At 41.6% G+C, this 288,358-nt stretch overlaps 6 protein-coding genes across 11 annotated transcripts; 4 read left to right on the forward strand and 2 right to left on the reverse strand.

The window, feature by feature from the left end:
• The first annotated feature begins 18,431 nt into the window (after positions 1-18,431).
• On the forward strand, positions 18,432-145,950 carry LOC106569075 (tenascin-R). Of its 3 annotated transcripts, none has more exons than XM_045694089.2 (24): positions 18,432-18,958; positions 59,606-59,703; positions 77,990-78,030; positions 86,068-86,675; positions 92,006-92,482; positions 100,135-100,398; positions 101,609-101,724; positions 103,855-104,005; positions 107,280-107,549; positions 107,989-108,192; positions 110,856-110,945; positions 111,196-111,459; positions 113,291-113,557; positions 118,535-118,654; positions 119,298-119,441; positions 124,487-124,606; positions 125,341-125,484; positions 128,282-128,412; positions 132,173-132,305; positions 132,689-132,840; positions 136,022-136,118; positions 139,547-139,708; positions 140,491-140,654; positions 141,315-145,950. In XM_045694089.2, exons 4-24 carry the CDS (start codon positions 86,126-86,128, stop codon positions 141,435-141,437), a joined length of 4,143 nt encoding a protein of 1,380 aa, XP_045550045.2. In that variant the 5' UTR covers positions 18,432-18,958; positions 59,606-59,703; positions 77,990-78,030; positions 86,068-86,125; the 3' UTR covers positions 141,438-145,950. The 3 variants fall into 3 exon arrangements, with proteins under 3 accessions (XP_045550045.2, XP_045550047.2, XP_045550046.2); XM_045694091.2 differs by having other exon boundaries at positions 108,007-108,192; XM_045694090.2 differs by lacking the exon at positions 59,606-59,703.
• An 8,853-nt stretch (positions 145,951-154,803) lies between these two features.
• Positions 154,804-160,485, forward strand: LOC106569076 (uncharacterized). 2 transcript variants are annotated; one of them, XM_014140049.3, is made up of 3 exons: positions 154,804-155,151; positions 155,566-155,647; positions 157,725-160,485. In XM_014140049.3, the coding sequence occupies exon 3, from the start codon at positions 158,280-158,282 to the stop codon at positions 158,598-158,600; it is 321 nt and encodes a 106-aa protein (XP_013995524.2). In that variant the 5' UTR covers positions 154,804-155,151; positions 155,566-155,647; positions 157,725-158,279; the 3' UTR covers positions 158,601-160,485. The 2 variants fall into 2 exon arrangements, with proteins under 2 accessions (XP_013995524.2, XP_013995523.2); XM_014140048.3 differs by lacking the exon at positions 155,566-155,647 and having other exon boundaries at positions 154,808-155,151.
• A 5,631-nt stretch (positions 160,486-166,116) lies between these two features.
• On the reverse strand, positions 166,117-197,585 carry LOC106569077 (tenascin-N). 3 transcript variants are annotated; one of them, XM_014140050.3, is made up of 16 exons: positions 197,432-197,585; positions 191,598-192,023; positions 190,210-190,581; positions 182,453-182,716; positions 181,489-181,671; positions 180,791-180,880; positions 175,990-176,253; positions 174,122-174,385; positions 173,143-173,406; positions 169,587-169,717; positions 168,997-169,135; positions 168,519-168,670; positions 168,266-168,362; positions 167,955-168,119; positions 167,610-167,773; positions 166,117-167,062 (listed from the first exon to the last, which is right to left on the reverse strand). In XM_014140050.3, exons 2-16 carry the CDS (start codon positions 192,019-192,021, stop codon positions 166,937-166,939), a joined length of 3,099 nt encoding a protein of 1,032 aa, XP_013995525.1. In that variant the 5' UTR covers positions 192,022-192,023; positions 197,432-197,585; the 3' UTR covers positions 166,117-166,936. The 3 variants fall into 3 exon arrangements, with proteins under 3 accessions (XP_013995525.1, XP_013995527.1, XP_013995529.1); XM_014140052.3 differs by lacking the exon at positions 174,122-174,385; XM_014140054.3 differs by lacking the exons at positions 173,143-173,406; positions 174,122-174,385.
• A 28,568-nt stretch (positions 197,586-226,153) lies between these two features.
• Positions 226,154-233,268, forward strand: LOC106569078 (uncharacterized). Its single transcript, XM_082960855.1, has 6 exons — positions 226,154-228,097; positions 228,311-228,399; positions 228,574-228,744; positions 228,883-228,972; positions 229,733-229,857; positions 230,426-233,268. The coding sequence occupies exons 3-6, from the start codon at positions 228,678-228,680 to the stop codon at positions 230,960-230,962; spliced, it is 819 nt and encodes a 272-aa protein (XP_082816981.1). The 5' UTR covers positions 226,154-228,097; positions 228,311-228,399; positions 228,574-228,677; the 3' UTR covers positions 230,963-233,268.
• Positions 233,269-249,311: 16,043 nt separating this feature from the next.
• LOC106569079 (serine/threonine-protein kinase PLK3) lies at positions 249,312-255,183 on the forward strand. The gene is made up of 15 exons (XM_014140065.3): positions 249,312-249,607; positions 250,507-250,614; positions 250,717-250,833; positions 250,932-251,061; positions 251,260-251,347; positions 251,447-251,542; positions 251,835-252,033; positions 252,380-252,506; positions 252,611-252,720; positions 253,218-253,341; positions 253,637-253,720; positions 253,843-254,005; positions 254,153-254,282; positions 254,489-254,599; positions 254,701-255,183. The coding sequence occupies exons 1-15, from the start codon at positions 249,449-249,451 to the stop codon at positions 254,893-254,895; spliced, it is 1,941 nt and encodes a 646-aa protein (XP_013995540.1). The 5' UTR covers positions 249,312-249,448; the 3' UTR covers positions 254,896-255,183.
• A 4,722-nt stretch (positions 255,184-259,905) lies between these two features.
• On the reverse strand, positions 259,906-261,685 carry dynlt4 (dynein light chain Tctex-type 4). The gene is made up of 2 exons (XM_014140066.3): positions 261,555-261,685; positions 259,906-260,794 (listed from the first exon to the last, which is right to left on the reverse strand). The coding sequence occupies exon 2, from the start codon at positions 260,780-260,782 to the stop codon at positions 260,069-260,071; it is 714 nt and encodes a 237-aa protein (XP_013995541.1). The 5' UTR covers positions 260,783-260,794; positions 261,555-261,685; the 3' UTR covers positions 259,906-260,068.
• Between the last annotated feature and the right edge of the window lie 26,673 nt (positions 261,686-288,358).

Consider the following 288,358-nt stretch of genomic DNA (forward strand, 5'->3'; position numbering starts at 1 on the left):
TGTCTAGGAACAACAACGGCGAAGGAATAGGCCACACCAGCTCACAGAACGGGACTGCCGAATGCTGAAGCGCATAGCGTGTAAAAATTGTCTGTCCTCGGTTGTAACACTCACTACCGAGTTCCAAACTGCCTCTGGAAGCAACGTCAGAACAAGAACTGTTCATTGGGAGCTTCATGGAGCTTCACGAGCAGCCACACACAAGCCTAAGATCACAATGTGGAATGCCAAGCATCGGCTGTAGTGGTGTAAAGCTTGGCACCATTGGACTCTGGAGCAGTGGAAACGCGTTCTCTGGAGTGACGAATCATGCTTCACCATCTGGCAGTTCGACGTACGAATCTTGGAAATCTTAATGCTACAACATACAATGACATTCTAGACAATTCTGTGCTTCCAACTTTGTGACAACAGTTTGGGGAAGGCCCTTTTCTGTTTCAGCATGACAATGCCCCCTTGCACAAAGTGACGTCTATACAGAAATGGTTTGTCGAGATCCGTGTGGAAAAACTTGACTGGCCTGCACAGAGCCCTGACCTCAACCCCATCGAACACCTTTGGGATCAATTGGAATGCTGATTGCACGACAGGTCTAATCGCCCAACATCAGTGCCGACCTCGCTCATGCTCTTGCGGCTAAATGGAAGCAAGTCCCCTCAGCAATGTTCCAACATCTAGTGGAAAGCCTTCCCAAAAGAGTGGAAGCTGTTATAGCAGCAAATGAGGAACCAACTCCATATTAATTCCCATGATTTTGGAATGAGATGTTCGACGAGCAGGTGTCCAGATACTTTTGGCAATGTAGTGTAATATGGGTATCCGGTGGCAAGACAAGGTATCCAACATGGAGATACTGCAGAAAGCTAACAGCACCAGCATTGAGGCTAAGATCATTAAGGCACAGCTCCAATGAACCGGCCACACCATCTGGATGCCCAACAACCATCTCCCAAGAAGGATCTTCTTTGGTGAGGCTGCAGCAGGGGCACTGGAAGACCAACCTAAAAAGCGCTTCAAATACAACCTTAAACAACTTCAAGTTCTGTAATATCCAGACCCAGCCAACTCACAGACATCACCTCTACCCGATCCACCTGGCACTCAAAAACCCTCACAGCAGTAGACAGTAGACAGCAGTAGACAAGCAGGACAGAAACAATCCTCGTACTGCAGCCAAAACAAAGTGTCATTCCCACATAACCGGACCCACAACCCCAGCGGAAGCATATGTCTGTCCCTCATGCCTCAGAGTCTGTGCTTCAAAACTCATACTCCTGAGCCACTCAAGAACTCACAATAAACCGAAGTGACACGCACAAGTTATCATAGTTGAAACCAATGGATTACCAGAGAGAGAAAGGTAGTAGATGCCAAGCACACCGGTTTGACTGTGTCAAGAACTGCAACACTGCTGGGTTTTTCACGCTCAACAGTTTCCCGTGTGTATCAAGAAAGGTCCAACACCCAAAGGAAATCCAGCCAACTTGACACAACTGTGGGAAGCATTGGAGTCAACATGGGCCAACATCCCTGTAGAATGCTTTTGTTACCTTGTAGAGTCCCCCCAACAAATCGAGGCTGTTCTGAGGGCAAAAGGGTGTGCAACTCAATATTAGGAAGCTGTTCCTAATGTTTTGTACTCTCAGTGTATGTGTCACGTGTGCCTATGGTTCTATTTAATCCTTTTCCCTCGTGTCCTTTATTTTTTTTCTTAATTGACTTAACTGCTTTAATATTTATTTATTCCTAGCGTGTACAGCTCTGGATTACTTCATATTTACTTATTTGAATGAATCGCTTTTGAGTGCTCGTCTCATGTTGTCGGAATGAGTGTTAATTAGGGACCTGAGTCACGCCCCCCACACCTGAGGAGTATTGGGGTTACGATCTGCCCGTGCACATGTTCAGGAGAGCTTTAAGCCAGCAACGGAAGAGGACAGCTGTCACAGGCTGTGCTGAGCCACGCCACCACCACCACTACTGCCGCAACGTCTTGGGAGAGGGGACCGGATGAGTGTGACACTGCTCGGGACGATCTGAACAGAACGACCCTGCTCTGGATGAACCCTGCTATGTTCTGTTCTGTGTTTCTTTTATCCTGTAAACCCATTTTAATACTAAGAAAATGAAGATATGAAAGAACCGTATACACTGACTGTCTGCCTCCTGCTTGTGTTAGTGGTATAGGGATTGAAAGAACTTTGGTTTTGACATGTTTGTGTGAGTAGAGACGTCATGTTGTCAGCTGTATAGTATGTGTTACAGTAGGCTACACAGGGTTTTTGAATCACTTTTTAAAAAATCATTCCCATATGGATGTTCAATAATATACAAGTGCTATATGAATCCTATATCTTAATAAAAACATAAATGAGCTCATACAGGCGTAATGCAGGTCAGAGAAAAAGAGTCAAAGATTTAAGCAGCAGCGCTACATTTGCAGTCCCCTGCTGTCCTGCTAAGAGCCCCATTCTGAGTCCTGACCTTCAAGGATTGAGAAGTCTATTTGCTGTCATGATTTAATTGAAAGCGCCTGTACCGCACGGTGATTTGCATTACAATCGCCTTTTTTTAATTGCCCAAGAAGCCTATGCATGTTTTATGAAGAGTACAGTGTCAAAGGCAACATTTTAGTGACTGTCAGGGCAGATTCAGTGTGGGACTGGGACATACAGGCTAATCCGTGTTGAGAGAGTGTCATTCTACAGTATGAGAGTATGGAATTCACGATTATTTGCTAATGGTTAGTACTGCTGGTTATTATATCACAGGTGAGTAGTAGGACTAGTTGTCCACAAACATTGTTTGATGTATTCTGCATTAGGCAATCCATTACAATCCTGTGCCATTACCTTTTTGACCTTTATGAGAACAATAGCATTATCAGATCTCCAATCAGATCTAAAGATTTTCTTGTCTTTTGGGTAACACTTTACTTGACACCCAGCGGCATAATATGTTATGACACGGTTATAACCATGTCATAATATGTCTCAACAGCTGACATAACTTGTCTTGACCTGTCATATGGTAGAAGCCCTGTAATGACACATATATTTCGACCTGTTGTGACATATTGCGTTATTTTATGGCTAGTTATGACACCTACATAAGAGCGTCAAAACCCACAAAACCTGCCACACAATACAAAACATTACATTACACCAAAGCATACTTGTCAACAGTATGTTTATGTTTTATAACATTTACTGAAGTTCTTCATTGTAATTTTGCACACATTGATGTCAGACATGCACCTACCACAATGCTCTGTTTCTGATGACTGGGGTGAATGCAGGAGCAGATATCAGGAGCAGGACAAGACACTCTCTTTTAAACTGTTGGCTGACATAAGGGCTCGTACGTGGGGCTTATATGATTATGATGGTCATAATACTTCTTGACAGTGTCATAAAGTGTCTTTTCTTAGTTTAAGTAAAGTTACATTATGCGTAAAGTCTATTTTCTTCAAGTTATTTAAAATATGATGAAAAACATGAATTCATTACAACAACAACAAAGGACTTTCGAAAAAAAACGTTCAAATGAAAGGGACATTTTTTGACAGTTATGTACAGTAGGTGTCATAACCAGCCATGAAATAACACAATATATATATCACAACAGGCGTAAATATATGGGTCATGAAAGTGTTATGACCATATTATGACAGGTTTTGAAATGTTATGTCAGCTGTTATGACATATTATGACATGGTTATGACCGTGTCATAATATGTTATGACGCTGGGTGTCAAGTAAAGTGTTACCGTCTTTTGTAATAGCGTGTTTGGGTATACTTCAATTATTTTATAATAGACATTGGATTTTTAATTTAGGATGCAATAATGTTTTTGCACTTGTAATTCCAGTAACATGAATAACAGAGCCTATTGGCATTATATCCTTCTATAGAGCGATTGTGTGCCAATGACTAGTCTAAGTCTATGACCTTATCACTACTCACTTTCCTGCCTAATTTCTCTCGGAAATGCAAACGGTTTCCTCTGGCCACAATGTATTTGTGGCAGCTCAGCATACAGTAACTGGATTATTGGCATTCTCAAATCTGAACGTGAAACATTGGGTAAACCCTATTGATTAGCGGTAAGTGTCTTTATTTCCATACAGTCAACACGACACAAGCTAATTTTAAACTTCCCCTCACTGAAAGTAAGCTTTAATAATGTGTGCTGCTGGAGATTTTATCTTGCTCCATTACTCTGCTGATACCCTTGTACCCTTGTACCCATTAGGAGATTAGGTGAGCTGTTCATGTTCGGCAGTGATATGCATCCAAGTTCTCTGTGGATCTAGGTTGTGTTGTGGTTTCACCTAGAATAGGAATGTTTGAAACGTCTATTACTCGGTTGGAAAGGAATTAAGTTTCAAATACAATAGGCTTTTCATTATTTGCTGTATTCTATGGTGTGAACTGGTATAATCATGATGCCAGGTGTAGTGGGGGGTTAGTCTCGCTATACTGCATGTAAACTAGTTTTGATACAATAATGCTAGTCTATTTTAACTGAACTAGTAGGGTTTTGCCATCACTTATACTGTATGTCATCACTTATACAGTATGTCATCACTTATACAGTATCACCTATATAGTATTCCTAACCCTGAATCTCCACACATCTCTGGGGTTGATTTTTAACAGCATTTTATGTCAGTGCTTGTCCCTAAAATGCTGATAGTTCAACTTTATCAGTCAATAAATACAGGTCTAAAATCTCAGGGAGAGTCTATGACGAGCTTATCCTTGACCTGTCAGACAGAGTCTCTTCCTCTAACTCAGAACCTCAGGCACAGACGAGATGCTAGACCTGAGTGAACCGCCAAAGCCAGTTAATCTGTTGCTTCATACGCCCAGTCTTAGGCTCTGAGCAGTGCTGGAAATCTTCACTTCTATGAATTGCCATTGATAATGCCCCTCCAAGATGAGAGCATATGCTGGGGATGAGGTGCTACTGTTATATTATACAGAATATTTTGGATTTTTGTGTGTGTTATATTAGACAATATCCCAAGTACAAGTTCTGTCTGAAAGCCTTTGATCTCCTTATATTGATACGTTTTCTGATGAAATTGTTTCTTTGTTAGGTTTATGTATATCAAGGTGTGGATGAAACAGAATAAATATTAATGTGAAAAATGCATATTCATTAGAATGAAAACAATGATTTCACTACTCTATGCATATATTGAGGTGTAATTTATTTTCTTAATTCATATGCATTCTTAATTAATCTGACAATGTGAACTGAGAGTGAAATGTGCTGCAATAATACAGTAATAATAACCCAAGGCCTTCTCATTACTTCAAACATCACTATAATGTTCTCTTTATATCTCAAGGACTATTGCTAGTACAGCACTGATACCTTATGCATTTATTTATCTGCATTTCTATCAGCTGTTTAGTTTCTGCAGAAATATCATGCTGCTTATGAATAAAATGTTCCTCTCTGTAGGAAACACTGTAGTGAATATCTGTTCACAAAATGTTCAGATCTCAGTGATTTGTGTTGCTTTTTTGCAGTGATGTAAAGTATTTAAGTAAACATTTTGGGGGTATCTGTACTTTACTTATGTTTTTTACTTTTATTTATGTTTTTGACAACTTTTACTTCACTACATTCCTAAAGAAAATAATGTACTTTTTACTCCATAAATTTTCCCTGACACCCAAAAGTACTAGTCACATTTTGAATGCTTAGCAGTACAGGAAGATGGTGCAATTTACGCACTTACAGTATCAAGATAACATCCCTAGCATCTTATTGCTCTGATCTGACAGACTCACTAAACACAAATGCTTCGTTTTGTAAATGATGTCTGAGTGTAGGAGTGTGCCCCTGGCTATCCGTAAATAGAAGAAAAAAAACAAGAAAATGGTGCTGCCTGGTTTGCTTAATATAAGGAATTTTTTATTATTTATACTTTTACCTTTGATACATTATTATATTTTAGGAATTGCATTTACTTTTGATACTTAAATATATTTAAACCAAATACTTTTAGACTTTTACTCAAGTAGTGTTTTACTGGATTACTTTTACTTGAGTGCATTAAGGTATCTTTACTTTTACTCAAGTATGACCCTCGGGTACTTTTTCCACCACTGCTTTTGAGCAAGGGTAGCAGTCACTTACTCTGTTTTGAAACACATTTGAAACACATTTAATTCACTGCTGTTAAAATGTTCTTCATGTTGAAAGCAAGAAACAGCACTGTGGTTGCTCAGTTGTCACAACATCAGCATCAGATACTTGAAAAGAAGATGAGGATATAGCAGCAGTCCTCCAGTCCTGTAGATTTGCTGACCAGCTAGGTCTAGGCTTGTGTTGTGATTAGAGGACTCCATGGGAAAGCAAACAAGAGGTGTTGGTTGGCCAAAATAAGAAACTCCTCCCCAGTCATGCGTACAGATAGGATTCTAGGGGTGGGATCTAATCCCTGGGGTACATTCAGTTCGTTTCAACGTTTGCTACGTTGTATGACGGTTTGTACTGAAGGACATGTTTTCCCAAAACGGTGTGCACCGTTCTTCAACAGTTGTTTGATGGGTGTGGCCTGATCAATATAGATGTGACCATTTGAAATCGCAAAACTCACATGCAGCACATCTCCCTCTCTGGGACACCACAATCACACCGTTCTTCAACTGGTCGTTCAGCACAGTATCGTTTTCATATAATCAAATGTTGACTTTGCAGTCTGAATGGAGGATGTTTTATGTACTAACTAGTCGCTGGGGAACACGAGTGTGTTCCCCAGTGGCAAATGCCAATGGCAAATGACAAAAGACGTATGGAATAATAATGCCGCCCTGCGGCAGGAAGGCTACCCACGGGAGCTCACAGACCACACCTGTCCTACAAGTGTCGTCTCTCACGGCCAGGGACAGGGTTCAATTAGACTGTTTGTTAGTAGGTCAAGATGCAGATGTCGGCAGCAGAACAAACTTAAATCACAGTTAAAGACTAGTTAGATTGTTACCACAGCATAACTTGCCTGCTAGCTGAAATGATCAGCTGATAGCCCCCCCCCCCCCACTCTTTTTCCTCTCTGAGTAGTAGGTTAGCTAGCTTGCTTACAGTGGGATATGTGTGTTTTTGCAAATATGTGTATGTGGGATTGATTTTTAGAAATTTGGCTTAATTAATTTGGTATTTCAATTCAGAGAAAAACGAAAAATGAAACCCTAAGGGTTTCCGTTAGGATGGAATGGAAAATATGGCACTGTACAACGTGATTGTCAGGAGTAGGCTACAGGATTGGAGGATTCTAAATTGTTTTCCTTCATTAGACAACTTTGTTCCAATATGTCACGTTCTGACCAGTAAAGGGGTTATTTGTTATTGTAGTTTGGTCAGGACGTGGCAGGGGGGTGTTTGTTTTATGTGGTTAGGGGTTTGTTGTTATGTGTTTATGTAGAGGGGTGTTTGTTTAGAGTATTCCGGGGTTTTGGTCGATGTTCTATGTTAGTGTATTTCTATGTTCAGTCTAGTCTATTTATTTCTTTGTTTAGTTTATTGATTTGGCCTTCAATTGGAGGCAGCTGTTCCTCGTTGCCTCTGATTGATGGTTCTATATAGAGGGGTGGTTTTTGTATGGGTTTTGTGGGAAGTTGTGGTTGCATAGCTGTGTTTAGCCTGTAATCCTGTTCGTTCGATCGTTTTCTTGTTTTGGTTGTTACATGTTCAATAAAGTTAAGATGAGCTCTCAACCCGCTGCATTTTGGTCCACTACATACGACGACCGTTACAGAACTTCCCACCACCAACGGATCAAGCAGCGGGGAAAGGAGCAACAGAGGAATTATGTGGACTATTCGGAAACTTGGACATGGGAGGAGATTCTGGACGGGGCTGGACCATGGCACCAGGCTGGGGAATATCGTCGCCCACCGGAGGAGATAGAGGCAGCCAAGGCGGAGCGACGCCGGTATGAGGCTCTATACACACGGTTGGCATTTAAGCCTGAGAGGCAACCCCAATCATTTTTTTGGGGGGGGGCACACGGGTAGTTTGGCTGGGCCAGTGTTAAGCCCCAAGCCAACTTCCCGTGCTTACCGGAGGCAGCATGTTACTGGTCAGGCCTCGTGCTATGGGGTGAGGCGCACGGCGTCGAGGCCGAGCATTCACAGGCCAGTGTGCGCGGTGCCAGCGCCCCGCATTTGCCAGGGGGAAGCGGGCATCCAGCCAGTAAGGGTCGTGCCAGTACTGCGCTCGAGACCGCCAGTGCGCCTTCACGGCCCAGTGTATCCTGTTCCCGCTCCTTGCACTAGCCCTGAGGTGCATGTTTCCAGTCTGGCACATCAAAAGCCAGCACCACGCACCAGGCTTCCAATGCGTCAGCCCAGTCCAACTCGTCCTGTTCCTGCTCCTCACACTAGCCCTGAGGTGCGTGTATCCAGTCTGGCATATCCAAAGCCAGTCCCACGCACCAGGCTTCCAGTGCGTCAGCCCAGTCCAACTCGTCCTGTTCCTGCTCCTCGCACTAGCCCTGAGGTGCGTTTCTCCAGTCTGGTACCTCCACTACCAGCCCCACGCATCAGGCTTCCAGTGCGTCAGCCCAGTCCAGAGCTTCCGACGACAGTAACCCGTCCAGAGCTTCCGGCAATAGTGCCTCGTCCAGAGCTTCCGGCAATAGTACCTCGTCCAGAACTTCTGGCAACAGTGCCCCGTCCAGAGTGTCCAGCAACAGTGCCCCGTCCAGAGTGTCTGGCGACAATGCCCTGTCTAGAGACGGCCCACAGTCCAGAACCGAGTGAGACGGCCTACAATCCGGAACCGAGTGAGACGGCCTACAGTCCGGAACCGAGTGAGACGGCCTACAGTCCGGAACCGAGTGAGACGGCCTACAGTCCGGAACCGAGTGAGACGGCCTACAGTCAGAAACCGAGAGAGACGGCCCACAGTTCAGAGCCGAGAGAGTCGCCCGACAGTCCGGAATCGACGCAGCGAGAGTCGCCCGACAGTCCGGAATCGACGCAGCGAGAGTCGCCCGACAGTCCGGAATCGATGCAGCGAGAGTCGCTCTACAGTCCGGAATCGACGCAGCAAGAGTCGCCCGACAGTCCGGAATCGGCGCAGCCAGAGTCGCCCTTCAGCCCGAGGTCTCCAGCAATGCACATCAGCCTGAGGTCTCCAGCAACGCACATCAGCCCGAGGTCTTCAGCGATGCGCCATAGCACAGAGACTTCGGGAGGGGTAACATTAAATATGTATTCAGCGGGGGTGGACAGGTTAGGTGGGGGACTAAGGCCAGAGCCTGAGCCACATCCACAGTAGGAGGATTGGGGAGGGGGGGTGTAGCACGGGAACCGTCGGTGACGGCAGCCACCCTCCCTTCCCTCCCTTTAGTTTGGGGGGTTTATTTTTGTGTTTATTTTTTATTTTTTATTTTTGTGAGGTGCATCCGTGGTCTGCACCTTTGGGGGGGTACTGTCACGTTCTGACCAGTAAAGGGGTTATTTGTTATTGTAGTTTGGTCAGGACGTGGCAGGGGGTGTTTGTTTTATGTGGTTCGGGGTTTGTTGTTATGTGTTTATGTAGAGGGGTGTTTGTTTAGAGTATTCCGGGGTTTTGGTCTATGTTAGTGTATTTCTATGTTCAGTCTAGTCTATTTATTTCTATGTTTAGTTTATTGATTTTGCCTTCAATTGGAAGCAGCTGTTCTTCATTGCCTCTGATTGAAGGTCCTATATAGAGGGGTGGTTTTTGTATGGGTTTTGTGGGAAGTTGTGGTTGCATAGCTGTGTTTAGCATGTAATCCTGTTCGTTTGATCGTTTTCTTGTTTTGTTTGTTACGTGTTCAATAAAGTTAAGATGAGCACTCAACCCGCTGCATTTTGGTCCACTACCTACGACGACCGTTACACAATATTTCTGTAAATCAGTGATATTTATTCCCATAGTAATTCGCTATGGATCTATAACTAAATCAACATCTGAATTTTGAAAGAGTATTTTTTTAATGGAATTCTAAGCATCACTCCAGTCAAAACAGGCTCTGTGAACGTTTGATTCCATTAATTTGCTATGGGCTCGCGCTAGTGTTCTAGTTTAGCCAACGTTCTTTAAGCCGTTTTTCAGCCTTGGGTGAATTTTGACTCGTTCTATTGTCCAGCCTATAGATAGCCAGAGCGAATTTACAAAAGCACCCGAATTTAGAAAGCACAAAGACTATACCATTTAGCTCAGAATGACGAGAATAATCAAGTCAATAAACGTTGGGAAGTTAGATAGCCTATAGTTAATATACTGGCAAGTTTGATGTATAACTACTAACGTTAGGTAGCTAGCTAACATACCGGTACATACATACTGCTGTAATGATATGCTATATGGTTCGTAAGGACAATTGTCAGTCAACATAACGTGTAAGGTAACTTATTTGAAAAGTCATTACTTTATTACATTGAGTAGCAAGCTACCCCTTGTTCGTTAGGGCAAAACTGGTTTGTGATAGGAGGGGGGAGGGGTTCACACTATTCTTTAGTAAAGGTTGAATAGTCTATTGTTCAGCTATTAGCCCCCCTCCCCAATTTGCAACAAATTGTTGTTCCCATCTCATTCCTTTCCTTCTTCCACATGTCATCATTCTGCACCTGAGTAGCTTTTTGTCAAGAGCAAAACCTTTTTTATTTTCAATCAAAAATAATAGTCTGAAAGCAACTTTTTTCCGACACAAAGGAAGTCAAAGCGGACACCTACGAAGATGGCATCTCAGGTAAGCAGCACTGGGCTGTATTGAAGTATCCTAAAAATGACATCCGCTGCTTTAGATTGAACGGTCATATCTCAGTTGTTGTTTTCATGTCTATAAAAAATAAGATGTTGATCTAGCCCTCTATATTTAAATGTTTCAGGTACACTCCGATAGGTGTCTGCATCACATACAGTATCTTCTATTGACATTATCTTCTATTGTTTGTCCTCATGTCTGTTTTTCAGCGTAAAGTACTCTGTAGCCACTTAGTGTGGACTCCAGGTGAGACCACACACACACAATATCAGTCTCTCTTCTTCACTTCATCCCAAGGCTGGTTAGGAGACACCGCAATTGTGATGAACTGAGAGAATATTAGGGTAGCACTGTAATTAATGAATCATATGCTGTCTGCCGCTGTTCTTACCTCTTTCCCTTTCTGTCTTCTACACCTCTCTCCCCACCTCATCTTTCTTCTGCGTTTTATAATGCTGGAACCACACCTATGTGCATTGAAGTACAGATTGAACTTGTATTTATAATATTACAATTATCATAATTATAATGCATTTATTATGTATTTATAACACCTGGATAATGAACTTCTTTCAATTAAGTGTTTCACATTCTCCACTGGTTGAAATTAAGTATTTTATTGAAATATTATCCTGTGCCCTCAGATTAATGCAGATGAAGGGAGTTCGATATGCATAGTTTTTTTTCTGTATATATGAATTACAATTCAATCATGTTTCTAGTCTATTGCATAGTTACAATGTGTAATCATTGATGTCCCAGGAGCCGGAGTGGTAAACACTGTTGAAGTGTATAATTGTAATACATACATGCAGACACAGCATCATTCAAATAATGGACGTTGATATGACTGAAAAAGAATGTCTCAGAGATTCATACCTGAACCACACCTTTACTTGCCAAGGAAGAGTACATGATCAGTGAACATATTCAATGTACAGGCTACAATGTGGGAATCTCATGCGTGGTAATATCTACAGTACATGTATATAGGACTTGCATCCTTAGCACAATAAAGTTATTATATTCTACTCTATCCATATGTAACAGTATAGCTTCCGTCCCTCTCCTCGTCCCTACCTTGGTTCGAACCAGGGACACTCTGCACACATCGACAACAGCCACCCTCGAAGCATTGTTACCCATTGCTCCAAAAAAGCCGCGGCCCTTGCAGAGCAAAAGGAACAACTACTTCAAGATCTCAGAGCGAGTGACGTCATCGATTGAAATGCTATTAGTGCGTACCCCACTAACTAGCTAGCCAGCTAGCTAGCCATTTTTTACCGGTTACACCTGACTTGAAAAAAAACTAAATATACACAGTGAGATATTTGGCGAAATAGAACAGCATGCCTCTCCATAGGAAAACAATGGGGGGAGCTCAGCGTTTTCACACCGGTTACACATAGGCTTCATTAAGGGATCCCTTAACGCTCGAATCCTGTCAGCGGGATAGATTTGACAACATCCGGTGAAATTGCAGAGCACCAAATTCAAACCACAGAAATATAAATATTTAACATTCATATAAATACAAGTGTAATACATCAAAATAAAGATTAACTTCTTGTTAGTCCAGCCGCTGTGTCAGATTTCAAAAAGGCTTTACGGCGAAAGCACACCGTGTGATTATATGAGCACAAAAACATGAAATAGCGATATAATAAATGCCTTACCTTTGAAGATCTTCATCTTTTTGCAATCCCAAAATGTCTCAGTGACACAATGAATGGTCGTTTTGTTCGATAAATTCCTTCTTTATATCCCCAAAATGTCAATTTATTTGGCGCGTTGGATTCAGAAATACACCGGTTTCAACTCGCCCAACATGACTACAAAGTATCTAATAAGTCCCCTGTAAACTTGGTCCAAACATTTCAAACAACGTTTCTAATCCAACCTTAGGTACCCTAAAATGTAAATAATCGATAAAATTTAAGACGGAATAAACAGTTTCCAATACCGAAGAAAAACAACGAGGAGTGCGCTCCTGTTCACGCGCACCAAAAGACTTGAGTCCATCTGAGTGACACATGGAAAGAATAGGACTACTTATACTCACAGACATTATTTGAACATTTTTAGAAACTTTAGCGTGTTTTCTATCCAATACTTCCATGCATATGCATATCCTAGCTTTTGGGCCTGAGTAACAGGCAGTTTACTTTGGGCAGGCTTTTCATCTGGTCATGAAAATACTGCCCCCTATCCCAAAGAAGTTTTAATGCCATTCAGACTTGAAGTTGATACAACAACTATGATAGCTGAGGTTCATAGATTTGTATGAATATTAGTTCAGAACCGAACGTTTTAGGGTCCATACACTGATCGGCTACATACTGTAGCTAGCTACATATCCATAGGCATACAGTTAATATTATCCTCCATTACATAATATGCAAGTGAATAGTTAGCTATGTTACTTCAGCTGCATTTTAAGGCAAGCTGACCCAATTGTACATTCAATTTGCAGTAAATGCTTTAGCTAGCTAGATTCTTTACATCCACTGTTTCACAAGACGGCAGCCTGGTTTGCTGGTTTTCACAGGAGTCCCTAAACCATGAAACAACATGAATTACAAATTAATTCTCCCAACACTAGCTAGCTGGCTAATGTTAGCTAGTCAGATAACTTGCTAAATAGCAATTTTCATAAATTAACTTTATGACAACAAAATATGCACAAACGTTTGTCTCTACATTACCTAACATATTCCTCTCAATTGTACATTTTGTCAGCCATCTTCACCCAGGGACGGGTGGATCGCGTCAAAATTCGTCATTGGAACCACTCGATATGATTGGTCATATTAAAACCTTGGGACCCAAATGCATAATGAGTGCTCTAACTCCCCCTTGTGGTGGTCTGGAGCTGTGATGCTGGGTATCTTTAAGTCCCGCGGTGCAAGCTCACAACTTTTAAAGGAGGAACCACTGTATATGCTGCATTCATGGGAAACTCGGAAAACACTATTTGTAATGTGGGAGCAACAAGTTTTGTGTATTCAAGTTCTTTGAAGTCTGTGAGAAACACTGATTGGCTAATAGTAAACAAGCTGTGTCAACCATAAACTAAAAGTACAGCTATCATACTCACAAACAAATTATAGTTTTCAAAACCAACGTAGTTTCAGAACATTTACTATTATTATGTACGTAAATCTGAGACACTCCATTTAGTATGATATGTTACAGTATGTATGGCATGTATTAATTTTCGGATGTCCATGTTACAAATTACAATTCGTATTATCTATTACGAATTAGAAAAATATAAAATATGTTATGAATTTGTAAAACGTACAATATTTAACGAATTTGCAAAAGGTATGAAAAATAATTATGGTTAGGGTTAGAGGAAGCTAACATGCTAAGTAGTTGCAAAGTAGATAAAAAGTTATAAGTAGGTGAAAAGTTGCTAATTAGCTAAAATGCTAAAGTTCGCCGTGCTAATATTCAAATCTGGCAAACTTTGGGTTATACGTTATACGCCCACCCAACCATCCTGACCAACTACCCACCCGACTTTCGTTTTTTAAGTAACCATCTGTCTTATGTATCATACCAAATGTAACATATCATAATAATTTGAATGGCGGATTTACATTTAATATGTTACGTCTAGTCTATGAGACCAAGCTGTCAAATCAAATCAAGTCAAAGTTTATTTGTCACGTGCGCCGAATTCAACAGGTGTAGACCTTACAGTGAAATGCTTACTTACAGGCTCTAACCAATGATGCGAAAAAAAGGTTTGTGTGTGTGTGTGTGTGTGTGTGTGTGTGTGTGTGTGTGTGTGTGTGTGTGTGTGTGTGTGTGTGTGTGTGTGTGTGTGTGTGTGTGTGTGTGTGTGTGTGTGTGTGTGTGTGTGTGTGTGTGTGTGTGTGTGTGTAGGTAAGTAAAGAAATAAAACAACAGATAGATAGTTTTTTATAAATAATGTTTTGTTGCATTTAACTGCCAAAAATGCTGTTATCGAGGTAATTTCTTTAGTATGTAATGTCAGAGTTCAGCATCTGGGAGTAATCAGAGCTCAAAGATGATAGACACGTTTCCCACTAGTAATTACCAGTGGTATTTGTATTTATTATGGATCCTCATTAGCTATTTTTACCAGTTTTTTAAATCTAATTTTATTGTTTGCATGAGTTACTTGACGTGGAATAGAGTTTTGTGTAGTCATGGCTCTATCTAGTAGTGTGCGCCTCCAATAGTCTGTTCTGGACTTGGGGACTGTGAAGAGACCTCTGGGGGCATGTCTCGTTATTATGGACAGACCTCTCCCCATCTTAGCTACTGTTTCATCAGTGTGCTCTGACCTTGACAGTTTTCAATCCGGGTTTACTCCAAGCAGTATAGTCTCCTCAACTTGCTCAATTTCCACATTATTCATTATAAGATTTAGTTCAGGTTTAGGGGTTTTCTGAATGATTGGTCCCAAATACAATGCTTTTAGTTTTTGAAATACTTAGGACAAACTTATTTCTTGCCTCCCATTCTGAAACTGACTGCAGCTCTTTGTTAAGTGTTGCAGTGATTCCACTTGCTGTGGTAGTTGACGTGTATAGTGTTGAGTCATCAGCATATATAGACACACAGGCTTTACTCAGAGCCTGTGGCAGGTCATTAGTAAATATTTTAAAAAGTAAGGGGCCTCGACAGCTGCCCTAGGGAATGCCTGACTATCTGGATTATGTTGGAGAGGCTTCCATTATTAAAAAACACCCTCTTTGTTCTGTTAGACAGGTAACTCTCAATCCCCAATATAGCAAGGGATGTAAAGCTATAACTCAAATGTTTTTACAGCAGCAGATTATGATTGATAATGTCAAAAGCTGCGCTAAAGTCTAACAAATAGCTCCCACAATCTTTTTACTATCAATTTCTCTCAGCCAATTGACATATATGTTGAATTTTTTTATTTTATTTTTATCCGTTATTTTACCAGGTAAGTTGACTGAGAACACGTTCTCATTTACAGCAACAACCTGGGGAATAGTTACAGGGGAGAGGAGGGGGATGAATGAGCCAATTGTAAACTGGGGTTTGATAGGTGACTGTGATGGTTTGAGGGCCAGATTGGGAATTTAGCCAGGACACCGGGGTTAAAACCCGTACGCTTACAATAAGTGCCATGGGATCTTTAATGATCTCAGAGAGTCAGGACACCTGTTTAACGTCCCATCCGAAAGACAGCACCCTACACAGGGTGCCCTGGGGCATTGGGATATTTTTTTAGACCAGAGGAAAGAGTGCCTCCTGCTGGCCCTCCAACACCACTTCCAGCAGCATCTGGTCTCCCATCCAGGGACTGACCAAGACCAACCCTGCTTTGCTTCAGAAGCAAGCCAGCAGTGGTATGCAGGGTGGTATGCTGCTAAATGCCCTTCCCCTAAGCGTGCTGAAAATCTGTTGTTAATTTGTTTACCATGAACGAGCACTGTATCTGGTGAAACACGATTTTTTTCCAAAAGTTTACTAAGGGTTGGTTACAGGCTTATTGGTCGGCTGTTTGTGCCAGTAAAGGGTGCTTTGCTATATTTGGGTAGAGGAATGACTTTTGCTTCCCTCCAGGCCTGAGGGCACACACTTTCCTGTAGGCTTAGATTGAAGAAATGGCAAATAAGAGTGTCAATATCGTCTGCTATCATCCTCAGTAATTTTCCATCCAAGTTGCCAGACCCAGGTGGCTTGTCATTGTTGCTAGACAACAATAATTTTTTCACCTCTTCCACACTCAGTTCACGGAATTTAAAATGACATCGCTTGTCTTTCATAATTTGGTTAGTTGTGCATGGATGTGTAGGTTCTGAATTAGTTGTTGGCATGTCCTGCCTAAGTTTGCTAACCTTGCCAATGAGGGCCATCTGATTCAATGATTGACTGAGCCGCGTTTGCCTTTTTGCCCAATCATTTCATGTAAGGTGTTCCAAAGCTTTTTACTATAATTTTTTTATGTAATTTATCTTTTTTTCATATTACAGTTTCTTCTTCTTTTTCTTCAGTTTAGTCACATGATTTCTTAATGTACAGTATGTTTTCCAATCGGCTGTGCAGCCATACTTATTTGCCATTAATTTTGCCTCATCCCTCTCAACCGTAAAATAGTTAAATTCCTCATAAATCCACACTGATTTAACAGTTTTTACAATCATTTTCTTAATGGGCGTATGCTTATTAGTAACTGGAATGAGCAATTTCATAAATGTTTAAAATGGAGCGTCTGGTTGCTCATCATTACACACCACAGACCAGCAACTATTCATTACATCTTCAACATAGGAATCACAAAACTTTTTGTATCACCTCTTATACACTATATTAGGTCCAGCCTTTGAAACTTTGGTTTTCCTAGACATGGCTACTATATTATGATCACTACATCCGATGGATCTGGATACTGCATTAAAGCAGATTTCTGCAGCATTGGTAAAGATGTGATAAATACATGTGAATGATTTCATTCCTGACTGATAACCTGAACCAAGTTGCGGTCACTGGTTACAGTTTTAAGCTTTTTCTTTGGTGGGCAGCTTGATGAATGCCAGCCAATATTTAGGTCACCCAGAAAATATACATTGCTGTTGATATCACATACCTTATCAAGCATTTCACACGTTATCCATACACTGACTGTTAGCACTTGGTGGTCTATAGCAGCTTCCCACAAGATTGGGCTTTAGGTGAGGCAGGTGAACCTGTAGCCATATTACTTCAACAGCATTTGACAGGAGATTCTCTCTAAGCTTCACAGGAATAGGACTCTGAACATACACGGCACCACCTCCACCATTGGCATTCCTGTCTCTTCTGAAGATGTTGAAACCATGTATTGCTACCACTGTATCATCAAAGGTATTACCTAAGTGAGTTTCAGAGATAGTCAGTATATGAATGGTATCTGTTACTAGCAAGTTATCAATTTCATGAACCTTGTTTCTTAGGCTACATATGTAAATGTGGCTATTTTCTGGGATTATTGATTGTTTTTATTGCTTTACTGGGAGGCTTATCAGAGGTAGACATGACAGTGATATTTATGTTTGAGGCATCACTACAGACCCTGGTTCAATTACAGGCTGTATCACAACCGGCTGTGCTTGGAAGTACCATAGGGCGGTGCACAATTGGGCCAGCGTTGTCTGGCTTAGGGTTTGGCTGGGGTAGGCAATCATTGTAAACAAGAATTTGTTCTTAACAGACTTGCCTAATTAAATAAAGGTTAAATAAAAAAATGCTGTTTTACGAGATGTTACGAATGCAGCATTAGACCAAGGCTCTACTGTGAGATGAATCCAAACCTCTTCAAGAAAGTGTGGCTATGTCTGATGCCACCAACTGGATTATGGATTATTGTAGATGGTAAATAGAATTTTCCTGTTAGACCTTGTTATGATATTCAGAAAGTATCAGAATCGTCCAACTAAGTGGTAAGACCTTAGTGGTGAAAGGGTAAGCTTCAACTTCACGACACTTCAACCACAACCTTTAAAAAGTTCGCAACCATCATCATTCCACTGATATATCCCTCATGGGGTTTTAATCAATTTTCTTGTCAGTCGGGTAGAAGTATCAATGAGTGTTTGTTCACCTCTGTGTATAGTTATTTGGTTATGATTGCCTGCTGAAACATGAATTCACATTTCTGTTACAGAATATTTTCTTGGAGGCAGGGGTCCTGCTGCCTGCTGACAGCCCTGGTTGCACTTAGTTCTTCAGATGTATCATGCGTTTGCCCAGGCACCCTCCTGCCTCCCCTCCCCTTGTCAACGTGTGCTGAGCTGGGAGAATCATGGTGAGACGGCTACAAGCAGTGTCTGGAACGCCCACTAGGGGCTGCACTAGTAGAGGAACAGCACAGAGAGATCAATACAGCACAATGAGAGAAAGCAAGGCGAGAGAGAGACAGAGGCAGAGAAAGAGAGCAAGAGCGAGAAGTATACATTGCTCAGCTTCCCCACTGCAGCCGTGAGAGGCAGAGAGAAAGGAGAGCTCACAACTGAGCAGCCGTAGTAACAACGGGGCTGACAGGTCGATACTTGGCTGAGAGATCGATATAGTCGCCAAAAGACGCTGGGAGAGTGAGAGAAAAACCTCTTGGAGATCAGTGTAGAGTGAGGGAAAGGGACCGGCACCAGAGGGAAGATAGAGATAAACCGAGGCAAATTTAAATTGTTCATCTGGCTGATTTCTCCAACTGGGTAAGTTACACTGCATGTTTAAATTATGGCAAAATGTATGGCAGGTGTAGCTCCTTTCCTGGCGGGGGTTTGGTTGAGGGGGGCAAGGTAACAAAATAATAGGGGGGCTTTATATCAATCAAAACATAACGATGAGAGCAGATGGGCCACAACAATATAAGGCTAATGACCCCCAAGCAGGGACTAAACAGTAGACAATATCAGGAAACTAAAACCCTCTAATGTTTTTAGACTTTGATCAAGCACTAGAGCAATTTCACATCTTAAATTCAATGATACTGATTCAATTTAACAATGAAACATTTGTTTTTCTGAAATTCAAAAGAACCTGCATATCACCAAAAAAATCTGTATTGTTCATTAAACCTTTTTTTACACCTAGTATGCTGCTCTGTACCTAGTTAACCTATATCATATTATATGGAAAAAATGTTATAAAAACAATACATCTATTCTCTATTATTACAAAACCTTATCAATGTTCAATTGATCACTTATGTGTAACATGTATTGAATACTGTAGATGTATAGCTTTTATCTGTGTGCCGTGGATACAATATGAGACATACTCATAACTAAGTTAATGTCAACCAAAGTTGTATGTCTCATTTGTGTTTCTAACCTGTTTTGGGGGAACACCATGAGCATAATATCACTATGTGTCTCTAATTATTACAAGTATTTCCTTTTTAGTATTCCCTTTATTAAAGTGTCACACATTTCACACTTATTCCAAATTACGCTGGATTCTGAGGCTTCTGAATGGATCACTTTGCAAGAAAAGCAGGGATTGTCATTTACAGATGTAGGATCTTAATTTGATCCGCCTGTTGCAGAAAAACGTGTAGTGTATTTGAGGTTTAAAAAGGCTTCTCAAGTTTGTAATTTCCACTTTTCGTTTCAGACTTGATTTTCCCTTACAAAAAATGTATCAACCCCTACAAAAAAATATCCATTCATTTATAATCCACATAATAATTCACATATCCTGTTGCTGCAGGATTATTTTCCTGCTCTAGCAAACTGGCTCAAAATAAGATGCTATATGTCAAATATTTACATAATTGTTCTTCAGAAAATATCAAAGGAACTCAATGTTTCATCTGCTGTTTACATGTGTGAAAAATATTAGTGCCTCATGTCAAAAACTCCTGTCTTTTAAGTTCTGCTTAACAGCAGATCTGTTAACCACCTAGTCACTGAGTCTGGATCACATTGTTGTCTGAACCTAAATCACTGCTATCGTTGTATTTTTGTTTATTTCTCCCATTCAAATCTTAGACAAGTATTATTGCTGTTTAATAAAAATAAAAAACTGTGTATACATCCAATTATTTTGTAATGCTGTGATAATCAGATAAGGATGTCATGGTGTGGTGTATCTCGATCTCCAGAAATAATATGTTTATCTCATGCTGTTCTTTTTTAAAATATACATGGCTATATATCTGCTGTTCCACTCGACAGCATCACCCAGCGAACGTTATTGTCATAGATTTCAGGTGTCTAATTTGTCGAAGTCAGCTGAGCATATTCTCCAAGGGGCAGAGAGTTGGGGGTTTGATGTTAGATATTGTACTGATATTATAATCTGGTGAGGGGGTGTCGTAGGACCTACCCTATCAGATGATTTACAGTGTACAGAAATCTCACACCAATGCAAAATACCTCTGTTGGTGCTTTCACTGTTGTGACTGTGAGATATAATTTGGTAAATTGTGGTGCCGAGAAAGTCTGGAGGTATAGAGTAATCTTTCTCTGTTGAGAGATATAATTTGGTTATTTTAGGCACTACCTTCGTGCTGTGTGCGAATTGGATATAGACTGGCTGTTAGTCTGGAGGTAGAAAGTAATCAGTCTTAGGATTCATCATACCTTACAGCCTCTCAATTCCCTTCTCCCCTGTGGCCCTGCGTCATTTGCCTGAGCCATGCTTTCAAAGGTTTTCCAAAGTCTCAAAATGTACATACCATTCTCTCTATTTCACCCACGGTTACATCTAACTTGCTAACCATACAGTGTTCAATGAATGTGAATATGTGTAAAATGGCTGGAAAATCACAAGGCATAATATGTCTGTGCCATATGTTAAGAGAATTGATAGAAAAACATAGTAACCAATTCCTTATGGAGTTGTTTTTCATGAATCATACTTAGAAATAGACTCATTCATTAGATTAGGTAACAAATATTCACATCATGCTCTTTCCCTTTTTCCCTTCAGTTTATTATACTACTCTAGAGCTCAGGAACGTTTTTTTTTTGCACTCTATGTGAATAATTAATATTTACCGTAGTGCCAATGGGTAGCCAAACAACACGATTATGTTAGTCTATGTGGTAATTAAAAATGTACATAATATTTCAATCCTGGGGATTTAGTTCCCTGTTGCGCCCAGCAGTGATTGTGTTAGGGAACTTTCCCCCATTACTCCTCATTATTCAGCATTCAAATGGAGATATTTCAATAATTTGCATCATCAATCAGATAATATATTCAAACAAACAGAGCTGCCAAAACATACCAATAGCCAGATCCACCAACATCTGTATCATTGTGTTTGTATTAGGCTCCTGTAATAAATATACTGACGTTGTGATTAACAGCTTTTTGAACAACAGAGCAACTGAGGACTGATAGTCTCTGGTTCCATCTATCATGAAATCCCATATTAATAAGACTTAAAAATATATATATATATATATATTCTAAAACTTAAAATCAAAGGTCATTAGCTAATGACAGTGGATGCATGCAATGCACAATGATGATACAGCATAGAGACGCTATGTGGATGCCCTGGGATATTCTACATCTTCCACACACAGTCTTGGTCATTCCTTTGTGGTCATCATGGTCCATTCTGTCATATTCTCAATCTGTTTGATAAATGTTCTATTGACCCTGCACTGATTTGTCTCCACCCCTCGCTGAGAAAGCCACACAAGCATTTCCATTTCACAATATCCGAGTATAGAAAACAGAAAACACAGAAACAGAAACACACAGACTCAGGCTGATGCAAATCTTCCTACCTACACAACCCTCTGTTTCCGTGGTGAGAGATAGAGTTAGAGCCCTTTTGAAATGTACAACGTCACTTATTATCATGCAGCTGTGGTAGCGTGGCTTTCTCTCCTCGCCAGTGGGGGGAGTTAAAGTGCATTGGCTTGTAGTGGTAGCCAGGCTTCTGGCATGTGGAGAAAAGCTCTGGAGACTGTCCTCCGGCGCAACAACGCACTAGTGTTGAATTTAGACCATGACCGTCTTCATTAATGCGTTTATGATGAATATATGAATTATGCAGATCTTATCAACGCTGTTTCTGTTTGGCTGGCTGCATACAGTAGGAACGTTCTGGGTGTGTGTGTGTGTGTGTCATCTATTCGAAAAGTCTGCATGCTTATTGAGCACAGAAACAATACCAGACTCAGATAAATGTTAAGTGACAGTGGGCGAGCAACAAGTCAGCAGTTTGGTGGTCGGAAGTCTGATCCGGCAAGATAGATTCTGACTGCCCACAGTTTGCTTTGAATAGCAGTGCTGAGCAGAGAAAATCTGCAATCGATGGAGGGCTAAGAAAGTCCACTTATATACTACTCACTGACAAAGAACATTTGTCTTATCAGCTCTGTTTGATCATGCCTGAGCTAACCGGGCAATTGATTATGCCATAAACCCAGAGGAAATGGGGAGAAAAAAACATCATAAATCAAATATGATTTACAGTAGCTGGACAGGAGCTTTTGATTAGCTTTAATGCTCCTCAGATTCACAGTGTATTACTGCTTGTGTAGATAGAAAGCCCAGAGAACACTAGAACGAAACAGCAATCAAAAGTTAGGAGGGATGATGATGATGATGATGAAGACCATCCATTTTCAGCTAAAAACTATTTGAAAGATAGGCCCACATTCGTTTTTCTTCTTTTTGCAATTTTTTTTAGGAAACTTCTAAGATCAGACGATAGAAAGTATAGTATGTAGACCTATACTCTTTATATTTGTTGAAGTATTTTTTTATTTTGATCTTCACACCATTCATGGGTTTAGGTCATCAGCCCAAGTTTGGCATCATTTCTGTGTAGCCTACAATAGGATGCTTCAAATAAATCATTTTGTGGAGAAGATACAGTATCTCTTTTACAAGCATTTGTCTAAGCAATTTAATTTTCATCCACCTTTCCTCCTCCAAACGTAAGGGAACGAGGAGGGCCATGCTAATGACTTCTCATTAGTGGGAGGGGAGATTGAAACTGAAACTGGATTTCTTCCATTTTCCACTGCGTCCATTATGCTGGTGTTATACTTTCTTCCTTCTCGATCCCTGGTCTGTTCTGGGAGATCACCTGCAAAGGTTTCCAACTCTTAGCTATACTTCTTCTCTGAATCAAACCTGTTTTTAAATACCAAGTGTGAAGAGCAACAGAGCAACAGAAACAGGATGTTTGCTGTAGACCTCTGGTCCATGCAGCCTCTCCAAGGAGGAGGCAAGCTTAAAGTTCAGTCTCGGCACTCCCCAGCATGCAATGCATGATGTTCTTAGATGTAAAGATATCTACCCAAGAGATACTGTAGCTGAAGGGTAAATATGTTTGGGGTGTTTAGATTCTCTTTCTCTTCTTATCTGTATTGCAGTATCAGATGCTACTTCCTAATAGCGTGTAGACAAATACCCAGCATGGAAGCACAGCTGTATCACTTCATTGCTTATCTAAATCTATATGTGCTTTAGGCCTATATAATGTGCAAACCAATCAGGATTGCACTGCCACTGACCCTCCCAAGTTAATTGATATGTGATTAAGGACTAAAGTAACTATTTGTTCCAGCAATTAGAGAGAAGGGTATCATTAACCTAATATGTTCTTATAGGTCACACATTTCCCATTCTAAGCACATGCACGCACAAAGTCACGCATGCACGCATGTACGCACGCACACACAAACAAACAGCAATTGTTCCATTTATCACACTAGCCATGGTACAAAAGTATGCAGGGCATTTCATTTGCTAGCATAATTTGAGTTGTTTCTATTTTTAGCCCCAAAAAGCTAAAATAGACGTATCCTAATGAATCAGATGTAGAGGAATAAGCAATTAGCAGAATACACCAGGGTACACTGTCTTTGTTGTCTGCAGTATTTTGTTACATACTTATTTTGGAAATGTGTTTTATTTCAGCTAGTGGCTGCCATTTACCCTTTGAAACCGCCTCTGTGTGCTATATGCTTAGTTTGCTTACACTAGTGAATCCTGTCAGGGGGCTTTCATTGTCGATGTCAAATCCTTATTGCCAAAGGACACTGTGTACAACAAATGTCCGTGTGGTTTACTGTGCCTGCATCAGAATGGACAATGACAAGCCAATGTGGAATAGAGTTATCACTGTCCCCTGTCCAGTGTTCATGTTTCTACTGTCTACAGTGTTGTTTCTTCTGTGTCTACACTGTTGTTTCTACTGTGTCTACACTGTTGTTTCTACTGTGTCTACAGTGTTGTTTCTACTGTGTCTACACTGTTGTTTCTACTGTGTCTACACTGTTGTTTCTACTGTGTCTACACTGTTGTTTCTACTGTGTCTACAGTGTTGTTTCTACTGTGTCTACAGTGTTGTTTATTGTGTCTACAGTGTTGTTTCTACAGTTTCTACTGTGTCTACAGTGTTGTTTCTACGGTTTCTACTGTGTCTACAGTGTTGTTTCTACTGTGTCTACAGTGTTGTTTCTACTGTGTCTACAGTGTTGTTTCTACTGTGTCTACAGTGTTGTTTCTACTGTGTCTACAGTGTTGTTTCTTCTGTGTCTACAGTGTTGTTTCTACGGTTTCTACTGTGTCTACAGTGTTGTTTCTACTGTGTCTACAGTGTTGTTTCTTCTGTGTCTACAGTGTTGTTTCTACGGTTTCTACTGTGTCTACAGTGTTGTTTCTACTGTGTCTACAGTGTTGTTTCTACTGTGTCTACACTGTTGTTTCTACTGTGTCTACAGTGTTGTTTGTACTGTGTCTACAGTGTTGTTTCTACTGTGTCTACAGTGTTGTTTCTACTGTGTCTACACTGTTGTTTCTACTGTGTCTACAGTGTTGTTTCTACTGTGTCTACACTGTTGTTTCTTCTGTGTCTACAGTGTTGTTTCTACTGTGTCTACACTGTTGTTTCTTCTGTGTCTACAGTGTTGTTTCTTTTGTGTCTACAGTGTTGTTTCTACTGTGTCTACAGTGTTGTTTCTACGGTTTCTACTGTGTCTACAGTGTTGTTTCTTGTGTCTACAGTGTTGTTTCTACAGTTTCTACTGTGTCTACAGTGTTGTTTCTACGGTTTCTACTGTGTCTACAGTAGACTATTGGAACAATTAAAAGCTGCTGTATTAATAATTTTGGGCTTCAGCAGCATCAGAATGGCTTGATACAAAGGACTTCCTGATGGCTCTTGGGCAGTGGTAATAATTACAGTTGTGGCGCTGATTAAATTCAACCAATAATTAAACAAACATCATTGAGAGCCCAACAATTACACTTTTCTCTGGGCTGCCTCACTCCCATCATCCTGCCTTTATGCCTGCCTGACTTTCTGGCTTTCCATCCCCCTGTAGCTGTTGGCAAGTTAGATAATTTTAATTCCAGTTAGACAGTGGTCGGACACATTGATATTCCGTGCTTTGTTGACAACCTTTACCTTCCTCTTGCTAGTTGAGACACGGATCAAAAAAGCAAACCTCATCTAAGAGGATAAATGAGGTTTGCTTGTGTTGGTGTTCTTTCAGTCGCTAGTTCTCCCCATCTGTGCGGGCAGATGGAGGACAGCTCTCACATAGCTATGTCTGCTGCCAACTCCTCTCCATCCTGCTCTATAGTTAAAAGGAAAGGAAGACTACTTCTCAGCATCACAGCTTCACCAGTATCTGTGTTTTGAGAGCCTGGTCATTATCTATCAACCCTGCTTGTTTCACTTGCTCGGTCAGTGGTGTGGTGATTATTCTGCTGAGGATGGTGAAAATTGATGTGCACTCATTGCAAAAGAGAGCTTCTGAGGCTGAAGCTTTAACATTGAGATACAAACAAATGTTGGTTGGCATAATATTTGAATAGATGGTAGTTGTGGAGGGATGACAATGCTTGCTTAAAAACTTGAAAAGTGTTACCGTGGGTATTCAGAGCTGGATAGAGAAAATCCATATTTTTGTTCTCTTGGTGACCACAGGTGAAAATATAGTTGGCTTTATTGTCTGAAAACACATTCTGTGTTGCATGATATTCAATACTTCTTGCTGAAAGCAGCAGGTTTTTGTAGAAAACCTGCAGCAGTAATCACTGAGGCATTGTAGATAACTGACCTTTGACTAGTTTGTCTAGAACAACTAGTTTGTCTACTGAACAACATCCATGTCTTGTGTATTCTGTTGCTTCCCCAACTTTCAAACTGGCTAAATGAATTTAAAAAGCATATCATACTAAAGTGGTTCTTATGATCTATGAAATCTAACAAATAAACCTCACAGTAGTTTGTTACTGTGAATGTGAGCAAGGACACCCTCTCCTACTCCATAACAGAGAACATGCTGTTGTACTTCTCTATAAAGCAGATTCAAAGGCTGGATGTGGTTTAATAAGTCACACCTCCCACTTCCAGTCTGATCATCAGCATTTAAAACCAGTCACACCTCCTCTAGTCAGTCTGCATTCATATTTATCATTACATGAGCCAGTTCACCCAGAGAGATCACACAATGAGCTATTCTTCGCCTCAGCCCAGCATTCAGTCAGTGGTGCACTGCAAAGGGTTTTCATAGAGCAGAGGAGGACATTGGGACTGGCATGGAGCTTTGTTCCAATCAAGCTATTTGGACAAATGTCAGACCAGCCTCAGAGAAAGAGAACATCTTTCACAGATCTAGTAAGACCAGCTTCAGTGAATAGAAGATATAGCAGTCCACTGGTAAAATACTTAGACATAGATGTTGAATATATGGATTAAGTTAAGAATTTATTTTGTGAAGTCCTTGGGAGCTAGTGAAATAAAATAGCATTTCCACTGATTTCACTCAATATCCATTTGACCTCAATGTGTATTGACTTTGTAGACTGAAGTGAGACAGTTAGGGCCCAGAAAAAAATACTACGACCTTTACAATATTTCCTTAGACATCATGACACACACCAGGCATTTAAACGCCACAACTTCTCAAATTCCTCCCCACGGAAAGCACTGGGTTGTTCTCAATTAGTGTCTCTTCATGCGTTGAGGTAGCACAGGTCAAAGAACATGATACAGGCCTGATGAAGTAGTTCTGTTGTTGAATAATTGACCAAGCAGTTCCCTCAAATTTAGACATATTAATCAATGAGGTACAAATTATAATGTTTTAACTTATGGGTGATTGTTCATATGATGTGTAGGCATACTTATTATTTGTGGAATAGGCTTATGGAATTATTGAAAGTGTTGGTAACCAGACATTGAAACCAGACATTGAAATCAGAGAGAAGTCTGTCTATGACGATAAGACCGCAACCATTTCAGAGTAGGCTGCAATTCTCTTCTCACTAGCTTGGGATGTCTTAAAATGAGGATCCCTTTGAAGTGTGATAATTCTAATTGGAATTGGCATAGCAAATGAAAAATAAAGGCATGCTAAGACATCTAAAACAAAACTGTTGTATGGGGAGAAAATGATATATTTGACAATAAGACAAGAAAGGTTAATTGGCTATTTTCTTTTCCAATTATCAGCATGAGTAATGTAAAAAATACATCAAAACAATAGCTGGTCTATACTATTTGTTTAACATTGCATATTGCATGGTGCTGAATTGTTTACTCCCTATGTTTACCTACCATAGTCACTCTAGCCAGCAATACTAACCATGTCCAACTGCTTGTCCATTAATCGGTGAATGTTCCAGAGAGGATGTGGAAGCAAGGAGCCATGAAACGAATTAGATAAATGTTTTCTGCGAATATTTAAAAAGGAATGCATGAACCTTATTGAGGCATTCATGCTTGAAATTGGGTAAAATCACATATTGGGAGGTACATGTAAGATCCCATTCGCTCCTATTGTTAACGCTGGAACATTTACCTTTGTCCTCTCTTGTAAGACATGTATGAGGAAGAGTCTGGGTCTGCATCCCAAATGCCACCACATTCCCAACAGTATGTAATGCACTACTGTTGACCAGGGCCCATGGAGCTCTGGACAAAGTAGTGCACTATATAGGGAATAGGATGCCCTTTGGAACATAACCTGGGATGACAACCCCCCCCTCCTCCCAACCCCCACCCCTGCTGCATTCTAAAGCTCTTCAAAGGTCAGTGATTTTCCCATCCTGTCTAGAATTTTCAATATACCTGTATGTCAGAGCAATAATATAATATAGAATCCTATTGGAGTGAGGAGACAATAGTATAAGAATATAATGGGATGGGAGGAAAATAGCTTTAGTGTTTCTATCTACTCCCTCCCCTCACAGCAGGATGGCTATGTGGTGTAGAAGAGCTTTAGAGGGAGTGTACGTCTCATGTACCTGTTTGTTGGGTTTCTCTTGTAAATATGTCATAAAGATATATATCAATATTTTATCTTCATCCATTTTGTTAATTTAGAATTGTCTACAGGCCATAAAACTCCCTTTATTGTTCTGTCCTCACGAGATTGCCTTTTTAATCTGGATGGTGACATGTAGTGTCAACTTCCGCGCTTTGAAATCATTCAATGTGACAATTTAACAGTGTCAACTCAAATGATAGTAGCGCAGCATACCCATGGCACAATTAAGCCAGAGGAATTGTAACAATCGATGACTTAACCTGGAGTTTGCCAGAAATTCCCGGGTTAGCTCTTTTTAAAGCTGGAGTAAGAGATGTAAGAGACTTAACCCAGCACGTTAATGAAATGTTGTTACTACATTGTTATTACACAGGTAACTAAGCAACTTCATGTAAAATATTATAAACACAATACCTGCATGAAAACAGGTGTAATATTAATCAATAATATTGATGAGTTATTGTGTTCCAGATAACACTATTGTCTCAGACAGTGATCAAGTAAAAGCTCAGAACGCACAACAACGAAGTGAAGCAGCACTCTTCACAGTACCATAATTAACATTTTTACAGACGCTCTTATCCAGAGCCAGTGCCTTGCTCAAGGGCACATCAACAGATTTTCACCTGGTCAGCTCGGGATCCAAACCAGCGACCATTCAAGTTACTGGCCCAACCTCTTAATCACTAGGCTACCTGCTGCCCTAATAACACATCATTCCTACACTTCATCACAACCATGACTTAATGCAATTTCTATTTGCATTTTTCAACTCTTGATAGCCGTAGATAAACGTCTATCTTCAAATCACTGCGTTTGTCGCAGCTCTCACGCATCCAAAATGTTTAACATCACAAGTTTAACAGAAATCCGTGTCCACGTTTGAATACTAATTCCCTTGTTCTTTTGTGTGAGGCTGCTGTTAGTCACAGCCTGTTTGACGCCACCGCTCCTCTCGTTGACCGGCTGGACCTACAAGTGCCAAGAGTCAGTCGCTCTCCCAGACTGAGGCGTGCCTTAACATCCCGGGGCCCTGGGCTGACAACACAGCCGCTCAAAAGCCAATCCATGTTTTTGTCCACCTTGGCCGAGACTAGGTGCTCCCATTTATCCCTTTGTGTTGTTAATACTCTACCAACTAAGCAGGATGTTTTTTGAACACTTACACTGCTCTAGTTTCTAGTTACTTAATTAATTTTGGGGCCACTGACTGCTCCAGCACAAAGTTGGCCCATGCCAGGCATATTGTAAAAACAACAAAAATAAGTCCTTGTTCACTGTGCCATATCTGTCAAGTACTGTATGTATGTGCCAGTATGGTGGATGGGGGTGTTAGTATCCCCATGCTAATACCAGTGTTCTACTTCTCCTCTAGCTCAGAGGTGTTTCCAGCTGGGATAAAAGACAACACCAGTGTGCAACACAGAATGTGACTGTTTAGCCTATGATAAACCAGGTCTAAATATTAGGCATATAAAGAGATAGGATCTGTATATTCCCATAGTGGTCAGTCAATTCCCCAGAGGCTAATTAAGACTGGAAAATATGTCTATGTTTTAGGTCACTGCGATGGAACACAGACAGTAGACTGTTGATGGGCCAATAGGTAGTGGTGTTACTTGCAGCCGCTGTGAGGGGTCTCTACCATAAAAGCTTCCCTGTTTCATTCAGCATTTTCCGTGCCGCATTCACAATAGTAAAATGCATTGTCATGTTCGAGCACTTGACAAGTGCCATTAACAGTTCAAATTCAACCGTATTGCGAGAAAGGTTAATGCATATGGTATACATTGCATCCCTATGGTTATAAAACCTTCAGTGCATCTGTCACTGGAAGGGGAGAGAGGTATGATTAAGTACTAAAACAACCTGAGTGTCTTGACCACTCAGCCCCTCCCCTGGCAGAAAGCAGGTGGCGGAGTGGATTAGTATTCAGTGCAACACAACATGCTCTGCCTTTTGGGAATAGAAATGTGCTCCTGTACTCCCGTGGAGTACGTTATAAGGCTCGTCAGCATGTAGCCTGTAGCTTGCCTCCCCCGTTTGGGGAAAAGGATGACTTATCAATTTTCGATTGTTTTTATTAAGGGCTACATAAACAGCACTCTGAGGCCAAGACATTTATGGTAATGAGGTGAATTTTACATAAAAGGTTTAAAAACTTTGCAGTTACAAGCACACAGAAAGTGACCGACCAATGGAGAAAAGCCCTCATAAAATGTTTTTGGGGTGTGATTATGAATGGCAACTATATTCACTAGGTTTTGCATAAAAATGAAGAATTGAGAAAACCACAAATAATGATATGATAAATTAGAATGGAACATGAATGAATTGAAAAAATATGCATTGTTTCTTTAAAATCCATTAAACCATTGTATTAATTTATTAATGACGTCCATCTCATTTAATCCACCATGTCATTTAAATAAAGTCCAATTCCACATCCTAAATCCCTACAATGCCTCTAAGTGCATTTCTTACGCTGTAGCTAGTTGGCATTTAAACATTTCTGGCATGAATTAATACCATAATGACATTTGTACAGAATTGCAAGATTATGAATGTGTTGAATAATACAATTTTAGACCCTGTGCATTTCGTAAAGCATAGCCTACATTTGTATGGGATTTCATTGGTAGTTGCTGTCACTAGGTAATCAAAACAGAACAAAAATATCAAACTCTTTTTTTTTCATTGGCTGGGACATCAGGAGATTATTGGGGCTGAAAAGCGACAGTCAGAAACAAAGCTATAGATATTGAGACTTGTTTAAGTAGTTGCCATTTCTGCCTCGGATGTTTTGACTTTGTGACTCCCCCCACCCCCACCCCATGTCAATGTGGTTGCCATGGGAACCGGTCAGGCCGAGATGAAGGGCACATGGGGTGGAGAGGGCCTCTCGAGGCTGCTGGACTCACCGGCTGTGACTCCAGCTCTGTAAATTAAATGTGGTCAACATTGTTCACACTGGTGTGTGGTGGACACACAACACACTCGGGTAATTGCCACACAGCCATGGCTGTGAATTCGAATGTGGGGGACGGCCAGGACTCCTGCTGTTGTACCCTTGAGCAAGGCAATGAACCTATGAACCTGTGGTGGTCCCTCAGAAAAAATACTTCATCCAGTAATATAACCTCAACCTGCATTTGAATGAGTCTGCGGTATGGTGCAGCCAATCATGTAGCAAATCATACACTGCCAAGTGATCTGTCCAATTGGCTGGTTCGTAGGGCCTGGGGCAGCTGCACTAATTGAGTGGCGAGCCTTTTGCTGGCTATGGAACAGTACAGTGGCCTTATGGAGCCCTGGGCCCAGATCATATCACCTGCTCTAGTACCAGGTCTGCGGTCAGTGGAGTGTTGACTGGGAATTATATAGACTGGGCTCAGACCATGTAACCTGCTCTAGCACCAGGTCTGGGGTCAGTGGAGTGTTACTTGGCCATTATGTAGGCTGGGCCCAGACCTTTAGAAGAGGGCTAACACACACACACAACCCTGCTTATCCTGTTTGTGCTGTTGGGAGTTACAGCCCCAAAATCAATAGACATTACCATCTGCTCTGGTACCAGGTCTGGGGTCAATGGAGCTTTACCTGGGCTGGCTGCAAGAGTAGCGCTAGAGCCAGAGAGCACAGGGCTTTTTAGCCTCTGTTAGGGCCAACCACCATAATTCAGTATGGGTAAAAAGCACCAAGTTATCATGTTGTATAGATAAATCTTACCTTGTGGTTCAGCTGTTTCCTTGGTCAGCCTCTGAGAAATTGTGACCACCCACGTACATGTGTGAAGTGGTGGGCTGGCTACATCGCCACTTTGCAGCAGCGCCCTGCCATAACGGAGGTTGACGCCAATAGAAATAATGAATGTCCTCCATTTGGATGCCGCTGTGTCGGTTTATGACTTTTCGGTAGATGGTGTCAGGGCTCTTAAAGATAAATGGTGGCACTCAAAGTATATTTCTGCTCAACAGGTAAATCATTCCACCTGAGTTATTCTATTTTCTGGGCTGCCTGGGGATTCAATCTGGTGGTGTGGTGCTGTGATTTGACAGGCTAAGGATTGATCTGATTTTAGGAAATGGCTATTGTTTAGCCAACATTAAAATGAAGCATCTTTTAAAGGCTTTAACTCTACCATACTGAATTCTCTTTACTTCTGGATGTCCATGTTGCTGTGTGGGTCTCTCACTATTACTGTTTTATGAGGTATGTCTTTTTAAAATGAGATTACCAACATAAGTTTGAGACTTACGGAAGCCCTGAAGCCTAAAACAAAAAAATAAAAGTACCCTTGGAACTATCTCGTTCAAATTATTAATAAAGATGAACTAGTCAGTGGCCACACACCCGTGAGCCCAGGCATCACATTAGGCATCATAGAACCGCCCCTTCTTTGACAGAGAATAAAACCCACTCCTGAAGAAATCCACACCAGACTAGAAAACATGCAGCTGACGCTTCATGTGAAATGGTTTAATTCTTATGGCTTGAATCCCGTTAGCGGGATCGATATGACAGCCAGTGAAAGTGCAGGGCGCCAAATTCAAAACAACAAAAATCTCATAATTAAAATTCCTCAAACATACAAGTATTATACACCATTTTAAAGCTTTACTTCTTGTTAATCCAGCCACAGTGTCCGATTTCAAAAAGGCTTTACGGCGAAAGCAAACCATATGATTATGTTAGGTCAGCGCCTACACACAAAACAACACAGCCATTTTCCAGCCAAAGAGAGGAGTCACAAAAAGCAGAAATAGAGATAAAATAAATCACTAACCTTTGATGATCTTCATCAGATGACACTCATATGACTTCATGTTACACAATACATGTATGTTTTGTTCGATAAAGTCCATATTTATATCCAAAAATCTCAGTTTACATTGACACGTTATGTTCAGTAATATTTTGCCTCCAAAACATCCAGTGATTTTGCAGAGAGCCACATCAATTTACAGAAATACTCATCATAAATGTTGATGAAAATACAGTTGTTATACATGGACCTTTAGATAAATGTCTCCTTAATGCAACCGCTGTGTCAGATTTCAAAAAAGCTTTACCGAAAAAGCAATAATCTGAGTACGGCGCTCAGACACAAAAACATGCCATACAATATATCCGCCATGTTGGAGTCAAAAATAGTCAGAAATAGCATTATAAATATTCACTTACCTTTGATGATCTTCATAAGAATGCACTCCCAGGAATCCCAGTTCAACAATAAATGTTTGTTTTGTTCGATAAAGTCCATCCTTTATGTCCAAATACCTCCTTTTTGTTCGTGCCTTCAGTTCACAAATCCAAATACACGACGCGTAGGTCAGACGAAAACTCAAAAAATCCCATTACAGTTCGTAGAAACATGTCAAACGATGTATAGAATCAATCTTTAGGATGTTTTTATCGTAAATCTGCAATAAAGTTTCAACAGGAGAAATCCTTTGTCTTCAGAAATGCAATGGAACTGAGCTACCTCTCACGTGAGCTCGCATGGCTGAGCCTCATGCCCTGCTGGCAGTGTTCTGACTCCAGGAGCTCTTATTCATCCCCACTTTACAGTAGAAGCCTCAAACAAGGTTCTAAAGACTGTTGACATCTAGTGGAAGCCTTAGGAAGTGTGACCCCACAGACACTGTAGTTTGGATAGGCAATCGATTGAAAAACTACAAACCACTTCCTGTTTGGGTTTTTCTCAGGTTTTTGCCTGCCATATGAGTTCTGTTATACTCACAGACGTCATTCAAACAGTTTTAGAAACTTCCGAGTGTTTTCTATCCAAATCTATTAATAATATGCATATCTTAGTTTCTGGGAGTGAGTAGCAGGCAGTTTACTCTGGACACGTCAGTCATCCAAGCTACTCAATACTGCCACCATCCATAAGAAGTTAAACTACAACTATGCCAAAGAGATCCACGGTAAGCCCGGACGTCTCTAATGGTTTAGAAGTCAGAGAACGCCAGGACAGAGTCCCCACGTTGGAATGGCTACAATTCTATAGACCATTAGACTATACAGCGTAGTTTTGGCTACACAGCTGGAAATGGTTAAACTCTGAGACTATCGATCACTGCAGAATAAGAGCAAATTCTAGACTACACAAATTACTAGTCTGCTGCTAGAAATTACGTAAGTCTAGAACGAGAATACCAACAACCGCTGAAGCAGCTATTCTATGAGAATATTTCCGAATGGTGCTCTGAAGTATCTATTCTAACCACCTACAACCACGAAAGACATTGTGACTTCTGGGAAAGTTAACCAGAGACTCTGATAAACTCTACAGGACGATTGAGGGTTTTCAACGGAGAGACAACAATGAGATCCAGGCGTAAATATGTACATTGCAATTTCTTTCAGAATGAGCGGCCGTTCATGCATTTCAACTAATATAATTATAGACTGTGTGTAGTGAATCCATTTTGTCTCTCCCACTCTTTCTCAGTCCCCACCCTTTTCCTTTGCCTACCAAGCCGTCATATCGGCTTAGCCCACTAGGGACTTTTCTATCATTGTCAGTAACCAATATCTACTGTTCGAAAATCCACACTCTCATTTAGAAGGTTATTATCACATTAAATCTTTTCACAAATAGTTTAATGTTTAATCACATACATTTTCCAATATTGACAGCTGTGAAATGTACACTTTAAGAGATACTGTTATGTGTGTTTCCTGTCCTTCATGAGAACACCAAAAGAAACACACTCGTCATAACTGTTCCTTAAGTGTCCACGGACCATTCCCTCATTCTCAAAAGTGGAAATATTGTTTATTTCTCCCATTTTGGAGATTTAGGTGTTTGGCCAATTATCTCTGTTTTGGTAGACTCTCTCAATACTGCATGGCCGTTTCTACCAGGTATTTATGACCTGTCGTGAAGTCATAAAACTGGGGAGAGAGAGAGAGAGAGAGAGCACGAGAGAGAGAGAGAGAGAGAGAGAGAGAGAGAGAGAGAGAGAGGCACTATAATCCATCCCCCAGGGCACGTCATGTCAAAGTGTTAAACAAATCAACATATGTTTTAGATTTTAGATTCTTCAAATTAGCCACCATTTGCCTTGATGACAGCTTTGCACACTCTTGGCATTCTCTCAACCAGCTTGACCTGGAATTATTTTCCAACAGTTTTGAAGGAGTTCCCACATAGGCTGAGCACTTGTGGGATGCTTTTCCTTCACTCTGCGGTCCAACTCATCCCAAACCATCTCAATTGGTGTCAGTATGTAGTTCAAGGAAGCAGGAGAGGTAGAGTCAAGCGCAGAAGACAGTAAATTCTTGAACACACTTTTAATCCATATGCACAAAACAAGGAAAGTCCCAACACGGCAGGGCAGGACGCCAAACAGATACCAAGCTCCAAACCCTTATTAGACGTCCAAAAATAGGGACGCAGCCCATAAATACCTCTGCAATGATAAAACCCAAACAATCACAGGCAGAGGAAAAAAAAACACACTTTTCCTCAAGTTTCCCCAAACCTGACAAGGAACAATCACGCACAAACACAGACATACCTCGCTAGACTAAATAACCCCCCCTACTAATAACTAAACCAAAACAGGTGCGTGCCTACCTAGACCTAACCAACAGAAAGTGAAACAGAGGATCGATGGCAGCTAGTAGGCCGGCGACGATGACCGCCGAGCGCCGCCCGGTCGAGGAGGGGCGCCACCATCCGTCGATGTCGTGACAATTGGGTTGAGGTCGGGTGATGGTGGAGGCCAGGGGCCTCATTTATAAAACTCTGAGGAGGATTCACGTTTAAAGGTGGCGTACGGACAAAACACAGAAAGTGTTTATGCACAAAAATATTGTGATTTATAACACAGTGTGCACGCACGTCCCATGCCGGTTTCCCTTTATAAATCACAATCATCTCAAAATGTGGTGCATGTGAGCGAGCGTCTTGTCCCACCCTATTAACGCCCATAGTTGCCTACATATAGTCAGTGAAACGCCCCTAATAAATATTCATCCATACTGACTGCATGACGACAATGATGGCAAATACCGACAGAAAGGATAAAAAAAAGAAATTTCACCCAGTGTGAAATGAAAGTTCTTGTAGGGGAGGTTGAAGCAAGAAAAAATATATTGTTTGGTGGACACAGTGTGGGCATTACAAATGCCAAAAAGGCGTTGGAGTGGCAGCATGTGGCAGACGCTGTGAATGCTGCTGGTTCAGAAGGTCGGACCCTCTCAGAAAGGGGACACCGGAGCTCAACCCCCAAGATGAGCGACTTGCCGGTATTATAGGGGAATCCCTCCTGAGTGGAGTAGTGACGGAGGTGGAGGGGGACACATACATGCAAGACACACTGGATGATCCAGGTATGTAATTAGTATTCCCTCGTTTGAAAAGAGTAAACCAAATGCATTCAAGTTGTGTTTAAACATTTATTTACACAAACAATTGTGACATGTTCTATTGTTTTTAGTCGCTGCGTGTTCCTGCGGGGTCGGTGGTTCTGCAGCTGAGCGGGAGCTGACTGCGCCCAGCCCCAGTGTCTCCACTGCACCTTGTGCGTCACAACCCTCCAGCGGCCTTGGCCTCACAGATGCAGTCCTGAAAATGCAAAGAGACACCATCGACACTATTTTACTAGGTTGCCAAGGAGTTGAAGTGGGACAGGCACGGCTTGGTTTCTGCGGGTGCTTCTCTGTAAAGCTGGGCCCACTACATCACAGAGATCTAAGAGAACAGCTCTTGGTAATCGGAACCGGCTCATAAGCAACTCATCATTATTGCCAGTAAATCTGGCTGAAAATTAGCTTTCTCCGAATTCTTCCATTAGCCAAATCTTCCAACAGTGCCAAAGCAGCCATTGTGCGTCATTACGCATTGTAATTGCATGCCTTTTTATACCCACCCATTTGATTGTCAAACCCACCCAATTGCGTAACACCTTCAGGTGTGGTAATTACCCTGATTGTAACTGACAATGACAGTGCCGTTATCACATTGACAGTTCTGCGCACCGAACATGTGATAACAATATATGAAACTGTACACTCGTATCTGCCCGACTGAGGCATGGAAAACGACATCAGTTTAAACGTAATTTTTCCTACTGTTGACCTTATTATTTATGAGAATACATGTCATAACATGCAGGTATTGTTTAATAATTACAGATCCAATTAAATATGAATCCCAATTAAACTGTACAACATATTTGAGGGGTTCTTTTGCAAAAATAGATATCTCCATTTGTATTTATTATCCTATATCGTGTTTTTTGTGTGTGTTTTTTTGTGTTCACTCCAGGGAACTTTTCATATATAATACGTGAGAGGTAATATTTGGATTTATTTTACACAATGGTATCAATTTCATAGCGTTTCTCGAGTTCCATCCTTCTGCCATCTGAGTCACAGCTTCTCATTTCTCGAGTTTATGTGCGCATGAACAGTATGAGTCAATGTGTCCGTGGAGGACCGCACATTCTCCCATCAAGTTTGTTTTATAAATCCCAAAGTTTGCTTAGAATGTGGCGTACGCCTTCTTTTGTGCCTACGCAACGTTTATAAATGAGGACCAAAGTCATCTGATGCAGCACTCCATCACTCTCCTTCTTGGCAAATAGCCCTTACACAGCCTGGAGGTGTGTTGGGTCATTGTCCTGTTGAAAAACAAATGATAGTCCCACTAAGCGCAAACCAGATGGGATGGCGTATCAGTGCAGAATGCTGTGGTTGCCATGCTGGTTAAGTGTGCCTTGAATTCAAAATAAATCACTGACAGTGTCACCAGCAAAGCACCCCCACACTATCACACCACCTCCTCCATGCTTCACGGAGGGAACCACACATGTGGAGATCATCTGTTCACCTACTCTGCATCTCACAAAGACACGACGGTTGGAACAAAAAAATTCTGATTTGGACTCATCAGACCAAAGGACAGATTTTCACCGGTCTAATGTCCATTGCTCGTGTTTCTTGGCAAAGGAAGTGTCTTCTTCTTATTGGTGTCGTTTAGTAGTGGTTTCTTTGTAGCAATTCGACCATAAAGGCCTGATTCACACAGTCTCCTCTGAACAGTTGATTTTGAGATGTGTCTGTTACTTGAACTCTGTGAAGCATTTATTTGGGCTGCAATCGGAGGTGCAGTTAACTCTAATGAACTTATCCTCTGCAGCAGAGGTAACCCTGGGTCCTCTTGAGAGCCAGTTTCATCATAGCGCTTGATGGTCTTTGCGACTGCAATTGAAGAAACGTAAAAAATTCTTGAAATGTTCCTGATTGACTGACGTTCATATCTTAAAGTCATGATGGCCTGCCTTTTCGCTTTGCTTATTTGAGCTGTTCTTGCCATAATATGGACTTGGTCTTTTACCAAATAGTGCTGTCTTCTGTATACCACATCCCGTGTGGCTCAGTTGGTAGAGAGAGCATGGTGCTTGCACTGCCAGGGTTGTGGGTTCGATTCTCACGGGGGACCAGTACAGAGAAAGAAATGTGTGAAATGTATGCATTCACTACTGTAAGTCGCTCTGGATAAGAGCATCTGCCAAATGACTAAAATGTACCTTGTCACAACACAACTCATTGGTGCAAATGCATTAAGAAGGAAAGCAATTCCCCAAATTAACTTTTAACAAGGCACTCCTGTTAATAGGTGACTACCTCATGAAGCTGGTTGAGAGAATGCCAAGAGTGTATAAAGCTATCATCAAGGCTAAGGGTGGCTACTTTGATAAATCTCAAAAATAAAATATATGTTGATATGTTTAACACTTGTTTGGTTACTACATGATTCCATATGTGTTATTTAATAGTATTGTTGTCTTCACTATTACTCTACAATGTAAAACAGTGAAAATGAAGAAAAACCCTTGAATAAGTAGTTGTGTTTAAACTTTTGACTGGTACTGTATATACAGTGGGGTCCAAAATTATTTACACCCTTGATAACGATGAGCAATAATAAAATAAATAGTTCAAATTCTGTATGCTCCTAAAAATTGGGAAATTATATGATTTTATTTTAATACAATTGCTCAGCAAAAGAGATTTCATTTAACAAATAAAAATAGTTTTTTCTCAAAAAGGTAGGGATCAACATTATTGACACCCCTTAAGATATTCCCATATTCCTAGCACGCAATGACTACATCAAGCTTGTGACTCTACAAACCTGTTGGATTTGCATTTGCAGTTCGTTTTGGTTGTGTTTAAGACTATTTTGTTCCCAATAGAAATTAATGGTAAATAATATATTGTGTGCTTTTGGAGTCACTTATATTGTAAATAAGAATAGAATATGTTTCTAGACACTTCTACATTAATGTGGATGCCAAAAAAAGGACATTTGTATTTTCACATACACCGGATAGGTGCAGTAAAATGTGTTGTTTTACAAGGTCAGCCATAGTCGTACAGCACCCCTGGAGCAAACTATGGTTAAGTGTCTTGCTCAAGGGCACATCAGCAGACTTTCCACCTTGTTGGCTCGGGCATTCAAACTAGCAACCCTTTGTTTACCCATCCAACGCTCTAACCGTTAAGCTACCTACCACACGTTACTGCTGCCAGAGTGAGAATGTTACAGAGGGTCAAATATTATACCCCCAAGACATCCTAACCTCCCCTGCTATTGGTAATAGTGAATCGTTCAACTCCAACACCATCATTACGAAGTCGTTGGACTCGAACACCATCATTAAGTTTGTCAATGGCATGACGGTGGTAGGCCTGATTACCGACGACGAGACAACCTATAAGGAGGAGGTCAGAGACCTGGCAGTGTGGTGCCAGGACAACAACCTCTCGCTCACCTCCCGGGTGGCGCAGTGGTTTAAGGCACTGCATCGCAGTGCTAGCTGTGCCACCAGAGATTCTGGGTTTGAGTCCAGGCTCTGTTGCAGCCGGCTGTGACCGGGAGGCCCATGGGGTGGTGCACAATTGGCCCAGCGTCGTCCGGGTTAGGGAGGGTTTGGCCGGCAGGGATATCCTTGTCTCATCGCGCACTAGCGACTCTTGTGGCGGGCCGGGTGCAGTGTACGCTGACCAGGTCGCCAGGTGTACGGTGTTTCCTCTGACACATTGGTGCGGCTGGCTTCCGGGTTGGATGGCCATTGTGTCAAGAAGCAGTGCGGCTTGGTTGGGTTGTAAATTAGTAAATTAGTAAAACCAAAAGCTTACCTTGACTTAGCAGAGTTCCAGTCTTGTGTTGGAAAGTCATAGCCAGCTAGCTAACATAGCATCCCTTTGTTTGTGCAGGGGATTTCAGTTGGCTAAACTAGCTAGCTGCATTTGCTAGCGAGGTAAGTGAAACTGAAAGTGAAAAAAATTACAATCTCTCTCTCTATTTCTCTCTTGCTTCTCCTTCATTTTGGAAGAAACAAATTTGTTCAAAACAGTTCAACTACTGTATTTCTCTCTCTTTGAGTCAACTACTCACCACATTTTATGCACTGCAGTGCTAGCTATCTGTAGCTTATGCTTTCAGTACTATATGTATTCTCTGATCCTTTGATTGGGTGGACAACATGTCAGTTCATGCTGCAAGAGCTCTGATAGGTTGGAGGACGTCCTCTGGAAGTTGTTTGTGTAAGTCCATGGAAGGGGGTGAGAACCATGAGCCTCCTAGGTTTTGTATTGAAGTCAATGTACCCAGAGGAGGACGGAAGCTAGCTGTCCTCCGGCTACACCATGGTGCTACCCTACAGAGTGCTGTTTGTGTCTACTGTAGACCTTCTTTGCAAAAGTGTGTGTTTTAATCAATTATTTGGCGACGTGATTATATTTGGTAATGTTTTATCTTAAAAGGATATCTTTTAAAATGTTTTTCAATTCGAATTTTTATGAAATTCACTGAGGAGCCTCTACTGGTCCACATCTCTAAGGATCTATCATGATCCAAACACACCAACACAGTTGTGAAGGGGGCACGACAATGCCTCTTCCCTCTCAGGAGGCTGAAAAGATCTGACATGGGCCCTTAGATCTTCAAAAGGTTTTACAGCTGCACAATAGGTGTGGCAACTGCTTGGCATCCGACCGCAAAGCTCTAGAGAGGGTAGTGCGGACGGCCCAGTACCCATTTTTTTTGCATAGAATATAGCTCAGTATTAGAATTATTTATTCTATACAGTCATTATTGCTCATCTTTATCAAGCGTGTCAATAATTTCGGACCAAACTGTATGTACATTTTTTACTAAGTGGTTCAAACGAGATACTAGGTCATAGCTTAATTCGGCTGGAGCTGCCGGATGTAAATAGAAACGTATTTTGACTTGTTGAAACAAAGTTTAGGGGTAGATTTTCACATTCCTATCTTTGCATGTTAAACGAGTGGATTACTCAAATTGATGATACCAACTTAACAGACTTTTTGGGATATAAAGAAGGATTTTATCTACCAAAACGACACTACATATTATAACTGGGACCCTTTGGATGACAAATCAGAGGAATATTTTCAAAAAGTAAGTGATTATTTAATCGCTATTTGTGAATTTATGAAACCTCTGCCGGGGTAAAAATATTTTGATGTGTGGCGTCGTCCTCAAACAATCACATGGCATGCTTTCTCTGTAAATATTACTGTAAATCGGACAGTGCAGTTAGATTAACAAGAATGTAAGCTTTCAACCAATATAAGACACTTGTATGTACCTAAATGTTTAATATCCATAATTGTTATGATTATTTATTTGAATTGCGCGCCCCCTAGTTTCACCAAAAGTTGTCCCGCTAGCGGGACTCCAAGCCTTAAGAAGATTTATTAAAAGCATTGTTTGTGGGTGTCCCTAGCATTTCCAAAAAACAAGGAGCTGTGACTGGATCAGTGGTTCACCAATCTGGACCTTGATGGGCCTGGCAACAGTAACAAGGGGTGATGTGTAATGAAACAAGGGTGCCTGTACCCTGGGTAAAAAATATTATCGGGGAGAACATTTCTTTGCAACCATCAGATGACGTCCCTGGGTCAAACAGGGAACTAGACGAAGACATCCAGGGGACCATGACAAAATGTCCCAAGAAAGTCCCAAGAAAGTCGTTACCTTTCTTGCCTGTGTAGATAGGCCTAGTCTTTGCCATTGCATTTAGGCTACTTCCACCCAATTCTTAATTCACAATTGGAAGATTATAGCATTTTATAATAATAATAATATACAATTATATTATAATAATAATATACAATTATATTAGACCGCACAGCGGTCTAAGGCACAGCGTCATCCGGGTTAGGGGAGGGTTTGGCCGGGGGGGGGGGGGGGCTTCACTTGGCTCATTGTGCTCTAGTGACTCACATGATTGTGGCAGGCTGACTTCGGTTGTCAGTTGAACATTGTTTCCTCTGACACATTGGTACAGCTGGCTTCCAGGTTAAGCAGGTGGGTGTTAAGAAGCGTGGTTTGGCGGGTCAGGTTTCGGGAGACCCATGACTTGACATTCGCCTCTCCCAAACCTGTTGGGGAGTTGCAGCGATGAGACAAGATTGTAATTGGATATCATGAAATTGGGGAGAAAAAAAGGGGCAAAATACAAAAAAAATGTGTGATCCACACATGGTGGTGTCTTCATCTCAATGTATTTTCTTTTGGGGGGGGGGGGGCTTTTGAAATATATTCCATTCTCCTTTCTCTCATGGCTATATTCCCACTTTATGTAATTAAGCTTTCACATGTGTGATTTTCCATGTTTATGAAGCTTGTTGGTGTTTGCTTCTGTGTGCAAATAATTTGACGGCTGCAGTTTGAGATTATTTATTACCTTTATCTTCTCTGGCTGCTCCCAACGAATTACTCTCCACTCCTCGCTCCACACACTCATGGAGTCATATGAAAATGTCAGCAGTCAGATGTCAATAGCGCGCTGAACGTTGAATGATGGGTAGACAAACAGGAGATCCACATTTGATGCGATGTATGCAACCCTTTACATGCTCTGGCATTCAATAGCAGCCCTGATTTAGGCTATCAAAGAACTGTCAATTAATAATCATATCAATTGATGGAATCAGTGAATGAATCGCTGCAGCAGAGGTCTGACAAGCACAACAGGCGCTGCATTGCAAATGAGGCCTAATTAGACAAAATAACAATTAAGTTGTTAGAACAATATAATAAATCTTGATCAACCGACTTAGTATCAAATTTGAACTACTCAGTAATTATTTTTTACTAAGTAATTCAAACGAGATACTAAGAATATATATATATATTTTATGAAGTTGTTTGGATGAGATCATTTCAAGAGTTTACGTTTTTTTGGGGGGGGGGGCTTGGGCTTCAGGGCTTCCGTAGGAGACTTCCTTGCAGGTAAAGTACACTTCATGCAATACAGTGTCACTTAAGAGAAGTCCAAACAAACAAAAATACAGCCTATTCATTGCTATAAACGCTCAGTTTGAATTATGTATGGCTACAACAGCAATCCTTTCTTTTTGGCTCCAGCCAGCCCTCTTTGCCAAGCAGCTGAATCTTTTGCACAGTCATGGAAGTGTTGCAGAAGCAGAAGCCAACATTAGAAGCCTCTTTCAATTGTGTCCAAAGCCATCTACCTTCCTGAATACAGAAGTTAGCTGTTTCTAGCCTCTCTCTCCCCCTTGCCATGGACTGTGGAGTCTGTGGAGAGAGAGTGAGGGAGAGAGAGAGAGAAAGAACCTTGGAGAGAGAGAGAGAGGGTCTTGGCTGCAGGACAGGTGCTGGTTTTCATCTCTTTTGGCTGGACGAACACTCAGGAGTATGTGTTAGGTGCAGTTGGGTCCGCTCTATTACTCTGCCTGCACCTCCTGGCAGACAGAGATGTAAGAGGCTCCCAGGAGAGAGAGTCCAGCCCCAGTCTGACTACAGTCATCTCCTCAGCTTTCTGGATCTGTGGCTGTTCCCCAAATAGCACCCTGTTCCCTGTATAGTGCACTATTTTTGACCAGGGCCCATCAGTCTGTGGTCAAAAGTAGTGAACTATGTAGGAAATAGGTTGCCGTTTGGGATGCAGACTGGCTCTGGCTCTGGGTCTGTCCCTGGCAGTTGCTGGTTGCTGGTCACAGCTTTGATTCTCTCCCACAGCTCCCATATTCCTTTTAGTATCCCATAACAGTGTCATCGTGTCTCTCTCTCTCTCCCAAGATACAGTACGTCAATGCTCTGACAAAAAGGTAATTCACTTTGCGCTGTGGGAGGGTTTTATGGTGTTCTATTCTTCATATTATTAGGGGAGCCAATTAACTTGAATAAAGACAATGTGTTTTTACACTGGCAGGTGTTAAAGAGTCAGAAAGAATTGCAGCATTTCAATACATAAGCCTACCACTATGGGAGTAGAGATGTTGATGTGGTTGGTGAGAGGCTGTATGTGCTGAATGACACATTACACACAGGGCTGTGGAATCTGCTCTGTCAGTTGTGAGGGAGGGAATAACAGCTAGAGGAGGACAGGGTCATTTTGGTTGTAAGCCATGAATGAAAGCTTGTCTCAGCAAGGGAGCTTTACTGCCCTGGGTTATAACTGAACTGAATACTGTTTACAATGCACTTATTAAATCAATTAGGGATAGCTATTAATACCCCTAACTGGCACTGAAATTAATCAAACCCCTCAGGTTTAGGAATATCATGGAACTCATTTATCAAGCCTGTACGTGTGTGTGTTGTGTGTCTGTGTGTGTCCACACAAAGTACACTATTTATCAATAGCCATGTTGCAGCCCAATGATCATACAATTCTGCATCAGTGCTTGAATACATTTTCCCATAGTGGAATTATGGCAGATGGGCGCTATAATTATGCTTCTCCTTCAATTGTTTTAATGGCATAGTAATAAATTGTTACTGTTTTGTTGCCATAAACTTGGTTACATGGGGCAGCAGCGTAGCCTAGTGGTCAGAGCGTTGGACTAGTAACCGCAAAGGTTGCAAGATCGAATCTCTGAGCTGACAAGGTACAAATCTGTCGTTCTGCCCCTGAACAAGGCAGTTAACCTACTGTTCTTAGACCATCATTGAAAATAAGAATTTGTTCTTAACTGACTTGCCTAGTTAAATAAATAAATATCCTAAAACATTATTTTGCCGTGATTCATTTAATCCAAAATGGCGGACTTGAACAAAAGCTTAAAACTATTCCTCTGCAGATAAGTCAGAATTACTTTAACAATGTTTAGCATTTCTTATTGGATCTGTAAATAGAGAGGCAATATAATGAGAGTTGAGAGGGTGAAATTAAGCAAAACAACATCAGGCTCTCTGTTTGCTAGAGTTATATTTTACATTTTTGAGAAAAATGTTAACTTTTCATATGCATCCCACTGGTATACAGCGTCTGCTTATTGTTGATGTAATACAAATGAATTAGAGAAGTAAGAAACCACTTTACCAACCCCCTCCACATTCCCCACTACAACAAAACACTGCAATATTTCATATATTTGTATCAACATAATTTTGAAGGCTCAGGTTGCTGCTGGCAAGGTTCATATTTATTCAGTAAGATTTCCCTTGTTAGATTTTAGGAGAGTTCAATCTCTTTCCTCCCTCTCCTGCATGTTACAGTGACATTTCCCCTCCCCTCTGAACCATTGTGATTAATTACAAGGTCACCATAAACAAAAAGGAACAGTTGTTCTAATGCTCGTTATATTATTGGCCAGCTTTATTCCTACAGTAGCCCTTCATTCATCACCGGCCCGGTGCCTGCCGCATACGTAAGCCTCTGTAATTAATATAATGGACTCTGGTTTTAATGCTGGAGAAAATATGCAGTCATTTATATGCTGATTTGCCATTTCTCAGCCTTTGCCGGAAGCAACCACGAAATCTGAGGGTCAATTCACCAAGCATATCTCATCAGGACAAGTTTCACACTGAGTCAAACAATGCTGAGCTATTGACATAGGGCTTCCGAGTGGCGTAGCGTTCTACGGCACTGCATCTCAGTGCTAGATGTGTTACTACAGACCCTGTATCACAAATGGCTGTGATCGGGAGTACCATAGGCCAGCGCACAATTGGCCCAGTGTCGTCCAGGTTAGGGAAGGTTTTGGCGGGGGTAGGCCATCATTGTAAAATAAGAATTTGTTCTTAACTGACTTGACTAGTAAAAAAAAACATTGAAGGTTGTGTATAGCTTAAAGAATACTAGTCAATTGCCTCGGCTCAAATTACTACCTCCCCCTGTATTATTAGGCCAAACCTGTAATCATATCAGGAACAGGCAGGGAGAAATAAACATCACCAGACAGTAGTGTAGATGCGAGTTTATGCATACGTAGGGAATGAGAATAATCTAAATTATATTTGTGCGCTTATGAATGACATTATCCAACCTCTGAAGTTATAAGGAGATACATATTAATTTTGTGTTCTATCTTCTGGTTCATGGTTTTCCCTACAGTGCAGTCCATTTGGACTCAGACTCCTTACTTAGAGGATTATGAAGGAGACACTACACATGTTCGTTTGAACCAAAGAGTGCAGCCTGTCTCTCTAGAATGGAAATTAAGTGCACACTCATTACTATACCCAAGGTCAACCCTATACAACTATGACAAAGACCAAGGGTCCCTAATAAGGAGCTCTAACAAACTCTGCGTTCTGTTTCAACAAGATGGACCATTTATCTGCTTGTATGGATTAGATGTCCATTACCACATCTGTCCTTTATTACAGGGAGTCCCAGACTAATGTTTTGATGTCCTTAATTTGTAGATTTGTTTCAATACAGTCTGGCTTAAGGTAACTAACAGGAGCGAATACAGAATACAGAGTTTGAAGCTCAGCGTGATACTAAAGAACTAATTACCTTGTATTAAACATCTGACTGTTAACAGCATGGTTGTGTTTGTAATTCGTTGTATAGTGGTTAATTTCTGTATTATCAAATGAGGAGAGACAAACTTATCACACAAGTCAGAGTTACACTTAAACTAAATCTTTATTCATTTATTAATAAGGGAGCAGGTCAATACAACACACACATACAAAGTGAATCGATTGCGTGCTCTGTGATAACGATGGCTGCTCGACGACCCACCCGTAGGTGATTCGTTGAGGCCCCCAACATAAAGAATACAACACCTTTTTATAGCAAAGATACACCCTCCTGAATGTTCAGGACAAACAACAGATGTATGGAATGGGTCACAAAGTTAGGATTCGTATGAAAGATACTAATAATTCACAGCAGACAATATCTGCTGTAAAGACTGTTCTCATTGTGTAGAAATCAGGGTCTTGCCCCCAAAACAAAGTTCCTCTCATAATTATCCATACTGGAGCCATCTTCACCCTGGTACCGCAGCAATCTCCCTCACATGAATGGAATGTGACTTGTTAGGTTTATCACCTAAGGCATTGTAAATCTACTGTCAGCATTAAGCTCCCAGAGGCCCACTCTCAGTTCACACAGACACAATAGTGCTCTAAGAACCCCCTATTCTGTTGCATAAAACAACCATTTGATGCAATTACAGTATTATAACAATCTTGCAATTTTCCTCTCACAGTTGTAACGGTTTACATTGCTTGCTTTCCTGTGGTGTAGTATTGTAGAGGGTGAACCCCCCCCACAGTGTTATTTCAGCTAAGTCTTGTCAAATAACTGTCTGGCAAAACACTGGAACCTTCTCATATTCTTTAAACCTCTCAAGACATGAGCTGTATGGAGAGTTGTCAAGAAGTTACATAGATTTTCCAAAAAGTGTCAATGCATGCTATACCTATGATGGAGTACCATTGGGATTACATCAACAAAAAGTACATTTAACTTCATCCAGGGGCTGAGCCTTTGTAATAACACCCTGTTGTTGGTGTCATTGGGATATGGAGGCCATTCATTTATCATAGCCTTTCCACTCCACCCTACCGCCACTTCTAATATGCAAGCAGTATATCACTCTGCTTCAATAGAGACAGGACTCTGGGTGACTGTACATGTGAATGGTTTGATAAAATCCACTTTATAGCAACACAGTAAATCACCAAGCCTATCTCCCTGGCAACAACACAATATGGTGTATGCTGAGGTTTGTGAACTTTGCATTTTATTCTCGAAGACTGGCTGAGAACAAATCTCACAAAGCATGTCAAATAGTACATTTTTGGTAAAACAACAAACACGACAGGAGCTGGCTGTTAATGGCTAAAGCAAAAACTGATCTGCTACCAGGCCAGTAGGAAGTTTTATAGGCTGTGATTAATGAATGATATATCTCATCGTTCATTTTTTTGTGGAAGACTGGTTTTAATCAGATTTTCCTAAATATCAAATTAAACATTGATTATGGAGTCTCGTATCTATAAGCAACTGAAACTACTTTTCCTTTTTTTGAGAAGCTGTAGCAACAACGAGCATTCCAAGGATCTTGAGACCAGAAAATATTATTTAATATTGTGCATGGTGTTACAGAAAATCTCTTGTCTACGGTGCTATCACAACTCGACATTAATAAGGACGACATTCATAACTCACGCTCTAAACCTCCCATCCCATAAAGAATTTCCACAAGACCTTTTACATAACCTTGACATTTTATGATCTTTCCGTAGAGATATTCAGTGACACCCTCTGACGCCACTAAAGCATGGGTGACATGCAAATGAAGGAAAAGCTTAGAACATGATAAGACAAAGCCGTACCTTGCAACCTTCAAATACCACCTTAGGACAAGTTTTCTATTTTCATTATCATAACACTTGAACAGCTCATAAGCCATTCCCCTGGTGGGTATAGGGGGGAGTATTGACCTGTTAAGAATATGGGTACATTCCAAATTACACCCAATTCCTAACATAGTGCACTACTTTTGACCAGGGCCCATAGGGAATAGAGTGACATTTGGGACACTTCCCTGTTAAAGTATGGCCCCTCCCACAGTGAGGAAGTTGGATCAATGAGCAGAGAGCTCCTGGGGCCCTCCCATCAAGTTGGCAGCAGGACAGCAGGAGTGAGATGAATGGGACACAAGCTCCCGATCAATAATTATCTGAACAACCGAACGAAGAGAGAAAGTTAGAAGGTAAACGGGGGTAAGGCAAATGCATACATCTGTGTTTGTTGGAAGAAATTAATCCAAAGGCTTGTTGTAATGGCTGACACTGTGTAATGGCGGACATTAAGCATCTCGCCACCTCCTCCCCCTTTCCTCAATCATTCCATCCTAGATAATGTTGAATTAATGTGTTAAATGTCCAAACCATTGTCCATGCTCATGGTACTCTTATGGCTCTCTAATGGGACTGAAAACTTCTTTGTCATTAAAATCCCATCATTCAAGATGACATTGTCTAAAGATGTTGTAAATGTCACTTTATGTATTTCAAAAATTCAAGGACTAAATTACCATTCACCCAAGCGGCATGAACCAGTGTGATTCTAGCGCTTTCTGAATTTGCCTGGGAAGCGGAATTGCACCAGAGCCACTATTCACCAATGAGGAATTAGCAACTTATAATGAGACATATTTAGCACCTAAATTAGTAAGAATATAAAATTATAATTTGGCAGTTAAAGAATATGTAAAACCTTGCTATAGCCTATGTTGTTACAGATGGATTCTGATATGGACAGGCAGCTACAGTACCTGTCTTTGCAATAGTTTTACATGTTTTTCTGAGAAATGGTGACAGCAGATGGGAATGTCAAACAGGATCATTTCAGAAACAAAGATGTTCGTCCATTTGCTTCCAAATAGAGCAGCAAAGGTCATGTCAATAACTCTCAGCTTGCACTCCAAATGGCACCCTATTCCCTATATAGTGCACTACTTTTGAACATTCCTATGGGCCCTGGTCAGAAGTAGTGCACTATAAAGGGAATAGGGTACGATTTGGGAGACAATTTCACTTTCTACCTCTGGCCATTAATCACTGCGTCATACGTCTGTCATCATGGGGGGCTAATGAGATATACATAGATCATGTCATCCTTACGCTGCAGGGCACTCCTGCTCTTTAAAAACACTCCATTGATTTCAGTGGTTCATGTAGGTCCCGTATTTCGTCCAGATCATAGACCGTGTTTTTGTTTTCATTTTCTCTATGTAAGTGTACGTAATAGATTTGAACATGCCACAATAGGAATTTTGCCCATAATTCATCAAATGTTCATGTAATATCATCATGCGAAATAACGTATAGTGGAGTATGTTTATCATTAAGTGTACAGTATAAGTATATCACCCAAACTGCACTTCAAGTTTTAGCAGAAATCTTGGTCCACATCTGTTCCTCAGTTGAGATATAGCTATATCTACTTCTGCTATTGTCGCTGGGAGATATTTACTACTCTGTGAAACGTTGCTGCTAATTTCTCCCAAACCTTCAATCAGGAGGGTAGGTTACACCAAAATAAACAACCACATTAATCAATCATCCTGTCAGTCAATCTGTAGATCAATAAAACTCTCATCAAACATTGCCAGCAGAGCAATTCATCAAGACCTCAGACTGATTTCTCTTGGAAATAGACTTGGGGCTATACAAAATTATGTATAAATAGCAGGTAGATGCTTCCTGATCGCTTCTCTCAGCTGACCACTGGATGTGGTTAGATGTTTGTTGGTCAGAGGGCCTATTTACTCTTTGGGAATATGCTTAGTAAACCTTAAAACTTTATTGTAGTTTACCTTCACGTGATTTAGTGTAGTAGTCCCTGTTTATGGGTTTAGACGTGTTTACCTTTGATCTTTTACAGTAGTTGTATATCCCAATACTGTAACCTACAAACAAAGTGAACAAAAAGTAATCCATTATCAAACATATTGCAATCAGTTTTTTTGTGTAGTAAAGTTGATGTGCCAAACTATCCTCGCCTGTGAAGAAAACTTATGTTAGACGCATCTATTATGCATGATGAACATGAATGATACTCAAGAGACAACTTGAATATTTTGGCAAGATGACGCGCTCGTCATGCTAAAATGAATATGGTAACAGCCTGTCAAAAATAAATATAATTTGTACCTTAGGAGTCGGTGATGTGTAGAAAATCTCTAATTTATATCCGGCATCCATCTGGATATACACTGTTTTTGAAAATATATTGTATCTGTCTCCATCACAGCTAACGCTACTGTATACTCAAATGATTGAATAGCAGTCATCCTGGATATCTCAATAGGCTTTGAGATGTTTTTATTAATGGCAGTCCATTTGTGTTGGATGCTGAAATATAGCATTACAGAAGTAAGGCTAATATGTGTACCACAGACAGCGGAGTTCTTTATCCTCTCATGAAAGGACCTGATATGGAGCAGTGCATTATCTCCCATCCTTTTGTTGACTCCTGAGAGTGTTCTTAATATCTTGTTTTAGAATACAAAAAATACCAACTAAAAGCAAAGTAACACAGTGAAGGTAATTGTACTATTACAGGACATAAAGGTCTGTGTTGATACATTGACTATCCTGTTCTAAAAGTGGGTTTATTGGATTTATTTGGTCCAGAGGCTTTAGACAACATTTTCCAGATGTACTATGGTCAACTTTAAAGCCAAATAATATTTGATAGTTTAAATAGGTTCACTGTTCACTCTGTTTGATTTCTATAGATGAAGATCTCTTTTAGTCCTCATTCAGACGTATCTTCCAATAGTCCTGTTGTTTTGTGGAATATAATATTTATTTCCTTTCTTTTGATTTATTTAAGAAATATCTTCTAAGAAATCACAGATTGTATTATTCATATATCTTATGTGATTTGGACATCAATACGGAGGCTAAGTGAAGGCCTGTTAGTCTGTTTAACACAGGGCTTGCCTGGCCACAGCTCAGTAATCACTAATTAAATTGCACTAGGACTAAAGGGCAGTTCCAAAGGCAGCAAACATAATCAAAGTTACACCAGCTTAAATATAGCCTTTTCTAGCATGTCATTGAATAGAACGTAATGGTATTACTATGCCTTTCACTAACCAAAGCTGTATTTCGTTCACCTCCCAGTATGTGTCCTCTGTAGAACAATAATACGTGGGGGTAGCTATCCAGGGTGCGGAAGCAGTATGCTGCACAGATGCTTTGAATGTGATGTGTGCTCTTTGCCACCTCTACCACACTAGCTGTAAGGACATTTAGCCTATAACACAGAGTAGCTGAAGTGCGGTGTCAACAAGAGAAAGATCAGGGTATAAAGAAACACTGATATGAAATGTATTCTGCTGCTGGCCTATAGCCCTGTAGCCACTCCCTACTATACGGTATGTCAGTCACGCCTAATGGAACGTGTCTTAAAGAATAAGTGTCATAAGCGGGCTGTGCATGGCAAAACAATAGTACCCTGTCTGGGATGCAATAGATGGTGGAAGTGTAAATACTGTGAACTATCCATGAAATCAATGGGCCACTGGCGGCTCTGTCTGTTCTGCCTGCTGTGGCTCTACAAAGTAGACTTGGCCACATAAAGGATGTTTATTAGTCTGACCATGCTACACTGGGGCCCTCTGTCATCTTCTGATAATAGGTCTGGTGCCACCAATGGACGTTATATCTCAGCTGGTTAAGACACACTCAGTAAGAGGAGAGAGGAGGTAGTTAGTGCCTGTCTCGGGGGGGCTTCCGTTCTTTTCGACAACATGCCCAGTGTTCTCAATTGGGGGTTCGCTTGTTTTTCACAAATCATTTCAAAGGACACACATCTCCCAGGGTAATTATTTTTCCAAACACAAGTCTAGCTGGCTGACAAGTATGTTGTTGTATGACATGAATACCACATTGTGAAGTTTATAGTTTGGGTTTAGAACCACAACGTTAGAGATAGTAAGAGATGAAACAATTGTATGATGTTATCTTCTTAAGACGTACCTTATATTTTATCATGCAATGTGACTCTAAACTCACAATACCATGCAGATGTATGATATAAATTGGTTACTCAATATAGGTCAATGTGAGCCTTCAGACAAATTGCAAAGAAAAATGATATGAATAGTGCTGCTTTTAGCTATATAATGGACAAGAGACTTTGGCCTGCAGACAAGACTCTGGATGTCTGTTTCTTTTTTGTTTTCATTTTCATTCATTTTGCAAGAAAACGCCTAGAGATTTTATAGTGTGTGCAGATGCATTTTGTGTAAAACAAAGTTATTCAAGTTATTTTAGTTTCTACGCACAAAAAAATACATATAGTCAGTATTGGTATAATTGAATCCAAAAGTACAATAAAATTAGTTTAAACCTCTTTTCCTAGTTCCTCGTTCCTCGCTCCTTTACAAACCAGGTCAAGGAAAGGAACATTTTGCAAACTCGTCATAAAACCTGCCTCCATATCTCTAAGGGTCAGCCCTTTGAGTGAGCTCACTGGAAGTTTTGGGACCGTCATGTCATGGAGGACAAAAAGAGAAAGAAGCTATTTTAATTAAAGCTGGCAGATTTACTTGTCGAGGTGGGTTTAAAACATCACCCGTCCGGGCTGATCGAGGCCAGAGTGCCGGCCATAAAAAGGACTTATGCCAGCTACTCCAGTAAAGGATCCCCCTGAGGGATTGGTGGTAAAATTAGTGGAGGCATTTGGAGGCTGTTCTGTAATGAGGAAAAATAGCACTCAGTTCATCTCCTGACAAATAGCAGAGTTGCCAGGCAAGCAGACGCCGGGTTCTTTTTTTCACTTAACTTCACCCAACTTCACCCAGTGAGCTGGGTATAGGATTGTGGGTGGCACATCGAAATAGAGCAGAGGACAACATGAGTGTTCCGCTTAGCAGGCTTTGTCACCGCAAGGCCTTCAGCTTTCATTATCTGTGATGTGGGGCCCACTTGCACTGCTATCGCGACTGTGTTTTTGTTATAGCGATCCATTGTTCGAACATGTTTAAGAAGTGAATAATGGTCCCACCCATAGTTGTAGGAACATTGACACCCAGGGCAATCTTAGGGCTGAATTAAATTAGCCTTCCCTGTAGCTCAGTTGGTAGAGCATGGTGTTTCCAACGCCAGGGTTGTGGGTTTGATTCCCACAGGGGGCCAGCACAAAAAAAAAAAAAAAAATGTATGAAATGAAATGTATGCATTCACTACTGTAAGTCGCTCTGGATAAGAGCGTCTGCTAAATGACTAAAATTAAAACAAAACTTTCACTGCAATGTGGATTTCCCTTATTGCATGTCCGATTGAATTCCAGCCCTAGACTCATACAATAACACCCTTTGCTGTCATGGCTTTTCACATGTGATTTTACTTTTAGATAAAATAGTGCAATAATGTTATTGATTCTTTCTCTTATTATTCTGAAAGTCAATACCCTCTTGGATATCAAATCGATATCAAACATATTAATCTTATATTTGAGGAAGTATTATTACCTAGTGTTATCATTTCAGACATCTGTTCCAATAAATGAAGGCGCAACAGGAGGGTATATTACTAAGTTTACCAGTAAACGGCCAGAATTTTGGTAACTTTAAAGGAATATATGGAATTTTATCAGGTGACATCTAGTGGCCTTTTTGGGTAGGTGTCTGTAATTATCTCTGGCCCTGTGAGGTCCTATCACATGTAAAATAATATATATATTAAATCTAATAAGACGATTTGAAATAAAAAACAGGATGACAAAGCTGGAAAACATTATCCTAAATATAAACATCAAAATAATGAATATCATTGATGTTTAATGTGAGGGTTTCAGTAAGAAAAACACTTCATAAATATATATACTGCTCAAATAAATAAAGGGAACACTTAAACAACACATCCTAGATCTGAATGAAAGAAATAATCTTATTAAATACTTTTTTCTTTACATACTTGAATGTGCTGACAACAAAATCACACAAAAATAATCAATGGAAATCCAATTTATCAACCCATGGAGGTCTGGATTTGGAGTCACACTCAAAATTAAAGTGGAAAACCACACTAAAGGCTGATCCAACTTTGATGTAATGTCCTTAAAACAAGTCAAAATGAGGCTCAGTAGTGTGTGTGGCCTCCACGAGCCTGTATGACCTCCCTACAACGCCTGGGCATGCTCCTGATGAGGTGGCGGATGGTCTCCTGAGGGATCTCCTCCCAGACCTGGACTAAAGCATCCGCCAACTCCTGGACAGTCTGTGGTGCAACTTGGCGTTGGTGGATGGAGCGGGACATGATGTCCCAGATGTGCTCAATTGGATTCAGGTCTGGGGAACGGGCGGGCCAGTCCATAGCATCAATGCCTTCCTCTTGCAGGAACTGTTGACACACTCCAGCCACATGAGGTCTAGCATTGTCTTGCATTAGGAGGAACCCAGGGCCAACCGCACCAGCATATGGTCTCACAAGGGGTCTGAGTATCTCATCTCGGTACCTAATGGCAGTCAGGCTACCTCTGGCGAGCACATGGAGGGCTGTGCGGCCCCCCAAAGAAATGCCACCCCACACCATGACTGACCCACCGCCAAACCAGTCATGCTGGAGGATGTTGCAGGCAGCAGAACGTTCTCCACGGCGTCTCCAGACTCTGTCACGTCTGTCACGTGCTCAGTGTGAACCTGCTTTCATCTGTGAAGAGCACAGGGCGCCAGTGGCGAATTTGCCAATCTTGGTGTTCTCTGGCAAATGCCAAACGTCCTGCACGGTGTTGGGCTGTAAGCACAACCCCCACCTGTGGACGTCGGGCCCTCATACCACCCTCATGGAGTCTGTTTCTGACCGTTTGAGCAGACACATGCACATTTGTAGCCTGCTGGAGGTCATTTTGCAGGGCTCTGGCAGTGCTTCTCCTGCTCCTCCTTGCACAAAGGCGGAGGTAGCGGTCCTGCTGCTGGGTTGTTGCCCTCCTACGGCCTCCTCCACGTCTCCTGATGTACTGGCCTGTCTCCTGGTAGCGCCTCCATGCTCTGGACACTACACTGACAGACACAGCAAACCTTCTTGCCACAACTCGCATTGATGTGCCATCCTGGATGAGCTGCACTACCTGAGCCACTTGTGTGGGTTGTAGACTCCGTCTCATGCTACCACTAGAGTGAAAGCACCGCCAGCGTTCAAAAGTGACCAAAAGATCAGCCAGGAAGCATAGGAACTGAGAAGTGGTCTGTGGTCCCCACCTGCAGAACCACTCCTTTATTGGGGGTGTCTTGCTAATTGCCTATAATTTCCACCTGTTGTCTATTCCATTTGCACAACAGCATGTGAAATGTATTGTCAATCAGTGTTGCTTCCTAAGTGGACAGTTTGATTTCACAGAAGTGTGATTGACTTGGAGTTACATTGTGTTGTTTAAGTGTTCCCTTTATTTTTTTGAGCAGTGTATATATTTATATATATATTTTATATTTATATATTTTACTTTTTTTTACTATGCCAATATGTATTTGTTGTCATACTGTTTGCCGTTGTAAACACAGTCAATAGTTGGAAGAGTTGCAGAGTTGATTGAAAATAATGCATTTTTTAATTAGTAGTGTTTTTCATTAAGTAGTCTATTTTCTCTTCAACCATATGGTCTATCTACTAGAAACTCATGGACAATATGGACACAGATATAAGAAATGAATACTATATGAATAAATGTTCTAAAATTAATTCAAGCATATATTACCAAAGTTACAATAGATTGCCATAGAGTACCTGTTAATTACCAAAATTACTAAAGATTCCAGTAACTGTGCCCTAGATTTCTTAAATACATTTGGGTGGTTTCTCAGAGGCCCTGTCTGTTGCTGTTCTCTGCCTTTCCCTGGTACTCAGCAGCAGCATGGCTTCTTCAAATGCAAGCTTCACGATTAACGTCATGTCTCCTTCAGCCCACCCACTCCAATAAACTGGGCTTCATTAATATGCTGTTCTTCGCAAGCGTGGAGCAAACGCCATGTGATACTGAGAGAGGCACGTGGCATGCCGACAAACAGGCAGGGGGTTTGGAGAAGCACAGGTTTAATGTGCCATTGGCAGTCCTCAAACACACAAGTGTACTCGTGTGAAGTGCAACCCATGCAGCCGCTGTTGATTGCCTCGCTGCCAGATTCCATGAAAATAATCTGACAAGGACCCTCAAAAACGGGCCTGTTCTTTGCTTCATTATTGTCAAGCTTTGAGGTGAACTCAAGGCAATGCTTTTATATTGGTCTCCCTATGAAAGACTGATACATTTATTCCTGGATGAAAAAAAAAGTATAATCAATCGTATTATCTTTTCTCCAGCTGAGAGACAAGCTGCTGTGAGGTGTGATCATTTACCACCTGTATAAAGGTTCTGCTTTTAAAAGGTTTTGTTTTTGTGTGAGAAGACATGCTTCTTTTGGGAATAAACAAAGTACAGGAACTAGAAGCAAACTGACTTCCTAAGCACCATGTCATCCAGAGTGCTTCAAACAATGACGGCACTGAAAGATGGTAGAGTACTTTTTCATTCTGAGTAGCTAGCGCTACCTATGAAAACCAAGAACCACCACTCAAATTTGACGGGAAGCCCAAGAAAATGCCTGCGGTAGAATGACGATTTTTCTTAATCTGTGTTTTGAACCATCACTTCAGCTGTTGTGTGCTCTATTGCTCTCTCATTTGAGCTCTGTTCTTTATTTTTGTAGTTGTGCCTTTGAACTCCAGAAAAGCAGTCGGAGTGGATTGAAATGGGGTTTATTGATTTAAACATCTATTTGTTCCCAGGTTAGGATAACCATTTATAGTATTGCTGTGGGGGAATTTGCTGATATTTATGCATGCTTTGACATCCTGTTCACCTCATCTGTCTTCACTCTAAAAGTGCTTGTTTGAATGTGTTGCTGTGTATTGTGCAATCTGTTTTCGTGGTGAATAAATATTTACTTCAAGCTGAGAACTGACCTTGTAAAAGAGCAGGGAGGGAAATATATCATCACACTTAGGCTGCGTCCTAATTGGCACCCTATTCCCTATATAGTGCACTACTTTTGACCAGAACCCTATGTGGCCTTTGCTGCTGAATATGACCAGAGTGAATGTAATGAATTCTGTCATGTGCTTTGTGCATGAGAGCACTGTGTTTAAAGGGAAGAAAATATGATCACAGAGCTTTATGACCTCAAGAGCAGGTTAAAAGACTCAGGAGGATTGGCAGCACAGAGACGGCTCAGTGCAGACTGAGGCAAGGCCGCCTCTCTATATGCTGCAAAACCCTTGTGTTTGGGTTGTTTCCATTTCTTTCTAAGGCTTCCCTGTCTTTCATGTTGTCACTAAGAGCTGATCATTTCTATTTTGCGTTTTAGTTTGCTCTAAGTAGCTGTATCAAACTGAGCCCATGCTTCAAGGATATGTGATGGTATCAGGTTAATTTCAGGTGGCGATAGTGTCATTTACCATGATGAATGACATCACCAAGTCAACTTGCTTGAAACTGGCATTATGGGATTATTGGCTCTGTTGTCTTCGGCTACATTTGAGAGGAGGTAAATATGATTAACTGTCAGTGAATGCATGGATTCACTTCTGACTACATGACTTATGGCCCATAACGAGATATTTTGTCTCAGTTGTGGCTGGCCAACCATTTTGTATTATTAGCATACGAGATGTTTAACTCTCACTATCGTGGATACCTCACTCTCAGCAGTGGCACATTTGGTGGTATTAACTTTGAAAGGATATTGGTCCTCTTGTAACACATATTTATGGTTCAGTGACTCCGAGAATGATTGGTTTGTTCTTTTATCCAATCTGTGCACAGAATGTTGAGCAATTCAATGTAATACCCTATGACTATGGCACACAGAACTCATTTCAAAGGAGTTAGTGTAGTAGTACATTATCATAGAATTAGGAATTCTACTTTAAATACTAATTTAATAGGATCTCTATTTATATTCTGTTCTCCATTGTGACATTATTTTAAACCCTCTCCTAATAAAAGCGTTCGTTCGAGGCAGACAATGTTTCTGACAGAATCATACAATGGAAAGTCCAACACAGACATCACACAGGGCACAGTGCCCACATAGGTTTGACCTGCCAGCAATTCCTGCTATTGCTATTACCAATGGTACGTTTGATACTGTTATCAGTAGGTTAACACTTGAATCAAAAACTTTGAGAAAGCATGCAGATTACATACAGTTAATCTTTCAGAATTACAAGACGGAAAACTAGAGGATCAAACCATTTACGGTACAGCATAAACACCATTCAATATTGACATTTCTCTACACCTTTGTTTTTATCAACAATGTTTACATCCACAGACAGACCTTCAGACAGACAGACAGACAGGCCATTCACCATTGAACACAGAAGCTTCTGTTGGAGCCGAGACACAGCACAGAAAATGGAGGGAGAACAGGTATGCGTCTCAAATGGCACTCTATTCCCTATATAGTGCACTACTTTTGACCAGGGGTGTTAGTGGAGAGTAGTGGCTAGCCAGCTAAGCTAACCATCACCAGCCCGAAGCAAGGGGGACGTGATGGGACAGCAAGGTGCGCTGCTGAGGCAATGGACCTGACTGTCTCTCTACTCTGACCGGCTCTCTCCTCTGCTCATCTGATAATCAGACCATCAATGCTTCTTCCGATCGCACTGCCATCAGATATGCTTCCCCGATCATCCATCATACCTTCCAGTTCCATTACTCTCACCATTTATTGTTGATTGTAGATGTTTTTGGACTTGTATATGCAATTCAGCTGCCATGTATGCAAAATAAAAATGTTTAAAATAATTTGGGAAGCATCCCTGGTCTTCCTCCATCCATGTTTGCCTTTCTAATTACTTCAGATAGGAACCGGACAGTGATTGTTGCAAATGTGCATTGATTTGGGGGGATTCTAAAGGCGTATTGTATGTCGTGAATGCCACAGAGCCTGCTGCGATAGGAAGGAACCCTGTGCTTTCTACCTGGGCCCTGTCTGCAGCCAGACTGCGAGAGTACATCCTAAATGGTACAATATTATTTATATAGTACACTACGTTTGACCAGGTCAAAAGTAGTGCACTATGTAGGGAATAGGGTACCATTTGGGACACACTTGAGGCATTGATTTGCCATGCAACAATGTACAGTATGTGCGTACCTTGCACATCCAGATGGCTCAGGCCAACTAAGTGTTTGTTATCATCACTCAACATCACTAGTCCAAACAAATCAGTAGGAAAGGTTAGGGAGGTGATTTCAGTGCATCTGGTCAATTACCAATGACCAATGAGACACTTTAGTATCAAACATGCAAAGTGATTGCAGCAATGCATCATACATACTTGAGTTATGACTAGTTTGATTGATAATATTAAATTTGTATCTTGTGCTAACAGGGCTTGAATAAGTTGAGTGCCACTCTGGCTATGTGTGAAAGGGATAGATCAGATCTGCTGTGTGTGAGAGGGATAGATTAGATGTGTTGTGTGTGTGAGAGGGATAGATCAGACGTGTTGTGTGTGAGAGGGATAGATCAAATGTGCTGTGTGTGAGAGGGATAGATCAGATGTGCTGTGTATGAGAGGGATAGATCAGATGTGGTGTGTGTGAGAAGGATAGATCAGATGTGCTGTGTGTGAGAGGGATAGATCAGATGTGATGTGCTGTGTGTGAGAAGGATAGATCAGATGTGATGTGCTGTGTGTGAGAGGGATAGTTCAGATGTGCTGTGTGTGAGAGGGATAGATCAGATGTGCTGTGTGTGAGAGGGATAGATCAGATGTGCTGTGTGTGAGAGGGATAGATCAGATGTGATGTGTGTGAGAGGGATAGATCAGATGTGCTGTGTGTGAGAGGGATAGTTCAGATGTGCTGTGTGTGAGAGGGATAGATCAGATGTGCTGTGTGTGAGAGGGATAGTTCAGATGTGCTGTGTGTGAGAGGGATAGATCAGATGTGCTGTGTGTGAGAGGGATAGATCAGATGTGATGTGTGTGAGAGGGATAGATCAGATGTGCTGTGTGTGAGAGGGATAGATCAGATGTGCTGTGTGTGAGAGGGATAGATCAGATGTGCTGTGTGTGAGAGGGATAGATCAGATGTGATGTGTGTGAGAGGGATAGATCAGATGTGATGTGTGTGAGAGGGATAGATCAGATGTGCTGTGTGTGAGAGGGATAGATCAGATGTGCTGTGTGTGAGAGGGATAGATCAGATGTGCTGTGTGTGAGAAGGATAGATCAGAGGTGCTGTGTGTGAGAGGGATAGATCAGATGTGATGTGCTGTGTGTGAGAGGGATACTTCAGATGTGCTGTGTGTGAGAGGGATAGATCAGATGTGCTGTGTGTGAGAGGGATAGATCAGATGTGATGTGCTGTATGTGAGAGGGATACTTCAGATGTGCTGTGTGTGAGAGGGATAGATCAGATGTGCTGTGTGTGAGAAGGATAGATCAGAGGTGCTGTGTGTGAGAGGGATAGATCAGATGTGATGTGCTGTGTGTGAGAGGGATACTTCAGATGTGCTATGTGTGAGAGGGATAGATCAGATGTGCTGTGTGTGAGAAGGATAGATCAGATGTGCTGTGTGTGAGAGGGATAGATCAGATGTGCTGTGTGTGAGAGGGATAGATCAGATGTGCTGTGTGTGAGAAGGATAGATCAGATGTGCTGTGTGTGAGAGGGATAGATCAGATGTGATGTGTGTGAGAGGGATAGATCAGATGTGCTGTGTGTGAGAAGGATAGATCAGATGGGCTGTGTGTGAGAGGGATAGATCAGATGTGATGTGTGTGAGAGGGATAGATCAGATGTGCTGTGTGTGAGAAGGATAGATCAGATGTGCTGTGTGTGAGAGGGATAGATCAGATGTGCTGTGTGTGAGAGGGATAGATCAGATGTGATGTGTGTGAGAGGGATAGATCAGATGTGCTGTGTGTGAGAAGGATAGATCAGATGTGCTGTGTGTGAGAGGGATAGATCAGATGTGATGTGCTGTGTGTGAGAGGGATACTTCAGATGTGCTGTGTGTGAGAAGGATAGATCAGAGGTGCTGTGTGTGAGAGGGATAGATCAGATGTGATGTGCTGTGTGTGAGAGGGATACTTCAGATGTGCTGTATGTGAGAGGGATAGATCAGATGTGCTGTGTGAGAAGGATAGATCAGATGTGCTGTGTGTGAGAGGGATAGATCAGATGTGCTGTGTGTGAGAGGTATAGATCAGATGTTAAAGGTGCAGAGGTTGCAAGTGTTCTCGGATCAATCCAAGCATGGTCAGCAACAGGAAGGTTAGTCATTGGACAAAAAAGGAATTGGCTCCCTGCAATCATTGATATACGATTGTGAATCAAGTCTGAGACCTGCAATTGTTATTTTAAAAGAGGATTTATTATTGAATGAATGCATTATGTTGGAATGTGTTGTTTTTCCTTTTGTAAGATTGTTCAATGCTGGTAGAGAAGTGATCTAAATTAGATTTATTTTAAGTTGTTCTACACGTCTTTCTTTTGGTCGTGGATCCTGTGTAGTGTCTATCTTGATGACTTGTCTTTTTCTTCATGTATTGTTATATTTCAGGACCTAGGATCTTAATTTGAGGCAGTTTGCTACAACAGGAAATAATCCTGCATCAACAGGAAACATTCATTATTATTTGGATTATAATTAATGGACATTTTTTGTACGGATTGTTTGATTTTCAAATCAAGTCTGAAATTTGAAAGTGGAAATGATAAACTTCAGAAACCTCAAAAACGTTATTCCGCAACAAGGTGATCAAATTAAGATCCTATATTTGTATGGGCTCCTGAGTGGCACAGCGGTCTAAGGCACTGCATCTCAGTGCTAGAGGTGTCACTACAGACCCTGGTTCGATCCTGGTCTGTTTCACAACAAGCCGTGATCAGGAGTCACATAGGGTGGTGTGCAATTAGGGGAGGGTTTGGCTGGGGTAGGCCATCATTGTAAATAAGAATTTGTTCTCAACTGACATTGAAGGTTGTGTATAGCTTAAAGAACACTAGTCAATTGCCTCAGCTGAAATTATAACCTTTCCCTGTACTATGTACCTACAGTAGGCAGACACTGCATACATACAGATGTGTAGACATGAATAATGCTGTGGTATTCTTTGTTCCCACCCCTCTCTCTCTCTGGGTAGCTTTGAATAATGGAACACCTTCAATGGCTGAGAATCTGTCAGCTCCACAGAAACTTGGAAAAGGACTGTACACCTTCTGAATATGGTTTTAGATGAGATTTAATGTAATTTACCTGCCTAATGAGACACAGAGGCATTTGTAATTTCAACTGGAGCTCGCTGCTCGTCATGGTTTGCTGCATTGTGTACCTACATCTCCTGCTTGATTGGTGGTTTATTTTTAGTTGTCTGGGAAAGTCGGGGCGGCCTTTAATGAATGAGACCTTTTTCCAACTGTAACGTAGGAGAAACCCACAGTTGCCAAGATGGCAATGTTCAATGGTAGGACCCAGCCAAAGAGGGATAGACCTTTGTGTTAGATTCAGTAACTACCCTACATACAGGACAGACATTAGACATACTGTATCTTTCCTTACAAGTATTGTACCTTACAGAGGCCTCCACAAAGAATCCAGGTTCAGCCAGGATACATCAGATAACCACCCTACATACTTTACAGCACAGACATAGTCTATCGTAATAGACAATATTAAAGAGGCATCCATCTAGAGTGTCAATGACCATGTAGGTGCCCACTGAACTTGAAAAGTGATCATAAATATTCCCTGTGAAAATACTCAGAGTGGACACATTGAGTACCTGTTATTTCCTTGTAGGATCCCCATTGATGCAGTCCATGGCCCTGATGAGAGGTACTTCATCAGCTCCAAATTCACAGGAACTGTCACAGTCTTCAATTCTCCATCTCCATTTCAAAGCAGTGACCAAGGGGCCTCTGCTCCAAATGACCCCAACTACTTTTGACCAGAGCCCTATGGACCCCCTTATGGACCCCCTTATAGACCCCCCTGTAGACCCCCTATGGGCCCCCCTATAGACTCCCTATGGGCCCCCCTATAAACCCCCTATGGCCCCCCCTATGCCCCCCTATAGACCCCCCTATCACCCCCCTATAGACTCCACCCTCCTATAGACCCCCTTATAGACCCCCTGTAGACCCCCTATGGGCCCCCCTATGGACCCCCTATGTGCCCCCCTATGAACCCCCTATGCCCCCCCATAGACACCCCTATCAACCCCCCTATAGACCCCCCCCTCCTATGGACCCCCCTATAGACACCCCAATAGACACCCCTATAGACACCCTCTACAGACCCCCCTATAGACCCCCCTATAGACACCCCTATAGACCCCCCTATATACCCCCCTATATACCCCCCTATTGACCCCCCTATAGACCCCCATAGACACCCCTATAGACCCCCCTATAGACCCCCCTATAGACACCCCTATAGACCCCCCTATGGACTCCCCTATAGACCCCCCTATAGACACCCCTATAGACCACCTCAAAAGTATTGCACTAAATAAGGTGCCATTTGAGACTGAAGCAAAGTAGAAAATCAAATCAAATGTTGCACAGTTTAGCAGTTGTTATGGCGGGTGCAGCGAAATATTTATGTTCCCTAGTTCCTATCAATCAATGCAGTAAAACAACAAAACACAGCACACTACAGTATATATGTATATATGCTATCCATTTTTATTTTTAATCCCTGGCCCCCGTTCCCGCAAGAGGCCTTTTGCCTTTTGGTAGGCCGTCATTGTAAATAAGAATTTGTTCTTAACTGACTTGCCTAGTTATATAAAGGTTAAATAAAATAAAATAAATATATTTTTGTTATCAAAAAAAGTGTAGAGCCAATAGCAATTGGCCAATAGCATTTAATTGCCTGGCTTTATGTGGGCTGCTGAGGAGTAATAGCCACTCAGCACTTCTGTCTACATGATAGATGCTGTTAATGGATGTCTGGGTTGGTGGTGTTTTCGAGGGTGTATAGCCAGTAGCACTGGGTTGAGGAAGTCCATGTAGTGGAGTAATAAGAAACTATGGTTCACACAAACCCAAAGGAGTCCCAATTGGAAAGCACTCATGCTTGGTTCAAAGTACAGAACTTGTTAGCCCTTTCTGTGATCAGTCTCACAATTCAGTCCTATCAATGCAATGGCTTGTCACAACGTGCATGCCGTACCATTAGGGGAAAGATGTCTACACAATATGTGCTGTCCATTTTAGTTGAATTAAAGAAGTCTACACAGTATATGCTGTCCATTTTAGTTGAATTAAAGCACATTTTCTTATTTTCCTTTCATTTTATTTGAGTGAATATGACATTTCCCAAACCATTTAGTACAACGCACAACCCAGTACAGACCATATTTGCACTTCAATTCAGCTGTTGTTGTTTTCTTCCATAGTTATTAAATGGCTTGCAGAGGTCAATAGCCTGAATAATGTCCTCTGCCATTGAATAGACAGCAAACACGAACAGTTACCATGGAATGTCTATTGTTGCCAGCAAAAATGTGAACTTGTGAAAGAGAACTGGGGAAACTGCTGAGCGTTCTCAATTCAAATGGAATCTTAATATCTGCAGATAGAGGAATACTGTAGACTAGACTACCCCCACTGTAGAATTATAGAAATATTTGTGTTTTCCGCATTTCTGGTTACTGAAAATATATTTAATTTCTCATTGTGATGACACCATAGATTATTAAAGGATGTTGTGAATGTGTGATAGTATCAAATAGGATTTATGTGAAACAAAGTTCCTATCATAGAAAAGGTAAATATCTAATTATAATGTATATGCCTAACTGAAATGCATAGTCATGATATTTGTTGTGGAAAGCAGACCTGGGTTCAAACATATGTTTTTGAGTATCTGGTATTAAAAATACTTTTCTGTGTATTTGAGTATTTTGAAATACACAACCCAAAACAAATACTTTTATTTGAGTATTTGAGTTGTTATTTGTAACAAAAATCTATAACTTTTTCAAATTCATTTTCAAATACCTGGGTTAAATGCATGGGAGTGTATTTGCGTCAGTGTATTTTACATTTTAAAATGTATTAAAAAGTGAGACATCTAAGTGTACAAACCATTAGGAACACCTTCTCTTTCCATGACATAGACTGAAAAGGTGAATCCAGGTGAAAGCTACAGTGTCTTGCGAAAGTATTCACCTCCTTGGCATTTTTCCTATTTTGTTGCCTTACAACCTGGATTTTTGGGGGGTTTGTATCATTTGATTTACACAACATGCCTATCACTTAGAAGACGCAAAATATTTTTTATTGTGATGCAAACAAGAAATAAGACAAAAAAACGGAAAACTTGAGCGTGCATAACTATTGTATTCACCCCCCCCCCCCCCAAGTCAATTCTTTGTAGAGCCACTTTTGCAGCAATTACAGCTGCAAGTCTCTTGGGGAATGTCTCTATAAGCTTGGCACATCTACCACTGGGATTTTTGCCCATTCTTCAAGGCAAAACTGCTCCAGCTCCTTCATGTTGGATGGGTTCCACTGGTGTACAGAAATCTTTAAGTCATACCACAGATTCTCAATTGGATTGAGGTCTGGGCTTGACTAGCCCATTCCAAGACATTTAAATGTTTCCCCTTAAACCACTCGAGTGTTGCTTTAGCAGTATGCTTAGGGTCATTGTCCTGCTGGAAGGTGAACCTCCGTCCCAGTCTCAAATCTCTGAAAGACAGAAACAGGTTTCCCTCAAGAATTTCCCTGTATTTAGCACCATCCATCATTCCTTCAATTCTGAGCAGTTTCCCAATCCCTGTCGATGAAAAACATCCCCACATCATGATGCTGCCACCACCATGCTTCACTTTGGGGATGGTGTTCTCGGGGTGATGGGAGGTGTTGGGTTTGTGCCAGACATAGCGTTTTCCTTGATGGCCAAAAACCTACATTTTAGTCCCACCTGACCAGAGTAGCTTCTATCTTTTATGTCTTTTGGCGAACACCAAACGTGTTTGCTTGTTTTTGTCTTTAAGCAATGGCTTTTTCTGGCCACTCTTCCGTAAAGCCCAGCTCTGTGGTGTGTACAGCTTAAAGTGGTCCTACGGACAGATACTCCAATCTCCGCTGTGGAGCTTTGCAGCTCCTTCAGGGTTAGCTTTGGTCTCTTTGTTGCCTCTCTGATTAATGCCCTCCTTGCCTGGTCCATGAGTTTTGGTGGGCGGCCCTCTCTTGGCAGGTTTGTTGTGGTGCCATATTCTTTAAATGTTTTAATAATGGATTTAATGGTGCTCCATGGGATGTTCAAAGTTTCTGATATTTTTTTATGAACCAACCCTGATCTGTACTTCTCCACAACTTTGTCCCTGACCTGTTCTTCATGGTGCCGCTTGCTTGGTGGTGCCCCTTGCTTAGTGTTGCAGACTCTGGGACTTTCAGAACAGGTGTATATATACTGAAATCATGTGACAGATCATGTGACACTTAGATTACACACAGGTGGACTTTATTTCACTAATTATGTGACTTCTGAAGGTAATTGGTTGCTTACAGATCGTATTTAGGTGCTTCATAGGAAAGGGGGTGAATACATATGCACACACCACTTTTCCATTTTCTTGTTTTTTGAATTTTTTGAATTTTTTTCATTTCGCTTTGCCAATTTGGACTATTTTGTGTATGTCCATTATATGAAATCCAAATAAAAATCTATTTAAATTACAGGTTGTAATGCAACAAAATAGGAAAAACGCCAAGGGGGTGAATACTTTTGCAAGGCAGTGTATGATCCCTTATTGATGTCACTTGTTAAATCTACTTCAATCAGTCTAGATAAAGGGAAGGAGACAGGTTAAAGAAGGATTTGTAAGTGTTGAGACAATTGAGACATGGATTGTGTATGTGTGCCATTCAGAGGGTGAATGGGCAAGGCAAAATATTTAAGTACCTTTGAACTGGGTATGGTAGTATGTGCCAGGTGCACCAGTTTAAGTGTGTCAAGAATTGCAACGATGCAAGGTTTTTCACGCTCAACAGATTTCCGTGTGTATCAAGAATGATCCACCACCCAAAGGACATCCAGCCAACTTGACACACCTGTGGGAAGATTTGGAGTCAGCATGGGCCATTATCCCTGTGGAACACTTTTGTCACCTTGTAGAGTCCATGCCCGACAAATTGAGGCTATCTGAGGGCAAAAGGGGTGCAACTCAATATGAGGAAGACGTTCCTAATGTTTTGTACACTGAGTGTATGTGACTGAAATATTTGAAATAGTATTTGAACGCAGGTCTGATGGAAAGTAACATTTTTATACATATTTAATAATCCGTAGAAGTTCAATTCTGAATAGATCACATTGACTTAAGTGATTGGATTTCAACCATGTCAAAATTCAGCCGTGAGACTAATAATTCTCCACGTCATTGCATTTTGTTGGTCTCCTCCTCGTGATAAAGTAAATTCAAAGTCTCAGTCCATGAAATCAAATTACCTGCCTTGTTGCATGACAACGAGGAAGCTATCATTATCTAGTTAAGAACATTAATTAACGTTTTTCACACGATGGACCACTTTCATTGACTTATTTATTGTCACACTGGGCAGAGCATTTATCAGAATTTGTTTACTTCTCTTGGTTAAGTTTCACATTAAACCAATGTGTTTCTGTTCAGTCCATCAGCTGCTGCCATATCCTCAATGCATGCATACATTATCCAGGGAATTATCTGAAATACTTTTCCTGTTAGTGTTATACAAGTCGGTTAAACCAGTTAGTTCATCTGTCATATTATATTCTTTCTTTTTCCCTCTATGCTCTCAGTATAGTTTAGATTGACACTGTAGGTGATAAAGACTAATCTAAAACACTTATTTATAAACTTTCATATAGGTATATTGACTTTCAATTACGATTGTGATGGCAGGTATGCATATGGACATATGAGCATTGGAGCATAGCTGACTGAGAGTACATAGTTGCTTAGAGACAAAACACTATTTATATGCAAACTGAAGACACAAACTGAAGAGGTTTTAACCAACATAGTGTATATTATGTTAATTTATATGAATATCAAAAACCTTTCACATTCTTTGCAAGGTCTCCTGCCAATTGACTTGACTTGCTGGGTATGATGGTATGGTTTAGGTCTTGCCAGTTTTTGTATGCCTTCGTTGTAACGTGCCATTATGATGATCCCCATGTCATTTAAAATTAATGCAATCCAACAAAACAGGAAACAAAAAAACAAATGAAATTGTTATCAGTGGTTTTGACTTCAGGCGAAGTGACAATGCGTTAAACACTAGTAGTATCAGATAGGCCACAGTTGTATGTATCTAATGATAGTCCAAAAAAGCTTGTTTTCTCAGGTGAACTTATGTCCAGACTTCAACATGTTAAAAAGTGTAATTGGGGTTGATGGTGAGGGATTTTTACCCTTTAGTTGCCATTTCCCTGTCTGTATCCCAAATAGTACCCTATTCCTTATCTACTGTAATACTTAGGGAAGTAGTGCAGTTGATTGGGATTGATTGGGATGTAACCTCTGGCCTTGTGAATTGTTTCATGGTTGTAGGCTACTCCCTCTGCTGGTGACACTATATAGTTGCCCTGAGTTCCTGTGAGTTCATAGTTTCTAGCCCAGGAGATATAAAAAATAACTGCATGACGCAATATGGAAAGTTGCAATTAAAGTAACGATTTACAATACAGCATGTTCGAGTAGCTATTGAGTAAGTAGATATTTGTTAAACAATTGATGACCATTTCTAAGTATTGCTATGATAATCATTTTAAACTACTTTCTAAACGTTCAGCCAAAGTTTAGGGTTCAGCAGAGAGTTTCCGTGGTGATTCGAGTGAGTGGCCACCATGCACCATAGTTGAGTAGACAGTATTTCACACTGTATGGAAAACAGCCTCCAGTAAAAATGACTTTCGATTACTTTTGACCTTAGCAGTAAATGACTCCCAGATGGAGTAATCCATTGCCTTTAAAAATCAACTCTGCCAACAAATTTGGTTGGGCGATAACAAAGTAGTATCCTCCCCATGTAAAATCCTAAAAATAGAATAATGAATTCCTCATTTTCACTCTCAACGTTGCAGATGATGGATGCTCTCATCTCCAGCAGAGCCATATGCTCACAGGGTCCATCTGTGGGACCTTTTACATACAGTACAAAGGTAGCTTCTTATTCTTATGTTTGTGTTCTCTGCTATCTTATTTGAGCACTCATTGTATGCAGCCAGTGCAGGAAGGTGAAACATATATTAAAATGCAAATAATTTCTCCTAGTTGTCTTGAATTAGAGGCTTAATGAATACTGATTTAAAAAGAGGACTTCATTATTGTGACCTTGCCATCAGTATTGAGGACAGCATCCTCCCATTACAGTATATGAATGCTGTTGGGTCTCACTATGTAGTTGCCGTTCCTCAAATTTGTAAAAAGGAAAATGTCCAAAGAGGTGCAGGTGTCCGTAATTTCTTTAGTTTGAAGCCAACAAATATCATTTAACAATGGTGAAAAAAGACAATTTAAGATTCCAGATAAAAAGACTTCTCGGTTCATGTACTGTAGCAATTTCAGCTATATCAGTTGATGCTTTCTGAGTTGCACATTGATGATCCATGAAGCGGAACTCTCATCTGATAACAAAGCAAAAAAGAATCAATAAAGAATAGACAGTATAGGTCATGAGGGTTTTTCTGTGAAATACGGATCTTTGAAGTAGTACATTCATTGACAGAGAATGTGTTATGGTAGAATGCCAGAGTACATCAAGTAAAATCCCTGGTGTTCAAGTGTTCCCCTCTGAGGAGAGAAAGAACATGAGGCTGATTTTAGGACTGATTCACCAACAGTTCCCCTGATACACATCCGTTCTGTGCACTACTTCCACAGACAAAACTGGGCCAATTGATCTCTGTTTAGAGACAGCATGTGTTCAAGGGCAGGCAGAACCCTCAATGCGCCCCATGCTCCCCCTCCACACAGCCCCAACAGCCCAACGGCCCAATGCATCCCAATGCATTGATCAGATCCTGGCCTCTTCTACAGGCCAGTCCAATATGCCAATCCACATCTGACAGCCAGGCCAGCACAGTCCACTTTTAGTCTAGACACCACCAGAGGGTTGGTTGGCTTCACAGCCAATAACCTTGTCCCGGACGATGATGAAGTGGAATACTGCCTGTGGTGTGGCATCTACACGTCTATATAACCATCTATTGCTGCCTCATCCAAGCAGAGAAATCAACCTCCATGAGCTGCCTTGGTTTATAAACCGTAATCGAAAGGTCAGATATTTGCCGGCTAACACATTGTCAGTCAGAACTCTATGCGCATACAAAAATACTTTTGGTTGTGTCCCGTCCTCCGTCCAGAGAGGCAATGTCGTCTCTGAAGTGATAGGAGTGTCTCAGATGTTTTGTGACAGTTGTGACAGAAGCCTTCAGAAGTCTGCCTGTGCCGTTGTCAAGACACTATCAAGCTGACTGGCAGAACAAAGGCCTGATGTAGGTCTCCGTGAGAACTGTGGTGCACAGCAGAACTCATTGTGAGATATTGTCTCAGCTAATCAGCTAATTAGAAAATGTGTTTATTTATGTGTGCAAACTTTTCAACACACTTTAAGAGTCTGTCAAATAAATAACCAATACTTCCTACTATAGCTTCATCACGGAAATTGTCGGTCTTAGTTGCATTTCCATCCCAGATGCATACGTTATATATAGAATGCAGAGAGCTTGTAATGCCAGAGTTAATTTGCCAAATTCATTGAGTGAGTCATGCAGTAAATATTCTGAGGCACAGGAGGGAATAACTTTCAACATATTGCTTGTGGACCTTGAACACTCCCCATTAATCCACCTTGTTTCCCCTAAATGATCTCCCCGAATGTGGGTCCTCCATACTTAGGTCAGTTGTTACTGTAAGTGATCTCTGTGACTCACTAATCTAAAAATGAGTTTGGTAAGGAACGTAATGTATGCCTCTGTTTGGTCATTTGAGCCTTAACTATATGAACAAGGCAGAATTCAGTAGAACTGGGAACCAAATCCATGAAGATTGTATGACGGCATCCGATCTGAAATCAACTGACAAATATCTAAGGAAGCCTTTAGGTTCCTTTGTAGGTTAAGAAAGCTGGGCAAATAGATGGCTACATTGATTGTGTTATAGTTTCCAATGATCTCACCTAAGCACTCATTCCTAAGGCTACTCAAGTAATGAACCTTCCAATTGCCGACCCAAACATTTTTCACAATGTTAATTGACACGACATCTTACTTGTTACTGAGGGCAGCATATTGTACTGTATAACAGGCAGGGGTACCAAACAAGCAAAAAACTAATATTTGTTTTTATCTCAGAGGTAGGCACATTCCTAAGCCCATCCCTACTGTAATACGGGTCAATAACAATTGATTGAGGAGGGCACTTTCCCTCTCTCACGCTCTCTGCCTCTGTGTTTCAACCTGTAGGAAATCCATGACTGGCCTCCTGTCCTTACCTCCCACCACAAACACACTCTGCTCCCCACAACTCTCTGCTCCCCACTCCTCTCTGCTCCCCACACCTCTCTGCTTATGAGTGGGCTGCAGTCCAAGGAGAGAGTGGGGGTACTGTAGGTAGTCACAAGATGTAATAGATGCTATCTTTATTGAAATGCCTCACTATACTGATACAGATAGATTGGTAATACTTTCTATTAAGGTACCCTTTATACGCTTTATAAACCCTATATAAAGGCCCTAGGTGTATAAAGGCCCTGTGTATAAAGTGTTAGCCAACCGATCTAAAATCATGTCTATTGTTTCTCACATCTAATGTGGCGGTTTGCTGCAAGGTTCTGTACTGTAATGCTCAAAAAAGGTTTGTAAAATGAATTAATTTAACTGTCTCTTGCTTTTTATCCAACAATACTATAAAGTGTTTTCTCAAGTATTGTAGATTGATTTGGTCTTGAGAATCTGTACCTCCTTGCAACAATCTCTGATAGGCAGGGATACATATCTAAGGTGCTTATGATGTGTATAGCATGAGGAATGTTTCCATTGAGGGAATGGGTCTTGTAGCAAATCAGCGGCGGCTTGTATGCCTCTTTACCTTCGCTGCTATGAGAAGTGGAAGTGCAGTAGCAGGTTATGAGTGTCTCCAGAAGGCTGTTGTTGTGTTTGCCACGAGCCATAAAGCCATTAAAAACCTCTTAATAAGACATGGCCTGCCTACAGCACATTACTTGAACTGTCAGTTCTTTTATGCTGCCTTTGATGGATACATTTACTCTTTGAAAGCATGGGAAAAACACAACACTGCTCTCAGCTCCCAGCCAGGAGTGCATGATGGGCTTATTTTAAGGCGTTGCTAATGTTGTACATTTTTTGAAAATAAATAACTGACTGAATGGACTGTGCAGATCAAACTTTTTTGGATGCGTTTTAGGGTAAAAGCCATTTGATTTTAAATGTTGCCCATCGCTAGTTCACTACCTGCTGCTTTCTGACTAATCTATAGAACTGTTCTTCATTGAACCCTGCCTCTCAATGAAATGCAAGAGATAAAAGCAGTTAAAGATCCTTGAGTCTGGCAGGCAGGCAGAAAGAAAAGTCTCCTTTCAAGCTTAAACATGTCTGCTTAATGTCCACCTCTATAGAAAGAGCAAGTGGCATGTCATTGTGCAGATACATTTGAATTAGGTAATTTTTTTGGTCCCCATCACTCCACTAGAGAGACTGTCTCATGTTATTGCCTCTAAATCCAGGGCTCTAATTTATAGCGGCCAGTGCTAAGAGACGGATTTATAGATTTTAATCAACTGTCTTATTTGGCATGCAGAAATGTCAGATAGTCATAGATATTCACTGCCAATTTTTTCAAACCCTTGCCCTGCTGGGAACTGGCAAACCCAGATTAATAACTGTGGAAAGGGCCTGTAGTCCGCTGGGTTCAGGTTAATCCTACCTGAGACTGCTGAGTGAGAGTTGGCATCCTGATTAACTGAGGATTCACTTAACGGCTAGCTTAGCTCTGTAAACACCCTTCAGCAACTACTGTGTTTCCTTCCAAAATCCTGTTTCATCTCTCGTGGAATAGACTTCAAAAGTTTGGGATCATTTAGAAATGTCCTTGTTTTTGAAAGAAAAGCAAATTTTTTGTCCATTAATATACTATCAAATTGATCAGAAATACAGTGTAGACATTGTTAATGTTGTAAATGACTATTGTAGCTGGAAATGGCAGATGTTTTATGGAATATCTACATAGGTGTACAGAGGCCCGTTGTGTTAGCTAATCCAAGTTTATCATTTTAAAAGGCTAATTGATCAAACCCTTTTGCAATTATGTTAGCACAGCTAAAAACTGTCGTTCTTATTAAAGAATCAATAAAACTGTCATTCTTTAGAATAGTTGAGTATCTGGAGCATCAGCATTTGTGGGTTCAATTACAGGCTCAGAATGGCCAGAAACAAATAACTTTTTTCTGAAACTCATTTCTATTCTTGTTCTGAGAAATGAAGGCTATTCCATGCAAGAAATTGCCAAGAAACTGAAGATTTCGTACAACGCTGTGTACTACTCCCTTCACAGAACAGAGCATACTGGCTCTAACCAGAATAGAACGAGGAGTGGGAGGCCCCGGTGCACAACTGTGCAAGAGGACAAGTACATTAGAGTGTCTAGTTTGATTAACAGACGCCTCACAAGTCCTCAACTGGCAGATTCATTAAATAGTACCCGCAAAACACCAGTTTCAACGTCAACAATGAAGAGGTGACTCCGGGATGCTGGCCTTCTAGGCAGAGTTGCAAAGAAAAAGCCATATCTCAGACTGGCCAATAAAAATAAAAGATTAAGATGGTCAAAGAACACAGACACTGGACACAGGAACTCTGCCAAGAAGGCCAGCATCCTGGAGTCGCCTCTTCACTGTTGACGTTTCCAGCTACAATAGTCATTTACAACATTAACAATGTCTACACTGTATTTCTGATCAATTGTATTTTATTTTAATGGACAAAGAATGTGCTTTTCTTTCAAAAACAAGGACATTTCTAAGTGACCTTAAACTTTTGAATGGTAGTGTACGAATGTTAAACTGATAACTAAAAAGTATCTAACAAGACATACTTGGCCTTGCCTAACATGAAAACACGTGGCATTTTTGTATGCAGTGATAGCTAGCTTATAGACTGGTTGCACAAATGTTTAAACCCAGAAAAGTTAACTCCATAGACAATTGAAAGTTATGACAAGAGAAGCAAGTTAGCCCTTGCTTTCTCTGCCTGGCCGGTTCCCCTCTCTCCACTGGGATTCTCTGCCTCAAACCCTATATCGGGGGCTGAGTCACTGGCTTACTGATGCTCTTCTATGCCGTCCCTAGGAGGGGTACATCACTTGAGTGGGTTGAGTAACTGACGTGATCTTCCTGTCCGGGTTGGCGCTCCCCTCGGGTTCGTGCCGTGGGGGAGATCTTCGTCGGCTATACTCTGCCTTGTCTCAGGGTAGCAAGTTGGTGGTTTGAAGATATCCCTCTAGTGGTGTGGGGGCTGTGCTTTGACAAAGTGGGTGAGGTTATATCCTGCCTGGTTTGCCACCCTCTGAATGGCACACATACACAATCCACGGCTCAATTTTCTCAACACTTAAACATCCTTCTTTAACCTGTCTCCTCCCCTTCATCTACACTGATTAAAGTGGATTTAACAAGTGACATCAATAAGGGATCATAGCTTTCACCAGGTAAGTTGTACATTCAGTGTACTGTATTATGCATAGTCATTTGTGTATTGAGGCACGAGGCATTATCATTATCTAAAAATATATTTTTTCACTAGCGTGAGAAGTTTTCACATTGTTTGGCTTTTCCTTTTCGTTTTGTTATGCATTGAAGTTGAACTTGATGTTTCATAGTCAAGGTTTTGAAACTCCAGTTATGGACTAGAATTCAGAGAGAGAATATTAATGGGTACCATGTTGGAAGCAAAGGTTTCCTTATATTGTTTGAGGAAAGTTGTACTGTATATTGTTTGAGGAAACTGTTTAGAAATACAGAAAAAATGGTTTAAAGCACATTTTTCAAAGAAAAGGGACAAAATAGGTTTCCCGTGGCAGGTGATAAATGGTTACTGTGAGGGAATCCATCTGCTGCATCAACAAATTGGAAATAGGATCTCCGAAAGATTACAAATTACAAGATACCAGCAATGATTCACACAGAGAGACCAGCCACAAGTAGTACTGTAGAGGCTCCCTCCTTCTCCTTACAGTGGTAGTACCGCTGGCAACGTGACAATTTCCCCCCAAAATGTCAGCAACATATCATGTCTAATATTTTCTATCTTTCCAATCAATAACCTAAAGTGTTTGTGTGTTCAGTGTTATGTTTCATTTATAAGTAGTTTGAAGTGTAATTCATTTCACATTCGAAATAATATGCAATTCTGTTTGCTCAAAATTACGATTATACTGTAGCAGAGCTTTCGAAATGATTGGCAACCAATACTGTAGGTCCTAATATTCTGAGGACCGAACATAACATTGAGCAGGTTGTGTTGAATATAGATCCTGCAACCCTTACTCAAGCTGAGGAAATTATTGTTATACTTAAAAACAGTTCTGTAAAAATAGTGTAGCGCCTAGCAATTTATATAATATGATCACCATACAGTACAAGCAAGCATGTACAAGTAATATTGCCATAGCAAAGCCATAAGGCATTCCACAGATAATATACCACGGAAAGACTATTATTTATTTATCTAGCTACCTTTATTTTACCATGTAGGCCATTGAGAGAATTTGTCTTACAACAACCGGTCTGGTCTATTGCATGTTGGCTGTCTTATGGGTTGATACACTGCAGGACAGCCAGGACAGCTCTGACATGCTCAATAAGGCAGGAAGCATTTTGAATGATTTAAAATCCCTTTTTCTCACAAACACATAAAACTGAATTACCTGAAACAGGATTATCTGTATCGTTCTCCTCCTCCAGGACTGAGACAGCAGAGAAATACTAAACAGTGTCTGTGTGTGCTTCTGTGTGTGTGCGTGTGTGTGAGTGTGTGCGTGTGTGGGTGCGTAAGTGTGCATGCCTGTGTGTGTGTGTGTGTGGGTGAGTAAGTGTGCATGCCTGTGTGTGTGTGTGAGCTCATGTGCCAGGGTGCATTGTGATATCGTTCTCCTATGGGACTGGGACAGCAGAGAAATATTCAACTCTGTGCGTCTACGTGTGTCTGTGTGTATTTGTGGTACAATAGTACAACGTGGAGGGATTCCCAATGTAGACATGGGACTTGTAATCTCTTTTCTCTTAGGAACACTGAGATAGGTATCATCAGGACCATGGCATGTTAAGATCTTACCCTGCAGCCATCCTCAGTGTATTTAATAAAACGGCACAGCTGTCGAAGAGGGAGAAAAAAAGGGGGAAAAAGTGCATTTGCAATTCCTTACAGCTGACAACACAACTTGCAAAGGCTGTCACTTTATCTCCCAGTAGGTGAGCAAAGGCCCTGAGGAAGAGACAAGGCGAGGAAAGCAAATGAGGATGGTTTCTCTTCTCATGTTGAGACAAGCATCCTGCTCGCTACTTTGTGTATCCCTGCAGCAGAGTGTTGGTGTGGTGTGTATGTTCTATACCACGACTGACAGAGAGCTCATGGCCAGGGTGTGTGTGTTCGCCTATAACACCTCTCTCTGTGTGTTGATAGGTGCAGGATTAGACACAAGAGGACCACTGCTTACGCTCAAGGTAAGACAACATCAACCATAAAGATATGCTTTATTATTCAGTATTCATGGTTTGTACTTCAGCATGCATATTGTGTTGACATGTATTGCTTTTTAAGTGCATCCCTCAGGTATACTGAAATGGGATTAAAGCGAAAGAGTACTGGTTTGTTATAAAGATACTGTACTAGTATACATATTTTGATAAAGCATTTAGTGACCAGTTTTCTATCATCTTCAATTAAACCTCCAATTTCCTCAACTGGTTGAAAAAGTGAGTTTTCCCTTGTTGCATGCTGCAGAGCATTGTGGGGCTCAAGAGACCAAGAGTCATTGTCTGACTGACTCGGCAACACTTCATATTTTTTCTCGTGATCACAAAGATACAGCCAGGGCTTAGCAGTGAGTCCGTAATATCATTCTGTAGAGATTCATGTATTCTTTCCACACAACAGTAGATGAGGATTTTTATGTCTGGCGGGCGATGGTGGGATCAGAGACTCTAGTCTAGATCCCTCTGGGATATTGCATCTTTAATGTCTTACGGAAATACTTAGAGGAACTGTTGTTATTGTGGTGGAGCAGCAGACATGAGATGGAGGTGAAGTACCAGCCACTGGAAGCCTTTGATCTCTGATTTCTAACCAATGGGGATTAGTGGCCCCATCATAATGAAGGCTTCAGGCATGACTACGTACGGTGGTGACAGTCCCCCCCACACACACACACACACACACACACACACACACACACACACACACACACACACACACACACACACACACACACACACACACACACACACACACACACACACACACACACACACACACACACACACACACACACACACACACACACACACACACACCGCCCCTTAGGCTGATGAGTTGTCCTCCCAGGATAAGGTAGACGAGACCTAGTGGTCTAACAGGTGCAGCCTGTTAATGAGTTAGACCTGGAGATATTTTGGGAAGGATTTAATGCCCCTGGTACAGAAAGTGGTGATTCATTATCAATCTAACCCAATATACCCCAATATAACCCTGGCTTGATCAATAATGGATGATTGGGAATGGATTAGTTTCACTTTCTACACTTTCCACTTTCTACACTGCATCAAAAGGCCTGTTTCCAAACTTGTATAGGAATATCAAAATATCTTATTAATCATAACCAGTCAAATCTTACTAGGTGAAAGTCAAGATGAAACAAAGCTTTATGAGTCAGCAAATGCTAGCAATGTCCATTATTTTGTTGTTAACATTCTTGTGTTGAGGTGTTTGATATTTATGACAGTCAACTCAATGTTCAACGTGTCTCTGAGCATATTTACACATCCTATTTTCTCTTCTCCTTGCAGTGTGTTATTTTTTCCATATATCTGAGTTGACAGGTAACTTATCTTCAGTTGATCTTTACAAGGTGATTCTGAAAACCTCTCACGGACAGATTTCCATTTACCAGAGTGGAAGATAAGAGGCATAAACAGTAGTGGAGGATGCATACTGGAGGCTTGTACTTTGATATCGTCCTTAGACCCTCAAAATACCATGTTGCACCGTCCAAACAAAATCACTGTATCACTGTGATGTGTGTAGAAACCTATATTTTTTTATGGTTGAATTAAATCCTAACCAGGTAAAATGATTGATGTCTTCCTCTGGTTTGGCATCTAACTCAAACAGGCACCAACAAGAAAACATCTATCCAGTCTTGATTCCGGTAGTTATTTCATCATTTCTCTGACACTTTGAGGTATTATGTTCTTGTGTTCTGTTGCTCCGTCATTTCATCTTGCCTTCATCTCTGACTCTTTCTCGTTGCACAAAGGCAGAGAGAAGACATTTCTTATATTTTCATGAAAGGCAGAACAATAACTGTCAGTTCTGGCCCACAAAAAACAGTCTCTTCTGAAAGAGGGAGATGAAAGGAGAAAATGAGTTACGAGAGAGGGTGACGGAGACAAGACTGTTTCAAAAGGCTGGTTGTTTGGAACAGAACAGTGCTGTATCCTAAGAGGGAAGAAAGCCACAGCGCTGACAGATTATTTGATGCTTTGCATAAGTGGGATTCACTGTCAGGTTAGCAAAGAAAAAGCAGTTACGAAAACATGGGTTCATTGGAATGAAATCGTGTCTGAATCATTAGCAGTCATTGGCTTATAGGGATTCCCAAATGCTTTAATGACAGCAATACTGCTGCAGGACCCAAGGGACAGAACTCAGTCCTTGAGTTAAAGAACATGCATCCTCTCGAAAGACACCTTGTGGGTCACACATTGAATATCTTTGCATCAATATTTCCACAGAAATGTGTTATTTTAAACTTGGACAAAACAAATGTTCCTCACAACAACATTTGCATGAATGGAAAACAATACTGAGACATATATTTTGACATATTTTAAATATATGGTCTGAAACAATAGATCACAAGAGAAGTAGTTCCTTTAAAAGCAGACCGTCACCATGGTGCCCAGCATGCCTGCAGCCTCTGACTGGTGGGACAAATATGAAATGAAATTCTCCTGAATCATAGCGGCATGAACAAAGTGAGTCTTCAGCAGCATTTAAATGGACTGTGCCTGAGTCCCAAATGGCCCCCTATTCCCTATATACTATGGGCCCTGCACTAAATAGAGTGCCATTTGGGATCCAGGCTGTGTTATGCTTTACTGTCCCTCCATTAAACAGGGAACCATTTGGTTGGTCATTATTCATGTTGTACCCCCTGAGCCCTCTGTATCTGCTGCAGCAGCTGGTCCCACAGCCTCTCCTCAGATAGATAGGAACAATGATAGCAGCTCAGAATTATGTTCTTGATCTTTATCTTGTCTACCTTTTATCAACGCACTAGGTAACATTCTTGCAGATAGCATATTTTAGCAGATTGCATGTTTCTTTCATTGCAATATAAGCCAAAATGTGACTTCTTGCTCACTCTGCACTATTGAGGCTATTGAGGACTGACAGGGTACTTCTTTTATTCACAAATATTGCATTTCCCTTGTAATTTGCAGAGAAGAAACTTCTCCAAATATGACTTTGTTAAACTCTATTTATTTCTTAAACAATGTGATCAGGTAGTCATGGTACGTGTCCTTATGTGAAAAAGGACTGAGGAGAAATGGAGATCTTCAAACCTTTTAGGTCGCAGGTTCTGAAAATGAGCAGTGGCCAATGATCCTGGAAGACAAGGCAATTTGCCAAGTGCTACTGGAGTAATGATAATTGAATCGGAATGTTGCAATACAGAGATTTACAAGGTAGAGAGGGGCAGAGCGCCTGTGGAGGCTGGCTATTGGTACAGTGTGCATGTCGGGATGTTTGCACATTAACCTGTACAAATAGGGGTTACCAATTCACTTCCCAGGGCCTGGCTGGGCCTGTCTGTGCCTCTCTGTGGTGCGGCTAGCTAGAGCCTGCCCGAGCTCTGTAGCAACCCAGTTCACCCAGCTCCATCAGCGATTCAGCACCGTACACACAGACACACACCTCTTTATTCAGCAGTTCTGGTCTGGACTGATATACTGTGTGAAATAAAGGAGGACAGCTGGAGAGATTTCAAGAGAAAGATGGAGTTAAACAGAATCTAGGAGAATAAGGAGCAGCAGAATCCCAGCATCCCTCTGGTGCTTTGCCCCCCACCTTTTCCATTATGACACAGGACATTGGGTATGAAGTGACACTGACAGTTAATGTACTGTAGATTATTCTGGAACGCCCTAGTACAGTATGTTTAACAGGAAGTATGACCTACTGACGGATCCAGGTAGTCACTAGTCCCCCAAGGCTCACTTGTCTTTGTAGAGAGAAAGTCCTCAAGGGGACATACAGTATATAAACACAATGTTCAGTACTGGGAGGAATAGAGAGGAGAAGGGAGAAGTGAGGAGTAGGGAGGAGTAGGGAGGAGAAGTGAGGAGTAGGGAGGAGAAGGGAGGAGTAGGGAGGAGAATGGAGAAGTTAAAAGGCTTTAGGCCACTGTTCCACTCAGATAAGCTGAGTTTATAAAGATATGCAGAGCGTCGCCTCAGAGTTACAACAAGGATGCTTTTCCCTGAGGGCGCCGGGAGACACTGTGATCTAGCATGGCATATGGGAGGTTAGGAACATCAATGGTGCTCTCATATATAATGCAGCATGTGGTGTAATAGCTTGTGTAACCCCTCTTTAAGAACCACTCAAGGTAATGTCAGCTGAATCAGAAATGAAAGTAGATCGAAATGAGAGCAAAGTGTTGAATAGAACATTTTTAGAAAAAACCTCTATTCCCAACAGCTGTCAGATGAAATATTAACTCCTCAAGGAATGATTTACCTTTCTTTGAGGTTGATTAGAGGTAGTCTAGTAACATTATTTATTTCTAACAATGATCTGGTCCTGGCGTTGTGATATATCCCAGCCTTCGCATTCCTTAAAACCTGAATGCTTGAAGTGTGCTGTGCCTGAATTTGAGAGCAATCCATCTTTGTGCCTTTTTGTCTAATATAAAAACTTACTGCAGGTCATTCAGAATGTCACTCATCATTACACACTGAAAGTATGCTACTGCAACATCTCCGCTATCTCCTTAATACAGCATGAGTAGGCCATCTACAGATTGAATGCTTAGCAGAAAAATAGGATTGTGTGTTATGTTAGGGAAAGGTTCATGTATTTTTTGACCTACTCTAAGCAGTAACACCGTGTAGCTTTAAGCATCTTAAACCTACACTGTCTTTTTATCCTACTGTACGACCCTCATTGATGAGCTCATTAGACAGTAAATACACTCAAGAGTCAGAGTAATAGGCCAATTTCACATAAAACACAAAAACAGCTCAGGGTTTTGATTATATTTACTATCGAACAGACACTGATGTAAGTTTCCATTTGCATCATAAATATTCATCCTATATAAACACTTATGAGAACAATGGCGCTACATGTGAAATTTCACTGTTAATACACTGTTACACAGGTATAACAACAACTAACGGAATTCTCCATTTCCAAATGTCCAGACATGCTATTCCACATGAGCTTTTGTCATACATGCTCCTCGTTCTGACATTTCAATCAAGCCAGCCAGTCTACTATCTGTTCTCTGTGAGAATTAAGGTGAAAGGCGGTATTGGCCATCAACAGACAGGAGTTATTGCATGGTTCGGCTTGATGGTAATGTTATGTTAATACCAAGGTGAAAACAAATGCTGTTGATATAAAGGGAAGCTCAGTATATTTGTTATTGGAATGGCTGCTTAAAATGTGTGACAACATTTGTGTTTTCATTATTGCCTGTGATGATACTCAGCTTTTGTTCCTCTATGATATGTGGTGAGGAGCGGAGAATTTATCTCCAGTGGAAGTGAAGTCCTCTACTGTATAGACTCTCTCTAGTCATCCCTCTTCACTGTCTTCACTGCAACTTCGTGAGAAAAGTAATCTTTTTAAACCTCTCTCCCTCTACATCATTAAGACAAAACCTGATTCTGTGCATAATTGGAGCATATTTCATATCTTCTCTTGTATCATCTCCAGCCTGAGCCATAAAAAGAAAGCTTTGGATGGAAGGGATATTCAGCTTTATGACTATAGTCTCTGAAAGAACAGAAGTTAAGGGGGAATGTATATGGCTAAGATCAAAACCCAAGGTTTTACAACTCTTTTTAGAACAGGCTTTTAGGCATGCTTTTGAGTGTACAATGAAATTGAAATGTCTTTCTTTCTGAATTATCTGCCTGCTCACATCATGTTCAGAAATAGACACTTATTGATTTCTGTCCAATGCTTGTCAATGGCATCCCAAAGCTGCCGATGCTTACTGAGTGTCCTGTCAGAGGGTTTTGTCAGAGGGGTATACCCAAATCTGTATTATGTAAAGTACAATTCGTAAATGTTTTATATTGTTTCTGGCAGCCAGTTTTCTAGGGTTCATGATCATCAACTTTGAATAGAATTGCTTTATGCCTCAGTGAGTTTTTGATCATGCCAGCTAGCAGGGGGTCAGCCCGGGAGAACCAATTCACATTCAATTTCCCAAGAAAATGACTAGTTTCAATAAAACGGACACTATTGTTCTCTGGTCATCTACCTTAGCAGGTACACTACTCACTTTTTTACTACTAGTCATTACAGGGTATAGCTTAAAATGGCAATGTGCCATATTAGCCCCAAACTAATTTCATGACTTGTCAACGTGCTCCCAACTCCCATAATGCCTCCTCACTTCCACTCGTCCAGCGGTAGGCGGCCCAATGGATGGATTGTGAGCCTCTACGCCGTCAGTTCTCATTACGGTCAAGTCAGGAGGATGACCAGTAAGTACATCCTTGGCGGAAATGTGTGTTAAAACACCCTGCCCTTGAACAGTAAATTGAAATAGTCGTTGCTGTTGCCCCCGAGCCTTTGATCCTCATCCTCCTCTTTGTCGCTTCTAATTGAGAGGCGTCCTAATTGAGGCCTGACAACAGGCCTTAATAAAACACATCTGTCTCCAAACACTGTGGCCCCACTGCAATTGCAGAAACCTAAAGGCCTGAGGAAAACGTCCTATGAATATCGAATCTCTATCCAACTTCAACAAATGCAGCCCATAGTCTCAATGCCCCTGATTCCTGAGGTGGAGCGCAGGGCAATGGGGGCATGTTGGTGTATCTCAGTTGCTGTGGCATAGAGGAGCAAAACCATTATACAAGTCCCTGTGTGTGTGGCTGAGAGTGAGTCAGAGAGCCATTCCGGCCATTAATTGAATATGTCATTTTGACTTTAGGACTGCATGTACCACGTTTTCACTTTAATCAAAGGGACCCTGCACTACTTAATGGGTGTGAAAATAATGTTCCAGTTGGGTTTGTCCATTTGATTTCTTTCTCATCTTTCTGGTTCTCATTTATTTGGTGGATTTGCTGGTTAAATGGCTTGCATCGTGTCAAACGGGATCTTTTCGCATGAGGAGAGGTGGGAACATTTCCCCCTTCTCTACGGGTGGGGGGGGAAGGTTTAATAACGTACCCGTTCCCAAGGCCAAAGCCATATATAAAGGTATAGCAGGCGAGCCTGATATGTTACAGTACGTCACACAGTGTATTTGAACATGCAGGATCTCCCGCCTCTCAAATCCCTGGAGTGACTTACACACCTCTTTAGTTGTATAATGACCATTTCAGTTCAGCATCAGCACACATGCACCACATCTGTTGTGTGCTCTCACCTTGAGGTTGTAGCGTGGTCATAAGTAACCTTAAAAGATTAGTAGTAAAGACAAAGAACCAAAGATCATACCTGAGGTTGGTTTCAAAGATGTAGTCCAGGGGAATTGCCCTGATTTGTGATACAAAACAAGGAAATAACATGAAAGGTTGACTTCCCTTTCACTTCACAAAGGGGCTTTCGTCAACAACAAAAAATAACAACACAATTTTCAGTATCAGATACAAACTTTTGAAAAGGCTGCATGTATTCAGCCTCTGTAGGCTTCTTGGCATGCTGTGTTTGACCTCCTACAGATACATCTTTGAGACATAACCTTACATACTGCCCTGATTTGTGTCCTCGTACAAAGAGATTTTTTTCTCCATGAACTGATACTAAGCGTGTGTCGTATACTGTACGTCTCACATTTTTATTCTGCTGATTGAGCTTTGAGAAAATCCCTCCGTCTAGTCTGACAGAGATGGAAAAATGTAATCGCAGATTATCACTTTCTGACCACAGGCTTTTCTAGACAGGAATCAGTCCCTCAATGTGATTCATTCTGTAGTTTGTTCCTGTCCTCAAGCCCAGTTGCTGGAGAGAGAGGATTACAGTGGAAGGAAAAATCACTACAGCCAGGCTCTATTGAATCCATATCAACATGTTCTATGTGCTCAATATTTCAACATCCCTCCCCTGTGAGAAAGATCAAATATTTGGTGTTGTGTGCAGAAATACGTATATTTAAGGATTCGAAACGTCCCATAAGCATCCAGTTATTTTTCCAAGGCAATTATTCTTTCACAATAGATCAAATTCTATTTTCCATTTTGCCAACCCACTGCTCAACTACCACCACTGTTTCTCTCTCTCCTCTATAGATCCTATCAGAAGTCTGCTGGAAGTTACGGTGGTGTCAGGAGAGCCCTAGCTAGGCCCATGGTTCTAACGCCGTGGTGTTTTACCATGGCGCCTGCACGTGGCTGGCTGCTGGGCCTGGCTCTGGCTTTACTCCTTCTGGGGTCCCAGGCTGCTCCATCCTTATCCGGTGAGGAGCAGAAGCTGGTCCGGACCACCAGGGTCAGACGACAGGCCCCTCCAGGTGGCCCCACCAGCCCACTTAACAACCAGACAATCAAGGAGCAGCCCATGGTCTTCAACCATGTGTACAACATCAATGTTCCCCTGGAGTCTCTGTGCTCTGTGGATCTTGAATCAGCAGCGCCTCCACCCAGTCAGGCCTCCAGGGGAGCAATGTCCAGTGGGGGTGGGGAGGACCCCACAGAGTTCACAGAGCAGACAGTGGACACAGACAGCCAGGTCACCTTCACCCACCGCATCAACATCCCCAAACAGGCCTGCGCCTGTCCCGCAGCCAACACCATGCAGCAGCTGGCCACCCGCATCGAGATGCTGGAGAGAGAGGTGTCGCTGCTCAGAGTCCAGTGCAGCTCTGGCAACTGTGGCTGTGAGGAGAGTTCAGCCATGGGTAAGTAGGGAATAGTAGTACAGCTTGACACTATTATTAGAGTTACTGTACCCTGGTCATAGGCTACTTTGAGGCCAATGTGGAATGTTAGGTTTTAATTTATTCAGTTACTGAGCATCTTGGTTCAAGTAGATAGCACAAGGATATAAAGCCTGAGGGTTTTGGATTTGTTCCAAAACCAGCGGCTACTTTTCCTGAGGTCCACACAACACATAAAACATGACACAATTGACAACAACAATAGACAAGAACAGCTCAAGGACAGAGCGACATTAATTTAAAATAAGAATGTAGAAATAAAAAAGGTCCTGTAATCACAAAATACTAAGACAGAGAGACCTATTCTATATGCCTACATTCAGTCATGTACAGTATATCAATTTCATGCTTGCATACATTTCCAGTCAAAAGTTTGGACACCTACTAATTTCAGGGTTTTTCTGATTTTTTTTTATATTTTCTAAATTGTAGAATAACAGTGAAGACATCAACATTATGAAATAACACATATGGAATCATGTAGTAACCAAAAAGTCAAAATATATTTTATATTTGAGATTCTTCAAAGTAGCCACCCTTTGCCTTGATAACAGCTTTGCACACTCTTAGCATTCTCTCAACCAGCTGCATGAGGTAGTCACCTGGAATGCATTTCAATTAACAGGTGTGCCTTGTTAAAAGTTCATTTGGGGAATTTCTTTCCTTCTTAATGCATTTGAGCCTGTCAGTTGTGTTGTGACAAGGTAGGGGTGGTATACAGAAGACAGTCCTATTTGGTAAAAGACCAAGTCCATATTATGGCAAGAATAGCTCAAATATGCAAAGAGAAACAACAGTCCATCATTACTTTAACCTCTATGGGCTAGGTGGGACGCTAGCGTCCCCCCCGTGGTGCACTCCATCAACAGCAGGTGCATTTCAAGAGCGGCAAATTTGAATCCAAATAAATGTCAAAATTCAAATTTTTCAAACATACAACTATTTTACACCCTTTGAAAGATAAACATCTCCTTAATCTAACCACGTTTTACGATTTCAAAAAGGTTTTACGGCGAAAGCATAAATTTAGAGTATGTTAGGACAGTACATTTACAAGAGTTGTGTGTAATGTTTTGTCAATTCAAAGACAGGGTCACCAAAACCATAAAACCAGCTAAAATGATGCACTAACCTTTTACAATCTCCATCAGATGACACTCCTAGGACATTATGTTAGACAATGCATGCATTTTTAGTTCTATCAAGTTCATATTTATATCCAAAAACAGCGTTTTACTATGGCATTGATGTTGAGGAAATCGTTTCCCTCCAATAACCGGCAGTCAAGTCAACACCACAAATTAAATAATTAAAATTAGAAAACATTGGTAAAATATTATATTGTCATTTAAAGAATTATAGATTTACATCTCTTGAACGCAATCAACTTGCCAGATTTAAAAATAACCTTACTGGGAAATCACACTTTGCAATAATCTGAGCACTGCGCCCAGAAAAATACGCGTTGCGATACAGACTAGACGTCATGTTGGGGAGATCTAAAATCGAAAATACTATGTAAATAATCCATTACCTTTGATTCTCTTCATCAGATGTCACTTCCAGGTATCACAGGTCCATAACGAATGTAGTTTTGTTCAAAAAAGCTCATCATTTATGTCCAAAAATCTCCGTCTTGTTAGCACATGATCTAAGCCAGCCGGACTTCTCGTCATGAACGAGGGGAAAAAATATATTTACGTTCGTTCAAACATGTCAAACGTTGTATAGCATAAATCATTAGGGCCTTTTTTAACCAGAACATGAATAATATTCAAGGTGGACGAATGCATACTCTTTTATAACGTATTGGAACGAGGGTACCCAACATGAACTCGCGCGCCAGGTGTCTAATGGGACATCATCGTTCCATGGCTCTTGTTCGGTCAGATCTCCCTCCAGAAGACTCAAAACACTTTGTAAAGGCTGGTGACATCTAGTGGAAGCAATAGGAAGTGCCAAAATATTCCTCAGCCCCTGTGCTTTTCAATGGGATAGGTTTAAAGGTAATACAACACATCAGGTATCCACTTTCTGTCAGAAAATGTCTCAGGGTTTTGCCTGCCAAATGAGTTCTGTTATACTCACAGACACCATTCAAACAGTTTTAGAAACTTTAGAGTGTTTTCTATCCATATATAATAAGTATATGTATATTCTAGTTACTGGGTAGGATTAGTAACCAGATTAAATCGGGTACATTTTTTTTATCCAGCCGTGCAAATACTGCCCCCTAGCCCTAACAGGTTAAGACATGAAGGTCAGGCAATTCGTAAAATGTCAAGAGCTTTTTAAGTTTCTTCAAGTGCAGTCGCAAAACCCATCAAGTGCTATGATGAAACTGTCTCTCACAGGAAAGGAAGACCCAGCGTTACCTCTGCTGCAGAGGATAAATTCATTAGAGTGAACTGCACCTCAGATTGCAGCCCAAATAAATTCTTCACAGAGTTCAAGTAAAAGACACATCAAGTAACAGAATAGTCAACTGTTCAGAGAAGACTGTGTGAATCAGGCATTCGTGGTCGAATTGCTGCAAAGAAATCACTACTAAAGGACACCAATAATAAGAAGAGAATTGCTTGGGCCAAGAAACACGAGCAATGGACATTAGACCAGTGGAAATCTCTCCTTGGTCTGAAGAGTCCAAATGTGAACTGATGTGAACTGATGATCTCCGCATGTGTGGTTCCCACCGTGAAAGATGGAGGAGGACATGTGATGGTGTGGGGGTGCCTTGCTGCTGACACTGTCTGTGATTTATTTAGAATTCAAGGCACACTTAACCAGCATGGCAACCACAGCATTCTGCAGCGATACACCTTCCCATCTGGTTTGCTCTTAGTGGGACTTTCATTTGCTTTTCAACAGGACAATGACCAAAAATACACCTCCAGGCTGTGTAAGGGCTATTTTAGCAAGGAGAGTGATGGAGTGCTGCATCAGATGACCTGGCCTCCACAATCACCCAACCTCAACCCAATTGACATGGTTTGGGATGAGTTGGACCGTAGAGTGAAGCAAAAGCAGCCAACAAGTGCTCAGCATATGTGGGAACTCCTTCAAGACTGTTGGAAAAGCATTCCAGGTGAAGCTGGTTGAGAGAATTCCAAGAGAGTGCAAAGCTGTCATCATGGCAAATGGTGGCTACTTGGAAGAATATCACATATAACATTGTTTAACACTTTTTTGGTTACTATATGATTCCATATGTGTTATTTCATAGTTTTAATGTCATCACAATTATTATACAATGTAGAAAATAGCTAAAATAAAGAAAAACCCTTGAATGAGTTGGTGTGTCCAAACTTTTAACTGGTACTTTACATACATATCAGTTGACATAGGCTATATATACAAGTTATTTAGGTCAGATAGCGGAGACACCTCATGTCATGCCGTGAGGTGTTGTTTAAAAAAAAAAGTTTGCAAATTCAGCTGTTTGCTTATGTAATTTGAAATGGAAGTTCCATGTAACCACGACTATGACATACTGTGTGTTGCCTTAAATTTGTTTTGGACTTGATGAATGTGAAAACACCCCTGGTGGCATGTCTTGTGGGGTATGTCTGTCAGAGCTATGTAAGTTTATTATACCGACAATTTGGTATTTTTAACACAATAATATTTCCATCTCATTCAATTAAAGGTGGAGTTCAATTTGTCTTTGTCCCCATAATGTCCTTTAAAGTACTCCAAAGCTTTTTTCCATCATACTTTATATCATCTCAGTTTCATAATACAATTTCTTGTTCTTTTTGTTCAGTTTAGTCACATCATTTCTAAATGTACAATATGTCTGCTAATCAGATGTGGAGCCTGGCATATTTTCCACTCCCTTTGACTCATTTCTCTCAACAAAACAATTTTTTAATTCCTCATCTATCCAGGGGGCCTTAACAGTTAACAGTCACCCTGCAAACAATAATGAGTCATTAGGACGTTCCTGGGACATCACAAAATGGTCACCTAAAGTCGTCAGACCTTTGTCATGGTCCCCTGAAGGTTCTTGGAACGTTGTGTCATGATCCACTGGAGGTTTTGTCTAATTAATTTGTCCTGGGGATGACCTCAATTACATTTTTAGGACTTTCTTGTGATGTTGTGTCATGGTTCCCTGAACATTCCTTAGGACGTTGTGTCATGGTCCTCTGGATGTTTTTGTCTATTTTCCAGGGACGTCACCTGATGGTCGCAAAGATATTTTATGAATCCCAGGTGGGGTCATATTGAAAAGGCAGTATTAAGTGATTATGTCAAATGTTGTTATTGATGAGAATGTACCACTTACCTTAAAACCCCCATACCATTACTTTACTTAAAATGGTTTGGGACACATGGGACCATCAGGTGACAAAAACCTCCAGGGTACCATGACACAATATCCTAAGAACGCTCAGGGGACCTTCGGGGGACCATGACACAAAGTCCAAAGAACATCGTAAAAACATATTTGAGGATGTCCCTGGGACAACCGGGAACTGACAAAACCACAAGAATGTTCAGGGGACCTTCAGGGGACCATCACACATCGTCCAAATAAATGTCTTAAAAAGGTCCCCGGGACAAACAGGGAACTATAAAAAGGTCCCCCAGAGAATGTTCCCTTCGGACCATCATGTGGGACCATCACGTGACAAACCCGAAAGACTAGTCAAATTAAAGTCTTGAAAACGTCCTAATAAGGTCCTGACATTGTCATGACAGGGTCTTCAGCGAAGTCCTGGTAACTTACAGGGAACTAGACAAAGGTCCCCCAGGGAACATTCCCTTGGGACCATCAAGCAACGTTCTTAGAATGTTTAAGAACGTCAGTGGGATAATGTCGCGCCAAAACCCTAAAGGGACCTTATAGGAACATCACCGAAAGTCCTCAGGACATCTCCTGTTTGCTGGGCAGTTTTTTAATAGATGCATGCTTATTGATAACTGGAAGAAATCAAGTGCACATCCCCAAAAAAATAATTCAAACCAACAAATCTTTTTTGCATCTTCAACATAGGATTCACTACAAAACCCTTTGTCTGAAAATCTTATACACTATTTTAGGCACATCCTTTGGAACATTGGCTTTTCTAGATATAGCCACTATATTATGATCACTACATACAATGGGTGTGGACACAGCTTGAGAACAAAGTTATACAGCGTTTCTAAGGTTCATAGGTTTATTTTACACTGTTACACTGTTGCATTTTTAAAAAATGTACATTGTTGCAACAGACGATGTTAGCATTAGTAAACCATACAGTATATTTAATGATGTGATATTGAGTCTTTCTTTCTTCCTCTAGGTCGCCTGGACTTCATCCCCCAGTGCAGTGGCCATGGCAGCTTCAACATGGACCTGTGCGGCTGTGTGTGTGAGTACGGTTGGACGGGCAAGAACTGCTCTGAGCCTCGCTGCCCAGACGACTGCTCCGGACAGGGAGAGTGTATGGAGGGCGAGTGTGTCTGTGACCGTGACTTCGGAGGTGACAACTGCTCGGAGCCCCGCTGCCCGGCGGACTGCTCCGGTCGAGGGCTGTGCATAGACGGGGAATGTATATGTGAGGAGAATTTCACTGGAGAGGACTGTACGCTTGGTCGCTGCCTCAACGACTGCTCTGACCAAGGCCTGTGCACCAATGGGACCTGCCAGTGTCGCCCGGGATACGTGGGAGAAGACTGCTCTCTGGCCTACTGCGCCAACAACTGCAGTCAGAAGGGCATCTGTAAGGAGGGCTTCTGTGCCTGCCAAGAGGGCTTTGCTGGAGACGACTGCTCTTTAGGTGAGAGAAAGGGAACAACAGGAAAACATACAGTAGCTCCTCTGAGAGAATTATTTACCTTTATACTTTTTGCCATTGTTGTTTCGAAGGTTGGATATATGGGTGGATATTTGGTTATATGAGACAAGCATTAGCCTAATATGCTGACTAGAACGGGCAGGCGCGATGCATGTTGATTTCGTCTATCCACACCAGACACGATCAGGACACGCAGGGTGAAATATCAAAACGAGCTCTGAATCAACTATATTCATTTGGTGACAGGTCGAATATTCAGAGAGGTTATGGTAAGAAGTTGTCTCAGTCTGCATTTGGTTCTTTGGGGATATCTAAGCCTGCGTATCTGCCAAATATTTCCAAGAATTATGTTTTTACAGATAATAGCAATATTCTCCATGCAATAGCAGCTGAATCCACAGATCTTGCCCTACAAAACAGTAGTCAAACACCTCTTGTAGCCCCTCTGTGCTTCAAATAGTAGCTATAAAATTGGTGATGGCTTGCTGTGTAACAGCATTCATTTGTCAAAAGTCACATTAACTGAAGCTGAAGCAATATCTGAATCACACTAGCCTGGATTCACAGCTAGTTCTCAGAAAAAGGCTGCTGCTTCCCACTGGCGTAACGCAGTTTCTCCCCCTCCCACCCTTCCCCATATCCCGGTGCGCCAGTACTGATTCCTCCTATTGCTATAGACATCTGTCATCTCACAAGTGAAACGAAAAAGAGCCTCTACTACCTATACTCTACCTCATTTTCAGCAGAACCTACTGGAGCTAAAATTGCTTATTTCTTTGCAATTAGAGTTAAAATAACAGAGGCGCGTGTGGGAGAGGTTGCGGAATGCAAAAAGAGGCCATTCAATTACCAGCACTTATTCAGGACTCATAGGGTGGCCTGCATTGTAAGTGTTTCATATTATCAAAGTAGAAAAATCAGGATATGCTTTTGTGGCCCCATTTTCTCCTACTATGAAAATAATGAGACTATGGAATTTAAATTAGGTATTTGGCGATGTGAAAATGTAAAAACAAAGCAGCTGCATTCACATGATGAGTTGCCTTAACATCACTATCATTCAAAATTCTAGTCATTATGACTCCACCACTTTGCTAAAATGTCTCACATTGGAAAATGATTATGCATGACTTAAAGGTTTTCACAATTGTTTTTAACCCACGAAAACAAATATACTTTTGAAGTCGAAAGTTTACATACACTTAGGTTGGAGTCATTAAAACTCATTTTTCAACCACTCCACAAATTTCTTGTTAACAAACTATAGTTTTGGCAAGTAGGTCAGGACATCTACTTTGTGCGTGACAAGTAATCTTTCCAACAATTGTTTACAGACAGATTATTTAACTAATAATTCACTGTATAACACAAATCCAGTGGGTCAGATGTTAACATACACTAAGTTGACTGTGCCTTAAAACAGCTTGGAAAATTCCAGAAAATTATGTCATGGCTTTAGAAGCTTTTGATAGGCTAATTGACATCATTTGGGTCAATTGGGGGTGTACCTGTGGATGTATTTCAAGGCCTACATTCAAACTTAGTGCCTCTTTGCTTGACATCATAGGAAAATCAAAATAAATCAGCCAAGACCTCAGAAACACAATTGTAGACCTCCACAAGTCTCGTTCATCCTTGGAAGCAATTTCCAAATGCTTGAAGGTACCACGTTCATCTGTACAGACAATAATACACAAGTATAAACTCCATGGGACCACGCAAGCCGTCATACTCCTCAGGAAGGAGACGCGTTCTGTCTCCTAGAGATGAACCTACTTTGGTGCAAAAAGTGCAAATCAATCTGAGAACAACAGCAAAGGGCCTTGTGAAGATGCTGGAGGGAACAGGTACAAACATATCTATATCCACAGTAAAACAAGTCCTATATCGACATAACCTGAAAGGCCGCTCAGCAAGGAAGAAGCCACTGCTCCAAAACCGCCAAATAAAAGCCAGACTGTGGTTTGCAACTGCACATGTGGACAAAGATCATACTTTTTGGAGAAATTTCCTCTGGTCTAATTAAACAAAAATAGAACTGTTTGGCCATAATGACCATCGTTATGTTTGGAGGAAAAAGGGGGAGGCTTGCAAGCCGAAGAACACCATCTCAACCGTGAAGCACGGGGTGGCAGCATCATGTTGTGGGGGTGCTTTGCTGCAGGAGGGACTGGTGCACTTCACAAAATAGATGGCATCATGAAGCAGGAAAATTATGTGGATATATTGAAGCAACATCTCAAGACATCAGTCAGGAAGTTAAAGCTTGGTTGCAAATGGGTCTTTCAACTGGACAATGAACCCAAGCATACTTCCAAAGTTGTGGCAAAATGGCTTAAGGACAACAAAGTCAAGGTATTGGAGTGGCCATCACAAAGCCCTGACCTCAATCCTATAGAACATTTGTGGGCAGAACTGAAAAACCATGTGCGAGCAAGGAGGCCTACAAACCCCGACTCAGTTAGACCAGCTCTGTCAGGAGGAATGGGCCAACATTCACCCAACTTATTGTGGGAAGCTTGTGGAAGGCTACCTGAAATGTTTGACCCAAGTTAAGCAATTTAAAGGCAATGCTACTACATACTGATTGAGTGTATGTAAACTTCTGACCCACTGGGAATGTGATGAATGAAATAAAAGCTGAAATAAATCATTCTATCTGTTATTATTCTGACATTTCACATTCTTAAAATAAAGTGGTGATCCTAACTGACCTAAGACATGGCATTTTTACTAGGATTAAATGTCAGGAATTGTTAAGAACTGAGTTTAAATGTATTTGGCTAAGGTGTATGTAAACTTCCGACTTCAGCTGTACCTAATGCAAATGGTTTCGAAGTTTGTGCCAGAGAAATACTGTACAGGAGCTCTCACTAGTAGTCAGATGGTTGCATGTGAGCCTGTCAATCCTGTCACTTCCTCTTGTTAACAGAGTTGTTCACTGACTGACAGACATTTTCAGTCAGAGAGAACACATCAATGACCTTGCCTTTCCAGAATGCCCCACAGAAATAGAACCAACAATTTTGACTTCAAACATTCTTTGACAAAACCTACACTTTCAACTTTTATACAGTAGCTCAGCTGCATTAAATAGACAATTGATTTTCTACTCAGTCTTCATGACACCTGCATTTTGTATCACCCTTTTCCATTATTGCTCAACTGAACTGAGTGATGGAAGAGAATATGAATTTGGAATCGATAGCTCAATCCACCAGAGGTAGAAGTAGCTTTGCTTAGCCTCCTCCGGAGCCACACGTCTTCACTGCGTCCTCATTAATGTATTCACTCCAAAAAGCATAGCTAACTTCAAAATTGTGTGTCATTTTTAGGATAACCTCATTACAGCAGTTTAAACAATGCAACAATCTTCCATAATGTTGTGTAATACAATGACCTCTGGCCTGTTTAGAATTTCTGATAAACAGTCCCAAAACACCAAACTGTAATTACGCTTTCATAAGTCATTCGCTGCCCCGTAAAAAGAAGATCAGTCAAGCAGCGAGTCTGTTTGCTGTGAGCAATAATAAGTGAAATGGATGGAAACAGAAAACAGTGATGTGATGTAGTACTCAGCTGTGCTGTGGGGCATTGGCCTCATCATGCCAGAGTCCTGACCCTCAGTGTAGATCAGTGCAGCGGTACAATGGTTCACTCCCCTCCTCCCTCTGCTGATCCATCCAAATCAAATCAAATTGTATTTGTCACATGCAGTGAATACAACAGGTGTAGACTTTACTGTGAAATGCTTACTTGCGAGCCCTTTCCCAACAATGTAGAGTTAAAAAGTAAGATCATTTTGCTAAATAAAAAAGGAAACAGTAACACAATAAAATAACAATAACGAGGCTATATACAAGGAGTTCTAATACCTAGTCAATATGCAGGGGTATGAGGTAGTTAAGTAAATTTAGGTAATATATGTAACAGTCGTCTGAAGGTGAAGAGGTGGACCAAAGCGCAGTGTGGTAAGTGCTCATGATTATTTATTTTCAAGAAACACTCAAACAAAATAACAAAAGGGAAAAACTAAAACGTACAGTTCCGTCAGGCACATACGCTAAACAGAAAATAACCTCCCACAAAACTCAGGTGGAAAACAGGCTGCCTAAGTATGATTCCCAATCAGAGACAACAATAGACAGCTGCCTCTGATTGGGAACCACACTCGGCTCAAAAACAAAGAAATAGAAAACATAGATATTCCCACCCGAGTCACACCCTGACCTAACCAAACATAGAGAATAAATAAGATCTCTAAGGTCAGGGCGTGACAGAATATCCATGTAGGTAGGGGTAAAAGTGACTAGGCAATCAGGATAGATAAAAAAAACAGAGAAGCCGCAGCGTAGGTGAAGAGAGTGAAAGAGTGTGAAACTGTGTGTGTGTGTGCCTGCGTGTGTATGTGGGGCGTTAATATGTATGTGTGTGTGTGTGTGTGTGTGTGTGTGTGTGTGTGTGTGTGTGTGTGTGTGTGTGTGTGTGTGTGTGTGTGTGTGTGTGTGTGTGTGTGTGTGTGTGTGTGTGTTTGGTGTGTGTGAGCATATGTAGTGTGTGTATGTGTGTATTGGAGTATCAGTGTAGTATGTGTAAGTGGGTGGGTAGAGTCCAGTGAGAGTGCATAGAGCCAGTGCAAGGGGGGCAATGCAAATTGTCCGGGTAGCCATTTGTTTAACTGTTTAGCAGTCTTATGGCTTCGGGGGTAGAAGCTGTTCTCTGTGATTAATGAGAGGCAGATATATTGTAGGCCTAGTACTGGAGGGAGGGTGTGGCCTGTCTCAAAGACTGTGTCATAGTATTCATAGCTTATTTTGAAAAGGCTTTTGATAAAGTATGACTAGAATTTATATAAAATGCCTGGACCATTTTCATTTTGGAGAATAGTAACCCCCTACTTCTCAGGCAGTACTGTCAAGGGGAGTGATGCAAGGTTGTCCACTGTTAGCATATCTATTTATTATGGCCATCGAGATGTTATCTATTCCAATTTGATCGAACAATAATATCAAGGGGTTAGAAATACGGGGCTTAAAAACAAAGGTTGTCATTGTACACTGACTACATGTTTTCTTTTTCATTCGTAATTTGGGTCCCTGCACAGCCTCATAGAGGATAGAGATAATTGATCTAACCTCTCTGGATGACAACCTAACTATGATAAGTGTACCATATTAAGTATTGGATCGATACTGTGTAGTTTACCAATAAAATGGTCTGATGGTGAAGTGGACATACTCAGTATTAATATCCCGAAAGACAGAAACAATCTCACTACAATACATTTTAATAGAAAGTTAGAACTTGTTGCCATGGAAAGGTAAACACCTGTCTATTTGTGGAAAAATCACCCTTATTAATTTAGTCATATCCCATTTTACATATTTACTTATGGCCCTGCCTTAAATTATATGAGCAAAAAATATGAAATAATCTTCAGAATATACAGCGCATTTGGAAAGTATTCAGACCCCTTGACTTTTTTCACATTTTGTTATGTTGCAGCCTTATTATGAAATGTATTAAATCTACACACAATACCTCATAATTACAAAGCAAAAACAGGTATTTAGAAATTTTTGCAAATGTAAAAACGGAAAAATCACATTTACATAAGTATTCAGACCCTTTACTCAGTAGTTTGTTGAAGCACCTTTGGCAGCACTGGGAGAGAATCCTGACCAGTTGTATCACCACCTGGTATGGGAACTGCTCGGCATCCGACCATAAGGCACTACAGACGGCAGTGCGTACGGCCCAGTACATCACTGGGGCCAAGCTTCCTGCCATCCAGGACCTATATACTAGGCGGTGTCAAGTCATAGATTGTTCTCTCTGCTACCGCACGGCAAGCGGTACCAAAGTCTAGGTCCAAAAGGCTCCTTAACAGCTTCTATCCCCAAGCCATAAGACTTCTGAACAATTAATCAAATGGCCCCCCAGACTATTTACATTGACACTGTGTTTTTACACTGCTGCTACTCGCTGTTTATTATCTATGCATAGTCACTTTATCCATGCCTACATGTACAAATTACCTCGACTAACCTGTACCCCCGCACATTGACTCGGTACAGCTACCCCCTGTATAAAGCCTTGTTATTGTTATTTATTGTGTTACTTTAAAAAAATTTTTTATTTATATATATTTTCTTAACTCTATTTCTTGAACTGCATTGTTGGTTAAGGGCTTGTAAGTAAGCATTTCTCGGTAAGGTGTGACAAATACACCTGTTGTATTCGGTGTGACAAATACAATTTGATTTGATTTAAATCTGTAGAAACTATGAGAATGAAAAGGTTCAGAACTTTTGTGAAACATTACAGCACAGTTGAAAAATATATGGCATTTAGTAATCACTGGATGGTTTTCAGAACTAGATGGAAGGGGCTGAGTGTAGCTGAAGGGTGTGACAAAAAAAAGAAAGAAAAAAAAGAAAAGTAGTATATATGTATAGTATGTATACGCTGTAAGTAGAAGCCGAAGTATTGTCCATTCGTTTACTCCAATTAAGGCAGGGGTAGTAGGGTTTGGAAAAAATATATATACAGATATATGTATATGGGGGATTGGAAATTACATTCATAGAACACACAATCTGCCGGCAATATTAAAGCTGATCTACTCCCTAAAAAAAATTTAAATACAATAGTAAGACTGCATCTCAAATGGCATCCTATTCCCTTTATGGTGCACTACTTTTGACCACAGCTCTATGGGACTTGGTCAAAAGAAGTGCGTTATAATTGACAATAGGGTGCCATTTGGGATGTACTCAAAGCCCTTCAGAAGGAACGTTGCTCTAAGCATCTAAGCATATGCTTCACGTGGAGACTCTCTTCATTCTGTTAGAAGGCTTAGTTAAAGTGCTCACTCCCTATACCCCATATCAATCACCTTACTACTGGTTCCCTTTTTTGTGTCTTACTTAAGACTGAATCTGGTCCATGTGATAAATCTTCCTAAGTGATGCCGCAGGACTTCTCCTCACTCCAGGGTCAGTCTCGAGGAGGAGGCAGGTTCGGCTCCATCTGTCGTGTGCGTGTGGCAGTAACTCAAACTCTTCCTTGAGTCCCTCAACAGCTCCCCTAGGAGGGCTTAATGCTCCACCACCACCACCACCACTGAGCCCAATCTACAGAGGAAAGTCCCACACCACTAGCTGCCTTCAGGACAAGATCTGTTACTCACTCTCTCTGATTGAGCTGTAAACTTATACACTCCTGTTTATGCAGGGCTTCATTTGCATTCTACACTCAAACCCTCTCAGGCTTATGGCATGGCTCTGTCCCAGTTGCCCCAAGAATATCAATCCCTTCCCCGAATCCACTCTCATATACAAGCTTAGTTGTGGTAGTGGCACCACTGGGGTATTGTAAGTTAAAAGGAACAGGTCTTGGACTGTTTGTTTCCTCTGCATTTTGGGTCACTTTGGGTGATTTCAACACACATTTGGAAGTCAAGTGCACATCAGAATGTGTTGTTTATACAGTACATGTGGGTTAAGTGGGACCTAAGTGAATATAATAAGTAAGTCAGTCTTCACCTGCTACAGTAGGTGCAATATAATGCATGGAAGTTCAAGTTTGCAAGGTTTTGATTTCATACTATGCAAACAACATTTCATCTACAGTGGCTCCGGATCTGAACCTGCATGTGCGGGGAGTGACAGAGCGTACCATTGACCTGGAGTGGGAGGGGTCGGTGTTGATGACAGACTACCTAGTCACCTACGTGGCCACCAGCCCAGGTGGGGTCCAGCTGGAGATCAGGGTCCCTGGGAACACCACTACCTGCAGTATTCCAGACCTGGAGCCTGGCATCGAGTACAACATCAACGTCTACGCTGTGCTCAACAACGTCATCAGTGTTCCTGCCAATGCTCAGGTGTCAACCTGTGAGTACAACAGGCAGCCATTTTCTATTACTATTTTATTTGGGACCCTGCTTAAGTCCTCCACAAAGTCAAATTTTTTCTGCTTAGGTTTCCTTTCAGGTGTCAACCTTGGTACTACAACATACAGACATCCACTTTCTACTTATCACACTTCTTCTTTTACAGGAAAGTGGTCTTAGAAGGTTTATTGTACCGTCACAGACCGGGGAGGGATTTTTGATTTGAGTTGATTTATTAGGATCCCCATTGGCCAACGCCAAGGTCAGAACACTTGAAACTTTTCACACACAAAAGTGATTGCACTATGGATGCTATGGGAAAAAAATGCTACTTGCCAGAACTGAAACATGTCACGTAAATTTTACCCACAAACAAAACAACCATTGTTATACTGTATACACTAGGCACCTTGTCCTCACCATTGAAATCTGGGCACTTAGGTTTTCCACAACAACAACGCAAAAACTGACACATACTTTCAATGACAAGTTTTGAGAAAAATCCTGTTGGAAGGAGGCCCATCTTTGACAACAGGATGTGATTAGACTCTTGCCACCTCCTGGGTTTAAATGCCAGATTGGCAAATTGCTGCAGGCTCTCAGTTTCCAGTCAATATTTCTCAGACATATGCAAAACTCTCCTTCAGGCCCAGAATAGAACATGTTTATACAGTAAACATTCAATTATCTCACGGACTGATTGGGCCTTTGCTAAATAATTACAGCTCTCATCAGCAGGCAACACTCCTGGTTCTGATATTATCACTAATTTTGAAATGATCAAGTAAATAGAGACAGGAGTATGTTCATGCAATTATGCTCAAGTTTTTTTCTCTCTCCCTATAATATAATTATTAAGCTTTGCATAGTTCATTTTTTGCATAGTTATTTTATGTTTCATATGACTGATGTACTGTATCTGGACATGTTGTGTTTTCATTACCGGTATGTGTTTATAGCTCAAAGATGACCTAATGAAGAAACGTTTTATATAGGGACCATGTAAACAATTATTGTACTAAACAGTTTGTTCAAAAGTAATGGATGTGCACCTGCTGCCTGGCCTGTTGTAGTCCACTAAGAAAGAAACTTTAGCCACAGGGTGAGGTCTTCTTCCCCCTGCCCCTATGCATGGAAAGCTCTGTAAAAAGGGAGATTTATTGAGCATACAGAAGATGGAGGCCTATAATACAGCTCTCCTTGCCTCAAAGATCTCTCAAATCCAGACGGTTTAGTCTTCAAATCCATCACAGAGACGTCCGTGGAGGTGCAGTGGCAACCATTCTACTACTCGTTTGATGGCTGGGAAATAAGCTTCATTCCAAAGGTAAGGTTTCACCAACAGAGAGGACAGATATTTATTCAATACTGGCTACATCACTAAACATTTGAATGAATAAATGTTGTTACAGTGTAGACATATTGTTACATACATTTGTTACTTTTAACAGATGCCCTTATCCAGAGTGACTTACAGGAGCAATTGGCTACCTGCCACCCTATCTCTAGAATCCCCGACCATGCAGATAATCTTTCTGCCTAGGGATTGGTGGAAAACTGGTTTGAATTTGAACAAAACAGAAGTTTGTATTAAACATTAATCAAAACCATACAAATCTTGACATCTACCTTACCTACAGTATTTCTGAAAGAAAAATGTACTCAAGAACAGCTTCCCCATAGAGATGAAAGAATTCAGGTTTGGCGATGTTCTGGGAAGAGCAGTGTGGCACTGTACACAGCAGTATGCTGAACAACAACAACAACAAACACACTGTACAATAAAACCTGTCATTTTCAACTCAGTCTGCTTACATCTCAGGAGAGTTCCTTTTGAAATAACAACATTATATTACTATATTTATTACTACAACATTATATTGCAACATTATATATATTTTTGATATGGCCATCCATGGGTAGATTTTTACTCTTGGATGGTAGAAATAGTGGAACATTTGGGGAGGGGATTGATTTTTTTACCCTTCAACTTAAAGTCTACCAAATTAGATGATGGATTGCCCAAGGCTTATTGACGATTAGGTGGATCAGCAAGCAGGAGCCATTTTCAAACCCATAGCCATATTAGCCACAGGTTCAAAGTTAGGAGAGCTTTCCCTTTAATTCCCTCTATAAACACCAGGTACTCTTATCCTCAGTCCCTCTCTCTATAATTGGCTTTCTCCTTTAGGTGTTCCTAGCTAGGAGGATAGAAGTTTGGCTGGGCTCAAGGACTTAAAGCTGGGGTTTTTAGATGAAAAGCATAAATGCCATGGAAACAAACTCGGGAAAGCTCTTTTGGAGGTGACAGACTATGAATACAAAGCGACATGGGAGTATTTGGGTCACAGTGCACTTTAATCTACATCATTGGGTGTGAGGCTGCCTACTACAGTGGACTCTGCTAGCTAGCTCCTTCTCCATAAGGGGTCTGAGTTCAAACTCAACGTCGTCACTTAGAAATCATATTAGAAGTCAGAGTTTCGACCCCTCTGGATTTAATCCAAAATAAAAGATTAACAATAAGGTAATGGATGTGAGCATAAAAGTGGCAGCTGGGGACAAACAAGAGTTCACAGTGCCAAAAGCACAAAGAGATGAGAGCTTGCCCACTGAGTCCCCCCACACAAACTGCCATTATCTGAGACAGAGTGACCCTGGAATTGATATATTCCAGGGTCACTTCAGTCAGCCAGTCAGCAGGTAGTCTAGCTGTTTGACTGTTGGGCCAGTAATCGAAAAATCAACACATTACACTACACCTATCAATCATCAACCTGTCAAATCAAACATTATGTACATCACCCTTTTTACTAAGTCATTTAGCACAGAACTCTTAACAAGACCTGGAGCTTAACCACCAAAAGAACAACCAACGCAAGCAGAATTTATCATAAAGCCAATCACAATATCATATTTATAGATGCCATAACTTGGTGCCCGTCAGAGCAGTGAGGGTTGAGTTTTATTCAGATCCTTCCTCTGCATAAACATCTGTCTGGGGGAGTAGCTCACATGGAACCATGCATCACTCCTCCATCAAAAGCAGGTGGGATTGTTTACCTGTGTATGTATGAGAGGACCAGGGCCAGATTACCGAACAGGCACGCAGGGCACCTTTTGGGGGGGAGGTTGGGGCTCCCCCTGGAGAATGGGGGCTCTCAGATAGCGTAAGATAGCAAAATGTGTAGAATTGCAGTAAATTTGATTTAAAACGTTTGGTGCCCCAAATGCAGTAGTCTGTCCCAGGAGAGGAGCCCAAGTGAAGCCAGAAAGTGTGTCCCAAATTGCACCCTGTTCCCTTTATAGTGCACACATTTTTACCAGAGCCTTATTGACCCTGGTCAAAAGTAGTGGACTATATAGGGAATAGGGATCCATTTGGAAACCATACTGTATATGACAAGAGGAGCCCAAGTGAAGCCAGAGGGTTCTGCCTGTCTGTGTTCTCTGACAGGACAATGATGGAGGGATGACAGCCCAGCTGCCCAGCACCATCACTTCATTCCACCAGACAGGCCTGAGACCAGGGGAGGAGTACACCGTCAACCTGGTAGCTCTCAGGGACCAGGGCCGCAGCCAGCCCGTATCCGCCATCGTCACCACATGTATGTATGGTTTCGTCGGTGATCCCATAAACCTCACAAAGCCATCATTAGCAAACTTCTATCCATCTACTACTATACATATACATTCGGTTGTAGAAATATCCTTACTTGTGGGTGTTTGAGGTCGCAGACCTGTGGAAGTCTCATTGTATGACATCCATATTAGGAAGTCCCATAGTTTTCAGGCTAAACTCCCTGTCACTGAAAATGAGTCTCTTTGCCTCTCATATGTTGTCTCTGATATGTTCCGGTATCCCCACCCCATACACTGTTCTCACCGTGTGACAGTCTTTAGTCTAGTCAGTGTAGCTCAGAAAAAGAGCACTCAAGATAGGGGAACTCACACATACACATCTCACACACACCACATGCATCACACAGCTAAGACTAATTGAAAATGTCACCTTGACGAATGGCTTGGTCTGCCAGCAATTATGCACTTAATGTAAACCTCACCCAGGAATTCCTCAGAGTGACAGTTCCAGAGAGTAGGATTAGATTCAATTGAACGTTTCCATAACAATTCAAATTACGTGTCCGCAGTGAAAACACCATTCATTTTCCAACCCTGGCCCACTGTCAGTTGTAATTAAGTAGGCATTCATAATTCATGAGCATTTATAAATTCTTCAACATATCCACCTGCAGATACCTTATTGGATAAATAAAGACATATTTGAAGTCACTAAATTATTTCTGGGTGTAAAGATTTAGCCACCCTTCTTCGAGGAAAGAAAAAAAAGAAAACAATATCAAACTTCTGATGAGGGAATTCATTCTTGGCCAAGAATCTTGAAACCCCTTGTGCGATCTTCAAGGAAACATTGTACGCTCTTTTCTGTCAGGTTTGCTGTAAGAAGAGTTTCGCAGTCAGGTACAGTAGGTGTTCCAGGTGTTAATGTTTGGGTCAGAAGCATGGGAGAGGTTTAGCTTCGTTACAAGGTCTGTTGAAGCAGCAGATGTTCCCTGCTGCAGCCTCAGTGAAAAACAAGTTCATTATAAGGAAAGCCAATTAGCACACTCTGAGAGAAATGTGACTAATCAGACATGTGACTAATCACCACTCTGACATTGTTCCCTCCCAGAATGACAATGCTATAAAATAAGTCTACTGTTCAGTAGATTTACTCTCCAGCAAATGTTCCTCCACCCCCAATAATGTTTTTTTGAATGCTCATATAGCCAACAGCATAATGTGTTTTTTCCCAGACGTAATCTAATTATTGTTGGATCCACACAATTGACATGGAGGCAATTTGATTATTGGGTGTATTTTCAGTTGCTATTTCTATAACGCCCCAAGTCTCTTGTTTTGTTTTATATGGTCAGCAATTAATTAACTGCATTCACTGCCAACACCTTCATTTTACCTTTCTAAATGTGATTCAAATTTCAGAAAGGCACTCACATGGTATTTCTGGTAGAACTTCTTGCAGGTGCGTAGGAACAAAGCGATCATTTCAAAGAAAAGTGAAACCTGCACACTGCTCTTCCTAGTATCACTTTCTTTTAAGCTTACATTTCTACATGTGCAAATCAGTGTTTCTTATCAATTCTGGTTCTCTTTGGTACAAAACTAGACATAACTACCTCGTGTCGTATTAGTGTGAATTGTACATACAGTACCAATCAGAAGTTTGGACACACCTACTCATTCAAGGGTTTTTCTTTATTTTTACTATTTTCTACCTTGTAGAAAAATACTGAAAACATCAAAACTATGAAATAACACATATGGAATCATGTAGTGAACCAAAAAGTGTTATACAAATTAAAATATATTTCATATTTGAGATTCTTCAAAGTAGCCACCCTTTGCCATGATGACAGCTTTGCTCACTCTTGGAATTCTCTCAACCAGCTTCACCTGGAATGCTTTTCCAACAGTCTTGAAGGAGTTCCCACATATGCTGAGCACTTGTTGGCTGCTTTTCCTTCACTCTGCAGTCCAACTCATCCCAAACCATCTCAATTGGGTTGAGGTCGGGTGATTGTGGAGGCCAGGTCATCTGATGGAGCACTCCATCACTCTCCTTCTTTGTCAAATAGCCCTTACACAGCCTGGAGGTGTTTTGGGTTATTGTCATGTCGAAAAACAAATGAAAGTCCCACTAAGTGCAAACCAGATGGGAAGGCGTATCACTGCAGGATGCTGTGGTAGACACGCTGGTTAAGTGTGCCTTGAATTCTAAACAAATCATAGACAGTATCACCAGCAAAGCAACCCCACACCATCACACCTCCTCCATGATTCACGGTGGGAACCACACATGCAGAAATCATCCGTTCACCTACTCTGCGTCTCACAAAGACACGGCGGTTGGAACCAAAAATCTCAAATTTGGACTCATTAGACCAAGGACAGATTTCCACCGGTCTAATGTCCATTGCTCGTGTTTCTTGGCTCAAGCAAGCCTTCTAATTATTGGTGTCCTTTAGTAGTGATTTCTTTGCAGCAATTCGACCATGAAGGCCTGATTCACGCAGTCTCTTTGAACAATTGATTTTGAGATGTGTCTGTTACTTGAACTCTGTGAAGCATTTATTTGGGCTTCAATTTCTGATGCTGGTAACTCTAATGAACTTATCCTCTGCAGCAGAGGTAACTCTGGGTCTTCCTTTCCTGTGGTGGTCCTCATGAGAGACAGTTTCATTATAGCACTTGATGGTTTTTGCAACTGCACTTGAAGAAACTTTCAAAGTTCTTGACATTTTCCAGATTGACTGACCTTCATGTCTTAAAGTAATGATGGACTGTCGTTTCTCTTTGCTTATTGGAGCTGTTGTTGCCATAATATGGACCTGGTCTTTTACCAAATAGTGCTATCTTCTGTATACCACCCCTTCCTTGTCACAACAGAACTGATTGGCTCAAACACAATAAGAAGGAAAGAGAATTCACAAATTAACTTTTAACAAGGCACACCTGTTAATTGAAATGCTTTCCAGGTGACTACCTCATGAAGCTGGTTGAGAGAATGCCAAGAGTGTGCAATGCTGTCATCAAGGCAAAGGGTGGCTACTTTGAAGAATCTCAAATATAAAATATATTTTGATTTGTTTAACACTTTTTTGTTTTCTACATTATTCCATGTGTTATTCCAAAGTGTTGATGTCTTTACTATTATTATACAATGTAGAAAATAGTAACAATAAAGAAAAACCCTGAAATGAATAGGTGTCCAAACCTCTGACGGTACTGTATGCTAACTACCCATATGGATCTCTAGATCATGAACCCTGTCTCCATATTTATCTATGCTATCCCTTACAGTGATTGATGGGCCGACTCAGCTGATAGTGCGCGACGTCTCGGACACGGTGGCCTTCGTGGAGTGGACCAATCCCAAGGCTAAGATCGACCAGATAGTACTGCGTTATGGCCTGGTGGGGGGGGACGGGCCTAAGACCACCTTCCGTCTGCAGCCCACCCTCAGCCAGTACTCCCTGCAGGTGCTGAGACCAGGCTCGCGTTACGAGGTGTCCATCAATGGTGTTCGCAAGGGCAATGAGAGTGGAACCATCTCCACAGAATTCAGTACCGGTGAGGACCGTCAAAAACAGCTGGACCATACAACCAGCTGCTTCTAGATCATTGTGTATGCCATGTTTGATGGATTTAGTGTATTTCATGTGAACACATACAGCACTGTATACATAACTCTACATCCTTCAAATATACTGTACTATTTGTTAAGCTCTTTACATTTTCACGTCTTCCGTTACAAATACATTAAAGAATGCCAAACATGTAGGCCTACTGGAATGCTTTTTAAAGATGTATTCAGGGCAGAAACAATAACATAGCCATCTAAATAAGTGTAGCTTTGAATGTATTATTTTAAATTCTATTATTATCTCTAATTATTTTATATTTCTATGGTCATATCATCCTGTTTTACTATCTAACTGACTGATGAAACTGCATGTGGAAACCATGTCCCACTTCTGATGATTGGTCTCAGTGGCCCCAACATTGTCAGTTCTGTTGTTCCTCTCAGAGATCGACGCACCCAAGAACCTGCAGGTGCTGTCCAAGGCCTCCACCACCCTGGAGCTGGAGTGGGACAACAGCGAGGCGGAAGTAGAGGGGTACCAGGTGGTCTACAGCACCCTGGCAGGGGACCGGTACGAGAAGGTCATCGTTCCACGCAACGATGGTCCCACCAGCAGAACCACACTCACAGGTGGGGATAATTTTAGTTCATGTTACACCTCTGTTTTTAGGACAAAATAATATAATGTGGGGCCTCCGAAGTTGCACAGTGGTCTAAGGCACTGCATCACAATGCTGAGGCACCACTACAGCCTCGGGTTCGATCCCAGGCTGTGTCACAGCCGGTCATGACCGGGGGCCCCATGGGGCGGCACATAATTGGCCCAGCGTTGTCTGGGTTAGGGGAGGGTTAGTCTGGGGGCTATTTCCTTGGCTCATTGTGCTCTAGCGACTCCTTGTGGCAGGCTGGGTGCCTGCAAGCTGACAACGCCTGGGAGTTGGATGGTGTTTCCTTTGACACATTGGTGCAGCTGGCTTACGGATTAAGCGAGCAGTGTGTTAAGAAGCAACACGGCTTGGCAGGTCATGTTTCGGAGGATGCATGACTCTCAACCTTCGTATCGCCCAAGTCCTTTGGGGAGTTGCAGCGATAAGACAAGATCATAACTACCAATTGCATATTACGAAAAAGGGGTAAAAAAAATATATAAGATAACGTTCATGCTTACTATAGTGTAAGGACGTCTGTTGAATAACTGAGCGAGATTCTAATGTCGTGGATTTTATTGAAATTTTATCAAAGTACTGATAGGTTTCCAGACATGAGTTTTCAGATGTCTGTCTTCAGGTGTATGTCTTATGTAAAGGGAATATCAGAATAAGGGAACGCATTGTCTGTGGGATGACAGCTACAGTGAGGGAAAAAAGTATTTGATCCCCTGCTGATTTTGTATGTTTGCCCACTGACAAAGAAATGATCAGTCTATAATTTTAATGGTAGCTTTATTTGAACAGTGAGAGACAGAATAAAAAAAAAAAAATTAAAAAAAACGCATGTCAAAAATGTTATAAATTAATTTGTATTTTAATGAGGGAAATAAGTATTTGACCCCCTCTCAATCAGAAAGATTTCTGGCTCCCAGGTGTCTTTTATACAGGTAACGAGCTGAGATTAGGAGCACACTCTTAAAGGGAGTGCTCCTAATCTCAGTTTGTTACCTGTATAAAAGACACCTGTCCACAGAAGCAATCAATCAATCAGATTCCAAACTCTCCACCATGGCCAAGACCAAAAAGCTCTCCAAGGATGTCAGGGACAAGATTGTAGACCTACACAAGGCTGGAATGGGCTACAAGACCATCGCCAAGCAGCTTGGTGAGAAGGTGACAACAGTTGGTGCGACTATTCGCAAATGGAAGAAACACAAAAGAAGTGTCAATCTCCCTCAGCCTGGGGCTCCATGCAAGATCTCACCTTGTGGAGTTGCAATGATCATGAGAACGGTGAGGAATCAGCCCAGAACTACACGGGAGGATCTTGTCAATGATCTCAAGGCAGCTGGGACCATAGTCACCAAGAAAACAATTGGTAACACACTACGCCGTGAAGGACTGAAATCCTGCAGCGCCCGCAAGGTCCCCCTGCTCAAGAAAGCACATATACATGCCCGTCTGAAGTTTGCCAATGAACATCTGAATGATTCAGAGGACAACTGGGTGAAAGTGTTGTGGTCAGATGAGACCAAAATGGAGCTCTTTGGCATCAACTCAACTCGCCGTGTTTGGAGGAGGAGGAATGCTGCCTATGACCCCAAGAACACCATCCCCACCGTCAAACATGGAGGTGGAAACATTATGCTTTGGGGGGTGTTTTTCTGCTAAGGGGACAGGACAACTTCACCGCATCAAAGGGACGATGGACGGGGACATGTACCGTCAAATCTTGGGTGAGAACCTCCTTCCCTCAGCCAGGGCATTGAAAATGGGTCGTGGATGGACCCAATGGGTCGTGGCTAGAAAATCTGTGGAGGGAGCTGAAGGTTCGAGTTGCCAAACATCAGCCTCGAAACCTTAATGACTTGGAGAAGATCTGCAAAGAGGAGTGGGACAAAATCCCTCCTGAGATGTGTGCAACCTGGTGGCCAACTACAAGAAACGTCTGACCTCTGTGATTGCCAACAAGGGTTTTGCCACCAAGTACTAAGTCATGTTTTGCAGAGGGGTCAAATACTTATTTCCCTCATTAAAATGCAAATCATTTTATAACATTTTTGACATGCGTTTTTCTGGATTTTTTTTGTTGTTATTCTGTCTCTCACTGTTCAAATAAACCTACCATTAAAATGATAGACTGATCATTTCTTTGTCAGTGGGCAAACGTACAAAATCAGCAGGGGCTCAAATACTTTTTTCCCTCATTGTATCAATGCTTTCCTCTCTCCATTTCTGTAACCTTATAAACTCACTGATGTAATAGCGATTTTTACTTTACTGATTAATTATGCGGTTGAAAAAAGGTTAACACAAATCTTAAGAAAACATGATGATGAACAGGGTATTTGGCAAGCCCTTCATTATTAATGCAGTTTTTAATAGGCAGGTCTGTAAGGCTCCATCTGCTTGCTAATTCTTTCTCTTTAATATCATCATACTGTATAGTCCGCCAGGGTATTGCATGGAGAGATTCATTCACATCACCAGCTAATGTTTAATCGTTTTCTATTCACATACTAATTAAAATCAATAGTTGGCCCAGTGTCTTGTGTCTCTCATCGTCCATCTGTCATACTCTCATACACACTCTCTTTCTCCCTCGCTCGCTCTCCTTCTCTCTTCCTCCCTCTCAACCCACAGACTTGTTGCCAGGTACAGAGTATGGCATTGGTATTTCGGCCATGCTTGGCACCAACCAGAGTTCTCCTGCCACAATGAACGCCAGAACTGGTAAGTGAGTTAATCGCCTGGCTCATCTGTGCAAATCAGTGATCTGACACAGAAAATCACAACTACCAGTATCAGTAAACAGAATTTCACCACCATGTTCTCTTTTGTACCCTACGTGTTTTGTTTGTTTGAATTTCATTGAAGCATGAAAAACAGTGTCAAAATACCATTTACTGTATTTAATCTTAAATAGAAATATGTTTATTGGTATGTTGATTATACTTGAACTACTCTTTACTGTGTGTTTCAGGTCTAGATGTCCCCATGGACCTGATTGTGACAGCATCCACAGACAACACCATCACCCTGCTGTGGGGGGTGGTCCAGGGGCCTATCGACCACTACATGGTCACCTACACCTCCTCATCTGGGCTGACCATGGAGGTTACTGTCCCCAAGGACGTGACCACCACCACTCTCAATGACCTGGAGCCAGGCACAGAATACACCATCACTGTAGCTTCCCAGAGAGGCAGGCAGCAGAGCACTGCAGCCACCATCGACGCCTTCACAGGTACTGTAACTGTATTGTACCAGGGCCAAGTAAGTGACATAACTGACATCACATTGTACTATTATTAATAGCAGAGCTAGAAGTAGTCTAACCATATAAACAGTATTTACACCAGGAGTTAACAGGTCAGAGGTTAGTTACCCCTTCTAAGGATTATTTTGGTCTCTGGTCAAAAGTAGTGCACTATTCCATTTAGCTATTCCATTTAGGACACAACCTGTACTGTATCTGCACATGTACCAGTTCCAGGAACCTGACAATATATTGTATTATTAGATTAATAAAATATGTAGTCTATGAATAGCTATTTCTTTTCAAATACACTGGTTAAAGGTCAGCTTATTCAGTGAAGCTCCCACATCACTATACCCGAACAGGCAATTATGAGCTGAAGTGTAGAAATGACTGCGGTACTAGAGAATAGGCTTGCTTTGCATGCAATGTGGAACTACTGTTGGAAAGGTGAATACAAATCAAGCTATTAAGTAGTGTCAATCTTGTGATGCAACAATGAATGTAAATAATTCACAGTTAGCTAACGTGCTCATTACATGTGCTTGCTAATCGCATCACCATCCTTCATCCATTCATCTATCCAGCAGAGAAAATATATTATTTATTGCTTTTTTTTCTTCACTCCATTTATCTTTCCTGTCCCTCTTTGCTTCACACTCCTGTACATCTGTCTACATCAGCCAGCAATCTGTCTTGGTCGTCTTCGTCTTTCCATTGCTTCTTGTTTTGACAACACACGCCTTTCAGCGTCTTTTATTGGTGAATCTTTCAAAAACAGCCAAGCCTCGTTGACGGACGTGTTTTCATCCCATCTCTACTGTAAACATTGACATCCTTCTTTCCCTTTGTGTTCATCATCATTCCATTGTCACTGGTCTCCTACTCTGTGTGTCTGTCATCTTCAGCTCTTCACGTCTCACTGAGAGGGAGAGAGGGAGAGAGCCTCCAGAGAGATCTGTCCATTATTGACCAGACATGCCATCCACTGACTGACTGTCACCTGCCATGTCTGCCTCTAAACCAACTGTCAACTGACTGACTGACTCTCCGCTGCCATGTCTGCCTCTTAACCAACTGTCAACTGACTGACTGACTCTCCCCTGCCATGTCTGCCTCTTAACCAACCGTCAACTGACTGACTGACTCTCCGCTGCCATGTCTGCCTCTTAACCAACCGTCAACTGACTGACTGACTGACTCTCCCCTGCCATGTCTGCCTCTAAACCAACCGTCAACTGACTGACTGACTCTCCCCTGCCATGTCTGCCTCTTAACCAACCGTCAACTGACTGACTGACTCTCTCCCTGCCAAGCCTGCCAATGAACCAGAATCCACTGACTGACTGTCACCTGCCATGCCTGCTTCTGAACCAACCGTCAACTGACTGACTCTCCCCTGCCATGTCTGCCTCTGAACCAGCCATCCACTGACTGACTGACTCTCCCATGCAATGCCTGCCTCTGAACCAACCATCCACTGACTGACTGTCACCTGCCATGCCTGCTTCTGAACCAACCGTCAACTGACTGACTCTCCCCTGCCATGTCTGCCTCTGAACCAGCCATCTACTGACTGACTGACTCTCTCCTGCTATGCCTGTCTCTGAACCATCCATCTACTGACTGACTGACTCTCCCCTGCTATGCCTGCCTCTGAACCAGCCATCCACTGACTGACTGACTGTCCTTTGCTTGCCTGCTTCAGAACCCCAGCACCACCAGCCATATTGACAGTAGATGATCAAATCAAATAAATTCAAATTAAATACAGCCCTTTATGACCATGCAGCTGGTGTCTTTGACCTTTGACTTTCAGGCTTCAGCCCTGTCATTGCGCTCTACTTGTCTGACATCACGTGGGACTCGGTGACGGTGGCATGGAGCGCCCCGGCCCCACCCGCAGACCTCTACATCCTCAGCTACAGCTCTGAGGACGGCACTGACACCTCCAAGGTCACCCTGGACGGATCCAAGACCCGGTCCTCTGTGGAGGGTCTCCTGCCCTCCACACAGTACACAGTCAGCCTTATCACCATACAGGGAGAGGTGACGTCTGAAGCTGTCACAGCCACGCTCACCACAGGTAGGCTACTTATTGTATCTCTGCAAGGGAGACTCTCATCTCTCTCACTAACTTCAAGCACCAGCTGTCAGAGCAGCTGACAGATCATTGCACCTGTACATAGCCCATCTGTAAATAGCCCATCCAACTACCTCATCCCCATACTGTATTTATTTATTTATTTTGCTCCTTTGCACCCCAGTATCTCTACTTGCACATTCATCTTCTGCACATCTATCACTCCAGTGTTTAATTGCTATATCGTAATTACCTCGCCACTATGGCCTATTTTATTGCCTTACCTCCCTTATCTTACCTCATTTGCACACACTGTATATATACTTTTTTTTCTACTATATTATTGACTGTATGTTTGTTTATTCCATGTGTAACTCTGTGTTGTTGTATGTGTCGAACTGCTTTGCTTTATCTTGGCCAGGTCGCAGTTGTAAATGAGAACTTGTTCTCAACTAGCCTACCTGATTAAATAAAGGTGAAATAAAATAAAATAAAAAAGGGAAACAGGGTTGTATTCATTAGTCACCAAATGGACGAAAACAGACTGAGACAGGGAGAAACTACCTAAACTTGTCCAATGACAAAAAAGTTTTCATACGGTGTGCCCTATTGCATACAACCCAGAACTATGCTGAAGGTTCACATGGTTCAATATGGGTCATTCAGGGACAACAACAACACTAAACTACTGACTACTGCAAAACTTCTGCAACGTCGTATACATTGATTGACCACACTCACCACAGGGTGCATTGATGTCTGATTTGGGCTGACGGTTTGCTGACACAAGACAGTTGCTAACGAAGGACAACATTTTCCCATGCTTAGACTTTCCTGTACAAACTTCTCGTACTTAGGATATCAATCAATCAATCAAATGTATTTATAAAGCCCTTTTTACATCAGCCGATACACGTCCCGTTGTATATGATGTACGTGCTTGGAGTTTGTTGTGGTTTGTTCTGTTTGTCAGCAAGTATTCTAGCTCCAGAAGAGAACACCATCCAGACACTTTTATGTCTCTTGCTCATTAAGATGATTACACTCCCAGCTGCACTACTGATGAAACACAGAACCACCTTTCATTTCTTTATTAATGCTTCTGTGTGTAATCCTCTCTTAATTACCCCTGCTTGAACGTGGAGGTGTCGGGAATATTCAGCTGTCGCATCAGCAGGCTGTTACTCACAGTCGCAGCTGCCAAGTAAAAGGAAATATGTATTGTCTGAGGAGGATAGGACAACTCTATAAACACTATGGAGCCACCTGCATACTGCCGTCTGATTACTGCTCTTGTTATTGCGTTGCTATTTTCAGCTTGTTGTTATCAAGCCACGTTATTATATGCAAATTAGCCACAGGGTTGGTGGGCATGCTGTGGTGCCTGGCTGTCTTTGAAGGTTGACATATTTCTTTATGTTTTCAAGTGGCACTTCTTATGCTAAGTCTGAATCAAGGGATGACAACATGTACCATATGTTGTAGTGCAACACATAGGATGCATCCAAAATGGTACCCTATTCCCTATTGAGGGCACTACTTTTGACCAAGGCCCATAGAACTCGGTTCAAAAGTAGTGAGCTATATAGGGGATAGGGTGCCATTTGGGACACAGGCATAGGTGAATGCAGGTTAGACTTATACTATAGAAGCAAATCACATTGCTGCATTCTGTCTTCAGTTTGCCCACATTATGTCACATGAATATTTAGTTTAAATTCAGAGCTATTACAGCAGCCTCAATTGCTGATTGGGAAATAAATAACAAAAATAGGCATACCCCGCTGTTTCATACTAGCAAAATTTAAATGAAGCTGAAGCCTAACTTATGAATTGTCCTCAATGTTGGTGAATAATATTCGTTATTGTAATGGAAATGAGAGGGTGGGGGTGTTGGTTTTACAAAAAACAATCTGTGTTCAGTAGAGAGAACCAATCCCTCTAGCCCTCCCTTCCATAATGGATGCCAACCTTATAAGTCGCTTTAATTAAGAGTCTATTGACGCACCCGTTCACACCTGAGCGTCAATCTAAGTAACATAATAAAAAAATCCCCATCAAAATCTGAGATATCAGGTTTTTGCCTGGGCTGCGTCTCAATCCACCACATCCGCATATGTTGGCCGAGCTACAACGGTGTTTGTCAGACCAAGAGACATCGCGAATATCGGTCTTCTCACTAAAACGTCTGTAGCGTCCAAATGGAAAGGTGGAGACTCTCAGGAACATGATGGTGTTCTCTGTTGTGCTCTACGACCCCCACAAGTGTCATGGGACTCGTCTGAAGGTAACCCGTACAAACAAATGGGGGTAGTATTGTGCCATCAAAAATAAGGGGTTAAATGTGTCCAAAAAAACTAAAAATTTCCTGAGCTTTCTTATATCTCCTAGATATAGGACATACACTTCAAAAACGTATTCCTTATTAGTCTTTTTTTCCATTTATGAATGTGTTATTCAATGTGTTTCTATGGGCCATAGTAGTAAAAGCCAAATTCAATATTTTATCAAATAAATTCACTGTAGCACATTCAGAGATCGATTTATAGCCATTAATCCAAAATAACTCAAATTAAATTACATTTAAAAAAACTTTCTGTTTGTCATAGATGGATGTAATTAATAGAAGTTTCAAGGCGAGGTCCTAATGAGTTCGGGAAGCCAAGCTATAGCTCTGTGGGACGTTCACAGAGATGGGGCAGACGTTTTGATCAAGAGAGACCTTTAGAAAATATGCAAATGTTCTCTCACTAAACATACAACTATGTATTTTACAGTGATAAGGAAGGTGAAATCTTATAGTCATTTTATAATTTGATTATACTATTTAGAAAGCATAAAGGTAATTTCAAGCCTTATTCATAGAGTTTAATTGAATAGAAAATACATCATATAACATGTATCATATTTTCATATTTGTATCATATTTGTACTTCGTACTTGAGCTTCTGTCTTCAAAAGTGACAACACCTCAACAATTTATAACAATGTTTTCCAGAAAGGTAATATTTAAATATTTCTTTGAGTGTGCAACATGACTAGTTGTTGTTTATGGCCCTCTCATGATAAATAATTACTTTTGGTGATTACGTAGATTACATTTTCAATTACATTTAGTTACAATTAACTGGTTAGTACCCCCCATTCCCCAACGACTTAGACTTTTAGAGGTTAACTGTTTGCTCACATTGTCTCTGGTAACCTTTGCTGCCGCAGCAGTAATGGCTCTGGGGACAGAAACAAATCGTGAACTAATCCCTTATGGGTAACAGCACTTGATCACAATGCAAATATCCATCGCTGTTCTCCTGGCTCTGGCCAGCACAGCATGCTATTTACCTACATATTTTATAATGTACCTAATGTGCAGGATAAACACAGTGCTTCTTACACTATGAGAGGAAAATGTGTTCATGTCTAGAAATGCGTTGGTTTTATCAATAAAGAAGTGTCTGTATATACGCTTCATTTAACTTCCACTGCCCTCCAAAAGTTGCTGAATTTCCTCTTCACTTCAGTTTTCTCCTCAATTCAGCCACCTTGGTTGGAGAGAGAGGTAGTGGCAGTGTTCCCTTGAAACCCTTTCCTTTCATATCCGGAAAGCATAGACTTCAAAGTGCTGAAATATATTGAACACACGGAGGTAGCAGCTTCGTAAGAAGGTTAAGTTAAATGTCGAGAGCGTCTTGTATGAGTGTATAGTGTGTGTCTTAATAGCCCTTTCCACTCACAGTCCGTCTTCCCGTATTCAGGTTGAAAATGACGGATTTTATCATTGATAAGCACCTAAATTGGAAAGCAGTGGCTTTACTGTAACATGCTATACAGGATGTCAGAGCTCAGGTTCTTCGCTTCACATCGCTTTATCAGTTTTGTCTGACAGCTGTTATAATCTTGAGCCCAGCATGCGACAAGAAGATGCCCCCATCCCACTAATTGGGCTACTTTTGCACATTTGTTGTTGTCTGAGGAGGGAAATGCTGTAAATTGAGAGGAGTCGATGTGTTCTGAAAGATGAGATGTTGAGCATCATAATAAATACCGCTTTGATGTCATACCACACACACGACTCCAAATATGCACTTAACATTTCCATATGAAAACTATGTTTGATCCACAGTTACAAGGATAACATGCGTTATACCCTGTGTTGTCCTGAACAGAATGAGCCTATGTTTGTCATATTGTGATGAAAATTTGCCGTGGAAAACGCACTTGAATGCACTCATGACTCCATTCTACGCCCACCAAAATTACAATTTGTTTGTTTGAAGTGCCTTTCGGAAGCCTAACACTGTAATATTGTATTTTAAAATGTAGCTAGCCACGTGCCAAAAGAATAAGCTTTGAAATGATGTCCACCTGACTCAGATTGCGATTTAATGGAATGTTTTTGGATTGAGTAAACAACAACAGTAATTGTGTAATGGTAGGGATGCAGGGCTGTGTTCCAAACAAAAAAAATTCAAGTGGGCTTGCTTCAGTTCCTCAATGGCAAAGCTATGAGAGTAAAAAAAACAAAAAACATATAGCTGAAAGCTCTTTACTTTAGTCATAAAAGAGCATTGAAATTACTTAGGAACTGTGTACAGTTTGGAGAGGTGTGTGGCTACTTGAAGGCACCAGTTAGACCTCTCACTCAAACCCTTGTAATCGTTTTTTTTGTATCTTGCACCTTCTCCAAAATGTAAATTATCTTCATATTATGTTACTGAATGTATCCAGAGTATTTTCAGATTTCGTTACTAAGAAATGCTGTGAAAAGTACAGGAAATGTAAAATGCACATACAGTAAAATCAACATTAATGTTTGGATTCAGTCTTGTGTCAGGGGAACTGTTGTGTCTTCACCTTTGGTCTGATAGTTTCACCATAATCTCCAAAGTGTTCTCTCAATTGCTATGGTTTTTAGAGTTATTCAATTTGGCCCAATTTCGACAAGTGTAAGGGGTTAACATGTACTATTATTCTCTGTCGTAGGAATGGACCCACCTAAAGAGATGACTGTGTCATATGTCACTGAAGACTCTGTCATCATATCATGGTTGAGACCTTTTGCCCCCTTTGACAAATACAAGATGTCCTACCAATCAGCAAGAGGTAGGCTAAGACATGTTTTAATGGAAAAGTTACTTAAAGGCCCAGTGCAGCCGTTTTGATCCTAATAACAAATAATTCTGGGTAACAATTAAATAACTTATTGGAATAGTTTTCCATTCAATGGTCAAAAAGAAACAAAAATAGCTTTTTTAGCAACAAAAAAAAACATTTCTCAAGCAAAATGTTTGTCAAGACTGTCTGGGAGTGGTCTGTGTGGGGAGGGGAAGGGCGCCAAAGAGGTGCTTTAAACACAGCGTGGATCAATCCACCAGAGCGGAGGGGCTTAATGGGAGATATTTGTAACCTGAAAACGAGCTATTATTGGCAGAAAGGTTTGGAACTTGCTTTGTTATTGGTCTAATGCCCACCAGGCAAGCCAAAACTCCATCCGTGCAAAACCTGCTGATTAGAAGGTCCTGTGTAGATTGTATTTTCAACCAGCAACTATTGGGAAATAAAACTGATCACTTTTTCCACCCCTTTACAGTGTTAGTCTCCTCAGTTGAAAATGTTACATTTGACTGCACTGGGCCTTTAAATAAAATACCCAACTGTTATTCCATGGTCTCGTGGAGGAAAGATAGCATGACAGCAGTAACAGTGCGAAATGAGATTTAAATACTTTTTCTTTCATTATCCTCAGGGCGAGTGGACAGCATCGCGATTGACAACGACGTGACCAACTACACCCTGTCCAGCCTCCACCCGGCAACAGAGTATGAGATCAACCTGAACGCCGTGAGTGGAAGCCAGGAAAGCAAGTCCATCACCACCAGTGTCTTCACAGGTCAGTATGGTCACCATAAGGAGCAAACTTCGATCTCAGCCACAATGCCACTATGCCCCTGTACATTTTTACTGGTCCAAATGTACATTGTATTATTATGGTACATTGTATTATTATTAATATCATTTTTGTATCCACATTCCACTCCACATATTATTCCATATACTACACTAAATGTTTTGGTACCCCTCACCCCTTACTATCTCAGCCACAATGCCACTATAGAAAGTGACTATGTAAAGAGACCGCACAATTTGTCAAATGTTTTTGCTCCAAAAGTCAATGCACACATTGTGTACATATTGTATTTATGGAATCTTTGTCTCCACATCCTGCACAATTCTACAGAACAACTAATGCAATTTTGTTTTGTTCAATAATTTAGCTTGTATACAAAAATAATAGCTAGCGTTGTTATTATATATCTGCGCCTAGGGGTCTGAGATGGGGGGACAAAATGTTCTGGAGTCAGACATTGCCTATTTCAAAGATAAATGGAATGTTCTGTCTTTTCAGTGAATTTTATTCCTAGCGCCAACTCTGTGGAACGCTTACATCGCCAGCTGCACACTGAGAAATTGTGTTCCAACACAGACATACAGACAGTAGAATAATGTCTGGCTACCTGCCTCTCATTGCTGCCGCAGTGAATGTAGTTACTGTTACCCCCTTGACCTTATAATTGGTAGCCTCTCCTCCTATCTGTCTCTGCATTTCCTCTGTCAGTATATCAGTCAGTCAGTCAGATAGACCTCTCAGCATTGATCTATATGAGATGTGAGATATATTTCACTGCTAGTGAACCACCAGAGAGAGGTGTGTAGGCTGCAGCAGCTCCTCTGTGTGTGAAGTGAACTCCACTAACCTGGGCTTAACCAGCTCTCCACTGCATGCATAATCATTCAGCTGATCCTGAAGTGCACCACCGCATACTGATGAGCCAGTTAGAGATTTCTGCTCCAAAATCAGCAGGCTCATACATAACTAGAGAAGAGAGACAGAAGAGAGAGACAGGAGAGAGAGAGAGGCAGAGAGAGAGACAGAGAGAGAGACAGAGAGAGAGATGGATAGAGTGAGAGGTAGAAAGAGCACAAATTCAAGTGTCTCTGCTTGTGCTACTATCCACCTTTAAAGCGGAAGAAAGTGCTCTGCATTTGCCAACTCTTCTTATAATGAAGCAGGGCCCATGGTGCTGCTACTGTAATAGCTCCAGGGGATAGCCTGGAGAAATAAAATGCCAGAGTGGCATCATTAAACCTGTTAGGGACAGACGTTCCGCTAGCGGAACGCCTCACCAATATCCAATGGTATAGAGTGGCACGAATTACAAATACCTCAAAAATGCAAAAACTTCAATTTTTCAAACATATGACTATTTTACACCATTTTAAAGACAAGACGCTCCTTTATCTAACGACATTGTCCGATTTCAAAAAGGCTTTACAACGAAAGCAAAACATTAGATTATGTCAGGAGAGTACCCAGCCAGAAATAATCACACACCCTTTTTTCAAGCTAGCATATATGTCACAAAAACCAAAACCACAGCTAAATGCAGCACTAACCTTTGATGATCTTCATCAGATGACACTCCTAGGACATTATGTTATACAATACATGCATGTTTTGTTCAATCAAATTCATATTTATATCAAAAACCAGCTTTTTACATTAGCATGTTTTGTTCAGAACTAGCATACCCACCGAAAACTTAATTTACTAAATTACTCACGATAAACGTTGACAAAAAACATAACAATTATTTTAAGAATTATAGATACAGGACTCCTTTATGCAATCACGGTGTCCGATTTTAAAATAGCTTTTCGGTGAGAGCACATTTTGCAATATTCTGAGTAGATAGCCCGGCCATCATGGCTAGCTATTTTGACACCCACCAAGTTTGGCACTCACCAAACTCAGATTTACTATAAGAAAAATTGGATTACCTTTGCTGTTCTTCGTCAGAATGCACTCCCAGGACTTCTACTTCAACAACCAATGTTGTTTTGGTTACAAATAATCCATAGTTATATCCAAATAGCTCCGTTTTGTTCGTGCGTTCAAGTCACTATCCGAACGGTGACGCGCGGACGCATGTCGTGACAAAAAATTTCTAAATATTCCATTACCGTACTTCGAAGCATGTCAAATGCTGTTTAAAATCAATTTTTATGCGATTTTTCTCATAAAATAGCGATAATATTCCAACCGGGAGACGTTGTATCCGTTCAAACACTGAAAGTAAAACATGGAGTAGTCACATGCACGTGCGCAACAGTGTCATTGTTCTCAGAAGTACCACTCTCCAAAACCCCTGCTGTTTTTCGCCCAGAGACTGCAGAGCTATCATTCAACGTTCTGGCGCCTTCTGAGAGCCAATGAAAGCCTTAGAAAATGTCACGTTACAGCAGAGATCCTGTATTTTCGATAAAGAGGCTATAGAAGGACAAGAAATGGTCAGACAGGGCACTTCCCTTATAGAATCTTCTCAGGTTTTGGCCTGCCATATGAGTTCTGTTATACTCACAGACACCATTCAAACAGTTTTAGAAACTTTAGGGTGTTTTCTATCCAAATCTACAAATTATATGCATATTCTAGTTTCTGGGCAGGAGTAATAACCAGATTAAATCGGGTACGCTTTTTATCCGGCTGTGAAAATACTGCCCCCTATCCCTAACAGGTTAAATTAATTTAAGGATTGGACCCTTTTTTTCAATTTTAGCCTAAAATGACATGCCCAAATCTAACTGCCTGTAGCTCAGGACCTGAAGCAAGGATATGCATATTCTTGATACCATTTGAAAGGAAACAATTTGAAGTTTGTGTAAATGTGAAATTAATGTAGGCGAATATAACACATTAGATCTAGTAAAAGATAATACAAATATATATATATTTTTTTGTTATTCATCATCTTTGAAATGAAAGGCCAATATATGACTTAGGAATCTAGGCGCAATTTAGATTTTGGCCACTAGATGGAAGCAGTGTACGTGCAAAGTTTTAGACTGATCCAATGAACCATTGTATTTCTGTTCAAAATGTTGTATCAAGACTGCTCAAATGTTCCTAATCGGTTTGTTAATACATGTTCAAGTTCATAACTGTGCACCGTCTTCAAACAATAGCATGGTATTATTTCACTGTAATAGCTACTGTAAATTGCACAGTGCAGTTAGATTAACAAACATTAAATCTTTCTGCCCATATCAGTTATGTCTATGTCCTGGGAAATGTTCTTGTTACTTACAACCTCATGCTAATCACATTAGCCTACGTTAGCTCAACCGTACCGCGGGGGACACACCGATCCTGTAGAGGTTAATTTATTTGTATTGTATTTTTTTTTACACTTGAATAGAATACACATGCTTAGTAAATACATATTTGCTGCTACATAACACCCCAAATACACAAAAAAAAATCTCAATTTTCACTACAAAAAGGTGCTATATGGAACCAAAAGGGTTCTTTGACTGTCCCCATACGAGAACCCTTTGAAGAACCTCTTTGAGTTCCAGGTAGAACACTTTTTGGTTTCATGTAGAACCCTTTCAACAGAGTGTTCTACATGGAAGCCAAAAGAGTTCTACCGGGAAGCAAAAAGGGTTGTCCTGTGGGGACAGCCGCAGGATCCTTTTTGAGAAAAAAAATCTATGAGTGTTCAGTATCACAGTGTAATTAAAAACGAGAAAAAAGCACACAATACTATTTCGTAGTTATAGAGTTTACTTTTCTAATAACTTATTGTCAGAGGAACACTAGAACTCTGCTAACGCAGACGCTATGATGAATCTCAGGCCGTGTTTCACAAAGTGGTGTGAAGGAGCATTATAGGACAAATGGCAGGGCTCATTAAAACAGGGTCATAGCCTGAAGAATATCATTCCACTGTGGTGTGATTCAGCAAGAGCGAGATAAAACATATTATGGAGAGAGGCGCTCGCTCAGACAAATGGGGCGCAGAGGGTTACCTTCTATATGAGAGAGAGATGAGAATTTGATAAAAGTGCCTCGAAATCCAGATTGTCAGATGAGAAGCTCTGCCCCGAACTGGGCTGGCGCCCCACTTGCAGGCCAGAAGCACAAACACAGTCAACTTGTTAAGATCCTTCGCACTAAGGGAAAGTTTTCTGCAGTCGCTGGAGAGTCCTGCCTGCCGGGTAGCGACCGTTGTCAGGCACCGAGGCGCTAGCTGCAATACCAAAGGTAATGAGTGTCCACGATTCACTGTCAACTGTCCAGCTGATGGCTGTGGCCGGGACAGAGACGTACTGTGGCTCAGCAGACTCTGGGTGTATGTTTCTGCATTGTATTGATACTGTAGCTGACCAGCATTCAAACAGGCAGGGCAATGTGTAACACTTTACTTGAAGGGTACCAAGAACTTCATAAAACATTTTTACCCCATAAGCTACAGTACATACTTTAATTTATACAATGCTTATGTAGGCTTCTGCTTATGGATGTGGTATAAATGGGGTATTGAATGTGTGCTGAAGTCCTTGGATACCCTTCAAGTAAGGTTTTGGTCTGGTTGGGGCACATAGTCAGCCATATCATAACTACACAGAGATTGATGATTACATTATTACATGCTTTGACTGATTAAGTAGTTTCGGCTTATTCAATCTAATCTAATTACATTTTATTTCATTTAAAATTGTCAGCTTTCATTGGATTCAATTAAATATTTAAAGTAATGAGTGTAATTAAACCCATTCTATCCACGGTGCGAGATGTGAGGCAGTGTGATTATGATTCCTAGATATGATCTTAGCTGTTACCCAGTAATGAGGATGTGGTCTAGAACTATTAATGTTTGGATGCAAGCTGTTTTCTTCTGTGTTCTCAAGAATGGTTCTTGCGGTACCATGTGGACTATATACTTCTCTGCAGAAGTATACAGTATAGTCCACATGGTGGTCTGTAATTGGAACATACAGTAAATGGAATTTAGTAAAGTGATGGGGTGGGATCTGTGAACCACTCTGACCCACCTTTTTATATTCATCTCTCTCTTTCTCTCTTTGATACAGCGATGGACATGCCAATGGAACTGACAGCCCTCAACATTACCCCACAAGGAGCTTTATTGCAGTGGAACCCTCCTCTGTCCAGCGTTGACAACTACGTGCTCACCCTCACCTGCAACCAGGGTAGGCAGACTTATTCTCTTCTCACAAACTATGTATCTCCGCCACAGGGCTGGAGCGTGTGGACTCCTGCCAGGTCGACTCTGAGAGAAAGTCTAGCTCTGTGTCCCAAATGGCACCCTATTACACATAGAGCTCTGGTCAAAAGTAGTGCACTATATTTGGAATAGCCTGCCATTTGGGCTGTGGCCTAGGACAGCTACTTGGAAATCAGCTCAGACATCAACCTGTTAGTCGATGCCGCTTTCATCAATATGGCCACAAATGATGGTTCTTCAGCAACCTCTTGCCAATGTGCTCTATTGACTCTTTAGTGTGTTCATTAAGTGTAATTTGTCATTTACTAATCCAGACTCATCTAGGCAATAACATCTTGGCAGAAATGGTTTGTTAACCTGTTACTTTTCATCATCAACACGGAACCTATTTCTAAGGATATAGTAAGCCATTCATTAAACAGGCAATTTATCTAGATTGGTTATACAAAGTTTAGTCGCGCAAGCAAATAAGAAATTGTGAATTTAAGTGAAATTGATTTCAGCAACATGCAATTACACCTGACCAATAATAACAGCCATAGGAACCCCAATCGACCAACGCTGACCATGACTGTGCATATCCTAGGCAACTGTTATAAATTCAAATTGTTTAATGTAATCATAAATGCCAGGTTTGTTTACAATCTCATGTATTCCCCTATTCTAATGTAAGTATTTGTGTTCCTCCTTCTCCTTAAGTGACAGCCGACACCTTCCTGGTGGAGGGTGGGAAACAGGAGCACCAGCTCACTAAGCTCTTGCCTAGCACCACCTACTCTGTAGCCCTCTATGCTACCAAGGGACCCCTGACCAGTGGAACGGTCATCGCCAACTTTGCAACACGTATGTTACGTACTTTACTTGCTTAGCTACTTACTGTTCCACCTACCCATTCAGAACTAGCCCACAAAGACTACTGAGAGCAAGGCAAGCTACTTAAAACTCCTTGAAACGTACTTCGATTCAATTAACGTGTGCCCTCTCACATCTCTTAGTTAAAGTGTGTCTAATTAGCAACAGGAATAATTTCCCCTCTCATTGAGGCCCTTGCAGTGTGATCACTGACTGACCACGTATCTAATGCTGGTATACAGTGTCATATTAGGACAACCTCAGTCTCATACATAAAAATAAAAAAATCTCAGTTGCCAAGACTGAGGCTGTCCTAATATGGACACCGTACTTCTAGCTAACGACCTTCACAAGCCAATCATATCATACCTACTCCACTTTAGGGAAGGGAAAAGAGGAGGGGAGGAAGATGGTGTAGATTAGCAGAGTTGGGGCTCTGGGCCAGGTTGCATAAAACATCTTAAGTGTTTCCCTTAAGGAATAATGTTCCCTTACCTAAGTTAAGGGTGTTGCATAGAGCCCCTCAAATATTTCATTAGGTAAGGGCATAATTTAAGTTTTTACTGTGGTTTGAAGGCATATATGGCAGAAAGAGTATCAGGTTGCCATAGAGAAGACCTGATTCACTGAATGAATCCTCTCATCCAAGAGATTACATTTATTTTGTGATCGCAAAATAGAACTTCCACAATCAAGACAGGAGAAACAAATTGATTCAGAAGATAATGAAACACGTTTTTTTTGTTACTTTTTTCTGAACTTGTTTCTATTACTTTCTAGCACGTCAAGTTAGCAGAGTAGGTAGCTACCTAGACACATTGCTATGCAGCCATGGATTATGCACCTTTCATTGTTTAGCTATCTAGCTTGCTGATGGATGTTTTCTTTTCGAAACCAGGGTAGAGGAAAGCAACATTCACCTCCACAAATGCGTTTTACATTGATATCCATACTGAATGAAGCACTTAAGGGACCTCATGGGCACCCTTAACTTTTTCACTTCATTTAAGGGGGAGATTTGCCTTAAAATGTTTTGTGCAACTGACTTAAAGTTACGAAACTTTAAGGGAAAAGATAAGGGGAAAATGTACTTAAGATGTTTTGTGCAACCGGGCCCTGAACTTTATTTTCAGTGTTTCATGAACAAAACAATTCTGTCAGCAGCAGGGCATTAATATCCCCAAAGGAGCAGCGTGGCCCAGGCTGCACTATAGTAGAACCACATGAACATTTTCAGACCAAGTGGGCTGCTGCCCGTATAGTGTTCACAAACAAATGTCCAGAAAAAAAGAACAACTAGTAGCTTTTGGGGGCTTTTTTGTTCTGCGGTAAAAGTCTCCCTATGAGGAGGGGCAATTCCACTATATTTATTTAATCAACCAGTTCCCTTTGCAAAACTTAATTCATAGACACTGTTTTTTGACAAATTAATTTGTCTAAAAGTGTCACAGGCCATTGGTTTTGCTACTCAAGGGCCAGCCTTGTTCTCTGATGTTGACACGTAATCACTGGACGGGGTAGCCAAGTTCACCAGACTTCAGAGACTTTTCATTTTTAATTTGGGTGTTACTTAATTTTCGATGCGGTTATTCTCCCCTTACGCTTTGTTTTCGCTGACTGTTATGCTCTGATAAAAATGTGCCTGTGTTGATGGCCTCTTATGAACATAAAGTTATTTGCTGACTCAATTTCTAAAATACTTGACCAGCGAGAGAGATTTTATTTAAGGAAGTTTTAGAAATGATAATGTGTCTTCAGAATAAGTACTTTGGTTTAGTATCCACCTGAACCAGTGCATGGGGATTCACTTATTAATTGTTTCTTGATGGAAACAGGAGGGAGATTTACTGATTTTCTTCACTTGCCATCTGTTTGCATGTTGAGACACCTCTACATTATATGTCCAAAAACTCCATCTCTCAGAATAGTGTTCGCATGGGGTTTAACTAGAGAGAGAGAGAGAGAGAGAGAGAGAGGAGAGAGAGAGAGAGAGAGAGAGAGAGAGAGAGAGAGAGAGAGAGAGAGAGAGAGAGAGAGAGAACACAAAAGAGAGAAGTGTAGGCATTGTGATGGCTTGAAAAGATGCTATCAAAATTAAAGGGGATGAAAGGAAAATTAAGATTAACGCCCTCTCAGGCATTGCAGTCATGTTGAGGAGAGAGGACGAGAATGGTAGTCTGTCAGATAAGACCTCGAAGAGGCAGATATGGCAGTGTGGACACCCACATTGTAATTTCTCTAGTGGGTACTACTGCTGTGTGGAGATGTCATTGCATCTCATGTAGAAAGTCCTTCAGTCCTGAGGCCTGAGGCTATCAGTGGTAAAACACTGTTAATTACTGAACTGTCATAGATCTCCCCTGAAAACACCTGAGGACAACAGGAGGAGAGTGAGATAGGAAAAGGAGTGAAACCGGAACAAGAGCAGGCAGCAGGTAGCTTAGTGGTCAAGAGCGTTGGGCCAGTAACCGAAAGGTTGCTGGTACAAATCTCTGCGCCAACTAGGTGAAAAATCTGTCGATGAGCCCTTGAGCACAGGTAGGCTGATTATTTTTGAGCAGTAAAGGATGCTGGGTTAAGGACAATTAGAATGCATTCGCAGCAGGGTGACTCCAACTAAGGTCCGCAAGAGGGGTGTTCATCAAATTAGGAGATAGATCATAATTGGGCAACTTTCTCAATTTAAGTACAGTATTTGGATACTAGAAATGGACATACTGTAGACACTAATGATTAGACTCAATGGAACAGGGATATAGTTATCTGCTATCTGATTGCTCCCCTCTAGCCATGGACGCTCCTTTGAACCTAACGGCCAGCGAGGTGAACCACCGCAGTGCCCTCATCTCCTGGCAACCGCCCATCGCAGACATCGACAACTACATGCTTACATACAAATCAGCCGATGGCAGCAGAAAGGTAGGCAGAATACAGTAGGGCGTATCTAACTTTATCAACAGGAGTTCCCAATCACAGACACACACTGAACTGTACATACTGTAGTATCAAGCCAAAGCGGCTCAAATGGGAAATTAATATGAGCCATACGTGTTACGTGTAGTGTTTTCAAGCTGCCAAAAGACTAGCCTTTACCATATCTGTCTGTGCTCTTGTTTTCTCCATTGTTGTCATTTTCAAGTCAAACATTGGCATGACAATGAGTGACAAGGAATTGGCATTATAGCACAGACTAGCAATCAAGCCACCAAAACACTGCCTTCCCTTACGAAAAAAGATTGCAGTCAGAGTGCAGTGTAACTGCAGTTCAACTGCAGTACATTGCAGTTATTCTGCATTTACTGCGTCCAAAATATCACAGTCACATGCAGTTACTGCACTTTTACTGCAGTTTTAAAACTGCAACCTTTTTTTGTAAGGGTAATCTTTTTCTATGAGTTTCCAATCAAGCTCCCACACGATGTTGTATCATTAAGCCAAAGGTCCTCCTAGGAGATATGATTGATAATACATGAGCCATAATATGACTGTTACCGGTAGTGTTTTGAAGCTACCAAAACAGTGTAAATATCTCCCAGACAAATGACCGCTTAGTACAGACCCATTGCACAGCTCTACTCGGCAATAGAGCCGTTTAGATCTTTTAATTTGACTCCTGGAAACGTTTTCATTTTAATTACATTCTTTGATGTAGCTGAGTAATATTAATAAAATAGATTAGGAAGGTTATTCCGTTGCAATATGCCTATTAATGACTCACCAGGAACAATTTCCCCTGATATTCTACAGCAGATATCTCTCTCAACTAATTACATCATTCAGGCAGAGCCCAAGAATGCGTCCCAAATAGCATCCTATTCCCTATATAGTGCACTACATATGACCAGAGACCTATGTGCCCTGGTCAAACAGTGCACTATATCGGGAATAGGATGCTATTTGGGACGAAGAGCCCAACACTGTACTGTTCTCACGGTCTTTATCTTAACTAGCTTTTAATCTTTTTTTTAAAATATATATATATATGCAGTTACTGCACTTTATATATATATATATACAGTCGGAAGTTTACATACACCTTAGCCAAATACATTTTTCACAATTCCTGACATTTAATGCTAGTAACCATTCCCTGTCTTAGGTCAGTTAGGATCACCACTTTATATTAAGAATGTGAAATGTCAGAATAATAGTAGAGAGAATGATTTATTTCAGCTTTTATTTCTTTCATCACATTCCCAGTGGGTCAGAAGTTTACATACACTCAGTTAGTATTTGGTAGCATTGCATTTAAATTGTTTAACTTGGGTCAAACGTTTTGGGTAGCCTTCCACAAGCTTCCCACAATAGGTTGGGTGAATTATGGCCCATTCCTCCTGACAGAGCTGGTGTAACTGAGTCAGGTTTGTAGGCCTCCTTGCTCGCACATGCTTTTTCAGTTCTGCCCACAAATTTTCTATGGGATTGAGGTCAGGTCTTGTGATGGCCACTCCAATACCTTGACTTTGTTGTCCTTAAGCCATTTTGCCACAACTTTGGAAGTATGCTTGGGGTCATTGTCCATTTGGAAGACCCATTTGCAACCAAGCTTTAACTTCCTGACTGATGTCTTGAGATGTTGCTTCAATATATTCACATACTTTTCCTGCCTCATGATGCCATCTATTTTGTGAAGTGCACCAGTCCCTCTTGCAGCAAAGCATCCCCACAACATGATGCTGCCACCCCCGTGCTTCACAGTTGGGATGGTGTACAACGGCTTGCAAGCCTCCCCCTTTTTCCTCCAAACATAACGATGGTCATTATGGCCAAACAGTTCTATTTTTGTTTCATCAGACCAGAGGACATTTCTCCAAAAAGTACTATCTTTGTCCCCATATGCAGTTGCAAACCATAGTCTGGCTTTTTTTATGGCGGTTTTGGAGTAGTGGCTTCTTCCTTGCTGGGTTATGTCGATATAGGACTCGTTTTACTGTGGATATAGATACTTTTGTACCTGCTTCCTCCAGCATCTTCACAAGGTCCTTTGCTGTTGTTCTGGGATTGATTTGCACTTTTTGCACCAAAGTAGGTTCATCTCTAGGAGACAGAACGCGTCTCCTTCCTGAGCGGTATGACGGCTGCGTGGTCCCATGGTGTTTATACTTGCGTACTATTGTTTGTACAGATGAACGTGGTACCTTCAGGCGTTTGGAAATTGCTCCCAAGGATGAACCAGACTTGTGGAGGTGATGATTTCATGATGTCAATTAGCCTATCAGAAGCTTCTAAAGCCATGACATCATTTTCTGGAATTTTCCAAGCTGTTTGAAGGCACAGTCAACTTAGTGTATGTAAACTTCTAACCCCCTGGAATTGTGACACAGTGAATTATAAGTGAAATAATCTGTCTGTAAACAATTGTCGGAAAAATTACTTGTGTCATGCACAAAGTAGATATCCTAACCGACTTGCCAAAACTATAGTTTGTTAACAAGAATTTTGTGGAGTGGTTGAAAAACTAGTTTTAATGACTCCAACCTAAGTGAATGTAAACTTCCGACTTCAACTCTATATATCTTTCAACACACATGCATGCACACTCACGAACACGCACTAACACTATATTGACCTTGTGTGTTTTTGGTGCTTGTGTTTGTCCAGTGGGTGTCAGTCATGCACAGAGGATTTGGTTTTATTAACAAGCTCTGTTGTTTTACTCTGCTTAGGTTAATTTCAGTCCCCATAAATTCTTCCCAACCTGTTCTCTCTGCTAATATAATCCTCATATTCACCACAGTAATCTGTGTTAGTTTGATTATGAATCATATGTTGACCTTCCAGATTAGATAAAATATTACTCTTAACAAAAAAACTACAGTGAAACAGTGTCAGGTCCATTGCAATCCTGATTTAGCTGCATAATTCACACATGTCTTAAAATGTGTAACTTTCCAAAATGGCTGAATATTTCATTCAGTTCTTCATAGATATTTCATATGGCTCAAAGCCTCATCAGATGCAGCAGTTCAACGCTGCTGTCACGGCCAGCTCCTAGAGAGCTCATCACCGAAATCTATTTTTTATTTCATCTGCCAGAAAAAGAGATCTCTGAGAAAAATGGTATGCCATCCACTCTGCGACAGAAGATAAGCTTGATAAAAGTGGATTTGTCAAAAACAATGAAAGGGAACTGAGCCGTCTTGAGTTTTAGACTGAAATAGCCATTCTTCTTCTTCCTGGCAGCTCCTTATAGCACCAGTGTCTGATAAGGTCATTTTCTTCTCCTTTTTAGTTCTCCCTCTTATCATTTAGAAAAACACAGGGCAGAGTTGTACAAGGGCCAACAACACTGAAAAATGAATTCCACATTTATATGGGCCTGACATAAATGTTTTATGTCTGTAAATGTGCCTGGGTGCTTTTGTTGTTTGTTGGTAGGAGTCAGATAGTATCACCCCTATGGGTTACTGTCTGTTGTACACTTGTTTGGATTGGATCTAGCTAAAGCTATTTGCTGTACCGTATCCACTCACAGGCCCATAAATGATGTTTAAAAACCCTAGGTATATGCTGTGCTTACACTCCTATTCATAACAACAGGGATTATCAGATCAGGGCCTGCATTCACAAAGCGCCTCAGAATAGGAGTGCTGATCTAGGATCAGTTACCGTTCCCTTATCTGTGTGTTCTCCCCTCTGTGGTGTGTGTGTGTGTGTGTGTGTGTGTGTGGTGCTACAGGAGCTGATCCTGGATGCAGAAGACACGTGGATCCGTCTGGAGGGTCTGGCAGAGACCACAGAATACACTGTGAGGTTGCAGGCTGCCAGGGGATTAGAGACCAGCGATATCATCTCTACGGCCTTCACAACAGGTAAACACACATGCACGCACACACACAAGCGCACACACATGCTCTCAAGCGCACACACACACACACACACACACACACACACACACACACACACACACACACACACACACACACACACACACACACACACACACACACACACAAACATGTACCATTCATCCCATTCATCCATTCATCCCCACTCCACACTCTATCCAGATTTCAGGCCCATATTCAATAAGCATCTCAGAGTATGATAGCTGATCTAGAATCAGATCCCCCTGGCCATATAATCTTAATAATTATGATCTGAAAAACAGACCCTATATCAGATGAGGGCCCAGTCCTCGTCATTCTCCATTATGTTGAGTGGATGTCATGTGTTCTGTTCTTCTCCACTCCAGGAAACCGTCTGTTTGCCACCCCTCAGAACTGTGCCCAGCATCTGCTGAACGGGGAGTCCCTGAGCGGCGTCTACACCATCTACATCAACAGAGACGCCAATCAGGGAGTGCAGGTCTACTGTGATATGACCACAGACGAAGGAGGCTGGATCGTAAGTGTCTCATAGCAAGAGATATATACCTTGCAGACAAAACCCCAACAACACCCAACATTATAGTGCATAGGGTGCCATTTGGGACATGTACTTTGTCAATATGTACAGTTGTGGCCAAAAGGATTGGGAATGACACAAATATTAATTTTCACAAAGTCTGCTGCCTCAGTTTGTATGATGGCAATTTGCATATGCTCCAGAATGTTATGAAGAGTGATCAGATGAATTGCAATTAATTGCAAAGTCCATCTTTGCCATGCAAATGAACTGAATCCCAAAAAAACATTTCCACTGCATTTCAGCCCTGCCACAAAAGGACCAGCTGACATCATGTCAGTGATTGTCTCATTAACACAGGTGTGAGTGTTGACGAGGACAAGGCTGGAGATCACTCTGTCATGCTGATTGAGTTCGAATAACAGACTGGAAGCTTCAAAAGGAGGGTGGTGCTTGGAATCATTGTTCTTCCCCAGTCAATCATGGTTACCTGCAAGGAAACACGTGCTGTCATCATTGCTTTGCACAAAAAGGGCTTCACAGGCAAGGATATTGCTGCCAGTAAGATTGCACCTAAATCAACCATTTATCGGATCATCAAGAACTTCAAGGAGAGTGGTTCAAGCGCCAAAGTCCAGCAAACGCCAGGACCGTCTCCTAAAGTTGATTCAGCTGCGGGATCGGGTCACCACCAGTACAGAGCTTGCTCAGGAATGGCAGCAGGCAGGTGTGAGTGCATCTGCACGCACAGTGAGGCGAAGACTTTTGGAGGATGGCCTGGTGTCAAGAAGGGCAGCAAAAAAGCCACTTCTCTCCAGGAAAAACATCAGGGACAGACTGATATTCTGCAAAAGGTACAGGGATTGGACTGCTGAGGACTGGGGTGAAGTCATTTTCTCTGATGAATCCCCTTTCCGATTGTTCGGGGCATCCAGAAAAAAGCTTGTCCGGAGAAGACAAGGTGAGCGCTACCATCAGTCCTGTGTCATGCCAACAGTAAAGCATCCTGAGACCATTCATGTGTGGGGTTGCTTTTGCCTAAGAACACATGAATAAAGAACGGTACCAACACATCCTCCGAGAGCAACTTCTCCCAAACATCCAGGAACAGTTTGGTGACGAACAATGCCTTTTCCAGCATGATGGAGCACCTTGCCATAATGCAGAAGTGATAAATAAGTGGCTCGGGGAACATCGATATTTTGGGTCCATGGCCAGGAAACTCCCCAGACCTTAATCCCATTGACAACTTGTGGTCAATCCTCAAGAGACGGGGGGATAATCAAAAACCCACAAATTCTGACAAACTCCAAGCATTGATTATGCAAGAATGGGCTGCCATCAGTCAGGATGTAGCCCGGAAGTTAATTGACAGCATGCCAGGGTGGATTGCAGAGGTCTTGAAAAAGTAAGGTCAACACTGCAAATATTGACTCTTTGCATCAACTTCATGTAATTGTCAATAACAGTCTTTGACACGTATGAAATGATTGTAATTATACACTGCTCAAAAAAATAAAGGGAACACTAAAATAACACATCCTAGATCTGAATGAATGAAATAATCTTATTAAATACTTTTTTCTTTACATAGTTGAATGTGCTGACAACAAAATCACACAAAAATAATTAATGGAAATCCAATTTATCAACCCATGGAGGTCTGGATTTGGAGTCACACTCAAAATTAAAGTGGAAAACCACACTACAGGCTGATCCAACTTTGATGTAATGTCCTTAAAACAAGTCAAAATGAGGCTCAGTAGTGTGTGTGGCCTCCACGTGCCTGTATGACCTCCCTACAACACCTGGGCATGCTCCTGATGAGGTGGCGGATAGTCTCCTGAGGGATCTCCTCCCAGACCTGGACTAAAGCATCCGCCAACTCCTGGACAGTCTGTGGTGCAACGTGGCGTTGGTGGATGGAGCGAGACATGATGTCCCAGATGTGCTCAATTGGAACAGGCGGGCCAGTCCATAGCATCAATGCCTTCCTCTTGCAGGAACTGCTGACACACTCCAGCCACATGAGGTCTAGCATTGTCTTGCATTAGGAGGAACCCAGGGCCAACCGCACCAGCATATGGTCTCACAAGGGGTCTGAGGATCTCATCTCGGTACCTAATGGCAGTCAGGCTACCTCTGGCGAGCACATGGAGGGCTGTGCGGCCCCCCAAAGAAATGCCACCCCACACCATGACTGACCCACCGCCAAACCGGTCATGCTGGAGGATGTTGCAGGCAGCAGAACGTTCTCCACGGCGTCTCCAGACTCTGTCACGTCTGTCACATGTGCTCAGTGTGAACCTGCTTTCATCTGTGAAGAGCACAGGGCGCCAGTGGCGAATTTGCCAATCTTGGTGTTCTCTGGCAAATGTCAAACGTCCTGCACGGTGTTGGGTTGTAAGCTGACCGTTTGAGCAGACACATGCACATTTGTGGCCTGCTGGAGGTCATTTTGCAGGGCTCTGGCAGTGCTCCTCCTTTTCCTCCTTGCACAAAGGCGGAGGTAGCGGTCCTGCTGCTGGGTTGTTACCCTCCTACGGCCTCCTCCACGTCTCCTGATGTACTGGCCTGTCTCCTGGTAGCGCCTCCATGCTCTGGACACTACGCTGACAGACACAGCAAACCTTCTTGCCACAGCTCGCATTGATGTGCCATCCTGGATGAGCTGCACTACCTGAGCCACTTGTGTGGGTTGTAGACTCCGTCTCATGCTACCACTAGAGTGAAAGCACCGCCAGCATTCAAAAGTGACCAAAAGATCAGCCAGGAAGCATAGGAACTGAGAAGTGGTCTATGGTCACCACCTGCAGCACCACTCCTTTATTGGGGGTGTCTTGCTAATTGCCTATAATTTCCACCTGTTGTCTATTCCATTTGCACAACAGCATGTGAAATGTATTGTCAATCAGTGTTGCTTCCTAAGTGGACAGTATGATTTCACAGAAGTGTGATTGACTTGGAGTTACATTGTGTTGTTTAAGTGTTCCCTTTATTTCTTTGAGCAGTGTACTTCAGTATTCCATAGTAACATCTGACAAAAATATCTAAAGACACTGAAGCAGCAAACTTTGTGGAAATTAATATTTGGGTCATTCTCAAAACTTTTTGCCACAACTGTAGGTGGAATCAAAGTGTTGCCACCTGGTCTTCACTCTGTATCTGGTCTGTGTTCCAGGTGTTCCAACGTCGTCAGAATGGCCTTACCGACTTCTCCAGGAAGTGGAGTGACTACAGGGTCGGCTTTGGGAACCTAGAGGATGAATTCTGGCTCGGTAAATTTTCTCAACAGCTCATTTCAACTTATTAGGAGGTATCTCTCGGGGCTACTTAGCGCTCTAGAGAGATACCCCCCACTCTTGGGGTAGAGTGTGTAGTTTTGTACACTATTTAATATAGGAATAGGGGGCCTTTGTGTTTGTGTTGCAGTCTCTGCTTCTGCTTATCGCCCACAGCAGGATTAAGAGTTGACTTAATTTACACATTTGTTTCTAGTCTGTTGTTCCTAGTCTGTTGTTTCTAGTCTCTCTCTCTCCTCTCTTTCTTTCATTACTTCACTTCACAAATACTAGCTCTGTGATTTATTAATGGATGTATTCAGCTCTCATTTCTCTCTGAGATTACATGGTAATTGTTTTTCATAAATGCTTTGATTTTGATACAAAACAAAAGGGCGCTCTCCTTTGATGCACTCTGGAATATTTCAGCAAAATTCATTATAGCATCCATAATTATATTCATTATAACATCCATAATGATATTCATTATAACATCCATAATGATATTCATTATAACATCCATAATTATATTCATTATAACATCCATAATGATATTCATTATAACATCCATAATTATATTCATTATAACATCCATAATTAAATTCATTATAACATCCATAATGATATTCATTATAACATCCATAATTATATTCATTATAACATCCATAATTATATTCATTATAACATCCATAATTATATTCATTATAACATCCATAATGATATTCATTATAACATCCATAATTAAATTCATTATAACATCCATAATTATATTGATTAGAAAAGCTAGAAATGAACAATGTTTCTTCATGGGCTAGTTTTCATGTTGTTGTTTTTGTAAATGGCTAAAAGATGACGTCAACATCAATATTTCATAGCAGAGATCCCAACCTTGAGAACTAGTTTTTGTACTTTTATTAGAAAAATTGAATCACAGTAGAGTACACTTTCATAACCAAAAAAATGATTGTTAATGAATTTAACCATTAGAACACGTGTCAAACTCATTTCGCGGAGGGCCGAGTGTCTGTGGGTTTTCGCTCCTCCCTTGTACTGGACTGATGAATTAAGGTCACTAATTAGTAAAGACCTCCCCTCACCTGGTTGTCTAGGTCTTAACCTGGTTGTCTAGGTCTTAACCTGGTTGTCAAGGTCTTAACCTGGTTGTCTAGGTCTTAACCTGGTTGTCAAGGTCTTAACCTGGTTGTCAAGGTCTTAACCTGGTTGTCTAGGTCTTAACCTGGTTGTCTAGGTCTTAACCTGGTTATCTAGGTCTTAACCTGGTTGTCTAGGTCTTAATTGAAAGGAAACACCAAAAACCTTCAAACACTAGGCCCTCCATGGAATGTGTTTGACACCCCTGCTTTAGAACATTGCAGAAAATCGATGACCCTGCAGAACATTAGTCCCCAGTCTTTGTCATGCCTCTTTCTATGTCACCAATTGCCACTACGTTCCTAACCAAGCTGTACTTCAGTATATCATCTACTAATGACACAGATCCAATGTGCTGGGAAACCAGTATGAATCCTGACTCATTCCTGATTGGTAAAAGCTAAAAGCACTTATCACCCAGTAGATATTCCTTAAGACCTGTTTCATTCCTGCTGACTCAGTGCTGTGCTCACTCCTGCTGGGGACGGTAGACGTCAGCTCTGGCTGAGCCAGGTTGCATTCCAAATGGCTCCCTATTCCCTATATAGTGCACTATTTTTGACCAAAGTGTTGCAGTATACAGTATAGGAAATAGGGTGCCATTTAGGATGCATCTCCAGTCTACACTGCCAGGCCCATCCCATATCCCCTGTCTGTCATTAACTACACAGTAGGAGGTCACCTCTGGCTCTGGCAAGCACACCCAATGCTCCTCCTTGCCCAGTCTCATACTAATAGATAACTGTCTGTCCACACTGCAAAAACACCTCCTGCCATGACAGGAGCATTGTAGCCATGTACTGTACCATTCCTGTGACTGACACTAATATGGTATAGATATGACCTCAAGAGGAGAATAGTGGTGCTCTCAGAGGACATCATAGTGGGCTTCAGATGATGTAAGCACACCTGATCTTTTTTTTATCCGACATCGTGCCGCACAGACTGTGTGTTAGACCTGGGAGACAAAATGACATTTGGTTTAACTATCCTGCTACGGACAGAATAGCTCTTTCTGCAGGGAAACACTTCACATTAAGGTTGCCTCACAGTGAAGAAACAGGAATTAACAGATGCTACTATCAGTAGTTGAAAACAGAACATTTTCATTTCAGCTGCGGTGATATCCATTAGTCTGACTCACTAACCCGACCCAGGCCAAATATATTGTCAATTTGAAGACGTATTATAAAGAAACTGACGCAGTTGTGCAATATGCGATCATTATCGCTCTTTTTAATTTGCCCCTTAATTTCTGTGGAAGTGTAGGAGTAAGCTGGGTACTAAAATGATAAGAGATGTTAATTTATGAGATATAGTGAGAACAGAATACAGCCTCCAAATGCATTTTTAATCCTGCTGGCTATTTCTAATCAAGCTGACGCAAAAGCTTTGCTATCAGGTTAATAGCAGATGATCCTGCATTATGCAATGGCAAATTGGACTTCACTCAATGTTTAACAAATCTTATGACACCAATTGCCTTTCCCCTGTCACCAGGGATTTCTTTTGTTTGTAATGCCGATTGTATCTTTTGCTGACATGTCGGAGCCCGAGCCCAGTTTCTCCCTCGTTCAGCCCAATGCTTATCATCAGAGGCTTCAAGTTTTTCATGGGGTAAAAAAAACTGCTATCTGCTATCATGAGGCATCTACAACATCATATGATTTCTAGCTTGAGGTTAAACTTGAAACATCCCTGCCAAGTGAGGAGATTTGTTATCCTGGGAAAGCAAGGTCTAATCTCCCTGGTCCTTATCACAGCCTGGCTGGGCTCTGGGCTGGCAGCAGCAGCGGCAGCAAGGCCAAATGGACCAAAGACTGTTGACTGGAAGATATGGACAAATTTCACTTCACTGTCCGCCTCCTCTTATCTCTATGTCATTTCCTGTGTGCATCGGTTCTTACCATGTCAAGGTTCAGGTAGAAGTTAATATCAGACTTGAGTGAGTTAATTAAGCAATAAGGCCCAAGGAGGTGTGGTATATGGCCAATATACCACGGCTAAGGGCTGTTCTTAAGCACGACGCAATGTGAAGTGCCTGGACACAGCGCTTAGCTGTGGTATATTGGCCATATATCACAAACCCCTGAGGTGACTTATTGCTATTATAAACTGGTTACCAATGTAATTAGAGCAGTAAAAAGAAATGTTTTGTCATACCCGTGGTATACGGTCTGATATACCACGGCTGTCAGCATATCGGCATTCAGGGCTCGAACCACGCAGTTTATAATTTGAACTGCCATTGGTTATCTCTTTTTCTTCTTCAGGTTTGGATAACATACAGAAGCTTGCAGCTCAAGGACGCTACGAGCTCCGGATCGACATGAAGGATGGCCAGGAGTCTGTCTATGCCAACTATGACAAGTTCGCCATCGGAGATGCCAGGAATTTATACAAACTCAGGATAGGAGAGTATAATGGCACAGCTGGTGAGCATTTATTTACACTCTTCTCTACGTGGCACTGATTTAAGATCAAGCAACTGATCGGCAGGTAGCCTAGTGATTAGAGCGTTGTGCCAGTAACTGAAAGGTTGCTGGATCGAATCCCTGAGCTGACAAGGTACACATCTGTTGTTCTCCCCCTGAGCAAGGCAGTTTAACCCACTGTTCCCTGGGCACTGAAGATGTGGATGTCCCCCGCACCCTTCTGATTCAGAGGGTTTGGGTTAAATGCGGAAGACACATTTCAGTTGAATGCATTCAGTACAACTGACTAGGTATCCCTATTAAATGTACAGTATATTACTTTTAACATTGAAGAGATGCGTAATACTGTACCCGATAGCCTAGCAGTTAAAGGTTGTAAGCTCAAATCCCGAACCGACAAGGTGAAGAATCTGTCATTCTGCTCTTGATCGAGGCAGTTAACCCATCCCCGTCCCCCCCACAACAACACCCCCCCCCCCCCCTTGGCGCCCAATGTGGCAGCCCCCCAAACCTCTCCAATTTAGAGGGGTTGGGTTAAAAGAGGAAGTCAAGTATTGGTTGGACCTTGTGTGCAATTGACGATGAAAATACATTTCTTTAGAAAACCATAAAAGCCATTCTCTTCCATCTCTCTTATGGTGTCTTGAAGCAAAAGTACTTATTTAATCCCATCCACCCACCGCTTGGCTCTAGCCCTGCAGTATTATTCAGTTCAGACTGTCAGTGTGCACATGTCTTGTGCTGCTTCCTTCTATTTAATTTATTTCCATTCCCTGTCACAGGGGACGCACTGATCTATCACCAAGGCCGTCCCTTCTCCACCAAGGACAGAGACAATGACATTGCTGTGACCAACTGTGCTCTGTCCTACAAAGGAGCCTGGTGGTACAAAAACTGCCATCGGGCCAACCTGAATGGAAAATATGGCGAGTCGAGACACAGTCAGGTGAGTGTCCCTGTTCTCCATACTGTGACTGAGCGGTGACGACTGACATTAAAGACCACAGTCCCTGTCATTTCAATTAATGACATAAAGAAAGTGAAGGCAGTAAGGCCAGCTCCTTTGTATTATACTTTAAAGCTCCTGCTGCTTTTTCACCAGTGTGATTTTGTTAAAAAGTACAAATCTTGTAAAGAGCTTTTGGTGAGGCTACTACAAAAGGCTTGCAACATCACACAAATTCAGCAGTTTCCCAATCTCCTCAACCTTATGATGACATGAAATGAAACCAGAAAGACATAAGAGGAACTAGCTACATTGTACTGTAGGTAAGATAAGACTGTCTGCATACTTTTATCCACTAATTGAATGCTGAGCTACAATGACCACAGTGAGTTCAAACCACCAAATATAATGAAACTTTGTTCCAATGTCCAAAATGTTGCTGAACATTTCAATACTATAGGAAATACCATTGTAAGGAAAAAGGTTGCTCTGATAATAAGGAGAAAGCTGAGGATGTTACATTCAAATTAGAAGTGAACTGACCATTTCAGAACAATATCTAAACCTATCTCACTTGGCACATAAGCAATATGTAATCGAAGTTACATAACTAATATGTCAGTGTAGGTTTCTAACCAATGTCCTCTCTTGATCTTACAGGGTATCAACTGGCATAACTGGAAGGGTCATGAGTTCTCTATCCCATTTGTGGAGATGAAGATGAGGCCATTTAACTACCGCAGCATCAGTGGCAAGCGAAGGAGGTCCACTCCTCCAGAGTAAACCCTTTACCCCTGTACACTCTTACCCCCAATCCAGCTAGCTGTTCCCACTTTTACGTAAGGCTGAAAGACAAAAGGATGAGCTATGTCATTTATTAGAACAATTGAATGACAATGGTTATGTTTGCTAGCCCGGAAAACCAGACTGAATTCAGTTCTGTTTCGTGTTTGTTTCACTCCACTAGTGAAATGAGTGAAACATAGTGTGAGTCAATCTGAATTTTGAGGCTACTGTATCTATTTGCTAATATAGGAAGAGATGTAAACCACTGGGTTTTTGTGTTTAGCCAGTTGCCCTGTCCTGGTGAGCTCAGAGTAAAGTTCATGAACTTCTCTCTATCTATAAAATACGAGTACATGAGAGCTAGGATTATTTCTCCCGTTTAAAAATAGTAATTTTAACCAAATTCTATATGCCCTTAAACATGTAAGATATCTCTATTTTTATAACTGATATGGTAAAAGTCCATTTATTACATGATATGATTTGATACCTTGTTATTGCGATTTTTATTGAAATAGCAACCCTCTATGGGTTTTATAGACAAATGCCTGCATGGAGCAATTCATTGGACATAGACAAACCATTGTCACTCATAATGAGCTAATCAGTATTAGCCATCACCAAGTGACATACTGTACCAGCCTGTAATAGTGGATTCAACATCAGTTATTTATATATTTATGTCCATGTGGCCAATTTACTTTTGAATGTAAAATAAAATCCAAAATCCACACCCTGATTGGAATGGAAGAAACATTGAGCACCAAACAATGATTGTGCTCAACTTGAAATGTACAAGCTTATTCTCCAGTGCCCATTTATTAAGAAAATAACAGTGAGCAAGTTATTTGCACTGAGGTTATACATAGTATGACCACTGTCATTCAATACTGGTCTTTATACTGCCCTGCATAACTGAAATATATAACATTATTGACCAATATTCACATACGGTATTCTCCTTGAGGAAATTCCAACTCCACAAACAAATATAAAGTGGTATAAAGATACTGTATATGAATTAGCACTCTCAAATGTTTCCCCATTATGTTACTTGCAGTGATGGTGCTAATAATTGTTCAGACATGAAACCAAAGATTTGCTGAAGAGAAACTGTCAACAGAGCTCCCTTTCTTTGTAACCACATCCTCACTTCAGCAGATTTTTTGGGGGGATACTTGGTTTTAATCTCAGAAACAATTGTCATGGTTACATTCTGAGCACTTGTTCTTTGTCAGTATTATTTGAAACTGGTAAGCTCATTTATACACATTTATTATGTTATGGTGTTCAATAGTCGTCCTATATACAGTTCATTCTTCCTGTCTCACCCGTATTTACTGTCTAACTGTGTTACGCCACCAGAGCAAGTAACATTTGGCCTGCTATAGCGAACCCCTCTTGTCCTCAATGTACATTTGATGGATGAATACACTGCATTTCTACTTATCATTTTCATCAAACCATTTCATTTACTATTGTTCTCCGTTTTTTGTGGTTTTTATTGACCAATTAACTTTATTTTCTCTCACCCAATCTCTACAAACTCTACCAACCACACAGTGTGTTTGTAACATAATAACTGTATATGTTTTTGGTTATTCACTGTCCTTTAGACTTGATGACTTAAAACATTGGTGATTGTCCATCCTGTAGACTGCTGGTACTAATATATCGGTATAGGAATCAGGAGCTTTATGAAACGCTGATACTACTTCCCCTATTGTTCTAATCATAGTTGTTAAGACAGACTTGTTTTGAGAAGGGAGGAGCCTACTGCATACTAACAGTATGAGCAACACCTCCATGGTAATAACAAATGTGTAATGAGAATATTATTGTATTTAAGTGTTGAATTTCTCCTCAGAATTCCACTCGTCAAGTAACTGTTTCAGAGCTGTTAATGCAATGCATCTGAACTCCCTGAGCAAGACATTGTTTAGTTTTTACTAGAATAGGGTGTGTACTTATTTATTAACTATGTAGACTAACTACTGTATGTCTCAGTGCATTTTGTACAAGGAATGAGAGTGATGAAGCTCTGTAGATAACAGATGGAATGTACTGTATGGAACAAAAGAGGTGTCTCTTTTGGCAAATCCTGGTGTGCCCAAATTCTAACCCGAATGCTTATTGACTCCTCCCAAAAAAAGTCACGCTGTCTTTCAGAATTTATAATTGTCAATCAATCAGAATTATACAGCGTTATTGTCCACAAAACATTTGGTTAGGTGAGGTGTTCTGACAAGATTATCCAGAAGGCCTATTCCAAACTTCAGGACGTGTATACTGTAGTTCTTATTTATGTTATGATTCCTTTCTGTAAGTCATAGCCTTTTCCTTCACACCCCTGTTACGCTTGTCAGTATTTCAACCCCCAGAATCTCTGCCAAGAATTCAAGTCTGAGCTGGTAAAGTTATGTTTCAATTGGAGTGACTAAATCCCCTTACCTGTTTTGATGTTGTTTCAGAGGAGCAAAAGAGAGAATATCTACAAAATTCTGCTTGAATTTTGAATGAAAGGTATTAGAGCATTAAGCCACTGTTATCCATTGGCTTGTGATGTAATAGGACATCTAGCTATTGAGGGAACCTCAAATACAAATGCATGTAATCAATGATGGCTGCGAAAATGCTGAGTGCTAAAAGAATATAAACAGATCGAGGAATACTGAGGAGGGTAATAAAAGCGAGATAAACTCTTCACAGAAGAAAATGTATTGTCAGTAAGAAAGATAATAGAATCTCAATATGCTGAATATAAAGTAATGTTTTGTGCCTTTGCACTTCAGGACTACATTGCACATATGTGACAGGAATAGTATATGCGATGCTGTTACTAACTCCATAAGCTGTGAAAACCGAGAAATGTAGATCAAGTATACCTCTCCTAGGCGTCGTCAGACCTCCACCAGACATTGCAGAAGCAGAATAATATGTTGAATAATGTGATTACCACTTACGTTTTGGGGGAAACAGTCTGGCCCCTTATACCTGCCACTATCGTTGCTACTATTGCTTACATGCCATCACTTGAAAGAGGGTGAATGTATAGTTCTGATTATAGAATGGAATAACTAGAATGGGAGTAACACAGACCACTGTGATTCTATTTCTATGGTTCTGATGCCTCATGAGTAGAAACCGATTTTGACATAATAGGACTGCAGTTCAACACATAATCAACCTCGCAGAATATACTCTAATGCTTTAATCACAGTTCATCACAGTCCATATGTAAATTAACTAAGGGACAATTGCATGGCTGTACAAAAATCATGCAGATTGTGGGTGAATTATCCCATCACTTTAAGATGATTACATTGGCCTAGGATAATAAGTGCTTCGACATGGATATGTCACATGCCACTCATAATAGATAAGTAAATGATCCAACATGAAATAGCCTACATTATTTTAAGAAATCAGAATTACACATTTAACCTATTGATATGCTGTAAGACTAATATTGCTGTTACCCTCTTAGTATGCTTTCCAAGGGAATGTTGTTGCTGTTGCTCCACCAGGAGCTGTGGTAGGAGGATCAGATCAATAGGTGAATTTGGGCTGCATCCCATATGGCACCCTATTCCCTATTTTGTGCACTACTTTTGTCCAGAGCCCTATGGCCCTGGTCAAAAGTAGCTCAGTTGTGCAGAGCCCTATGGTCCTGGTCAAAAGTATTTTACTAAATAGGAAATAGGGTGCCATTTGGGACACAGCCTGTTTTCGAACGCCATAACCAGAGGGCCAAGTTAACATGTGGTCTGCTCTTCTATTTGAACAGATGAGATACTATAAAGTATCTCTCTGTTTTATCTGGTGCACAGCATGCAGATCTTTGTATTTACATCTGAGAGAAGATTTGAAGAATTTTCTGTGTGAGGAAGGGAGTGTAATCAAAAGACTGCATTTATCCAACAATGTTGAGAACAGACTTCACTCTATTAATCATTTGCATAGCAGATGGAAAAAGATCATCTAGTGTTTCAGAATTGTCAGTCTTCCCCCCATTACTTTACCAATCACAGGTTCACAATGCACTGGAGAAACAACTCACACTGGATCACAACTCAAACCCACAATCTGTTCCTTTGTTGTGTGATTTAATCAGGCATAGTTAATGAGTGGAATAATTTCCTGTCCTTTATTTATTTCATTGTATTTATGACTACTAGACACAGCTATGTAATTAATTTGTCAGTTGATGCAACATTACTATTTAGCTGAGAAATAGCCACAAGGATTGTTGAAATGTGTACTTTACCTGTTTGGATTAAGATCCCAGTTCTATGCTATCTGTATTATTTGCCATGAAGAATGTGAAGGAAGGTTGGGACTGTGGAAAAGTTATTTTGATGAGTATCTGGATTGTGTTGGATAATCCTGGATATTACCGATGAGATTAGTTCTAGTTTAACTTAAAACATGTACTGTATAGTTCCTTTTTTAATACATTTTCTACATATTAATAAAATATTCCAATTGTCAATTTTGCTGTTAAAAAGTGCAGTTCTTGTTTCAGATGTCCTTTTTTGTCTCAACTTCATTTCACATACTTTATAAATAAACACAACAATCTAACAATAATTTCAATCACACCAATAGTTTTTTAAATAATTCAATACTCTTCTTATCTCTTGGCCTATTTTTACAAAGAATGTCTTCTCAGTAACTCACACGTATAGTTTGTTTTGATGATGATGGGGTTCTCTGTGGTGGCTGCAGCAAAGGGTCTGCCATCAAACTAGACGCTAACTGAACCACGGAGTCAGAGCCTAACACAGACACGAGCTGTATCCAAAAATGGCACCCTATTCCCCATATAGTGCACTACTTTTGACCAGGGCCCATAGAGCTCTGATCAAAAGTAGTGCTCTACATAGTGAATAAGGTCATGATCAGGTCAAGACCACACAATTTGCATAGGATCATGCTTAAACACACAAAACAGCATCCACTGCAGAATTGTATAATGTTGAACACTATACAGTACTGTATTTGAGAGCATGCTCATATTTACAGATAAATCGTTTGTAGGCATATAATAATGGCATGTCCTAATTAGTCATTAATTAAATAAAAATGTCTAGCATGCAGAAATGGTCCACTAAATAATGAACAACACAATTACAAGAACAATGAAGCGGTTATGATTTAAACAGGACAGCATAATACTGTGGGAATTATCAAATATTAGGCCCAAGCCATGGCTAGCTATATTCTGTCCTTATCAAAATATACCATGGATAGTGTTGCTTTTGTAAAACAGAATTATTTCTGCTTTAATCAAAACCAACATGTCACTGACTGCCATATGACAACCAGATTGTCACAAGATATTGCAATATACTGTGATAAAAAATGATGAACTTGAACTTTTGCCCTATAACAAACAGTAACATTGGGTAAATGTAATTAACGCCTAGATGTCTGCTGCCTGTTGCGAGCTTGAGCCTAACACCAGAATAGGTATTCTTATGTGCTGTTAATAACACGTGAACTCCTGCTTAATTGTTCAATTGTCTCACACGTACTGTATAAAGATGCCAACCATTAATGGGTCCTGAGGTCCCTTCACCCCTCTTCTAGCCCTCCAGTCATTTCACAGATCACATCAGTTCAATTAATGATATCATCACCTTCGCACACAAACTTACTAGATCACTAAGTAAATCACGCCCTACAAGAAGAGAAAAAGCAAGAGAGAGACAGCAATCCATGCAGCCAAATATTCTTACCTCTTTTATTTGTCTGCCTCCAATGGAGTTGTCACTAGTCTTCTTCATGCCCTGCAAACATTCATGTTGAGTAGCCCCCTGGCTTACTAAATGTTAGCTAAGTCTGAAGTGTCAGTGCTGTGCATCAATCCATTTCTGTCCCTCAATTCTCAATTAAGCCAACGTGTTTATGGAACTATTACCCATTCCAACTGGGAGCAGCACCTCCTCCTATTCACTTGTCAGCCCCAATTTGCTTCCAGGGCTCAGTCAGTTGTGAAGCCAATGCAAGCCGCTCAGCCAGTCTTGGGGCTGGTTTTACAGTGCCGCCTTTCATCACATTCAAACCAGTGATCTGTGAAATGACTGGAGGGCTAGAAGAGGGGTGAAGGGACCTCAGGACCCATTAATGGTTGGCATCTTTATACAGTACGTGTGAGACAATTGAACAATTAAGCAGATAATCAAAAAAGCGAAATGAAGGCGGAGTCATCATTGAATAGCAATGGAGAGTGGGCATTCTATTAAACATAGCCATGTAAAGATATTCTAAGAATAGCCTAATTGATTTTTATTTATTTAATTTTATTTCACCTTTATTTAACCAGGTAGGCTAGTTGAGAACAAGTTCTCATTTACATCTGCAACCTGGCCAAGATAAAGCAAAGCAGTTTGACACATATAGCAACACATGGAATTAACAAACATACAGTCAATAATATAGTAGAAAAAAAGTATATATACAGTGTGTGCAAATGCGGTAAGATAAGGGAGGTAAGGCAATAAAATAGGCCAGAGTGGTGAGATAATTACGATATAGCAATTAAACACTGGAGTGATAGATGTGCAGAAGATAAATGTGCAAGTAGAGATACTGGGGTGCAAAGGAGCTAAATAAATAAATAAACACAGTATGGGGATGGGGTAGTTGGATGGGCTATTTACAGATGGGCTATGTACAGGTGCAATGATCTTTGAGCTGCTCTGACTGCTGGTGCTTGAAGTTAGTGAGGGAGATAAGAGTCTCCAGCTTCAGCGATTTTTGCAGTTCGTTCCAGTCTTTGGCAGCAGAGAACTGGAAGGAAAGGCGGCCAAAGGAGGAATTGGCTTTGGGGTAATCAATTGATAACATTTTTGACATGCGATTTTCTGGATTTTTAAACCTACCATTAAAATTATAGACTGATCATTTCTTTGTCAGTGGGCAAACGTACAAAATCAGCAGGGGATCAAATACTTTTTTCCCTAACTGTATGTGGAAATTCATAATATATGAGGACAAATAAGAATCTTAGCTTACTGAGACTTTATAGTTGTTCCTTAATTGGTATCATTGAAATGCCTGTGGACAGAGAGAAAAATTCTAAATAGTGGATTCGGCTATTTCAGCCACACACGTTGCTGACAGGTGTATAAAATCGAACACACAGCCATGCAATCTGCATAGACAAACATTGGCAGTAGAATGGCCTTACTTAAGAGCTCACTGACTTTCAGCGTGGCACCGTCATGGGATGCTACCTTTCCAACTAGTCAGTTCATCACATTTCTACCCTGCTAAAGCTGCCCCCGTCAACTGTAAGTGCTGTTATTGTGAAGTGGAAACATCTAGAAGAAACCATGGCTCAGCCGTGAAGTGGTAGGCCACACAAGCTCACAGAACAGGTGCTGAAACCTGTAACGCGTTAAAATCATCTGTCCGTGGTTGCAACACTCAATACCTAGTTCTAAACTGCCTCTGGGAGCAACGTCAGCACAATAACTGTTTGTCGGGAGCTTCATGTAATAGGTTTTCATAGCCGAGCAGCCGCACACAAGCCTAAGATCACCATGTGCAATGCCAAGCATCGTGGTTTTAAAGCTCGCCGCCATTGGACTCTGGAGCAGTGGAAACGCGTTCTCTGAAGTGATGAATCACACTTCACCATCTGGCAGTCCGACGGACAAATCTGTGTTTGGCGGATGCCAGGAGAACGCTACCTGCCCCAATGCATTGTGCCAACTGTAAAGTTTGATGGAGGAGGAATAATGGTCTGTGGCTGTTTTTCATGGTTCGAGCTAGGACCCTTAGTTCCAGTGAAGGGAAATCTTAACGCTACAGCATACAATGACATTCTAGACGATTCTGTGCTTCCAACTTTGTGTCAACAGTTTGGGGAAGGCCCTTTCCTGTTTCAGCATGACAATGCCCCTGTGCACAAAGAGAGGTCCATACAGAAATGGTTTGTCGAGATTGGTGTGGAAGATCGTGACTGGCCTGCACAGAGCCCTGACCTCAACCCCATTGAACACCTTTGGTATGAATTGGAATGTCAACTGCGGGCCAGGCCTAATCGCCCAACATCTGTGATTTATTGAATGAGGCAATCATTTTATAAAGGCAAAAGTATTTGGATGTAATGTTGAAAAAGCCAAGCCTGCACACCCAGGAGCTCTCCAGATGTAGGGTTGACCACATGTTCACAACAGTGCAGTTCTATGTGAGGGGGCTAAGTGCCTTGATCAAGGGCACAATGGCAGGAGGTGGTAGGTCTATATGGGATCAGACACAGCAGCTTTCCAGTGTAAATAGTGCTTACTTTGTCATGAAGGCTATAATAATAGTCATGGAAATTTGGTTAAAAGTCATGGAGAAGTCATTAAAAATGTAACTGTGTATAAACCGTTTTAACAGCAAATAATCAGAGGTCTCTATAGCATAATGTCATTTGTGAATTTCGGTGAACGTAGTCTAATAGACGGACTTGGAAAACGTCCGCTCCTGCACTTTTTACATCCCAAGTCAAGCACTGATTATGTTTCACCTCTATTAGGGAAAGGAGGATACCTAGTCAGTTGTACAACTGAATGCCTTCAACTGAAATGTGTCTTCCGCATTTAACCCAACCCCTCTGACTCAGAGGGGAGCAGGGGGCTGCCTTAAATCAACATCCATGTCTTCAGCACCCAGGGAACTGCCTTGCTCAGGGGCAGAACAAAATTGTCTTTCCAAGTCAGCTCGGGGATTTGATCCAGCAACCTTTCAGTTACTGGCCCAACGCCTTAACCACTAGGCTACCTGCCACTTAAGATTCCTCCTTTACTTCATTTTTACATTGATGATCAAGTCATAATAAAAATCATGCTATGTAGCATGTTCCTCCAGACTCCAGACTAGCTCGGAGCTATAGCTCATATTTGTTATGTTTGTCTTATTTCAAGAGAGCTCATTGCTCATGAAGTATTTTAGTCCAGGAAAGAACATGAGGTCAACCCACTGCCTGGTGGGAAACTCTCTACAATGTGTCTGTTCTTTTAGACAAGGGGGGAAATGTGCTTGTAGTCATAAGGCGCCTGAATTACACATTTAGAAAACATCTAGTTAGAAATATTGTGGCATGTCTCCTTATGGGAACTGTATAGATTATTACCAGCAATTAAATGATTGCTTATTTGAGTTGCATATAATGATTGACTAATGACAGTTACTTGGAAAATGGATGTCAGTGGCATTCATAATACAAAAGAGATATGACATTAACCAAGCCTCTCAAATTAAGAAGAAATATTGGAGACTGGATTGTGTTTATTGGACAGAAAATGAACATGAAATGTGTTTTCTTCTTCATGACAGTGTGGGAGATTACACTGAAACAAAATATAAACACAACATGTAAAGTGTTGGGCCCATGTTTCATAAGATGAAATAAAAAATCCCAGAAATGTTCCATACGCACAAAAAGCTTATTTCTCTCAAATGTTGTGCACCAATGTGTTTATATCCCAGTTAGTGAACATGTCTCCTTTGACAAGATAATCCATCCACCAGACAGGTGTGGCATATCAAGAAGCTGATTAAACAGCATGATTACACAGGTGCAACTTGTGCTGGGGACAGTTAAAGGCCACTTTAAAATGTGCAGTTTTGTCTCACAACACAATACCACAGATGTCTCCAGTTTTTAGGGAGAGTGCAATTGGCATGCTGACTGCAGGAATGTCCACCAGAGCTGTTGCCAGAGAATTGAATGTTAATTTCTCTACGATAAGCTGCATCCAACGTTGTTTTAGAAAATTTGGCAGTACGTCCAACCGGCCTCACAACCGCAACCGTATTTATGTCTGTAATAAAGCACTTATGTGGGGAAAAACTTATTCTGAATTTATTTCAATTGACTGATTTCCTTATATGAACTGTAACTCATCAAAATCTTTGAAATTGTTGCATGTTGCGTTTATACTTTTGTTCAGTATACATTGAACTTGCAGCTCATTGTGAATACAATAATGTAGTTAACTATTACTTGAAAAATAACAATTTTACGCACTTCTTTATCAGTTTCTGTGGCATTTCTTCCTCACTGTGTACAGACCACATAGTGATACTGGGTAACTTATTGAGAAATGCAACAGACAGACAAACAGGAAGTCTATTCACAATGTTCTAAGTAATCTCATGACTACACAAGTTCATGACTCTGTCTTGTTGCTTTCCTCCTGAAACTGCCAATCGGACACTTCTATTTGTACTGTAGATGTTGTCTGATTTTCTTCACTGTATGTACCGGGCAGTATACCCTAGTAGTGAACAAATGGGAATAATAATTCAAAACATTGGTAGAGTCTCTTAATCCGCATTTGGACAGGTTCACAAGGTACCTTCTTAATTCTGCCTTTTAAAAGACTTGACTAAGGAGATCGAAGACATGAGTCATTTGGGAATAACCGACCGGTTCATACAGTGTATCCAATATATCATGTGGTCAAATGTACCTCGACCTTTGGCTTGGAATTAATTGGCTACTTATTGATGTACTTTCAAAATCAATAATCTCTTCAACATCAATCTGATATTACAGACATAGTCAAATAAATTTAGTCCAGTGGCATTAACACAGCTGTATATTGGATCAGTCAGTCAGAAAGGGGATTGGAAAGTACCTAAACAAGGCCTTTGTTTACATCAGAGCTAATAACTACTTTTTTTACTATGCCATTACTGAAAAGGGGGGAGAGGTACTTCCATATATAGAATAATCCCCATCAACTCCACTTTGTGTGCTCCTCAGATCCTTCCTACTGTTTTCATAGCACTGGGCCGAAACATTTTACAGGAGTGACTCATGGCCTGTTTTGCTTTTGGCACTGGTTAGCAACGGAGCGGCCTAGCCTATTTTTGGCATCCTGTCAGATTCCAATACAGTCCTCCTGGTTTACTTTTCATTAGCACACAAGCTCATAAACTGTGTGGCGTAACGTTTCTAAGGCCCCCTAATGCCGCTATGCAGTGCAACATCTAGCCTCTCCCTAAATATCCAATAAGATTAGGAGACATACTAGGTTGATATACTAGCACATACAGTTGAGGTCGGAAGTTTACATACACCTTAGCCAAATATATTTAAACTCAGTTTTTGAAATTAATGACATTTAATCCTAGTAAAAATTCCCTGTTTTAGGACAGTTAGGATGACCACTTTATTTGAAGAATGTGAAATGTCAGAATAATAGCAGAGAGAATGATTTATTTCAGCTTTTATTTCTTACATTACATTCCCAGTGGGTCAGAAGTTTACATAAACTCAATCAGTATTTGGTAACACTGCCTTTTAATTGTTTAACTTGGGTCAAACGTGTCGGGTAGCCTTCCACAAGCTTCACACAATAAGTTGGGTGAAATTTGTCCCATTCCTCCTGACATAGCTGGTGTAACTGAGTCAGGTTTGTAGGCCTCCTTGATCGCACACTCTTTTTCAGTTCTGCCCACACATTTTCTATGGGATTGAGGTCAAGGCTTTGTGATGACCACTCCAACACCTTGACTTTGTTGTCCTTAAGCCATTTTGCCACAACTTGGAAGTATGCTTGGGGTCATTGTCCATTTGGAAGATGAATTTGCGACCAATCTTTAACTCCTGACTAATATCTTAAGACAGATGAACGTGGTACCTTCAGGCATTTGGGAATTGCTCCAAAGGATGAACCAGACTTGTGGAGGTCTACAATTTTGTTTCTGAGGTCTTTGCTGATTTCTTTTGATTTTCACATGATGTCAAGCAAAGAGGCACTGAGTTTGAAGGTAGGCCTTGAAATAGATCCACAGGTACACCTCCAACTGACTCAATTTATGTCAATTAGCCTATCAGAAGCTTCTAAAGCCATGACATAATTTTATGGAATTTTCCAAGCTGTTTAAAGGCACTGTCAACTTACTGTATGTAAACTTCTGACCCACTGGAATTGTGATACAGTGAATTATAAGTGAAATAATCTGTCTGTAAACAATTGTTGGAAAAATTCCTTGTGTCATGTACAAAGTAGATGTCCTAACCGACTTAACAAGAAATTTGTGGAGGGGTTGAAAAACGAGTTTTAATGACTCCAACCTAAGTGTATGTAAACTTCCCGACTTCAACTGTGAAGGGGATCATAGTTTTAAGAGTTGAATGTGGTGGTGCTTATCCAACTATCTCTAAATCCTAATGTCTAGCCTGCTTACAGTTATTTTACCTCTTTACTCTCCACACCCTACGATCCAGTCAACACACCCTCAATGTGATGTATGACAGTATAGCCGACAGACAGGGAACTGGGCGTAGATTATCACATTAAATGCCACTTAAAATCATGGCTTGGAGAAAACAGAATAAAGCTCACCTTCTTATAGAACCGTTGGATTACTATGGTCATGAAACACAGATACTTGTATGGCCAGCATATTCAAGGATCAGTACGAGGCTGAAAAAATAATACATTTCCCCAGTGAGATACCCTTTTTGGTGTCAGTCAGAGCACCTATTTGGTTCCAAAGAGCACCTTTCAGTGGGTTATTTCCCTCCTGTTCCTCATCGCTTTCTGTGAATTACTGTACAGGAGAGAGAGTCAAAGTGTATATGTTTTCTGATATGACAGTCTCTTACCAGTCCCTCCTGTTTGCTATAGCCATGGATAATACATTTTTTTAACCTTTATTTAACTAGGCAATCAGTAAAGAACAAATTCTTATTTACAATGATGGCCTACACCTGCCAAACCCTCTCCAAACCAGGACAATGCTGGGCCAATTATGTGCCACCCTATGGGACTCCCAATCACAGTCGGGTTGTGATACAGCCCAGGATCAAACCCAGGTCTGAAATTGACACCTCTAGCACTGGGAAGCAGTGCCTAAGACCACTGCGCCACTCAGGATCGCAAAAGGAAATGGATGAGGTCCATTCTCCTCGCAACCAGGGTCACATGACCTCTCACAGCTTTCTACAGAACAGTCACACATCTGTGCATCTCTCTCTCTGCTTCACCTGATTCCCTGCTCTGTCCACACCCTGAGCATACAGGACACACACACGCACACCCACACTTTCATTTCCTCTTTCCAATTAAAGTCAGTGAGGTGGGGCTGAAAAGGGTGAGGTGTTTTGGTTATTTTTAGACAGCCTTTCATAATTATGTTCTGGTACAGTGTTCAAACACTCTGAAGTCAGCAGCTCTTTTGAAAAACTGCAGACAAATCAAATGAATTATGACCAGCGAGTCTCTCTCTCTCTCTCTCTCTCTCTCTCTCTCTCTCTCTCTCTCTCTCTCTCTCTCTCTCTCTCTCTCTCTCTCTCTCTCTCTCTCTCTCTCTCTCTGACATCACTGGGAACTTGTGTGTATAAAGTAAACACAAGAATACAGCGCGTCAGGCAAGGGAGTGTGAGCACAGACAGAGGGCCCTTTCTTATACAGACAGGGTGGGCAGGGCAGGGAGAAGTGACTCTGCCCTGAGAGAGTGACACACACACAGAGAGAGGAAGAGAGAGAGAGAGAGAGAGAGAGAGAGAGAGAGAGAGACAGAGAGAAAGAGAGAGAGAGGCAGAAAGAGCGCGATTCAATACAGACCAAGTATGGGGCAAAATTGAGAGCTTAGAGTATATCAACAAAAAGCAGCAGCTGATATTGAAGAGGATATACAAGGAAGAGGAAAGGAGGAAGAGGAGCTTTACTGGCCTGGACTTCTAAAGTGTTTGCCGGTAAGGTTTACATTTCAAAAGACCTTAAAAGCTCTTGATCTTATTTGGTTGAGTACCTATTGTTCAGGAGCCAATGAATATACCTATAATACTATGTGTGAACTGGAAGTCTGTTGTTTTGGGAAGTCCCTTCCATCACCCCTCCATGGTCTTTATTCATAGATACATATATTATGTACATGTCTACCTCAAATACTTCATACCCCTGCACATTGACTCAGTACTGGTACCTCATGTATATAGCCAAGTTATCGTTAATCATTGTGTATTTATTATTACGTGTTATTGCTTTTCTATATATATTTTTTTCTCTCAGCATTGTTGGGAAGGACCCGTAAGTAAGCATTTCACTGTTAGTCTACGCCTGTTGTTTACGAAGCATGTGACAAATAAAATTGGATTCGATTTGATCAGTTCAACAGGTACTGTGACGTACCAGATGATACGTTTCTGTTCAGTCACTACTCAGTGCCATTCTACAGCATGACTCTTTTAGGTAATGTAAACCTAATCTTAAGTATAGTCTTGTACAGTCTTGTACAGTTTTGGTGATGGTTCAAACCTAAGGTTCACCATAAGATCTTGTCATGCTCTCTCCCTCCACTGCTTACACTATTTCACTCGCACTGACTCAGAGGTTACCTTTTGGCATGAGCTGTAACGCATTAAGTCAATGTCTTATACTGTCTTATACTGTGAGGCGATATGATAATGTTCGCATTTGTATTTTGTATTTCTTATGGATCCCCATTAGCTGCTGCTTAGGCACCAGCTACTCTTCCTGGGGTACAGCAATATTAAGGCAGTTATACAATTTGACAAACATTACAATACATTCACAACAGATTTCACAACACAATGAGTGTGTGCCCTCAGGCCACGACTCTAGTACCACATATCTACAACACAGAATCCATGTGTACGTGTGTGTATAGTGCGTATGTTATCGTGTGTGTGCATGCATGTGTCTGTGCCTGTGTTTGTCTCTTCACAGTCCCAACTGTTCCCATAAAAAATATTCCATCTTGTGTTTCTTACCATGACACTGCGATTTTGAGTAAAGATGTGAATTGGATACACTCTTACGCATGACTTTCCGTGTCTCTAAACTATTGACTGTTCCTGCAAAAAATGTTGATTGTCTCACATTAATAAGAGGATAAAAATGTCAAATCACACATTTCAAATTTGTGTTGACAAGTCAGAAGGGTTTTGCAACAAATGATTGCCCTGGGCCAATCATGAAAGATTCCTGTGTGGCCTTGTATTGCCTTCTGTCATTCAGGCTTTTAGGTTGGGCAGAGCAGGGTCTCAAGCTTCCTAAATAGCTGAAGCTTATGCATGCAGTCATAACAGTTTCTGCCCCATCCTGGCTTTGTGTTGCCACTGAAAGTGTCTTTCTGTTTACCGCTGATCCTAGGCCAAGACAATGTTAGGTAATTATGTTACATTGTTGTTATTTTACATGAATTTTACAGCCTGGCCAGAGTACAACGTAGATAGTAAGATGTCGTGCTCGATGAAATTGGGATGTTGTGGTAAAGAATAAGACGTTGACGTCTTTTCTCCCCATTAAAAGCATTGAGTTTGAATTAATTATTTTAATTGTCAATATATGTTTGAAAACTAGTCTCCAAGGTCTTCACAGCCTCTGTAAGTTCATGTGGAGTGCACTACAAAAGACCTGTCACCATTTTCAACTTTGGCGAGGAAAACGATCTCACACCTTGCTAGGCAATGCTAATGAGTCATAGTGATACTCATTTATTCCAGTTATCACGTCTTCCTATGTGTGATCATTTAGTGGGCTGTATGTCTCAACATCAGGCTCAACTTCATAAAAAACCAAATGCAAAGGCCTTCATCCATAAATAATGGTTAGGCTTACATTTAATGGATTTGGTAAACAAATTAGTTTAGCGGAAATGGGACCTTAATGTTGACAAACTGCAAGTAGGTACAGCCTTCTTACTTCAACGCTACAGAATAGCAGCAGTGCACTGTTTCCTGTTGAGTTATGCCAGAACGGAAGTGAAACTGATGATGGGTTAACCAATTCCACATATGGGCTGTGAGACAAAAACATAATGCACAGCCTATTTGCAGTTCAGTTGCAGCCAGATACAGAATGTGGAGCAGGCAATAGAGGACAGAGGAAAAACCTGGCCAACATTTTAATATCCATAATTCTAGTCACCGTAAACCTATAAACTAGAGACAGCTACCATTTAACCTCCTGGCTAGCCATAAAGGTTACCGTTCATCCAAGGTGCAGTGGAATGCTACAATCAGTTAATGTTAAAGTCAAAACCATCAAAGTTAGGTTCTGTCCATCATTGCCAATCCCCTCAGAGCTCCATTAGTCGGTACATTTAAATTAGTCCAGAACGAGTGCATTTCCCTCTATGGTGCAATCAGGCAGCCAGAGCCATGACTTTCTCCTCCAACTTTAATGAGTGTAAAGCTGAATAAGATACTTGAGCAGAAGAGGGAAGAGGGGGGAGAGAGCATAGAGGCACCAGGGGGACTGGAGTTCATTCTGCTCACCTTCTTCTCTCTATTTCTCTCCGCAGACAATCTCTCAGAGCCAGAGGAGAATGGATTCAAATAGACAGGAGACTTCAGAGGACCTGAGGTAGAATCCCCAAATCCCAAAAGAGGGACACAAACAAACTACTCTGAGAGGCAGACTCCATAGACCTTCCCATTGCAGCAAGGAAAGATCGGAATCATTACAGCAACTGAAGGATTTCAAAGGAAAACGTCCATCTCTCATAAAACAATTGATCTTTGGTCTTCAAACTTTCATAAATAATGCTTTGGTCTTTAAACCCCCAGATAAAGCACTTAAGGAAGGAGGGGAGGATAAAGAGATTCTCCCTGCATCAATGAATTTTCCAGTCTCTTGCTATCCTCCCTTGGCATGTGCTACTATATCAGCAACATCTTCACTATCAAGAGTTCACCAGCACTAGATCAGGGTCAAATCACCATAGAAACAATCCCCTTCCTGGTAACAGCAACACCCTTGGCTGACTAATTCAATCATCTATCCTTGTTGGCTATTGTGGTTGGCTTCTTCAATAGATGACCCTCAAAAGGAGTTGCTAAGACACTGTCAGTGAACCATGAAGGAAGACATCTTGGATTTTTTCAGTGACTTGTGGAAGGTGGCCACCACCAAGCATGACCAGGGGATCTACAATACAGTCTGCCTGGTGGTGCTGCTAGCCCTGCCTATGGTGGTGCTCTTCACTTCTCTGGTGGTGTGCTGCCACTGCTGCTGCTGTAGCCGGGCCAACTCCACTGGTTGCTGCGGAGACAGCCCAAGCTCAGACACAGCAAAATCAGACAAAAAGAAGAAGAAGAGTCCCAAAAATGAGGATTTGTGGATCTCGGTTAAAACAGGACCTATGACACCAGACAGGGTTGCCCTGACGATGGTGTAGTAGTCGTGACTGATGTTCAGATAAGGTTTCATTCTTTTGTATTTATATGAAGCTCTTTTTTACTGCAAGGTAAAAGGCCTTAGCCTTTTGAAGGCCCTAAGCGATATTTGTTTTTAAGTTTTAAAGTTAATTTCCTGCAATTCTACAAATTTTGCCATGGGGTGTACAGAAAATATTGCAGTTTTAAATCACCTTTTTGCAGTTCTCCACATTTTGCCATGGTGCAGAAATAACTTTTTGCAATTTTATAACACATTTCATACCATTCTACACATTTTGCCATGGGGCAGAGATACATTTTTTGACCGTTTGAAAGCAACTTTCCTACAATTCTACACATTTTGGCATTATTTAATGATATCTGAGTGAGAGTGACTAACAAAATCAATGAGGGCCCCATGGAGGTCAGGGCCCCTAGGCACGTGAACTACGTGCCCAGTCGGTATTCAGCCATGATTACTACAGGTTTAGATAGCTAGGTAGACTAACTACCAATCTAAACATTGTTAGCTGACATGTCTAATTGAGTGATTGTCAGTGACTGATATCTCAAGAGTAAAATTGCTGATGCACAACCAAATTTCGAACTTTCACCTTGTGTATTATACTATTCTAACTCTCAACAGTAAGTGGAGTTTAGTTTTTTTTGGCGGGGGCCCCCAGCAGCCTGGGGTCCTAAGTGAACACATGTCGCTTATGCCTGGAGCCGGCACTGGTGTTCAATATGCTCCATAGAAACTCTTGAAAGAGACTAAAAGAGCCAATGATATGTGATTGATTGTGTGTGTGCGTGCATGCATATGTGTGCCGGTGCATATGCACGTACGTGTTACTCTCAAACTCAACTCTGTACCTTGAAGCTAGTTCCACTGCATTTTTTTTATTGTTTCCTTCTAATCACAGACTGATTTAGACCTGAGACACCAGGTGTGTGCAATTACCTATCAGGTAGAACAGAAAACCAGCAGGCTCCAGACCTCAAAGGGTAAGAGTTGAATACCCCTGTGTTAGAGTGTGCAATCAACCAGAAGGTTGAGGACTGCTTTCTATTTCCAATGCTGGAGGCCAGCAATCTAGTATTGTGATTCGGTTAGAAAGATCATATTTTTTATAGGTTAGACCATTTCAAGTTCAAAGCACTTGCAGTTATTGCACTTACAATGTGAACAATGTGAACTTATGTAACTACTTTGAAATCTTTTGCTGTATTTGCTATATCCACTAAATGGAGATCTCAATTCCATTCACGAGTTGACTATCAATCGCTGAATTTAATAGAACGAAGTGAAGCACTGAGATCTTTCATTTACATTCCCGTAGAGTATGCTAAAGCTCAGTATTGTTGATGAATGAATGTTTCTACCCAACAGTTCCATGTGTTACGCTACCTTATGCTCAGATTGCCATGTGTACTGTCTAGCACTGTCCCTATTGGTTCATAAAATCATTATGCGTTATTATTATTATCTCCAGGCTCTCAGACTTTGGGGTGCTAAGTGGATCCTTCTTACATCTTTATCCCTCAGTGCCAATAGCCATCATTTCACATGTAGTGATATTTACTGGCATATCATAGTTGAGGTACTACGCCATCATTCAGTATTTTCTACACCATTGTGTTGATAAAACATAAGTTGTGTGCATATGGGGCGGTGTATGCAAAATGCACACATTTTGGGGCGGCAGGTAGCCTAGAGGTTAGCACGTTGGGCCAGTAGCCAAAAGGTTGCTAGATAGAATCCCTGAGCTGACAAGGTAAAAATCTGTTGTTCTGCCCCTGAAAAAGGCAGTTAACCCACTGTTCCTAGGCCGTCATTGTAAATAAGAATTTGTTCTTAACTGACTTGCCTAGTTAAATAAAATAAAAATATGTATGCAAATAGAAGTTTATAATTGATTTACAAATCCGGTGACAAATCAGTTTCATTTGTTATATTTTTTTATTATCCCTGTTTTAAGATCCTTATTTTGAGCCTAATGGGCTTCTGTATTAGTTATTCACTAAACTTTGATCGAGCCAAATGATGCATTAGAACATACAGGTAACTGCCAAAATAAAGGAAACACCAACATAAATAGGACGTTGGGCCACCACAAGCAGCAAGAACAGTTTCAAGGTGCTGTGGCATAGATTCTACAGTCTGAAACTCCATTGGAGGGACACAACACCGTTTTCCCACAATAAATTCCATAATTTGGTGTTTTGTTCATGGTGTTGGAAAACTCTGTCTCAGGCATGATCTGGTGACTGAGACATGCATGCATGCACACACACACGCACGCACGCACGCACGCCACCCCCCCACGCCACCGCCACGCACCCACACACACACACACACACACACACACACACACACACACACACACACACACTTTAAACCCCCCCTATGCTCCTTTGAGAACTCTCTTTCAAAGTCAATGAGATCTCTTCTTCTAGTCATGCCAAAACAATGGGAAACTGGGCATTTTACATATGACCCTAAGCATGATGGGATGTTAACTGCTTAATTAACTCAGGAACCACACCTGCGTAAAAGTACCTGCTTTCAATATAATTGGTATCACTCATGTAGGGCTTTATTCAATCAGATCCACTTTAGCCGACATCCAGATAGCGGTTGTTTTGACATGTCAGAGGTGGAACTGTGTTCCAGCTGTCAAATCCACAAGCGGCTCCTGGCATTATAGCCTACCTAAAGTAGACATTGCCATTGACTGCACGGAGTCGCATTAAGATAAATCTCATGCAGCCCTGTTTACAAGTTTGAACACTGGAATGTGAGATGTAATCTACACCTCGATTAGGCTGATAGAAATCCTCATTATTTGAATGATTTTTGATTTGAACATCATTATTTTTGTATAGCCTACACTCTCGTTTTGAACTTTTAATGCAAGGGTGATGGGTTACAGTGATCAAGAGCAGCTGCTCTCCAATTTGACAGCTCCAACGCGGTTACACCTTCGACACCGCCAGGACATCAGTTATGAGGGTGGCGGCTATCGCCAGTTAATGCTTGATCTGATTGAATCTAGGCCTTACTCAAGTGTTTCCTTTATTTTTTCAGTTACCTATATATTCTGTCTGTTTGTTATCACACAAGAAATCGCTGAGGTGATACATTTTCAAGTTATGAGCTCAGGCCACACGGGCGACTGCATGAATCATTTATCCTGTCATTTGATTTTACAAAACAGCTGGAGAAAAGAGGGACAAAATAAAGTATTTTTGTAGCTTTGTTGATTCTTTGTCGGTTGGTTCATGTGTGGTTCACAATACATGTGTTTAGAAGATTTCTGTTATCTTGTTTGTTGCATAAATTAACTTCATCCCTAGAGAACCTGGGCAAATGTATCATAATTTGAATCTGATATTTGGTAACCAACATAAAGCATTAGCATCCACACACTCTGGATGCTTGTTGTTATTTCAAACTGATATGTAGTGATAGTCTGGGTCTGGAGTAGTGACTAGCAAATTATGTGTGTCGAGATAATGATTTGGGGGTTTCCTACTCTCTGTCAGACATGCCGTGTAGCTGAGTCCTACAGCTCTGACAGGCCCAGGCATTCAGAGGCAGAGCACAGACATGCAGTGGAAAGTCTATGTGGGCTGATGGCAGCTTGTCTGCCATGACACAACCCACCAACCCCAGCAGTACACCACTTCTAAACAAACAAGTCTTGTTTGAATACTACACTACCACTCATGGAAAAATTACATCAACCCTACCCATAGCCACACACACACACACACTTCAATGGTGATTCAGCCTATGCTCATGGGTAGGTACTTTGTTGTATGAAAGCCTGTTTGTCAGATGCCACTTTGGAATCTGAGCTCCAAACTTGAGCTCATGTTGAACTTGTTCTCTGTGAGTGAGGTAAATAGCCACAGACTCAAAACACTGCTGCATGTATACTCAAAAGTGTAGGGATGACAAAATAAGCATATATGTTAATTGACAATTGAAGTAACCTTTGAAGCAGGAATAAGCACATAAAGGGTAAAACTGTTTTAATTATTTTTTCTATGGGAGATTACATGTGTCTAACTGGATAAAAATGTGTGAAGAATTGTGTGTGAGGCATTTCCTTCCCTTTCCATCCCTATTACATTAATCTCAGCATTAAAGACATGCTACGCTACTTTGCCGACGAAGAAAGTATTTTTTAACCTCTCTAGGGTAGGTGGCACCAAATCGTCCCACCTATGTAACAGCCAGTGTAACCCGTGGCGTGTTATTCAAAAACCTAAAAAATGCAAAAACTTCAATTTTTCAAACATATGACTATTTTACACCATTTTAAAGACAAGACTCTCGTTAATCTAACCACACTGTCCGATTTCAAAAAGGCTTTACAACGAAAGCAAAACATTAGATTATGTCAGCAGAGTACCCAGCCAGAAATAATCAGACACCCATTTTTCAAGCTAGCATATAATGTCACATAAACCCAAACCACAGCTAAATGCAGCACTAACCTTTGATGATCTTCATCAGATGACAACCCTAGGACATTATGTTATACAATACATGCATGTTTTGTTCAATCAAGTTCATATTTATATCAAAAACCAGCTTTTTACATTAGCATGTGACTAGCATGTGACTAGCATTCCCACCGAACACTGCCGTTGAATTTACTAAATTACTCACGATAAACGTTCACAAAAAGCACAACAATTATTTTAAGAATTATAGATACAGAACTCCTCTATGCACTCGATATGTCCGATTTTAAAATAGCTTTTCGTTGAAAGCACATTTTGCAATATTCTCAGTAGATAGCCCGGCATCACAGGGCTAGCTATTTAGACACCCAGCAAGTTTAGCACTCACCAAAGTCAGATTTACTATAAGAAAAATGTTATTACCTTTGCTGTCTTCGTCAGAATGCACTCCCAGGACTTCTACTTCAATAACAAATGTTGGTTTGGTTCAAAATAATCCATAGTTATATCCAAACAGCGGCGTTTTGTTAGTGCGTTCAAGACACTATCCGAAAGGGTAAATAAGGGTGACGAGCATGGCGCAATTCGTGACAAAAAAATGGTAAATATTCCATTACCGTACTTCGAAGCATGTCAACCGCTGTTTAAAATCAATTTTTATGCCATTTTTCTCATAAAAAAGCGATAATATTCCCGACCGGGAATCTGCGTTTAGGTAAACAGACGAAAGAAAATAAAGCATGGGGTCGACTCGGGCACGCGCCTAAGCCCATAGTACTCTGATCGGCCACTTGCCAAAAGCGATAATGTGTTTCAGCCAGAGGCTGCCTCGATATCGTTCAGCTTTTTCCCGGGCTCTGAGAGCCTATGGGAGCCGTAGGAAGTGTCACGTTAGAGCAAAGATCCTCAGTCTTCAATAAAAAGAGCCAAGATGAAACACAACTTGTCAGACAGGCCACTTCCTGCATGGAATCTTCTCAGGTTTTGGCCAGCCATTTGAGTTCTGTTATACTCACAGACACCATTCAAACAGTTTTAGAAACTTTAGGGTGTTTTCTATCCAAAGCCAATAATTATATGCATATTCTAGTTACTGGGCAGGAGTAGTAACCAGATTAAATCGGGTATGTTTTTTATCCGGCCGTGTCAATACTGCCCCCTAGCCCTAACAGGTTAAACCTCCCGCTTTGGGCAGGATGTGTCAATGTGTAGTTCATACATGTATAATCTAAGAGCAGAATACTGTCTTACCTCAATTATTCACAATCCCTAGTTTCAAAGCGACTGTTTTCTTGAACCTATGCCACACCATTTCCCCTATATTTCCCCCCACGCGGGCTGTCCTCTAGCAATTAGAGTTCTAGCCAATGAGTTTCAGCCACTCGCATTTAAATATTTCTAGCAAGAGGCCTGCCCTTCATTATCTAGTGAGGTTGCAGGGTGGGCCCAACAGCTCAGTGGACACAGCAGAGAGAGAGAGAGAGCAATGATGTGGTGCAAATATCTGCAGATATGTGGCGTACACTAGTACGCAATTGTCAGGGACCACTTTTGGCTCGTGAGTGCTACTTTCAGACTAGTGGCTAAAAAGTATCAGAGAATCTCTTTAAGAGCTCATTTGCCCCAGAGTGCTGTTATAGGAACCAATCTTCTTTACAATAATTTGCAATCAATGTGGTTCAAAATAGCTATTGCATCAATTGGCTCCTGTGAGACATTTCAAAAGTTCAACTAGAATATTCCACAGTAGGCCCCATCCTCTTCTTCCTTCTTTATGATTCTTGCTTAACTTTGTGAATATCTTTCTTGCATTGTTATTCACACAGTCCGATGTGTGAAATCATTTCTCAGCAGTGAATTGAAACGACAGCTGAGAAACCAGGGGAAGTTGAGAAACCTCAACTTGTGGTATGATACACAACTCAAGTATAGGTTATCTTAGACTGTGTCTGTCAAAGAGAAAACCATAGTCATTCAACTCAAAAAGGACATAAATAGGGACCATTTTCAAATGTCCTGTCAAAATCAGGTTACCTGTGAGGTTACGTCACAAAGTGATATGAATGGTAAAAAGCAAAAGGAAACTGCAAATCTGCTATTCTGTTTTTCTGGTATATCTAACCTTTTCTGCAAATCTAACCCTGTTTCTGGGAAAGAGATGGTGAAAATCAAACGTGTTCTACTTCGTTCCTCTTCAACTATGAATTGAATTTGTTGATTAACATCAACTGCATCTTTTTGATAAACACTGTGTGAAGTCATGTCCCATTCAAATAGCACTCTCTGTCACTGCAGGCATAGATGCTAGTGCTAAAAAGGACTTCAATATAATACAACAACTGGGTCATTCCACCAATTCGCTGCCTTTTGAAAAGTGTAACTTGTAAGAAAAAAAGTTTGATTTCACCTAACTTTAACATTTCGTTATTTAACATTCAACTTCATGAAAATCATGTTTTCCCATCTCAAATGACTATAGTAAGTGCCTATTAAATGTGAAATAGAGTAACAGGGATGACCATAACAGGGCTGAAGATTTCTTCTGAAATCAGCCATGAATCCCCTGGTGACAGGAGGAATGGAAGTATGTAGTGTGCAACAGGCAGTGGCTATTGAATGCAAGCTTCACCAAAAAAATGAACTTGTTGAAACATGTATAGCCTGTCGATCTATGGGTAAAAAGGTTGACATGTTATGCTTGACACCACAAAACACCAGAAAATGGCCAAAAATAGTAGAACCAGCTCATCTGCTTTTACTCTATGATTTGACTATTAGATATTCAATGTTTCTTTTGCAAAAAATATTTAAAAAGGAATAGTTTCACCATATTAAAACGGGAGTTCAGTTCACATAACAGTGTTGACCTTAAAATGAGGGACAGATGTAAATGAATCACTAATCACATGAAATACATAATAGTCTTCAGAAATGACTGTCATAGCAACACAATAAGAAGGGCTTTATAATGATGGTGAAACTTGGAGACATTTTGGGATTAAGTCGGTTAAAATCTTCCTAGAAGTGATACAGGGTTGATGGAGAGACATGTCAAAATGCTGAATTTTGGCATTTTAGCAAGACTTTATTCATTTTAGAAATCCGATTGATTGAATTCTCCATGTGGTCTATATTAAAGGGCACTTAATTTAATATAGCAGGCTTTTAATTTCCACTTAAAATATCAAAGGGACGCAAAAGGCACTCTTTTCGTGGAACGACACAATTACAATACGCACTTGAAAATACAATCTTACAAAGGAGCATGTCATACATTCTACTTCTTATGCATAACATCTGAAATGTGATATGTAGCTAACTCTGTAGGCTGGGTAGGCCGGAGACCAGAGCTTAGAACAGAGGGTCAGGGTCTATGCTATGTTATGAATGTGAACAAGAGCAGTATAACTATTCTAAAAACATGGTATCATTGGGTAATCTAACTGATTATGCATAATAGGAGCAGACAGTGTTATGAATATAGTGACAGTTTTATGCCATGGAGCCAGCCTATAAAATGTAATCATATACAGTACAATAGGACAGAGGTAATTTGTTAAGAATCTACGTCTGCGAGGAATGCCGCTTTAGGACAGAGCCAAGATACGAAATCCTTTTACTTTACCCATGTGAAAATACTATACAGTGAAAGTTGCAGTTCACTTGTTCATAATATATATAATATATATATTCATAACCAATATAATACAACTATCCTATTAAAAATAAAGACGTTTATGGCTGCAGCCATATGATATGTTAACATAAAGTAAGTTATACAATAATATTGAGATAGATTGATGTTCCTGGTTTGAGGTTCTAGCTACTTTGCCTGGTTTGTAATGAGGTTCCCATTGACTGCTTTAGTTCATCAGAGGGACTATTTTCTGGGAGCTGTTCTGCTGCTAAGCGACCTCCTCTTCCTGGCAGTGCCCACAGGCCGAATCTTCATCTCAGTGAAATCAAGAGACATCAGGTGACCCTTCCATGGCTCCCAGTTCACACCCTGGTAGAGGTTAGAAAGAGAAAGGACAACACATTAGCCACAGTCAGCCAGATGTTTCATGATACTAGTAACTGCTTCACACCGAAGAAGATTTCATGCTGTCTCATATCTATCAAAATAAGGTAAAATATAGAATGATCCAGAATGAAACTTCTTTCAAGATCTATCTGTGCCGGTGATGCCTTCATCAATACTGACACAAACGTATTATGCATCTCATTAAGAGAGGCATGGTATAACTTGATATGACAAAACAATTCCCTCCCATTTCCTCTCAACGTTCTTCATGCAGACACAACAACAGTTCTTGTTAGGCTCCCTGAGAATGAAAGTTAGCTAAAAACACCTGCTATTTATCAGGCTTTTTGAGAAAAGTGTATCTTTATGGAAGCTGATAAATCTAGGACAGCCATTTCACACTAAGAATAGAAAACCCCTACCAGACGCTCATGTGCAGCTACCATGGATTCTTTATTATGCTATCAGCGCCATCTGCTTGTACAATCTTGCACTACACCCCCCAAAAACTACACTGCACACGTCTTACCATGCTGTGTCTGTTGTCTCCGAATTTGCCGTTGAGGTTGGCAAGGTGACAGTTTTTGTACCACCATGCACCACGATGTGTCAGGGCACAGTTACCAAGAGCAATGTCATTGTCATTGTCAACCGTAGAGAAGGGGCGACCTTGATGGTAGTTCATGGCATCGCCTGGAAAACAATCATATACCAGATTCACAGCATCCATTGTGAAAATTCTATTCATTACAGTCACAGCTGTGTGGTAATTGGTTATGTGTGTGGGTTGGAGCCCTGGGTTTGTTTAATGTGTGGAATATTTATGCTTGTATTCGTCAACAAATTGTTAGAAAGATACAAAGAGATGGTCCACCTGCTGTTCCACTGTATTCGCCGATGGTCAGCTTGAACTTCTGCTTAGCCGGGGCTATCTTGAAGTTGTCATAGACAGCATAGGCCTTCTCTGAACCCACACCAAGGTCCACTCGCAGCTCGTACTGCGTGGGAGTATTGGTCAGCTCATAGATATTGTCCAGACCTGTGGGTTAGAGTAAGAGAACTTTGAGGACTTATTACATTTGCATCATCATTATCGTCAATATCAATTCCATGAGAAGAACTCCTAGGGACATAACAGTCCTATTGAGATACAGGAGATGAAAAGGATGTCTATACAGTACTAACCTAGCCAAAATTCATCAGTCATGTTCCCAAATCCAGCCATGTACGGTCTCCAGCGCTTCATGAAGTCCATCTGTCCATTGTTGCGTCTCTGGAACACCTGGGGAGTGATGTACTGTAGATCTCAGTCTCTGCTCACACTCAAAGTTGATTGACAGTTTGATTGACAGCTTATATCGATGGTCCATCTATCCAGACCGTTTTTTCTTTCAGTCATCAATACCATCAATAATAATGTACTCTAGCTTGAGCGTACCACCCATCCACCGCCATCAGTGTCCATGTCACAGTACACCTCCATGGGCTTGGTGCGATCACTGTTGACGTAAATGGTGTAGATTCCACTTGCCACATTACCATTCTTCTTAATCTGAGTACAGTCCATGGGGAATGGGTACAACAAACCCACTGTGAAGGATACAAGTACAATGATACTAGTAAACTATAACCATTATGGGGTTCAGGGGACAAAAAAATATGTAACGATGTGTCAAGTAATTTACTCTGATATAGCAACAAGCTAATTGACATGAAAGTTGGCCTTCAGTTATATTTCACTAAATATTTCACAAGTGACCAATTAATTGTAAGGTGAGAAAGATATTAAACATTACTAATCAAATTGAAATTATAGCACAAGAGTGTAGTGAAATGCTAACGTCTCACCACACTGATGTATGAATGAGTCAGACTAGTTTGGTGTCTGGATGATGTTCATGGAGGGCACAGTGTACCTGTTTTGAATGTGATCTCTATCACTCTGCTCCTCTTTGGTCCTCTGTAAGCAAGGAGGGTAACAATGTAGTTCTTTCCTTTCTCCAGGCCTGACATGGCAAAGCTGCTGTCTCCTGCCCTCAGCTTCTTCTCCACAGCCTATTCAGAACACAGTGGAATTACAATCATTCGCTGAGACAAGGAAGAGTCACTGAAACAGAACTAAAGACCACTGACGTTGGTTTTTACAAACGTTTCGCCACTAGAGGTCAGGGGTATAACACTGAGAATACTTGTATTTTGTACACAATGCACACCAACAGTAACTTTGTCGATTAAGGCAGCTCCCCGCACCTCTCTGAGTCAGATGGGTTGGGTTAAATGCGAAAGACACATTTCAGTTGAAGGCATTCAGTTATACAACTGACTAGGTATCCCCCTTTCCCTTTCCTTTCATATAGGATGAAATGAAATTGTGATCTCCAATACCGAAAGCTACGAAAAAAACACAACTGGCTAATATAATAGGTTTCTATAGCTACATACATATATCATATCTTTGCATATTTCCATGCCCACAACTAGAGTGTGTGTTACTGAGAATTAGTACCTTCAAACTGCCATCCTCAGCTCTCAATTTGAGGATGTAGCCATCGATTATGGCTAAGGGAGCAGTCCAGGTCAAGGTAGCTACATCCAGCTTAACATCCGATGCTTTCAGGTTTTTTGGTGCGTCAATTTCTATGGAGAGAACATCCCAAAACAGAAGCCATTTAGTCAAATAGAATGCATGAATAAAGATGTCCAGATTCAGTAATTGGATGGCTGAATAAGAATATGACAGCTGATGAAGTACTATTTATCTTACATTCCTCCATCTCTATTCTCCAATAAATGTCACTGTGTGTATCTCATATTGAGCAGATCCTTGAACTGTTAGTTTGGTTTGACCAGAATTCCACTAAGAGCGAAGGAACCTGACAGCTCCCCAAAGATGATTATGCCTCCACACCCGGATGTCCTAGCCGTGTCTGAATCCTGGCTTAGGAAGGCCACCAAAAACCCAGAAATTTCCATCCCTAACTATAACATTTTCCGACAAGATAGAACAGCCAAAGGGGGCGGAGTTATAATCTACTGCAGAGATAGCCTGCAGAGTTCTGTCTTACTATCCAGGTCTGTGCCCAAACAATTTGAGCTTCTACTTTTAAAAATCCACCTTTCTAGAAACAAGTCTCTCACCGTTGCCGCTTGCTATAGACCACCTTCTGCCCCCAGCTGTGCCCTGGACACCATATGTGAACTGATTGCCCCCATCTATCTTCAGAGCTTGTGCTTAACACCCTGGCCATCCTATAATCTAAGCTTGATGCCCTCAATCTCACACAAATGATCAATGAACCTACAAGGTACAACCCCAAATCTGTAAACACAGGCACCTTAATAGATATTATCCTAACCAACCTGCCCTCCAAATACACCTCTGCTGTCTTCAACCAGGATCTCAGCGATCACTGCCTCATTGCCTGTATCCGTAATGGGTCTGCGGTCAAACGACCACCCCTCATCACTGTCAAACACTCCCTAAAACACTTCAATGAGCAGGCCTTTCTAATCGACCTGGCCCGGGTATCCTGGAAGGATATTGACCTCATTCCGTCAGTAGAGGATGCCTGGTTATTCTTTAAAAGTGCTTTCCTCACCATCTTAAATAAGCATGCCACATAAAAATTTAGAACCAGGAACAGATATAGCCCTTGGTTCACTCCAGTCCTGACTGCCCTTAGCATCGAATAGCCCCTGCGATATACAACTTTTCAGGGAAGTTAGGAACGAATATACACAGGTAGTTAGGAAAGCAAAGGCTAGCTTTTTCAAACAGAAATTTGCATTCTGTAGCACAAACTCCAAAAAGTTCTGGGACACTGTAAAGTCCATGGAGAATAAGAGCACCTCCTCCCAGCTGCCCACTGCACTGAGGCTAGGAAACACTGTCACCACCAATAAATCCACGATAATTGAGAATTTCAATAAGCATTTTTCTACGGCTGGCCATGCTTTCCAACTGGCTACCCCTAACTCGGTCAACAGCCCTGCACCCCCAACAGCAACTCGCCCAAGCCTCCCCCATTTCTCCTTCACCCAAATACAGATAGCTGATGTTCTGAAAGAGCTGCAAAATCTGGACCCCTACAAATCAGCCGGGCTAGACAATCTGGACCCTCTCTTTCTAAAATTATCCATTGAAATTGTTGCAACCCCTATTACTAGCCTGTTCAACCGCTCTTTTGTATCATCTGAGATCCCCAAAGATTGCCGCGGACATCCCCCTCTTCAAAGGGGGAGACACACTAGACCCAAACTGCTACAGACCTATATCTATCCTACCCTGCCTTTCTAAGGTCTTCGAAAGCCAAGTTAACAAACAGATCACTGACCATTTCGAATCCCACCGTACCTTCTCCGCTATGCAATCTGGTTTCCGAGCTGGTCATGGGTGCACCTCAGCCACGCTCAAGGTCCTAAACGATATCATAACCGCCATCGATAAGAGACAATACTGAGCAGCTGTATTCATCGACCTGGTCAAGGCTTTCGACTCTTTCAATTACCACATTCTTATCGGCAGACTCAACAGCCTTGGTTTCTCAAATGACTGCCTTGCATGGTTCACCAACTACATCTCAGACAGAGTTCATTGTGTTAAATCGGAGGGCCTGTTGTCCGGATCTCTGGCAGTCTCTATGGGGGTGCCACAGGGTTCAATTCCCGGGCCGACTCTTTTCTCTGTATACATCAATGATGTCGCTCTTGCTGCTGGTGATTCTCTGATCCACCTCTACGCAGACGACACCATTCTGTATACTTCTGGCCCTTCTTGGGACACTGTGTTAACTAACCTCCAGACGAGCTTCAATGCCATACAACTCTCCTTCCGTGGCCTCCAACTGTTCTTAAATGCAAGTAAAACTAAATGCATGCTCTTCAACCGATCGCTGCCCACACCTGCCTGCACGTCCAGCATCACTACTCTGGACGGTTCTGACTTAGAATATGTGGACAACTACAAATACCTAGGTGTCTGGTTAGACTATAAACTCTCCTTCCAGACTCACATTAAGCATCTCCAATCCAAAATTAAATCTAGAATAGGCTTCCTATTTCACACCAAAGCATCATTCACTCTTGCTGCCAAACATACCCTCGTAAAACTGACTATCCTGCCGATCCTTGACTTCAGCGATGTCATTTACAAAATAGCCTCCAACACTCTACTCAGCAAATTGGATGCAGTCTATCACAGTGCCATCCATTTTGTCACCAAAGCCCCATATACTACCCACCACTGCGACCTGTATGCTCTCGTTGGCTGGCCTTCGCTTCATATTCGTCGCCAAACCCACTGGCTCCAGGTCATCTATAAGTATTTGCTAGGTAAAGCTCCGCCTTATTTCAGCTCACTGGTCACCATAGCAGCACCCACCCGTAGCACGCGCTCCAGCAGGTATATTTCACTGGTCACCCCCAAAGCCAATTCCTCCTTCGGCCGCCTTTCCTTCCAGTTCTCTGCTGCCAATGACTGGAATGAATTGCAAAAATCACAAGCTGGAGACTCATATCTCCCTCACTGACTTTAAGCACCAGCTGTCAGAGCAGCTCACAGATCACTGCACCTGTACATAGCCCATCTGTAAATAGCCCATCAGACTACCTCTTCCCCATACTGTTATTTAAAAAAATATATTTTGTTGCTCCTTTGCACCCCAGCATCTCTACTTGCACATTCATCTTCTGCACATCTGTCACCCCAGTGTTTAATTGCTAAATTGTTATTATTTCGCCACTATGGCGTATTTTTTGCCTTACCTCCCTTATCTTACCTCATTTGCATACACTGTATATAGACTTTTTCTATTGTGTTATTGACTGTATGTTTGTTTATTCCATGTGTAACTCTGAGTTGGTGTTTTTTTGTGACACTGCTTTGCTTTATCTTGGCCACGTCGCAGTTGTAAATGAGAACTTGTTCTCAACTAGCCTACCTGGTTAAATAAAGGTGAAAAAAACAACAACAAAAAACCACAATAACCTCTTGTTCAGTAATGACTATCTGCCTCATTGGACAATGAATGCGTGGGATTATCATGAAAATACAGATAGAAAACCTGTCTCAGCTGGTATGGAGCTCTTCCTGCTGACCCGGGAGCCCTTGACAGCCCAGATGTAGACTGTGTAGATGACTCCAGGCCTCAGCCCAGTCAACCTGTAGAAGGTGCTGTCTGCCCCAACAGGGATCTCCCCACTGGAGCCCTCAGGAGAGCTGTAGCTGATCATGTAGCCGTCAATGTCCGCTAAAGGTCTGTCCCACGACACATCAGCTGTGTCTTCTGTCACTTCTCTGGTCAAGAGGTTAGTAGGAGCATCCAGATCTGGAGAACCATTAGTAAATGGGTTATTACTATATTACAGTCTACCATGCATTATATTTTTTGCATCTGGGAGAATAAAAGTTGTGTTTCCCAAGAGCGAGATCATTTTCAAGTCAGGATTTGTTAAAAAGTAGCACAAGTATTTTGCATAGAATAATTAACAAACTAATATTGAATTATTGGGGAATTACAACCCAATAGCAATGTTTGTTGGATGTATTTAGGCCTCAAAAGTGGTCTTCTGCTGAGATAAGTTCACGTTACAGGCCATCCGTTTTGTAGCTGCAGCCATATGGCAAAATTCTAAATGACCTGGGAAAGATTATCACTATATCATTTCAAGCTTTGCAGTGCTATTTTTTTCATTTTTGTTAGGGGGTTGAGGAATATAGCTGGATGTACACAGTCAATGGTGTACAGAAAGTGGACTAATCTTGACATTAAGGTATAAAAACATTAGACAAACTTCAATTTTGAAGTATAATGTATTTTTAAGTATACATATTATTAGAATATATTATTTTCTGTGATGGTCAGTTGTGGTATGACTAAGGACATGTGAGACAAGTTTGATTGATTATCTCTTTGCCACTTTTACTGGTAACACTACTTTGTAGTCCCAGATGAATTATCTAACACAAACACTTCCTATTCTAAGTAACATCCATATCTATACGGTTTTTCAACACTTTGAATCACGAGACAAGTTAGTGACCTGTCTCAGCATCAACAAAGCTCTTCCTGCTGACCCGGGAGCCCTTGACAGCCCAGATGTAGACTGTATAGATGACTCCAGGCCTCAGCCCAGTCAGCCTGTAGGAGGTGCTGTCTGCCCCAACAGGGATCTCCCCACTGGAGCCCTCAGGAGAGCTGTAGCTGATCATGTAGCCATCGATTTCAGCCTGGACTTTATCCCATGTTACTGTCGCTGTGTCTTCTGTCACTTCTCTGGTCAACAGGTTAGTAGGAACATCTAGTTCTAGAGAGGTATGAGTGTGAGTTAATTTCAGTAGTTTCAGCACATACTATGTAAGTAGCAGGCACTAAAAGCTAGATGTGTTAGGAACTATGTTAAAGCATATGTTATGTCATTCTACTAGTGCAGTGTTATCACATGAAGATCTTTAACAATGTATTTTACAAAATACATTTTTCAAGGCATTTTTCAATTAATTATCAGTGTCCACTTTAACCTCAATGACTACCCAAGCTAAGAGTGTACCTACCACCACCCTGTTTGTTACCTCTTGTTAACTCTTGTTTAAGAGCATAAAGCTCTATGTACCACCTTCCATTAGTCCTGTGTCACAGTTCATTTACGTTTACTGATCCAGTAATCCTGGCCTTCCCCAACCTACCCCCATCCAGTCAGCAGACAAAACATGGGAAACATGGGGAGCCCTGCTTGGATTTCACCCCTCTCGGATGTTTGTATCCATGTGGAATCCCTTTGTTTGACTTATGGGACAGGTTAGTGTACTATGTCTGTTTCAATTTCTCACTGAAGCAGGCGTCCATGACAATGCAGCTGTCGGCTTCCAGTAGGCTTCCAATGTCCCACACCAACAGTCCCTGAAGGCCAGACGACCAAACCTCACCTACAACCTAATGTAGTATATTGTTTACTTTTGGTATCAATGGGATTGTGGGGGAGGAAATGTATACACTGATACGAAAAGTATAGTACCACTGGGTGTGATATTTCTACGCTATGAGAGCCAAGAGGAGATTTCCTACACAGTGCTTATCTATAGCCTGTATTTCCTGACGGCGGGCGTCAGCTGGTATAGTACTTGAGCCTTCTGTTTTAAAGCCCTAAACAGCAGTTAAAATGCACTCTTCTCGCTCTTCTCTCTCTCTCTCTCTCTCTCTCCTCTCTCTCTCTCTCTCTCTCTCTCTCTCTCTCTCTCTCTCTCTCTCTCTCCTTTATGTATACAGTTGATCTCAAATATTTGATAGTATTTTGCTGACTGGATTGCCAGTAAGTGGAAGTTAACCAAATAGTTAGGTGAACCGAGGGGTTATTGAAATAACCCCACCAAGCCGTTACTGCTTCCTCCTTTTATCCCATCACATTGACACACAAGAGAAGCATATGTTTGGTGTTTCTTTCAAATGAGCAGAATTAAATGAGGAAGGAACAATTTCTAGCTCCCTTAAATGTCTCTAAAACATTTCCACAAACATGCTCCACAGCTATAGGCTATGATAAACTCATTTCAAAAGAAGTGTCTACCTAATTACTTTAAATAGCTTGCCCAGCACAGGTCTGAGCAAGAGTTTCCCTCTTGGCAAAGATGTAAAGAAGATAAATATTCACAAAAGTGCTGAGGGAGAAAGTCTGCCTGGCAGTTTTTTTTTGTACCATGTTGTCATTTTGTAAAGTGCATCCCTTTAAAAGTGAAAATACAGCCCTAAGAACTATCCACAAGACCCCAACATAAAAAAAATGTCTTCTTGCACAAAGGACCTACATAAAGCATAGGATGAGAAGTTCTCTCCCATTCATCCACAAGCCACCAGGATCAAAGTATAAAGACAGACTGAAACAAAAACAAGTCAGACATTTGGTTGACAGTTTACCTGTCTCAGCTTCTGTGGAGCTCTTCCTGCTGACCCGGGAGCCCTTGACAGCCCAGATGTAGACTGTATAGATGACTCCAGGCCTCAGCCCAGTCAGCCTGTAGGAGGTGCTGTCTGCCCCAACAGGGATCTCCCCACTGGAGCCCTCAGCAGAGCTGTAGCTGACCACGTAGCCGTCGATCTCTGCTTGTACCTTCTGCCATTCCACGGTAGCGGTATCCTCTGTCACTTCTTTGGTCAAGAGGTTAGTAGGATCGTCAAGATCTGTTGATATATATGAGGATGTAGGCAAAGACGTTGTGTGAAGAATCACTATTTTCTATAAGGACACTCAGGTAGGTGGTTTATAAAACACCATTCAAGCATTAATTTTATCCAAGTCGGTCAAATAATTTTCTGTTGGGCTCTTCACTCCTGTGAGGAGCAGACAGAGGCCCTAGGAGCAGGCTGCGAGAGGAACGCAGACCCAGCACATACGTCTACATTGGCACAATGTTGGCCCAATGCGAGCAAAAATATTGACCATATATAGGTTGCCAACATCGGGCCAATGCGCCTTTGCTCATCAGCTCCACGTTGGTCCCTAAGGCATTTGTGTGGGCAGTTCATATCTGGTGAAGGCAGTCCTTACTTTGCCTGAAAAAAGCCAATCTTTTCCCAGCACAGGTCTTCATTTGGCTCCCTGATTTGCATACTGCTACTAACACAGGAGGTTGGTGGCACCTGTATTGGGGAGGACGGGCTCATGGTAATGGCTGGAGCGGAATTTATGGAATGGTATCAAATACATCAAACACATGGTTTCCAGGTGGTTTATGCCATTCCATTCTCTCTGTTCCGGACATTATTATGAGCCATCCTCCCTTCAGCTAATTTACAACATAATTCTCTAAAGGTGAATCCTCACTGCAGAAACAATAAACAGCACGTCATGCTGGTCCATGCACATTTTTTCAGTGCATTAAAAAAATATGAACAACAATAATTACAGGCCATCTAATAATTTGGCCAAATAAAAAAATATTTTGAACTTACATTTCATGATCTGACATAATGGCAGCCTACCTTTTGGGCTTTACATTGGAGATTTGCTATTTTTTCATGGTTTTAGGTCGATTTTTAAGCACCTTTTGGGAGCCAAATGAGCCAGCTCACCGAAAAGACTCGGAATGCCCATCTCTAATACATAGATTTTTACAAGAGAAACTATTAACTCATACTGTATGTTATTTAAGTATTTTTTGAGACTTCATCATTGGCTGTGCACAAGATACAAAAAAATGTGGGCATTACACAACAGAACACTTTAACTGGATCCAAATATTCAAATGAGCCCCCGCCTCTAGCTGGGATTAGTTTGGGATAGACTGTGTTGGGCTTGGTGTGGGCTAACCTGTGTCGGCTGGTGTGGGCTAGCCCACGCTGGGATAGCCTCTGTTGGGCTGATATGGGATTACCGTGGGCTAGCCCGTGTTGGGCTGGAGTGGGCTTGGTGTGGGCTTGGTGTGGGCTAGCCTGTGCCCACCTTGTCAACCGAATACCCAGATGGGGCCAATGTTTGCTGGGGCACGCTCTCTCTATGACGAGGAAGTCAAGGGGCTTTAGGTATCAGAGGACAGAGAAGATATATGGCGGATGTGAGTGGACTGACAGGGAGGATCCAGAGCGGAGCACCCAGCAGAGCAGGGTGAGTGAGGGGAATGGGGCTTGCAGCTCTACGGGGGTCGCTAAAGTCAGGGAAGGCAAGCATCAGTGGCATCAGCAGCCAGACAGAGAGAGGAAGTGAGAAGACATGTAAAAGCAATCATCATTTAGGTTATTCCTCCGCGACTCCTCCAAGGTCAGCTCTATGTCACCACGCTATCCGCATCATGAAAACGGATTAATGATGTGTCCAAAGAGAGAGTGCCGGCATCGGGAGGCACGTATAAGGTTGAGCTGCTGTCTTTTTGCCACTGTATGTGGGTACATTGCTTGACAAGAAAATGCAAATAAGTTACACATAGCATCAGTAGCCTCGGAGTAAGCCATGTGTACCGTGTAGGAGTTAAAAATGCAGACAGCCACACGTGCCACAGCTTTCTGATCCTTTCCAATGTTTGGTTGCTCATGCTTAAACAGATCAGCACGTTGGTAGGTGTTATGTTTCCATGGGAAGAGGCCACATTTGGCGAGGTCATGTCGTGGTGTATGACGGCTTGGGATAGCTCAAGGTTCTGCCGCCACGGTAGCTGAGTGGGGAGACTACAAAACACCGGTTGTGGTTTACCATGTGGAAAACAGCTTATCCATCAGTAGGCATCCTTACAGGCTGGGGAGCAAGCTGCTAGCAGTTTGTTCCCATTTACATGCTACCCTTATTTAAACGGACAATGACAGCAGAAAGTCGAGTGCTCGAGGAGCCAGAAGGGTGCAATTCGTCCAGTGTGTGTCAGTGTGTATGTGAGTCCATCCACGCTGCAATTAGGTGGCAGGAGAGATTAGTAACTTCAGTGCCTCAGACTAACTCTGAAGGATGCCAGAGTCCTCCTCCGCCCACAAACTGACTGCAGCCCAGCTGTACTCCACAGCTCCACATGGCCTTAGAGTCCAGGGACCATAATGAAGACTAAACACTTTCCTTGGCTTTTAACTAGCCATGCATCTGCTTCTAGTTATATGGCCGCTCCTGCGTAAACTTTATTGAATCTGATTCGGTAGCACCAGCAGACTACTCTGTTGTGTTTATGAGCCTTACAATCCTCTGGCAGGTTACTGTGACAGGTAGCAATTCTGTTGATTTTGGCTTGTCCCTAATGCTTTCAGGTTGCTCCAATTTATCTCTCCTTACTGAGCCCTGGCAACAACACTGACGCAGGAACCGTGCACACGTTACAAGGTCTAGCATTGTAGTCCACCGTTTCATTGTCTATGAAATAAGGAAGTATGATTTATGACAGGAGAAGAGAGACATTTGTTTCACAAAATACTATCATGCCATTCAATAAAAGAAGACAATGCACTCTAGCTGTAAATAAATAGCAGATCTTTCCTGAAAGAGAGAGGAATTGAAAAGCCATTTCCCCCTCTTGTTGTAAGTGGACCGGCCACTTGTGAGAAAATGTTCTGTAATGTATAACTTGCTGAGAGGAAGGAACAAAGCTCCTCTAATTGAGGGTTACATAATGTGAGCTGTCAGGGGTGGCCCCACAGGATACAGTTTCATGCTCTGTACGGTTAGTAGGAGGCTCATATACTCACAGACAGTCACAATAAACTGCCTCTATGTGATTGCTATTATGTTCGTATTTTCCTATTTTTCTTTCGCGTGTGTGACTATATCGCTCTGAGGAGAACAAACTGGGCAGTAGCAATAATAGGTGACCTTTTAAAAACTCCCGGCCCACACACATCTGGAACCAATTCTATGCCTATCTAAGGGAACTCTGGAGTTCCAACTTCCAAAATCACTATAAGCCTTTCATGCAACTCCTCAAGTGAAGGTTTCCGTGGTGGAAGTTGAGACAGGCCACCTTGTCTTGTGTGAAGATTAGCTCTGTGAAGAAGGATGTGTGAGGTAATGGAAAGACACCTGACAACCATCAAACGGGAAACGCTACAATGGTTAACTCCCAAATGAAACCCATTAAATGTCACCTGAGGGTTGAGAAAAGAAAAGCACCATCACCGTAATGACACAGGGACAGCTCTGCTTTTGAACTACTGTAATACATCTCCTGAAATAGACACCCAACAAAAGGAGCAGGCCAAGCTGCAATTGTAGACAGTCATGTCAGTCGGTCAAATAAGAGGCAAGTATCGGGTTGGCAGGACCAGCTGTAGAAGTTAACATCCTTTATGAATTCATCCTCACGCAAAATACTCAAGAGAATGCTTGTGAGATCCAAATAAGGGATTCCCATGTTCATATTTTTAAAGGACCAGGTGGCTTATGTAAATCATGGACCACACTGGCCTTAGGGCTCGGATCATTATTAAGGATCTCGAGTGGTTACACAATGTGTTCTATTTCTCTGGTCCAGACACTCTTACCACGATCATTAGAACCTGTCCAGATTATTAAACTGTGATTTATGACCCATAATCACTACCCATAATTATTAGTCTTCCTAACCACATTCATATTCTACTATCATTGGCTGTTATAGTGAGACCTAATACCAGGGTACAGTACTGTACTTTATCAAGCTATGCACTCTAACACATTCTGTGCCTATTTTACTCCGCTGTTTCCACAGTAGAGTTGGGAATGGTTTAGAGCAGAAGTGTCAAACTCATTTTCTCCGCGGGCCACATTCGGTCTTCAACGAGGTCCAGGGGGCCGCACTTAAAATGGATTATATTGCCTTGCCGTCAAAATGTGTAAAAATAGTATTTTATCTATCGCTTTTGGAATTTTCGATGCTCCCTGACAGTCTTGCTTCCATTACGATTACTATTAGCAAGCTGGACAGAGTGAAAAGAGACTATAAATGAAGGTCTATTATAATTTCTACATAATTTTGATTTGGTTATAGTCCTTTCAATGCCCATTGAGATTCCCCCGATCACCCCCACATGGAGTTTTGAGTTGGACTATGGTCCAGTGGTCCACAGAGGGTGGTTACCGCTCGCTGATGTTGGATATAGTATCCATGTCCCAAGTGGCACCCTATTCCCTATGAACTACTTCTGACCAGGGCTCACTGGTCAAAAGTAGTGCACTATATAGGGAATAGGGGGCCATTTGGGACGCAGACATAGTGTCTCCTCACTTCCTGAAACCCCCAGAAAGCCTCTGTTTAGTATCAGCAGCATTCACCTGTGACCCCGGTGGCGAAGGAGGCTTTCCCTTCGATGGTCCCTTTGATGCCTTGCACTGTGATGAGGTACTCAGTGCCAGGTTGCAGTCCTGTATAACACACACACAGGGGAAGTAAGCATACAGGTTTGCAAAACCTCATAGTAGTTCAAGGTTCTTAATGTACCACAATACATTTGAACACTATTGAATGATTAGCCGTTACGGGTACATAGATCTATGAATGCTCAAAGGGTTATGAGTGTTCTGCTCAAGTGGGGAGAGGTGGAGACCATTAGGGAACAGACAGTTACACAGGTAACGGTTGTAAAACTTGAAGTCCTATTCTATTCAAAGGTTATAAAATATTATGGACTATTTGTCATGCCTGCTCCCGCTCCCACTCCCTGGCGCTCAAGGGCGCCAGGCTACCCGTCATCATAAACACCTGTTACCATCATTACGCACAGCTGCGCTCATTGGACTCACCTGGACTCCCTCACTTTGTTGATTGCCACTGCATATATGTCTGCTCCTCTGTGTTGTTCCCTGTAGTAGCATTTTGTCATGTCGGGTTTATGTCCAGACGCTGTGCCGTTGCATGTCCGTCTATATTAAATGGTTCACTCCCTGTACCTGCTTCTCATCTCCTGCGTTGGGCCTCACACTATTCAATTCAAATCTATTTCAGACGGTTTTTTCCAATTTAAATGACATACCTACGATGGTGTGGGTGGTCCTGGCCTCTGCAGTCATTGGTACGTTCTGCTCCTCTTCCTGCCCATCAGGGTTAGCATAGGTCAGTCTGAAGTGGTCCAGAGGTGCTGCAGGGTTCTGCCAGTCCACCTGGATAGAGTCCTCAGTCTGGCCCAATACCCGGATACCATCAATACCAGACACCTCTGTGTAGGGTCAACACAGTCTCATTATGCCAGAATAGTGACATTTAGCCATTTAAATGTCACCTGCGATGACATATAAATTGTCACTAATGACGTTATAGTTAGGTACAAGTTATGAGAGAGGTCTAATAGGGTACCAAAGAGTGTCATAGCTATCATACAGAACCAAGGACCAGGGCATGTTTCCTACTGGTTTCTATGAGACTCTTCCTATATGTGATTTTGCATATAAGCCCATTCCAGGCCAGGAAAAACGGTCTGGCTAACGTTCTTTAACAGTTCTTTCTAATCGAAAAAAATGATTTAAAACCATTTGAAAGGGATAACGTTTGAAGTTAAGCATATTGTGTGACCGAGAAATGTTCGTCATAGCCGGATTATCAGGCCTTTTCTCATACCCAGACAGGAATGTCATGCACTGAGATGTTTTCCATGGCTAACCGCACAGCAGAGCCCAGGGCCCAAGGCTCTGTGCTCTGTGTCTCTCTTTCCATAAAATGTGTCTACAGCTTCATTTCCTTTTAATTAGGCTGACTGGTGTAATTACCTTAAACCTAATGGTAAGCAAACTATCACTAAGTGAATCATTTAGTACAAACAGTACTCAGGGTTATTGGGGTGATCTGTATGTAGAGAGTTTTATGTGACGACAAAACATTTAAATTGGCATTCAGAACCACTTACCACAAACAAAAGCACCTGGACTTTTGAGTAAAACATGCAAATCAATGTTATGAGAAACATACTGTATTTTCCTCTGTGGTTCACTTCACTCCCTTACCTGTGGTCGTCTCTATCCTGTCCCCCTCGCTCTGGATCTCCTTGATGACAGCGTACACCTGCACTATGTAGGTGACTCCTGGGCTGAGCCCTGCGATCAGGTAGGAGGTCTCTGTGTTGGGCACGGTGACCCGCTCCAGCTCTGCCTCATTGCCCTCAGGGTGCCAGGTCAGGATGTAGTACTCTGCTGCTTTCACAGCCTCCCATTCCACCAGCAGAGAACTATCAGTCACCCTTACCAGACGCAGGCCGTTAGGGCCCAACACTGAGGGGGACACAGAGGTATGATTAGTTAAGGTTCAAAACTTTATGTTACTCACTATGTTATTGTGATGAATTCGAGGGCTAGCCCCAACCAGAATAAACATAGGGGCCTGTCAGTCCAACACTTCAGTTATTACGCCAAGAATTCCGGACCTCTTGGCGAGGTAAGTAGGTGTACTAAGTTCACTATGTTATTGCTCTCTCTTTTTTACTGTTTTCACACTTCACTCAATGTAACTCTGACAGAAATAACGTATTTGATTAAAGGAAAACACAATTTAGAAAATTGGGGGAAATATATTCATTTTCTGCGGTTACAGCGTGATACTGTATCTAGACACGATCCTTCAATCAAGATGGTGGAAATAGGGTCGGGCGAATCAGACATTATGGGGGGACTTTTCAATAACATGAATGTGAGCCCAGGAGACGGCCAGTCAGCAGTGTACGAAGCAAACTTTCCAAGCCAAGATATTCCTGCGGATACAGGGAAATACGGACATGGACGACCGACCGTATGTGGTGAATTCGAGGAATTAAATTGCAGAAAAAGTGTAAGTGTACATTGGGGGAAATATGAAATAGGTGCTAAGGAGACCACATTTACTAGGAAAGAATTCACAGCAGGCTTGGACCTTGTTCCATATGTTGAAGGCAGGAAGCTCAATGTTTTCTTTCTCTTCAACAGGAGCCTTTCCATCCAGTGGCAGTTAATACAACGTTTTCTACAGCCACTGCCAGTAACAATTATGCCCTTAAATAATATTTCATAACAGCCAAAAGGACAAATAAATTAACAGCTAACGATTCGGAAAAAGCAAAAGGAACGGAAATGTGTGTCCTCACTGATTGATAATGAGGGAAGCATATTATGAAATTATTAGAAAATTATGAAATTATGTTTGGACTTCATAAAGAAGAGAATCATAAATCTACAAATTAAATCACCAAATCAAATCACATTCTATTGGTCACATACACATGGTTAGCAGATGTTAATGCGAGTGTAGCGAAATGCTTGTGCTTCTAGTTCCAACCATGCAGTAAAATCTAACAAGTAATCTAACAATTTCACAACAACAAAGGAATTAATAAGAATATGTACATATAAATATATGGATGAGCAATGGCCGAACGGCATAGGCAAGATGCAGTAAATGGTATAGAGTACATTATATACATATGAGATGAGTAATGTAGGGTATGTAAACATTATATAAAGTGGCATTGTTTAAAGTGACTAGTGATACATTTATTACATCCAATTTTTAATTATTAAGTGGCTAGAAATTTGAGTCAGTATGTTGGCAGCAGCCACTCAATGTTAGTGATGGCTGTTTAACAGTCTGATGGCCTTGAGATAGAAGCTGTTTTGCAGTCTCTCGGTCCCAGCTTTGATGCACCTGTACTGACCTCGCCTTCTGGATGATAGCAGGGTGAATAGGCAGTGGCTCGGGTGGTCGTTGTCCTTGATGATCTTTTTGGCCTTCCTGTGACATCAGGTGGTGTAGGTGTCCTGGAGGGCAGGTAGTTTGCCCCCGGTGATGCGTTGTGCAGACCTCACTACCCTCTGGAGAGCCTTACGCTTGTGGGCGGAGCAGTTGCCGTACCAGGCGGTGATACAGCCCGACAGGATGCTCTCGATTGTGCATCTGTAAAAGTTGGTGAGTGTTTTTGGTGACAAGCCAAATTTCTTCAGCCTCCTGAGGTTGAAGAGGCGCTGTTGCGCCTTCTTCACCACGCTGTCTGTGTGGGTGGGCCATTTCAGTTTGTCGGTGATATGTACGCCGAGGAACTTAAAACCTTCCACCTTCTCCACTACTGTCCTCTCGATGTGGATAGGGGGGTGCTCCATCTGCTGTTTCCTGAAATCCACGATCATCTCCTTTGTTTTATTGACGTTGAGTGTGAGGTTATTTTCCTGACACCACACTCCGAGGGCCCTCACCTCCTCCCTGTAGGCCGTCTCGTCGTTGTTGGTAATCAAGCCTACCACTGTAGTGTCGTCTGCAAACTTGATGATTGAGTTGGAGGCGTGCATGGCCACGCAGTCATGGGTGAACAGGGAGTACAGGAGAGGGCTGAGAACGCACCCTTGTTTGGAGGGTACTATGGTGTTAAATGCTGAGCTGTAGTCGATGAACAGCATTCTTACATAGGTATTCCTCTTGTCCAGATGGGTTAGGGCAGTGTGCAGTGTGATTGCGATTGCGTCGTCTGTGGACCTATTGGGGCGGTAAGCGAATTTGAGTGGGTCTAGGGTGTCAGGTAGGGTGGAGGTGATATGGTCCTTGACTAGTCTCTCAAAGCACTTCATGATGACAGAAGTGAGTGCTACGGGGCGATAGTCGTTTAGCTCAGTTACCTTAGCTTTCTTGGGAACAGGAACAATGGTGGCCCTCTTGAAGCATGTAGGAACAGCAGACTGGGATAAGGATTGATTGAATATGTCCGTAAACACACCAGCCAGCTGGTCTGCGCATGTTCTGAGGACGCGGCTAGGGATGCTGTCTGGGCCGTCAGCCTTGCGAGGGTTAACACGTTTAAATGTTTTACTCATGTCGGCTGCAGTGAAGGAGAGCCCGCAGGTGTTGGTAGCGGGCCGTGTCGGTGGCACTGTATTGTCCTCAAAGCGAGCAAAGAAGTTGTTTAGTTTGTCTGGGAGCAAGACATCGGGGTCTGCGACGGGGCTGGTTTTCTTTTTGAGGTCCGTGATTGACTATAGACCCTACCACATACCTCTCGTGTCTGAGCCGTTGAATTGCGACTCTACTTTGTCTCTATACTGACGCTTAGCTTGTATGATTGCCTTGCGGAGGGAATAGCTACACTGTTTGTATTCGGTCATGTTTCTGGTCGCCTTGCCCTGATTAAAATCAGTGGTTCGCGCTTTCAGTTTTGCGCGAATGCTGCCATACAGTGGCAGGTTCTCAGCCAAAGACACATCATTATGGTGTTAAAAATTTTTTGAGACAACTGTAAGTAGGATTTCCATCAAGTGGGCCAAACTTGTGCTGCTCAGTGTTCTCATTTACATTACATTTACATTACATTTAAGTCATTTAGCAGACGCTCTTATCCAGAGCGACTTACAAATTGGTGCATTCACCTTATGATATCCAGTGGAACAACCACTTTACAATAGTGCATCTAAATCTTTTAAGGGGGGGGGGGGGTTAGAAGGATTGCTTTATCCTATCCTAGGTATTCCTTAAAGAGGTGGGGTTTCAGGTGTCTCCGGAAGGTGGTGATTGACTCCGCTGTCCTGGCGTCGTGAGGGAGCTTGTTCCACCATTGGGGTGCCAGAGCAGCGAACAGTTTTGACTGGGCTGAGCGGGAACTGTGCTTCCTCAGAGGTAGGGGGGCCAGCAGGACAGAGGTGGATGAACGCAGTGCCCTTGTTTGGGTGTAGGGCCTGATCAGAGCCTGAAGGTATGGAGGTGCCGTTCCCTTCACAGCTCCGTAGGCAATCACCATGGTCTTGTAGCGGATGCGAGCTTCAACTGGAAGCCAGTGGAGAGAGCGGAGGAGCGGGGTGACGTGAGAGAACTTGGGAAGGTTGAACACCAGACGGGCTGCGGCGTTCTGGATGAGTTGTAGGGGTTTAATGGCACAGGCAGGGAGCCCAGCCAACAGCGAGTTGCAGTAATCCAGACGGGAGATGACAAGTGCCTGGATTAGGACCTGCGCCGCTTCCTGTGTGAGGCAGGGTCGTACTCTGCGAATGTTGTAGAGCATGAACCTACAGGATCGGGTCACCGCCTTGATGTTAGTGGAGAACGACAGGGTGTTGTCCAGGATCACGCCAAGGTTCTTAGCACTCTGGGAGGAGGACACAAGGGAGTTGTCAACCGTGATGGCGAGATCATGGAACGGGCAGTCCTTCCCCGGGAGGAAGAGCAGCTCCGTCTTGCCGAGGTTCAGCTTGAGGTGGTGATCCGTCATCCACACTGATATGTCTGACAGACATGCAGAGATGCGATTCGCCGCCTGGTTATCAGAAGGGGGAAAGGAGAAGATTAATTGTGTGTCGTCTGCATAGCAATGATAGGAGAGACCATGTGAGGATATGACAGAGCCAAGTGACTTGGTGTATAGCGAGAATAGGAGAGGGCCTAGAACAGAGCCCTGGGGGACACCAGTGGTGAGAGCGCATGGTGCGGAGACAGATTCTCGCCACGCCACCTGGTAGGAGCGACCTGTCAGGTAGGACGCAATCCAAGCGTGGGCCGCGCCGGAGATGCCCAACCCGGAGAGGGTGGAGAGGAGGATCTGATGGTTCACAGTATCAAAGGCAGCAGATAGGTCTAGAAGGATGAGAGCAGAGGAGAGAGAGATAGCAGGAGAGCTGGCCAAGGACGGCACGTTCAAGAGTTTTGGAGAGAAAAGAAAGAAGGGATACTGGTCTGTAGTTGTTGACATCGGAGGGATCGAGTGTAGGTTTTTTCAGAAGGGGTGCAACTCTCGCTCTCTTGAAGACGGAAGGGACGTAGCCAGCGGTTAAGGATGAGTTGATGAGCGAGGTGAGGTAGGGGAGAAGGTCTACGGAAATGGTCTGGAGAAGAGAGGAGGGGATAGGGTCAAGTGGGCAGGTTGTTGGGCGGCCGGCCGTCACAAGACGCGAGATTTCATCTGGAGAGAGAGGGGAGAAAGAGGTCAAAGCACAGGGTAGGGCAGTGTGAGCAGGACCAGCGGTGTCGTTTGACTTAGCAAACGAGGATCGGATATCGTCAACCTTCTTTTCAAAATGGTTGACGAAGTCATCCGCAGAGAGGGAGGAGGGGGGGGGGAGGGGGAGGAGGATTCAGGAGGGAGGAGAAGGTAGCAAAGAGCTTCCTAGGGTAGGAGGCAGATGCTTGGAATTTAGAGTGGTAGAAAGTGGCTTTAGCAGCAGAGACAGAAGAGGAGAATGTAGAGAGGAGGGAGTGAAAGGATGCCAGGTCCGCAGGGAGGCGAGTTTTCCTCCATTTCAGCTCGGCTGCCCGGAGCCCTGTTCTGTGAGCTCGTAGTGAGTCGTCGAGCCACGGAGCAGGAGGGGAGGACCGAGCCGGCCTGGAGGATAGGGGACAGAGAAAATCAAAGGATGCAGAAAGGGAGGAGAGGAGGGTTGAGGAGGCAGAATCAGGAGATAGGTTGGAGAAGGTTTGAGCAGAGGGAAGAGATGATAGGATGGAAGAGGAGAGAGTAGCGGGAGATAGAGAGCGAAGGTTGGGACGGCGCAATACCATCCGAGTAGGGGCAGAGTGAGAAGTGTTGGATGAGAGCAAGAGGGAAAAGGATACAAGGTAGTGGTCGGAGATTTGGAGGGGAGTTGCAATGAGATTAGTGGAAGAACAGCATCTAGTAAAGATGAGGTCAAGCGTATTGCCTGCCTTGTGAGTAGGGGGGGAAGGTGAGAGGGTGAGGTCAAAAGAGGAGAGGAGTGGAAAGAAGGAGGCAGAGAGGAATGAGTCAAAGGTAGACGTGGGGAGGTTAAAGTCACCCAGAACTGTGAGAGGTGAGCCATCCTCAGGAAAGGAACTTATCAAGGCGTCAAGCTCATTGATGAACTCTCCAAGGGAACCTGGAGGGCGATAAATGATAAGGATGTTAAGCTTGAAAGCGCTGCTAACTTTGACAGCATGGAATTCAAATGAGGAGATAGACAGATGGGTCAGGGGAGAAAGAGAGAATGTCCAATTGGGAGAGATGAGGATTCCAGTGCCACCACCCCGCTGGCTCGATGCTCTAGGGGTATGCGAGAACACGTGGGCAGACGAAGAGAGAGCAGTAGGAGTAGCAGTGTTATCTGTGGTAATCCATGTTTCCGTCAGCGCCAGGAAGTCTAGGGACTGGAGGGTAGCATAGGCTGAGATGAACTCAGCCTTGTTGGCTGTAGACCGGCAGTTCCAGAGGCTGCCGGAGACCTGGAACTCCACGTGGGTCGTGCGCGCTGGGACCACCAGGTTAGAGTGGCAGCGGCCACGCGGTGTGAAGCGTTTGTATGGCCTGTGCAGAGGGGAGAGAACAGGGATAGACAGACACATAGTTGACAAGCTACAGAAGTGTTGTTTCTTGTATTATTGTCTCTTGTGTCTTTAGAGAACTGTTTCACTTTGATATCCTTTTTCTTCTGTCCTGATTTTCTCTTTCTTTTCTTCTGTTAACTAGATATTCTTTGTTGTTCTTCGTTAGCTAGCTAGCTTCTCTGTCGTAATTAATACAAAAACAAGTGGGGAAGCACATGTACTGTTTCCATGTAGTAAAAAGTGACCATACATAATGCTAAAGGGTACATTATGTTATTCAAATAATATTCAAGACCACCAATAATATTCAAGACCATCACGTCCATTGAGAATGGATGTGATTCTCAAATGTGAAGCAGAAATGTGAATGTACATTCCTGCATGGAACTGTTATTTGTCGGTGTGAGACATCCCACTATTCAGTGACTCACATAAAGTCCTATTTTTACTGAGTCTACTGTACCATGGTGAAAAGAGCATTAAGGGACAACTCAGGAGGCGTACATGGAAAGCAGACCAAATCCACATGCAGCATCTGTAGGACATTGATCTGGCTTTTAAAAATCCCTAGAAATCCACCAAGGCTTTTTGTGGGCAGAATAAAACCCTTTAGGTTTTCTCTTGATGATTTATTTGAAATGTGTGTCTGAGTTCTTTATCAATGTACAAATTTCCAAAGGTCTAAATTCAGATCCCAGTCTCGATCATAGTTGTGAAATGTGGTTAGCATTGCTTTTGATGGTCACTAAAAAGAAAACAGGTCTGATCATTTTCTGTACTCTAAAAAGACAATGTTTGTGAAAAAGATACCTATTCACCATATACCGTAGCCTCAAATTCACTCTTGCCACACAAAACAGAAAATGTCTCAGTATACTGTAGCTTTTGTCCTATACTCATAATATTTATCCTCCAAATCCAACTCATAAACTCATATAGGCTCCCTCTTCCCCCTTGACACATCGCTGTTGTTGTTGTAAGCAACAGTTCAACAGTTCCTACATGCACATTACTATAAATCTCTCCAAATCTCTCTTGCAGCACAGCTTGAAAATCTTACTATCGCTGAGTGCAATACCCGACCAGCTACCATGGGTCTGTGCACAAACTTGGTTTTAACAACGTGAAATCTTTAGACAGTTGATTGGCAGACATGGTTTGAGGGTGCAGCAATCGCTGTCACTTTCACAAGTGTGGATGCAGTGAATTTATCTGTCAGAATGTTTTGACCGCATATTTTCTGCTTAACTGTATTTAACTAATAGTCAAATTTAAAGTGTTTATGAAACCTCAGAACCCTAAGGATCCTACAGCTGTAGATGTTCTGCATTTCAGTTCTGTGAATCAACAAAAGGTAGAGTTCGCTATGTAGATCTAGGCCATTTCAAACTAGGAGTGCTGATCTTGGACCAGTTTTCCCTTTTATATAATAATGAATAAGATATTATGACCTGATTATAACCTCAGCCTATATCAGCATTTCTACCTGTAGAGCAGTCTTCCCCAAAGAAGCCTTCGTCACAGATACACATTCCGTTCACGCAGGTGCCGTGGATGCAGTCAGGATCGCATTTCTGTTCGCTGCAGTCCTCGCCAGTGAAGTGGCTGAAGCAAACACACTTGCCGTCCACGCAGTATCCCTTATCGTTGCAGTCGCCTGGGCACATCAGCTGGCTGCAATCACTCCCCGTGTAGCCAGCGTGGCAGACACACTTTCCATCCACACAGCGGCCATTGTCGTTGCACTCATCAGGACAGGTGGAAACGGAGCAGTCTGGACCCTCCCAGCTAGGGTTGCATTGACAACTGCAGGTGTTGTGCTGGTAGGTCCCGTGGCCACTACAACTAGTGTCCACACCTGTGGAAGTTTAGGAAATCACGTTATGTGACATCTGAAGTGTCTGTACTGTAAGTGTAATGTAAGTGACAGTGCATCAATCATTTTTTCAAACAGTGTCACAGTTATATATATTTTTTTGTACTTATTACCCCTTTTTCTCCCCAATTTTGTGATATCCAATTGGTAATTACAGTCCTGTTCCATCGCTGCAACTCCCGTACAGACTTGGGAGAGGCGAAGGTTGAGAGCCATACATCCCCCCAAAACACAACCCTGCCTAGCCACACTGCTTCTTGACACACTACTCGCATAACCCGGAAGCCAGCCGCACCAATGTGTCGGAGGAAATACCTTCTAACTAGCGACCGTGTCAGCGTGCATGCGCCCGGCACGCCACAGGAGTCGCTAGAGCGCGATGGGACAAGGACATGCCGTCCAAACCCTCCCCTAACCCGGGCCATGCTGGACCAACTTTGCGCCGCCTCATGGTCTCCCGGTCGCGGCCGGCTGCAACACAACCCGGGATCGAACCCGGATCTGTAGTGATGCCTCTAGCACTGCGATGCAGTGCCTTAGACTGCTGCACCACACGGGAGACCAGTTTCACAGTTTTAAATAACATCTGGGATTAAGTTACACATTTTTTTTCAGATATACACTGAGTGTACTAAACATTAGGAACTCCTGCTCTTTCCATGACATAGACTGACCAGGGGAATCCAGCTGAAAGCTATGATCCCTTATTGATGTCACCTGTTAAATCCACTTCAATCATTGTAGCTGAAGGGGAGGAGACAGGTTAAAGAAGGATGTTTAAGCCTTGAGACAATTGAGACATGGATTGTGTATGTTTGCCATTCAGACAGTGAATGGGAAAGACAAAATATTTAACTGCCTTTGTACAGGGTATGGTAGGTATAGGTATCAGCTGCACCAGTTTGAGTGTGTCAAAAACTGTACACTCAATGTATTTTAGCTATTGAATATAGATGTTCTGTCAGATCTCATGGTGATGGACTGCACTGTAGGCTTACCTCCTGCTCCACCACCTTTTCCACCACAGCAGCCCTGGGAGCACTGACTCTTCAGGTGTTCCACCTCCTCCTCCAGCCCGTTGACTCTGTACAGCAGAGACGTAAAGCTCTCCGACTCATCACAGTCACACTTTGGGGTCTTGAGGTTGATTTGGTGCCTGAAAACTATGTTGTTTTCCCCCTCCAGAGTAGCGCCCCCTTCCAGCTCTTGCAGTCCTGAAAACTGGTCCTGTTGGGAAGGGAGGGTCTGCAAGGCGAGTTTACACTCAGGGCTCTTGGCCAGGTCAATCTTATAGACGTGGCTGAAGGTGACTTCTTTCTCAGCGGGGGATGAATTATCTTCTGTCACATATGTGGAAGTGACAGTGCACAGTATGCTTATCAGGCATAGGGCTCTTGTGAGCCAGTGTAGTCTAGTGGTCATGGCTAGAGGGGAAAATAAGTGCAATAATTGGTGAAATTGATATGCAACTTTTGACATGCACAAAGAGCACTGGTCTTGACACCTTTTTGGTCTATTATGGGGGATTTTCCAGAGAGAACATGGCTTTATTTTACAAGATTGTTAAAGAAGTCACATACGTTCTAGTTAAGGCAGACTATGTTTTACAAAAGGGACATGAAGCAATCTCGTAACCTCCAGCAGAAAGCCAGCAGTCATCACTCGAAACTAAACACTTTTATCCCAAGTTCCTAACTATTAATAGTGCTCAGCCAACCATAAGGGCTTCAAGGAGCATGGAACCCTGTCTTTCAAAAGATGTCATGTCTAATGACAGTGATGTCATCCAGCTTTTGACATCCCCAGGAAGAGAAATGATATGCTATCAAAATAATAGGCCAAATATTTATCTGAAAAGACTTCTTCAGAAATAATTTGGTTCAAACCTCTATGGTGAATAAGAAGTTACCTGTTTCTCAAGCATGTTCAATTGAACTGTTGCGTCCTTGGCACGCAGCCATTAGAAATTTGGTAGTGGAGCAACTTATGGTCGATGTCTGAACTTGTGTGGTCTGTGGAAACTGAAAACCAAACTTAAGTGACTGTGCTCCGCTCTCCTCTAAAATAGAGGCCATGGTTCTTGACAACTGTAATAGCATACATGCTTTAATAAATTGCGCAGGTACTTTTAAAAGAATGTTGATTGGTCAATGAAATATGCATGTAGTGCAAAAACATTAACGGGATAGATAATTGGGAGCACACAATGTGGAACTATCAAAGAAGTGAAATGACTCAACCCTGCACAAATACTAGGCTTTTTACCTTAACTCACATACGGTATATTGCAACTATGGGAACGATAAATGGTGTACAGTAGATCAATAGTGCAAAGCGATTGTTCCTGTAACATTGTAAACCAGTATAAAGAAATCTTCATCAATGATTATATCAATCATACAACACTAGCAACCTCATCTACAGGCTGAATTCATTACGTTGGTGTCAGCTGTGACACAAGTGGTGCTACAGTATCTGAGGCTTGTCCATGTAGTCACCTGAAGGATTGTGAAAGTAACCTATAAGTGATAAGCACAATGGTATAGGTGTTATGGCATCATAAGCAGCCTACAACATTAGTGTAGATGTTCATAGTTAGACATAATGGCTTAGATGCTCCTGGAGAGTTTACAGTATGTTTGTGATACTGCAGTGAGCAACGGAACACTGCAAGTGAAAGGTTTGGCAGTGTCCAATTTGTTTTCGGAGACACTGCTTTGAACATTCAAGGACAAATTAGCTAATTAGCAACGAAAAATCTGAACATGGCTCACTAAGCATCAAAGAAGAGAAAAACAGACGTGGAATCCTAAAAATGTTCAAAGAAGTAGACTGAGCAGCATCCCACTGGACAAAGAAGTATAGCAGGCCGAAACATCAAAATGTCAACAAATGTGTTCAAAATCTACCACCATTTTTCCAATATCAAATCTACAGGAAGTGGAACCTCTAGTGAGTAGCCAGCCTGCTACTGTAAGTAAATGGCTAACGTTCCTTCGAATGGCTAACATTATAGCCTAAATGAATATTACTAACATGAAAATTGCTAACATTAGACTAATTTAAAATGGCTAATATGAAAATGGCTAACATTAACCTAAATTAAAATGGTTAGCATTAGCCTAAAAGAAAATGGCTAACATTAGCCTAATTAAGAATAGCTAACATTAGCCTAAATATTATGATAACTAACCCAAGATAGGACAGAGGCATAATTTACAATAGGAACCAATAAAGCACAGTGGTCAGAACAAGCAATGAGGTGGGCAGAGCCAAGCAAGAGCTAGCATGATCCTATTAACGTGTTTTAGCAGGTATTTGCATATTTACGTTAGGGAATGCCTAATCTCTGAAGTGTGCGTGTGCAAGAACTCGAATTCACCCTACATTCCTAAACCATGCCATTTTTTAAAACTTTGGCAAGGAGTCAAGTCTACAAAACTTGCACTCTGTTTGTAACAGATTCTAGTTTTGGAACAGAAAACTGCATTCAGAACGTTATGAGAAAATGATGAGCTCTTGCTCCTCCTTGACCCTCTGCCTGCCACTAGACTTAAGGTGGTGAATAGAAGCCCTCACTGGATGCTTCAAGTTTATACCCCGTGTGACACATCTGGGTTTTCTCTTTCTTCTGTGATTAGCATAAATGAAAATGGCTAACATGAAAGTGGCGAACATTAGCCTAAATAAGAAAATGGCTAGGATTAACCTGAATGAAAGTGGTTAGCATTAGTCTAATAATGACCTCTTAGTCAAATAACCCTTGGCATTAAGCTTCCATCCAACAGTAGACTTCACAGAGAAAAAATGGCTCAACACTTGTGAAAATGTAGTATCAGTAAGCGACGTGTTGGGAGAAATTATGTTGGCTATGTTGCTAATGACTTACAGTAACTGTATTAGTGCAACACAAAATGTCCACCATGTTTGCTACGAGTCCTGTGTCTGTTATTCAACTCAGTGGGTGAAAACCTTGAGGTTAGAGTAGCCAGACCGTAGAGACTATGACATCACAGCTATGGCCATTCATCCCCATTGACTCCCTGGCAATAATTACAGTAGATGGCACTTTATCAGCAACCAGGACATAGATCAGACCAGTGGGAAAGACCAGCAAGTCAATGACAGCCTTACAATAACCCACATCACAGGAACATTATACAGCCCTGTGGAATGGCACCAGGCGCTGGCGCACACAGATCCTTAACAAGCTCATTTATAGTTTACTGTCAAGGTTTTATTTGATGCTTGCCATATTAAGGCTTTTATTTGTCTTAGAGAAGATTCCAATGTGACCTTCTTCCAGCTACCACGAACTGCTAAATCTCTGCAGGGAAGGAACGTCAAGAACGATACAGCAGTAAGACCAAAGATTCTCCTTAGTCAGTCAATCCATGGTTGTGTCCCAAATGACAACCTATTCCAGCATTTCCCAAACTTGGTCCTCGGGACCCCAATGCGTGCACATTTAGTTTTTTGCTCTAACACTACATAGCTGATTCAAATGATCAAAGCTTGATAATTAGTTGATTATTTGAATCCACGGTGTAGTGCTAGGGCAACAACAACAAAAACGTGCACCCTTTGAGGTCCCGAGGACTGAGTTTGAGAAACCTTGCTCTATTCCACCTTATAGGGCCCTCAAACTCAACTCTGGACCTCAAAGCCAGTTCCACAGTTTTTTTTTATTGTTCCCCTATAATAAGGAGCTGATTAGACCTGGGACACCAGGTGTGTGCAATGAATTATCAGGTAGAACAGAAAACCAGTAGGCTAGGGACCTTGTAGGGTAAGAGTTGAATACCAATGCTATAGGGAATAGGGTTCCATTTGGGACGCAATCTATGTGAAGCGTGTCAGACGTGCAGTCATGGAAGAGCCGAAGCCGTCTCAAAGGCTTCGAGAAAACAGTATCCGCAGTTCCGCACTCAAAGTTGGCATGGACACACAGGGGAATTACCTTCACATAACAAGGGATTCAAATAGTCAGACACAAGGATGTCTGTCTCATCTTTTCAGCCTCCATTCTTTGCAGGCTTGTCGACTAGCTGTGAAGTTTGACAGACTTCCAACCGGGATTGGCAGGAAAGTACCTAAGCAATTCCAGCATGCATTGCAGACTGGCAAGTAGTGCTGGGAGTAAACTTCAAACAGCTACTAAAAATGTTAGACTCACTCCTCTAATTGTTAAGGTTCAACAAAGGGTAGAGGAAGCTGCATTTTACCAACAAGTGGAACACTGTTGTGCATCATCTATTTACGGAATAAGAGGAGGTAGAACGTTTCCCCTCAATCACTAACAAGAAACGCTTAGACTCAGACTGTGAATGCAATCAATATCAGATCCTCACAGGGACCCAATTTTCCCTGCAAAATCATTGCACTGGGAAGAGCGAAAGGAAGGGAAGCAAGCAAGGACAGACTGTGTGCAATGCCCCATCCTCTCATGAGACACATTAACCAACAGACAGATAAAAGGCAGTCTGTTCTTTTCCGTTTCAAGGGGAATTGCACTGGACCAACAAGCCTGGGATGAAAAGTTTAGCGCTCTGCAGTCTGCACACTGGGGAAGAGCTCAGAGCTCATGGTCTTTATGTGGTTGCAACGTTTGTCGAATTTTCCTTTACTAGCAGGCAGAAAAAGCTGAAAGCAATTAGAGTAAGTCTGAGCTCAAACTCATATCCCCCTGCTCTGTCTGCTGGTCCGGCCATCCAAACCACAAAAAAACCTTGATAAGGTTAAAAAGCCCAATAGTCACCCCATTGGCTTTATGTAGGCCTTATGATCACATATTAGAAACCACCCCATTCATGGCTAGCTGCAGGCAACGCTCTACATCTGTATCACTGCTTCCAAAATAACTTTGAGTCAGTACAGTAGCATTTCATCAAGTTGAGCCACAGGCAAGCACCGTACATAATGTCTATGAAGCTTGTTGAAACTATTTATTTTCAGAAGAATAAAAAAAATCCACCTTCAATAAAATGGTTTACAAGAAAAGAAAAGGAAATATAATTATTCTACTGAAGCTGTATATTGTATTAACAACCTATTTACTCCATGGTAAGGACATAGCTGACACTTCAGCTATTTCCCCACTGGCTCTATGGCTGACTGACTGAAATATAATTTGTTAATGCTTAGTCTGATGCTTGACTGCCCAGCATTTCCGTCTGGTACCAGAGAGGCTGGAGTTTAGTCTGTGATGAAAATGTGAGGAGTGAGAGAAGGCAGGTTTGTTAACAAGGAAATGGACCTCTAAACGTATTGGGTTTGATGCCTAAGTTACAACTTGTGCAGTTTTTTTGGTGTTGATGCAAAATATCAAAAGAAATCGAACATATTGCTTTTTGTTTCTTTGTTTCTTTCAATTTAACTGTATAACTTGTACTGAAAGAGCTTAGCTTTGGAATGAAGTTGTTATAATAATTTTGAAACTTTGTTTAAAGGACTACTACTATATGTTAACATCTCATTTGCTCTGATGAAAACTATATGCTTCCTGATCTTATATCATATAATGACTCAAACAGGAATAATGTTGCAAATTACTTATTTCGTAGTAAGTATAGCTTTTTCAAGATAATTACTTATTTCAATAGTAAGTATGAATCTTGTCTGTAATTGCATTTGTTAAAAGAAAATGAAACAGTATGTGAAATATTAAACAGGTCATAATATGAATAAAAATGTATCAAATCAGATGCAATCTCTAATAAAAAAAACTACTTGCAGTCATATAAAATGTTTATGCACATATTACAAAGCCTCTCAAATTGAACATTCAAGAATAAAACAATAAAACAATAACAGAAAGCAGTGTTTAACTCACCGTTGCAGTTCCCTGTGACTCCCTCCTCTGAAAGCCTGAGAATCTGTCACTCTATTGCTTCTCTCTCTGACACCTGTTGACAAGCTCAGGGCATGAGTTTGAAGGGGCCCTTACAACCAATGCCTCTGTAGCTCCTGCAGCAACAGCCTTTTCCTCAAGTAGTTAAATCCCCTTCCGAAATGCCTTTGGCCAATGGGCAGTAGTTTGGGAGTGTCTCTTCTCTTGCTCCTCAATAATGGAATGAGAATAGAGATAGATAATGAGAGACATTCCTCCTTTAAAAAAACAAACAAATAAGCTGGAACTAATCATTATACTTCAACATGACCCCCACACATGTTGCCCCCACCCCGTCACTACCAACCTTTGAGTTTGAGTTTTAGAAACGTTTTTTTATATGTTTCCTGTCACAGTAGCAGCGATGGATGCAATTAATCATTTTACCAGTCCAGGACAGTAGTAATACGTGCTGTAAGGCAATCAGAGAAAGCTTGGATTTAATGGTGAGCTCAAGCCAAGAAAAATCTGGACATTCATGAAGAAAACACAGGTCTAGTCATATCAGTGAATTAAGTTTCCAATCACATTAGCCAACATGTATCAGTCTATCTGAAGTGTGAATTTAATTCTAGATATTACAGACTTTAGTTACGGTAGGATTTGTACTGTAGGATTTTCTCATTACATAAAGTACTACAACACAACACATGGACATCCTTATGTGGTCTGAAATAAAATAAACACAAATTTTATAAACCACTTCAATTTGGCACAAACACTGTGCTTACCATTGAGAAATGTCCACATTAACTGCTCGAAAAAAGAAGCAAACGCAGATATTTTGTTTCTAGAAAACAATTTGCTAACTCATCTGCTAAGCCAGCATGAAAGCATAAATCCCACCATCATTGTGCAACACATGTACAATGTTAAAGTAGGGATAGAGCAAAATCATCAAACAGTACCAAAGTGTTGTGTTTATTATGAATTGAATCGCTAAGCATTTTGGTTTATTACATAAGAACAATGACGCAAATACAATAGAAACCCATGCAACAGCATGAATTCACACCAACACCACAGCCCCCCCCCCCCCCCCCCCCACAGCCCCCCCCACACACTTGCCTAATGGACAGGCAGCATCACCAAAGACTAGGTGTCGAGGTTGGTCATATTTTTCACCGGCATCTGTTTGTCTCTAAATATACAGTTGAAGTCGGAAGTTTACATACACTTAGGTTGGAGTCATTAAAACTCATTTTTCAACCCCTCAACAAATTTCTTGTTAACAAACTATAGTTTTGGCAAGTCGGTTAGGACATCTACTTTGTGCATGACACAAGTCATTTTTCCAACAATTGTTTACAGACAGATTATTTCACTAAGCACTCCCTGTATCACAATTACAGTGGGTCAGAAGTTAACATTCACTAAGTTGACTGTGCCTTTAAACAGCTTGTAAAATTCCAGAAAATTATGTCATGGCTGTAGAAGCTTCTGATAGGCTAATTGACATTATTTGAGTCAATTGGAGGTGTACCTGTGGATGTATTTCAAGGCCTACCTTCAAACTCATTGCCTCTTTGTTTGACATCATGGGAAAATCTAAAGAAATCAGCCAAGACCTCAGAAAACAAATTGTAGACCTCCACAAGTCTGGTTCATCCTTGGGAGCAATTTCCAAATGCCTGAAGGTACCACGTGCATCTGTACAAACAATAGCACGCAAGTATAAACACCATAGGACCACGCAGCCGTCATACCACTCAGGAAGGAGATGCGTTCTGTCTCCTAGAAATTAACCTCTTTGGTGCAAAAAGTGCAAATCAATCCCAGAACAACAGCAAAGGACCTTGTGAAGATGCTGAAGGAAACAGGCACAAAAGTATCTATATCCACAGTAAAACGAGTCCTATATCGACATAACCTGAAATTCCGCTCAGCAAGGAAGAGGCCACTACTCCAAAACGGTCATAAAAAAGCCAGACTACGGTTTGAAACTGCACATGGGGACAAAGATCGTACTTTTTGGAGAAACGTCCTCTGGTCTGATGAAAGAAAAATAGAACTGTTTGGCCATAATGACCATCGTTATGTTTGGAGTTAAAAAGGGGAGGCTTGCAAGCCGAAGAACACCATCCCAACCGTGAAGCGCGGGGGTGGCAGCATCATGTTGTGGTGGTGCTTTGCTGCAGGAGGGACTGGTGCACTTCACAAAATAGATGGCATCATGAAGCAGGAAAATTATGTGGATATATTGAAGCAACATCTCAAGACATCAGTCAGGAAGTTAAAGCTTGGTCGCAAATGGGTCTTCCAAATGGACAATGACCCCAAGCATACTTCCAAAGTTGTGGCAAAATGACTTAGGGACAACAAAGTCAAGGTATTGGAGTGGCCATCACAAAGCCCAGACCTCAATCCTATAGAAGATTTGTGGGCAGAACTGAAAAAGCATGTGCGAGCAAGGAGGCCTACAAAGCTGATTCAGTTACACCAGCTCTGTCAGGAGGAATGAAGCTTCCCACTTATTATGGGAAGCTTGTGGAAGGCTACCCGAAACGTTTGACCCAAGTTAAACAATTTAAAGGCAATGCTACCAAGTACTAATTGAGTGTATGTAAACTTCTGACCCACTGGGAATGTGATGAAAGAAATAAAAGCTGAAATAAATAATTCTCTCTACTATTATTCTGACATTTCACATTCTTAAAATTAAGTGGTGATCCTAACTGACCTAAGACTGGGAATTTTTACTTGGATTTGAAAAACTGAGTTTAAATGTATTTGGATAAGGTGTATGTAAACTTCCAACTTCAACTCTATATGGTATCACATTGCTATGACATAGGCCGGGCTGTGCACAGACCTTTTGGCGGGCATGTGCTCAATCAAAAAAAAGGGCATCTCCACAAAAAATATCCTGCAGACGCAGTCACAGACTAGTTGAACGGTTATTACAAGAAGAGGGGAAAGCAGCACAAGCTAATGCATAAAGTATTTTGCAAAACTATTTTGAACTGGAATAAATGCTGTACGGTCACCAAAACAATAACAGTAAAAATAGAAGATTGAAAGAAATACTGTATCCTACCATTACTATATCCAACCCCCAAAAAAGGGTGTTTCATGTTAGCAGCTAATATCAACTAGGTATATGTCATGTCACTTCTCTGGAGTCCAGAGCAAGAAGAATCACAGTCTATTTGTAACGGAGGTAGCAGGATGGAAAGCATGTTCTGTCTGTGTCGCACCATCCCTTTGGACGGCAGCCTGCCTGCAGAGTGCTCGTTGCCATTTCCCCCACTAATGGTTAAGTTTAGGATTGAGGGAGGAGGAGCTGATCCTAGATCTGTACCGGGGAAACTTCAACCGGGAGCCTGGCATGCAGAAATGACTTTGATCAGATAATAAATAAAAATGACCCTTTTGGAACCATGCTTTGCAAAGAACAACCGGATGGCACACGATGAGAGCCATTAGAGGCAATTAACTCTTCCTCTGAGGTAGGAAATAACATTGGGACATTCCATTGAATGTCTCATCAAGTTTTCATACCCCGTTGCATTATATAGCATAGTCTAATATTGGATCACCTCCTCTGTAAAACAACGCTGACAGATTTGTGTGTTGGTGCATTCAGCTCTTAATTACTGACCAACTACTACAAATAGCAGTTGCTACTCTTATGATTCATCCAAAATGGAACCCTATTCCCTTTATAGCGCACTACTTTGACCACAAAACGTTTGGCCAGTTCTATCTTTGACCGGCACTACATAGGGATTAGGGTGTCATTTGGGACAAAACCTTAAATCAGCTGATGGAGGTTGTGTGGAAGGGTTTATTTTGTTCAGTAATGCACCAAAACTGTTAACATGACATAAACTGAAATTAAGAGCTTCATTCTTGTTAATGAGTCTTCATTTCAGCGAGGGACTCAGCATGCCCAGTGAAATTCGAATGTTTTGACAATAATAGTGTCACATCAACTTCCGCTCCCCCTCTCTGGCGCTCGACGTCGCCGGTTTACTAATCACTGGCTCTGACAAACATCATTACACACACCTGGCACCATCGTTACTGTCACGTCCTGACCAGTATAGGGGTTATTTGTTATTGTAGTTTGGTCAGGACGTGGCAGGGGGTATTTGGTTTATGTGGTTCGGGGTGTGTGTCTATGTAGAGGGGTGTTTGATTTATGTATTCCGGGGTTTTTGGGCACTGTTCTATGTTAGTGTATTTCTATGTTCTGTCTAGTATAGTCTATTTCTATGTTTAGTTTATTGGGGTTGGACCTTCAATTGGAAGCAGCTGGTTATCGTTGCTTCTGATTGAAGGTCCTATAATTAGGAGTTTGTTTTCATGGGTTTTTTGTGGGAAATTGTGCTGTGTATAGCTTTGTGCCTTACTGGCCTGTTATTAGTCGTTGTGGTTTTTTTTGTGTACGTGTTTGTTTTGGTTTACCTTCTTTGTCCATTTAATAAAAGAAGATGAGTGCACATATTCCTGCTGCGTTTTTGTCCACTCTAATCTACGACAACCGTGACAGTTACGCGCACCTGCGCCTCATAATGAGACACCTGGACTTCATCACTTCACTGATTACCTCCCCTTATATCTGTCACTCTCTTTGGTTCATTCCCCAAGCAGTATTGATTGTGTTTTATGTCCAGACGCTACTCTTGTTTTGTATCGGTTCATTATATTATTAAACTCACCACCTGCACCTGCTTCTCGACTCCCAGCGTCTCCATTGCAGATAGTGGAAGCTGCTGAGGGGAGGACAGCTCAAAGTAATGGCTGGAATGGAGTCAATGGAATGGTATCAAACGTGGTTTCCATGCGGTTGATACTATTCCATGTACTCCATTCCAACCATTATTATGAGCCGTCCTCCCCTCAGCAGCCCCCACTATCTGCAATAGATACGCTGGAAGATGGCACCGGAGAACAAGGCTGACGTTTTACGTATTCCTTACCAATTGTGTTTTTTTGTTTCTTTCTTTGCATTGTTTGTAACTTTTTTTAAATTATTATTTTGTACATAATGTTGCTGCTACCCTCTCTTATGACCGAAAATAACTTCTGAACATCAGTACTGTGATTACTCACCACAGACTGGCAGAGTCCTTTTTCTCCTTTAACAAGTCCGACAAGTCCGACATGAATGACATACTGCTTTCCCATGAACAGGCCCAGATCCCTGTCATTTGCATGAAGAGAAAGCGGGGAAACAAGGGTCAGAGGACGGGCTGCCTTCTGAGAATTCATAGACAATCAAATAAACCCCCACTTCCTTCCATTGCAAACGTGCAATCATTGGAAAATAAAATCGATGACCTACGCGGAAGATTAAAATACCAATGGGACATTCAAAACTGTAATATCTTATTAAGCTTCGTGGCTGAACGACGACATAATCAACATACAGCTGGCTGATTATACGCTGTATCGGCAGGACAGAACAGCGGCGCCTGGTAAGACAAGGGGCGGCGGACTATGTATTTTGTAAATAACAGCTGGTGCACAATATCTAAGGAAGTCTCGAGGTTTTGCTCACCTGAGGTAAAGTATCTCATGATAAGCTGTAGACCACACTATCTACCTAGAGCGTTTTCATCTGTATTTTTTGTAGCTGTCTACATACCACTACAGACTGATGCTGGCACTAAGACCGCAGTGAATGAGCTGAATTCCACCATAAGCAAACAGGAAAACTCTCATCCAGAGGAGGCACACCGAGTAGCCGGGGACTTTAATGCAGGGAAACTTAAATCCATCTTATCAATTTTCTGTCAGAATGTTAAATGTGCAATCATAGGGGAAAAAACTCTGGACCACCTTTACTCCACACACAGAGATGCATACAAAGCTCTCTCTCGCCCTCCATTTGAAAAATCTGACCATAATTCTATCCTCCTGATTCCTGCTTACAAACAAAAATTAAAGCAGGAAGCACCAGTGACTCGAACAAAAAGGGGGTCAGATGAAGCAGATGCTAAGCTACAGGACTGTTTTGCTAGCACAGACTGGAATATGTTCCGGGATTCCTCTGATGGCATTGAGGAGTACACCACATCAGTCATTGGCTTCATTAATAAGTGCATCGATGACGTCGTCCCCACAGTGACCACGTACATACCCCAACCAGAAGCCATGGATTACAGGCAACATCCGCACTGAGCTAAAGACTAGAGCTGCCACTTTCAAGGAGCGGGACTCTAACCCGGAAGCTTATAAGAAATCTCGCTATGCCCTCAGACCAACCATCAAACAGGCAAAGCATCAATACAGGACTAAGATCGAATCGTACTACACCGAATCTGATGCTCGTCAGATGTGGCAGGGCTTGCAAACTATTACAGACTACAAAGGGAAGCACAGCCGAGAGCTGCCCAGTGACACGAGCCTACCAGATGAGCTAAACTACTTCTATGCTCGCTTTGAGGCAAATAACACTGAAACATGCATGAGAGCACCAGCTGTTCTGGAATACTGTGTGATCACGGTCTCCGCAGCCGATGTGAGTAAGACCTTTAAACAGGTCAACATTCACAAGGCCGCAGGGCCAGACGGATTACCAGGACGTGTACTGCGAGCATGCGCTGACCAACTGGCAAGGGTCTTCACGGACATTTTCAACCTCTCCCTGTCCGAGTCTGTAATACCATCATGTTTTAAGCAGACCACCATAGTCCCTGTGCCCAATAATACTATGATGAGACAGCCTATAGGGAGGAGGTCAGAGACCTGGCTGTGTGGTACCAGTACAACAACCTCTCCCTCGACTTGATCAAGACAAAGGAGATCGGATTGTGGACTACAGGAAAAAGAGGACCGAGCATGCCCCCATTATCATCGATGGGGCTGTAGTGGAGCAGGTTGAGAGCTTCAAGTTCCTTGGTGTCCACATCACCAACAAACTAACATGGTCCAAGCACACCAAGACAGTCGTGAAGAGGTTACGACAAAACCTATTCCCCATCAGGAGACTGAAAAGATTTGGCATGGGTCCTCAGATCCTTAAAAGGTTCTATAGCTGCACCATCGAGAGCATCCTGACTGGTTGCATCACTGCCTGGTATGGCAACTGCTCGGCCTCCAACTGCAAGGCACTACAGAGGGTATTGCGTACGGCCCAGTACATCACTGGGGCCAAGCTTCCTGCCATCCAGGACCTCTACACCAGGCGGTGTCAGAGGAAGGCAGTAAAAATTGTCAAAGTCGCCAGCCACCCTAGTATTAGACTGTTCTCTCTACTACTGCACGGCAAGCAGTACCGGAGCTCCAACTCTAGGTCCAAGAGGCTTCAAAACAGCTTCTACCCCCAAGCCATAAGACTCCGGAACATCTAATTCAATTGCTACAACCCCCTCCCTCTCTTTAACACCGCTGCTACTCTCTGTTGTTATCATCTATGCATAGTCACTTTAATAACTCTACCTACATGTACATATTACCTCAACTAACCAGTGCCCCCTCACATTGACTCTGTACCGGTACCCCCCTGTGTATAGTCTCGCTATTGTTATTTTATTGCTGCTCTTTAAATACTCGTTACTTTTATTTATTATTCTTACTCATATTTTTTTTAACTGCATTGTTGGTTAGGGGCTCGTAAGTAACCATTTCACTGTAAGGTCTACACCTGTTGTATTCGGCACACGTGACTAATACAATTTGATTTGATTTATTATGAGCCGTTCTTCCCTCAGCAGCCTCCACTTGCATTCCATTCATCCAAAAACACTCACACAGGCTCCATCTGTCTTTTTGATTTTTCTATACTATCTTAGGAATGTTTTGAAAAATCTTATTGCATTCATGATAAGGGTTACAAGTTTTCAAACTCTTGGCCCCTAATCATGAGCTGATAGCATAGGGAGATGTATTCTTGCAGGTAACATTACAGCCAGGGCTGCAGTTCGGTTTGTTGTTTTGAGTTTGACTGTTTTCACTCTCCTATAAAATCAACTACATACTTCTGATGTTGAAGTAATCCATTGGATTTAGGTACTACCTTATAGTAGCTCATTGGACCAGTGTGAATGAGTTGCAGATGGCATGATTCCCCCCATGCATTCTTCTACTGGCAGTAGCCCTGGTCTGACATTATTAAACTCCTTTAGTGGGTGAACAGAGCCGATAACAGGCCCACTAAGCATAACCTCCATAACCCTGAAGAGTAACATGACGGAAAGGCATGTATTCCACGGAGAGGGACTTTCATTAACTGTCAATATGTAAGTATGGTTTCAATGTACTTGTGGGGGTAGAAGAGTACACTACAAAAGGCTGCTGTGTTCCATTTAGTTGGTTGTTCTACTGCCAGTTTTCTACATTGATGAGTCCCAGTCAGTCGCGGTTTGAATTTCATGAGAATATTCCCATGTTCCCTTTTTGTTATTCACAGCCTTTGTCAAAGGAATGTTCATTTCAGTGGCAGAATCTCACTTAATTTCCTCTATACCCCCCCCCCCCCTCAATTTACACATTCTCCTCTTACTGTACATGTACTGTATTTGATTTAACCCATGTGAAATTGATTTTATCGTTGTTGCTGTTGCTGTCTTCCCTAGCTGCTATTCAGGTGGTTGGAATCAGCAGATAGAGTTGGCTGCTGTGTAAATACTGGGCAGGGGGGGGGGGGGGGGGGGTTGGGTTACTTTACTGAGAGAGCCTTTTGTTGGACATTCAGCTTGGCTGAATCCATAGGGCACATGGATTTACCATGAGGATATACAATGACTGTACAAAACATTAAGAACACCTGCTCTTTCCATGACATAGACTGACTAGGTGATTCCAGGTGAAAGCTATGATCCCTTATTGATGTCACTTGTTAAATTCACTTCAATCAGTGTAGATGAAGGGGAGGAGACAGGTTAAAGAAGGATGTTTAAGCCTTGAGACATGGATCATGTATGTATTCCATTCAGAGGGTGAATGGGCAAGACAAAATATTTAGGTGCCTTTGAACAGGGTATGGTAGTAGGTGCCAGGCGCACCGGTTTGAGTGTGTCAAGAACTGCAACGCTGCAGTTTCCCGTGTGCATCAAGAATGGCCCCAAAGGACATCTAGCCAACTTGACACAACTACGGGAAGCATTGAAGTCAACATGGGCCAGCATCCCTGTGGAACACTTTCGACACCTTGTGGAGTCCATGCCCTGACGAATTGAGGCTGTTCTGAGAGGAAAAAGTGGGTAGAACTCAATATTAGGAAGGCGTTCCTAATGTTTGTGCACTCAGTGTACATAAGCCCCTTCAGTTACAGTTTTTCTCAATTGTTTACACACAAATACTGGTACTTGAGACACAATGACCACAACATGTAACTCATGCACCAACCCCCTGAACCAATTCTGCTAAACTACAAGCACAATTCCTGCTTTACACTCAAATTGCAATTCTAAAACACACTTTTTTCAAAACACTACACAGAATTCTTTGTATTTGGCACAATTTTCATGCAGAAAATCTCTTGTTTTCACAATGAACACACTGCCATTCAAATATGCACACTGACTCATCACATGGGCAAACACCCGTCACACAGTTCTACAATTAGCAATCAGAGCTTTAGCATAAAAGGGCAACAGGTTAGCTCTTCTGTTTTGGAGCAATGGATGCCAACATTGGAAACAGAGGCAGAGCCAGAGGAGTGAGAGTAAGAGGAGGAGGACGGGGAGGACAAGGACGAGGACGAGGACGAGGAAGGCCAAGGACCGTAATATCTGATGAGATCCGAGCCACTTTGGTTGATCATGTGGTCAACCATGGTCTAACAATGAGGGAGGCTGGGCAAAGAGTACAGACAAATTTGAGCAGGTACACTGTAGCATCCATCATCCGGACATTCCAAAATGAGAATAGGTAAGAAATCTACTCTCACTAGAAAATTGCAGTACTGCATATCAATACAGTACTCAATGAGTACAGTAGTACAGTATTGCCTGTGGACTGTTCTGTAGGACTGTACAAATAAAGTATTTTTCAAGTATTTGGGAAATGTATTCCTACTTTGTATTTACAGTATTTTCCTATTTGTTTGGCAGAACTGAAAGATTACCAACACAAGGTGGTCGGGAACGTGTTCTGTCTCCTGAACAGGAAACTGAAATCATGAACATGGTCCTAGAAAATAACGCCATAACATTACGGCAAATACAAAGAAAAATAATAGAAAACAATTAGATATTTCAAAATATTGATAGAGTAAGCTTATCAACACTGGATGTGTCTTGTGCAGAAATAATCTCAGGATGAAGCAGGTCTACAGGGTGCCATTTGAACGCAATTCAGAAAGAGTTAAAGAATTGCGATATAACTATGTGCAAGTGAGTCCTATACAATCCCACAATTGATGCATACTCTCAACACTGTATAGATTATACATATTTCAGTATTGTAATCATAATGATTGTGCTTCACAATAGTGACCACTCCATGTCTATTTCTGATATTGTCATGTGTGTTTCAGAGAGTCCTTGAGCTAGAGGTGGCTGCAGTGGAGCACCAGTTCATCTTCATTGATGTGGTTGGATTCAACCTCACAAAAAGACGAAAGAGGGGAAGGAATATCATCGGCCAGCGTGCCATTGTTCAAGTCCCTGGCCAGCGCGGAGGGAACATCACAATGTGTGCAGCGATTACCCACCACGGCGTCATCCATCACCATGCTACCCTTGGCCCCTACAACACCGCCCATCTGATCACATTCCTGGACACCCTACACAACACACTCATTCCACCAGATCAGGTAGATGGCCCAGAGCAGCTCAGGCACGTTGTCATTTGGGACAAGGTAAGTTTCCACAGGGCTGCTCTGGTTCGTAACTGGTTCACTGCACACCCACGCTTTTTAGTAGTTTATCTCCCTCCGTATTCTCCATTCCTCAATCCTATTGAGGAATCTTTTTCTGCCTGGAGATGGAAAGTATATGACCGAAATCCACAAACGCGTATACCTCTTCTCCAAGCTATGGAAGACGCATGTGGAGATATAGCAGCTGATGCTTTTCATGGCTGGAATCGCCATGCTTGCCGATATTTCCCCCGCTGCTTGGCCAGGGAAAACATTGCTTGTGATGTGGATGAGGTGCTGTGGCCAGACCGCAACAGAAGAGAGGATGCAGCATCGTTTTTTTTAAATGTATTTATTTATTTTTATTTTACTGTAACTGTATACATTAAATTCTTCTGTTTTGTATGTAGACCACTGTATGTGCAACTTTGTGTTGGTTGGGAATGGGATGTACACTGTGTACATTGTTTTTGTGGGAAAAATAAAATATATTTGTTACCGTGTATTTGTGTGTTCTGAGTATAAAAACAATATTCTCAAATATTTTACAACACACTTATGTATGTACTGTGTGTAGTAATGACAACACTGAACCAAAAAAAGTCCTAAGTCATTATGATGAATGGAGAAGTGTTTTCCATTCATCATAGTGTTTTACATTGAGCACATCAGTGTTCAACTGGTTCTTATAAATGTCTATTCATATGATGGTTTGTGTGTGTCATTTGAAAACAAAATACCATTTTGATAACAAATAACATTGTTTTGAATGTAAAGTTTCATTTTGCTGGAGAATTGAGGGGTTTTGCCCATTGTGTGGGTGTTTTTTGATTTGTGTGTAGAGTTCTGAGAATATGAGGCATGCTTTCAGAAAATGTGTGTAAACAATCGAGAAACTCTAATAAGAACTATGCAGAATCTCCTTACCTGTATCCTATGGAGGACACCAAAGATAATGTCTTCACGCTCCCATCTGCCTCTCCCATTGTCCACATCCTCTCCATTCCTCACTGGAATACAACATGATTAAAAGTTGATATTTTTACTTGGCAAGATCACAAGTTCTTTTATAAATGTTGATGGAAATTGATCAGTAACGGTGGTTTTGGTCTGTAGGCCTATGTTGAGAAATGTCACTCTTCTTTTCCTCTCAACCCTTGACAGGTGAAATCTCATTTAGATTTACGGACCAAATGTAATGTGCTGCCAGAATTTGTTAAAATAGACAAAGCAAATGTTTAGCTAATGAGAGGAATTGATGGACTATTGATGAAGAAGTTAATGAGGAAAGCACTCGTCTGGTTTGCCCAAGCTTGTCATGGGCGTGTCTGTGAGGACCTGACCCTAGCTGTCTTGGTAGTTAACTTGGGTCGCATTTCAAAGTTTTAGATCAGTGACATTGCCTAGGGTCTTAGTGGCAGTCACAAAGCAGTGTGTGCATAGTGGCCTCTAACCTAGTTTCAAGACTTTCGTTATGATGTTATAACAGACAGAGCTTTTAAGAAATACAAGTCACCTCAAAATAGTACCCTAATACACCTGATATTTGGATTTAGAGTTTCTTGCTTGAGCTTTAGGGATCTCACTTCCTTTTATTCCTGGTGGTCCCACCCTAAGTGACTTAACAGACGCTGCTCTGAAACTATTCAGAAACGTTATGATCCCCTTATCATTTTGTTTGGCATTTAGGATCAAACCAAATAAAAGTAGCTTTGTTCTCTTTTTTTATTAACAGTTACAGTCAGTGGGAATACGGAGTAATCTGTGTTTTAATGTGATGCTTGGCTGTTAGCTTGCAGCTCACTAAAATGTCTTTATATCCTCTTTAATGGTCAAAAACAGTTGTGGTATGAGAAGGACAAAACATTATTTGACTGATGGCTGTAGATGTAGAGGTGAAGTGCTAAACAAACGATTCAATGTGGACAAACATTCAATTGAAAATCTGTCAATGAAACAAAAAAGTGTATTACCAGTAGCCTCCATAAAGCATGACTATAACCTAACACCTCTTAGAAATCCAGCTTAATCGGAACAGAACTAAACCATTTTACTTCGCCCAAAGAAAGTTCCAGATCCCATGTCATGATGTCTCCTATCAATCACGATTGACAACAATTTCACTAGATTATGTTTGATAAGATAGTTATCTATAAGAGAGCACCATACACCATATGGCCCATAAGGACTATTGAACTGAGGGAATGGAGAGGGGAGAGACTCCTTTTTGGAAACCCTGAGTAATGACTGGGGGGAGATATCTGAAGTCTCAGGACTCCTGATTGACACTGACTCTCAAGGGCAATGCTGCACATTCCAAATGTTCAGAAGGTAATGGCCCCCAAGGCAGACCTTAAGCTTAATACACATGCAGTATAACTGGCTATTGAACACCCTAATTTAAAAACACTTACAGTGCCTTCAGAAAGTATTCATACCCGTTGACTTAGTCCACATTTTGTTATGTTACAGCCTGAATTCAAAATTGATCAAATCTAATAACAATCTGACCCATCTACACACAATACACCAAAATGACAAAGGGAAAATATATTTTTAGACATTACAGCTGTGAGTCTTTCTGGGTAAGTCTCTAAGAGCTTTCCACACCTAGATTGTGCAACATTTGGCCATTATTCTTTAAATAATTCTTCAAGCTCTGTCCAATTGGTTTTTGATCATTTCTAGACAACCATGTTCAGGTCTTGCCATTGATTTTCAAATAGATTTAAGTTAAAATTGTAACAGTGTCTTCTGATCCCTCCTGTCTCAGCCTCCAGTATTTATGCTGCAGTAGTTTATGTGTCGGGGGGCTAGGGTCAGTCTGTTACATCTGGAGTATTTCTCTTGTCTTATCCGGTGTCCTGTGTGTATTTAAATATGCTCTCTCTAATTCTCTCTTTCTCTCTTTCTGTCTTTCTCTCGGAGGACCTGAGCCCTAGGACCATGCCTCAGGACTACCTGGTATGATGACTCCTTGCTGTCCCCAGTCCACCTGGCCGTGCTGCTGCTCCAGTTTCAACTGTTCTGCCTGCGGCTATGGAACCCTGACCTGTTCACCGGACGTGCTTGTTGCACCCTCGACAACTACTATGATTATTATTATTTGACCATGCTGGTCATTTATGAACATTTTAACATTTTAACATTTTGACCATGTTCTGTTTTAATATCCACCCTGCACAGCCAGAAGAGGACTGGCCACCCCTCATAGCCTGGTTCCTCTCTAGGTTTCTTCCTAGGTTTTTGGCCTTTCTAGGGAGTTTTTCCTAGGGAGTTTTTCCTAGCCACCGTGCTTCTTTCACATGCTTTGCTTGCTGTTTGGGGTTTTAGGCTGGGTTTCTGTACAGCACTTTGAGAATATCAGCTGATGTACGAAGGGCTATATAAAAATAAATTTGATTTGATTTGATTTGATTTGATTTGATTTGATTAACTCGGGCACTCAGGACATATACTGTCTTCTTGGTAACCAACTCCAGTGTAGATTTGGCCTTGTTTTTAGGTTATTGTCCTGCTGAAAGGTGAATTAATCTCCCAGTGTCTGGTGGAAAGCAGACTGAACCAGGTTTTCCTCAAGGATTTTGCCTGTGCTTAGTGCCATTACGTTTATTTTTTATCCTGAAAAACTCCCCAGTCCTTAACGATTACAAGCATACCAATAACATGATGCAGCCACCACTATGCTTGTAAATATGGAGAGTGGTACTTTGTATTCAGGACAAAAAGTGAATTGCTTTCCCACATTTTATGCAGTACTACTTGAGTGCCTTGTTGCAAACAGGATGCATGTTTTGGAATATTTTTATTCTGTACTTGGTTCCTTCTTTTCACTCTGTCAATTAGGTTAGTATTGTAGAGGTTAGTATTGTATTGTAGTATTGTAGAGTACAATATTGATGGTCCATCCTCAGTTTTCTCCTATCACAGCCATTAACTCTGTAACTGTTTTAAAGTCACCATTGGCCTCATGGTGAAATCCCTGAGCTGTTACCTTCCACTCTGGCAATGGTGTTAGGAAGGACGCCTGTATCTTTGTAGTGACTTGGTATATTGATACACCATCCAAAGTGTAATGAATAACTTCACCATGCTCAAAGCGATATTCAATGTCTGCTTTTTATTTAAATTTTTTACCTATTTACCAATAGGTGCCCTTCTTCGCAACACATTGGAAAACCTCCCTGGTCTTTGTGGTTGAATCTGTGTTTGAAATTCACTGCTCGACTGAAGGACCTTACAGATAATTATATATGTAAAGTACAGCGATAAGGTAGTCATTCAAAATCATGTTAAACACTATTATTGCACACAGAGTGAGTCCATGCAACTTATTATGTGACTTGTTAAGCACAGCTTTACTCCTGAACTTATTTAGGCTTGCCAAAACAAAGAGGTTGAATACTTACTGACATTTTTTATGAATTTGTAAACATTTAAAAAAACATAATTCCACTTTGACATTATGTGGTATTTTGTGTAGGCCAGTGACAAAACATCTCAATTTAATCCATTTTAAATTCAGGCTGTAAATCAGCAAAATGTGGAATAAGTCAAGGGGTGTGAATACTTTCTGAAGGCACTGGTTCTGCCATTAAATGGTTGGTTTGATTTTGTGTCATGTTTGTCCGTCCACGGATGTTAAAGTAGGTGGACAAATTGTTAGATTTGTTTCACTGTTTATGAATGGTTGCTTTGTCAATGATTTACCAAAACCCCAAAATAGGTCTGCACTGTTTATTTCATTTTGCAGTCTTTCAGGGACATTTGGATAGTATTAATGGTCCTCTTTAATGTGTATAGTAGCTAGGTCTGAACTTTGCATTCATCCCTGGTACGAGCTTTACGACATCCTGTAGAAAGTAAGAGTCACTTGTTTAACTGTGGGGTATAAAGGAAAGTGTCATTACTAAAAATAAATCCTATTCAAGTATGCCTGTTACAGATTCTCTAAGTGGCTATTACAAGAAGTTGACAATGATGATAAATAATGAAGTATGTAAAAACTATGTGGTAGCAACATTCTACCTGCAGGGCGACTCTGTGTGGTCTGTATTCTGCAGCTGATTATAGTTTATGTGCTGTCTCACACTGTGTACAGGGATGTCAGATCTTACGATGCCCACCCAGGTAGATGGGCATTTCATTGTTGTGTCTTAAAGATACATTCTCAGTCACAGGAGGATAGGTCCTATTTGATTATTGGTTTGATAGACTACTTTAAATATCATAATGATATTCTACTCAATCCTTATTAAGGCAAAGGTACGAAGTTATACTTGCAGATAATATCCAGCAATACCATCATGAGGGTAGATTTTGAACACCAGCTGTCAAACTGCCCTATTGTTAAAACATAGAAATCTAAACAATGTGGTATAAACACCACATTTTACCCTTCTATCCTGAGATGCTCCTAAAGGTAGACCGGAAGTTTAATGTTTGCATCTTGTTTACACCTAAATCATTCTGCTTTGTTCGATATCAGTGAGGAAGGTATTCATGTTGAACTAGAGAGCAAGCTCTAACACTCATTTGGTCAATGTCGAATGATAGTAGATGGTAGTGAATTGTGCAGCATTTTACTTCTGGCCTTTTAAAAGACTAAGACAAAATGAAACAAAGGAAATAAATATTGAATATGTGTGGGTGAGGGTATCTCCTTAAAAGAGACTTAGCTCCATATTGTGTCCCTTTATTGTGAACACGTTTGCAATTTAGCATCCGTTAGTATTTATCCAGGAACGCATCTTCAAGCGGTTACTTACGATGAATGGTATTGTGGGAAATTATGAAAGAATTCACTTCTATTGTTTTATGATCGCTGTCCTCTTAACCAATGTGATGTGAAACAAAGCACTACAGAGCACTGTGGTTTGAAACTCCTAAGAATTAGCCTGAAAGGTTTTCATTGGGTTATGGTCTAGGGAGATGTTTCCTGGGGTTTTTATAAACAATAATTTGGCTTGTGATGCTCTATAAACATATCATTTAACAAGATGGGGCAAAAACATCCCCTGTATTCAGAGGATGGGTGTGTGTGTGTTTGTGTGTGTAGAAGCAGCTGTTTTTCAGTTTTGTTTTTCAGCTTTAGTGATTTGACTAGTCTTTGAGTGTGTGTTTTCTCAACTGCTCAAATACATCAAAGATGCTTTCTGATTACATCCTAACATTATTCAGACTGAGACATCAAAATGACTTCATCACCATGAACAAATACTGCCATCCTTAGGTGAAAATGGGGTTCTGCATGTCGTTGAATTATTGTTAATGTTTCCGTCCATGGTGAGATGTCTGTGTTATTGTGACTTTCAATTATGGACTCTATAGCCTGAAAGAGAAGCAAGGGACGGGAGTTGCTAGCTAGCATGTTAACGAAAGGCTAGCTCTCTTCCATCGCACGACAACAACTAACGTTAGCGAGTTGCCTCTGCGGATTTCGATTTATCCTTTCCTAGAAAATGTGTTTGATCCCCCAAATGTGTTAAGTGACTGACTGGCTTCAATCTACTTTAGTAACTCACCAAAGTAAAGATCCCAGTAAGCTAAATGAAATGTATTTTCCAGACGTTGACATCCCGTACATTTCAGGTGCTGAATGAAGGTTAGAAGATGTATTGTCGAAAATACGTCTATACAGATGTCATAAGTATTTTCCAGAAGTTTAAAAAACTTTTATTTTAATGAACGAATGTAAGGTAAAAATGTCTCTTCAAGATATTTAAAATATGTAACTACCTAATTTACAGACATTGAAAATATGTATTTTTTGGTCATGATTGTATGGCCAAATGTAAACTGCTATACACTGAGTGTACTAAACATTAGGAACACCTGCTTTTTCCATGACATACTAACCAGATAGACCCAGGTGATCCCTTAATGATGTCACTTGTTAAATCCACTTCAATCAGTGTAGATGAAGGGGAGGAAACAGGTTAAAGTGGGACTTTTAAGCCCTGAGAAAATAGAAATGGATTGTGTATGTGTGCCATGGGAAAAACAAAATATTTAAGTGCCTTTTTAATGGGGTATCAATCAATCAAATGTATTTATAAAGCCCTTTTTACATCGCCGATGTCACAAAGTGCTATACAGAAACCCAGCCTAAAACCCCAAACAGCAAGATGTAGAAGCACGGTGGCTTGGAAAAACTCCCTAGAAAAGCAGGAACCTAGGAAGAAACCTAGAGAGGAATCAGGCTCCTCTTCTGGCTGTGCCGGGTGGAGATTATAACAGAACATGGCCAAGATGTTCAAATGTTCATAGATGACCAGCAGGGTCAAATAATAATAATCACAGTGGTGGTAGAGGGTGCAACAGGTCAGCATCTCAGGTGTAAATGTCAGTTGGCTTTTCATAGCCAATCATTCATAGTCAGAGACGACAGGTGCGGTAGAGAGTCGAAAACAGCAAGTCGCCGGTAGCATGTCCGGTGAACAGGTCAGGGTTCCATAGCCGCAGGCAGAACAGGGTATGGTAGTAGGTGCCAGGCGCACCGGTTTGTCTGTCAAGAACTGCAACTCTTCTGGGTTTTACACACTCAACAGTTTCCCATGTGTATCAAGAATGGTCCACCACACAACTGTGGGAAGCATTGGAGTAAATATGGGCCAGCATCCTTGTGGAACGCTTTCATGCCCCTACAAATTGAGGCTGTTCTGTTGGCAAAAGGGTGCAACGCAATATTAGGAAGGTGTTCAGTGAACATTCTCAATTACACTACCGTTCAAAAGTTTGGGGTCACTTAGATATGTCCTTGTTTTTAAAAGAACATCAAATTGATAAAAAATACAGTGTAGACATTGTTAATGTTGTAAATGACTATTGTAGCTGGAAACGGCAGATTGTTTTAATGGAATACAGTGAGGGGGGAAAAAGTATTTGATCCCCTGCTGATTTTGTACGTTTGCCCACTGACAAAGAAACGATCAGTCTATAATTTTAATGGTAGGTTTAGGCATACAGATGTAACTGATGTGAAATGGCTAGTTAGTTAGCGGTGGTGCGCGCTAATAGCGTTTTAATCAGTGACGTCACTCGCTCTGAGACTTGAAGTAGGGTTTCCCCTTGCGTTGCAAGGGCCGCGGCTTTTGTGGCGCGATGGGTAACGATGCTTCGTGGGGTGTCAGTTGTGGATGTGTGCAAGGGTCCCTGGTTCGAGCCCGGGTTGGCGCGAAGAGAGGGACGGAACCTACACTGTTACATTGATGCTGTTGACCCGGATCATTGGTTGCTGCGGAAAAGGAGGAGGTCAAAGAGGGGGTTAGTGTAACCGATGTGAAATGGCTAGTTAGTTAGCGGTGGTGCGCGCTAACAGCGTTTCAATCAGTGACGTCACTCGCTCTGAGACTTGAAGTAGGGTTTCCCCTTGCGTTGAGAGCCGCGGCTTTTGTGGCGCGATGGGTAACGATGCTTCGGTGGGTGTCAGTTGTTGATGTGTGCAAGGGTCCCTGGTTTGAGCCCGGGTTGGGGCGAAGAGAGGGACGGAACCTACACTGTTAGACAGAAACCCATTGTCAGCAACCATCACTCCTGTGTTTCAATGGCACGTTCTGTTAGCTAATTCAAGTATAATTTTAAAAGGCTAATTGATCAATTGAAAACGGGCCTACTTTAGACTACCATAATTTCGGACTATTGAGCGCACCTGAATATACGCAGCACCCACTGAATTTAATATATATATATTTTTTGAACATAAATAAGCCGCACATGTCTATAAGCCGCAGGTGCCTACCGGTACATTGAAACAAATGAACTTTACACAGGCTTTAACGAAACACGGCTTGTAACAACAAAAAAAAAATTAGCAGTAAGCTTTAGTTGTCTTTTCCTCACGCTGCTGTTTCCAACGTCTTATCATCGACTCATTAAGACCAAGCTCCCGTGCAGCAGCTCTATTTCCTTTTCCAACAGCCAGATCAATCGCCTTCAACTTGAAAGCTGCATCATATGCATTTCTCCGTGTCTTTGCCATGATGAGGGTGACAAAATGACTACCGTAATCAGAATGATGGGAAGTTTGAGAGCGCTCGATTTAATCTAAACCGTAAACAAAAAAGTTGTTTGACCTTAACCCGTTCGGCAATTTCATTGGTCTAATGAAAGCTTCATGCCGCCCAAAAAACTGAGCACGTCACAGAATGTGTGTTTTTGGAGAAAAAAAACATTTGAAAGCAGGAGAAATCCATATATTAGCCGCGTCATTGTTTAAGCCGCGAGGTTCAAAGCGTGTGAAAAAAGTTGCGGCTTATAGTCCGGAAATTACGGTAGTTGAGTATCTGGAGCATCAGCATTTGTGGTTTCGATTACAGGCTCAAAATGGCCAGAAACAAAACTTTCTTCTGAAACTCGTCAGTCTATTCTGAGAAATGAAGACTATTCCATGCGAGAAATTGCTAAGAACTGAAGATCTCATTCAACGCTGTATACTACTCCCTTCACAGAACAGCGCAAACTGGCTCTAACCAGAATAGAAAGAGGATTGGGAGGCCCTGATGCACAACTGAGCAAGAGGACAAGTACATTAGTGTCTAGTTTGATAAACAGATGCCTCACAAGTCCTCAACTGGCAGCTTCATTAAATAGTACCCCCAAAAACACCAGTCTCAACGTCAACAGTGAAGAGGCGACTCTGGGATGCTAGCCTTTTTAAAATGATAAATTTAGATCAGCTAACACAATGGCACATTGTAACACAGGAGTGATGGTTGCTGATAATGGGCCTCTGTACGCCTATGTAGATTTTCCATTTAAAAATCAATCTACAATAGTCATTTACAAAATGAACGTCTACACTATTTCTGATCAATTTGATGTTATTTTAATGGACAAAATGTGCTTTTCTTTCAAAAACAAGGACAAGGATTTCTAAGCGACCCCAAACGTTTGAACGGTAGTATATATCACAATCATAATTGTTCATTCCTCTTAATAGGAATGATGAGCCAGCTGAAGATTGCAACAAAATATTTATTGCGCCCATCTATCACATGCACTTATGTTACATTTTTCAAACGCTTTAAAACTGGCAGCGATTATGTTCAAAGTAGTTCAATATATAGAATCAACTTGAACTACAATAGCATTCTGAGTAATAGAGCTGGGAATTGCCAGGGACCTTGCGATACTATATTATCACGATACTTAAGTGCCGGCACGATATGTATTGCGATTCTATATTTAGGCGTATTGCGATTAGATGTTTCAAACATATTGCTCACCATAAGTGAGGGAGAGCCATGAAGAAAACACATTTTGATCAGTAATTGAAATAAAAGTGCTAAAGACATTGGCTCCATGTTTAAAAAGAAGATTGAGAACAAGCTGTGAAGGAAATATACTGAAGTTTTGGTGCAGGTACAGCCAACAAGCACAAAAATAATATAACGATATTGTCAAAATGGTATATGTTGTCAAATAATATCCCAATATGTAACTATCGATTAAAAAATATATATTTCGATTTTTTTTCTTCTCACAACTGAGTAACAGTTATAGATTTGTTTTTTCTTGCTATGACTGTGATATGTTGTTGTTTATCTAACTTAGTTGAATGCACTGACTGTAAATCACTCTGGGTAAGAGCGTCTGCTGAATGACCAAAAATGTTTGGCTCTGCCCCCAAGCACTTTTGGTCGGTGTGGACCAGATCCAAATCTGAACGATTCATAGATGTCTAGGCTATGTTTCACAGGTTTGAACATTACGGTACCGCACACTTTAGTGCAGTAGAACATAGAAGATGCTGACAAACTCCCATCCAGACATGAAACAAGTGGTCAAAGACAAGACCAGAGGGGACTCCATCCTAGATCTGATCATTACAAATATGAAGAATCACTATAACACCCCCACTGTACATGCTCCTCTCAGATCCAGTGATCACAAATGTCTGCTGTTCTCCCCAAAGACAACATCAGGAGGGAGAAGCGAGGTGCAGCGGGAAAAAAGGACGTCTGGTAACCCAGAACAGAAAGTACTGACTGGTCTGCTATATATGAGGTGGAGAGCATTGATGCAAAGGTGATCAACTCCTGCATTCAAACTGCACTTGATGTGTGCATGCCAATAAGAAATAAGAAAACAATACTGGACAAGCCCTGGATGACTGAACGAATAAAGGCCGCCATCAGGAAAAGACAGAAGATTTTCAACAGATGGGGTAAAACAATGAAATGGAGAAAAATACAGAAACACAGTGCAAACGCTTATCAAAGAAGCAAAGACGTACTACTACAAAACTGAAATCCAGGACCTAAAGAAGTAAAGCCCTAAGGAATGGTGGAACTTTAACAAAGGACTGGGAAGAAATAGAACATCAGTAGGGAGAATACAAGTTGTTTTAATGTCTTCTTTGCTGAGGCATGGACAAGCACCACACCTCTTGCCATCTCCCCCCTGCCCATGCCTACAAGGCAGGTTGAGCTGTGCAGCATTGGCCAGATAAAGCAAGCTCTGACCAGACTCGCCCCATGTAAAGAGTGTGGGCCTGGTGTCATTCCAGCCTGGCTACTGAAAGAGCATGCAGAAGATCTAGCCTCTGTCATCACACACATTTGTTAGAGTTTGTATTATTGAAGAATAACATAAATGGTTAAAGCAAATCAGGGGGAGAAAAATTGGTTTATTCAGAGAGGACAAATCAAGATGCTATGCTGGGAGTCAGATGTTCAGTCTCCCTGTCCTCAGCTTTTCCCCCAGAACAAAGGACAGGATGCCACTTATAACCCCCCACCCTAGCCTGGGGTTGACCAATCAGAAGTCCTTGCAGCAAAACTTGGCCAATGGCCAAATAACAAGTATCCCACTCCAGACTCATTGTACAGACTAATGAAAACGTGGCCCACGACGCTCTGAGTTCATGACTGACATCCCACAGATGTTGAACTGAAAACCAACTCCTATTGGATCGTTAATCCTCTAGTTTAAAGTCCTCTCAAACTCTCATCCTATGCGTTGTGTATTTATCTTCAAAATATTTTTGTACATGGTTAACATCTACAGCAGTGACTGTTCCTGCTGCCTTGAAGATTGTCAATGTGTGTCCCATACCTAAAGTGTCAAGTGACTGGAGGCCCATCTCTAACTTCATGCCTTGGAAAACTCCAGGAGAGCTTCATCAAAATAAACTCATGCCAACAGTTTTAACTGAGTGCACAAATCAGTATACCTACCTACCAAAGTCCAACACTACTACCGCCCTTGTGAAAGCCACACACTCCTGGCTGACAGCTACAGACTTCAAAAAGCCAACAATGGTGAGTGTTACTTGCTGATATGGCCAAATCCTTTGATCACGCAAAGCTCCTGCAACATCTGTCTGACAATGAACTGTGTCCAAGGTTACTAGCCTGGCTCCACAGCTACACCACAGGAAGAAGGCAGAGGGTGATGGCTAATGGCACTTTTAGCCCTTGGTCTGAGGTCACCTCTGGTGTGCCACAAGGGGGCGTGGTTTCACCATATTTGTTTCTCCACCCGAAAAGTTGTCTTGAGTGACACTCTGGACTAGAGGTCGACCGATTTATGATTTTTCAAGGCCAATATTAATTATTGGAGGACCAAAAAAAGCCGATGCCGATTTTTTTTGTTTGTTGTAATAATGACATTTACAACAATACTGAATGAACACTTTTATTTTAACTTAATATAATACATAAATAAAAATGTATTTAGTCTCAAATAAATAAACATGTTCAATTTGGTTTAAATAATGCAGTGTTGGAGAAGAAAGTAAAAGTGCAATATGTGCCATGTAAGATAAGCTAACGTTTAAGTTCGTTGCGCAGAACATGAGAACATATGAAAGCTGGTGGTTCCTTTTAACATGAGTCTTCAATATTCCCAGATAAGAAGTTTTAGGTTGTAGTTATTATGGGAATTATAGGACTATTTCTCTCTCTACCATTTGTATTTCATATACCTTTGACTATTGGATGTTCTTATAGGCACTATAGTATTGCCTGCCTAATCTCGGGAGTTGATAGGCTTGAAGTCATAAACAGTGCTATGCTCCAAGCATTGCTAAGAGCTGCTGGCAAACGCACAAAAGTGCTATTTGAATGAATGCTTACGAGCCTGCTGCTGCCTACCACCGCTCAGACTGCTCTATCAAATCAGACTTAATTATAATATAATAAACACACAGAAATACGAGCCTTTGTTCATTTAATATGGTCAAATCCGGAAACTCATTTAGAAAACAAAACGTTTATTCTTTCAGTGAAATACGGAACCGTTCTGTATTTTATCGAACGGGAGGCATCCATAAGTCTAAATATCGCTTTTACATTGTACAACCTTCAATGTTATGTCATAATTATGTACAAATCTGGCAAATTAATTACTGTCTTTGTTAGGAAGAAATGGTCTTCACACAGTTCGCAACGAGCCAGGCGGCCCAAACTGCTGCATATACCCTGGCTCTGCTTGTACAGAATGCAAGAGAAGTGACACAATTTCCCTAGTTAATATTGCCTGCTAACATGAATTTCATAACGAAATATGCAGGTTTAAAAAAATATATATACTTGTGTATTGATTTTAAGAAAGGCATTGATGTTTATGGTAAGGTACATTGGTGCAACAACAGTGCATTTTTCGCGAATGCGCTTGTTAAATCATCACCGTTTGGCAAAGTAGGCTGTGATTCGATGATAAATTAACAGGCACCGCATTGATTATTTGCAACGCAGGACAAGCTAGATAAACGAGTAATATCATCAACCATGTGTAGTTAACTAGTGATTATGTTACATTTACATTTACATTTTAGTCATTTAGCAGACGCTCTTATCCAGAGCGACTTACAGTAGTGAATGCATACATTTCATAGATTATTATTATTTTTTATTTTTTTCTGTGCTGGCCCCCCGTGGGAAGATTTAAGATTTGTTTTTTATAAGTTTAATGCTAGCTAGCAACTTACCTTGGCTCCTTGCTGCACTTGCGTAACAGGTGGTCAGCCTGCCACACAGTCTCCTCATGGAGTACAATGTAATCGGCGTCCAAAAATACCGATTGTTATGAAAACTTGAAATCGGCCCTAATTAATCAGTCATGCCGATTAATCGGTCAACCTCTACTCTGGACACGGGATATTCAGACGATGTAGGGCTGTCCCGAGCCATACCATTAACCAGCATCAAAGAGGACATTTCCATGGGCTTGGAGGCAAATCAGCTGGAAGAGTGGACCACATCCAACAACATGCTCCTGAATGGGAAAAAGTCTGAAAATGCAGATGTTTTTCTAGAGCCCATCCACAACCTGCACCACTGATCATAGGAGGACAGGAAGTACCAGTGGTAACAGCTAAGTATCGTGGTTTTCATCTAGACTCTAACCTCAGTGGTGACACACATGGGGAGTAGTCAGTGAGGAAGCCCTCAAAACACCTGCACTTTTTGACTATTCTTGACAGAAATGGCCTACCCACTGAAGATCTGGTCTATACTACATTGGTGAGGCCTTGTCTGGATTACGGTGGAGTGCTGGTAGTTGGATTCAGTAAAAAGCAGCAGGCCCAACTAGACAGGGTGCAGTTGAGGGTCTTGAGGATCATCTCCAGAGGTTGAGCAGTCCATCCACAGCTCCTCTCACTGCAGAGTAGGCAAGAGTAGGCGAGAGCAGGATGCAGTGTATCTGGTGAAGGACATGCACACTCTTGACCATCCACTGAATGACTTGCTCCCTCCAAAAAGAGAACTGCACCACCAGGCTCCTGCGAAACAGCCACGAACTGTCCTGTATAACTGCCCGTACGAACCGCCTGCGAAACACCACTCTACCTATTGCTATCAGACAGTATAATAACTAGCTCTTAAATGGTTCTCCCAAAAAATTATATTTTATCATATTTTAATATTTAAATTTCCATCATAAATGTCCTGTAATGTTTTCAATTGTTCAATATTCTATTTATATCACGTTATGCATTTTAAATTAGTGTTTAGCAATTAGTAGTAATGTAAATTCTGCATGTCTTCAGTTTTATCTGTGAGCAAGAATAAACTCAAACTCAGTACAGTACGGTGTGGTACAGGACAGAGTACATTACAGTATATGGTACAGTATAATTTATTACAGCATTATGGAGATAAATTCAGTAGAGTACAGTTTAGTTCAGTAGAGTACATTAGAATAAAGTAGGGTATAATACAGTATACTATACCGGTGTTCCCTCTGGAAGAATTTGTAGCAGTGGGGGGGGTTGAACCACCTCCTTGTTTTGGGGGCCCATGGTCCCCCCCTAGATATTTCTTTAATCTATTAATCACTGAGAAACTCAGATCTAGTGACTTTAAAAGGACAGTCTACTCAAAATGTTGGAAAATAATGCTGACGCCATCTAAAATATAATTTCCTCCTCCAGAGATGAGCTCAATAACATATTGGTAAAATTATTTATTTAAATTATTTCAACATGTTGGACCATGCAAATAGTCTATGCATGGTCCATATTATCAGGTATATTATTAACAATAAGCATTATCACATGTAGCCCAAGTGGCTATAAATAGTGGCTATAAATAAATAGACTGAAGAATGGGGTAGCCAATCTGCATTTACCCTATTTGGTTAATCATTAGCTAGATCCCAAATGTAGGCAAATATTTTTATCTAGTTAGCATCTACTGTACTGACATTGTCCCCACAGTGACTATACATTCATACTCCAACCAGAAGCCATGTATTACAGGCAACATTCGCACTAAGCTAAAAGGGTAGAGCTGCCGCTTTCAAGGAGCAGGACTCTAACCTGGAAGCTTATAAGAAATTCCGCTATGCCCTCCGACAAACCATCAAACAGGCAAAGCATCAATACTGGACTAAGATCGAATCTTACTACACCGAATCTGATGCTCGTCGGATGTGGCATGGCTTGAAAACTATTAGACTACAAAGGGATGCACAGCCGAGAGCTGCCCAGTGATACGAGCGTACCAGATGAGCTAAATAACCTCTATGCTCGCTTCGAGGCAAGTAACACTGAAACATGCATGAGAACACCAGCAGTTCTGGATGACTGTGTAATCATGCTCTCTGCAGCCGATGTAAGACCTTTTAAACATATCAACATTCACAAGGCCGCAGGGCCAGATGGATTACCAGGACGTGTACTGCGAGCATGCGCTGACCAACTGGCAAGTGTCTTCACTGACAGTTTCAACCTCTTCCTGTCCGAGTCTGTAATACCAACATATTTTAAGCAGACCACTATAGTCCCTGTGCCCAAGAACACTAAGGTTACCTGCCTAAATGACTACTGACCCATAGCAATAGCGTCTGTAGCCATCTCAATTGCACTCCACACTGCCCTTTCACACCAAGACAAAAGGAACACCTATGTGAGAATGCTATTTATTGACTACAGCTCTGCGTTCAACACCATATTGTCCTTAAAGCTCATCGCTAAGCTAAGGACCCTGGGACTAACCACCTCCCTCTGCAACTGGATCCTGGACTTCCTGACGGGCTGCCCCCAGGTGGTAAGGGTTGGTAACAACACATCCGCTATGCTGAGCCTCAATACAGGGGCCCCTCAGGAGTGTGTGCTCAGTCCCCTCCTGTACTCCCTGTTCACTCATGTCTGCACGGCCAGGTATGACTCCAACACCATTAAGTTTGCCGACGACACAACAGTGGTAGGCCTGATCACCGACAACGATGAGACAGCCTATAGGGAGGAGGTCAGAGACCTGGCCGTATGGTGCCAGGACAACAACCTGTCCCTCAATGTGATCAAGACAAAGGAGATGATTGTGGACTACAGGAAAAGGAGGACCGAGCACGCCCCCATTCTCATCGGCAGGGCTGTAGTGGAGCATGTTGAGAGCTTCAAGTTCCTTGGCATCCACATCACCAACAAACGAACATGGTCCAAGCACACCAAGACAGTCGTGAAGAGGGCACAACAAAATCCACTCCCCCTCAGGAGACTGAAAAGATTTGGCATAGGTCCTCAGATCCTCAAAAGCTTCCACAGCTGCACCATCGAGAGCATCCTGATGGGTTGCATCACTGCCTGGTATGGCAACTGCTCGGCCTCTGACCGCAAGGCACTACAGAGGGTAGTGCATAAGGCCCAGTACATCACCGGGGCCAAACTTCCTGCTTTCCAGGACCTCTATACCAGGCGGTGTCAGAGGAAGGCCCTAAAAATAGTCAGACTCCAGCCACACTAGTCATAGACTGTAATCTCTGCTACCGCATGGCAAACGGTACCGGAGCGCCAAGTCTAGGTCCAAGAGGCTTCTAAACAGCTTCTACCCCCAAGCCATAAGACTCCTGAACATCTAATCAAATGCCTACCCAGACTATTTGCATTGCCCCCCCTCCCCCTTACGCTGCTGCTACTCTCTTATCTATGCATAGTCACTTTAATAACTCTACCTACATGTACATAATACCTCGACACCGGTGCCCCTGCACATTGACACTGTACTGGTACCCCTCTATATAGCTTCGCTATTGTTATTTTACTGCTTTAATTATTTGTTACTTTTATTTCATATTTTCTTTTGGTATTTTTCTTAACTGCATTGTTGGTTAAGGGCTTGTAAGTAAGCATTTCACTGTAAAGTCTACACCTTATGTATTTGGCGCATGTGACAAATAAAATTTGATTTGAAGAATTTTAACTCCCAAACATGCATAAACAGTGCCTTCAAAAAGTATTCATACCGCTTGACTAATTCCCCATGTTGTGTTACAGCCGGAATTCAAAATATATTAAATGTTGTTTTGTTTTCACGCAATACCCCATAACGACAAAGTGAAAACATGTTTTTAGACCTTTTAGCAAATGCTTCTATTCATGACAAGTTTTGTTTGCAGAGAAATTAAATGTGGACTGTTCTAGCATTTAAAGTGTGCCTCCACAGAAATATTGTTTCATGTAAAAAAGAAAAAAGTTTAATGACTGCAGTGGAAACACTGCACTACTTTTTTATTTCTTCCAAAACCAAGCATTTGCTTGGGAACAGCAGAGAATCCCTTCCTGGATCAAGAGCCTTGCTGGCTAATATTCGTTTTGTGCATGTAGGTCAGTAGCGATTTTTGAGATACTTGTAGTGTTTAAGTCAGAAACTGTACTCGTTAGTATTTAGTTAGCGTTGTCTATAAGGCTTCCTTAGTACTTTTTGCTAGCATTCTGGTAAGTGCATTTTTTTTTGGGGGGGGGGGGGGGGGCTTAGTTTGAATATTAGTACTTTTGAAATAAATACCTGCAGTCAACTTGTGCACGAGGTAATAAAGCAGATCGCGTTCATCATTTCGCCTGTTTAAATATTTTTTCTTTATGAAGCTTACCGGTACTAGTTAGCCCATAACAGCGGTTTGAGCCAGTCACGTCTGTTTGTTTACAAAGAAGCACAACAAGAAAAATGTGAGCTTCGTGAGGGGAGTCACTCCTGCAGCACAACTTAAATGAGGTGATGAAGTTACACTTGTATGAAATTCACTGTTTGCTAGCTATAAATCCTATAACTATTAAGTTAACTATCCAAATAAATTAGTTCCAGCTGGGTTTTGCTAACTTGCTAATGTCAGCTAAGGGTCTAACGTTATCTTACAAGATCAATCATCTTGGTAACAGCAGCAGAGATAATCCCCTCCTTGATTTAGATCCCTGCTGCCTAATATTTGTTTTGTGTGTACTGCATTTTGACATAGTTGCATAACCTTATGAGCTGGGTTGTGTCCTAGTAGTAAATGTTTGCATGTGCTCGTTAGCATTTACCTAGCATCACTTCCTTAGAACTTGTTAGCATTTTGTCATCATTCTGGTAATTTACATTTTTGGGGCTTTATTTGGGCAAAAAATGGCACCCCTTGTGAGCACGGAAATAACAACATATCCCCGGATGGCACAGGCACGGTATGAAGGTGGATATCTGGTTACCGTCCAATCGTACTGTGCTCTACTGTGCTGGCCAGACTTGTGAAACATGGATGTCTATGTTTGGGCTAAATCGAGGCCGGTTCAGACCAAATCTGAACTTCTATGTTTGGCCCAAATATAGGCCGGACGTTTGTGGAAGTTCACATTAAGGCCGGACCGGACCAAATATAGATGTCTATGATTGGTTCAGATTTGGTCCAGACCGGAGCAAAAATCAACATCCAAAGGTGCTTCAACAAAGTACTGAGTAAAGGGTCTGAATACTTATGTAAATGTGATATTCAATTTTTTTTAAATAAATTATCAAAAGTTTCAAAACTATTTTTGCTTTGTCATTATGGGGTATTGTGTGTAGATTGATGGGGGGGGAAACAATTTAATTCATTTTAGAATAAGGCTGTAACATAACAAAATGTGTAAAGTCAAGAGGTCTGAATACTTTCCAAAGGCACTATATACACACTACATGACCAAAAGTATGAACATCTTATTCCAAAATCATTGGCATTAATATGTAGTTCAGGCCAATCAAGTTCTTCCACACCAATCTCGACAAACCATTTCTGTATGGACCTCACTTTGTGCACGGGGGCATTGTCATGCTGAAACAGGAAAGGGCCTTCCCGAACCTGTTGCCACAAAGTTGAAGCACAGAACTGTCTACAATGTCATTGTATGCTAACTGGTGTGTTTGGAATGGCGTGCAGGCACAAGCATCTGCTGAAGTTCCTGAACCTGAAGAGAGGAGAGAAGTTTGTGGACGGATGGATGCTTCAGATGCATTTTATTTATGTATGACATTGGCTACGATAACTGGTGTTGAACTTGAATGTCATTTAAGGCTTGCAAATGCTGTGTTCCTACTGGGGACCTGAAAGCAATGCAGGGACCATACATCACGTTTCTTCACTATGACATGGCTTTCCAGCTGAAGCCTCATTTACAGGTAAAATTGATAGGTCAATCTATGTCAGCTATAACAATACATTAGATAATGTAATGAATATTTAACCACCAGCCGGTTGTAAGAGATTCATGAATTGCATGATACGGTTTTATGAATAGCTTGAAACAGATTGCTTCATACCTGCTTTGTAATCATAAGTAATGTTTTACACAAAAATTCACAAAAGACCTGCTCCTACTCTAAAATATTTAGCCATTTAGAAAAGCAGTCCTGATCTGATGGTGGACACCACATTTGCAGTGCCAGCCTTTCATGCCTATGCTTGTAATGCTGACTGTCAGGTAATGAATAAAACATTTTCTTTATCATTTATTCTGTTAAACACCACTTCTTTGTAGTTGCAGACAGTTGCCCAAACAGTGTTAAGAAACAGCTAGTTGTCATTTGTCCTACTCCCTTAATTAATCATCTTCTCCCATTTTAATTAGGACTTCTGATTTTACTTTAAATTTCAGGTCACTGATGGTACCAGGTATGTGACTGGTAGTGGGCTTGCTGACCGAGAACAGATGGAGAGGTTGTTGTTCTACCTTGGAAAATGTGAAAGATCACAGAAGAGATGACACCATCTCATCGTGTTGACACCCTCACCGATGCCCTCTATTACGGGGTCCGGGAGAATCAAGGTATCAATGTATAACAGGATATCAGTTAATTATTGAGATGACGCATTGTTCAGGATTCTTTTAATATAATTTTGCGAAGAACATGCTGATCTATTTGAAACAATCTATGAAATGTATGTTCACCTTCATGTGTTATAGCAACGGCAATACAACTCTGTCAGCAGAAGGTCCTGAAGGAGGAAACTGAGGCAAAGGAGGCGTTGTTGGGGCTGCTAGACAGCATTCCAGGTTAGATTTCATGTGTTTGGCTCATCATTTTTGTTTATATGTAATGATCCTTTTCTGCTAATTCAATCAGATGAATTGGAAGCAGGGCTTCAGTAGCTGGAGGCAAGGCTTTCTCCTACAGAGCTCCTCTTTATGGAATGGTTTGCCGATATGAGAGAATCAGAATGTCTCAACCTTCAAATATAGACTGAAGACTTCTGTCAGTCCTATGATTGAGTGTAGTCTGGCCCATTTGTGGGAAGGTGAACAGCAAGGTACTAGCCCTCACAACCCACCCCACCCATAAACCTTGTCTTCCTAAAACATGAAAGCCATCTGATCCTAGAGTCTTGAAGTGTTTGCACCCTTTATAGCCATTATGGTCTTTACCGGACCCTGCTGGTCATCTATGAATGTTTCCTGTTCTGATTATTCATCAGTCTGACACGCATGCACACCATGAACCGCTTGTATTGTGCTTCTACCTCTGCATTGCTTGCTCTTTGGGGTTTTAGGCTGGGTTTCTGCATAGCACTTTGATGCTGTTTCACAACTGCTGATGTAAAAAGGGCGTTATAAAATACATTTGATTAATTTGGTGATGAAATCCTTGCTGTGGTTTCACTGACAATTCAATATTTTATTCAAATTCCCAACATTTTCCATAAGACATGTTTGTCTAGTTTGTGGGCATTGCACATGTAGAAGTCAGCACAAAACTGGCAGTGTGGTTTTATTTTGTTCGGTAATAGATTTAATTAGGCCTGTGATTATGTCGTAGGCAGCACACTGTCGAACATGGAAGTTTGGACCCGTAAGATAAAGGAAACCCTCACAGACAAGAGGATGTTGTCCCTTACCTGGCAGGAGAGGCGTGGAAACTCTGGCAGAGCAACATCGAGTCGCGTAAGTAGTTGTTAATCTCTGACCTAAGGTTTTATCCCATCTCTAAACACCCCTTTCTGTCTGGTTTAGCCCTACCAGTCATGACTGACACGTTCATATACCCTACTGTGTATCCTGGTCCCACAATCTACTAGATCTGCATAGCTACTCCCTGTTACTTTATACTCTTATCACCACCACTACCTGCTGCCACCTGCCCCTTTCCACTACATATCCCAAAGACTGAATGCCCCCCTCTCTTGCTTAATCCATTCAACATTAAGTCTTCTGACCGAATTGAATGCTGGTCTCAACACAGCAGCAATTTTGGAAAGTCTGCAGACTAAGAAGACTCACTGTCTGCTGGCCACAATCCATAGGCTAGTCCTGAAGTGCTCTTTCTATTGTGGCCTGGTCTGAAAGTATGCAGGTACTGCAGCCAATTCAGTCTTGTTGAACACTGCATCACTCCCTGGCATATCACTGCTGTTGTTATCTAATTGTCATTCACACAGGTGTTTTGAACTATATGAAAGATTTTTATCAAACTTCAAGATCTTCATGACCATTTCTTTCAATTGTTTTTCAGATGCACAAACTATTGCTGTGCAGCTCCAGAAAAGTCAGGTGGACATCGGAGAGAATAAAAAAGCAGATCAACTCATACAATGGAAGGAACAAGTCACCTCAATTCCCCCTAAGACTGGAATACATGGATGTTCTCCAGCAAGACCATCCAGTCTGGTCCCAGGTGTCCAAACATTTGGGGGACAGACTGCTCTGGGCCAAGCAGCATGCAGTGATGCTGCACAAGGTCCTAAACGATATCCTAACAGCCATCGCTAAAAGACTGTACTGTGCAGCCAACTTCATCGATCTAGCCAAGGCTTTTGACTCTGTCAATCACCGTATTCTTATCGGCAGACTCAACAGCCTTGGTTTCTCTAATGACTGCCTCGCCTGGTTCACTAACTACTTATCAGATAGAGTTCAGTGTGTCAAATCGGAGGGCCTGTTGTCCGGACCTCTGGCAGTCTCTATGGGGTACCACAGGGTTAAATTCTCGGGCCGACTCTTTTCTCTGTATATATCAACAATGTTGCTCTTTCTGCGGGTGATTATTTGATCCACCCCTACGCAGACGAGACCATTCTGTATACTTCTGGCCCTTCTTTGGTACAAACCTCTAAGCAAGCTTCAATGCCATACAACACTCCTTCCGTGGCCTCCAACTGCTCTTAAATGCTAGTAAAACTAAATGCATGCTCTTCAACCGATCGCATGCCCATACCCGCCCGCCCGACTAGCATCACTACTCTGGACGGTTCTGACTTAGAATATGTGGACAATTATAAATACCTAGGTGTCTGGCTAGACTGTAAACTCTCCTTCCAGACTCATATTAAGCATCTCAATCCAAAATTAAATCTAGAATCGGCTTCCTATTTTGCAACAAAGCCTCCTTCACTCACGCGGCCAAACTGACTATCCTACCGATCCTTGACTTCGGTGATGTCATTTACAAAATAGCCTCCAACACTCGACTCAGCAAATTGGATGCAGTCTATCACAGTGCCATCTGTTTTGTCACCAAAGCCCCATATACCACCCACCACTGCGACTTGTATGCTCTCGTTGGCTAGTCCTTGCTACATATTCGTTGACAAACCCACTGGCTCCAGGTCATCTATAAGTCTTTGCTAGGTAAAGCTCCGCCTTATCTCAGCTCACTGGTCACCATAGCAACGCCCACCTGTAGCACGTGCTCCAGCAGGTATATTTCATTGGTCATCCCCAAAGCCAACACCTTCTTTGGCCGCCTTTCCTTCCAGTTCTCTGCTGCCAGTGACTAGAACGAATTGCAAAAATCACTGACGTTGGAGACATATCTCCCTCATATCTACACAGCCCATCTGTAAATAGCTCATCCAACCAACTACCTACCTCATCCCCATATTTGTTTTTGTTTTTCTGCTCTTTTGCACACCAGTATTTCTACTTGCACATCCTCATCTGCACATATATCACTCCAGTGTAAATTGCTAAATGGTAATCACTTTACCACTATTGGCTTATTTATTGCCTTACCCCCTTCATTTGCACACACTGTATACATTTTTCTATTGTGTTATTGACTGTACGTTTGTTTATCCCATGTGTAACTCTGTGTTTTTGTTGCACTGCTTTGCTTTATCTTGGCCAGATTGCAGTTGTAAATGAGAACTTGTTCTCAACTGGCCTACCTGGTTAAATAACGGTGAGAAAAAAATTAGAAATGTGCCTTAGGGAAGCTAAGGACAGGCATCTTATACAGGCAGACCTACACAATGTTGGCTCGGTCAGCACATATGTAGAGGAGGACAGTGATTCAAAAAATGAAAGTGGTTGAGATGCCTGTGTAAGTTATATAGGGGCAAACTATACACTGAGTATTCAAAACATTAAGAATACCTAATATTGAATTGCAACCCCCCCCCCCCCCCCCCCCCCCCACACCACACAGTTGTGTGAAGTTGGCTGGATGTCATTTGGTTGGTGTACCATTCTTGATACACACAGGACACAGGAAACTGTTGAGCATGAAAAACCCAACAGCATTGCAGTTCTTGACACAAACCGGTGTGCCTGACACCTACTACGATACCCCATTCAAAGGCACTTAAATATTTTGTCTTACCCCTTCACCCTCTAAATGTGTTTGATAATTTTTCTTCCTCGTTGTAAGGCCATTTTGTTCTTCCCTGGCAACTCAAGTCTGAGAATGTTCATTGCTTCTAAAGAAGGTGATACTGATAACTTGCTGTCTCTCCAGGAACTCCCTTTTGCCCCTATAATGGATGATAATATGCAAGAATGAATTGGTATCCATGTTTGATTAAGTACCTGAAGGTTTTAAGTTATGTTGTTAAATGACAGCAACTGTAGAATGTAAGGGGTAATGGAAGATGGATTTTTCTCTATTGTAATGCCTATTGTATGTAAGAATCAGTATTTACTAAATGCACTCCTGATGATAGACTGAATGTACGTTAAAAAGTAAAATGTATTTTTGTTATCCCATATGGTGGTACAAGGAGGGAGTGTGGTAGAAATGTTTAATGTGTTCTGTCTCCGCAAATCTGTGACTACATGCGTGTTGTTTCTTGTTGTTGGGTTAGGATGTTCTGTGACTGCTCTCAGGGAGGGGACTGATAGAAGAACACAAAGAAGGGAACACACAGTTTCTAGGCGTTGGGCCAAAGTAACAATGTGTGCAAGGACATGATCAGCTTATTGCACGCTGAGAGCAGCGACGTCTAGTTTGTGCATGAGTATAAAGAGTGCTGAAGGGAGAGCATCCCCTCAGAGCTTCCATCAGACTTGTACTTTGACTGTTAAGTTTGTGGTAACCTCTCCGGCCGTGATGATAAAGATATGTTAATTTATCTTTGACTTGGAGTCCTTGGTGGTATTTTCCACGACAGTAGTTACCCATGCTTCTCCAGGCATACACCAACACTGAACATAGCATCACCGTGCTTACCCCGTTCTTTGTAACGTGTGGCAGGCATGCCCGTCTTCATGTTGAGGTGATTTTAGGTGTAGAAGCCCTGATGCTGCGGATGGACCTAGATGGATGAGTGAGGCGCCATTATGACCAGCTACGATGGGCCTACAGTCAGGTTGAGACAAGGACCCGACATCAGCAGAAGCGAGAGAAACAGCGGTACGACAAGCGGGCGAAGGACCTCCCATTGATGGCTGGTGAACGGGTGCTCCTGCAAAACCTCCGATGACGTGATCAGGGTAAATTAGTCCCCCGATGGCAACCGCAGCCTTTTGTCATTCTAGGACACCTTCGGCCTGGACTGCCAGTCCTTCGTGTCCGAGCAGAGGGAGGGGGAACAATACAGACAATTCATTGGATCCATGTGCGGCCTTGCCCCAACCAACCTTCAGACTTCGCCCAGATGTATAGCACTTTGTGACATCGGCTGATGTAAAAAATGATTGATTGATTGATGTAACTCCCCAGCCAACCAGACAATGTTCAGCTGAGCCAGGCACCTAGGCCAGACTGGCAGAACTACACATGGTACCCAGTCAGACTCCAGGCCAGAGAAGAGCCCGCTGCATTCATTTCCTGCTGTCATTTCCTTTTAAAGCCCTGTGTTTTGTGGTGTTCGGTGCTTGGAGTTGAGTGGAGAATGTCTCTATGGGGATCAGGCCTTTATGCAAGTGTCCATGTCTTAGGTGTTTGCTGTGATCACACTGGACCAGTGTCTGCAGGATGGAAAGTCTTAGTGGCGAATTCAAGTGAGGAAGTGGGCGGCTGCGCTGACGACGAACTGGGGTTGTGGGGATCAGAGAGCAGAGGACCGAGAGATGCATTGGTACAACGCACATCTAGGAGCTTTAGCACAGCCAACTAAGGGATGTGATTCTTCCTGTGTTTACCTTACACTACTTTCTCTCTGGGCCATTTTGCCACACTACTGGAAGCCACTATTGTCACCCTGCCGTCTGTCTCCCTCTCGTTCAGCATCGGAGATGGGGCCATCGGTGATATAGCCAAGCCAGAGACTCAGACCATGCGCGCTCCAGGACAGGGAGTTGTGCGGATCTGGGTATCACCAGACAGAGACATTTATTATTCAATTTTTGTTGGGATCTGGTTCTGCCACCCTCTGTTGTCTTTCCCCCTCCCTATTTCGTCCCATAGCAGTAGAAAGTCATTTTAGAGGGGTTGGCAGAGTAGAGCAGGGCCATGGGTGGGTCCCATATTGTGTGCAGTACCAGAGTGAGATTGTAGTGCCTTTCACCATATTGTTTGTAGTGCCATATCAGAGTAATTTGCAGTGTGTCACTTTTGCATGTTTGATATTTACCTGAGGGAGTAAGGGGGATGGTCTATTTTGTGGACACAGTCTGGGAAATCGTAGTCTGCTGTGGGAGGTGGGGAAACGGGGTCCAATCCATTTTAACCCATGAATTGAAACTAAAACTTACCTTTAGCATACTTACCTGTCCTGGTCTTCTGTTTTGGGGTTGTGTGCTGGAGAACATTAAATCCTTTGTTTGGTGCAGATAAAAGGGATTCACACTAAACTGTTACATGTGTCTGTCTAGAGTTGCTAGGGCTACTGGGCCTGCCTGCTCAGAGAAGATAGGGGAGGAGCAGATGGACCAGAATGGAGAGAAAGAAACGGAAGGAAATCAGGCTGCAGTGGCATCTGTCCAGATAACTCATCCAAAGGGCTTTGACTTCTCAAACACAGCAAAAAGCAAACACAATATGAATGTACTAATTTAGCTACTTGAACTTAGGGGTCGCCTTAATGCAGAATTCTTAGTTTTTCCATGCAGGAAAAAAATATAAAGCGCATTAGAAATATCATGTGCATTTTATAAATGCACATCTAAAATGCTTCTTTTTGTAATATCTGCTCAGCATCAAACTTATTTTATGCTTCAGTTGCACATCTCTCAGATGAGAATTCAGTAAAGGGCATTCTATCAAACGACAGTGCTCTGACTGATGTGTAGCTACTTTTCTCAGGTACTTTTCTCTGTGTAGCCAGACTACTTTTCTCAGGTGAAATGCAAGATTATCTTCAAACAAAACATTAGGAAATGTAGCTGGTTACACTATGATAAACAAGAGATTTGCAAAAAAAATAACATATTTTCGTACGCTCATTTACTTGACAATGAAGCTCTAGTGTATTTTCTGTAAAGGAAAACTATAGTTGCATGTCCCTGATCACCATTGAAGCAACAAAAAAACAGACTTTAATTACACAGCTGGATTTCACCTGCTCCAGCTTTCTCACGTTGTGCCATTTACAAACAGGTGACTGGCTCAGCTGTTCTACTACGGTAAGCTTCATAATGTGACAGGTAAAATAAAGAATGCGACCTGCTTTATCTCGTAACGTATTGCACAAGTTGACTGCAGTTATTTACTTAAAGTACATACAAATATTAAAATGTATTAGAAATACCATCCATTGGCTATTTCCAAATACCCCAGTATACGGTATACTGCCCAAGCCTAATCTATAATGCCTTTAAACACTCATACAGCACTGCTTCTAATTTATTGTGACATCTAGGCCAACTGTATCTTCACAGTCACAGTTCAAGGGGTCTTATTCAACCAGAGGTAGAGTGTTTATATAATTTTATTTGACATAACTAGTCTGATTCAACAATTAAATTAAGCAAACTTAAACAATTTAACCACTAAAATTCACAGGCAGAGTTCTGGATGCAAGGGCTGACAGATTTATAAAAACACAGTTCCAATCAAAAGTTTGGACACACCTACTCATTAAATGCTTTTTATTTTTTCAATTTTCTACATTGTAGAATAATAGTGATGACATCAACACTATGAAATAACACATGGAATCATGTAGTAACCAAAAACAAAATAGATTTTATATTCTTCAAAGTAGCCACCCTTTGCCTTGACAGCTTTGTACACTCTTGGCATTCTCTCAACCAGCTTCACTTAGAATGCTCTTCCAACAGTCTTGAAGGAGTTCCCACATATGCTGAGCACTTGTTGGCTGCTTTTCCTTCACTCTGCAGTCCAACTCATCCCAAACTGTCTCATTTGGGTTGAGGTCGGATGATTCTGGAGGCCAGGTCATCTGATGCAGCACCCCATTGCTCTCCTTCTTGGTGAAAAAGCCCTTACACACCCTGCAGGTGTGTTAGGTCATTGTCTGGCTGAAAAACGAATTGTCTAAGCTCAAACCAGATGGGATGGCGTATCGCTGTGGACTGCTGTGGTAGCCATGCTGGTTAAGTACGCCTAGAATTCTAAGTAAATTACAGACAGTGTCACCAGCAAAGCACCATCACACCTCCTCCATGATTCACGGTGGGAACCACACATGCAGAGATTATTCGTTCACCTAGTCTCCGTCTCACAAAGACACGGCGGTTGGAACCAAAAATTGCAAATTTGGACTCATCAGACCAAAGGACAGATTTCCACCAGTCCAAAATGTTCCGGATTGACTGATCTTCATGTCTTAATTGAAATGCGTTTCAGGTGATTATCTCATGAAGCTGTTTGAAAAAATGCCAATAGTGTGCAAAACTATCACCAATGGTGGCTACTTTGAAGAATCTCAAATCTCAAATATATATTTTTATTTGTTTAACACTTTTTTGGTTACTACATGATTCCATATGTGTTATTCCATATATGGGCTGTGGCTGCCAAGAAAGTGGTCATTTGAAGTAGAGGGCATGCCAGGTTGGTAAGAGTTAGAAAAGCCCTCCAACTATGGCGTAGACCAACTAGTTTAATTTTGGAGGCAGGTCTTGGCATTAAATTCATAATAAGTAAGATGCAATGCTCTCTACAATGTTTCAATGCAGAATTGTAATGTCTTGGTCATTGAGATGAACAACATTGACATGTACAGTACAGGCAGTGACTTGACCCATTACTTTAGACAATCAGTATATTCCCTTTGAACAGATCCCAATTGTGGGCTTTGCTATACATATTATGGCCATCCATCACTTGTTATTGTTTTTTTCTACGTAAATGTGTTTTCAGATTATGTAAAGATGGCCCTATTGTTTGATTTTAGAATATATATTTGCAGCTGTAGGTGGTGCTGTTAGTGGGCAGGTCTCTGTAAACCAGTGTGTCTCTATTTCTTCTAAAAGATTACAAGAAAAACAAGACAATGACAACTAAATTTGGTTCATTCTAAATGAAGATATAATTTGAATTATGTTTAAATGATCTGATACATAGGACACATAATTCTATATCATAATGCATGACTAGTGGAGTTACTTTGCATTAATTCAATTATTTTCTTATAGAGAATCTAAAGGCAGTTATGGGTAGGAAGTTGTGCTTCGCATTGGACATACGTAGTCTGAAATGGCTCCAGAGACAGATGATAACACATCTTTGGGCTTCAACAAGCATGGGACAGGAATATATTGGGCTGCTTGGCTAATGGATGATTATTGTTGGAATTGTTATAATGTACTATCTAATACTTGCCTAGTCCAGTGGTTCTCAACCTTTTTTGGTCATTGAACATTTGAACAATCTGGCCTTAATGGCCATGTACTCTTATAACCTCTTATAACCACCCCTCAGAGCCTGGTTCCTCTCTAGGTTTCTTCCTAGATTCCTGCCTTTCTAGGGATGACCAGCATGGTCAGGGTCAAATAATAATCACAGTGGACTGGCCACCCCTCAGAGCCGGGTTCCTCTCTAGGTTTCTTCCAACAGATCAACAGATGCTGCAATTTCTATTGCACTCCACACTGCCCTTTCCCACCTGGACAAAAGGAACACCTATGTGAGAATGCTATTCATTGACTACAGCTCAGCGTTCAACACCATAGTGCCCTCAAAGCTCATCACTAAGCTAAGGATCCTGGGACTAAACACCTCCCTCTGCAACTGGATCCTGGACGGGCCGCCCCCAGGTGGTAAGGGTAGGTAACAACACATCCGCCACGCTGATCCTAACACGGGGGCCCCTCAGGGGTGCGTGCTCAGTCCGCTCCTGTACTCCCTGTTCACTCATGACTGCACGGCCAGGCATGATTCCAACACCATCATTAAGGTTGCCGATGATACAACAGTGGTAGGCCTGATCCCGGACAACGACGAGGCAGCCTATAGGGAGGAGGTCAGAGACCTGACCGTATGGTGCAAGGACAACAACCTCTCCCTCAACGTGAGCAAGACAAAGGAGATGATTGTGGACTACAGGAAAATGAGGACCGAGCACGCCCCCCATTCTCATCGACGGGGCTGTAGTGGAGAAGGTTGAGAGCTTCAAGTTCCTTGGCGTCCACATCACCAACAAACTAACATGGTCCAAACACACCAAAACAGTCGTGAAGAGGGCACGACAAAATCTATTCCCCCTCAGGAGACTGAAAAGATTTGGCATGGGTCCTCAGATCCTCAAAAGGTTCTACAGCTGCACCATCTAGAGCATCCAGATGGGTTGCATCACTGCCTGGTATGACAACTGCTCGGCCTCTGACCGCAAGGCACTACAGAGGGTAGTGCGTACGGCCCAGTACATCACTGGGGCCAAGCTTCCTGCCATCCAGGACTTCTATACCAGGCGGTGTCAGAGGAAGCCCCCCCCAAAAAAAGACTCCAGCCACCCTAGTCATAGACTGTTCTCTCTGCTACCGCACAGCAAGCGGTACCAGAGTGCCAAGTCTAGGTCCAAGAGGCTTCTAAACAGCTTCTACCCCCAAGCCATAAGACTCCTGAACATCTAATCAAATGGCTACCCAGACTTTTCTTAAAACTGCATTGTTGGTTAAGGGCTTGTAGTAAGCATTTCACTGTAAGTTCTACACCTGTTGTATTCGGCGCATATGACAAATAAAATTTGATTTGTATGGGGGCAGCCAGGAGTCATCAGGCCAGGTAGTCCTGAGGCATCATCTACGTTATACCAGTAGATGATGTACACTGCTCAAAAAAATAAAGGGAACACTAAAATAACACATCCTAGATCTGAATGAATGAAATAATCTTATTAAATACTTTTATCTTTACATAGTTGAATGTGCTGACAACAAAATCACACAAAAATAATCAATGGAAATCCAATTTATCAACCCATGGAGGTCTGGATTTGGAGTCACACTCAAAATTAAAGTGGAAAACCACACTACAGGCTGATCCAACTTTGATGTAATGTCCTTAAAACAAGTCAAAATGAGGCTCAGTAGTGTGTGTAGCCTCCACGTGCCTGTATGACCTCCCTACAACGCCTGGGCATGCTCCTGGTGAGGTGGCGGATGATCTCCTGTGGCTCAGTTGGTAGAGCATGGTGTGTGCAACGCCAGCGTGGTGTGTGCAACGCCAGGGTTGTGGTTTCGATTCCCATGGGGGGCCAGTACAAAAAAAAAAAAATGTATGAAATGTATGCATTCACTACTGTAAGTCGCTCTGGATAAGAGCGTCTGCTAAATGACTAAAATGTAAATGTAAAATGGATCTCCTCCCAGACCTGGACTAAAGCATCCGCCAACTCCTAGACAGTCTGTGGTGCAACGTGGCGTTGGTGGATGGAGCGAGACATGATGTCCCAGATGTGCTCAATTGGATTCAGGTCTGGGGAACGGGCGGGCCAGTCCATGGCATCAATGCCTTCCTCTTGCAGGAACTGCTGACACACTCCAGCCACATGAGGTCTAGCATTGTCTTGCATTAGGAGGAACCCAGGGCCAACCGCACCAGCATATGGTCTCACAAGGGGTCTGAGGATCTCATCTCGGTACCTAATGGCAGTCAGGCTACCTCTGGCGAGCACATGGAGGGCTGTGCGGCCCCCAAAGTAATGCCACCCCACACCATGACTGACCCACCGCCAAACCGGTCATGCTGGAGGATGTTGCAGGCAGCAGAACGTTCTCCACGGCGTCTCCAGACTCTGTCACGTCTGTCACATGTGCTCAGTGTGAACCTGCTTTCATCTGTGAAGAGCACAGGGCGCCAGTGGCGAATTTGCCAATCTTGGTGTTCTCTGGCAAATGCCAAACGTCCTGCACGGTGTTGGGCTGTAAGCACAACCCCCACCTGTGGACGTCGGGCCCTCATACCACCCTCATGGAGTCTGTTTCTGACCGTTTGAGCAGACACATGCACATTTGTGGCCTGCTGGAGGTCATTTTGCAGGGCTCTGGCAGTGCTCCTCCTTGCACAAAGGCGGAGGTAGTGGTCCTGCTGCTGGGTTGTTGCCCTCCTACGGCCTCCTCCACGTCTCCTGATGTACTGGCCTGTCTCCTGGTAGCGCCTCCATGCTCTGGACACTACGCTGACAGACACAGCAAACCTTCTTGCCACAGCTCGCATTGATGTGCCATCCTGGATGAGCTGCACTACCTGAGCCACTTGTGTGGGTTGTAGACTCCGTCTCATGCTACCACTAGAGTGAAAGCACCGCCAGCATTCAAAAGTGACCAAAACATCAGCCAGGAAGCATAGGAACTGAGAAGTGGTCGGTGGTTACCACCTACAGAACCACTCCTTTATTGGGGGTGTCTTGCTAATTGCCTATAATTTCCACCTGTTGTCTATTCCATTTGCACAACAGCATGTGAAATTTATTGTCAATCAGTATTGCTTCCTAAGTGGACAGTTTGATTTCACAGAAGTGTGATTGACTTGGAGTTACATTGTGTTGTTTAAGTGTTCCCTTTATTTTTTTGAGCAGTATAGTTATAGGCTTGGGCCTTCAGCAAATGACTTGTGTGAGAATAATAAAGACACAGAAGAGCCTTGTCTAGAATAACCACCTGAGCTGCAAAATAGAAAGTAAATATGATTAAGGTTAGGCCTATTCCGATATCTAAATAGGCCATGATGTTGTGTGTTATTTAATCACCATATGTTTGCATAATACATTGTTATAGCCGCATGGGACTATTATGGTGATCATGTAACCTAATGTATCGCAGTATTTTTCCAGTATTTGGGAGCACGGACTGTAGGCCTTATATTAGGCATTTTGACTATTGTATTTGTGAATTCCACTCTGTGGAATGTAGGCTTGCTATAGCCATTTGCATTGCCCAACCCCATCACGCAAAGGCTAGATCCATATCAATAAATGAGACAAAACAAAATATTGATTAAGTCTGGGCTATAAACTGTCCTGAGTAAAATAGCCAAGGGGTTCCAAATGGTCAAGACTATATATAGCCTATTCTTATTGCCAGATATGTTTACCCTATCAGCCACTGCACGTGCTTTTTTTAAATTTTACCTTTATTTAACTTCTCAGGGCTACGTGGGACGCTACCGTCCCACCTGTGGGACAAACTATTCAACAGCCAGTGAAATAGCATGGCACGAAATACAAAACAGCAAAAATCTCATAATTTCATTTTCTCAAACAATCAACTATTTTACACCATTTTAAAGATAAGACTCTCGTTAATCTAACCACATTGTCTGATTTCAAAAAGGCTTTACGGCGAAAGCATAAAATTAGATTATGTTAGGACATAAACTTCACAAGAAAAACCACACAGCCATTTTCCAAGCAAGGACATGCATCACAGAAACCAAAAGTACAGCTAAAATATTAACTAACCTTTGATGATCTTCATCAGATGGCACTCATAGGACTTCATGTTATACAATACATGTATGTTTTGCTCGATAAAGTTCATATTTATATCCAAAAACAGCATTTTACATTGGCGCGTGATGTTAAGAAAATGTATTCCCATCAAAACTTCCGGTGAATGTGCACATCAATTTACAAAAATACTCATCATAAACGTTCATAAAATTTACAACAGTTATTGAAAGAATTATAGATACACTACTCCTTGACGCAAACGCTTTGTCAGATTTCAAAATAACTTTACGGAGAAAGCACATTGTTCAATATTCTGAGTACATAGCTCAGCCATCGAAGCAAGCTATACAGCTACCCGCCAAGTTCTGGCATCAACAAAACTCTGAATTAGTATTATAAATATTCTCTTACCTTTGCTGATCTTCGTCAGAATGCACTCTGAGGACTCCTACTTCCAAAAGAAATGTTTGTTTTGTTCGAAATAGTCCATATTTATGTCCAAATACCTCCGTTTTGTTCGTGCATTCAGATCACTATCCAAAGGCATAACGCGCGAGTGTAAATCAGGACACGAAAAGTGAAAATGTTCCATTACCAGTCGTAGAAACATGTCAAACGTTGTTTACAATCAATCCTTAGGGTCTTTTTAACATAAAACGTTGATAATATTCCAACCGGACAATAGCGTATTCATTCCAGGAGAAAAAGAAGGAACGGCGCTCTCGCGGGTTCGCGCATACCGAAGCCCTTTGTTCATAGGCAGTCCACTCATTGACTGAGCTACTATTCTCTGCCCAGTAACAGGAAAATGATGAAACATGTTTCTAAAGGCGGTTGACAGCCCATGGAAGCCTTAGGAAGTGCAACGTGACCCCACAGACACTGTAGTTTCGATAGGGATTCAAAAGAACTACAATTCTCAGATTTCCCACTTCCTGGTTGGATTTTTCTCAGGTTTTTGCCTGCCATATGAGTTCTGTTATACTCACAGACATCATTCAAACAGTTGTAGAAACTTCAGTGTTTTCTATCCAAATCTACTAATAATATGCAAATATTTGACTCTGGGCCCGAGTATTAGGCAGTTTACTCTGGGCATGCTTTTCATCCGAAAATGAAAATACTGCCCCCTATACCTTAAGTTAACTAGGCAAGTCAGTTAAGAAAAAAAATCTTATTTTCAATGATGGCCTAGGAACAGTGGATTAACTGCCTGTTCAGGGGCAGAACAACAGATTTGTACCTTGTCGGCTCAGGGATTTGAACTTGCAACCTTTCAGTTACTAGTCCAACTCTCTAACCACTAGGTTACCCTGCCACCCCGCTTCTTCAACTATTTTGTTTAACATTTATTTAGAGGCGATATTTAGAGGCCTGTGAGCTAGGATCTCTTTTTAAGGGGAGCACTATAATACAAACAGTTATAAAACACATTGAGTTCTAAAATTATTCCGCAAAACACCAGTACACAAAATGATATCCTAAATTGCAATGCCTACAAGTTGAAGGCCTATTTTTTTATTTGGATAGGCCTTAATTAAACATTTAATTATCAAAGTGATAGGCTACAGAACTTTTGAGAATTTAGATAATTTTGAATTCATTTGGATTTCAATAAACAAATGGATGACTGTTCTATTCTCTTTGATTTAGTTTCTATTGCAACTCAGACTGAATGGATGACATACTGACTAAACTGAATGAAGGATGAATTAAATGTTCAAATATGTTTGAATGACGAGTTGCACGCATCATGCATGCTCTGCACTTTACTTGGCTAGTAGGCAAATAGACCTATAAGGGCACAAGGCGAGAACCAGATGCAGACACAGGAGGCAGATGGTTTGAGTCTTGGATATTTATTAATAATCCAAAAGGGGTAGGCAAGAGAATGGTCATGGACAGGCAAAAGGTCAAAACCAGTTCAGAGTCCAGTAGGTACAGTGTGGCAGGCAGACTCGAGGTCAGGGCAGGCAGAATGGTCAGGCAGGCGGGTACAGATTCCAGAAAACAAGCAAGGGTCAAAACCGGGGGGACGCGCAAAAGAGAATAGAAAAGGCAGGAGCACGGGAAAAACAACCTGGTTGACTTGGAACATACAAGATGAACTGGCACAGAGAGACAGGAAACACAGGGATAAAATACACTGAGGAAAATAAGTGACACCTGGAGGGGGTGGAGACAATCACAGGGACAGGTGAAACAGATCAGGGCGTGACAAGACCTACATTAGGGTATAATGACTCTATGGCTGCATGCCTCCAAAAGGGCATCTTCTGAGGCTGAGTGGTGCCTTTCCGAAGGCGCATGGTGCTGTGGTGCTGCATGGAGATCACAAGCTCTTCAACTGGGCAGCAGTGTCACGATGGAGGGAATAGCCTATACAGAGACTACCTAACACCACTGCAACAGAATTATTGTAAAGTGTAGGAATAAGTTCCTGCCAGACTAAGCCTCCCTTGTTCATTTTAAAGTGCATATGTTCACATGACCTGATTCGTATAAATCATGTCAAATTATCTGAATTCACATTAGCCCCTCCTACAGAATATGCTTTGGCAAAATTTTGAGTGTTGTAATAAATATCAAAATATTCTATAAAAAAGTTTGTTGTTGTTGCCTTGTGTTATTATGCAATTAGTAATGGCCATGTTTAGTTAATTACATTTTATTAATGGCCATGTTTAGTTAATTACATTTTATTAATGGCCATGTTTAGTTAATTACATTTTATTAATGGCCATGTTTAGTTAATTAAATTTGAAGTTATTAATTGTGATCATGGTCACAGCTCTATTGCAAATGTATCATTCTCTACATTTAATATCAGTTTCATTGTGGACTTTTCCCTGAAATGAGATGTTGGCATGTTGGCCTTTCACAGGGCTGTAGGCTTCCTGCATCTAGCTCAGCAAACCATGGCAAAGTTGAATTGCAATTATAAACCCAGATTTTAGTCAGTAGCCTATGCCTATTGAAATAACATGTCAATCTCGCAAATAGGCCTTTTATAAAAGTTTGTAGTCAACATCTGGCACATAATAACAGCACAATTTCCAGAAAATAGCCTAACATTCGTATTTGGAAGTTTGTCCAAGTGTTTCTTGCACAGAGATTGAGAGATCCTCAGTCCAACTTTCATCACTCAAACTCTCCTGACGGATTTATCTGATTGGATGAAAGCTATGGTATATCAGACATGTACCAGGGGAATGAAAAAAAACATACTTTTTACTATTCTAATTACGTTGGTAACCAGTTTATAATAGCAATAAGGCACCTCAGGGGCTTGTGGTATATGGCCAATATACCACGGCTAAGGGCTGTTCTTTGTGGTATATGGTCAATATACCACGGCTAAGGGCTATGTCCTAAGAACAGCCCTTAGCCGTGGTATATTGGCCATATACCACAACTCCTAAGGCCTTATTGCTTAACCATAGCAGTCAAAACATGTTAAATCGACATCCATTGACGGAAAATGATCTGGAGAGTTTAGTAAGGGCGATTTATATTTTCTCTTGCAACATATTCTAAAACTCGTAATAATTATTATTTGAATGGAAAACTGAATTTTGTTTCTTAGACTACGTCATTAAAAATGACGTCGATATTAATTCTTAATTTTCTCGATAACGTTATTGAAAAAGGGTTTATTGGATAAATGTGGCAACTCCTCTCTTACTGCGCAAATTGTTGGGGGGACAGATTTTGGGCCTTGTGGGCAGGTATTCAGAATTCTACCAATGAAATGTGTTGTCTGTGACGTTATCGTTCATTAGCAAGATAACGTTAGCTGACCTGCAGGAAGTCACCAGTTTTCTGGAGAAGTCTGATAAAGAGCGTGTTTCGGATGTCCTCAAACTGGAACAGAAGAAGATTTCAATGAAGCAACATCATAAGGAGCAGCAGGCAAAAAGGAGCAGCAGGCAAAAAGGGAGGCAGACCCAACCTCTGCCTCAAAAGCATACACAGTAAAAAATAAAAAAAAATGGTACTGCTTTTGTAATATCTAAAAGGATAAATTACTTTGCTAGCAGCTCAGCTAGCAAACACTAATGTAAAAAATGTAGAATGCATGCCTTCTAGGCAGAGTTGCAAAGAAAAAGCCATATCTCAGACTGGCCAATGAAAATAAAAGATTAAGATGGGCAAAAGAACACAGACACTGGACAGAGGATCTCTACCTAGAAGGCCAGAATCCCGGAGTCGCCTCTTCACTGTTGGCGTTGAGACTGGTGTTTTGCGGGTACTATTTAATGAAGCTGCCAGTTGAGGACTTGTGAGGCGTCTGTTTCTCAAACTAGACACTCTAATGTACTTGTCCTCTTGCTCAGTTGTGCACCGGGGCCTCCCACTCCTCTTTCTATTCTGCTTAGAGCCAGTTTGCACTGTTCTGTGAAGGGAGTAGTACACAGCGTTGTACGAGATCTTCAGTTTATTGGCAATTTCTCACATGTAATAGCCTTCATTTCTCAGAACAAGAATAGAAAGGTCTTTGTTTCTGGCCATTTTGAGCCTGTAATTGAACCCACAAATGCTGATGCTCCAGATACTCAACTAGTCTAAAGGCCAGTTTTATTGCTTCTTTAATCAGAACAACAGTTTTCAGCTGTGCCAACATAATTGCAAAAGGGTTTTCTAATGATCAATTAGCCTTTTAAAATGATAAACTTGAATTAGCTAACACAACGTGCCATTGGAACACAGGAGTGATGGGTTGCTGATAATAGGCCTATGTACGCCTATGTAGATACTCCATACAAAATCAGCCGTTTCCAGCTACAATAGTCATTTACAACATTAACAATGTCTACACTGTATTTCTGATCAATTTGATGTTATTTTAACGGGATTTTTTGTTGTTGATTTTCTTTAAAAAACAAGGACATTTCTAAGTGACCCCAAACTTTTCAATGGTAGTGTACGTTCTTCTTTGATGTAGGGTGGGACCAATCAAAAATCAAAATGTACATCACCCTCAATCGAATACACAACATTGCACCAGAAAATGTGAAGGTCACTTTACAGAGAGATAGGGCTATGCTTTTGTCGTGAGGGATTATGGCAATCATCTCACCAGTGCCTGTTCAACAAATAGCCATTGGCTATTGGCAAATAATCAGTGGCTGGGTGACTACAGTGTTTGGAAACACCTAGGATTATCCTTTCTCAGTTTGACATGTTGAGAAGTTGTGTTCAAAACAGAATGTTTGGCAACTGGAAAGCTGATCCCTTGTTTTAGGGATAAAATACATTTGAATTCATAAAATGTTGCTATTTTTAATAAAGATCCAGCTAGTAATTGCCCCTTCAGTAAACTCTGTAATTTGAACAACAGCAGTCCCCTTTTCATGTAAATGTCTCTGGGGTTTGCATCTTGATCACTTAGCTTGCATTTCAGAACCAGACCATGGAAGGCTACTAGAAACAATTCTTAAATTATATATTTTTAAATTGAACCATTATTTAACTAGGCAAGTGAGTTAAGAACAAATTAGTCTTTACAATGATGGCCTACTGGGGAACAGTGGGTTAACTGCCTTGTTCAGAGGCAAGATGACAGATTTTTACCTTGTCAGCTCAGGGATTTAATCCTGCAACCTTTTCGGTTACTAGTCCAATGCTCTAACCACTAGGCTACCTGCCACCCCAACCAGGGACCTTTCGTGTCTAAGGCGAACATGATAACCACTACACTACGGAAACACATTAGAGGGGATAACTTTTACATTTTATTCTGAAATGTATATGTACATGAGTGCAACAATTTAACATTTTCACAAATATACTTTGTGATCTACCTAATAAAGTTGGACTTTTAACAGTTATTACTTTTTGGAATGATTTGAACCGGAAGGAACATCTCTGCAAACTTTAATTTTCAGTCAGTTCAAGGACTTTTAAGAGGGCAATGGAATGCAAAGTCATCAATGTACGAAAATAAAAAACTAAGGAAGGACTAGAAGGCTGGTAGGTTTTTAGGGTGTGGATCAGGTTCAAAACATGTCGATGTTGCCCATGTCTCCATCTCCTTTGGCTTTCTTGTCTTGGGACTCAGACCAGGCCTTGTTGATGCTGTGCTTCATCTCCTCGTGCCCCTCAGAGTACATATTTTTCAGCATGCTCATTAGTCCATCGCTAGGATCAGCATTCTCGTCTGGCTTTACAGTGGGTTTTTAGTATTCCATGTATTACTCTAAAAGGTGCTGTCAGTACGTTAAAGCTCAATGTCCATTACAATTCTAATCAGTTAACATTTTGATCCAATCCTGTTCATCTTCTTCTGACACATTGCCAGGACCATATCAGTTTTAACCTATAAAAAAAGAAGGATATCACGAGAGGTGTCATTTACAGACTTTGCCCAGATAGACAATGCAGCAAAGGTATTGTGGTCCACAATCATGATGAAAATCTAAAACAATAAAACACACCTTTTTAGAGCTGTCCTGAACATCAATAGGATAAAGAAAATTGTTGATAGTCATTTGATGGTTCTTCCCATCCAAATATTTTACAAGTAAACGGAATACCTGTAATAGGAAACAATGAAGACACATTATACAAATTTAAACTTAGGCAGTGTTGATGAAGAGATGAAAGGGGATTGAAACATTTATCATTGTAACACGACTACTGAAAGAAAATGGCTTTATATGAAGGAAACCGCAGCTGCGCATGTCAGATGGATACAATTTTCACTTGTAGTTCATGCTGAAACCATTCAATGTTTACTCCACCAGGTGGCATCTCGAACCACTTTCTTTCTCTGTCAGACGTGAAATGAGTTGGCAGCCTCATGTTCAGCCTCGTGATAATAACACTAAAGTCAATATGATAAAATGCTGTTTATTGATTGTTGTCTTCCATTTTTTTAAAGAAACATTTATTACAGTAATTTAATTTCCAAAATACAGGTTACATATTAAAATTTCGAAGAAAAAATCCTACTAATAACAGAATAAATGAATACATATTTATTTCATCTTGGTATATAGAATATCATGTTGATATAGCATAAGTGTAATGTGCTTTGATAGAGTTATGTGTTTCTCTGATAATACCATTTAAAAATATATATAAAACATTTTTAAAGAGTGGTTCAAAACCTCCATGCCTAAAACAAAATCCCCTCATTCAACAGCAGTTAAATCAATGCAGTCACGTGACGGGATGCATTGTTCATGCGTTCATTCAGTATTTCACGCGCATATGAAAAGCACATTTAAGCACATGAATCATTTAAATCATTTTTGATGAGAAGTATTTCGAGCAAATAGGATTGGTTCATTTCAGTAATGCACCACCTATTCACCCGCCCTCCATGACGTCAGGGATAGTTCATATAGTTGAGGAATTTTTCTGCGCGGTCATGTCAGATGGATACGAATTGGATTTGAGGATACGACTCCGCTGAAAGGCTCAGTTGTTGAATCAGAGGATTGTTGGAAAATATTTATTTTGGATGACTGGATACCCCATGTTTCGCCACCTCTCAGGGTAGTTCATGTCTCACGATGAATCCGAATATATTCAAACCTTGTCCAGAACGTGAAGTTATTCCTCCTACTAAACCGAACAGGACTAAATCAGAACAAATCAAACCAGAACTCGCCCAGGTGGTGACAGATTCCAAGACAGGAAAATCTTACAGCAAAGGAAAGCTTCTGGGAAAGGTATATCAAGTTGCTCTATGGATTATGTATCTCACCGAATTCAATTATTTGTGCCCAATTGTGGTGACGATGTGGTCCGATGGTGGTAGTCTAAAGAAATTGGAGGTTGCCGCGTCAGTGTTACATTTGTCAGTTTTCATTCATTGACGTGATTTGTTCACGGTCAGGTCGCATGTTCTACAAGGCTACAGGTTACAGTCACATGTGAATGTTGCGGGATAATTACCTCGTGCGGTGTTGGATATGACAAACTTTATCCTAGCCTCTTAGTCTTTCTCTCTCACGACGAGTCTAGTGAGATGTGCCCCTCATGTGCATTAATCTGGGCTTCTAGCCCAAATATCGATCTTTATGTATTCTCTTGTGACTGATGTGGTGGAAATTGGCACATTGGCTAATCGTAAAACCTGCCACCGTTGAAATACCACCCGTCATGAGGATAGACGACATTATTTTGCCAGTGCAATAATGCATTCTAACGCGCTACTTGTCACTGGTCAGTAATTTGATATAATGTATATATTCTAAATGTATCAACACAAGCGCGGTGTCACTGTCTAAACATCGTTGCCTCAGTCTGTGCTGCTGCATGTGAGAAACAAATCATTGTTAATGCTTGTGTGATGTGGCATTACCCTAAATATAATATTTTCATTTAATTATAAATTAAATGATGTATTTAACACGGGTACTAATACAAAAAAAACGAATGTATTTGAAAGCGTCACAATTCTGTACGAGGTATATGGTTGGAACATACGTCATTGGATAGGCAATACAAACAGGCAGCCTAGTGTTGAAAGGCAGCAAAACCAACATCATTGTGAAAACCCGTTAATGTTATTTTATGGCTAGAAAATAAAGGCTGATGCTGATTTGTCTACGGTTTTTCTTCTAAGGGTGGCTTTGCACGATGCTATGAAATGACAGACCTTTCTAACAAGAAAATGTATGCTGTAAAGGTGATACCACAGAGCAGGGTGTCAAAACCTCATCAGAGAGATAAGGTAAGGAAACATTTGAATGTAGCTCTACAGATTAACCGCCTTCCAAAGAGTGGTCTCTATTACTACTTATATTCTGGTTAAGTTTCATCATTTTTCTGACAGATAACAAATGAAATCGAGCTTCACAAAACCCTTCATCACAAGCATGTGGTCAAGTTCTCCCATCATTTTGAAGACCAAGACAACATCTACATTTTCCTTGAACTCTGCAGTAGAAAGGTGAGCTGTGCTGCTGCTTTTTGTTATGGTACAGCTTGTGCAGGCATTCTGAAGGGTGCTCACTGGGTACTGACAGAATTCTCACCTTGTCTTTGCAGTCCCTGGCACACATTTGGAAAGCAAGACACACGCTGACAGACCCAGAAGTACGGTACTACCTCCGGCAAATCATATCTGGGCTGAAGTACCTTCACAATAGGGGCATCCTTCACAGGGATCTCAAATTAGGTATGTAGAGTGATTTGTCAAATATCATTATTATTTTACCACACCCTCTAGCTCATTCAGTTCAGCCATTTAGAAAATGTCAAAGGTATATTTAGAGTTTCCTTTGGTTGTGGTTTCATGTCAAACCACTTCAGGTGTGTGCCCATTCCTCATGGGAGGCCTCAAGAAAAAGGAACTTGACAAATGTTGCTCTTGCAGGGAATTTCTTTGTGAATGAGAACATGGAGTTGCGGTTAGGGGACTTCGGGCTGGCAGCAAAGTTGGAAACAGTTGAGCAGAGGAAGAAGTAAGTCAACTGATGGAATATGTCCTATGCCGGAATATTCTTGATTCCTTCCCAGCAATCTGAGGTGAACGCCTCTAACGCAAACCTGTTTCTCCTCAGAACTATATGTGGAACACCTAACTACCTTGCCCCCGAGGTGTTGAACAGGCAGGGCCATGGAACAGAGTCTGACATCTGGTCACTAGGTTGTGTAATGTAAGTATACTTAAAACGGTGGTTTTGTGGTGTCTGAGCTATGTTGTATTTGACTTAATGCATACTTGCTGTTGACTTTGATCTACAGTGGAGCTACAGCTCATAATTAGCGCTTGAACATTTAAAGGATGTATGGAATTTCACATATGCAGAAAGTTATTTTAGGCTAATGAGGTAGGCATTGCTAAGCTAGTTTAGGCTTGTATAATGTTATTCAAATTAAGCTATTATGTCAACAGTTGAACTCAGTTGGCATTGGGGAGACTCACGGATTAGTCTGGTCTTTAACCAGGTACACGCTGATGTGCGGGAACCCTCCCTTTGAAACCCTTGATCTGAAGGAGACATACAAGTGTATCAAGGAAGTGAAATACAACCTGCCCTCGACCCTGTCTCCTGCTGCTCAGAAGCTCATCTCTAGCATTCTGCAGAAGAACCCCAGCGACCGCCTCACACTGGACCAAATCCTCAACCACCAATTCTTCACAAAAGTATGTCACCCATGCCCTGGAATTAGGCTAGAATTTACTGCACCAATTCCTATAGCTTTTTTACTCAAATGATTACATTTTTAGTCTAATCTGCCTTGATTTGTATTTTGAATGGCTTTCCAATTGGTTGACGCTTCTTGATCTTGAGATGCCATTTGGGTACAATTGGAGGCCTCAGCCTTGGCTATAAAGTGTACTTTCTAAAGAGCAACACTGAATAATAGCACATGGCCACTGACTGAAGAGATCTCGACAGGATGTCAGTATTCATTGTGCTAAGTGTTTGATTTTTGAAGTGCCGACCTTGCATTTTCCCTGTCCTAAACCTCTTCTCTCCCTCTTATAGGCTTTCACCCCAGACAAGCTGCCTCCCAGTAGCTGTGTGACAGTGCCAGAGCTCAACCTGCCCAGCCCTGCCAAGAAGTTTTTCACCAAGATGGCCAAGAGTCTTTTTGGCAAGAGAAAATCCAAAGGTAAGCATTGTGGCAAGTCATGGCTGACCTTCAAAATGCTGCAGCCTAAACCCAGGATTAACCCTACATTCAGGGTTTAATTGAACATGTGTTTGGTTTTATAGTGGATAACAGCCATTGTGAAGAGCGGGAGAGCATCTCCAAGCTTGTGTCTGGCATCGTCAAATGCTCCATTAGTCGCCAGATAAGCTATAAAACAGTTGGCGCCAATGAGGTATGTATTTTGCACATGACAACACATGGTACAGGCAACTCTTTTCTGTAGCATAGGCTAGACATGTTTAATTACTTTATGTATGCAGGCATTTTGCACTTCCTCTTGTTAGCTGAGATGCATTAGCTAAGGACCGAGCTCAGCAAGGGAGTGTTATTGGGTTGCTATAGTAGTAAATCTCTCACAATAGTTTTCTATTGTACTTAGCAGAATTCCATTTTAGCCAGAAGATGCATGGTCAAGCCATCACCCAGTCTTAAAAAAAAATAACCAGGCCTGTGGAATAGAATGAATGTGCAGCAGTATATGCATACTGCTAATCCTTGTTCTCACAGCCCAATGACATCTGTTTCCCTAGCGGTGCTCTGATTCAATACAACTGCATTTGATTCATGTGTCATTCTGTGCTTTTTGGGTCAGATTTAAAACTCTTGTAAGGAAGGAAAACCACTCTTTGTTTGTTTCCTGACGCTCATGAAAGCTGTTTCCTGTTTCAGCCTCCCACTCCCACAGTAGGCCAGCAAGTCAGCTCTGGTCCGCTGGATACTCCAGCTGAGGAAGAGTCCAGGAAGTCCGCAGCATCAGGCTCCTTTAAAGGCACGGTGGCCAGCAGCACAGAACGTAAGTCGCTTCTCTGGCTATTTGATTTAACATCAATCAGTAGTTTTACTGAATATGATCAATGCTTTAAATATAGATTATTTTAAGATCAAGGCCTTTTCCATACCTATACAGTTCAATTACTGTGAAACAGCCTTTCACTTGTCTTTTTGGTGTATCCAAATTGATCACATTTGAATTGGCTTGAATGCACTGATTGTTTCATATCTGAGCTTATGGACCTGATAAGTGCTTCAGTCAGACTGTTGGTGGTGATAAGGGAAATTTAACCTCACCCTCTCCCATCTCTCTCCAGCGTGTGAAGACGGTGTTACCCCTGCTGCTATCGCTGAGTCAGCCATGAAGGTCCTCAACAGCTGTTTGTCTGCCATGCCTGCAGGTGAGCTTTCAGCCTCTCTGCAAGCTAGTATTCAGTGTACGCTTAAATGGAATTTAAATGGCTTGATTATACTGAAATTCTCTTAACTAGCCTTTTCTTAATAAGTCTCTCTTCCTCTCCAGCTACAAGAAATCCACCTTCTCCGTCCAGACCCAAATCCTTTATCTGGGTCACAAAATGGGTTGATTATTCAAATAAATATGGCTTTGGCTACCAGCTCTCAAATCAAGACATTGGTGTGCTCTTCAACGAAGGGACACACTTGAGTCTGTGTGATCAGCGCAAGTAAGAGCCCTTTTCAACTAATTGAATAATATTCAAGCGGTTATTAGCCTAATTTTAATGCTTTGAACAAACCGAATTGTGGTCATTTTGTAGCCTTTTGATTGTTTCAAACCCTTGTCTAATGTATCTCCATTGTCTTCTCCATAGGACTGTGCACTACTGCATGACCAACAACAAACACTTCACCTTCCAGGCCAGTGCTTTACCAGAGCAGCTTTGCAGCCAGAAGCAGATTGTGGAGCTTATGGCCAACTACATGGAACAGAACCTCATGGAGGTAAGGAAGTTAGTTATAGGTTGCCTCCCAAATGGTACCCTGTTTCATTAGTACTCTACTTTTGACCAGAGCCCTGGTCAAAAGTAGTGCATTTCATGGTGAGTTAGTTGCCATTTGAAACTCAGTCATTGTATCTTATCAGAGTATCAGTAATCTGCTTGCAGTTTTCTGATCTAACTGGGATTTTAATGTGTTCTCTTTTCCAGGGTGGAGACCTCCACTGTGAAGACCAGCCTCCCTCCCAGCCACCACTCCTTCTGCAGTGGGTGAAGACCGACCATGCTCTGGTGATGCTCTTCAGCAACAGTACCCTGCAGGTAAGACCTATTGCTACGCTTCTGTTATACACCACTCACTGTAATTATATTGTACAAAATTCCCTTTGTCTTATTGTGCATCTACTATCCTTTTCTCCCAGGTGAATTTCTACACTGACCACACCAAGATCATCCTGTGCAAGTCCTCTGACTCCTACCTACTGACCTACATCAGCCGAGAGCGCGTCTCCAACACCTACCTCCTGAGCATGCTGTCAGAGATGGGCTGTTCTGCTGAGCTGCGGCACCGCATGCGTTACGTGGTCCAGCTGCTCGAACACCATGCGGACTCATAATGGACCCCTGCCTCACAGCTCCAGAGTAAGGTGAAGTTTCCCCTAAATGCTGATCTAGGGTCAGTTTTGAATTCCCTCATGATGGTGAAGGTTAGAATTGGGGGAGGTGAAGCTGATCCTGGATCTGTACTGAGGGAGAACTTCACCCCAGTGCCATAACGCCTGGCTCTGTCCACAAGCCTCAGCCAATCAACCCGCTGCTTTCTGCTTCCACTGGGAGTAAATAACAGGAGGCTCTGTTAATTCAGGGAGTCCCCCATCTCTGGCTAGTGTCTGGCCTCTTTGGACTATGGTGCACATCTATCTTTTTCAGTTATTCTTTTAGAATGAAGCCTGACAACAGTAACACACTACTGGCTTGATTCACTTCATGCGCACAAAAAACCTGACCCTGTTCTCTGAGTAGATACTCAGACCTGATTCTGAAAATGGCAGGCTGGGATCACAAGCTGCCTAGTGACCACCCCCATTATGGTTGAAAAGCTGTGTGAAATGGGGCTCCTGCTTTTCATGCTTTGACTTCACTTGCCTTTATGATAATTGAACTTCACTAATTGGTACACAATGGCATAAGGAGGGCAATGAGTGTGACAGTATTTGCACAATCTCTTATTATATTTCTTTGGATTGGCAGTCACTTTACCACAAGTTGCTGAATTTTTGTTCAGTTTTTAGCTATAGATACCAAAAGGTAATTATTTTAACCTTAACTGGTTAATGTGCAACTTATGTCAGCATTGCCCAAAAAATATTTTTGGCATGTTCTGGTAATTCTCACATCAACTTTATTGGGCAGAAGTATGTTTGACATGTTTTTACATTTGTATGAAAAGTTTCACAAAAAATAAGTGGCCTTTTTAGACCTATACATGCCTCTCGTAAGACTCTATCATCTGTGAAATGTACATGATACAGACAATGTCTTCGTTTCATTATTCTCCTTATAGTGTGCTCTAAAATACATATCTCTATAGTTTCTGGAAAAATATAACTTAATATGTGACATTTAGCATTATCTCAAAGTACCTGTTTTGATTTGGCTTATTTTTAGACATTGTTTGGAAACAAATACTCTTCAAACAAATCGCATTTCCAGTGGGCTGTTGCACTTTTGGAAATTGCATAGGTCATTATACCAATCACAGCCCTCCTTTTAGGATTGCACATTCAGCAAATCACCATTCACTGTTTTGGTGGTGCTCATAAAATTGATAACTTCAGAATTACTAGACCACACTCTGGAAATTTGATGTACTTGTATGTGGTGTTTTGTTCCAAACATGGTATTAAAATTAGCAAAATCAAAAAGGGTGCTTTGAGAGATTCATACTAATATTTTTAATGTAAAAATGTGTTTCAAAATCTAGACATGTTAGAGCACACTAAGGAGTATAACGACACCAAGATGTCTATCATGTACGGATCATTAGGTCTTACAGGAGGCATGTGTATAGGTCTACAAATGGCCACTTTCATCAGGATTTTCTGAAGTTGCAAATGTGAAACATGCTTTCGCCCAATGAGATCTCTGAGAAGTGCCAGAATCTGAGATCAAAAATATTTTTTGTCTTATGTTGCCGTGGAATCGCCCTAATATATAGTTGTGTGTTCAGGAGTGAATATGTGCACTCCAGTTGACATTGGCTTTGCTAAATTGCATTGCTGTTTGGCAAAGGGGATAAAGTGCCTTTTTGAGAATTCTGTATTGTGCAATAACAGCCCTTTTGAATGTCAGGTTGTGGTGTCATGGGAAATGGGCTATGGAGGCAAATACTTTTTTACATGGAATTGGGTAACTTAAAATGAAGCACTAGTCTCACTACCTGGTATAAGCTTTTGGTAAAATGGTATGATAACCCTGTATCAATATGTAAAATTGTGTTTCGTCATACTGTACTCATCCCTCTTTGGTTTACCTTGCCGGCCGTCTCTGCCAAGAGTTGTATCCTTAAACTGTGACCCCCTGAGTGCAAGTATTATACAACTTCTGGGTATTGTCTTTTCAAAAATACAACATTGTGAAAGCATCTGCTTTTTCAGAAGAACCTTTATTTTTGACCAATGTTGTCTATTTATTTTATTTATTGTGTAATTCTATGGTCTTGACATGTGATATGATCACTATGTACTGTATTTGGGCGAATGGAGGAAAATAAAGTTTATGGTAATCACATTAACCATTTTGAAGTCGTTGACAATTGCCTGATTTCCAAACACAAGTTTAAGCTTTTGTCCCATGAGCTTAACATTTGTACAAGAATCACATTTGGCAATGGTGTTGGTGAAATACAGATGAATTCTCAAACCTGTCTTTGCCATACACCAGAATTGACATATTCTGGCCCTAGGAACTAGGACTATCAGTGTTCATCCAGGTGGACTAGCTACTTATATGCAACAATTTGGCTCTACGCTGAACAAAAATATAAATGTAACAATTTCAAAGATTTTACTGAGTTACAAGAATCTGTCTTGTGAGTTGTTATGCCCTAATCTACGGCTTGCACAAGACTGGAAATACAGATACGCATCTGGTCATGCAGTTAAAGTCAAGTTTCACATACACCTAGATCGGAGTCATTAAAACTGGTTTTTCAACCCCTCCACGCTTCTTGTTAACAAACTATAGTTTTGGCAAGTCAGTAAGGACATTTACTTTGCATGATACAAGGAGTTTTTCCAACAATTGTTTACAGACAGATCATTTCACTTATTCACTATCACAATTCCAGTGGGTCAGAAGTTTACATATGCTAAGTTCACTGTGCTTTTAAACAGTTTGGAAAATTCCAGAACTTCTAAAGCCATGATGTCATGGCTTTAGAAGCTTCTGATAGGCTAATTCACATTTGAGTTAATTGGAGGTGTACCTGTGAATGTATTTCAAGGCCTACCTTCAAACTCAGTGCGTCTGCTTGACATAATGGGAAAATCAAAAGAAATCAGGAAAAAAAATTGTGGACCTCCACAAGTCTGGTTGGGAGAAATTTCTGAAGGTACCGCATTCATCTGTACAAACAATAGTACGCAAGCATAAACACCATGGGACCACGTAGCGATCATACCGCTCAGGAAGGATATGCGTTCTGTCTCCTAAGAGAATGTACTTCGGTGCGAAAAGTGCAAATCATTTCCAGTACAACAGCAAAGGACCTTGTGAAGATGCTGGAGGAAACGGGTACAAAAGTTTCTTTATCCACAAAACGAGTCCTATATCGACATAAGCTGAAAGGCCACTCAGCAAGGAAGAAGTCACTGCTCCAAAACCGCCATAAAAATGCCAGACTACGGTTTGCAATTGCACATCGGAACAAAGATTGTACTTTTTGGAGAAATGTCCTCTGGTCTGATGAAACAAAAATAGAACTGTTTGGCCATAATGACCATCGTTATGTTTGGAGGAAAAAAGGGGAGGCTTGCAAGCCAGAGAACACCATCCCAACCGTGAAGCACGGGGGTGGCAGCATCATGTTGTGGGGGTGCTTTGCTACAGGAGCGACTGGTGCACTTCACAAAATAGATGGCATCATGAGGCAGGAAAATTATGTGGATATATTGAAGCAACATCTCAAGACATCAGGAAGTTAAAAGCTTGGTCACAAATGGGTCTTCCAAATGAACAATGACCCTAAGCAGACTTCCAAAGTTGTGGCAAAATGGTTTAAGGACAACAAAGTCAAGGTATTAGAGTGGCCATCACAAAGCCCTGACCTCAATCCTATAGAAAATTTGTGGGCAGAACTGAAAAAGCGTGTGCGAGCAAGGAGGCCTACAAACCTGACTCAGTTGCACCAACTCTGTCAGGAGTTGTTATTGTGGGAAGCTTGTGGAAGGCTACCCGAAACGTTTGACCCAAGTTAAACAATTTAAAGGCAATGCTACCAAATACTAATTGAGTGTATGTAAACTTCTGACCCACTGGGAATGTGATGAAATAAATAAAAGCTGAAATAAATCATTCTCTCTATTATTATTCTGACATTTCACATTCTTAAAATAAAGTGGTGATCCTAACTGACCTAAGACACAGAATTTTTACTCTGATTAAATGTCAGGAATTGTGAAAAACGGAGTTAAATGTATTTGGCTAAGGTGTATGTAAACTTCCGACTTCAACTGTAACTTTAAAATATAAAAGTAGGGGTGCAGATCAGAAAACCAGTCAGTTTCTGGTGTGACCATTTGCCTCATGCAGCGCGACACATCTCCTTCGCATAGAGTGAATCAGGCTGTTTGTGGCCTGTGGAATGGTGTCCTGCTCCTTTTTAATGGCTGTGCAAAGTTTCTGGATATTGGCGGGACCTGGAACACGTCGTACACGTCAATCCAGAGCATCACAAACATGCTCAGTGGGTGACATGTTTGGTGATTATGCAGGCTGTGGAAGAATAGACATTTTCAGCTTCCAGGAATTGTGAATAGATCCTTGCGACATGGAACAGTGCATTATCATGCTGAATCATGAAGTGATGGCAGATGAATGGCACGACAATGGGCCTTGATCTTATCATGGTATCTCTGTGCATTCAAATTGCCATTGATAAAATGTAATTTTGTTCATTGTCCATAGGTTATGCCTGCCCATAACATAACCCCACCGCCACCATGGTACACTCTGTTCACAATGTTGACATCTGCAAACTGCTCGCTCACACGAAGCCATACACACTGCCATCTGCCCGGTACAGTTGAAACCAGGATTCATCGGTGAAGAGCACCCTTCCCCAGCGTGCCAGTGGCCATCGAAGGTGAGCATTTGCCCACTGAAGTCGGTTACTACGCCGAACACGTAGATGAGCTTTCCTGAGACAATTTCTGACAGTTTCTTTAAAATGTTTCTGGAGGCTTATGAAATAAACATACAATTCTCTGGCAACAGTTCTAGTGGACATACCTGTAGTCAGCATGCCAATTGCGCTCTCCCTCAACTGTGTAACAATCATGCTTTTTAATCTGCTTCTTGATATGCCACACCTATCAGGTGGATGGATTAACTTGGCAAATGCTCACAAGGATGTCAACAAATGTATGCACAAAAATTGAGAGAAATAAACTTTCTGTGCCTATGGAACATTTCTGGGAGCTTTTGTTTCAGCTCATGAAACATGGGACCATCACATTACATGTTGCATTTATATTTTTGTTCAGTATAGTTGTTGCCAGTGCGTATGACTCACTCACAATAAACTCCATGGACTATGACCAACGTGAAAAGAGAATGGTTTTGGAACATGGCAACTGCAAAGTCATCATGTTGCGAGTCCCAAAGACAGCGACTGGCCACTCGTAGACCCTGGTTCCTGTTCTGCCCCACCACTACCTGACACACCAGCTTGTACCGCGGAGGACTGATCTCTTTCACTTTGCTCTTCACCATGTCTGACAGAATCTGGCTAAGATGGCTGCCTGAGGCTGCGTTATAGCTGGCCCCATCCAGATAACTATCCAGCATGGCTTGCACAAGCTTCTGGACCTTACTGGCTTTAAAAAGACATCCCTTCTCTGGTTCTGTCTTATAGGTGTTCTCTAGCTGGACAGGCTGATGGAGGGGCAACCCAGAGAAACTGGCCCGACTGCCCTGAAGCCAACCGCCAAAAGAAAAACGCTTGGTCAGGGCGACCAAGTCCCGGCGTATGAAAGGGGAGTTTGGGTTGCTGATATTGGGACACCTGGATGAGGACTCGATAGGGAGGAAGCCCCTCGGGAGTAGAAGAGGGTACCGGGGATGCTGCTGTTGCTGCTGCTGGTCCCTAGACAGGGAGCTGCGGAGGGTGGAGATGGAGCCTTGGCGGCTCTGGCGAAGCTTCCGGGAGCCCCATGGTTCCATGGCCTGCTGGTTACACTGAGCCAGAATCTCCTGGGAGAGAGGGGGCTGCTGGGTCGTCATTTCAAGCCAAACCTGAAAGTCGAGGGCACTGTACTGTACAAGGATGCAGTTGCTTGCCGGTGCATTCATTTAATCACATTCATTTGCATCACTGTTATTTTCCAGAGGAATCAATCTGTCCTGAACTATGTATTTTCAGAGTGCTGCCCTAAGTCTTGTCTATCATATTAGTAAACATCTCCCTTTCTGCATGTGGAGAATAAAAATAGCCTTTACATTAAATGTAAATAAGACACAAAGAACACCATGTCATCAGTTCTTTCTGAATGAACATAATCCACAGCATTTTGGTTCACGTCACTGTATGTCCTAAATGTAACCCCTTTGCTAATTCCATCCACCCATAATACCCTCATGAGAGTTCCTATCAGCTTGAAGGCTAAAATACCGTAATTTACCATTTCCACTTGTGCTTATCAGTAGCGTTAAATAACATCTTTAAAACTATGTATGTGAGATTAATGTCAACTATTCAAAGGACAAGCGCTGAAGCATACAATAGTAGGTTAGAAAATGTGCTCTTTAAACAAACCAAAGGGAACTCATTTTGACATACAGTATAATGTCATGGGGAAGTTATGTTTACTTAAAAAACGAGTTATGTTGCATGTGTCACACTAGACACAATCCCATTATGTTGCCTACAACCTTCCCCTTTTTCAAATTAGTCAATCATGCAGCCAGTTGCAAACAGTAGCTTTACCACACCCCGAAAAATAATAAAATACTGAGACCACAACCAATAACAACAGTAATATAAGTATAACCTTACCTTTTAAAATCACTGGAGAGACTACTGTATGATGATAAACCCTCCCGTAAAAGCTTTGTGACTCAGACACTCACTCCTCTGCATGCTAAGGAAAGTTATCAGGCGAACTTTGGCCAACCCACCAACAGGAGTTTTACTAGTTTGGGTTCTCAGCAAGCCACTGTGGGTAAATTATTGGCTAGAAGGCCAGTGCAGGTCAGCAACTACAACAGGCTGAGAGCTAAGCAATCATTCCCTGGGAGAGATGTGCAGTCTCTGGCTTACTGCCACGTCCTCTGCTGTTGTCATGGCAAATTGTTTTCTTCAACCTGAACAGTGACCTTCTGAATCAATGGGCTTGTCTGTGTTTGCTGTCTTTGGAGTCATTCGATTAAGCAATCGAAATACGAATGGATGAATATGACAGTGTCAACAAATTCAATAGTGAAAAGGATCAGTCATTTCATGTGGGTATTTCATTGCTATATTATCAATGGCATTGGTGTTGGAGACACCATTTGCATTGGACTATTTGATTCTGAGTTCCATGCATGATTGACAGGTGTCCTTCCCTATAGTACCATGGCTTTGGACTCATAAAACACAACACAAAATGTGCATGTAAGAATGTAGATGTAAGCATGTATGCATATAAGATCATTTGGGTTGGGCACAATGGCGATGCAATACACACAGATTAACAGAGACAAATGGAAGATAGTTTGTATGATGTGGACTGGGAATCCAGCTAACTCCGGAGTATCTCTCTCTTGATTGCAAGTCCTAAAAGACATCCAAGCATCTAAACTGGGGCACTAGCGGGTGGTCATCAATAGGCATCTGGCACCCATGAAGAGAGAGAAAGCTAAATGTGCCATTCCAAATGCTTAAATGCATCGTGGCTTTAGCTTTTAATTTCAGGGCATTCAGAATTATGCGACAGTGCAAATGAGAAAATGTTTTCCTCTAACCGAAAATATCCCCAAAGCATGAGAGTAATTGTGCCATCCATCTGTTTTTGCCTAGGGTGTTTAACATTCTGACGTCAGAGAAAGAGTAGAAGGGCAGAAGCACTAATGAGCAGAGCACCGTCTAATTCATTTTCCTAATTAACAATGCTATCTTCTCACAGTCGCAGGTACTATACTGTGCTGTACCAGGCATATACCTCCTTCCTATTTTCAGGACTACAGAATAGTTCTGAGGACTCCTGAAGGGATGAAGGGATGATTCAGGGATTTGATGTCTTACAGTATCATCTTCAGATGGAAACGGAGGGTTTCTTCTCTCTCTCTCTCTCTCTCTCTCTCTCTCTCTCTCTCTTTCATATTTAAAAATATCGGGTTATCATCCTAACAGTGAGGTGGTTATGGAGCTATAACTGTAACGTTGGCATGCCTGGGCATGTCTGTTGGTGGAAGCTCATAGAGATCAATAACTCTGGAGTTGAACAAACAGATGGGAGAGGTTGATGACTTCTCCTTTGAAGGGGAAATATGTTTATAGTTACGGGAACTTTTCTGTTAGACGTTGAAGACTTTCTAAGGTGGGGTTTTGTTTGCTTTTGCCTAGATTGAAAAGAGGGACATTTAAAAATAAAAATAAAGTTTGTTACAGTTTAAGAGCAATCTGTTTGATGGAGTGGGATGTAAGTAGCCTGTAATGTGTAGTACTGGTCTGGTTTAACCAGGCTAGAAGATAAGAGGTATTGGCTCCGACCACTTCAGTCATATTGCTACGTTTCAATGGCCCATTCGACAAAGGACCGTAAACAAGCAGTCTGTAATGACATAGAATCACCAGCCAACCCTGTGTCACTAACAATAGACCCATAGCTTGTTCAGAAATGAGGTTGAAAACTTCATCTAGTCCTAATGGACTAGATGTATATTAGTGTTCTTTCCACCTTTTCATTGATACATTGGTCATTTTGGAATCCAAATCAATAACCTTTTGTCTGTTACTCAACATAGCTGCACATTGATGTGATTGGCCTGACTGAAACATGGCTTAAGCCTGATGAATTTACTGTGTTAAATGAGGCCTCACCCCCAGGTTACATTAGTGACCATACCCCCCGTGCATCCGGCAAAGGCGGAGGTGTTGCTAACATTTACGATAGCAAATTTCAATTTACAAAAAAAAAAACAACAATGACGTTTTCGTCTTTTGAGCTTCTAGTCATGAAATCTATGCAGCCTACTCACTCACTTTTTATAGCTACTGTTTATAGGCCTCCTGGGCCATATGCAGTGTTCCTCACTGAGTTCCCTGAATTCCTATCGGATCTTGTAGTCATAGCAGATAATATTCTAATTTTTGGTGACTTTAACATTCACATGGAAAAGTCCACAGACCCACTCCAAAAGGCTTTCGGAGCCATCATCGACTCAGTGGGTTTTGTCCAACATGTCTCTGGACCTACTCACTGCCACAGTCATACTCTGGACCTAGTTTTGTCCCATGGAATAAATGTTGTGGATCTAAATGTTTTTCCTCATAATCCTGGACTATCGGACCACCATTTTATTACGTTTGCAATTGCAACAAATAATCTGCTCAGACCCCAACCAAGGAGCATTAAAAGTCGTGCTATAAATTCTCAGACAACCCAAAGATTCCTTGATGCCCTTCCAGACTGCCTCCGCCTACCCAAGGACGTCAGAGGACAAAAATCAGTTAACCACCTAACCGAGGAACTCAATTTAACCTTGCGCAATACCCTAGATGCAGTTGCACCCCTAAAAACTAAAAACATCTGTCATAAGAAACTAGCTCCCTGGTATACAGAAAATACACGAGCTCTGAAGCAAGCTTCCAGAAAATTGGAACGGAAATGGCGCCACACCAAACTGGAAGTCTTCCGACTAGCTTGGAAAGACAGTACCGTGCAGTATCGAAGAGCCCTTACTGCTGCTCGATCATCCTATTTTTCCAACTTAATTGAGGAAAATAAGAACAATCCGAAATTTCTTATTGCTGTTGCCAGAGACTTAGGTAACTTGAATTGATATGAATTCTGCATTTTAATAACAAGGTCCTTTTCACAGAATTGTACCTTTAAATACTGTGGCAGATGAACACGAGGTTTCAATATACTGACATACCTTGTTGCAGCTTGACACAAATAAACGTATCTCCATGTTGCACAACTTACCCTTTTGATATAAAGTAAATGTGAAGGAAATCACTAACTATGAAGCACTAACTATGAAGCACAACTGTAATAGCAGCCAAACCTACTAACAGTTTTTACCCATTATGAAACTGAAGAATGATGTTGCCTTGAATTACTCATCTTGAGTTAAGATGATGCATATTTTATCTCTTTTAATTATGGCTTCTACATGACCTCTGAAGTATAGAATAGGCATCATTAAAGTGTGTTGACAACCCACAGTGATTGGATGTTTGCATCCTGTATTTTGACCTTCTGCAGTAAGTTGAAGGATTTCAGCAGCTATTCATCTGTGCTATTTTTGGCCAGGTTGCCATCCTTTCACATGTGTACATATGGGAGTACCCTATCATTACAATCTGCTTGGTGAGGTACCTGGGAGCCCATTTGGAGAGCCTCTATTGAAGAGATTCTATTTCTGGTAAGTATTTGCTGAGTCCCCTAAGGAGAACAAAGCATCTGTTTCAAAGCTCTTTCAAAACTTGATGTTATGTATTTGTTTCATTCCAATACAGTAGTCCTAGTATGTGCTTTTGTATAATCATGGCATGCTCTGCTGTACATTCAGGGAGGATCATTTGAATGTCAAATGCAATATTGCAGAAGTAAGTTCAATGGATTGTATTTGCATATGACCCTGTATTTATAACTTTGCAGAAGAGATGTAATCAACTGACAACTAGTTCAGAACTGACCGACCTGGTCAGATAAAGGTTAAAAAGGGAAGAAAATATAGACTGTAAATGTTTATTAGAGACAGGAAGAATTAAGAAAATAACCTCATAGCTGTTTGTGGGACATATTTGTAACCCACATGGTTTCATGGTTTCTTGATATGTGGGGATTTTGTTTAGAATTTTGGTCTATATGCCAACTGATTTATTTGTGAATATGCATTGTTCTTTACATAAAATTTGTGCCCTCCCTTGTATTTCTATATGTTGCGTTGGGTTGAGTGCTAACTGAACGTTGTTTTTATTAAATGCTCTTGAACAGGGATTCAATTGTGTTTTTTGTTGGTGGAACTTTATTCACTCTTCCACATCCTAGTTACTCCCATATTACCCCTTATGTGACCCCTGCTTAGCTCAAGTGAATGCAATCAATTTATTCTGAGTCGGCCTGAGATTCACTGGCTGATGTCATAGATGTGCCCTTAACTACTCCAGCAGCCCACGAGGACTGAATCACACAGGGAGAGTAACGTCACTCTGGAAGACCACAGCAGGATGTGCTCTGCCTTTTCTTTCTCAGATCCTTCCCTCTGTTACTCATCAGAACAACAGAGGAAAACCTAGCTCCCCTTCCCCCTCCTTATTAAAATGTTTCTACTTTTTATTCATTTAGCAGACGCCTTATTCCGAGCGACTTACAAGAAGTGACATGAGTGGAGTGATTTACCAACAACTTCACTTCTCTCTGATTATAGTTTTCCCCGAATTGATCCTGGACTTGTTCTAGAATATTCTATCAGTCCTCTGTTTTGACTATTCATTCTACTTCCGTTCCTGTCCTCATTTATCCCTGTCTACTGATTAGCATGGCTTCCTAGTATGACAGCATCCACAAAAGGCTATGAAAACTACCCCGCCAGGAAGTAAAACATTTGGAAAAAGGCATTCAGACATTTGGGTCTGGGGGTTGGAGAATGTTCCTAATTATTAACTTGTGTTTTCCCAGCCACATGGCAGCTCTGGGAAAGGCAGCCAGATCAGGCCTTCTATTATGGTGTTCGGTGCTTTCCTTACAAAAGCAGGGTCTATGTGGGTGGCTGGGAATTGGTCTGGACTGGGTGGGTGGGTGATGGAGGACTGACTGTCACTAGCTTCCTCTGATCAAAGGTGCTGCTGCTGGGCAGGGACGGGCCAGGCAGATAAGCAGCCATTGTGCGGAGAGGAGGGTCAGAGTGGAAGATATGGAATGCTTTTTTTTCCCCTCGTAGAAGACTAATGGAGGCCATGTTTGTTTTAGACATGGTGGATATCTTCCGGAGGCATGGTGCTCATCATGTGAGGGAGGGAAATGGGAATGAATGACTTCATTCATTTGTCATAGAAGAGTCAGCAGAGAAGTAGAGCAGCTCTAGTAGTTGTGCATCCCAAATGTATTTCACTATGTAGTGAATAGGGTGCCAATTGGGATGTAGACTCTGTCTAGTGAACTGTCCACTCCAAAATACCTAATTTAAGATGGTTGAGGTGAAATTGACCACATTCATGCTATTGTTACATATGGGCAATTCCACAGTAACGGAATTGCACTGAGACTTTTTACTTATAATGTATGCCAAACAAAAAACATTGATTTCAAAGTTTAACAAACCATGACATGATACCTTGACTTTGAAAAAATATTTTGGTTATTGAACTACGGTAAGTGATGTGGATTTACACCTGGTAAAAGAGTTGCGGTAATGGAATTTTGTCATGGGTCCCCGATTTGTACTACACAGAAATGCATAATTATGGATATGAATGTCATTCTCTTCATGGTGATGTATCCTAAATATGTACACAAAGATACAAATGTGCAATATCCTCCTGTATATTTGGGTATTATTCTACATAAATATGAACCTGAACCAATCATGGACGTCTATGTTTGGGCCAAATGAAGGCCAGTCCAGACATCTGTGTATGTTGAAATCAAGGCTGGTCTGGACCAGACTGAAAAACGACATCTGTGTACTTTCAATCAAGGCCAGGGCGGACTGACCAAATTTCACCTACTTCATGGATATCCGGTGTCGACCGGTGCTCAGTGGGTGAGGATGCTCCCGAGTGGCGCAAGATCAAAGGCACTGCATCTCAGTGCTAGAGGTGTCACTACAGACATAAGAACACTACAACTAAATGATATATCTACAATTTATGTTACCCCTGCTCCCGCTCCCCCTGTCTGGTGCTCGAGGGCGCATCAGCGCTTCATGGGACTCACCTGGACTCTATTACTTTATTGATTACCTCTGCTATATCTGTCACTTCCTCAGTTTCTTCCCCGTGTCAGCATTAATGTTGTTAGGTTTCCCCTGTCCAGACGCTGTCCTTGTTTTGTTTCATGTCGGTTATTTATGAAATATTCACTCCCTGTACTTGCTTCTCGTCTCCCAGCATCTGTCCTCACAATCTATCTCTACTTGTTACTTCTGTGATCATCCAGTATGGTAACGGAATTTCATGGCACAAGGCAATGTTTCTTAAACTTACAGAAGGCGTTACCTCAGCGTTATTGTGTTTTGATGTATTTTTTATACCTTTTAAGAATTTTTCTGTTAGAGGCTTTCCATATGTTTGACAAGAAATCAAAGCCTTTTCTTATTCCTAATTTCTATGATGGAAAATGGTTGAAAAATGTATATGCCTTAATTTAAAAAAAAAATCTAGACTCTTAGCTTTCATTTGACACCCAATTTGACATGCTCCTATGAACTTCACATGGCTCCTTTTACATGGAAATGAACATATCCCTTCATTGACTGACTATCTGCACTATCAGTTGCTTCATAGTGTGTAGAGCATTCAAGGCACGGTTTAAACTCTACCCCTCCATTCTTTTGTCTGTGCATTTTGATGTGTCAGCAACAGCAAATATTTGCCAAAGACATTAGGGGATTAGATTAGCATTTCACACTGGGTTTCTCCACATTATTTAAGGGTGTGGACATGCTGTTCCAGAAAGTCTTATCGGCTATGTCATCCGAGAGAAAAGTATTCAAAGTAGTGTTTTTCCTGATAAACAAATGTTGGTCTAGACTGTCAGATACACTGTATGGTGTTGTACATATGCTGATAAAGGTATATACTGTAGTACTAAAGGTATACATACTGTATAGGAGGATGACTTAGCTATATGATATTTGTCATCTGTCTGTCTGACGCTAGACAATTTCAAAACTACAGTAAAACAATGCATCAGGTTGAATTGTTAACTCTAAAATGGCTTTTATTTGTCTGTGCATTTATGAATTTCTATTACGTCCACCATCATCTGCCAGTGAAAGTGAGGCGTTGCAGAGCTGATGGAAAGTATTGCAACATGTGATAGAATGTACAGCACCAAATGCATCCCTCAGACTGTTGCTTTGTTTTCCATGGGTGCAGGTCATAAGCATTCTCTCGGTACATGACTTCCTCTGTACCTGGTAAACAGGATGTAACCTGATGATCTCCAAGCAACTGCACACCCACGATAGTCTGATGACTTAATCAGCACTATAAATAGGTATTCTGGGACACTAGGTGGGTTTGTCTCTTTCAGAAAGCCTGCATTATTAATGGGAATCTTTACTTATCTCTGGCAGCTACAGTCTTATGGCATCTGGATAGTAAGTGTATCGCTGTGAGTGTGATACGTGTACAATCAGATATTATGTCTCCAGAGGCCTAGTTTGTGTATCAAATGGCACCCCTTTCCCTATACATTGCACTACTTTTGACCAGGGCCCATAGGGTGCAAAGGGTTCCATTTGGGACGCACACCAGCACTACTTCAGGTGAAGCACTTAGACTGACTGTTACTGACTATGAGAAAGGCTGTTGAGTAGAGGGTCTCTCATCTGAAAGCCACCTTTTGTTTTTTGTTTAGCTTGTTGCGTTTATTGGAAATCCCCAAGAGGCTGTAACGTTTACTAGGCTCTAATTCAAAGTCATGTCTGTCTAAGAACCTAGTAGCTGAAAAAGACGTCTCAACTCGAACAATTGCAGGTTCTACATCAAAATGGGCTAATGTGGTATAATTCAGAATAATACCATGATGCTAAATGTGAAAGTAGGCTGTTTTCTTTCTTCTTCTTTCTCCGTCTTTCTTCCTCTAAAACCCAAACAGCCATGTGATGTGTGCCAGAGAGAGATTCCAGAAGGCTAGATAAGGGGGAATTCCCACACTCACTGCACTGTTGATCATTCCAACAGACTCCCTCCCTCCCTCTTTCCCAGCTGAACAAAGTTCAGCCCAGATCAGAACAGTTCACGTTACAACTATGTGTCTGGCTGTAATTTGTGCTCGGGAGAAGCAGGCAGATTTATTTGTCTCTAACTTTTATATTTTGGGAAGCGATAAAGGGAATGTCATTTTATTTAAAGTACAGCCGGGAAGTACCTCCCGTGTATTTCCCCCTTAACCTTACATCAGGGTTTATAGAAACAGACAAAGACTTGTGAGTCTTGGGGTTTTTGCCTTTTCGATCTAGAAGAAGTTTCCAAAAATCATCATGATAAATGACTGATGTCTGATGGATAGACTAACCACAAATAAAACTTGAGTGACAGTGTGTTACTGCGTGGCATTCCAGTAAGAATAGAGGTCCAGACGAAGAAGAAGAAGTCCAAGGACACCATTTTGATGGATGGTGTTATAATGCAGAGATCTGGGAGAGCTCACCACTTTAATGGATACGAATAGATCACTTATACTAGACCTATTCATCGAAGACACTGTTAGATAAGGTGCGTCAAATTATCTCCAAAACCGATCTTATCAAGGAGACTATTGATCAGATACTGTATGTAGGGCAGGTTTATAATTATTGTGCCATATAACAAGCTGTGTGCATATGCCAACAGTACTATTTGGACTTGTTATTTCAAGCCTGTGTGCCAACTAATGTAGCAATATATGCCAACCGTATTGCATTGATCTACTTGATGACCCACAGGCACTGAGCAGGATACAACAACACATTTTAAAACACCTGATTGATAACAAAGGTACATTTTGACAGGGTAGTTAGGTAAGAAAACAGGACATTCACCACGGGGGCGAGTTTCGGTCTAGTGACAGGCATTTTCTTAGTCACTTAATGAACTGGGGAAATTTGAGAAGGAAATTGACAAGTAACCCATACATAACAAACACAGCAGACACATCAGAGAGAAGGTGAATTTGTGGGAGGGGACAACAAGGTATAATTGACGCAGCAGAAAATCCATTGAGTTTCTCATCGTGTAGCTCTCCCCACGATGTCCTCCTCTTCATGTACAAACTGGGCCTCTGTAGTCTCTCTAGTGATGAGACGGTCAGGGGTGTTTCAATCCACCTAACTGGGGCTGTCCCAGGTCTACCTCCCCTCCCCTAGCCAGAACTCCCCAGCATCTTTTCTTGGCAGTTCAGACATAATCTACTTGTGGGTTTATGCACTTACTGTAATTTGTTATCGATAAAATGATTATGTCTTATCCGAAAACACAAGACAATGGGCAATTAGGGAGACCTTATCGTCAAACCAGGATATAGAGAGAGCACTTTCGAAGGGCAATAGAAACTCTAGTCATTACGTTCCCCACAGAGATCAGCCTGCATAATCTTGTTGGTTGTTTCAACTACTATGGTAAGATAAAACACAGATTCCTGTTGTTTACAATGTTTTATGGGAGTGGAGATAAGTTTGGCATTTACTGTCTCATTGTCTGGTAACTTTGCACTGTGGGTTTTATTGGACCTCTGGCATGTGTACTGTACCAATCTAGTGTGTCTCAATTTTGATATATACAGTGCATTCGGAAAGTATTCAGACCCCTTGACTTTTTCCACATTTTGTTATGTTACAGCCTTATTCTAAAATGGATTAAATTTTAAAAAATCCTCAGCAATCTGCACACAATACCACATAACAAAGTGAAAACAGGTTTTTAGAATTTTTTTGCAAATATAAAAAACAGAAATACCTTATTTACATAAGTATTCACACCCTTTGCTATGAGACACAAAAAATGTAGGTCAGGTGCATCCTGTTTCCATTGATCATCCCTGAGATGTTTCTACAACTTGATTGGAGTCCACCTGTGGTGAATTCAATTGATTGGACATGATTTGGAAAGGCACACACCTGTCTATATAAGGTCCCACAATTGACAGTGCATGTCAGAGCAAAAACCAAGCCATGAGGTTGAATTGTCTGTAGAGCTCCGAGACAGGATTGTGTCGAGGCACAGATCTGGGGAAGGGTACCAAAACATTTCTGCCGCATTGAAGGTCCCCAAGGACACAGTGGCCTCCATCATTCTTAAATGGAAGATGTTTGGAACCACCAAGACTCTTCGTGGAGCTGGCTGCATGGCCAGCTTTAACATTATGGGGTATTGTGTGAAGATTGATGAGGGGAAAAACTTAACAAAATGTGGAAAAAGTCAAGGGGTCTGAATACTTTCTGAAGGCACTATATATTGATACAAGCTGATAGTGTGTAGGAATACTTGGCGTGGCATATGACTATCTAGCTTTAAAACAGCTGTGACGTAACAACTCTATTGGTAAGATTGCATTCAATTTCTTTATTTCCTTGATTGGATGGTGTATTTAGAAGGCCCTCAGAGCCTCAAGCGCTCAATGTATAAATGTGTTTACTTTTAACAAGAAGCTTGGCAAGATCCTAAGTTAGTGACCTATGTAACGACGGTCGTCAGGAATGGACCAAGGAGCAGCGGGTTGAGTGCTCATAATTAACTTTAATATGAAAACACTTATACAAACAAAACAAAACGATGGACGACGAAGACAGACTTGAAGGCACAAGACAGCAATTCAAGTGACAACCTCCCACAAATACAAACACACCCTAATATATAGGACTCTCAATTAAAGGCAACTAGACAACACCTGCCTTCAATTGAGAGTCCACACCCCAATTAACTAAACATAGAAACAGACTAACTAGAAAGAACATAGAAATAGACTAACATAGAGCAGTGACCAAAAAACCCCGGAATACATAAATCAACTACCCTCTACATAATACACACACCCCGAACCACATAAACCAAATACCCTCTGCCACGTCCTGACCAGCCTACACTAACAAAATAACCCTCATACTGGTCAGAACGTGACAACCCAACTACCTATCGTCTCATTAAACTGCTTGCAGAAAGACAACTAGCAAAAAAAATCTACAGGTAAAAGAGTGTTCTAGGTATTATGACGGGGAGATGGATTTGGTCACGTGAATAGGAAGATTACATAGTCAGTTTAACTATCCAGGAATTACAGCTGATAGTACCTGAATGTATTAACGATCTATACAGACCTACTTTGGCAGACATTTACTCAGTATTTACAGTACATTACAACATACTAATGTGATGCTATGATGATCGTCCTCTAATCCTTATGCATATTGTTTTTAGCACAGAGTGCTTTTCTCTGTATTCCTCTTAGTACTGCACAGTGCCAGCACAAGCTAGTGATTAGTCAGAAAGCTCCCTCTCACCCAAGGTTATTGGAAGTCATCAATGTGGAGAGAGATCCTCATTGAGTTTCCGGTCACACGCTCTGGGCTTTATTTTAACAAACCTAACCTAACGTCCACTCAGCTGAGTTGTGCTCGCAAATGTTATGTTTCATAAACATCATAGAACCTTCTTACAGATCATATTTGCACTTCTCCAGAAATAGCAGACAAAATTGGATTGCATTCGAGCCATGTATGTTATCACCATAAACCAGTGGATGGTGAATCTTTCTTATAAGTTTGGTTTATAATCAAGTTAAACAAAACAGTATTTCTAAATAGGATCGGGTCAGAAGCATGATATCATAAATCGCTTCTCTTTCAGTTTTTTTGTGGGTCTTAAAACTTCCCATTATCGCTTCATTAAATTGTCACTTTGCTCTTGTTTTTAAGGACACACCTCAAATATAGCCACCCCTCCCTCACACCAAAGCGCAAGTGAGCTAATGTTAGACGGATAAATGGCAGAACCAGGCGTTAGGGCTGGAAAATGTTTTTACATGACGAAATTGCAATCTAACGTGTGTTTGACACCTGCGCCTCCTTAGCTCCAGCTGAAAATAGATCCATCTATGTCTGTATCCCAAATAAGATTTCCTGTGTAGCACAATCCTTTTGACCAGGGCCAATAGATGCAGTGCACTATATAGGAAGGAGGGTGCCATTAGGGACACAGACTAAAGACACTCACTACACATACAGCTGGCATTTCAGCCATGAGCCACCCACACTCCTCAGCCAGCTCTACTCAGTCCAAGCTGTTGAACATTAACCTGTGTGCTGGAATCATTCCACTACATGTTCAATCACTTGGGCAGCGGGGCTGAGATATTATGTGAGAATGCGTGGGTCATTACCATGCTGAAGGCGAGGTCAGTACAGGTGCATCAAAGCAGGAACCGAGAGGCTGAAAAACAGCTTCTATCTCTAGCCATCAGACTGTTAAATAGTCACCACTAGCCGGCCTCCGCCCAGTACCATGCCCTAAACTTTAGTCACTGTCATTTGCCGGCTACCACCTGGTTACTCTACCATGCATCTTAACGAGTAAGCATGCTTCAGAACTTGGCTAGCCGAACTTGGCTAGTCGAACCGAAAGAGTGTGCTTGCATACTCACTTAAAAGACCTTCGCTTGAAAAATGAGAAAAAAGCGGCAATAGTACTGTTTGTTCATTTTGAGATGCCTTAGTCATTATATACTTCCTCAAAATAGTCCGAATTAATCTTAAATAACTCAAGAAATCTGTCATTAATTTTAACGTTTTTGCCGAAGAGATCTTAGTCATGCAATTTTACTTCTAACTAAGAAGTTTGGTGCAGTATTTCTCAATTAAAACATTTGCATGAAAACGAGTAGTCTATCGTTGAATGACAGCAAATACTTTATTGAAGAATCCCTACAGTTGACCAATCACTGACGAAGGGGCACAGACTTCGGCTTCCAATCTTCAACTTGCGTGTGGGAAATGTTTTTGTTTGCCTGAACAGCTGAAAAAATTCTCACCAAAGTCCAAAACAGGGAAAGAAAATCACAAAATGTCCTCATAATATATGCACAAACTCTTCCAAACTGTTTCGGCTGGGAAGCATGTGGACGTGTTTAGAGGCTGTTGCCCTATGTACATAACCATGGAACACTTGTCACTTTAATAATGTTTACATATCGTTTTACCCATTTATACAGTATGTATATACAGTTTTCTAGTCAAGGCATATCCAATTGAACTATTGCTGTACATATACTATTCTTCAGATATACTACATATTCTATCCATATACTGTCCATATTGTCTATACATCCCATCACATATACATGTATATATACTATGGTACACTAACATTGCTCATCCTAATATTTCTACATTTAATTATTCCATTATTTTACTTTAGATTTGTGTGTATTGTGAATTGTTAGGTATTACTGCACTGTTGGAGCTAGGAACACCAGCGTTTTGCTACACCTGCCAAAACATCTGCTAAATATGTGTATGTGACCAATACATTTTGATATGATGGATTTTATTTTACTATGTAAAGCAGAGAGACAGTCACATGTCTGTTGTGGACGATGATGATTAATGCCTGGGCTTGCAGATAAGCCTTTCACCATAAGATCAATAGATTTTACAGAAAAATGCTTGGTGGCCTGAAGTGATGGGCCTGTAACTTGAACGTCTTTGGGAAGGATATCCATGTAGCAAAGGGAAATCCTATGAGAACTCTTAGAGAATTATAGTCTCACCAGATATTTACTTTACAAACTTTAGCCTAATTGAAGTTACAACCATTGTTATAGGCTTCCCAAATAATCCACAATAAACTACAACCTACTCATATGCGTAGCTGTGCTGGCTGCACACGCTGTGCAATTAAGGCCTAGTGTGACAATCTATTCAGTCTCCCACACACATGGGAGGAGCCTGTACGTAGAACAGGATGCGTTGCTATGGGAAACACATCCAGGCCTATAATCAGGTCTTGTCCTTGTGAGTGACATCACCAAGCATCAATCCATATTTCTATCCAATTCAACCATGTCTCTGAGTTGTCACAGACAATGGCCTGGGCTTGCTCTGTGTGATGTGTCTACAGTGAGGTATGTGATGAGCAACATGAGCAATCAGGTTCCCACCCCTTCATGAGGTAAAAGGATGATGTCGACATCTGTAATCATTGTTGTATAGCCAATCAAGGGAGGAGGGGGGCTGTGACGCATGTAGAGTTAGGCTAGGCTAAGGATGACTGTTTCCTCTGCTCCTGGTTGCTCCTGTAGGCATTTGTACTTTATGTTGTAGTCCACTGTATTGAGATATTATAGTTCCCTTGTTTTTCTCTATACACCACAACATGTATTTGCTCTGCACAAACACAGTTTATGTTGTACAGTGTTACATACCATAAATGTATTTTGTCACCTAAAATCCCCTCCTCTCTTGTGTGATGTTATGATAGGTCTGTCTAGCACTACACATTTGTCTACACAGTTTTTGTCCGTGTTATGTACAGAAACACATTCAAACAAGCCTGTTTTCCATGATGTCCCAGAGAAGGAGAAGTGTGGGAATGTAATCACCTGGGTGAGACATGTTTACCACGGGAGGGAGAGAATGTTTTCCTCAGAGCCCCACCAGAGCTGCCCCCACCACACCCCACTGAGTTTACAGTCTGGAAGTGTGAGACGCTTCAGATCCAGGGTTACTTCCCAAGTGAAATAACCCACTCTGAGGCTCTCTATGGCTGCTGACCTCTCTCGTGGTGGTGTGAACATCTCACAGCTATTCTCAGGCAGTTACGAGCAGGTGGGGGTTGGCCTTCTGAGCGGCACAGAGGCTGCCTTTGTGATTTACAAGATATACTGTAGTTGGGAAAATAGCTTGTTCACACTTTTTTGGGATAGTCCGGATGCTCTACACATGCTCAAGCTATCTGTTGATAAGCAACTGCTTGCTAAGGTTAAGGTTAGGGTTAGGGTTAGGTTTAGAATAAGGGTTGGGGCCAGGGTTAGAGCTAGGGTTAGGGTGAGGGTTAAGTTTAGGGTTAGGATACGGGTTAAGGTTAGGGTTAAAGCTACCGTAAGGTTAGGGTTAGTAGATAGTTAGTTCAAATGTATGTTGATAGTTTGTAGAGCATCTACTGATTATCCAAATAAAGTGTTACCAATAACTTTGCTGGTGGACGGTAGCTCTTGATGCTTTTTTCTTATTCTCAGAGTGTACTGGTAAAGAAAGTTTAAGTGCAGTGGTTGGAATGTTTTGTAATGACCGAGGTATGATGACTCACAACTGCCTCTCCACTCCTGGAAGTGCAAACACCCACACAGTAGTTTAATCAAACACATGTAGGCTATCACAGACTAATGACTGTTATTTACTTTTTATGGTGTCTGACTTCTCTTCTTTCCTTTTCAGTTTTTTCAAACCGTTGTTTGTGGATTTCGGAGGAATCTGAAATGTGCCGTGACAGGTGTTTTGCAAGTAATCAATGAGAGATGTGAGTATGGTTAAGTCAATGGCTTTTTGGGACAACAAGGTAACACATGTGGGCTTAACGCCCATTTTATCTTTATTTCTTCATTTCATCATGAAAACTTGCAGGGAAGAAATTCTGATGTGTTCGCCTTGACATCAGTAGCTTGGTCACCAGCTGTATGTTCCTCCAATCACACACCAACATAGATCTATAACCAACAGTGTCCACAAGTGACGCATGTCCATACTGTACATAAGCAATTGCCAATAAGTATAAGCAAAGTACTGCAGTATGACGCAGTATGGTGACACATTGTCATAGTCTGTAGAACTAATGGACTTGTCCATAACCCAGATACCACTAACGTTTTGAATACTCATATAGCAACAAAGTGGCGCACAGATTTTCCCTATCAGGTGGAACACATGGTATCCAACGCTAGCAAAGAAAAGAAGCAGACTTTCGTGTGCGTTCCCCTAATCTTCTCTTACTTCAAAGCCCTGCTTTTAGCACACAGAATAAATTGCCTTTTCATGTGTTCAATTCATGTGTATGAATGTTCTCAGATTAGTTAATTGACCTTCAATTCCTGAAATAGTTTCATATGAAGTCACAAAGCAGCTTTTTTTGCATTCATAGACGGCTTGTTTTGCATGCTTACAGAACTCTAAAATAACCTCATCTACATTTTAGTAGATAATAATTGAAGCCACTGAAAATGTCTGTGCCTCTTACGTCGAATGATCAAGGGGATTAATTCAGTTGGATCTTTCATGAAAACAGTTGACATGTTTAAAAGATTGAGGCAGACATTTTACACAGGAAAATAGCAGGAAGCAGTAAGCAATATCATCCAAAGCAAATTCCGAATACTACAACTCAATACTGAGCCCCTGACGGGTGTTCAATGTCATAGATGTGGCATTTAAGGAATGTTTACCCAAGACCATAACAGTCTTCTTGTCATGTGTCTGAAATCTTACTAATGTTCACAACAATTGGATAGCCATGAAACAGCCTCTGTCTTATTTGTTAAGAATGTGCCGGGCTGCTAGCCATAGAGAGAAAGAGAAAGAGAGAGAGAGAGAGAGCGGGAGACCCACTGTGTACCTTACTGTACTGTAAATGAAAACCCCAATCCTGGATGAGAGGGGAAAATAGTCCTTCAGAGCAAACCATCCAATCAATATCCTCCTGACAGGCGATCGATGCTTCCTCTGGACATGCACGTCATATCCCTGTTTACACTATGAATCTACCAGCCTAGACTAGAATTAAGTTACACTGCACATCATTCAATGACCGTTTGTTCTCTAGACCCTTTTCTAACTGATCACTAACATTGTCATTGGATTAGACTTAGGCTATAGCCCCCTTCACCCAGAGGCCTTTACCCAGAGGCCTTAATTTATAATTTTTTTATTTAACCTTTATTGAACTAGGCAAGTCAGTTAAGAACAAATGCTTATTTACCCAGAGGCCTTTACCCAGAGGCCTTTAATTATTTTCCCCTTCTTTTTATTTTCTATATTTGAAAAACAGCTTAGTTTACAATGGGGTTAAGTGTAAATGACAGCACACAGAGGAGACCTCCATAGACTATACTACTAACGGTCTCTGTCTCACTGAGGCTGTGTTGTCCCCAATAAGGCTTCACATGATAGCCACTAGACTTTTCAATAGCAGAGAGCTGTATAAAAGCTACTTGAACTGTGTCAGGGGAAGGGAAGCAGCGCAGCGGGAGGGATTGTGAATAACAGATCCATTTGATTGGTGGTGGAAGCCTTTGTCTCTGAGTAGCAAAGGAGATGGGGGAGAGACACACATAGAGAGAGGGAGACAGATAAAGAAAGGGAGAAAAACAGAGAAAGAGAGAGAAAGGGAGGGAGAGTGGGAGGAGAGAGAGAAAATTAAGGAAACAATGTGACAGGTTCTCTTTTCCTCCAGTCAGCCAGCCAGGCAGTTTCCCTAGGGAAAGTTCCTATGGTGTATGTAGCTGCAGGGAACAGAACAGTCTCTCTCTTTTCCTCTCTCTCTCTCCCTTCTCTCTCTCCTCTCTCTCTCTCCCCACTCTCTCTCTCTTCTTCCCCTCCCCCTCCCCCTCCCCCTCTCCCTCCCTCCATCTCTCCCTCTCTCCCTCTCTCTCTCTCTCTCTCTTTCTCTCTCTCTCTCTCTCTCTCTCTCTCTCATATTTAAAAATATCAGGTTATCATCCTAACAGTGAGGTAGTTATGGAGCTCTCTCTCTCTCTGCAGCAGCAGCATACCAAGCAGAGTGATGTGACAAAGCACAATGATGTCACCTCCTTCAGACATGGTCTGCATACCTAATCACAGGCAAAAGTACAAAAAAAAGTACTACCTTTCATCCACTAGGTAATGATTAATTTACATTCAGATAGATGTACAGTACCAGTCAAAAGTTTTGACACACCTACTCATTCAAGGGTTTTTCTTTATTTTTACTATTTTATACATTGTAGAATAAAGATGAAGACATAAAAAATATGAAATAACACATATGGAATCATGTAGTAACCAAAAAAGTGTTAAACAAATCAAAATATATTTTAGATTCTTCAAAGTCGCCAACCTTTGCCTTGATGACAGCTTTGTGCACTCTTGGCATTCTCTCAACCAGCTTCATGAAGAATGCTTTTCCAACAGTCTTGAAGGAGTTCCCACATATGCTGAGCACTTGTTGTCTGCTTTTCCTTCACTCTGCGGTCCAACTTATCCCAAACCATCTCAATTGGGTTGAGGTTGGGTGATTCTGGAGGCCAGGTCATTTGATGCAGCACTCGATCACTTTCCTTCTTGGTCAAATCGCCCTTACGCAGCCCGGAGGTGTGTTTTGGGTCATTGTCCTGTTGAAAAACAAACGAGTCCCAAGCAAGTCTCTTCTTATTATTGGTCTCCTCTAGTAGGGGTTTCTTGCAGCAATTCAACCATGAAGGTCTGATTCACGCAGTCTTTTCTGAACAGTTGATGTTGAGATGTGTCTGTTCCTTTCCTGTGGCGGTCCACATGAGAACCAGTTTCATCATAGCGCTTGATGGTTTTTGCGACGGCACTTGAAAAAACGTTCAAAGTTCTTGACATTTTCCATATTGAGTTACGTCCACGTCTTAAAGAAATGATGGACTGTTGTTTCTCTTTGCTTATTTGAGCTGTTCTTGACATAATATGGACTTGGTCTTTTACCAAATAGGTCTATCTTCTGTATATCACCCCTACCTTGTCACAACACAACTGATTGGTTCAAACGCTTTAAGAAGGAAAGAAATTCCACAAATTAGCTTTTAACAAGGCATACCTGTTCATTGAAATGCATTCCAGGTGAATACCTCATGAAGCTGGTTTAAAGAATGCCAAGAGTGTGCATAGCTGTTATCAAGGCAAATGGTGTCTACTTTGAAGAATCTCAAATATAAAATATATTTTGATTTGTTTAACACTTTTTTGTTTACTACATGATTCCATATGTGTTATTTCATAGTTTTGATGTCTTCACTATTATTCTACAATGTATAAAATAGTAAAAATAAAGAAAAAGCCCTTGAATGAGTAGGTGTGTCCAAACTTTGACTGGTACTGTTTTTATTTCAACCAAAATCATTTGTCCCCAACAAACATTTGAGTGGGTATATCGGTCACACTTTATTTGGATAGTCCAGATTTTCCATTTTTTGATGCTCTACAGATCAGATTACTATCAACAGACTATCTATTGATAAGCAACTGCTTGCTAAGGTTACGATTAGGGTTTGGGATTGTTGTAGAATAAGGGTTAGGATAAGGATTAAGAGTTAGAGGTAGGGTTAGGATTAGTAGATAGTTAGTTGAAATGTTACTGATAGTCTGTAGTCTGTCTCTAGAGCATCCTTTGCCTTTAGATCAACCATCCAATCAATATCTCCCTGACAGGCGATCGTTGCCGGATCTGGACCTGCACGTCATAGACTATTTACAGATGGACTATCTAAATAAAGTGTTACCGAGATATCATTGCCTGAATGTAGGGATTTCTAAAATTGCATAATTAATAAGGGATGTGTGGAAGAATAGCGTATGAGGCCTATCCGAAACACATGGAATGTATAAATTGTATTTGCATTTTTGGTGCACCGTGAGAGTTATTTAAGATACTCTTCAAAGAGGTAGGGTTTCAGAAATTTTTTCGAAAGACGGGCAGCGACTCCGCTGTCATCACTTTAGGGGAATGCTTGTTCTAACATTGGGGTGACAGGACAGAAAAGAGCATTGACTGGGCTGAGTGGGAGCGGACCTCCTGTATCTACACATTTTTGTTGGCAAGTTTTTGGATGCTTCTCCTCAAATGTCTTTGTGAATCTTTATGTTTAGAGGAGTCTTGACTGAACAGTTCAAGTACTTTTCCATGTTCTCCTGATTACCCAGAGTATACTACTCCTCTACCAAACCACTTCTGGCATGGAACAGGACAAAACAACATAGGCCTTCATTTTTCATGACTATAACACTTGCTTTTGCTGCTGGCTGCAGTAGAAGTAGAGACCATGAGTGGAGGTAGCTAGCTCGGAGCCAAACAAGCGGCAGCTGTGTATTGTTAATATTCATATGACCTCCTTTAGAATTTGTTTGGAAATCCTCTTAAGCAGTATTTACGCCCTCGTCGACAAAGACACAGTGAAGAAAAGCCTCCTGGGTCTGACAGGCTGCAGTGCGGGGTATTGTGATGACACGGGCCTGCTTTGTGTGGCCCCGGCAGGTGGGACCCCCCCCCACACACCCCCCACCCCCCCGGCCTGGACCCTCGGCAGGGCAAGAGGTATCCAAACTCCATCTGCTGCAGTGACAGCGGGGCACACGACCCTACGGCCGCCACTGCTAAACCTCAACCTATGGGCCGAGTTTGTAGGGTCCCCTCTACTCCCCTCCACTGCACTCCCTCCGCTCCCCACCAACACAAAGACAATCTGCTCATCTTTCAGCCAGGGAATAGAAAGCGATCCTGGGCCCCAATGACTCCTATTCACTCCACTGAATGCAATTATTCAAATCCTATCCCAGCTATGAATGTGCATGTGTACACCTGTCTCTAGGGCTGGCCAAGGCGATGAAGGTTAGAGGAAAGGAATGTTATTATAGTAGGCTGTTCATGACAATATTGGCTGCGATAGTGAAACAATGGCTCAGCAAAGTTGGGAAAACACAGGTGTGGTGGTAGATATCTCTATCAGTGATCTTTCGTGAACCAAAAGGTTTTATGTCCTTTTTTAGAATGTAACTAGGCAAGTTAGTTAAGAACAAATTCTTAATTACAATGACAGCCTACCAGGGAACAGTGGGTTAACTGCCTTGTTCAGGGGCAGAAAGACAGATTTTTTTTTTACCTCTTCAGCTTAAAGATTCGATCCAGCAACCTTTCAGTTACTGGCCCAACGCTCTAACCACTAGGCTACCTGCCGCCCCAATGTTGTTATTGAGATAAATGCAGACTGACTTCAATTAGGAAATGTGCAAAGGACACCCCAAAACAATGAAATATGTCCATAAAACAATGTTTGTATAGTTGTATAGATTTGTTGTGACTGTTATTGATCCATCGGTCTGCGATTCCTCAAGGTCCAAGACTTGTAATTTATGAGGTTTTTTTGTCAGTTGTTGAACAGTTTCTCAGTAATGTAACAGTTTATTAGATGCACCCATCTAATACCGGGTCGGACGCTCCTTTGCCTCCAGAACAGCCTGAATTCTTCGGGACATGGGATTGTTGCTCAATTGGTATCAAGACCAAATGTTTTTCCACTCCTCTATTGTCCGGTGGTGATCTCGTACCCACTGGAGTCGCTTCTTCTTGTTTTTAGCTGATAAGAATGGAACCCATCCGTGACAAGGATTGATGAGTTGTGTATTCCGAAATGCCGTTCTGCACACCGCTGTTATTTGCCCGTTTGTGGCCCGCCTGTTAGCTTGCACAATTCTTGCCATTCTCCTTCGACCTCTCATCAACAAGCTGTTTTCACCCACAGGACTCCCACTGACTGGATCTTTTTTGTTTGTCGCACCATTCCCGGTAAACCATAGACACTGTCATACATGAAAAGCCCAGGAGGCCGACCGTTTCTGAGATACTGGAAGCTAGCGCGCCTGGTGCTGATGATCATGCCACGCTCAAAGTTGCTTAGGTCACACGTTCAATCGAACAGTTACTGAATGGTTCTATGCCGGTCGTCCTGCTTTATATAGCAAGCCACGGCCATGTGACTCACTGTCCGTAGGAGCGAACCATTTTCGTGAAAGGGGTACCTAATAAACTGGCCACTGATTGTATATTGTCAATTTCGAATACCAAGCACTTTTTAGGAAATCTATAACTTCTGCAAGGATGCAGACTGAACTTTTTTTAACCATCCCTCCAGGAAGGTATTGTCTTGGGACCCTTTTGCTCCATATTATTTACTATTAGCAGCACTGCTGACACAGGAGAAAGGCAGTCATAATGGTCAGCGTTTGAGACAGACAAGGGAATGCAGCCTGTTGTCCCACTTAGGCTGAATATATTACCTTTCTCACTGACAGAGAAGAAAAGGGTACAGCCTGTTCCTCCTTAACGCTTGCTTCAACAACAAGGGAACAGAAAATTAGCTGCATTGGGTTTGAAATGAATATGCAAAGAATGCAAGGGAGCTTAGAGAATGCAGTGTGACCTGCGCACTTTGTTTCTTTCCAGAGCTGGTGCCCTTAACTACTTTAAGATATACCTATTGTGTATGGGCTGAATCCTAACTTGAGATATCAGCGCTTAACTCTGACTTTTGTGTATGCATTCATTTGTGAGAAAAATCAAATGTATATTACTTCATTTTAGCCTCTCTCTTTACTTTACATATGGATAAACATATGGCTTGCTTTACATATGGACCAAACAGAAGAGGATAACCTCTGTTGGTACAGGATCTGTGACATAACTCTATACACAGCGTCCAAACTGAAGGAAGGAAAACCCTAGTCCTGGCCCAGACACCGTATCCTGATCCTGAATTACAGGCCTGACCTGTCAGCTTCAAAAGATTCAGCATCCCATGGGGGACATGATTCATGAATAAAACAGCTGAGGAGAGCACAGTCCTTCTTCCTCTCTTAGCGGTATCCTGCTGCCTCCCCCTAGTACATGACAGGACATGTCCAGACACATCCTCTTTTTGGGACAGAATCAGGGAAGGCTTTACATTAACAAATTGCTTTTTTCATGGTTCTAGGACAATTTTTAACAAATAGACATTTGGGAACCAAGTGAACAGCTGTTTTAGGTGAACAGAGGCAAATGATCCAGCTCACCCCAAAACATGTTTAAATGTCCATCACTACTTGGCTGTTCTCCTACCTCCCAGTACAATTCATAACATATCATACGAAATGGAGGATGGACATCCACAAATGTATACATATTTTACTAAATGGAGGGAAAGAAATGTACCTTTACTATGTTATGTATATACCTGAGTTCTGGTTGTTGTTTTCGGGACAGAAAAGGAAGTTTGGTGAAACAGCCTTTGTTGTGGTCGTAGTTGGGAAAGGGTTGGGAGGGAGGGGTGGTTATTTCCGACAGAGTTTTTTTAACCTTTGACCTCTTCCATCCCCCGCCCCTGACAGCTGTCACAAGGCCAAGGGCCTGTCCAGAATTTGCCCCATCTGCCATCTGCCTCTGAGGGGTCAGGTAAAGCCAGCAGGGGCACGGAAGTGCTTTTCACTTCATTAATCTTCAAGCAGGACGGAGGTGCAGCTTTCTGTATCTCATGCACACTGCTCCAGCCATGGGTTGTTTTAGTTTAGACCCACCCCATGGTTTTGCCAGCTGTCTTTAGAACCGCTAAGAATACAAGGGATACCTGCATATTCATTATTCTGACGTCGATATCTTACTATGTTTGGGTCCCAAATGGCACCCTATTCCCTATTTAGTGCTCTACTTTTGACCAGTGCTCATAGGGCTCTGGTCAAAACGAATGCACTATAAAGGGAATAGAGTTTCATTTGGGACGCATCCTACATGCCTCCTGTGGTATTGTTTCATTCAACACTAGTATAAATCTGTTAACTCTGTAAGTAGAACTACTGGGACATCAAAAGTGTCTCTCCATGAATCTTGATCATAGCTCCCGTGAAGTTCATGGGCTAAGCCTTCTCAGGTCATAAATTCCTGTGCTTGTCTCCAATATCGTCTCCTCCCTGGCATTCTGTTTATTTGGGAAATTCCCCCATATGCATTCTCCGCTACATAAAATACGTTGAAACATTCTTTAAAGATGATATGAATTACAGGTTCAGATTTTATCTAATAAATATGCTTTGTTCTCTTTCCAAGGTATGGAACTTGGAAGTATTTCCAATAAACCGTTAACATGCAGGAACTCGTTTAAAATCAAAGACGAACTCTAACCAATAAATGAACATTACACAAACAGATAACAAAGGGGTTCTCAGACATAGATTAGTGTGGGTCATTCACCTTATTATTAGCTCTTAAAACCCTCTTGAATTCTCTCCATTTCCAAGAGCCAGGCTTTTTGGAAATGAAAACCAGATGCTTCAATCAAGTTATGTAATATCCAGTATTTGGTGGTACTTGAGACAATTAGGATGTTATGTAGGCCTAACGAGTTTCAGCAACAAATAATTGCAATTAAATGCCACAAGTAATCTATTATTGGTGGTGCATCCATTACAATGATTAATTTTGTAATTTCTGTAATTTTATTCCTGCATGTTTTGCAAATTGCAATCCTTTTTTTGTTGATACAGAGTTGGCTTTATATCCGAAAATAATAATTTGGGGTATCATCTTTCCAAGGGCTCCATCTGAATTCACCCGCCAACGTTCCTCTGCACTGCCACGTACAACTTTTTCTCAGCTGGCACAATTTCATTGGCTGCTGTCCGATTCAAACTGTAATCCGTTAAATGAAGAGTTGATGCGCTGCACACTTTTTTAATAGCATCATTTTTAATATTTGGGCATGGGGAGGGTATCAAGTCAGGTCGAGTCATAAGGCTGAAGTCCAAGTTAAGTCACGAGTCATTGGTGTTAAAGTCAAAGTCGAGTTGCAAGTCATCATATTTGTGACTCGAGTCTGACTCGAGTCCAAGTCATGTGACTCGAGTCCACACCTCTGCTAATCGCATTAGCCTACGCTAGCTCAACTGTCCTGCAGGGGACCCACCAATCCTGAAGAAGTTTTAACAAGTGACATCAATAAGGGATCATAGCCTTCACCTGGATTCACCTGGTCAGTTTATTTCATGGAAAGAGCAGGTGTCCTTAATGTTTTGTATACTCAGTGTATGTGCTGCAGTCTAGCAATCATCAAAACAGGAAACAATGCTTGTCTGTCTGAGTAATATGTCTTTGAGCTCAGCAGCACACAAAAGGCACCAGGAAGTGATCTATTGGTGTTGTACAATGGGTGGGAGGTGTTCGGAGATGCGAGGGAACATGCCCAGAGGGAGGGAGGGAGGGAGGGGACAGTGAAAAGACTGGTGGGTGATTGTGAAGTGCAAGGCAAGTGACAGCGTTGAGGTGACGCAGCGATGGTGTCATCAGTCGGTTTGATAATTGGATTGTAGAAGGAAAGGGAGATAGGAAACCCCAGTACCACCCACGTCGACATGACAGACATACAGACATGTGGGTGGTAGGTGGAGGTAGCTATTTCCATAGTAACAGGCAAGGATTATAGTTGCCATATGCCCTTTCTCTCCATAGCTGTGTTGTGCGTCACCCTCTATTTATCTCTATTTCTCCATAGCCCTCTATAGTCCTCCCTCTCTGCACACACACACACATACAGTACACACACAAACACACACATTCTAATCGCTCTAGTCTAGAGTTGAGTCTGTAAACTAACACTCGGCAACAGAGGCTCACTGTGTCACATGCTGTGACCTTCAACACATCCTGTCATTTCACCACACACAGCTTGTCATGCATATTATTGTTTTGCTTATGAATACAATGATTAGCGTTGAGTCCTAAAACAAAAATAACCTTCATATAATGTGTGATAGAACAGAATTGGCATCTACAGTAAGATTTCACTTCATTCTCCAAAGTGTTTCAATATCACCGTGGTGAACTGTATCAGTATCTCGTTTAGGTGACTTTTAGTCTCTAACAGGTCAGCTTTTCCCAAGATAAATCACTAGCACAGCTTGCAGGTCTTGTCAATGTCTTTGTCCTCCCGACTCCTGGCCTCAAAGACAGACTGACAGCTGTGTGGTACTTTGTTGATGTTGGTTCAAACCGAATTAGAAAGCTTGTAGATGGTCAGAATGTGAAAAACAAGATCACTGGTCAAAGTTAGGGCTCCCGAGTGGTGCAGCAGCCTAAGGCACTGCATCTCAGTGCAAGAGGCGTGTATCACATCTGGCCGTGATTGGGAGTCCCATAAGGCGGCGTACAATTTGCCCAGCGTCGTCCGGGTTTGGCCGGGGTAGGCCGTCATTGTAAATAAGAATTTATTCTTAACTGACTTGCCTAGGTAAATAAAGGTTAACATTTTTTATTTTTTTTAAATAAAGACAACTAGATTAGAAATGGCACAAAACGCCTGGCCACTCTAAGCTGATCTGTAAACATCTTTATTGCAGGCTAACAGATCAATCATCCGTCACCTCCACTGTCCTCTTCCACTCAACTCCACTGTGTCCTCACAGATGCCTGCAGTACAGGAGTGGATCTATTCGTGCTAGCTGGGTGCAATTGTGCAGGAATATCCACTCATGATGATCATATTCAACAGACCTTCATATTTAGCATACTGTATTCATTTTATCGATTTTCTTTGACTGATCATGGACAATTTCACTGCAGTCTGGATTGGTACACAAAACACTGACGACTGAGGAAACATTGTGATTGACAGAGATCCCTTATGATTCAGCATCGCTGTATTAGGATGACAGCACACAGTCTGACAGAGCTAACAGCCAAGAGTTGACTGTACTGACTGGGGGCATGACAGGGCTGGGAAGACAAGCAGGAAAGGTTCTGGCAGCCAAAAGAAAAATAAATCAGTCTAGACTTAGGAAGAGAGACAAAAAAAATCTCCCTTTAGATCAGAATGGGTCTTTTGACATTAGAGTACTTTGTGTGTATCAGTGTCAAAGACAATCCAAGTTAAATCCATTTTCATTTCTAGGTTGTAACTCAACAAAATGTGAAAAAGTGCAAGGGCCTGAATAGTTATGAAACCCACTGTAGGGAGAGAAGCCATGGTAGCCATGGTAGCACAAAGGTCTCTATTTCTCCTTTCCTACAGTCTTTTAGTAATCCCACAAGGGATTGAGTGTTAATGTGTCCAAGCTTCTGGATTTTAGATGTTGCAACTTACATAAAGCAACTACAACATCAGCCATTCTGGCCTGAGCTGGCAGTACAACCAAACAAATAGAATAGGGAGCGGTGCA

This window comes from Salmo salar, chromosome 14, assembly GCF_965601325.2.
Source record: "Salmo salar chromosome 14, fSalSal1, whole genome shotgun sequence".
In the NCBI taxonomy this organism is placed as follows: domain Eukaryota; kingdom Metazoa; phylum Chordata; class Actinopteri; order Salmoniformes; family Salmonidae; genus Salmo; species Salmo salar.

Bases quoted from the DNA above. Each gene is read 5' to 3' on its own strand.
- LOC106569075 (XM_045694089.2), top strand. From the start codon at position 86,126: ATGGTTCTAACGCCGTGGTGTTTTACCATGGCGCCTGCACGTGGCTGG. The intron at 104,006-107,279 runs GTATGTATGGTT...TATCCCTTACAG, and splicing joins ATCCGCCATCGTCACCACAT to TGATTGATGGGCCGACTCAG. The intron at 136,119-139,546 runs GTAAATTTTCTC...TTTCTTCTTCAG, and splicing joins AGAGGATGAATTCTGGCTCG to GTTTGGATAACATACAGAAG.
- LOC106569076 (XM_014140049.3), top strand. From the start codon at position 158,280: ATGAAGGAAGACATCTTGGATTTTTTCAGTGACTTGTGGAAGGTGGCC.
- LOC106569077 (XM_014140050.3), bottom strand. From the start codon at position 192,021: ATGACCACTAGACTACACTGGCTCACAAGAGCCCTATGCCTGATAAGC. The intron at 182,717-190,209 runs GTAGAAATGCTG...TGTCCCCCTCAG, and splicing joins TGGGGAAGACTGCTCTACAG to TGTTGGGCCCTAACGGCCTG. The intron at 168,363-168,518 runs GTACGCTCAAGC...ATCACTCCCCAG, and splicing joins CTGATGGCGGTGGATGGGTG to GTGTTCCAGAGACGCAACAA.
- LOC106569078 (XM_082960855.1), top strand. From the start codon at position 228,678: ATGACACCATCTCATCGTGTTGACACCCTCACCGATGCCCTCTATTAC. The intron at 228,745-228,882 runs GTATCAATGTAT...CATGTGTTATAG, and splicing joins CGGGGTCCGGGAGAATCAAG to CAACGGCAATACAACTCTGT. The intron at 228,973-229,732 runs GTTAGATTTCAT...ATTATGTCGTAG, and splicing joins GCTGCTAGACAGCATTCCAG to GCAGCACACTGTCGAACATG.
- LOC106569079 (XM_014140065.3), top strand. From the start codon at position 249,449: ATGAATCCGAATATATTCAAACCTTGTCCAGAACGTGAAGTTATTCCT. The intron at 251,543-251,834 runs GTAAGTATACTT...GTCTTTAACCAG, and splicing joins TGGTCACTAGGTTGTGTAAT to GTACACGCTGATGTGCGGGA. The intron at 253,721-253,842 runs GTGAGCTTTCAG...CTTCCTCTCCAG, and splicing joins TTTGTCTGCCATGCCTGCAG to CTACAAGAAATCCACCTTCT.
- dynlt4 (XM_014140066.3), bottom strand. From the start codon at position 260,782: ATGACGACCCAGCAGCCCCCTCTCTCCCAGGAGATTCTGGCTCAGTGT.